Below are 288,358 nucleotides of genomic sequence, written 5' to 3'. Positions count from 1 at the left end.
GGCTGTCGTGTTACATGGAAAGCCTCTCCATGGGAAGGGTGCAGGGAGTGTTTCCATACATACATGTCCTAAGGCAAAATTTAAACTGGAAATACAGAACAGCAATAGGATGAGGATGTTTGCATGGAAAAGTCTAGACTGAGTTACTGCCTGCTTACTCCCTTCTCAAGGAAAATTCTCTGAGGCATCCCCAGAAGCTGATTGCAAGGGTAGGTGTGTATTAAACTCTATTTTCTAATCAGTTGCAGAGCACATGCTCTTGATGCACTTCTCCTTGTAAAATCTTGAAAAGACTGAACTGTGGTCCGTGCTTCAGCAAGAAAACACACCGAGGGACATGAAGAGAAAAGGAGTAAATGAAAGCAAATCAGTACCTCATAATCCACTATAAAGCATAATATTTCTGCCTAATGTGGCCTGCAGTTATTATTTACAGTTTTGGATACCCTAGCTGTCACTACTAGAAACTCATCTCTCTCAAATCATTAAAATAGAAAAGTCAAATGTAATCTCCTTCAGAGAAATTATTATGATCAAAAAAACCCCAAAAAACCCAGAGAATAAAGTCTTCTGCTACTGGCGCTGTTCCTTATCTAGCACCTCTAATTCAAGAGAGTCTTGAATTGAATTGAATCAAATCGAATTGAATTGGATTAGTCAATTCATTGACTCTAAACCAGGACAGAAACTCTACTAAAATCTGAATATATGCTTAGGCTGAGAGAAAGAGTTTGAATGTACTGACACTTCAAAGAAAAGTCTACTTTTTTCAAAATGCTTCCATGGCTTCAATTTTCATAATTTTTAACAGACCAGTGCTATAATTACTTATGCAATCAGTTTAACAAATATTTTATCTGTTTTACAACTCTTCTTGACTTGTCCTTGCTTACAGTGTAATCATGTTTTGTCAAAAACATGCAGAAAACAAAGGATCTTCTGTAAAATGTTCTTTCTTCAGTTTGCTGAAAAAAGTTACTTTTCCTTTACATTGTATGAACATTCTCATTTGGCTGTGGAAAAAAGTCTTCTATATCTGTATTTTGACATGCAAATATTTAAAATAAAAATGCTTCAAGGCATCTGTCAGACACTTAATAAAAATATTAGTTCAGGTTACACATATTTAGAGCACTGAAAACATGGGATATGAGAACTAAATTGAGAAAGAACGTTTTAATTGTAAACTAGTGGCATAGAAATTTTAAACAATAGTAATGAGACCCAGGATATAGACATCTTGAATTCTGCAACCCCTATTAAGCAAAGTACAGCCAGACGCAACAGTTAAAAATATGTAACCACACAAGTTCCCCATTTGCCCTCTTTTATTTGCTCTGTGTTTTCAATTTGTAATGACAATTTTGTATCAGAACAATAAACCAAGAGGATCATCTTTCTTTTGCCAGCTGTGACCCAAATGACTAGATTTGACTGTCCCACGAATGGAAACTGACAAATGAGACTTCAAAAGACTTCCCATTGCCAAGTTTAACAAAATTCTGCTATCTTTTAACCAAATATTTATGTATTACATGACTGTGCTTTATTATATTTATGTATTACATGGCTGTGTCGTATTAAATTTAAGTTTCCTCTGATCAGCAATACTCTCTTTCAGTGTCATTTGTAATATTTGGTTTCAATTAATATACATGGGACTGAAAGAAATGCACAAAACCTTGTTTATTTTCCAGCAGTTGATGGTAACTGATTAAATCATTGCACATGGCATGGTCTCCATCCCCTGTTTGCTGTACAAGGCAGCTGGCAAGCCGCACCTGTCAGCCTAGGAGAGAATCTCATAAAGCTGCCAGTAAAACAGTGTAGCTGAATACACATCTGCTAATAAATTCTTTTCATCATATCCTAATCAAACAGCATATGTAGTTTATGGCCTTGCTAATAAAGAGCTTGAAATATCTGCCTGTGAACTTGATTTTATCAATGTCAGCCAGCATGACCAGTTTTTATTTACTCCGCTGCTCAGTGGAAAGGTGTGTGGTGAAACAGCCGATGCACAGGAAAAGGGGAATGAACATAGGTTGTTATAAAGAGTGGGTAAATCCAGCCTTTTATTAATCCTCTTTGTCCATTAATGCTTGACTGCCTGCTTTGCCCATCATTCTATTCCTGACTGCAGCTGCTGTGCAGATACTTCCCCAGTGGTTCACATGGGCAATATTCTAATAATGTCTACTGTAATACAAAAAGTGTAAGTGACAACTCGAATTCAAAGGTGGCCATGTCAAGCTGTCTGGTTGGGTGACTGCAGCTTAAAATATCAGACAAATAATGATTGACCCTTTTTAGCTAATGTGTGAGAACCAGGATGTTAACATGGTGTATTGGCTTATGGCACTGGCTTGAAGATATTGAATAATATAATGTCTCTTCACAGGAATATCTACTGATAGTAATCAAGAGTGGCTATAACTAAAATAATTATATTTAGAGCTGAAATGAGCATTCGTGAGACAGATTTTGCCATTCAGATTGGAACTGATCTCATCCAGCGTGACTCTTCTGACTGACTTTCCTGCTGGAACTGTGCTGTTTTCCTCTACATTGCTGTTGTAATGTGTCAGCTCATGTTGCCACTTAACACATTCATCCTCCTTGGTGCTTCAGTGAGGTATACAGCAAAAGTATACAGGCAAAACATCTTCCTGTGGAGTTGCTAACCCCACTGCACTGACTTCTGGAGTGTCCTCAGAAGGTGTAACAAAAAGTAATGATTGCTTTTCCTTACCAGTCTGAATGATCTCCTGCAAGTGTCCAGCACAGTTTATTCTTTTCTCTGGTTATTTATGCTACCCTACTGCTCAGCCAAATGTTTCAGTGTCAGCTTTTATCTTCCGTACTGATCTGGCAAGGTGTCTCCCTTAACATAGCTCTGTGCTTTCTTAGGGTTTCTGAAGATGTAGAGTACCTTGTGTAGCCAGCTATTGTGGTAATCTGTTGTTAACTGCACTGTTGGTAGACAATGCACTACTTTTAGTTTTACTCCTTATCTCTTGTGCCACTATTGCACTGCTTCGTATAAGAGCAATGCTACTTTTACGTGTTCAGATTGATGTTCCTCTTCAGTGTCTTCCTAATACTTCTGAAAGACCTCCTAAAATATGTGGTGCATTTCGAGGGCAAAAGTTGGATGTAAGTGCATTTTGTTGTTCCACTGCTCGTTTGCACTCTAGCCCACGCACACCTGATGTCTTTGTTACCTTTTCTTTGGCATCACTGAGTTGTGAAACATAGTGATATCTACTCTGGCTTATTTTCTTTTCCTGGATATCCAACACTGTTCTTCTGGCCTGCACATCTTGCTCCTCTTGTGTGGATCTGGTATCCATGTGAACTACAATAAGTGGAAATTCCTAGGTATTCTTCAGGATATCCTTTGCTTTTTTAGTCACAAAAATCTTTAGAAACTTTTAAAATATGAAAGGCAATCACACAGATGATTCAAATATGACTGTAATTTTTTGTGTCACCTTCCCTTCTTTTTTGTTTCTTTCTCTTTATGGTACATTGTCATCAGCAGGAAGTTTCACTCACCTTGCTTCATTGTTTTTGAGTCTCTGGACTATAGATAAACCATGGGACTGTTGTCTTCTGTGTATCTAGCTCTAAAGAACCTAAAGAGGAAGGAAAGGAGAAAAAAGTCAAGACACTGGCAATGTCACAACACATCCTCTCTGAACTAGAAAACACCATTTTCCTTCCTTTGGAAAAAAAAACTGTGTGGAGAAAAAAAAATTGGGAAATACAAAGTTCATAAATGTTATTGCTGCTTCAAAAGAAAAGACACCCCCACCTCCCCTACTACCATGGTATTACATCTTGAGTGTATATATTTTTAATGCAATTTCCACATGAAAGATTTTGTAATTTTTTTAGAAATAAGAGTATTTAAAATAGAGTATCAATATCTAGTTATTCTTTCAAAAAACCTGGAGTGCTTTATATGTCTGAGCTACTAATAACCCCTTTGCCGTTACATGAAGACTGACAGAGGATGTCAGCGGAGAGTTTCTGTTTTCTGTACTGTCAGCAAATTTTCCTAGAAAATCAGCCTTTGTCAACAAGAATAATTCAGTCCCTCATAATAGTGTTTCATAGCTCCTAATAAAAAGTTTTTGCTTATTCACGATGTTTATAACACTGACAGGTTTTATTTTCACGTTTTTTTGAACAAGGAAAGCACTATTACATGAAGTGATTTGCAGCACTCCAAAAGGACACATGCCTGAAGCACCTGATAGAAGAGAGCTTCTGTGAATAGAAAGAGGATCGATTTTTGGTGCATAAGCAGCTGACTTAGGCAGACACACATAGAAATAACCTTTTAAAGATGTAACTGTCCCATAGCAATCTCTCTGCCCCGTCAGCTTTCTCCTGATCCTGCTTTTTAAGCTCAGACAGATGTTTAACATATGATTTCCCTGCAGAAAAAGCACCCATCTGACAGTTTAGAATTTAAGATTAAATTTGCACATCCTGGAGAGGACAATTTTATCACGCTGTCACAGATGATGTCCTGTTCAGGCAGGTGTATATCCCATAATCACCTCTCAGGTTACAAAAAAGTTGTCCCTTTGCATTTTGGTAGCTTAAATTAGAGCTGCTTTGGACAGGCCCAGAGGATTACACTCGACTAGTGAGAGAGTTTCCTAGAAAAGCTTGAACATAAACTCTGAAGCCTTTGAATGTAGTCTGAGCACAATCTCTAAGCAGTTTGTGGCAAGTAGAGCATGCTCATGGCTTAAACATATCAACTGCAAAGACCTGGGTATTTATGGAGAAGGTGACATGGGAGAAACAATTCTGGGAATGACTACATATACCTCAGTAGATCTCTGTAGAGATGGGGAGATGCTTAACCAATCTCGAGCACGAGGCTTCTCTTAAAGCCAGTAACGAAGCCTGTGAATTCAGGCAATGTAATGTTGGTTGTTTCCAACCAGCAATATGAGGATTTCCACACAGGTTATAAGAAGTCAACAAAACACTGAGGAAAATATTGAGTGTGGACTGTTTGGACAGAAGCCGAAGGAATAAATTTCAGGAATAATCTCTGAATGTGGAAATGTTCTACTGGATAGCTATAGCTTATTTCCTTTATACATCCTTGTAGAATCATAAAACAGATTGCAGATTCCTAGCTGATACAGGATAAATTCTCATTTTAGTGCTACATTTTGATGCAGAGACCATTTCCAGGCAGCAAAACATTACAAAAATGTACTCAATGGGTATGGGATTGAAACAGACCTTTTTAATTATTTAGGCTGTCACATAAAACGGCCAGTGGCCACTATTTAGAATGCTTTTAAATTTCATGACCAGGGGCTGTACAATGCATTAATCTCAAGACTGGGAATATAATCCCTCCTGGGCCAGTATTTGGCTGTAATACTTTAAGCAGATATGTGTAATTTTGTAATCAAAGCCAAACAAATATGAACTCTGACCAGAGGTATTCTGAAGTGGTTTCTATTTACAACTTCTGAAAAGAGATTTCTGCCATAACACCCATTTTACTTTTCAGGTTGTGAAATAATCAGGAGATAAAAGGCAAAGACTTCCAAAGAAGGGGGTAAATATATTTAATGAGTAAATATTGTATTATTAAAAGAAATGTGTCATACTTAGTTTCTGCACATGAAGCAAAACTGGAAGAACTGGACAGAGATCCTTTATTTAACTGTAGAGTTTCTGACTTTTAAGAGCACAGCATGTGTTTTTGTGTCTGTCAGAATTTTTAGACATATACAACAAGCTATTCTTTGCAGTAGTGAAAAATGTGGAAAAAGAATCCATTTTTATCTTTAGAAATATGGGATGAAAAATGATAATATTGTAGCAGGTGAGTCTGGGAAGAACAGAAGTGATCTTATCTCTCCATTTGACCCAAGAAAAGATCAAGTAGACCTAAACCATTCCTGGCATGTTTGTCTAACCTGTTCTTACAACCTGTCAACAAGAAAAACAGCACCAGTTGCCAGGCGAGCAATTCCAGGGCTTAACTCTTCTCACCATCAGAAAGTTCTTTCCACTGTCTAACCTAATTGTCCCTTCCTGCAATTTAAACATACTGTTTTTCTTCCTCTTGTCAGGGGATCTGGAGAACAGACTATTCTGTTCCTCTTTGCAGCAACCTTTTAATTGCTTCAAGCCGCAGCCCTCTTCCCCAGGCTGTCTATGCCATGTATTCGGTCACCTCCAGGATCCATTCTGGAGATGAGAAATTAGGTGTCTTCTTGACCAACCTGCTGTTCATTTTTTTAGGTAGTCTGAGGACTGATCCAGTGAATCAGTCAAGCAGCCAACATCTATTTACAAAAACTGTTTCCACTTTTACTCACGTCATTAGATGATGCACGCTTTTTTCCTCCCACTGCATCCTTCTGCCCACAATCTACACCCATGTTGTCACTATGAAGAAAATTATAAATGTGACAGATGGTGAAGCATGAATTCTTCACATTTAGGGCAAGCAGAAAAAGTATGTCCTCTTAAATGCCAGAATTTCAGTCTGAAGTTAGGCCACTTGGGGGCAGGAGGAGATCTAGCCCTTGTGGCAGGGTAACTCAGGCTACCCTGGGCTGAGGTGACAAAGGACATGAGAGGAAAGAAAGGACTGTGAGAATATCCTGAGCTGCTGACAGGGATGAGGCAGGGCAGCCACAGCTGTGAGCTTACAGTGGGAAGAGTGTGATAGGCAAACTTAGTGCAGATCATGTGAGGTCAGTGCATCGGTTTGTGCCAAACCCGTGGGACAAGTGCTAAGCCAGGCTTTGTTCCAAGGGCTTCAGTGTGTGGACACAATCGGTTCACATTACCAGGAGTTCACAAAAGCTTAAGCAAATTGTTAGAAATTAGGAATGGAATAGGGGATTTTAAAATGAGAGCTTGGTGTGCTCCTCTATAAAATTCACAAAAACTGGCATAGTTGTGCACGGTGCTGCAATCACTCAAATATAACAGCAGCAGTGAAAAATAGTTTAGGCAAAGGCAGAGATGTGGGTAATTCTCTCTGAAGGCTGAAGAAATGGGGTCTCCCACGTCTGGTAAAGCAATGATGGGGAGGCAATCATGGTAAACTTGATCCAGCCTAGAGTGATGCTGAGGAGGCCATAAGGCTTGATTGTTTAGCAGGAGCTAGAAGGAAGGCATAAAACCAGGCAGGAGGCTCATTCACTTACAGTGCAATTAAGTGCTGGAGTTCCCTGGCATAGGATGCTATATATAGCACAATTTAAGAGGAGAAACAGACAAACTAAAGCAAGAGAAACCTGCTGAGCTTGGAAAGTCCCTAAATTATGAGCAGTGGAGGTAATGCAGTTTTACTAGCTACCTACCTCGTTATTATGCTCTTGTCTTGGCACTTGCTGCTTGTATTTGTCTTTGGGTCTAGCTGGGTTTTCTGTTAGATGCAGTACAACCACTTCAAGGTAGGAACACTGTGGATATGAGTCATTCTGGGCCAGTGACCTTTCCAACAAGGAGATCAGAAAGCAATCAGAAGGGCTGTAGGGACACTGCCACAAAGTTGTTGCTCCGACATTCGTCTCTTCCTACCACCCATTCAACCCTTCCATCCTGCTGTCCTCACTGTAGCCACCTGTGTCCCCAGCAGCACACTCTAATAGCTGGCATTGCTCTTTGTCCTTGCTCAGCAACAGCTGTTTGTAGGTTCTCTCATTCTTTTCACTGGCAAGTCTTTGTGTACCCTCTTCTTTTCCAGAGATATTCTTAGGATTTCCCACATCCTCCTAAGGGCAGAGTTCATGATTTCCATATTACTGTATCATTTCTTGTAAACAAAGACTAAACCTGTTCTGTCAGGAAAATCAGTCTTCAGGGACTGATTTTGGGATCTGAGGGCAGATGGCACAGCATGGATCACATCCATACACCTAACCACTTTCTCTGCAACACAAGTTATCCATATCCAAAGAATCTACTGGGATTTATGTACTCACCTTGAACTGGGCTCAGCTGCCATCTGGGGAAATGGTAGCTGGCATAGACCAAAGGTGTGCTAACAGCTTACTCATATTGACAGTCACATTGGTTTTCTCTGGGGCACTACTGTGGCAGCATTTTAAAATTGGAACTGGATTTCAGAAAGGAAAAATATTCTTAAGTCTGATCAGATCAGTCATGATTCAGGAGGGAGTGCCACATACTTATAAGAAACCTCCAGAGATGTCCCATTGTAGACACTTAGGTAGAAACAGTTGCTCCAGATGAAAATTTTCTCCTTGACCATGGATAGTCTACAGTTCACATCTGTTCTAGATAGGATCTTAGGTCATGTTTCATCTTGGTCTGTAAAGCCATCCTCTAGCAATACACTGATTTAAGTAATGTTCAGTCCAGTGTCTGTTTCATGTCTCTTTCAAGGGGAAAGAAAATATATGTGAAAAGACTGTGTTTGCTCAGTAAGACTGTAATTATGGTTTTAGAGTTTGGCATAATATTTTTATACCTTTCTTGATTTATATAAACAAAAACAAATGGCAACACATAGAAATGTATTTTGAACTTTAAGAGATGTTAAAGTGTGTGTTAGCTTATTAACTAAATAGTTAACCAATAAATTTCCAAATTTTCATTCCTTTTATGATTGTACGCTGATCAATCTTAAAAATATGATCTAAAAAAAGACATGCTGAGATTTTTTTCCCCAACTGGCTCATAGCAAGGAAGTTGACAAATGAAGTGATTTTTAGGGAGAAAAGTTTATTTTTGTTTTCAGTGCATTAATATTTTCATTATCTTCAGTAAGGCAAAGTAGATTCTCCAACTTAAATATATATATATATATATATATATATAACATTAATTATTGCACATGGTTATGTTATAAGGTCCAGGCTGAATCTTACTCTTTTCAGACATTCCACAAGTGCCTCTTCTAAGTGTTTAATCATTTTCATTGCTTATCTAATGTTCTCATTAAGTTAACAGTCTATCTACAAGTGTTATACACTTAAAAAAATGTATGTAAGTTAAATGTGCTTTGGTATTATAAGGTTTCTTAGCAAAAATAAAAACTTCAGTAATAAGTATTTAATGAGAAAGTTTAGTCCAAGCATTGTACATGTTAGCTGTTCTTAAATCACTACAGAAATGGGTTTGGACTGCAGCTTTTCATTTCAATATAAGTTGGTGAGCAACCAAATTATAATCAACATCAATAAAGCGTACAGGCTAGAACAGTAAAATGCTGTTGAAACAAAATGGTTCATGTCAGTTGAACCAGGGAGATAGATTCCCATGTGGCTCATAAAGAAAAGGAAAATAGCCCTAATGAACAGTACATTGAATCCAACCCTCCAGCCCTTCCTGAGGCAAATCTTCCCTTGACTTCAAGCCATGTTGTTTGTGTAAAAAGTTGACCAGGACTGGTGTGGGAGATTTTGCTTATTTCCAAACACAAACTCCTTCAATCTTCACAAGTCCTTTAACTCTGTGTGTGTTCTTGTGCCTGCTCCCAGTGACTGAGGCTTGTTGTGCAGAAAGAGTTGTGAGTTATATTTCATTCTCAAGCCTTCTTCTGTTGTTGGAAATATTTATTCTACCTTGTTTTAATGTGGAGTTCAAAGCAAACAGGAAAACATCCCAAAATTCAGAATCACAGCAAGTACTTATTTCACACTAGAGATCATTTTGTTCTGTGTCCTCCTGCTGGGGCTGCATTACTGGGTGGCAATGAGATGTTGTTGGGCCTTTACTGAATAAAGACATTCAACTGTTTGTCTTTAATTCTCTTTTAAAAAATTTATTTTTGAAATGTGGGGAAAGCATAGTTTTTTATTGTTTGTCTTTAAATTACATCTCAAGCTGAAAAAAATGGAAGACAAAATCTAAATAAATGTATGTAAAAAAGCTACACATCAGTGACAGCAGAAATATCATAAACCTCAATGTCACCTAATCTAAGCAGAAATCCAGGCACTGCTTTCATGTTGAACTAGATGCATTGCTCAGGATTCATCAGAATGCCTCCTTGACACTCAGACACAAAACTTGGTCAGGATTCACCTGACTAAATGTATGCTTTTTCACTGGAAATCTCTAACTAGAGGTAGTTATTCAAACTAACTTTATCATCTGTTTTGTTCCCTTTATAACATCTCTTTTGTAGTAGAGAGAAAGAGGAACCTCTCAGGATTAATAACATACTAACGTAGTTTTCTAAAATGGGTGAGATAAATCCAGCCCTCTAAGTGTCTTTTGACCTAAAGCAATCCTGCACAGGCTGCCTGAGGTTCAGATATCTACACTGTAGACAACTAAAGTTAAATGACTTGTCTTCTACACAAAACATTTAAGTGTAGAACAAATAATTGGACAATTTAATGTGTTGAGCAAAAATCTCTGACTAAAGAACAGCTTTTGTTTGGCTGAAGCACATCTTTATGAATCACAGCCAATATTATTATGAAAAGAAGGAGAATTCACTACTTTCCCTTGTAGATTCTTTTTCTGACTAATCTCCCTCACTGCTGAAAAATGTGCCTTATTTCCAAACTAAACTTGTATGATTGTAGCCTGTATCTACTGTTCTTCTTCAGGCTTTTTTGTTTTGGTTTTAAAGTCCTTTAAGTGTTTAGAGTTTTTTTTCTAATGAACATATATGGATACATGTTCAAGCCACCCTTAAATCTGTTATAATCTAAATAGATTGAGGATTTCCAGTGCCCCACTGTAAGGCATTTCCTCCATCCTGAAATGATTATTAAAGTCCTTTCTGCATCCTTTTCAGTTTTTCAGCTTTTTTTTCCCCCCCCTAAATATGGACACCAGATGTATATGCAATATTCTAGTATCAATCTCATCAATATTAAACTCAGAGACAAAATCATCACCCTGCTTGCATTTGCTACTCAGTTTACACAACAAAAGGTTCATATGTGTTTAGAATTACATTAGGAACTTCTGTTCTGTTGTTTATCTCTACAGATTCATTTTACAACTGCTGCAGAATCTTGGCTGTAGTACCTGGTTAGTTGAAATTGTCTCACCTGGCTAAAGAAGTCACCTAATTTTGTGTATCATTGCATTTGTCATTCATAGCTGTCACCTGCCACTATTTTAGGAATATTTTACATCTCATGTGGTCAAGCTTCAGCCAGTCCTTGTGAGCTGAGACTAGGGGTAGAAGTGCACCCCATGACTGGTAACTTTAGGGAACTCTCAGCCCATCTTAACCGTATAAATCTACTGCTTTATCAGCTTAGTCATTTTTTTTTTTTGACTGGGATTGATGTCCAGTAACTTGCCTAATTCAAAATTTTGTATATTGGCTCAGGATTTGTACTTTTTTTAGTCTTCTGGAATTTCACCACTATTTCAACATTTATTCAAGAGCAACATTAGTGATTAAGCTGACTCCTCAGGAAAATAAGGGCTCTTGGATTCAAGCTACCCAGCCTACTGATTTAAAAATATTAAACAGACTTTGCCTAAATTCCTGCTTGCTACTTGAAGGACTGGAAAAATCTTGATCATCTTCATGTGAAGTGATTAAATGAACTTATTTTTCTACAAGGCAATATTTACTGAAACCTTCTCTATGATTACAAACAGATTTAATATCCTTACCTAATGTCAGAATTCTATCACCTCTGGCACTTCTTTCATCTTTAATAAAACTTTTAAAGTTATTGCCCTTTTTGATATAGACAGGAATTATTTTCCCATGTTTTTAGTTTCTCATATTAATTATTTCATTTTGTTGATAATTTCTCATTTTTACTGCTAACCAAATCTACCTTTTTTTTGTTTTAACATTATACATTGCTTTTATACTCACAGTTTCCACAAAATGATGTTGGGATTACAGCCAAAGTTTATTCTTTCTTGATTGTGAAATTGTAGGGGTTTAGCCATTTAATAAACTCTTCTATGAGAACGTCCAAGTTTCATTCAAAGTTCTCTGCTTACATTGCAGTTTCCAGGAATTTTGCTCATAACATTCCTCACCTTTATTATGAAATTATGCCTTTTTTAAAGCAGAAAACATGCCATTATAGGGAATTGTCTTTGTTTACTTTCTTAGAAGAGTGTAGATCCTGATTGCTCATCTCTAGGCTGTCACAATCCTTCAGTATAGAGAGACAATTTTTTGGTCTAGAAGAGTAGTTAACCTGTATTGAACACCAAAAGGCTGTATTTAAGACAGCAAAGAACAGAATTGTCATAGGCAATATCTTTAGGTGAATAACCATGTAGTAATTTTTTAAGACTCATGGTTTTCAGCTGTTTGAACTGAACTTCCAGTATTGTTCCAAGTTGGAGTTTACACATAGTAAGATGAATTATTTTGTTGGGTTGTGTAAAATACTTTGGAAACAATTAAAATTGTTGAGAGTTTTGTCACCTGTATTTTAATAGACCCCCATCCTGAATAGATATTGCACAAACCAAAATGACTTATTCATTCAACTCCTTAGATTTAGGCACAGAGAATAACAGCAATCCTTTATGCCTGATAAAGTGATAAGCTCTCTTAAAAGCAACTAGAGCTGCAGTGAACTTTGGAAAACAAGCCCCCTACAGCTTGTAAGTTTTATTGCCATTTTCCAGGTGGGCTCATAAGGAAAAAGGAGGCCTTAAAATAATGGAAATAGCCAAAACACACTCCAGGGTAATTCAGAAATTTGAAAGCACAGGAGCCAATTCAAATGTCATGCTATGGTGAAGATGCAAGGCAGAACAACAGTCCTGCATTTCACTGAAATATGAAATTTTAATTTTCACTCAGTGCATCTTGGAGAAGACATGACAAGGAGGGCAAGTGCAGAGACAGAGGTAGCAAGAATACTAAAGAGGTATGAAAGTATATGATTATTCAAAATTCAGGCCAGATTGTGGGTTTCCTATCAGTTATGGAAGAAAACAAATTTGTTAATAGATGAAGCTTGGTTTATATAATGAAGATGTGACTTTTCCTTCCTCCCCTCCATGTGAGAGGGCAAAGAGTGGGTATGAGAAACTACAAAGTGATTTTTACAGCAGGATATTCAGACATCCTTCTGCAGCTGTGAGATGACTTGTTGGGCCTGAGTCATGTTTCCACCTCTTCCTGAGTATGAATTCCTGTGGATAACCAGAATCCAGCCATTAATTAAATCCTAGCCTCCAGAGGGAGGAGATGTCCCACATAGGAGCTGAAGTGTAGGTGTGCCCCACTGCTCTGTGTGTGTGATATCCACTGATAGTCCAGAAAACAAAATGAAGAGTGTGCAATCTTCTTCCAGTTGAATTGCTTGTGCAATCCACATTATCATATCTGGCTCCTATCCTGTCCTGAATGTTAGGTACTTATTCCCCACTAAAGATCCCAAAGTTATGGGGCAAGACCTGAGGTGTAGAGGGGTGGGTCAATTATTTCAGGTCTACATAAGAAATCTTCTTTTGAACAGAATTTGAGTCTCCTGAGTCCTGATTTCTTGAGTACAGGTGGTAGCACACAGGTCCAGTTTTAATAAAGAAGGCAAACTGCCCTGCTCTGCTCCAATTTTGTGACTAAATGACATGTAGAATTAAACCCAGTGCTTCCTGGCTATGGCAGGTCCATATGCAGAGCATCCTAGGCGGTTTCTGATGGACCACACCTACTGTAGGGGCTTGGTAGTTCTGCACACAGCCTTGCTCCCGACTCAGTAGAGGAACAAAATGCAAAGATAGTGGTTTAGAGGAGTTTATTGGTACCAAAGCATGGGGCACACAAGGCACACGGTCTGACTTCATCTCCATGTTCATATGTGTATAGATCTCCTAAGGGAGACCCTTACTGAGCAAGAAGAAAGAAGACTGAAACATACCAAAAAATATAAAAATTCCAGTGGAGGAGAATCAGTTTCTAAAAGAAAATATTTAAGAATATTTTCTCCCTAAAAAGTTTCAGTTTTCATGTATTCTGTTTTATTATGAGATCTGGAAGAAACTGACCAGGAAGAGAAAATAAACTGCAAAATGTGTTGTAGAGCTCGGGAGGGAGTGGCACAAAAAGTCACTGCATTTTGATGTGTTTTTTATGGCTCCCTCTAAGAGATTTTTGTGTGTAAATAATGTAGCCGAGATCACCCAGAGTAAAGTAAACCTTTTCCATCAGATGCTCTGATTTCCTGCAAGAGCTGTTTGTGTGTGTGTGTGTGTTCCCATATAGCTCAGAAGAGCCAGTGATTTCAAACACATTGAAACAGTATTTGAGAATTATTTCTGAGCCCCCTAGAGTGTTTGGTGCTTTGTAAAACAGAGGAAATCCTAGCTGCTATTTCAAAAGCATTTTGTTGTATTTTCTAAATTACAGAAATGGAGAAACCCAGCTGCTTTAGGGACTGGAGTAAAGAGGTACAACTTTGTTATCATCATAGAGTTATTCCCCATCTAAGTCAGATGGGAATCAGATACAAAGATGTCATGTTTAAAAGTGATGGGTTTTACATTTGCTTCATCATCTTACCCTGACTTGGTCAACTAATAATGAAAGAGGAAAACCACAAATATGATATCCAGAAGAGATGCTATTGCTGTTCCACCGATCTGATTGGGCAGGGCAGTTTCAGCACACAGCCTCAGTTACATCAATTACCACAAAACTCAGAAGGTATTTGGCATCCCTCAATGAGTGGCAAGGAAACGTTGTTTCTTCATAACCACTTCAGTCTACAAGCCGCACTCTAATGATCCGGCACAAACTTTGAGGAGCATTGACAGTTCTACATAGCTCTTTTCTGACCTCTGTGGAATATTTGATGCCACAAAGGGTTTGGCTATAAGTTATCAAGTAATTCTTAGGGAATTGTTATGTTCTCCCAGCCCAACCTATCTTCATTCTGGGAGTAAACTGTCATTTCCATTAATGTCAGTCAGAAATGTTGAGGGTAGACCTACATTTTGTATTTCATAGCTGACTTTCCTGAGCTTCCAAAGTAATGCAGTCTATGCTTGTTTGCAGCAGGGCTAAGTGCTTGCCTGGATTAGTGTTTATTAGGTCTGTTGATCTGAGGTTAGACCACAATTCGTCCACAAATGAAAATATTTTTTGTCATCTTTCCCCACCCACAAAGGTCACTCTTTTGAAGAAGGATTTTCTGGATGAGTAGAGAATTCATCACTCTCCAACAGAGCTGTCCCTGTTTGCCATCATCCCTTTTTCATTCAAGTCAGTGCTGTCAGTTACATTAGTTGTTTCCTGAGCACTACTTTTACCCAATAAAGGAAAACAAATAAATAAATTGGAAGCATGTTAAGCAATGTCTCTCTTTTCCTTCAGTAAAGAATAATGGAACAATTGTGTAAATAAAACTGTCATTTTCATCAGCACATCAGATTCTGTGGGATTTGGTTCCACATCCTTGTGGCTGCAGCCTGTCCTACTGCATGGCCAGCACAATGTTCAGTACTTTGACCAGAGAAGGTGACAGTGCCCAACAACATCAGCACATGCTCTGGGAACCAGACACCACGAGTTTCCACTCTATGTCAGTTGTGCTGGCTGATGCTTGTATTTCCATGAATTCAAAGCCCTATTTTTGAGCAGAGGGTTATGCCATAGAGTAGAACAGCATTTTTTCACTTTCTGATAGATTATAGTGTTCACACACTCATTTGGAGTGGGAAGGGAACTGCCTCATGCAGCAAGAAGGCAAACTTTAACTATTGAGTATCAAGACTCAGTATGTCATGATTTTGACAGCTCAGAGTCTTTCTCAAGTGGTTATTATAGGGCAGTTTCCATGGTGAATCACACATAGGACTGAAAAGTTTGAACTTGGTGTACCAGCAGCACCATCAGACATTCATATGGATCAAGAATGGATAAATTGTCATCTCCTCTGACTAACCAGTCTAACACCAGTGCCCTTGAAATATAGTGTAAGATACATTTATGGACTGCTTTTGGTTGCACATGGCAGACCCTTTCAAAAATGTTTTTCTCTCAGACTCAAACAGTATCCTTTGAATAAGTTTTAAAATACAATCTGTACTGACTTCATTACGGAAACACTTATAGTCTGTAGCTGGATGCTTGTGGTGGAAAAACACTAACTGCTTTGGCACATGCTAGGTGGATTGGGAGCTGTGAGATATATTATCCAATCAAACATTGCATCTGGTCAACTGACATCCCACAGTGCTATAGCTGAACTAATAAACAAGGTATTATCTTTATACTTGTCATTTACTACGATTAACAAGAATGAATGAATGCATTTCCCCTGATTAGACAATTTGTGATCAGCAGTGAAGGTAAAAATCAGAACATAAATGGTTATCATGTCATTTCATGCTTAGTTTTGTATTATCATTTGGCAGAATGCTATGGACCAATTTAAAACAGCTGGCCCGAGTGAACTAAACTAGTTTAATATCCGGGATATATCACCAAGGGGATTACTTATTAAATTATAGGAAGTGATATTAGATTTCAATAGTGGTTTACTATTCAGAATTGTTTTGCCTTACAACAAATTGTAGTTTTTGACCCCAGAGTTTGTATCTTTCATTTTAATATGGTGGTAGTTTATTAGAATCATAAATATTAAGATATAAAAGTTTATTATCCCAAAATTTCAACAGAGACTCTTTGGGAACAGTTATTCCCAAATGCTTTTTTGATGACAGTAAAATGTACTGTAAGCTAAGTGAAAACTTTTATTTAACAGTTAGCTACAATGCTGTTTCTCTGTTACGTAAAAGAGACCACACCATTTCATAAGAAGCAAGCTGTATCATTCCATCTTCATGTAAGGTAAGATTTGTTACCATTTTTAAAATAGTAGGTCCAGGTTCTCACTTCCTACTATGGTATCACTATCAATTTTGATGTAATTGCTCCTGCACTGGTTTAAATGAGATCAATTACAAATTCCAATCTTGTTTAATAACAAGGAGAAAATATGTGTTCTGGTTTCCTCACAAAATGTGCATAATTTTTTTCTGAATGTCTTCTGAAGGATAGGAAGGTAAGGAAAAATTCAGACCTAAATGAGTAGATTGACAAACTAAAAGGAATGGTTTTGTCTAGAGCTGAGTAATCTCTGGTGGGCCTCATCATTCCTGCAGCCAGTCCCATATTTCGGTGTGCGCTCTTGGACAGCAGCTGTACTGTACTCATTTACTTTGTCCTGAGTAGAACACAGAACAATTTCTCAGTGAATCAGAGTGAAAAATATGCAATACATTTGGCTAAAGTTTTGTCTGCTCTGTGACTTGTTAGTCTCCCTGCACAGGATTCATCTGACTGGCTGGAGATGTCTATAACATAAAGGCTTTTTTTTCTTTCTCAAGAATTCACCCTAAACTTCCCTTCCATAAATGAGACAAACAGGCATTTCTGGGATATGAATCAGCTCACAGTCATTTAATATAGGCCAGAGGAATTGTGTTCCAAAATTGCTGACTTATTTTCATGAGTGATGCAGGCAATCTGTGGTGACTTGCTCACATGCAGTTATCTAAAATGTTGACATTAAAACTGTGCAAGCTGTATCTCACTGCAAGACCATAGTATATCCACCGGGTGAAAAAACTGCAAACTACCTCCTTTCTCAGCTCTCAGGGTATAATCTCAAGACTGAAAGTGATTTAGCAGTTTAGTGGAGAATGTAATCAAATATGATAGGCTTGACCAAGTAAATCTTCCCAGAAGGTAGGAGAGCTTCTCTGTGTGGTGCTCTCTACACTGTGAAGAGGAATGCACTGTTCAGCAATCACAAATGATTCATGACACTGCTCAGTTGGCTCCCACTGGGAAATTTACACATCAACAGTGCTTCTGCAAAATTCAGTCTATAGCATTTGGTGGTTGCAGATGCCATATTCCAGAGAGGAAATGACATGACTACCCTATAGATAGTAATGTTGGATTTTGGTCTCCTCTGCACTGAATTTATGGGCAATATTAAGATGCCAAATTCTGGTGGCAGTTCCAGTATATAATGGTACTGGATAAAATATAGTGATTTGTAGTGTGCACTTCATCAAACTGTGTGATGAGTAATGCAGTTGGATACAAAGTTGTGTTTTCTTCCCTACCTTAATTTAACCTCCTTGTTGAGGAGATGCTAGGAGGCAGAAATATCTCCATACTTTTTGTGCAAGTGAAATTTCTCTTCATTTGAGTAGTCATAGCAAAACTGTCTGGCCTTTTCTACTTTGCTTTGAGTACAAAATATTTCCACTGAGCACTGGTTTATGTATGCTGAAACTATGATTTTGATGTCTTTCTGGGAAGGGCAGACTGAAGGTTTGACTTGTCTTTTTAGCCAAGTACCACAGCAATAACTGATATTAATAAGGAGAAGTTGGGAGTGATTGTGCTTTTTATCTGTGAAGCTTCACAGAACAGAGCAAGTGGAACAACTCCTTTGCTTATATTTTTAAAAGGTCAGATTCCAGGCCTGTTATTCATGGTTTATACTACTAAATAGAATCTTCTTCTGTATGAAATCTGAGCAATATTCACACATAACATTGCATGCAAGCTGGGGCCCAAACCCCCTTCTATCCACAGCCTCTTGCACTTGAAATAATTTGTGATTTATGCTTGAGCTGTCTGGAACTATCCAGCTAATATTGGGATTTCGTTTCCATGTAAAAAACCACCTAACTATGCAAGAATTTAAAGGCTGGACATCTTCTAGTACCCATCTTTAAGTTCCCAAACTGGCTTGGAACAGGCAAATTCTGTAGTTTTTCTCCAGGAAATCATCAGTGAGCAGTCCAGTGCACTGCAGAAAGAATTATGGAAAGTATTACCTTAGGTGTGTGCAGTAACAGTTAAGAGGAAACAGTGCTTTATGGCTAGAGAATCTGAATTCACTAGTTCTAGTGCCAGTCTTCTATAGGTCTGTCATGAAAACATATCCTCTGTGTGAATTTAGCTAAAAATTGGTGGCATTCTAACAAATAAGAAACTTCTGACTTTTCTTACGTGCTTTGGTATTATGTTTTAAGCATGATTTCCTTTCTTTCATCCTCACAGTAACCCTCATAAAATATTCCTTTTTCTGCCCGTCCCTATCATCCGATTCCTTAACCTGTGATTCATTGTCTGGGAGCTCTGCTGGGAATATTGAGTCAGGTTTTCTTCTTCTTTAAGCCAGGATGACTTGCACTGCTACTGGATGTACTACTAGCACATATGGCAAAAACACCTGCTCCAAATTCTGTATTTCCCTGGAACATCTCTGGCTTACACTTTGAACTGCTTTTCAACTAATCCCTTCCTTTAAAGAGATAGGGAAGATGATGGTGGTTCTTTGAAGTTTTTAAACAGTACCACTGCTAGGTTTTTTGCTGGCAAATACAGAAGCGGGTTTTTTTGTAGTGGATTCATAGCTTTGAAATACTTTGAGTGTGGCTTTGTAGTAAATTTGAGATCTGAATGTGCATTTCCATCACAAAACTATTAAATACAATTGATCTTTATTTTTACATTTTTCTTTTTTTCATGATTTTCATAATGTTTTAATTATAAGCCTGAAGTGTATTGTTACTACAATATGAGTAAAGATGAGGATATTAGAAAAAACAGAAGAACAGAACATACAATAAATGTGAAGCAATGTGGAAAATTATCAGGATATGTTTTTCATTAGATAAATGGCAATTACACTTTTATGCATGAACATGTATAAATGGCATTAAAGACTTCAAAAGATGACATTTCTGACAGCCAGCACTACAAACTCAAGCTGAAACATGGGAGAAAAGTTTTTTTTAGTTTTCACCCTTTCATCATAAGAACTAATAAAAATATTCCAAAATCAGAACATAACTGACATCTTCAATGACACTCGAAGCAGAGGGGAATCCATCTTTCTCCCCACATTCATTGTCTTCCTGCTGCTGACAACAGATATGTCACATATCAGATTTGCATTGCTATTTTTCAGACAACTTTGAAAAGCAGAACTTTACAGCTAAACCTAAGGAAGTAAATCTCTAAGATTTTGGTCTAGCTATTTCAGAATAGTCCAAGTGTTCAGATCAGTATGTAAAGGGTGACAAAGATTTGAGTATAATCTTTCAATCCTCTCTCATTTTGAAGATTTATTAAAATTGAAAAAAGCATCCATTTTTTCTTATGCATTGTATTTGGAAATTTACATGGAGTCTTCGGACACCATGGATATTGTAAATGACTGAAAAAAACTCTAATGCTACACAATCTAATAAGCAGAAAAAAATCATCTATCCAGGTATTCCCAGAATATTGGGGTGTAGATGGATTTCACAGGGAATTATATGTCAGAAACATCACAGAAAAAAAGATTGGTATGGAATCCGGCAGTTTTTCTCAAGTAAGGAATTATCAAAACATTGGACAGAGGGTTTGACAGATGACATATAATATCTTCATATAAAAGTGAGAGTTACACCTGCTTTGCCTCTATATATCTTCTGCAAACAGGAATACAGGGCACATTAGCTGCAGTCTGTGGGGCAAATGTCATTTTGACCACTGTCAAATTGTGAAGCAGAGCAAAAATCAGGAGATCTTGCTGTATAAATAACCAGCTGAGACCTGAAACTGAGTCACAAACATTGAAGAGCAGACACAGATGGAATCACATCTCACATGCTTACCAGTGTAAGAAAGGGGAGCTTGGTAATTTTATGCAGGCTTTCCCATCCTCCCCACTACTTGGCTTGCAATGAACTCTTTTTTTCTTGTCAAGTATGCAATTGCCTCCTTTGCAAAGGACATGACATAAAGCATTGCCGTGTTGTTTGAACTTAAAGCAGTAAAAAGATAGCAAACTTCACAATAACTAAGGTTGGTCATTCTGGCCTTGGTTCAACAGTGCACTTAAATATGTGCTCAAGATCATCCCCATTAAGCAGAGCACTTAAGCACATTCTTAATTTTTAACATATGTATAAGTGCTTTTCCGAGCAATGATAGATTTGAGCACATGCTTGTGTGTCATACTGGATTGGGGCTAAAATCAGCACATATTAGTTCTTTCCAACAAATCAAAGCATCTGTTTCAAAAATAACAATGGGTACTTCATAGCAAACAGCTGTCTTCATCTACAAAGTGTTTCAACCCAAGGCATGACTTGTTGTGCATAATAAGAGAAATACTTTTTTAAGATGGATTCAAGTTTTCAGAAAGGTATTGGTCCTTTCTAAAGATGAAAAATGAAAAAAAAAGGTTTTTACACCTTTTGTGTCTGTAAATATTTTTATTTTTTAAATAAGAATAACAATATATGGATCCAACTGAGGCTTAAGGAAAAAAAGAAAAATATTACAGTTTGGATTTCATGTCACTTCAGTGCTGTATTTAGAACAGCTAGAATTTCAGTTTGCTAAAACATTTCCAAAGCTATGGCTATTTTCATTTTTCCACGGGCAAAGGTTTACATATTTTTAGTGTCAATTCACTTTAATAAATAGGCACCCTTTAAAAAGCTGTACAATAGAGAGAATAATAGTTGTAATGCAAATCATCTAGGGATTAAGGACTAATAATATAACACCACTCATCCCAAAGTATTCCTAAACACTGGAATGACTTTATTAAAAGATATCAGTCCTGAATCACTCACTCTTTCCCTTTTGGGGTAAACCACAGTAATGATTTATCAAGGCATAGCATTACATTTAAGAACAGAAGGAGAAGGATATTATCGTTGACTGCAACAAAAGAGAGAATTTTACGTACTGTAGACAGAATAATTACCCAAATTGGAATTGGCCAGGGCAGAGGAAAAAAATGGAGGAGGTGAACAGAAGGTCAAAATGAAGAAATGGGTGACTTCTAGAGAGCCATTTGTCACCTAAAGGGGAGGGGAGGAGGGGAGAAAGGAGCAGAGAAGAATTATGATTCTCTGTGGAAATCAAAGCAAAAGTATGCATTCCTGCCTTCAACATTGTTGTTTGGTAATACAAGGTTGTGGGGAGCTTGACAGAGAGCCAGAAATAAGTTTCTTTTACCCAGAGAGACAAGACAGATATATCTGGGAAAGAGGCTTGGGAGCCCTGTAACATGCTGAACTTGAGCCAAATATTATTGGAAAAGACCTGGGAGAAAAGAGAAACTCCAGGCACGGCACTGGCTTTCTTTGTTGGAAAGATCAGATCTTTTTCTGTGTGATTTGAGATGTTGTACATATGAGCATGCATGTGTGTGTGTGTGTGTTTAGGTGGGGGGGGAGGTATTTTGCTTTTAGGAGCAGCACTTTACCAAAAGGAAACACATCTGCACCTTCGGCCATCTCCAGACTTAGGGGTCAGCAGAAATTTCTCTGTAAGCAGTTCAGACCATGTATTTGTTTGCCTTCAAAGCCACAGTGGCATCATGATGTTGAGTGAAGACTACTCCTGCTACTGAACTATTCACATTCATGTACGTTTTGGAGTCTCTTGCATCCACCTGCCAGGGAATTGCAGTGCAAAGACCATTAGGTTGAAATACAAAGGTCAAACTATACTGTTAGAAGATTAAACAGAAGATTCTCTTTCTGAGAGAAAGAACTGAGTTCCTGACTACTAAGGTAGACTCAGCAATTAGAAGGTCTATAACAATTATTCTGGGGTTTCATTATTATTGTACAAAACAAAAAGGTAGAAATGGAAGACCTAACTGTTATGCACACTGCATATCTTGCAATCACAGCTATTTAGGTCATATTTGAGTCCCTATTTACTGAAGATGAATGATTTATCATTCTAAGTAGAGTAGGAATTTGGAAATCTAATTTTGCAAATTCTTCCATTCCAAAATATGCTTTCATTTTAATCCATTTGAAAGCAGCCATAACAAAAATGGTTTGAGCCAGTAAAATGTTGTGTTTTGATAACAGAGAGATATTTTGCTTCAACCTTTTTTATTACATCAAATAACATTCATTTAAAAATGAAAAATCATTTAAAATAAAACATTCCTTTCTGCTTGTTATCCAAATTCTTCTTAACCTTTTTCCATTCTAAGTATAAATGAACCAGCTCTGTATGGCCAAATGTGAATTAAGAGTTTAATGAAACTTCACATAATCACACAAAAATGGGACTTTGGTATGAGAATAAAAGAACACCTCTTTTAATTAGCATGAAGAAACCTTGACTGAGGGAAAGTAAAGCCTCCTTGGACTGTGAGATAGCTGTACAAGCCTGGAGGCAGGAGTATTGAAAAAGCTTGACCTTAAATTCTCTACCATTAGAATTGTCTTGCTTCCTTACCTGAGAAGGACATTTAAAAGGAAGAAAATCCACAAGTTTTTTTCTTGACAGTTTTAGTCTGAAGCATATGTAATATGCAAACATATAGTAGACACTCTGGCTGTTGTAACCTTGTTCTAATTTTCATCACAGGAAAATGCAACTCTGGCTTTTGTGGCTTCTTTCCTCCTTTACTTCTAATCTTTGTCATTTTGCATGCTACTAATCCCTTGTGAGCCCTTTGATGTCTAGTATGGCATTGTGTGTACTTATAATTTGAGTGATTATTCTTTCAGCTGTTTGTCTCCATTGATATGTTTCTGAATAAAAGGCTGCTCTTACACCAGCTTTGCTGAGGTTTCTGCTAACATCCAGCATAGCTTCATAAATAATTATCCCTATCTATCTCAAGCTTAAAATGCAGAAAGAGTATCTTGCACTAAAGATACTAAAGATTGGATTGGATAGGCAGGTTTTCTTTATATCATTTCAGTGAAGAAATCTCCTTAATCCTGTTATCTTCAAACTAAAGGCACATTTTTAAAGTTACAGCAGCTCTGACTAAACCATTTTGCAAGTGTCCTCTACACATGTGTATTAAGAAACTTGATGTTCTCAATCTGCATAATTGTTCATCATGGCATGATGTATCCCAGGAATTTGTGTGAGTTTAATTCTCTACCTGTCTCTGGAATTTTTTTCTCCTTGAAAAAAGGAATGTAAATAAGTCAGCCTCCATGGAATAAATTATCTTTAGAGGCTGAAAGGTATTTCTCTTGCCAAGTGGTTTCCCTGCCACCCCTGTTTGTGGGTGATCCTATAAAAAAAGAACACTTTGATCATGGTGATCAAATATCCAGTACCAAGCCTTTGTTATCAGAATGACAGCTAAGAGAATACATCCTATACAGTCATTCATACTTAGTTACTATCCCGACTTTTGACAGGCTTATTCACTACACATTTCTTTTAAAAAATGCATCGGCTAGAACTTAATTTTTGTTGTGTTAACATTAACCTGGAGGTTTATAATCCTGCCTGCATTACACATACAGCAATGATGTGGTGACAGGAGAAAGCCAGACATTGAATTTGTACCAAGACCTGTACAGCCAAACTTTGCAGCTCCCTGAAGCTGCATTAACTCTAACACAAATTCACTGGACTGTAGTTACATCTTTTCTACTTATGCCTGTACTGGCAACTTAATAGTGCTAGGATTTGGTCTCTGGCTTTGAAGTCAGCATGCACAGCCTTGCTAATTCATGCTGTAAAAATATCTTATCATTGAATGGTTATTGTATGAATGGTATGGTTATGCTAAAACTGATGTGTGAACAGTTAGATTCCCAAAATGTTCTGGGCAATCTTTTTGGTTTTTTAAGTATGGTATACAGACTGACAAAATATCCATTGAAATTTGCAGTAGCATCCAAGAAAATCTAATTCTTGCACCTTGGTCTGGGTCCTACCAGCATTTGATTAGTCACTAGAGTCATAATCTGAATCCACCTGAGCTCTTCCTCTTCAGTCTGTACTGATCCACGAGAACAATTACTGCCTGCCAATTAGCATTTCCAGGTTATCCAGGCATCTTTCTGCATGATGAATTTAGTGATATAGTAATGAAACTGCTACTGTTTCAGCACAGTTCTGTTTGTAATGTGTTATTTCCTGTATATTTGTGACAATAATAGTCATTGTATTAACACAAAATCAAAAAAGTAAGGAAAGAGACATAGGGCTAGCAAGTGAAGAGAGGAAACAGTAGTGTAAGAAATGTGCCATGTTTTAGCTAAAATTTCTTGTAGAAGAATTTTCAGACAATCAGTATTCAAAAGATGGTGTTTATCTAAATGCTGCTTCATGGCAATGTTAATCATGGAAATAATAAATGTCTTCAGTGGGTTTTTTGTTCTACAGAAACTTTCTCATGCATGACAATTTTGTCCAAATTGTGTTTGGACAAAAATATAAGGCAGTGTTGGAGGGAGCAGTTATTGACTGAAGAAAGCAGAAACTTGCCTGTTTTCAAGCCAGTGGAGGAGAGGTGACAGAAGTTAACAGAAAGAACGACTTCAACACAGTCCTGATAGAGTAGTAAGGGGGAAAAAAACCAGATAACCTGCCTTACTTATACCTATTGATTTCTTTGCAGAGGTCTTTTTACTTAATGATGCTTTCTTCACCAATCAGCAAAGACTGCAAGCACAACATTTATAAGCTGGTGTTCCATTGAATCAAGTGAAAGAATTTTTCAGAAGCTGAAACCCAGAGTTACTTTAGCTGGGCCTCTGATAAACCTTAGAACCTTGCCAAGTTCATCCCAGGCACAGCACAGGGGTAGGTCTTACATGTGCTCCTGTGATGCTTTAGCCCATAGATTCTTTGGCTTAGCTTCTGAAACTTAGAAAAAGTCCCATGTGAAAGATCCCACAGCTTCTATATGGGCAAAAGTAAAGTTTACAAGTTTATTTCTTCTTTCTCAACAGCAATGAGTACCATCATTCAACAAATTCCTACTGCACATTTTTCAGTGATGTGGCCTTACTTTCTTGGGTTTCTTTGTGCCTCTGGATCCTGTCTGTTTTGCTTTATATGAGAGGTAAAACTTCATAGATTAACCCATGGGTTTCCAGTCAGTCATGTCATAGCTAAGGCACCAGGCCTGTAGGAAGACATTTTTTAAGTGAGACCTGGATCACCTGTAAATAATGAGAGGAACAAGTGAACCCCTCCTTAGGGGGTCAAGCAATCAACAGGAAGAGTCACTGGTATTTTCCTGAGGTGCACAAGAGGCTTTCAGAAGAGGCTGAGAACTCCTGACTTACTAAGACAAACCATGAAAGAGGCTGGGAAGTGCAATGCCCAGATATTTCCCCAGTGAATTCTTCAACAGATGCAGAGATGGTATTTTGACACAATCTGAACCATAAGACTTGGAAGCAAATTTGGCACTACTGTGTAAAAAATGAAATCTTCCCTTTTATGTTTGCTTAACTCTTCACTGTGATTATATGGATAATGAGTGTTATGAGTAAAAAATATTTTTACAGATCATTACTACAACTCTGGGTAAGATTTTTGTGCCTACATTTCTTTGGCATTGACATTGACATCAAAGAATAGGGAAGAAAACTAATGAAAAATTATATTAATTATATGAGATAAAGATATATAAAGACATTTTTAAGAAGACATGAAAGATCTGATTCTGATCTAAAAGCTTGGGGTTTAATCACTCAATTAATAATCCAGGTAACAGTTTTGGTTATTTACCCCATAAATTGTCGTTCACTGCTGACAGGACTTAAGATATTTAAAATGAGTCATCTATGCCTAAATCAGACATACAGTTCATCTTGGCAAGTCTTGGATACTTTTATTACCTTCTTAGTACTATACTATTTTACTATTAATCTAATTAAAACTGTAAATACAGATAAAAATTTTAAAGTTTCATGGTTTTTGTTTTCAAAAACCATGAAAACTTGCTTTTCCTTTGTTGAAACTTCTCAAAGTGTTCACAAACACATGACCAAGAAATTTTAGAGCATTAGTCTCATACTAATAAGTAAATTAAATACTTGCAAGTGAAAAGTGGTAACTGAAATTCTTTACCTCTGTGCCTATATTGTGAAATCTATATTGTTATCATTTCTTTAAAGTCTCATTACTTTAGGAAATCCAAATAATTTTTAAAAAGAAAAAAAGGTGCATAACAAAGCTGTAGAAAAAAAAAAATCTTCCCACTTCAAAAAATAAGGTCTTAAAATAAATAAATTGTAGAAATTACTTTGTATTTTCCCTGATGGGTAATAGCAACATGTAACAGTCAATATATTATGGTTCTATGCATTGGTTCCAACAAATGCAGGCTCAGAGATATCTAATATATCTAAGTAAACAGCTGATTGAGAATAGAAGGGAAAACAAAAGCATACAAATCTGTTTGTTTCAGAAGGAATTTTTTTGGTTTTTTTTCCTGGATGGTTCATTCCAGAAGTGGAAATATTTGAACTAAGTCATGCTAGCAATGATCATAGCTCTAGCTTCTTTTCTGCAATTTATTATAAATTCTTTTTGGGAAAGGAAAAGTTTTGTGTATTTTTAAAAGTCAAAACATGGCTTTAAATATTCATATTTTCTGAAAGAAAGCATATTGCTTTTCTATTGAGTCATGCTATGGGAATAGAACCCAGACCATGCTGCTGGGATTCCTACAAGAACTTTCAGTTGCTTGTGCATATTGTATAATCTGAGAATCAAGGGACTCAGCTGCAGTTAATTTTCATTTGCTGTTTGTATATAAATGCTTTTAGTACTTAAACTAAATTCAGATCAATTAAACTAATGTTGTTTGACATAATATTCCTTGTTCCAAAATCAATATCCCTTCATTTGACAGACTTATTCTTGAATTCAGGATGTTTATTATTCTTAAAGCTTACCTATAGACCTGGTTTTTGTCTTTGATGATGTAAACCAGTTCTTCCTTATGTACCATGAGCCAGAGTATAATGGGGTTCAAATTTCTCTGGTAAATAGCTTTAATTGTAAGATCATGTCTGTTAACCTCTTGCCGTAGTGCTAACTTCCTATCCTTTCTGTTGTCTTTGCTATTTCTCTGAGACCATATTCTCCCAAGGAAAATACTTTTTTTTTTATAGTATTCTGCTACTGAGGATGTCTTTTGTCTGAGATCGTGGTATTTGGTGATGAATGGTCCTCCACCTGGTTTCAGAGGATGAATTATTCTAATTTCATTTCAATCAGTAGGTTACATAGAAGTCCATAGTCAAAAAAATCTTTCTCCAGACTGAATTTGATATCGTTTGTGTCACTGCCCAGAGATGAAGGAGGAAGGAAGGGAAACTTCAGGGAAGCACAAACTCTTTCAGTGATCACTGTCAAACACTGAGGAAGGTGCAAAGTGCTGGTTTCCCGAGTTTCACAGTGATCCAGGGCTAAAGTGAGTCCTGGAGTCAAGGCAATCCTTGTCAAGGCTCTGCACTGCTTATGTTACAAACCCATTCACAGACAGGAAAGCTCTTGGAGGGAAAATCTGTACCACCAGGGCTGGCACTTTCTTGTCCTCCCACAAATAAAGCACTAATCACAATTTGCCACTCAGCTGTGCATTTCTGCAGATATATCTATAGTAATGTCTGCAAGAGCTTGCCTGAATGATGTCTGGCTAGGGATTGAACGGAGTCCTTACGATTTGGTCCACAAGGAGTATTTTTCTCAAGCTTTAGTTCTGAGAAGACAGAGCAGGGCTCATGCCCTTCAGATCCTCTTTACCCTCCCACTGCAGTACTTATAAATCTTGTGATTTTGTTTTGTCTGGCCCTTGTCCAAAAGCAGACCTGTCGAATGAAAGGCAGCTTTGGGATAATTTATCAATGTAACAGTGGGAATAGTGGGCTGAACAGTAGTTTTGTGCTGTTACCAAGTGAAACCACCATGAGCAGTTACCTAATTGGAATAATATGGCACATGTTCACATAATTGCTCTCCTTTGATAACTTTACTTAGGTCATGTTTTCTTAGTTAATTATCATTAGAAAAATATCTAATGAAGGTAACAAGGACTAAGGGTTGCAAAAAATAATGTATATGGGCTGCAGTGTGACATTTTCAGACACAAATATTTTCTTTACATTAATGGTAATAGAAATGATATAACTTGGCATCAACTGCAAATGTAATCAACAGCTATAGTTCCCAGGTATTTATTATGACTGAAGGTCAAAGTGGAAGAGGGGTTATTAATGAGGCTTAAGGCAAACTGTCTCAGTTATGCTGCTGGAGGGCAGAGTCCTGACCTCCTCCTCCTCTGCAGCTCCCCAGACCTCCAGACACAGATGAGAAATGAAATCTTACTGTTTCAGGTAGATCCTCTCAAGCAGTCAATCCCTGAGAAAATATGAATGAAATGGGTATTGTTCAATGCTTAGAACAAGAATGAAGATAGCATGGCTGCTGATAAATTACATCATACTGCTGGGAGACATGTGAGAGAACACTACTGTTCTGGGATACACATTCAGAAAAAATCCCAAATGTTTCACCATTCCACACTCTGTTCTGTGGAGAACAGTTTAGGTTTTCTGACAGGGCACATTCTCTATCAGTTTGACAACTGTTTTTATTGAGTAAAAATCTATAATTTAACCTACAAGATCTTTAAAAGTATACTTTAACCTTAAAGATACACTGATGAACTTATTAGTATGTATTAGGCTGGTATCTCTCACCTTATCTCAGGTGCCTAATAGTTAGAGGTCTAAGCTTGACCTGAAGACCTCAGACTCACTTTATAGTCAGAAGGAAAAATGGGCATTCCCAGATTGCAATCCATCTTATTTGAGCTAAGTACACAAGACAGGACAGACGAATTGTGGCCTGGGTTTGCTTCCACTGAGTATAACAGGAAGCCAGGGTAACTAGCAGAGGTTTAATGTTGAACTTTTGAGTGTCTACATAAAGGTAGAAGAATTGCACCCTGAAGTTTTGCACACTAATAAATTAAAGAGTAGAAAGGAGCATGCCCTGCCACTTTGCTGCCACGCAAACAAGCTTGGATGGTAGCTGGCTGCTTTTGACCCAGGAGTGCTGCTGCTGTTCCGAGCAGTCCTGGAGCGAGGGAGGCTGTTGTGAGCAGTCTGGATGTGGCTCTCGGTGTCTGAGGGCACAAGAATGGATGCAGGCCTTTCCCTGCCAGCCAGCTGCAGTGCCAGAGCATGGCTGTGGGCACACTCACTTTTATACCATGGACATAAAGGCTTGGTACCTACAGGAATCAACTCCTAACAAACCTATTTAACCAGCTCCAGAAGTCACTCTTTCCTACAGATTTCAGAGGAGACGATCTTTAGAGAGATATAGGGATAGAAACTCCTTCTTCCAGTTTCCAAGGGCCTTCAGAAGCCACAGAAATCTCTTTTCATAAAGCAGGCAATGCTAATCTTACTGATAGAAAATAACAAAAATGTGAGCAACTGTGTGACAACATCTAACTGAAACATTATGTTTTAAGGCCATAATTCTGTTCCCACTGACTTCAAAGCTACAGGATTGGGCCTGAAATGTTTCTGAGTGTTTTTTGGTTTTTTTTTTAAGAAATGATAATGGCCAGAAGTGGAGTTATTTTTAGTCTTTATGAGAAACAATAAATAAGACACTATACTTACTTTTCACTGGAAATTTTGAAACAATCAGTTCACTTCAGGGGAAAAAAAAAAATTAAAAAAAAGAGGCCCTCTGTACTGAATTATTTTTTTCCACTATGACCATGAAGACTTTCAAAGAAGCCTGACTCGGGACAGGCGATGCAGGATAAAGCCAAGCTACTAAAACATCTTTTCTCTCCTTACACATATGGGGCCTGTACTTTCTTTGTATATTTCGTCACTGGGAAAGAAAACAGCTGTGTTCTCGAAATGCCCATTTCTCTTTCCTGGTAGGTCAATTCTCTTTCATGCATTGTGTTTGGCCCTGCTAGTATCCATGAGTAAACCTGTGTTTTGATTAATAACATTTTGCTTTTTTTTTTCCCTCTAAACTTGCTTATTGGCAGGGTGGTTTTCATTAGCCAAGCCAGTAACTAGAATCAGTTACACTAACTAAACAAAGCAGAGAGTAAAACTGTGGAAAGATGAAGATAATAAGAACTAAAGACCACCATACACAAAAATTCTTCAGCAGAAATAACCACAACAAACTTATGCCACCATCCTTTTTGATTTATAAATTATATGAAAAAAACAATGTCCAATTCTGTGTTGCTACTCTCCTGGTAGAATCCTAGAATTATTTAGACGGGGAAGGACCTCTAGAGGCTTCTAGTACAACCTAATAATAAAAACAGTGTCAGCTATGGGAACAGACCATATTTTATCCAGTCAGATCTTGACAGCTTCCAAGGGGATTTCATTGCTTCTCTTGACAGTCTGGTCCACTGCTTCACTTCATGGGGACTGAGTTTGTCATGTTGCAGTTTATCTTTGCTCTTCCTCTCCTCACCATTGTTCTTCAAAGTGCTGCTTTGAAGGGCTTGGTTCTGTCATCTCTCCAAACCCTTGTTCAGGGTCAGCCAGTCCCCTTAGTTTGGTGTTGTCTGCACACTTATGCAGACTGCACTCCAACATCTCCACCAGGTCACCAGGGAAAACACAACACGACAGGCCCTGTGACAAATCCCTGCAGCAGTCCACTAGTTACCAGCCTACAGACAGGGTATGACCCTTTAAACCATGATCCTCTAGACCCAGGACCCAATTATAGACCCAGTTATATCAGATTTTAACCACCTACTTATTCATCAGTACAAAGCATGGCATCCTAGCTGCAATGCTAAAAGCCTGGCTAAAATCCAGGAACATTGAAAACTCTCACCTCATCTACCTACTCTTCACAGAAGAAAACCAGGTTGTTGGGTGTGAATTTTTTCAGTAAACCTGTGCTGATTTTATAAGTTGCATCTTGTCCTTTACATGCCCATGGACTCCAAGAAGACTTGCTTGATGATTTTCCTAGGGACCAAAAGGAGACTCAACATTTTGTAGTCCTTGGATAACTCTTTTGCCTTTAGCTTTAAAAATATGCACAGTATATATTTAAATATATATATATATAACAGAGTATATACTTCCTTATAATCTTTGGGGTCCTCCCCTTATCACCATGACATTTCAGAGATGATAGAGAATGATCTTTCTCTGACACTGGCTGTCACTCTCAGACACAGCCTATATGGTCTCAGGCACCACAGGGATTGAGATCTCTTACCAGAGTCCCTGACTTGATCTTCATTCACTGCTTTTACCTCTTGTGCCTTCCTGTAGCCACAAAACCCTGGGAACCTCTCCTGGTGAAGACTGAGACCAGGAAGGCATTGATCCATCTCAGCCTTATCCATGGCTGCTGTCACTGAGCCACCTGCCCCATTTAACAGCAGCCCCATATTTAGTTTTCATTCAGCCTTTTATTATTAAAAGTTCAACTCCAAGTGAGCTTTGACTTGTTTGACACATTGCTGCATTCCTGGACAGCTTTGAAAATTTTCCTTTGTCCATCCATCCCAGTTTCCATGTTGCCCATCCAGATGTCAGGCAGATTAATGTTTCCCATTAGAACTGGGGTTTGTGATCTAAAGTCTTGTTTTCCTTAGAAATGATGGAATTTCACAAAACAGGTTCTGATGGAACGGTTTTGCCAAGAAATTTCATTACTGAAACGAAACACTAACATGGATATTTAATTATGGTGCTAATAGCTATGAAAATTACTTATTTATCCTAACATTTTTGATGGATTTAAATCACATCAGGTACAGGAATTTTTCAAGATAATTATGAGTAATTTTTGCAACAAAGAACTCAGGAATGCCTTATATTTTTTTGATGGCTCATTATTAAATATCAACAGTTTAGGTTGGAACAAATGGTAGGGTTTTGTTTAGATTCATTGCTAAAGACCAGACTGCAGTATTCACTGTCACGGTGACTAGCTTAAATGAAAAGGTCTTTTTCACTTAGTTCAACATGATTCTTCAAAAGGTAGCATTAAGCTCAGTATCAGTAAATTTTCAACTCAGTTAAGACCAAAGTCACTATTTCCCCTTCTTTCACTAGAAGGAAAGAAAAAAATGTAAAAGTTGGGTGAGCTTCACAGAGCAATCTGGCTCAGCAGAGTGATTGGTCCTTTTCTCCAGAAACCAATAGAAATGCTCCAAATTTAATTGATATTTGAATCCTGTCATACTTTTCAGGACTTCTTCAAGAATGTGAAAACACTGCATCTCATTTGAGTCCAACCTTGGGCTACTGAAGGTCTATATAAAAGTTGGAAATTATTTAGAACAAACTGTTCAGAGTTCTAAACCCGTGACCTTTCCCCGATTGCCAGAAACAGAAAATAATGTATACATTTCGAGGTTCATGAAATATGATACCTTCTATTTCTTTTGCAAATGTAAGAGGAATTCTCACTACAGAAACATAGTTATAATCTCTGCAATTTCAGGGTAGAATCATTGTACTCATTATAACTGGGATATGTTAAATACTTTTACTATAATCAAAGTAGGAAGAAACTAATAACAAAATTCATGAAAGTTCTGAAATGCCTTTTACATGTTGCCTACCTCCCAAGTGTTTTTCCAAGTTCTAAGCTGGCAGCATTATACTGGTCTAGTTATCTTCTTACTCAGACAGATGCTTGTAGGCATGCTTAAATGGGTTTAAGTCCTAAAATCCACTTAATTGATGCTTGTCCTATTTGGAGTTTTATAGTTCAAGTATTGTCTGGCTTCTCTGGCATATCAGAAGGATTTTTTGTTTGTTTTTTGTTTGGGTTTTTCTGTTGGTTTTTGTTTTGTTTTTTTCAGCAGTTAGTCTTATCTTTCCACTCAGAACTAAAGCTGGTTTTGGTCAGGGTGTTTTCTAGCATTTTCTTTGATGGTTCCAAAGCCCTGCACAGGAGTATGAGGCAGTGGGCAGTGCAGATCCAATCATTATGCTCCTGAGGTAAAGAAATGAGATGTGTGAACACAAATTGTGCTGTGCCATGCCTCAAGGCCACACCTGGATTTCTAGCAGGACTTACTAGTATGGACATCCTTTCTTTCCTTGGCCAAGCAAATCCTTATTCTTTAAGAGATGGAATCACCAACTCATAGTATTTTATGGCTAACAACAGGGGAATATTTTAGGAGACAAGACACCAGAATCCAGAGATCTTATAAAAAATGAAAGTGTAAAAACAAGGGAAGAAAAATTCCCTCCCTGTATAGCATCTAACCCAGGTGTGCAGTATTGGGAAAAGGTAAATATACATTCAGTCTGCCCAAGGGAAAATAAGTGTGGACAACATTCTTTGACAATGAGGAGAAACCTAGGCCACAATAATAAAGTAATATTAATAAATAAATTAAATTAAAAATAATTTAAATTGAATTTAATTGTAATTATTATTTTATAATTATTAAATATTTAATTAAAATTAGAGTAATAAATAAATAAAAGTAATAAAGTGTTTTGTGAGACAGAGTTTGTTAAATTGTCAGCACACAAGACATATTTGATCTGTCCCTTCCACATGACAGTCATAACATTCTGTCCCACTTTCTGGCCTAGGTGACCAGGAAGCTGGATTTTGACTGTTAAGTGTTTAACACTCCCATTTTGTCATTTAGAGAAGTCTTTGTACCCAGGACAGGTTTCTGTTCTCTGGAAAGGGTCATGGGTATTAGCAGGGAAGCATTCCCAATGAATAATTTTAGCACCAAGAAGGATGGTAAAATAAGAGGAATCATCAGCAAAGTTAGCAAGTGCTCTAGTAAAAAACTAAGCATTTCTATTTAACTCAATCTTTGTCATTCAATCCTTTATCTTTTGTTAATCTAGCCATTCAAATAGGAAAAACTAAGCTTGGAACAAACTCACTTAAATTTCTAGACAAGGGGAGATCTGCCTATCTCTTTTCTTACATAATGGTTCATCTCACAGTTCTTTGTCCACACATTGGAAAACTCTCTTTCCACTCCTTTTCTTCTGTCCCTAAAGGGACAGCTCATAACAATAACATTTTCTGGCTCATCCACTCTGATATTGATATTCTGGGCCAAGCCAAATTTCTGGTCTGAAGGGAGACAAAACGAAATATTCCAAAATAGTTATTTGTGATCAATGTGTCAAAAAACCCCACTCTGGGCTATAATATAGAAAACTCACTTCAGCACACCATGTCAGTCCATCTCTGTTCAGAAACCTGAGTTAAAAATCTAGTTAACAATATGCTGAAATGATGTATTTTCTTGTGATTATTTTCTAAAAGAAAATCCTAAGTATTTTCTCTCAGGTGGGTTTTTAAAAGTAGCTTCAAAATACTATCCTAAACCACAGCTGCCATGTCAATAGAACACTTTTTCTATAAGGAACTGCATCCAAAGTGAACTCAGATATATCTATTTAGTGAATATCTATCTATCTATCTATCTATCTATCTATCATCTATCTATATCTATATACCTTTTTAAAGTTGATTATATATATACACATACATTTTATAAATTGATAAGGGCCTTTCTTGTTTTCATCCATTCTAAATTTGCTTGTAATTGTATTAACATTGCACTCCTCATGTGTACTAGAAAAATATCTGCTTTCTTTGCAGCGCTTAGTGTTAGCACCAAGGTGAAGGACATACCAAAGACTGACACCACAGTTCTAAATATGATGTCAAAATTGGTAATTACGTGAAATTTCAATGCACTAAAGGGACTGTCAGGTCAAATTAGGTCCCAGATTTTGTTTTGATAAAGAAAAGCCTGTAAAAGTCTTAAAAATGAAACATTATTGTGATTATTTCTTCAACATTCCAATAGGAATTTTTTCCTTTTTTTTTAAACAAGCATTGGCCTACAGTATTCATAATGCCAACATCACACTGTTGTGCTCATCACTGCTGGCCCATGAGAACCTAAATCTCCTAAATGAATTTAAAGAAGTTGTAAAGCTTAACACAAGAAGACTGTTTTTGCTCTCAGAGCTAAAAAAAAGGGGTATATAAACAGTATCAAAGATAAATCAAGGATATTCTCACATATAAAAGGAAAATGGAAATAGATTTATTAAAGCCTGTTTGGAAAAAGATGGATTTGATATCTTTTTTTTAATGACAAGTGATCTGTTTTGAATACCTAATCCAACAAAAAAAATTGCAAACACTCTGTTTTATGTTATAAAAATAATCTGCTTAAAAATATTTTTTTTTACCTAGACAGCTAATCTAGACAAAATTATCTCAGGTTATAATGGATTCCAAACTAAAAGTCTGTCAGGAAATTAGAGTTTCAAAATATAAATTTCACACATTCAAACACATTGTGAAATCTTCTATTGTGGGTATTTGTAGCTAATGTTTAATAACAAATATTTTGCTCTAGTCATGAAGATTTTATGGATATATGTTGTCTTTAGGTTGAGGGGGGAAGAAAATTATTTGGAGCTTCTATACATCTGCCTGAAAGCCTGAATGTTCTCAAAAAAAAAAGGTTAGTCTTTGGTTCTTTCTTTTTTTTCCATAGGAACTTGAACAATGAAGTAAACTATGTAGTTAAAGCATTAAACCAATGAAGTTGGAGAGATTTAAGGATTTTTTTAACAGTGTTCTAATTATCAGAAGTAGGCCTTTCATATTTTTTAAAATAATTTTCATAGAACATTTTAAATGTAATACTTTGCTAATGTCAATAATAATAAACATAGTAGTTCTTTGGAGGTGTAAATAGGAATATGTATAGATATCCTTGAGACAGCAATATATAGGGCATTTCAAATGGTGGTAAGAATCCTTGGTAATTAGGTACTCCATATCACTGCTCTTGAACTGACTAATAAGATTTGGTTTTGGTCTCATCTGGGTTTGGTCTTCTGAATGACCTTAGATTTTATCATATCTATGTTACTAATCATTATTGTGAAATGGGTAGGATTTTAAATTTGAATGTTCAATTCCTTGTTTACAGATAGAAATTAGGAGGTTTCAAAGCATAGCATTATTAGTATTAGTACTTTACATGGGCCCAAGAGTCAGAAATCCTAGAATCATTTACTAAACGTAGCAGATTATTTCCTTTGTGACTCGAAAAGACTTTTTTTTATCCAAGATATTGAGACAGTATTCCCTTACTCTCTTCATCATATTGATGCAAGATGTAAGCTCTTTTATGAAAGTATCTTTTCCTCACTGCATATTTATACACTACTTAAAAACCACTCTAAATAAATACATACAGAAATGTTTCATGTGAGGTATGTGAGGTATATGAGGTCAGATTCATGAAGATTCATAAAGATTCTTTTCAAAGGGTTTCTTCTCCAGCTTCCCTGTAGGCACCCTTCAGATACTGGAAGGCTTCTATCAGGGGAATGTAGAAGCAGACTTAAAGATGCTTCAAAAATCAAGGGAGAAAGATCACAGTTTTTATCCTTTGTCCTGCTTTAGTAAACTAGAGTAACCAAAAAACAATTTCTTAATAAAACCAGACATATTTTCGTTTCTAAAAATAGGGGCATCTGCAAGTTTGGATTACACTGGTAACAAAGCAACTATGATTACTCTAGTAGTACACCAGAATGAAAAATTACATCTGTACCTCAGAAGTCTGAAGAAAAATGCAATTATGTCTTTTTTGCTTTTAATGAGAGACAAGGAATGGAAAAATCTCTTTTATTAACTTATTAACAATGCTGTCTTTGAATTCTGAAAGCAGTAGTTTGCCTATGTGGTCTTGCATCAGCTTAATTCTAAATTCCTAGTTTAAAAATTAATAACAAAAACCTCTTTAAACAAACTTGGAACTTATCCAGGGATTCAGAAACTGCTTATTTCTTTTGAATTACATTAAAAGATGTTTTTATTTATAGCCTACCTACTGGTTCAAATCAGTCCAAAATGCTGGAGAAAAATAGGAGGAAATGATTTCCAAGAAGACATTTGCACTGAATTCCCCAAGTTATTCAGTGAAAGAGTCATTTATATTTTTGTCCCTCCTCCCCTCCAAGACAGGGCACCCTGGAAGGGAGCAGCTCTTTGCCTTTGGGTTTCCATGTGTCCAGAGAAGCAGTGATTTACCCCACGTTAACCTCACAGTTCTCTCACGTGTCTCTAGTGGGTTACTCACTGACAGTCTGTCCTGTGGCCTTGGAACACATATTTTTCAGGTTGCATGACCATAGAAAGCAAATTTGAGTGCCTAAATTAAACTTAGCAGCTTAAAAGTCTTTTCCAAACCAGATACTTTCATGATGCAATGATTGCAGGAGTTCTTCCTGATCCAATGTCTGCTCTCAATCACCTGTGATATGTAAAAAGGGAATTTAAGTAGATTGGCACAACATGCAGAGACTTTTAGTATCATGTACAGAGGATGAACCTGACACATTGCCAGCATAAATGTAACTTGTGAGATGTCCAGCAGCTGTGATGTACAAAATCTAGGCTTGTTTGAGTTCTGTTCCTAAGCAGCTTTGTTAAAATCGAATTCCTCTTTGTCATGCTGTTCATAGTAACCATAAGCAATGTGAAGCAATGCAAATATGCTCTAACCCTCCTACCTTCCCCCTGTGTATGTACAGGTCAGGCTAAAATCTGGGTTTGATTATGTTAAACACAATCTAAGTCTTGAGCAGAAAGGAAAGAAACACCTTGACCTTTTTCTTTTGGTACAAAGAGACACCAATATTGTTTTAAAACCAACGAGGATGCAGGGTTTTTAAAAACCAGTAATAATTATACATAATTGTCCTGACCATGCTAGAGCCATTGCGTTCCAATGTTTATACTATATATTTTTCCTCACTGTAAAACTGCAAGGGATTTCTCACATACACCATGTTACTCAAACAACTTTGCAGACTTAATCTAGCCTCTTTTGATATCTTTATCTCATTAAACACTCTCTCTCTCTCTCTCTTTGTTCCTCTTCTACCTATTTTTCCAGTTATATGGTGTAAATTTCTGGAAAAACTCAATGGGTTTTCTGGAAGACCAGGAGTTTTGAGCTTTGAGTCAATATTTTAGTGGGACTGATTTTGCCATTTCACCCTCTCAAAATAAAAAATGTTAATAAAGACTGAATCTGAAGTACGACAGGTGCATATTTAAAGCCTTGTGAAATCACTTAAACACATCAAAAACATTTTAACCATGGTAGTGTATTTAAAGCCAATTTTATATGTAGAGGTAAAACTTTTAAAACTTACTGGTTAGTCAATTCATTGTGTCTAACAGAAACCTTTATGTTTGATAGACAAATGTTGCTTTCAGGAGTGACATGACTTCTCTCCAGGCAGTAAGTTCCTACTGCAGCCTTGGGTTAACTTGATTTTAGGAATTCTTTGTATGTATAGCAAAATCAGAAATTTAAGAAGAAAAAATCCCCTGCAAACATCTTTCATGTATTTAATTTAGGCCAACGTATCAACATTGCAACAATGTCTGTTTAAAGAAAGACATAGAAAAACTGAATTTTCCTGTAGATTGTAGCAGCCATACTTCTAAGAAAAATAAAAAGATTGCTGACATTTGTAGTGTTTTACTTAATATTTTGTCCATTTAGGTTGGTAAATTGGTGGGAATATGGCACATTTGCTGCAGCTCACTGCCTTGTGGGTTTCAGTTATCTGCAGGGCTTACGTTCTCACAAAGCTTTCTGTACACATCAATTTGTCATCAACTGAGGAGGATTAAAGAAGGATCAGTTGCAAGACAGTCTGCTGCTTATATTTACTCTATCTACATAAAGGCATCTTCCTACCTTAGTGAAATCACAGCCTAGAGCATGAGCTCTTTGTGGATTTGTAACAAGTTTACCTGATATTAAGATTAGATTGAATTCAAACCACAGGTTGGAGCCTTTTTGTCTTCAATATTTGCCCTTTCCTTGTTGTCACAAATCACCCATTGATTTTGAGAGCACAAATATTTCTCAATGGTGAGAGTTAACCTCTTTTTCATGCTTGTTTACACACTCTGTTCGGTCCAAAAAGCCAGTTGCACTTTTCACCTTGGTCTGCAAGTAGTCATGCAAACAAATGCCTCAAACCTGGGCAACACCCTTTTGTGTTCACTCTGTTTGCTTACCTCATGCTTCTGCTCCCTGCTCCTAGCTTGGTTATAGAATTATTTTAGAGCTAAGACTCTGAGATCAAAGGGTCTGAAGGTACACTGAGAAAACACCAGTGAGCAAAGGGCTGGGCTGACCTTTGTGCACAGCCCTTCAAACTTTGTTTTCTGATTCTCAAATCTTTTGTGTGCATATATGTGTGTGCATGTTTACCTGTGCACACATATAGTAAACATGAGTACCACAACATTCTTCAGTGCATCTAAATATCAGACTAATTCAGGTGTTACCCACCTGTACTTCATAGCAGAGGAAAGTTGGAGAGGGATAATAAAGGTTCTACCAGGCCCTCAATCCGTTATAAACTATTGTGTATATGCAACTGGCAAATCAAAAAAGACAAAATATTAATTTTTGTCCCAGACAAAGAAAGATGACTCTTTTTGGCTTGAGTTTTAAGTCAACACACATTATTGTTATGACAGTTCCCTTAATTTCATTGGCATGAGACTGAGGGCTCTAATATTTAATTTTTAAATATATTATTTTTAAATTAAAATTTTAATAGAATATTTTAAATTAAATTTTAAATAAATTAAATGTAAATAACTTTAAATAAAATTATATTTAAAATTAAAATATTTTTAATATTTTAGGAAGGACCTCATAAACCAGTCTGGCATTAAGAGAGTTCCAGGAGCACAGAACAAGCTGTAGTGGTTAATGTTGTTAAAACATACATGAATGTTTATCTGATAGGCTTTTGAAATTTTGTATATAAAAATATTTTTCCCCAGGAAGCAAGTTGGCAGGTGACATCTAGTCCACCTACATATTTCATTATAAGAGAGAACAAAGCTATATTAATAGTGTAACATTTTTTTTGTGTCTGGTGTCTAGCTTCACAGCAGCATCCCATGGAAGAGCATTACCAATACTGAGTAATCCAGCAGCTGTCCAGAAGCTAGGTGAGATAGACACACAGACCTGTCTCCTTAGAAAAAGGGCATTTATTAAAGAGTCAGTTTCAATTCTGAGTTTGACACCACAAAAACAGACAATATGAAGAGGTTTGAAAGGGTCTTTTAAGCAAACATAGCTGGTGTGAAATGGGATTCAACAGTGACATATTATGCAGGTAGCTAAAATGAAATTATGCTTGCATAACCTATTCTCTGTGAGGTGGTTCTCCATCACCACAACAGGTGCTTGGAAGACCACCACAAGATTTCCACAGCTTTTCAGTCTTTCTCAAAATTCAAATCCAAAGGTGCCAATAAAAATGCAGACAAACCCTGATGTGCTGAATATTTGACAGTGGTATGATGTATGGTTTCCTCTTAAATCAAACCTATTCCCACCAGTTTAATTTCTGTGATGTTTTTTCTTGCATAAGGAATCCATTGTGTGTCCAGAAATGGCATGTCTGCCTGGTTTGGCCTTGGAAGCCTGGCATGTCCAAGCACACACCAAACAAGTCTACATACAGGAACTGGCAAGAGAGTCAGTGGCTTGGGTCATATGCACACCTTTTGTTGTATAGATGTTATCCTGAGCCATGGCTTTTCCTTGCTAGTGAAATTACATGGAGACACTAAGAAACGAGAGAGCATTTTGTGCTACCTCAGCCACTCAGCTTTTGAATTGACATCTGGCACTGGAACATGCTCACAGCTGTGTTACATTTCAGGTTGCTTCATGTCATGAGGCAGCAGGGTGTAGGTTTTCCTGGTGGCTTCAAAGGGTGCACTGAACTGCCTTGAGACACCTGGGGCTTGTTAGGGTTTACCTTCGGGCATTCAGGATGGAGCAGTTCAGTGGTGCTTCGGTGTGTGCTGAGGCCAGGAATGGTGTGCCTACAACAGCAATTTACTTCAGGTCAGGAGCAGGCCTCTGAAGTTAATCATCCAGTTAACCCCTCCAACTGCTTCTTGGATTGCATCATAGAGTGGTCTTGAATCACAGGAAATCAATACTTTTGGGTCAACATAAACCAAAAGGTGTTCTTTTGGCATTGGACCTAACCCTCAGCAAGTGATAATGGGTTGAAATTTACAGTATTAAACCAGAGCAAGTAGAAAACCAAGCCCCTGAAGTGTATATAAAGGAGTTATTGCATCCTCAACTCTAACTTAAAAGATATGTTACTGTCAAACCTTGCTAGCCTGAAGGTAGCTTGTTCCCAGAAAGCTGGGGATTTGAACTGGAGAGTGCTGCTAGAGGCACTTTGTAATGGTTGATATTTCATAAAGCAATGTAAGAAATCATGATTTAAGCTTTCCCACATACAGAAAAATGTTTATTTATATCCTCATTAAAAATATTAAGTGCTGCAACTCTCCCATGTTGATTTTTGTGGCGATTGTTACTACAGAAACATGGTACTTCAGTAGGAGCTCAGTGATCCTATTGTGTAGAGCAGAGCACATGCACTGAATAACAACATTTAATACTTTTAGCTTCTAGTCTGAGTGTAAAGCCTTTGTTGATCTATGCCTTGAAGCATGAGAGTTTATTTTGTTTCCATACTTTATTTCTACCAGTGACATTTGTGTGTGTTATTGCAGCATATTGTTCATTCTTTTGGAGAATGTACTACTTGATGTTATAGTTCATTCATAATGCTGCTGTTCAAGTGATGACTTGCTTGAGTGCTAACTTGATAAAGCATGCTCTGTCAATCTTAAGATCTTTACATCAGCTTTTGGTGGCATGTCTAATTAAAAAAAAACAACAAAAAAAACCCCAACAAAATTGAACTGAATGTGATGCATGAATTCATTCCTTCTATGTTGCAATACCAAAGGCTAAATAAAGGTGAATAATCATCAATGCAAATATGTTTGAATGAATATAACACAATCTTTGTGCTCTGATCTCTTTTTGAGATGATAAATAATTATGAAATATTAGTTCACACAAAGAAAATGTCTGTGTCACTCACAAGTTCCAAACCCACTGAGCTTTGCATGATTACTATCACAGATCTTGGAATCCAGGCTAACTTTCACGATCTTTCAATTAGACATAAGTGGGGAGTCTCATAAATTCTGAGCCCTTCTGAAATCTTGTTATGTTCCAATGACTGCTATCTGAATCCCACCTACTAAGCGATGATAGAACCAGGCTTCAAGTTCCTCGCAGCTACTTAGGTCTCTTGATTTCTATTACAGATCTGTGTAGCTGACTCTGCCTTTTTACTCATTAATCTGGCTATAGCTTAGGAGATCTCTTTTCACAGTGATGTAAAAACTTAGTGAAGAAGATCTGAGAGATACTTCTTCTCGAGAGTCTTCTACATGGAACAATTATGCAGGACCCAGGAGAATAATTTAAAATATACTGAGTGACTTTGAACAAGTCCCTTGGCTGCATTACCTCCTCCACTTCTATACTCTTTCTCTCATTCTCCCTCTTCCTTTTTCCTTTCTATCCATTATCACTGTCCTTGCTGTCAGCAGTGCTTAGAATTTGCTGTTGACTGATTTATAATTTCTTCACCCCAGAAAGTTAGTGCAGACTAAAAATGTTAGCTTTCCCTATGTCTTGACCCTCACTTTTTTCCTTAATGGAAATCTCAGGTGTTTTAGGATTCAGATTTGTACCTCCCCCACAACAGAGCCAAACAATTCCATAAAGTTTTTTTAGGCTTGCTTTATGCTTCAGTCTTCTGAACTAATTTGGATTATTTAAGAGTATTTGATGAGGAATAAAATGTAATTCTCTTCCTGCTGGAAGCCATGATCCATGGGTAATAACGTCAAGTCTATAAAAATAAAATTTCAGGGAGAAAAAAAGGGTCATAACAAGGGCATCTGCATGCATAACTTATCCAATTAGTATTACTCCACATATCAGGTTTTTGGGTACATCTGAGATTCCAGTACCCCCAAAAACTTCTCCAATATAAAATATAAAGAAATGCTGGTATCTTCTCTGACAGGAGTTTTGTTTTCTTAATATTACAGTAGGAAAGGAAGCCAGCTGAAGACACTCATAAGCAAAGTGGACGCTCCCAGTTCTTTTGAGCAGGAATGTTGTTCAGCAATGATGGCAACTTGAAAATTATTATTATGGTCATACCATAAGTTTCATATAAACATGTCTACTTTTTCCTTCTTGAAATAGTGACCAGAATTTGCTGATATGTTGTAGATTTGGTTTCTTTGAGTTAGGGGACCTTGTAATATAGCTGAAAGTCCTTCCTTTGGAGTTTTGGAAATGAAAATATTTGAATTTTTTGATTTTTAAAAGAAAAAATAATAGTTGAAAGCAAACTATGGTAACATGGAGTACAGGGAAAGCTGTTGTTGGAAACAAGCTTATTTCAAATAAAGTAGAATGGAGCTGAATGAGTCCTTACTGTGGGTAACATTTTAAATCATTAGAATTAGGCCCAGAAAAAGCAAGAGAAGTTTTTAATATATGCTCAAAGACAGCATCTCTATTATTAAAAGTATAATAAGGAGGCAGAAGAGAGACACAATAGAAATGTCTTCTATTATGTTTTACTTACATTATTCCATGGTAAATATTTTTCAGTGACATTGTTGCAGTTTGCTTTGAGAACTTTTAGACATGCTTGACCTATAATATGCACATTATAAAATTAATTTAATGTTTTACTACATTTGCCTTTGAACATGGGTCCTCCTAATTTTTTATGGTTAAGTGAAATGTGGAATGCTAAATTCCAGAGTTGGCAGCTGTATGCTCTAGTAGTTATTCATTTCTACACCACAGATTTTGTTTCAAGGGAATAATTTCTGAGCTGGATTGTATCCATTTTTCTGGGTGTTGTTCTACCCCCCAGACTTGAGTAGACAATCTTATTCTTGATGATTTATTAAGCATACGAGAAACTGCAACTTTATATGTGGAATATTAATTTTGTGAATATTCTAAACAAACTTTGTTTAGATAAGTATAAAATCTTCCATTGTTTTTCTGAATATATGGAATTTCAGTATTTCTTCCTCAAAAGCCCACAAAATTTCTTTATGCTAATTCTATCAAGTTTTCCTGAAATTTTACCTTTCATTGAAGATGATAAGAAGGTTTTATTGACACCAGAAAAAAAAAATCTAAATTTATTCTATATTATATGAATATTCAAAGTCTTTTGTAGCAGTAGAGATTGTACTAGAGACAGAAGTAGCAGCAACCTGTGAGTAAAGTCTCCCCTCAAGATCTGGAGGAAACATTTTGTAAGAGAACTAATCAATAAACATCACACTGAATCATGTATCTTTGATTCTTCACAGTTAATAAGTAAAGTCAGAGTTCCTGTTAAATGGCTTTCCTGGAATGGAAATCCTAATTAAGTTTAATGAGAGAAACAAAAGCAGTTAAAAAGCAGTTAATAAAGAACATCCATAACTATTTTATCTTATTTCTACTTTTTATAATTATTTTCCGTGAAAATTGCATGAGTTTTCAGTTACTGTCTGATTTTCATTCCAGTGGATCTGATCTTTACCAAGTTGCAATTAACTTATCTGTTTTACATGGGGAGTAGAAATTGAACAGATAAATAGAAGTCTTTAGCATGCTGAGTAATGGATGCTGTTGTCAGAGATTACATCATGAAATATAACAATTGTAAAAATTGTCTGGCATAATTCAAGTAAATAATGGAATGGAAGAGGCCAAAGATGTTGAAAATAATTTTGAAGGAAATCATCACAGAAAACTTCAATTATTTAGCTCAGACTATGGGACAACTGAATTTCTCTCCCAAGGTGGGAAATGCAAAAAGCATGAAAGGCCCTGCCTATCCATTCTTCTTTCTAACATGGCACAGGATGGAGTGCAGTTGCAGTTTTGACCTTGAAAAATTAGCGTTTTTAAAGAGTTCTTTTACTCCCAGTAGGTTTTAAAGGAAGCTTCTTAATGCAACATTCTGCAGAGGGAAGTTAGTGCTAGACTCTGACATGTTGCAAAAGAAAATAGCTGCTGTCCTGTGGTAAATATTTTGGTTTTTTGAGAGGTGTTTATATGTTTCCTATGTTATTGTTGGTTTAGTTAGTAAATATTTCAATTGTTGTTATCTTTATTTTTTTTTCTTGTTTTAATGCCTGAAGAAATGGTTGATTCTTATGTCTTCTAAACCCTTCAGTCCTCACTGAAGGAATAACTCCTTTTCAGCTGGGGGCTATTTATTTAAAAAATAACTATTTAAAAAATAAATTTTGCAGAATAGTCTCTGACATTCTTCACAGAGATATATTTTATTTTATAGACTATCTCATTTATGCTGGACTTCTGAATCAGCAGCTCTCTTCCTGTAGAAGGCAAAACTGAAGTCCTCTGTTGATCCAACCCAGAGAAATAGTATCATCTCTATTTCCTTCTCCTGTCCATGAACTTCCATTTCTAGTAACAAATTTTTCAAAATGAAGAAAAGTGATTGCCATTTTGGAACCTGTGTTTATCCTTCTGTCTTTTCTCTGTAAAGCACCACTGTTTATCTTAGCTGTATTGTGTTTTCAGAGAAGAACAACAGCCAGACATTTCAGAGATTGGTATCATGCTGAAAAATTGCCACAGACTGAAGAAAAGCTGCAGCAGAGCCATCATTTCTGTTTCACTCTGCAAGAAGCCTGCATAGAAACCTCTCTGGCACTAGGACAAAATTCATGGCTAACTCTAAGAAAACATAACATTTCCACCTCATTCAAGAGCATTCCCTTGGCCTCTGCTCTGCTGTCATTTGCTCACAGTATAACACCAATTTTCATGCACTTTAAGTAAGAGCTGAGTGCAACAGCTTTAAAGCACCAGTGTTGGTATTCAGCCATCACTACCTGCATACACGTCAGCTTATATAAAACTGGAGTAAGTAGTTGACAGCTAATGCATGTCACTTTGACAGGTCTATAGAAGAAACAGTTAAACTTTTGAAAGGGACAAAATGCTTTTTTGCTCCTAATAGTCTGGTCCTGCCAAAATGAATATATTTTGGCTGCTTCATGCTCTTCTGTTACCGTAAACCTGAGGAAGTGTTCTCCTATGCCAGTACTGCAAATTGGTTTTTTTCCCCTTTGCTTCACCTTTTTACATCAGTAGATCATTAACTACTTAACCTTGTATACATTATTTTTCTAGATTCAAAATGATGTCTGTTTCATCACTAGACAGTGTGCTTTAATCAGAGATTGAAACAAAAAATTACCAGTCTCAGCTGCCACCTTGATACCTCATCTATGAAAATAACTTATTGCATCATGTGCTTTTCAGCCTTTTACCTCTTTTCTCTGTTTGCCTTGTAAATTTTTCTGAGCTGAGCTGTCTCCTAGTATATCAATACAGACAATTTAGGATAGAGGGATCTTAAAGCTTGGTTATCATTCTATGAATTAGAAAAAATAAGCACCAGTATGAGTTTACTACTCAGAAAATCTGAAGTGCTGCTGTTTTATAAAGGTTTTACCTGCAACAGGAGTAAAAAAATCCTTTATAAAAACTTATCTATGTAGTTATCATGTTAATAAATCTTGCTTCTTTTCTCAGAGTTTTACAAGTTCTTCTTTATAATGTGAAATCTCTTAGTTTGTTCACAATTATCTAAATATTCTTCACCCCTTAAGTCCCCACACTAATCCAGGAACAGCAACACTGATTAAAAGAAAATGAGGAAAGGCCCTGGGAGAAATACACTTTGGTGACCTTGTAGCGAGTGTGCATATGAAATTACATCAGAATTATGTGTTTGACATAAATTGTATAAGCTATATATGCCTTTATCCCAAAAGACATCCATAAGGCAAGCAGCCTACATGTGCCAGTGCAGTGAAAGTCTGGCTTTTGCTGTAATTACACAGCAATATAAATGTCACAATCTTTCTGGATGGGACTGAGCTGAGTAGGAAGAATGAATTCCACATAGGAGGGAGTCTGAAAAACTTCAGACTTCTGAAAAAGTCTTCATTTTCTGTACTGTTTCTACTGTGACACCTCATATCACCTTTCTGATGCTCTTATTTCTTCCTTAGCTGCTGACTGCTTTGCCCTTGTTGATGGCAAACTCTGTGCAATGACATCCTTTTGTTTGTTTAAGATTACTATGGGAATCAAGGAACTAACTATAAAATAGATGGAAAAAAAAAGAAAAAAAGGACACTTAGTCACAGCAATACCTTAGGCAACAGAAACGTCTTTCCTGCAGTTGGTTTGCTTCTTATATTCACTGAAGGGAGAAGCCAAAGCTCCAGGGCACAAGTGTATAAATATTGTGCAGGAAATTGTGTCATCATTCCTTCCCCCACAATAACAATGTGTTAGTCTGGGGCCAGCTCTTTGCCAGGCGTTTGTCTGGGGTTTTCCAGTAGCAGCAGCTAGGCCTAAGGCTTGTTCTTTGGCAGGGTGTCCTGATGCTCTTTGGCACTACCCTGTTGCTGGTTTCGTTGGCTTCTGTGCAATAGAAATAAGCTTAGAGTTAGCCAGCTGCTGAGGATCTGGCTTGTCTTTATTTCTTTCTGACATTTCCTCTGGTTTGAACAGAAAATGCAACACTAAATTGAAGCTGGATTTCTAACACGGGCCTTGCGTTGCAAAGGTCCAATGCCTGTGGCTAGCTTGAAGGCACTGCTTTGTTTTGAAGGGTAGGACGTTGGAGTAGGAGGGACGAGGTCAACATGTCACATTGTCTCAGGTCTAGAGAAAGGGATAACTGTTATTCAAGGAGGTCATGATCAGATCTGAGCCCACACAAAGGCTGAGACTTTCAGTTTTATTAAAGACGCATCATTACAAGTGGTGACATTTTTCTTTACTTGTCAAGGGCATTTAGTTATTGCATCCATTAATCCTGGTTGTGGAGTCTGGTATCCTGCTGTCCTCCTTCCTTTTCCTAATCTTCTTCTACGTGATGAGACTTCATAAAGCAGATAGAAGGCATAGCATGGGCAATTGTGAGGTTCAAATTACTCCTGGGGGATGGCAGAGTTCCTGCTCCCACTTAACCTGGAGCTTGGGATCTTTCAGAATGGAAGGGGAAAAACTTTATTTGTTCAGTGCCCTTGTTCAATCCCTACCACTTTCAGTTTACTCATGGAAATGACATTCCAGTAGTAATTCTATTTTAATCCTTCTTCATATGGAAGAAGTAATTATGTCACAGAAGGACATCTTTACCTGTGGTAGCATGGGTAGTCTATAAAACTGCTAGGAATTTCCAGCTGAATACAGCTACACTGAAGAGAGAGAGAAGATTTGTTTTGGTTTGTGGTTTTTTTCATTCTTCTCCTTTTTAATGTTTATCCCTAACACCAAGAAAATTATCTGAAACATATTTTAAAGCAATAATGTTTTAAAGTAAAAATCTATACTTAATATAACAACAGCATCATTGCATTTGTAAAATGCATTAAATAAAACTGAGATCTACTACTGTTTAAAAACGTGCAGGTCAAGGAAGTTGACCTAGACTTGATGAATTCTGCTTAAAGTGTTTGTAGTTCAAAAGACATCAAGGCAGGTTGCTTAACTATTGGTTTTCTCTGTGTATGGATATCTGTATTTTCCATACAGAAACTGCAAATATATGTCTGGCACTTGGTGATAGATACACATACACTAATTTGTAAATGCACAAACGTGTTAGAATTAGGAAAAAAAAATGTGTTAGAGGCCTTTCTTTTCAGGAAAAATAAGAAGGCTTTTATAAAAACCATTTTCTTCCAATGCAAGGAATTTTATTCCCTTGTATATGTGAGGGACAAATGCAAAACAGTTAATTTTCCTTTTTTTTTTTTTTCTTTTTTTTTTTTTTTCTGGTTTAGCATGGAAAAGTTACCAAGGAGATCTCATTTAAAATCACATAATTCAATCTGCTCATGATTGCAGGAGACTGGTGTCAGGATAATTTTCTTCAGTTGATAACCCTTTCACCTTTAAATTCTTTTTTCACTTCAGGCTGTCATGTCTTCTAGAAGTGAGTGCATTTAACCTACTAATGCAAGATCAGTTTTAAACCCCTTGACAAAAAAAAAAAAAGGAAAAGAAAAAAAGAAAAAAGAAAAAAAGAAAAAAAAGAAAAAAAAGAAAAAAAAGAAAAAAAAAGAAAAAAAAGAAAAAAAGAAAAAAAAGAAAAAAAAGAAAAAAAAGAAAAAAAAAAGAAAAAGTAAACCCCCCACACTTTGCTGTATTCTGCACATCATTTTCCAGTTAGAGAAATGTTTATAAGCCACAGAACAAAACCTAAATCTGTTTCAGAAATGAAAATTATTCATATTTGCTTTGAAAAGAAGTATGCATTTCTTTTGCTCTTCAAATCTGAATCCCTCTTAAGATGCTTCATTAACAGTTACAAAACTTATTGGTTAAAAGCCAAAGTGAACTCTCCTGATCAAAATCCCCACAGCACTTCAGTGTGAATTTGTCAACATTACATACCTGGTTGAAGTAAATCAGTTCTTAAACCAGCTCTCTTAAGTGTCACTATTGGATATGGATGTTTTGAAGGTTTTGAATTTGTGGGAAATTGTTTGAAATCCAAAAGCAGAAGCTAAAACTTGTTCACAAATGTAGTTCATGGAATATGACTGCTGAATCTGAGCTGCTGCATAAGGTGGTGATTTAGGACCAGACTGCTCAATATTCACTTTCTTTGTAATGCTTTAGCTTTTAGAAGTGTGTGTTCTGCTGCTTATAGCATATTGCTTTGGAATATGCAAGTATTTACCATAGACAATGGTTGTGTTTTCCTCCCCTCACTTTTGCCAAAGAGCCCAGTGCACACTGCAGCCAGTGTGAACTGTGAAGAGCACAGTTTTTGTATTTATGTGCCAGTAAAATAAACTCATTTGGTATTTAATCTGATTTGATGTTATAAAGCAGGAAATAATATATATGGGAAAGACATAAATTCTGATTTTGCATTTGCTGGCACACAGCCATTCATCAGGCACCCAGAATCCACCTGGGTGGCAGCATCACTGCAACATTGGAGTATCACTCAAATCTCTTACCCTAGGAAAGGGTCTATAAACGAAGTCATATCTAAATGAGTTTAATGTTTGTTGGAGGTAAAAAAAGAACCATGTATGTACATGTCCTGTCATGCTAGATGCATCTGTGTTTTGCAGCAGAGTTTCTGAACCTCAATATTTCCATTCCAGCAACCACTTCTTATATACAAATATAAAAAATCTGAAATATTCTCCCCTTTGAAGGCTGATGTATGCCCTTCAGATAAGAGACAATTGCAGAAATACAGTAAACAGCATTTTCTTCCTTCCAGTAAAAGAAGAAAAAAACCAAAAAAACCAAAGAAACAAAAAATATCAGTGGAAACATTTGGTGAGAGTTAAGCTTCTGCAATCAACAGACAAATCCTCTCTGATTTTATCTGAAGGGTAAACATCAGATGCACACCCTTCTTTTCAAGAAACTAAATTCTTTCAAACTTCATCAAACTGTAAAGGAAAAATGGTCATTGGAAAGTAATGAAACCTTTTCAGAAAAGCCTGATTTGGAAAAAGGAGAAAGGTAAAAGTACAGTTCCAGTAAATGCCAATCCCATTCAACAGAAAAATCAAGTTTTTAAATTTACTTTTATATTGGCTTTTAATTTAATAAGAAACTTGATGTTAGATGCCCACTTTTGCAGATTTGTGGACCTCTCATCTATGGTCTCTACTGAACACTATTTCTCCTAGGAAATTTTGACATGAATATGTCATGGAAACAGAGAACTCTGGAGTCTGGGTTAAATTTAGACTCAAAGAGCTTCATCTAGCAAACACCACTGCATAAGCAGCTTTAATAAACTTATCTGCTAGTTTTACTCTGAAGTAGTCACTGATAATAATATATGTAGATTCAGATGAAACTAGTATTTTGCCTCCAAGTTTTTTGAAGAACAATGCCTGTCTAAACTGAAACTGTCTCAATTCAGGACGATAGGGGTAAAAGATTTTATCTGGTGAAACCCACACTGTATTTTGTGGTTCCTTGATAATCCATCAATAATTACTAACAATTCCCTCAGAGCTTGGTAATGCTCATCCAGCTCTTCTTCCTTGTATCCAGGTGTTTCTACAAGGTTCAACAGCACATTTGGGCTTTTCCTCTCATATTTTTTCTTGTAGAAAGTAGAAATAAGGCTGCTACAGTGAGTGAATTTTCTTCTAAGCAGTTCTCACAAAAAAAATGGGCTGTTGAAAGGGAAGTAAATGAAGAAATGGTGTCAGATGAAGAGCAGTGCTAGGGAAAAAAGTCCTGATTTGAAGTGGAAGTGTGGACAACACAGCTGGAAATTAAAGTGGAAGCAGTGCAGACTGGTACTGTGGAATGAGAATATAAGGAAATGAAGTGATGTGAGATTTTTGGCAGTGACAAAGTTGTGAAGGGCTGTGAAGCTGAGTTCCTAGAGCCAACTTTTTCATAAATGGCTTTTAATTTCAGGTATCTGAGCTGAAAGAAAAAGAGCACAACCAACCAAAATCCCAGTTTGGAAGGAGGCCCAGTTATTCAGAAAGCTTTGAGGATCAACCCCTCTTTAAGCTTAGAGATGGTTGTGTAATAACTGAGAAACCTCAAATTATTTTTCTCCCTGAATATAACTGGATGAATAGAACCTCTTGAAGTAATTTCACTATTTATAAATTGGCATTGAAAGATCTGGAAATTTTAGGTCACTGAAAAATATTATCACCTGGGCCGTGGAATTTATTGTCTTCGAAATACAGTCTTTTCAACAGAGAAAAAAGAAGATTTTATAAGCCTAAAAATGTATTTCCTTTCTGGTGCACATTTGACAATGAGACTCTTATAGATAAGAGTTAGAGTAGCTACCATCCCACATTCTCCAAATAGAGCCAGATGGTTTGAGGACTTAGTGAAAAAGCTCAGTCTTCAATCAAACAAAGCAGTTTTCATCTTTATTGTACCATTTGTTTAGTATGCTGACATGAGATGCCTAACATCCTTAAATACCAGTATTTAGGCAGCTGCTTAATTAAATTCTCAAGGCTGAGTTTTGATGGGGGTAATTCATTTTAAATGAACAACAAAACATAAGCCCTTTCTTGCCCTCCTTTTCTCTGAAGAGATAAAACTCTGTTATCAGTTGCTTCTGGCTCACCACAAATAACAGTGACAGCTTGAAATGAGTCACTGATCTCCACAACCCTCCTATCCCCTACAAATTGGTCTCAAAATCTGATGAAAAGTAACACTGGTGTTTTATAATAGCTTCAAAAGAAAAAAAGCAAAAAACATTTCTAGGTCCTTCGTATCACACTTAAATGTCAAAATCTCTTCAGAAGCATACCCTTGTTTAGCAGAGGGAAGAGTTTTGTTGAACAGATTTTGTCTGTTTGCTGGTTGGAGTTTTTCTAAACATAATGAAGCAACAGTATTATTTTACAAAATACTATTTCTTCTGAAAAAAAAATTGAATAATCTAAAACTAACAGCTTTGGTTTCTTTTACCTTATTAAAATCCATCTTTCTTTTTACATCTAAATGGCCACTTGTTTTTCAAGGGTGTCACAATCAAAATTGTCAATGAGAATAAATCCATATGCTGTGTGCAGTGTTCAATGGACACAGGAAATACAGCAGCAATGAGATGCTCTGGGTCAAACCTGAACTCTGAACCCAGAAAAGACTTTTTCCTCAGACAGAGATATTCTTGTGCTCCTTATTGAGATATTCTTTTTTTCTTCTAGATGCTCCTATTCACATGTAATCTAAAATAAGCACCAATATGTCTATTTTTGCTTCCAGGCCTGACAGTTCTGGAGATGCCATTCTAACCTATTTTCAATGGACAAAGAAATGATAAGGGAGAGGAAACTGATAAAACTTAGCAGTATATCTGCTGTTCATTATATACATATGTACATCTGTTTAATATCCATGTTTAGCAAATGTAAGAGGCACTCTCAAGTCAAATATGGCTTTAACATTAATAAAGCAGTTTAACAAACTTCAGGGGAGTTGTCATAAGAAATAAATATTTTCTCTTTTTTATTATTTGAATTACTTAGAGATAAGACTTTCATTTCAATTTCATACAACTTAAATCACATTGTCAAATAATTGAAATAATTATGATTTGTTGATGAGATGGAATTATTAATCATTATATTGATTGCAAACGTTTAAAGCTGATTTATGTTTTCTAATAGAAAGTGCTCTACCCTGTAATATATTCAGGAAGATTATTCTTCATTTCCCATTGTGCTCCGTCCTGTGGTCACATCCCAGACAAAATTAGCTCCTACTGACTGCAGTGGCTTATCCAAGGAGCAACTAATCTTATCCGAATTTCACAAATACCTCAAATGGTAGCTTGTGACTTTGATTACTAGGAGAGCAGGCCTAATCAGATTGCTTTTCTTAAAACAGTGGTTCATTCAGATCCTTCACTTTGAGAGATCAAAGCTGTTTCTTCTCTCTATCTGCAGGGAAGTTCATTAGGAGGAGGTTGTCAGGGTTGTAATCACGCAACAGTTTTACTTCTGGGTTATAACACTTTTCCTTTCTTATCAGTCTGTGGGGTCTAAAGTGAGAGGAACAAAGTAGGTATTACTGACATAAGGTAGTTTTAATATGTTCAGAAATCACCGTGTTTTACTAGCTATTTTATTAAATTCTTCATTCTGAAAGTGTTTTGCAAATGTATCTCAACTATACAACCAGTTTAGAGGAAATTTTACTGGCTTCTAACATTCTTAGGCCAGCAGCTATGTAAACAAGTTACTTTCAAATTAAAACTTCATCAGTTTGATTGCATCATATAGCTGCTTGCATGAATTGATCTTAAGCATGATGTATCATTTACAAATATCCTCATCATTGTTTGCACATATAATTTAAAGTAGAAAAGCATATTAAAATATGTTCCTTTTGTAGACTTCAAAGAGAGCTTGTTGCACTGTATATTGTGCAGATAGAAGCTGCTCAAATTTAACTCTGCTATTCTTACTATAAAGTTTAGTAATTTCAAAAACATTGCATTTACTATAAAATGCTTGATCCTGATTCCACTGTCATCTTCTGTCTCCCACAGCCTTAAATGCATGAGGTATTTGACTATGGAGTTTTGGTCAGGGGACCACATTTAATGATAATACATTAGTGATGATACCTGGTGCCTTTTAGGTAATTAATGATTGAACAGGATGCTTTACAATAAAGCAATGTGTCTGGCTTCAAGCCTGCAAATACATCCTTCAATCTTGTATTCAGAGCCCAGTAATTATAGGTGCCACATTCATCCAGACAGTCAAAATGTAAGAGGAAGACTTAAGTTACAGTAAACCAAGCCACAGTATCATTTTTTGGTAGCATGAAATGCAAGCATACTTTTTAGATTCTACTAATAAGCAATTATTGGTAACAACTTTTCTCTAACTAGGAATGACTTTTGAAAATTTTCTCTGAATCCAAAATATCAAAACTCGGTATGTGTCATAGCTCTAAGAAGTACATAAAAAAAAATATAAAAAAATAAAAAACAAAAAAAATCCCACAAAAACAAAAAAAAAAAACCCAAACAAACTAGGATCTGCCTACAATGAGTAATTGGATGTGAAATGGTGGGACTTGAAGAGTCATTGAATGAACTACTCATGAAGCTGAAAGCTGATGATCTGATGTGCAAGCCAAACAAATAGAGAGCAATGTAATCTGAAAACAATTACAGAGGTTCCCAGAACTGAGCCTGTGAGGCAGTGCCTCCACCACACTGCTGTGTCTCTGGCCTGCCTGTGCTTGGGTCCGAGCCTGCCTGCTCACCCAGAGCTCGCTCTGCAGAGATGGAGTTTAATGCAGTGCCTGACACACCGCTGCCATTACAGGTTTCTCCACATTCAGGCATTGCATGTTGCAGCGGGTTTCCCACCTTGCTTTGTGTGAGCTCTGCTGTTTCCTCCTTCATTCCTTTCATGAACTGATCAATGCAAACCACCATCTTGTCTCTCCTGCCTGCTTCTGGGGTCCTCCTGCCATTTCACCCTCTGCCACCTCCCCTTTAAATCCCTCCTTCCAGAGATCTATTACTACCTACCTAAGTAGTTCTTTCTCACCATCTTTCCTCTGCCTGCCAGAATGCAAGTTAGTGGGTCACAGAACTCCATTTTGTGTCACAGTCAACTTTTAAGGGTGACACATCTCACAGGCAGAATGTATTTTCATGTCATGATCTGTTTACTCCACAGTCAGCTCTCTGGAATTTAGCTGTATTTGCTGAGTCCCCTGGTTTCTTACACCCTATTAGACAACCCAAAAGTATTTTGCATCTAATTTAAATAGAGTAAATAAGAATAAAATTTAAGATGTTTTATGAATTGGGGTTCTCCTTAACTGAGCAAAGAATAGTGGGGAGGATTCTTCAGCTGTGTTGAAGAGGAACTGAACAGGTCGTGGTATCTGTAAGCACTTGCTACATGTAATTTACTTGGTCAGAATGATGGAAGAAATTTTACTGATGCTTATTCCATAATCACACTTTCCCAGGCATAAAAGAACAGTGATTTTATGCATTTGAAAATACATTTACATACAAATACACTGAAAAGGGACTATTTCCTGAAAATCATCTCAGTTTAAAAATACATATGCTAGGATCAAGAACCATCTTGACATACAAATGGCACAAGGAATGAATAGTGCTGCTTTAGCAAATTCCAGATGGTGATTTGTTGTTCTGGTCTGTGATATTTTCAAGGCTACATTTCTCTGAAGTGCCCAGCACTGAACACGTGTCCATATTCCTGCACAAAGCAATAGCGAATGTTTGGCCAACTGGACTGTGTGATTGGCAGAACATTCAGACATTTCATTTTGGAAAAGAAATGACAGTTCATGGAATTAAACTTCCAGCAGACTATTCCCCTGCCACTGCTGAAGGGGAAAGATTCTCTAATTTTTCCTTTATATAAAAGTAGAATACAATACTATTTAAACATGGGCATGTGCATATAGACTTCTGATTTCTGAAATATTATCCTACAAGATTATAGGAAAAAACCTAATTGAATACTTCCTGTGAGTCTTCAGCTTGTTACAAGGACATTGTGAGTGTACTTACAATAATCAACTTTGCATCAACAGTTGCTGGTTTATGCTCTAAAAATTCCTATTGTACTTCCACCTGTATTTGAAAAGTCTTTTTACAAAATCTACTGAGGAAAAAAGTCTTCATTTTACATGAGGTGACTCTGAAGCACTGTGTTCAATTCACTTAAGTGGCCACCAATATGAGTCTGAACAAAACCATGGGACAAAGCAGAATTAGGCTTCTCTACTTGTGCCAAGAACAGGAAGTGCAGTAATGTTCCAAAACAAACTCAGTTATTAGGTCAAGATGTGAAAATGAAGCAGCAGTTGATTCCTCTTCCCTCCATTTTACCAAAAGTGTTGCAAAAAGTGATAGAACTGAAGAGAGAGCATACAGGCTTTCTTTATCAAAGGAATGAAACCAGGAGTAAGAAAGCTGTCCAGAGCTAGTGGGTTTTTATGGTCTTCTCTCATCGGTGTGAGATTGCTGTCGGATTGATTAGAGCATTTGTCTCACTTGGTGAATACCCCTAATAAGCTGTTTAGCTAAAGGAACCAGACCTGTCTGGGACAGAGAAGAAAATGGATGAGGGTTTCTCCAAGAAGACCAGTAGTTTAAATATTTTTGTATAATCAAGAGACTAGCTCCATTCCTAACCAAAATCCTGCCATTTCCCAGCAAATCGTTAAGACCTGACAAGGTCATTTTTTACTACATGACAACCTGGGACATTTTAGTTGAAATTCTACAATATTTTACAATTAAGATTATAGGAAATCAGAAAAAAAAAAATTGCAACCTGGGTAAACTAGAATATTAGTTACCCTAATCTTCAGTCTACAGTAAGAAAGGAGAAAAACTGGAGGTGTGTCCATCTCATCTGGAAATACTGTGATCCAACCAGAGACCTCCACCTTGGAGATTAGACAGACATTGTTTTTTCTCTGACAATTCCTAAGTGAGTATTTTTGGACCAACAGTCATGAGGGAATGTATGAGCTGTTTTAGGGGGAGCTCTTGGACAAGCACCAGTCATATCTCCTACTCAAGTTATCCAGAACAGGAGCACAACTGAAAACCTCTTTAAAAAACCCCTCTTTTCAGCTTATATTTGGGGCAAAGATGGAGTGTTTTTGAACTGAAGCAAGCAGACATATCTCTTTAGCTGATTAATAAAGAAGATAAAAATAAAGCAGTATGCTATATCAGAGTGGATACTCATCATAATCCAGACAATTTTAAATATAAACTCAGGCTGATCATTTTTAGATTCACTTTTAACTTTCCTAAAGTCTTCACAAGATGTCTTGGCAATTGCAATGAGCTCCATTTTTTTTCTAATGGCATAGACATTCAGAATAATAAGACTTTCCTTCTATTTCCCTGCAAAAATATATCACAATTATCTTCCTGAAAAAAGCAAACACAGACTGTGAAGAGACCTGAACACAGCTTCTTTGATCTGTTTTAGGTTCTTTACCACTGCCCCCTCATAACCCCCTCTGGCTTTATTGGGCGCATACCATCTGTAAAGCTCTTTCTGGTGACAGCTTCTGGAATGGAGAAGATATTTTTATGATTCTATACATGATTATGATTCTCTGTTCCAAACCCTTTTTGCCCTCAACATCACCTTCAGAAGTGGTTTGGTCTCTGCTACTGGCACTGCTTCATTCTCTTCACTCGTGTCATGTGCAGTAGTTTGTGTTTATGAGCCCAGGGAGGTGTCCCAAGGAAGCTTGACTTGACACATTAACACGACTTGCTGCACGTTTGAAGGCATTCAGTGCCACTGGCAGTGACAAAGGAGAACAGCTCATCACTCAACAGGACACAGTGTTCTTCATGTCTGTCAAGTGTGCAAACAGTCTATCTGTCCATGGAAATCTCCTTACCTCCAAGATGATGAAACTTTTCAAATTGTGATGAAGATGTGGAAAGAAGGGAATGTATGACTTTGTCTTTACGTTATTTCAACTATGTCTCATTTTTTATTTCTTTTTATTGCACTAAAATACTTGATTCATTTACCTTCCAATGATACAGATGGTATGAATATTGTTTATAACTTGTTTGCAACATTAAAAGTTTGAAAATATCCATTAGAGATATCATATGACTAAAAGCTGAATTAAAGGATGTCAGGAATCTGGCAGTTAAAGAATATATAATATTGGTTTAATTTTAAAGTGTATAGAATTACCTTATTGTTCCAAATATTCACTCATTTTAACTAGCACTTATATTGCTTTAAGCAGCATAACGAATGTGTAACATTCCACATATATTCATATTAGAACCTCTTGAGAAATTATGATCCAGATAAATACATACATATCCTTAATTTTCCTTTCCAAGTGAAAACTGATCTCTGTTCAATTAAAAAGAAAAAAAAGGAAAAAAGCCGAAAATACAAAAATACTTGAACACTTCTCAAAAATTATTTTACAACTTAAATTTTATAAAACAGATTACTTAATGAAATATTGTGCTATAATAATATCTCAGTTTTATGGAGATGAGAAAGATAAGGAAACAGGTGCAAAGAAAAGAATTGAGTTGCCAACATCCCTTTGCAAACAACAGGCAAAGCTATAAGTAGAATCCAGTGGGTTTTAGCTTGCAGTCCAATATTCTCTTTATTAAACCATAGTGCTCATAATAAAAAGAAATCATTAAATCACTGTTTATAGATCTGTACCATTTCTTTATTTTATTTTTTTTTTGTTGATTTCAATAATCTTTTACAAATCCTTTAGTGAGTGACTTCTGTTAGTAGGCGATGGTGAAACACTGAGAGATATAACAGGACAGATTTTGGAGGGCAAAGAAGTTCCATGTGGATGGAGGTCACATTCTATTTCACAGCTAACAGCACAGATATAGGCAAAACAATATCTACTGCTTTTCTGGAAGATTATTAGATGTATTCATGACTCTGCCACTAGTGGATGGATGAGGCGTAGTGGGTGGAAGAAAAATGAGTGTTAGGGTGGGCAGTTGCATACTATCACCATTTTAGGCTTGAAGAAATTTTCTTAGATGAGATAAAAAGTTTAATGTATTGTGTCATGGTGAGAGCAATAATGATGGTGAAAAGGCAGGAAGGAATATCCTACATGGAGCAGCTCAGGACCAAATGTTTGTCTAGTCTGGAGAAAAGGAGGCCTGAGGCACAACCCTATTGCTGTCTCCAGCTTCCTGAGGAGGGGAAGTGGAAAGGGAGGTGCTGAGATTCTCCCTGGTATCCAGGGATGGAACGAGTGGGAATGGTTCAAAGCTGCATCTGGGAAGATTCATTCTGAACATTAGGAAGCAATTCTTTACTGAGAAGGTGCTCAAACAGGCCTCTTAGACAGGTGGTGAATGCCTCAAACCCATTCATGTTTAACGGGCAAGTGGATGAGGTCATTCCTATTCTATTCTATTCTATTCTATTCTATTCTATTCTATTCTATTCTATTCTATTCTATTCTATTCTATTCTATTCTATTCTATTCTATTCTATTCTATTCTATTCTATTCTATTCTATTCTATTCTATTCTATTCTATTCTTATTCTTATTCTAGTCTAGTCTAGTCTAGTCTAGTCTAGTCTAGTCTACTATCTGTGCTGTGCTGTGCTGTGCTCTGCTATTCTAACTCCCATTTATTCTGTAAAGATTTTTTTCAGTGAAAGAGCATAGGAGTGGAGGGTGTTCTTGGTAAAGAGTTGTTCTGCTCTTAAGAGATGACGGATTGTGCATGGCCATAGAGTGGACATGCCACCTGTTCATGTCTGCAGCAGATCATGTTTCCCTCAGGTAGGGTTTTCTGGTCACAACTCATGGTGTGGGCTTGTCTCTAAGAGTACCCTTGGAAAGGAGACAAAAGCATGCATGGATCTCAGGAAACAGAAAACAAGCTTGTGATTAGGATGTGGAAAATGGGCTGGGAAACAAAATACCTTCTGCCTACAGATGTGTTTGCACTCCCAGCCCACTGTGGTAAAAGCTTTTAATTTGTTACACCAAAGGGAGGTGTTTTTATTGTTACTGCAATGTGAGTTGAGCCCACTGCTCAACCCCACTCTCACTGTTCTGATCATAACCAATTATGTTCTATGCATTGGTATTGGCCTGATATCTCGGAAGGAATACTTTTTTCTGGCATAGACATGCAGTAGGCTGCAACTGAAGAAAAAAAAAAAAAAAAAAAAAGATACTATGTATAATCTATGATGATTTTGCAGAAGTTTAGTGTAATGTCCTCACTCAACAATTCCTCAGAGAGGCAAAGGACCTTATCAGCAGTCTTCACAGATCCTTCCTTAAAGATTCTCTTAAACTTTGCAACAACCTCAGGAACAGAGCAGGAGTTTGTGTGCTGTCTGTATGTGTGAAAGTTGAGAGAAGTATTTAAGGATTTACTGGGGCCAAGTATCTGGACTGGTTACCTGCTTTTAACCCTATGTCTGGAAAGGACAAAATCATGTACTCTTTTCTCACTTCTTTCGTGGGTCCATCATCTATTGTTGTTGAAAACACATGAAGAATTTTTTATTATGATGTAATTTATGTAACTTGTCCAAAGCAATATTAGATTTATTCCATTTGCTATATGAAAGATATCATTAGAATGTAGCCCATTTGGCAAAAGTTGTCTCATAGTTCCAGGCAAGGATTCAATCACCTGTTGCTAAGATACTTTAAAAATATTGTCTGTTTTAAATGTTCCTTTTTAATTGAATAAACTGTTAGTTTGAAATATTGCTGCTGAGGTTAAAAAGGTTTAGAAAATCATATAACTTTTTTACTGGAAAGCAAGTTTTGAAATGGCATAAATGCAACAGCTGCAGTTTTTATTTATTCTATTCTTTAGGTAGAAATTAAAAGTCCTATTGAAATAATGACTGCTTGAAGTTTGGGAACTGAGTTAAAAGAACATTATCACAGATAAAATTACAATTTTGGATACCAATAGGTTTGGTCTACACTATCCATGTCAGCTCTGTAGAAATTATTTCCAAGAAATAAAACCATTTCTAGGGGTCCTGCAAATGCACAGGAGTGCTATGCTGACACCAGTGCACCTTATCTTCATGTAACGAGACTGAAAGCATAAAGGCATGTAATTCCTCTCACTGTACATTTAGAATTATATAACATAGTAACCAAAAACTCTTTTTTAACACAATTAATAACGTATCCCACTTTCATCAGAGGGATATTGTCAGGAACTAGAATTACACTGGCCTCATATTTAATTGCTAAAGTATGTATCTACTGTGAAGTTCAGACAACACAGAACAGTAAAGTCCACCTACTGACTGGATTAATTTTTATCACATTTCAGTAAAATTTACAGGCAAAAGGAGTGTTCTGCTTCCCTTATAAAATTGCACTTAGTTTGCTAACACTTACTCCTGACACTTACAGGTAAACACAGAATAGGACTTTGGAGTCTGAAAAGAATTAAGAATCTGTCCTTTGAGTTCATTTTTTGTAGTCTGTAAAGGGAAGGGAATGCTTTATACCACCACTGTGACTACTCTGCTGGAGAACTGAGTGATACCTAACAATTTAAGTATGTAATTTTTATATTTCACTGAAGAATTTTGCCACAGAACACTTTAGATGGAAGCAGAAGATAATAAATCCACATTTTTGAATAGGGGGAGGGAAGGAAAACTATATTCCTTATACTTCACAGATCTGAGACAAAAGGAAAGAAATTGTGGAAATCAAGATTAGAAGCTGCTATCAAGATTTGATTTACCCCTCTATATGAGAAAGATCTGGTGTAAAAGTTGGATCTAAATCTATGCTAAGCTCTCTCTCAAATCTGTTGCTTTAGCAACAGTTTCAAACAAAGAAGATTAGATTCAATGCTTTTGATTTTTTTCTTTAATCTGGTGTTTAAAGTAAGTCTGGAAAAGAAATAGAAAAAGAAAAACATTTTAAGTGCTGTTTTTGTTGTTTGTTTTTTTCCCCCAGCAGTCTTCCCCTCTGTTTTTTTTATTAGCCCTATGAATAATGGGCTCATTTAGCCTGGAAGATACTGCTGGTAGGTCATGAAGCCCATTTCCCTGCATCCCAGCAGGATTGATGGCTTTACTCCTGAGCCATTCCCAAAGAGATGGGTGGCCCAGTCTTGAATACTGAAGTGATGGTGGTTCCATGACCCCTGTTGGCAGCGTGCACCTCTTCCCTCAGGTTTATCTTCTTTTCCTTAACATTTAACCTAGGTTTCCTCAACTGGATTTCAATTCCATCATATTGTGTCCTCTCTTTGAGGATGAGTGTGAGCAAATGGCCATCTGCTTTCATCAAATATCTCTGTACACAATACTTCATTATAAATTCATGTCAGGGTTGCTGAAAGTTTACATAGGTTTGTGAAACTAACAGATATTGAAAACACTGATGAATTAAGTTTTGCTATAAAAATTTTCGAAGAGCTTTCATTCCCTGAAAACTTACAGTTTAAAAAGAATTGAATTAATGAAAGGATGCTTTAAGAATAGCAGCTTGTTTCAAGAGCTAAATTCTCAAAATTTGTAAGCATGCAAAAAATATGTAGTGCAGAAAATTATATTAAAACAATAGAAAGACTTTCCCAGTAAAAGACAGATGAATATATATATTTAAAAGTCTGAGTAGCCTCCTCTGCAAACGTCATCTGGACAAAATGATTTACAGAGTGAGGCTGTGTCCTAACAAACACATCACTGACGTGTTCAGAGAAAGAGGTTATTGAGGTTAAATCTTGATGTCTTTATCTGAACTGCTTGCTACACTTCTTTTACAATGAATGAAGAACATAGTCTCTTTCTGCACTGTGATTCATATCATCTTCTCATGGCTTTCTAGCATGGCTCACATGAATCATGCCTCAAAAGTTCTTTGTTTCCTTCCTTTTCTGTTAAACAGTCTGGAGCAACTATCTTACCTGGAGTAGCTGCATCTGGAGACTGCCCGGTTTGGATGAGATGGACATTCTTGCTGTAACTGTAGTGATGCTACAAATGCTGCTTTTCCTTTTAGCATAAGGCATGTCTGATACACAATCTGTTGAATTTCTTGCAATTTCATTTGTAGTTTCAATGTGCAGAAACTTTTCAGACTTCAGCTGGAAAGTTGTCATAAAACATCATTGAGAAATTTGCTATACTTTAAATTGAAATCTCTCTTTTTTCTGCCCTTAAATGAAGACAGCACTTTTGCTCTTATCAGCTAAGGAGATGAGATCTCTCAAGCAGCCAGGAAGTTGTTTCAAAGCACTATCCCTAATCCATGAAGCAGTTAAGTTTCTCTTGATTATGGGGGATGAAGAGGCTTTAAACATATTAGTTAAGTTTACTCAGGGGGCCTGGCTCTGACAAATTTGTGGAATGGCGGCTGCACAGGCTTTAGATGGATATAAATGTGTTCTCCACCTGCACACATGCACAGCAGCATTGTCCAACTCTGAGGCATTTCAAATTGATTGAAACTATAAATAGTGCTGCTGGCAAAACTGCAAACAGTAACTTCTGGACTAAACTTCAGCCTTTGCACAGTAAATTCCACCACATCAGTGAATAGTACAGTTTGTTGGGTTTAAGGTATGTCATTGAGTCCTCTGCTTCTCATAACATTGTCAGACTTACTTCTGTTTAATCTCATGCAGTAACAAGCTAACAGAGTTTAAATAAAAAAATCCCAGTATTAAAAACAAAAATGATTATCTTTCACTCCCCAAAGGCCCAGCTATTGCCAGCAGTTAACCACTGATGTGTGAGAGTGACCTGTAGGTCAGAAAAGATGCCTTTTGTGAGCAACATTGGTTTGTGCATGAGACAGAGCTGTGACTGAAAGCTTTTTACCTCCAGCAGGTACAAAGGTGCAACACTGGCAAAGCATAAAGATTAAAATACAGGAGAAAGGAAGGAAACAAAAACTTTTGCTGTGCAATTTTGCAACATGTTTAAAATCAGCTCTGTAGGTCTTGCCTGAATTACTGGTTATAAGAAAATCATAGAAACTTGTCCTTGCAAGATAGGTCCCTGAGTTTTACAGCTACAGCTTAAATTTTCATCCCAAATATGACTTTTCAATTAGAAAAACATGACTAAGGCTCAAGTTTTCCAACCAGCTGTCCCAAAATTTCTAATCTTACATCAGCTGTGTGACTGCAGGCAATTTCTCAACTCATTTATTTTCATTTATGATTATTTGTATGGCTGTATATCCAGGAGCCTTTGTGCCAGGTGCTATAAAAGAGAACAGAGAACAATTCCCACTGGAAGAAGCTGAGAGTCTACAGCGAGGGAACCGGCACGAACAATAAGAAATGAGTGACAAGCAGTGGCCTTAACATGTCTGTATTCATCATACCAGAAAAATGTCTTAGAGAGGGGACAAAACCCCTAGTAATTTGATGCCTACAAGGATCTTCAAAAGGTGAGACCTGGGATGTGAAAGAACAAAGGTGCTGAGGAAGCTGTCAGGAGGACGAAACGTGCAGAATATCTGGGAACTGCCTTGCTGGAGAAGATTCACCTGTGCCTGTCCTGTGATATGAGGGAGAGGAGGGCTGCAGCAGGACAGCAGCATGGATAGGAGGATGGCCCATGGAAGGAAGGGCTTTGTCAGGGCTGCATTTGTCAAGGCCATGAAAGAAAGTCACAGCAGTGTTCAGCAAACAATGATGTACTGAGAGCTTCCTTCAGGAGTAGCCATGGGGGTTGGTGGGAGAGGTCGTATTTTAGAAACACTGTGGTGAAAGAAAATATTTCAGATAGAGCCTGGATAGGAATACCCACAGAGAAATGGCCCAGTGTTTGCAGATAAATAGTGAACCTAAATGACAGGACTAATGACAGTGTGGTGACACTTATTCTTTGAATTGCCAGTATTTTTATATCTTTAGGGAAGGCACTGCACTTTCAGTAACACTTAGCAGGATGTGGCCCATCCTACATCGTGGCAAAGAACTAATAAGAGTATATAAATATGTCCCTCAGCTCTGTTTCAATTAATTTTATGGATCACAGTGTTGAAAAGCTAAATTTGAAGACTTAATTAAGAAAATAACAAACAAGAAAAAGAACCAAATATATCCCTGACACCTGCATACACCAGGAATTAATTTCCTTTGGCAAAATGTAGAAGTACGCATCTTCACATTTGAGCTAACAGAATTGCTAAGCTGGCCACCAGATTTCATGTGATTAATATTTATCACTGCCACGTCCATAGTGCTCCAGGATTTAATTCAAAATGTGAATCTTTCCTAAATCACAGCACTTAACTTCTAATCTTGTTTGTTTGTTTTGATTAAACAAAGATGTTCTGCTTTTTTTGTAGAAGTGATGTCACCTAATTGACTACATGTTGGTTTAGCCTCTAAAGCCATAAAATGTGATTCTATTCTTCGTAGCTTTTAAGCTTGATTAAAGCAAGCTCCTCAAGTTGTTCTCTAATAGCAGACTCCCCAGAAATGGAGAGAGATTCTCAAGTGGTTTAATGTTTAGAAAATGAAGAAACTTCTCCACCCCCTCATGTAACCACAGGAAACAAAGTATTAAAGTTGAGGAGGGGGAAGGAACGGACAAAAAGAGAAGTCAGTTCTCTGTATTCCCCCCAAAATGTGAACCACAAAGAATTGTTTTCCTTTCATGTGAAAAGATTTTTAACATTTCATTTCCTTATATTTCTATACGGGACGATCAAAACTTTAAATCACTAGTTAGCGGTTTCGATCTAAATCTCATCATCTAATTATTTTTATAACGCATTCTTGGAAGGGTAGGAATGGTTCTGCCAGGAGATGTTTCACAATAATTAGAAGCCCCAATGGGTCTCTTAAGAATGTTTAAAGGGTTCCATATGCAGGCTGCTATGGGGAACCATGCTGTACACAGCTCTTTGTTTGAAGAAATAAGTCTTGACAGCCCTTGTTGTATTTTAATATAGCAAACAAAATCCATGCCAACCAATCAGGTTCTTGAATGTCTTGCCATTCTTTACTAGGAAAAATAACAGTGGAGATCTGTTAGCTACAAAGACACTGTCATATCATTGCAAATATGGACTGCTTGAAAGGCATTTGTATCAAAGACTGTTCTTTTTTGCATAGCAGCTGCATTAAAAGGTGAATTTAAAAAAAAAATAAACCCAAAACAACAAAAAAAAAAAACAAACAAAAAGTGCTTTCAAACCAGTGTTCCAACGTTTAAAGTTGTTTGCATTCCCTTTTACGCAATAAGCATGCAGAATTGGCTTTTGAAATTAAAACATATACACTGGAATATGTCTTGCTGACACACATAAATGGCCAATTTGAGAGGCTCAGTCCTCCTCCTATTGTGTTTGTCAGCCAATGAATAGCTGCTGGATATCTTTTGGATGAGTATATTTTGCCTGCACAGCCTTTTTGCCTATAGTAAAAGATGACTGAAGAAAGTGGCTCAGATGAGGAGAGTGACACTTTATGAATTTCTTTGTCCATGCTGCTTCCATGTTTAGCAATGGAGAGTTACTTGGCTAAAAACAAGGAAGACAGAAAATAAGAGCTCTTCTGCAGTGAATGGCCGATAAGACAATGTTCCTAAGGAACACAGAAGTAAAAACGGGCAATGGAAGCAGAGAAGAAAACAGAAAACTGACTATTTGAACAGCTGCTGTTACTAACAGGGCCTGCAAGAGAACACAACTTTCCAAGAGCATCCTCTTCCTTACGGGTCTCACATACTGCTCTGTTCTCCCAACGAGCTCTTGGAGGTACTTTGCTAAAGCTCAGTCTTGGTCCCTGAGGGTAACAGGCATTTTTATGGATAACTAGCAATGCATGTTTTCAGAAATGTGATTTGCCTGCATATGTGACATATTTGTGGCCATATTAGGCATGCTCATATGCCTGCACGCAAATGTATATGCCTACATTTCAAATCCAGTCCATAATGACTTTGCCTTTGGATACAGACACGTCTCACGTGTCAGCTGTAAAGTCATTGGCTTCATCTCTGCTTTTATTTTCAGCTTTGGCAAGGATTCTCTTTGAGACATCGTAGTTTGTACAGATATCTGCACATAATTTTATACTGAGCATTTTATGTGGGGTTGCCCAGTATTTAAGTATCTCAAGAAGTGGATTACTTCACTAGTGTGCCTCATTAAGGAGGCTAATTTTATCTATGTATTTTTTTCAAGAAATGATTATTTTCTTTTGAGAATGTGTTTTGCAATTTTATAGCCATCATTTTAAAATTAATTGAGTTATTTTGATGATTTCAAACAAAACTTTGAATTTGCATGATTTCTTTGAATCATTTATTTCTTTAGTATTTTTTAAAAGAGTAACTTGGATATCTGGTCTCCTTGCAGTGTGGGAAGAATATCTTTACTCATCATTCTTTGATCTACTGGTCTGGTGTAGACCAGGATGGGGTCAGCCTTTATTGCTGGAAGGGTGCAAAGTTCAGTCCTCTGCAGCTGAGAAAGTGAAGAGATTTTCCTGTAACAGAGCAGGAGTTTTACAGCACTCTGACCACTGTTGTGATGTTTTGCACCTGGGAGGTCTCTCGAGCAGCTGACCTGCACAGCCACCTGAGGTGTCATACTGAGATCCTGGGAACCTGACAATTGTGGAGACAATTCTGTTCCCAAGGGCTATGGATAATATGTTGATTTTTCTGGTGGCTATTTACAAAACGGTGCTGAAAACCAGAGACACGAGGCAGACATAAAATTCAGACTAAATAGAATGTTTCAAAATATAGTGTTGTTGTTGAGAATTTTCATTATTGTTTTTAATGATCCAAAGGTATTTCAAAATTAATCATGTTTTTGAATTCAAATATTAAATACTTTATTTTGGAAAACATTAAAAGTAAATTTTTATCATTGTGGATTTTTTTTCTTTACAGAAAGACTCAAAAAATTTGATGCTGGGATGTGAAATATTCAGGTCTCCTTTTCTGAGTGAAAAAACTTTAAAGTTGAGAACCCTCACTCATTCCACATCATTCTTCTAGATGTTGATTTGCTCAGTAGAAAAAAATAGCACTTTTGGGAAAGTTTAGTTTTCCATTTAAATACCTCAAAGCAGATGCATGAGCAAATAGGAGGAAAGATTATTTTTATTTCTCCACACAGAAAAACAAAACCAACCCATGTTTAATGGTGGGGTATGATCTGAAGTCTTGACCAAGCCCAGTTTGGATCAAAGTTGATAATTCTGTTATTGGTATAAAAAATTATCAACAATAATTTATTTTAATCCCAGCATGTCTTCTAACATGTGTGCAATGCTAACAGGCAGTGTCAGCAGCGGGTGTGCTGAAATGATCTCCTGAAGTCAAACACAAGACATTTCTACTTACACTTGGGCAGATGTGAGTGAGTTGTGTCTGCTGATTGTGTGAGCAGGGTGTGGCACTGCTGTGACAGCACAGCACACACCTGGGCTGCACAGCCCTCCAGGCCATCCGCCCTTGGGGCTGACTGGGCTTGGATGGGATGTAGCTTTTTGGCAGAGTTCTGTTCTGCCTTTGAGGGAAATGTCAATAAACCCGTTGTCCCACTACTCTTGAAATCAGTCCAGAAATTGTAATTACTTTCTTCCACCCTGCTTGGTTCATACTGGGCTCTCAAAGACCACTTTAGAGCTTCTGTGATCACTTACCTGGAAAGATACACCCTTTTTATGCACCATCTTCAAGGTCTGATTTAATCCTTCATAGAATGCTTCTGCACTGGTTGAAAATTCATATTCACATAAAAAAAAAAAAAAGAGACACTCATAAATAAAAGACCTTGGGTAATAGTAATACTTGAGTTTGATTGAATTGCTAGTTTGATTGAATAAGGAGCACATGAAATAAGATTTTATTTTCTTTCTGTCATAAAGGATTTTGTTACACAAGAATAAATTTCCTGCTTTTTATACTGAAATCTCTCATGCAGTATTTAGCAGCTGTCCTCAATACTTCCATGGAAAAAATAATCACATTTTAAATTGCAGCAAAGAACAATGTATTTAAAGGTAAAGAGAATATATGATATTCTGATAAAATAATGAACACATCTAAAAGTAGGGACTGCAAGATCCATATCCATGACTTATGTCTGGGAGCTAATGTAAGAAGCATATGGGATGATGGATGAATGGACCTAAACAGAGTAGCTGTGCTGTTATCTGTCACATTTTGTAAAAACAGTAGCTTCATTGCAACAAAGAATCCTTGCTGATTTAATCATAAATTAATACATCATAAGTAACTACATAAGTATCTACAACCTTGACATCAAATGGAATCATGTTTTTGGTGGTGTATAATCTTTGTAGTAAAGATATTGAAGAAAACTTGCTGCTTGGAGTGAATTAAATAATAGACTTTGGCTCTAGCTGAAGCAATAAAAAAACTAATACACTCCAGACTGCTGTAACTGGAGGTGGTCTGAGTGACCAAAAAAATCCCAAAATGTGACAGTAAGTTCTAGGTAACTAAGATTTAACTTTTGATCACCTAAATAGGAGTTTGTGGCCTGAAACTGCGAACACCAGTGACTGCTATATTCCTGCCCAGATCAGAGCTGATCTTTTCAGCTCTCAGTGAAAGCAGAAGCACAGTTTGATGAAGGCTACCTGCATTTGTTTAACACAATACAGACCTCCATGATTAGTAAAATGCCACTTGAAGCAGCTTTTATAACCAAGTACTTGGCTTCCAGCCCAAAACTATTGTGTAACTATTTGCAGATTAGAAGAGGGGGCTGAAGACAAATGGTGTCTTGAAAGTCAAAACGTGACCTTTCCCAAACAACACGATGCTAAAATGCTAAGCGGGAGATAGCCCTGCAGTGTGACTTAAAAGAAAACCACAACTAGTGTTTGGTTTTCAGCATCCACAAGCTATTATTCTGTAATAACAGAGGGAAAAGTTTTCTCCAGAAAACCCTTCCAGTGGTTGCAATCTGAAAATAACTTTCAACCGCTAAATGATGTTTAATTTTTTTCTTTCCCTTTTTTTCTCTCTTTCTATTTCATGCATATCCGTGTTTGCACAGCAGAGCAAATGCACTTCTAAGGATGTGTCACTCTGAATTCAAAGCAGGCTACCCTGAAGAGCAGAAATACAACATGAGTTGCACTTACACTGCAAGGAAGTGATCTCTAACATCACAGAATTATGGAATTATAAAATATGCTGAGTTGGAAGCATCAGGATCATTGAGTCAAAATCCTAGCCCTGAACAGGACACTCCAAGAGTCACATCAAGTGTCTCAGACCATTGTCCAAACTCTTCTTGAATTCAGCCAGGCTTGGTGCTGTGACCACTTCCCTGGGGAGCTTGTTCCAGTGCTCAACCATTCTTTGGGGTAAAATTTTTGACTAATATCTTACATAAACCAAAGAGAGTGAAGAGATCAGTGCCTGCCCCTCTGCTTTCCCTCATGGGGATGTTGAAGGCTGAAGTCTTATCTCAGTCTCCTCTTCTCCAGGCTGAACAGGCCAAGTGACCTCAGCCTCTCCTCACATGGTTTCCCCTCAAGGCCCTTCACCATCCTCACGGCCTCCCTTGGACACTCTCTAACAGTTTAATGTCCTTTTTACATTGTGACACCCAAACTGCCCCAGCACAGGAGGTGAGGCTGCCCCAGCTCAGAGCAGAGCAGGACAATCACCCTTGCCCGACTGGTGATGCTGGGGCTGATGCCCCCAGGGCTGGGTTGATCCTCCTGGCTGCCAGGGCACTGCTGGCTCCTGTTTAACTTGCCATCAGCCCCAAGGACCCCCAGGTCCCTTTCTGAGGGGCTGCTCTCCAGCCTCTCATTCCCCAGTCTGTGCACACAGCCAGGGTTACTCCATGCCAGGTGCAGAATCCAGCACTTCCCCTTGTTAAACTGTGTATGGTTGGTGATTGCTCATCTCTAATTTGCTGAGGTCCCTCTGCCTGGCATCTCTGCTCTCAAAGGAGTTTCTGTTAGACCAGAAGTGAGTCAGAGCTTTCCCAGAATTTTCCTCTGCTTCACATGTTACCGTGGGCAATTCACTTGTAACATCTCTGAGCCCCAGTGCATTAAAATGTGATCAAGCAAGGATGGTAAAAGATGGTTCACTGATTAGGCATTGAGTTAGGTTTATTTTTCACTTTCCCACAATTTAAAATCTTACATTACTAACTCTACTGGGACAGTGTGAAGAAAGGAAAAAATTGGTAAAACATAAAATATTTTTAAAAGAACGTTTCAGTTTAATGTTTGTATTTTTATTTTATGAATACAATCCTATGTTTTTACCTTTTATTTTCCCTTTGATACTAATGTTTCACAAGAGCTGGCTACTTTGTGCATTTGTTACCTAGACTTTTCTTCGGATATTTTATGGAAAAGGAAGTAACTAAGAACAAATTGATGGATTTATTTTAAGTATATTAATTTGCACTGGAAATACAAAATCATCCTTGAATAAAGTGAGATAATTTTTTTTCTATTGGTAGAATGAATCTGTTGAATCAAAAGTAGTAAGGGCAGAAAGAATAATATTATCTACCTTGAAATTTCATGCAATATAAGCACTTACATTTTACAAGCTTTAGACTTGATTTTTTTGGAGATTATTTTGGGTTTTACTTACAGATCCAATCTTGTTTTGAAGGAAAACAAAAGAAAGCTCTGCTTTCCTTACATAGAAGTATTTAATTTTGCCCTTCTTCCTTCCATACAGTCAGTCTGTGTCTGTGTTCCCTGTCCCATCCACCTTCTCTACTTCTTTGGTTTTTGGTTTTTTAAAATTTAATTCAAGAATTTCATTAGATGATTTGACCAGTGAAAATTTATGTTAAACTGTCACTCCAAATCCCATTGTTCACTCCTAATCCTATGCTATAGTAACAGTTCACACCAGCCAAGAAGAACCCAGAAAAAAAAATAAAATAAGCAGTATCTGGTTAGGGGTCTGATAAATTAACTGTATTTCTGTAACCCTTACTTCAATAACCTCTGTAGTTGGGAGATGTAGGAATAGTTCTTAGGGTGGCAGTTCTACCATATCTTATCCTTGCAACACTACCCCTGCAAGTGGAATTCCATCCTAGAAGACACCTGAATTTTTAATTTCTTTTGCAGAAGCTGAAATCTTAGTGGAACTGCATTTCTCATTCCATCCTTGTATTTTTTAGCTACTGATTTTGTTCAAATGTGTTAAAATCTTTTCTGTTGACCCTTGCAGAAGTTGTTTCCATGGCTGTAGCTTGGACTACATCTGAAGTAGAACTGCAAGCAATACATGACATAGTTCATTTTATACTGCACATTGAAGGTGTAGAACAGAATAAAATATTTAGGATTGTTGGCATTATCCCAGCCAAGATCTAACTTAATTTGCAAATAATTTTAAAATAGAGCTACAAGTTCCTCAATAGTCCTCAAAAGGAAGACTTCAGAAGGTTAAATTTATTCCTTTTATTAATCTATTTTTTTGCAAACTTCATTGTTCATAATGCACAGAAGATCTTTACAGGAGCAACAAAGAATATTACCAACACCTGTTTCAGGTGGAAATGTTCCTCTTTTATGTCACCTGCCAAAACGGCCTTTTAAAAGTGTCATTCAACAGTGTTTTAATGGAAATTGCTTTGAGCAATCTGTGAATATGCCAACTGAAATGTGTGTATTCCCTCCTCTCATCTTTGTTTTCTTTCCTATGTATGTCTTTTGGGCCACAGCCCCATAATGAAGTGCACATGCAGGGAGCAGTGCCTGTGGAGGAGCCCTGCCCTGGCAGCTGCAGAGCTCCATATGGACCTGGGGCTCCATCCAGCAGAGACACCCTCGAGCTGGAGATGTTGGACACTAAACCTCTGGCAGCAGACAGCATCTTCCTTTGTGTCCTGTACAACATCGGGCATGTTATGGGATGCTTTGTCTCTCATCATACAACCAAATTATACATAGAAACCACATGGGCACAGTGGGGTTCCAAACAAGCTTCTTTACTAAATATAGGGAGCATAGGAGAGCAAGCTAATTATACATGCTGTTGCTCAGGCAGGATTCTAAAATGTTTAATGCAGCAGCATAGAAAAGTGCTAACAGACTACTTAGAGAAATCTAACTCTGTCCATTACTCATTCCAACAGACTACATCGTTGTTACAAAAAAAAAAAAAAAAAAAGAAATTGTCAGAAAATAAAAATGGGAATTGCTCCTGACTAAATATAATCAAAAGAAATTGTCACGAAATGGGTAAGCGAAAATTGTTATAGTCTGAAATCACATAGTTTTTCAATAATGCCAAACCACCAACTTTAAATAGAGCCTGATTTTCATTAATAATTCTGCTTTCCAGTTTTTTTATGATTTTTTCAGCAGACCTTATGGATCATATGTAACAATAATATGAGACATGCCACAAAAGGTCCATTTTTAGATGAGATTCCAGGATTTTTCTTGGTTTTATGAGCACTGGGTCCACACTCCAGTGGGACCTGCCAAAATTCCAACCACTCATTAATTCAAGCAATCAACAAATTAGAATAAAATGTTATTTATAAAGCTATTTCTATACATTTTCATACATGCATATACCCCTACACAAGCACACATATGTATACATATGCATACATATATGTTTCTGTGACTGTGTATGTATATGTGTGTGTATATGCGTGCACATATATGAATGTATATGATTGCACTCCTGGAATAAAATTACACAAAAATCATTGTAATCCTCTGACAGAGGTGAAAGCCTCTTTGAAGTCCCAAGAATGAAAGACAAAGTGTATGTTGAGCATTTAACTTTCTAAAAATGTCAGGATTCCCACTACCACAACCACAGCCTCTGTTTCTAACTATATGGCATTTTTTGAGACATTCAGAGACATGATACAATTTAACTAAGAGAACTCCTTTGAGTTGTATTTTGGAGTCCTGATTAATTTCTTCCTAGACTTATGGCCAATTTGAGACAACTTGGAGGCTGTTGACTTTAGGGAATAATAAGCCTCCTTATCCCCTGAACAATAGATCCACTGAATTTTAAGCCAACATCTTTGGAAAGCTCAAAGTTATGGAGAAATCCCAGGCAGTGTAAGTGAGATATATTCCCTTCATGTATCTGCTTTAGTCATTCCAAAAGAGTTGAAGTCATCTAAATTTGTTCTAAATAAAGAAAACACATACGGGTGAAAGCATGAAGGAATTTCAAATGCCTAAAATCAGGCTACTAACAGCTCTTCTTTTACAACTTCAGACACCTCCTTTCATCCATTCACTTTATAGAAAATCCAAGCACTAACTTGGGGCAAAAAGCTGCCCCAAGAGGAGACACCTAGTATTCATTCATCTGTAAGTTGGCTGACAAACTTATACTGATTTCTTCCACAAGTTTCAATACCTGAGATCTGAATACACCCTACACAGCACAAGCAGAATTTCATCATTCACATGCTTGAATTTTCTACATACCACAAAAAACCCACAGAAGTTGTTTATGTTGATTTTTACTTCAGTTTCTGACATGCAATAGCATTGGTGACAATATGAAGCTGTTGGCAATTTGAATTAGATTTTGCCATTCTTTTGAGGTTTTTAGTTTTGTTTTGGTTGTTTTTTGGTTTTATTTTCATTCTAGATGTATTAAACAAACATTTAATTCGAGACTTTAATGTATACATGCATCCAGGCTGAATTTACATTGCTTGAGGAAAAGTAGACTTTCCTTACTGTCCATTTTTTTGTATACTTGACTTCAAACTTCACCTTATCTTTTACCACTTTTCTTGGGTTTGATTTATTTTACTGTATCCAGTCATGGTCTACCCCATACAAAAGAGACATGGACATACTGGAGAGAGTCCAACTAATGTGATTAAGGGACTGGAGCATGTTTATACGGGGAAAGGCTGAGACACAGTGACTTTTCGGCTTATAAAAGAGAAGGGTTGGAGGGGCAGGATCTTACTAATACATATAAATACATGAACAAGGGCTGCAAAGAAGAGAGAGAGAGGCTCTTTTCAGTGGCACAAACTGAAAAAAAGAAGTTTCTTCCTGAGCATCAGAAGATACTTTTTCCCTGTGTGAGTGGCCCAGCTCTGACATAGGCTGTCCAAAGAGGTTGTATCTCCCTTCCTGCAGTGTTCAAAAGCTGTGTGCATATGCTTGGTCAGTGGAAATGGGCTTGATGACCTCTGCCATTCTTCGATTCTTTAATTCTGTGATTATGTGTCTAGGGCCACATTTTTTATATATTTCTTTTAATACAGGGAAGACGTGAGACTGTTCTGGCTGTTATGATAAGTTGTAGCTCAGAGCACTGTATTCCTGATTTCCTTTCTACACTGGATATCTTGATTTTTTCAGATAGTATAAACATCATGGACTGAAGAGAACACAAGTCCCGTATATGGTCCACACTCTTCTCACTTAAAAATAGCAAAAAAAAAAATTAGTCATTTTCATTCCAGAATAGATTTTCTTGATCTTAGTTTATCTAAGTACCCTAGTCACCTCTACTTACTATCAGAAGCTGGAAAGAGCATTAATAATGTCGCAGACATTCCCCATTTCTTGTGAGAATTCCCTGCCTGAGAGACTGTGGCTGATTCATGAGAGTAACCATCTTAAGGGTAGCAGCAGGAGCAAGGCAGACCTGGACTCCTTAATCTGCTTCTATTATGAGTCTGGTTATACTGGTACCCACAAACTAGAGTACAAGGAGCCATTCTCTGGCCTTGAGTCCAACTGGAATGACCTGGCCACATCCACTCTGTGATCTTCCTAGAACACCATGGGCATGTGGTAAATTCTGAACTGTGTTTGGGAACTGCTTTGGAAAATGCTAACTGGGCCTAAGCCAAAACTGTTTTAGCATCCAGGATATCAGTTTACCAGCTTAGCTGACCAAATTTCAGTGCTCACAGCCAATCCCAAAATCCACCTTAAATTGCTAAAATAAACATACTCTTTATAGATATATAGAATTCAAAAATCCATGGCTATGGGAAACAGACACTATATTGCCTCCAGCCCACAGGGTGCACATTACCAGAGTTGCTGTTGGAAATCTCACAGTTAGGGAGCTAAGAAAGGAAAAGATCTCAGTTCCAAGCTTTATCTAAAACCAAATTATCTATGTGTTATTAAGTATTTAGAGTTTCTATTGTATTTTGGACTTTGGATGAAGGGATTGGTGCCACATGTAAATATTTCTTTGGATAGGGGGACCTTAGACAAATGGGGTGCCCAGCCTTCCCAACTAGCTAGATTTAGCTTCCTTTTGGCCACTGCTCATGTGTGTCTCAAAAGCTACTCTTTGGAGAAAATAAACACTGTTATTGTGTTCTGGAACCTTGGTAACTACTCTGGTTATTTGGTTAGGTAACAGTGATCTTGGCCTATACATTCATTCACTAATTATCCTTATTACTGAAGTTACTTACTTTCATGTTCTCCTAGTTATGTTTTAGGTTTCAGAAGAAACTTAGTTTTCAAAGCAGAAATGTGACACCAAATTCCTCTTTGTATTCCATTAGTAAAAATATGGAGCATTTTCACTGATGGATTTTATAGCTCTTTTGTGGGATGTATTCTGAATGTTGTGTTCATTCCCTCAGGGCAGTGTATTTGCAAGCATGATAAATCCTCTTTACATCCACCCTAACATCAACAGAATCAAACAGCCTCTGTAAAGCATTTGTATTTTGAAAAACAGGCAAATTTCCATATTTTTTTCCTTTGGAATTTTTATAACCAACTTACCCATCATCTTTTTCACTCACGCATGAAAAATGTCAAAAAGCTATATAAATATTTAGTATGATTTATGATTGTTTTCTGGGCTTGAGAAAGGCTGTGAAACAGCTAAGAAGAGCAAAAGAAATCGCAGTCCAGAGAGAATGTGGCAAGGCATCAATTGCTGTTCCCTATTAATCCCCAAAGTACAACCCAGTGAAATGAAATAAATTAGTTAAGCCTGTTCACCAGGCCTTACCATTGTCCCCAAAAGGAACAGCTCCTGCTGCTTAAGAGTCAACTGAAATGCAGATCATCACATTACTGAAACTGGAAAGATATGATTAACCTCTGCAGTTTTTCCAATCTCTTTTATTTCTGTAGAGACCAATATTAATTCCATATAAACGATATGAAAATCTGAAAGAAGGGCTTCTCTTATAGAATTTCCATCTTATTTTTACAGCACAAAGGATTTGGTATTCTTTGAACAAGGTTCAGAAAAGCATCCAAACTTTCTGATGTTCCTCCCTAAATTACATGAGATGCTGGGGACACATTAAAGAATTTAAAAGGGTAGGAAATGTACTATATCACTTTTTGAGTCCATAAGTGATTTTCTGTTCTTGCCAACTGTACTCATGAGACTCAAAGGCAGAAGCAGACAGCCAAAGACCATTTTTTTTAACATAAAAATTTCATCTAGTTCTCCTGTCCTTGCCTATGTTTTTTTCCCATCTCAAAAAATTATGCTGTAGCCATCACTTCTTAAGAAATGAGAGATAAAATATTTAAGCAACAAGATGTGAGTTTAGTTTTAATAATCCCTCATGTTCATTGTGTTATGCATCCAATGGATTTCAAAAGATTGGCAGACAGCCTACAAGTATAACACTAGTACTGTGGGCTTTCAGTGTTACTGGTAAAATTTATTTCCTGGAATTCTAAAAAAATAATAGTGACACAAGGCATTTAATTAACAAGCTAGCATGGTATAAGGTAGATATCATGCTATAGAAAACAGCGAGCTTGCTATTTATTTGCTTACTCAACAGTGCATAGAGTAAATTTTTTAATTTGTATGGAAAAAATTCCTTTACTTCTATTATTTTCTTTCAACTTAATTTCAAAGGTAAGTTTAATAGCAACTTTCAGAACAAAACTGACACTAGTTTTTTTGGGTTTTATTTAAAGCAGTGTCTGCAGGTTTCAGAGAATCCTTCAGGTTTGTATAAAGGGTATTTTGCAAAAACATGTAAAAATGTAATGACAAATGTTTCAATTTGTAACTGTTTTTAAAAATTTACAAAATAAAAGCTTCAAATTCAGGATATTTTCAGTAAAACTAGATGTGTTTTAAATGTCTCACATGAAAGATGACTTACAATGACACACTGTTTTTAGTCCATACAGTAAAAGAACAAGTTTGTTATCCCAGAAAGTTTTGCTGTTACAGACAAAGTGGGTATCTGCTCAGTTTCCCTGATTAGCCTAACTGTGATGAAGTCATGCTGGTTTTGTGGGGATATAATATAGGAGAGAGTGACACAGATAAACCATTTGAGAGACTTGTGAGTCTCCCATCTCACAGGTACATTCTAGATGTGAAAAGCATCAAGAGGCAATCTGGATGCTTTGACATGCTCTGACCAGCTACTTCCACTAAAAAACTTTAAACACCTGTTATGGCCATTCTCTACTCAAAATAAACCTCAGCCAGACTTTAGCAGTAAGACCAGTTGTTTACATGCCCAGCCCCCTGACCTGGAGGAGAGGATGGAGAGCAGAATGAAGCTCCTGTAATCCAAGGAGAAATCATCAGTGACCTGGTATAGAATTTAGACACACAAGCGTATGGGGCCAGATGGGATCCAGCCAAGGGTACTGAGGGAACTGAGAGGAGAGCCCACTGACTTTTTTCCAACATTTTTCAGCAGTCCTGGCTAACCAGGAGAGCCTAGCTGATTGGAAGTTAGGAAATTGAATTATTTTAAAATGGGTATCTTAAGTCATTGTCTTATCTATTTTCTCAGGTGAATTTCATGGAGTATGTTGTCCAGAGAAGAACATGATTTTCAAAACATGTGACAAAATCTCTCTAATACTGGTAATGTTCATAATGTAATGTGCTGAAAAGAAAGATTGTACAATACAAACCAGAGGTTGGAGAGAGCAGCAGTGTGAAATGTCTGCTGGCAGAGGTGAGCACAGACCTAAATTCAGATTAGGTTCTTTTTGCCAGTCATCTGTAGACAGAGGAGCTCATGGGCCTACTGTAATGTTTTCTTCTACCTGTTTATCCAGGACTAGATGTAAAACTAAAACATTAATGGGTAGGTGATGAAATTTATAGTCATGTTTGTGAGGGTAAGCACAACATTGACACAGTTAATTGCTGTTAACTACTGGAATTAATGGGCATTTTTGCCTGGCATAGCTTTCTAGTTTCACACAAGCTACTGAGTTAATAACAAATGATAGTTTCTGTCAGTGTAGTTCTTCATTTGATTTAAAATGGCCATGAGGTAAGAGTCCTTGGTCTTAATACTTGTTCTCTGAGCTAGAATTCTGCAAAATTCCAATTCAAAGGGTTATTTTATTTATTTTTAAAACCCTTAATATAATTTAAATAGCTCAAGAAATGCTGTACCTAAAGAAAAGCAGATCCTACCATTTTATGGCCTTCTCCCTTTTTTTTTCTTTTTAGGGGAGTAGAGAGAAGCTGTGCATGCTCAGCTTTCAAAGGGCAGCCGTGTATTGCACTGAGTTACTGCAGTGAACACAACCAGCACTCACTGCATGGGAACTGCACCTCCTTCCTCTGTAATCTTCAGTGGGCTGTGTCTTGAGTCATGACACCAAGCCTCCTCTTCTTCTCATTTTACCTAAATCATCATTCTGGGAAGGTGCTTCTCCCCATGGTAGAAGAGGGCTCTTTCCTGTGGTCATGCATAATTTTTTCCAAAGAGCAGAATGAAAGAAGAAAGCTGTCTCACCCAGAGAAAGGCAAATTGGTAAAAAAATTTAAAAGCAGGCTATGAGTCTCTCTTCATGGACTGCAAGAAAATGGATTTTTTTTATTACCACTGAGTTACACAGTAGTTTACTGATTTTCTCTTATATCTGAGTTTGTATTATTCATGCAACAAATAGGGACGGGACAGGATTTACAAGAAAACGTATGACTTCTGAATCTTTGGTTCTACTTTTAGTCATGTTACCATGACCAGAATGTATGCCAAATGTATAAATAATCTAGGGACCTCAGTTGTTTTCTTTCTGGTTTGAATGGAACAGTAAGCAGGTTTGTATTTATAACTCACTATTAAGTGCTGGATAGAGACCTCTGTAGGTTAAGTTCCCTTCAGGCTGTGGAGATTTTGTACTTGGGTTTTAATGCCTCACAAGTAAATCTGCTGCTAAGCTGACCACTTTGCAAAAGCCAGTGAACACCGCTTTCTTCTCCTGAAAGCTGTTTTAAAAGCTAAGAGAAAAGATTCCGGCTTGTGAGAGGCCTGGTCCTACTGCAACATATGAGCTGGGCTTTAGTCATGTTTATGGGATTAAGACCCTTAGGGAAATTTGGCACCATGCAGCTGAGTTCCTGGATCCCATTAAGCACTGGGTAGATCTGGGCATGCACACAATGCAGAACTGCAGGTGCCTAGAAAGCATCCAGGTCCAAATGTGGTGTGACTGATGAATTCAGATGTTTTCAGAGTTACTCAGATGCTGGGTTGGGATTGAAATGGGAGGAGAAAAGAGAATGATCTGCAGGTTACATCTTAGATATCTAAAGAATATATAAAATTCTATTTTGGATTGTTATATTTCTCCTTTTTTTTTTTTCCTTCTCATCTGCCATTAAGACTTTTAAGTGCAAATACAAATATAGAGTAGAAAAGATGGCCCAAATTCTACTTACATGGATGGAAAATGTTTTGATTTATGCTGGCGTAAATAATAGAAGTTAGTTGAATAGCATGAAAATAGAGTTATTCCACTCCACACTTTTCCAAGAAGCAAATTCCCACACACACACACACCTCCCAGAAGGTTTGGAAACAAGCTAAGTAGATACCAAGTTTGGGGGATAAAATTCTTTGTTTGAGAAAGCAAATGAATCAATGAACATCAGAAGATAATGAGATCCAGATTTCCCTAAGTTAATTTCTGGGTATATCATGGCTTTGGCTAAAGTCTGGTATAAAATATTCATGATGCAAAAAATTCTATCACCCATGGAAAAATACATTTTGTGAAAAAAAGAAAAGGAAAAATACTGTAGTGTGCATGGGGCCAATATTTTCTGCTACAAAGTTGTCAATCTGGAAGATTTAACTGACTTTTATATATGCATTCATATATGTACACCTATATATATATATATATATATGTATATATATATACGCACAGTCATGAACAACCCTGTTTCTACTGCAATACCCTATTGTTTCCCAGAATCCAGTAAATCAATGTGTTGCAATTATAGCAAGTATTTACCTTGCTATCTATCTGCCCAGAATCCCAAATTAAGCCAAAAATCTACAGGAAATTTTTTACCACCAGTGAATTAGTCCTGTTCTTATGCAGTAAACCAGGTACACCCTGAGAGCTGTGTAGAGATGCTGACTAAACATGCTCTGATTGCTTCCTTGCATTGTAATATAGACTAAACATGTAATAAAGGGGTAAGAGCCTGCTGCCCATAGTCCTTGGAGCTAGATATGTTGTGGAAGTAAGAAGTGCTGGACACTTATTTCAAATTCTTTGCCAGTCTTTGGAAAAATGGGAAACAAGTATGGATTTTTAGGTCCTTAAATGTTAGTGGTGGAAATCTGTCTGCAGGCAGCTGAGGGTATGCCCACATCAGTCACTGCAGGCAGACCCAGGCTGATTGCCTGTGTGCTGAAATGCTCCCAGGCTGGATTACTCAGGACTGCTCCAGCACACCCTTGTGTGCCTCTGCTGCTCTGCCTGGATTATCTCCTCACCCTGCAACACAGCCAGAGGACATTTGCCCCTGTGCAGCATAACAGTGGAATATGCAATTAATTTAATTATGGACCAAAAGTATATGCCATGTACTCTTCTGAATACTGACCCTCCTTTGTATAACTTTAGTGATGTCATTATTGCCAGACCAGTCCCTTGGGATATTACTGTTGTTCCTGCTTGTAGTCCTGCTGTGGATAAAAATTCAAGGGTTTCCTCTGCTTATACCAAAGGCAGGTCCTATCATCACTTTCATATTCTGTCCTACTAAGGCTCTGAGCCTGCTCTCAAAAACTTGAAATCAAAACTCCTGTGTTGAGCTTTCCATCCACAGAGTACACAATCTCCATAAAAAGGACAAGTTACAACACACGAAACTGAGGCATGCAGAGTGAGATGTGACATCCTAAATTACACAGCTCAGCTAAGAGAAGAAGAAACCCTTCCAGAGGCAAATACTTTACCCTGTGGGTGCTGCTGCCTCTTCAGTATTTGTATTTACTCTGCAATTAATGAATAATTCAATGACTAAAGGTGGGAAAAAAAAGATTTTACATAACTTTACACAGGGTTCATAATTTAAGCAAACGGCTTAAACTCTTTCAGCACAATAATTCTCATAAATAATTAATGATTGCCTTCCCAAAGACAATATTTTGCAATAATTTTGATCAGGATTGTTAGATAGAGTGAGAGAAAAAATGTATTAGGTCATAGTCTATCTGACCTAAAGCTACATAAAATTGGGTAACATTCAATTATGTCTAATATCAATTTTTGTTTGTTTTAGTTATATTTCCATGGGGGGGAAAATGTTTTCATATGCATTCCAGAGTCCTCACAATGTTAAAGTTCATTTTATTGATCTTAGAATAAAACTTTAAATGTACAACCACCTGAGCCTCCTTCTGAACCTCCTTGGAGATCTCACTGTCAGATGCCACCAACAGGAAGCAGCAAATGGTTTTACAAAGTCTTGGATTAGCAGGTGCACTTCCCAGCTCTGTTTCAGATGCTAAAACCTAATTTACTCAGACATCTTCAGGCTGGAAAGTGACTTGCTTGATGAATAATCAAACTGAAACCAGTGTGATTCCACATGAACAAGAAAAAGAGTCAAATTCTCAGGATCATTTCTTGAACTGGAAAATGCACCTAGTACTCCAATGAGAATTTTCTGACTTAAAAGACAAAAAGTTCTGAGAACTTTGGTAATCTGTAAATATTTTCATTTTCATTACAACATAATGAAAGAAGCAGATCACTTTGCTCTATTGATTCTTCTTAAAAATCAGCCTCCTATACAGATGCATATTTTAAAGCACAAATGGCATTCTGAGGTGGAAATTGTCTTTTATGATAAGATATACTGTCAAAGAAGCTCCAAACCACAGATGTCAGATCTTGAACTAGATATTCATCTTTAATTCCCCAAAGGATTTGTTAGTGGGGGAGGGATTGGACAGTACTGGGTCAGGAGTTCTGTCTTGGCTCACCAGGCAAATAAATTTAAGCCATAAAGTTTGGATCCAAATTTCCCCTGAAGTTAATTGGGGTTTGGATCAAATGTTCCGTCTCTAATTATGACTCATATTAATAACATTGGGGAGTGTGATTTTTTCCAAAGTGCTCAAAGTTGCTCTTATTATGATCCCATTGAATACTAAGCTAAAATTATTCTTTTTAACTAAGGGAAAAAAATCTGCATTAAGCACTTATGAAAATCTCTTCTTCCTGCCTTCCCTCCTTGTTTCCCTGCACCGCCTCTCCTCCTGCTCAAGTCAATGTGTTTAACTCATTCATTCAGTAAAAATTTCAAAGCAGTGAAAATACTACCTGTTAAAAATTCCTGTTCTGTGTTTTTGAGAAAAGGGCAAGCTGAGAAGTGGATCTTTCAGTGATGACAAGGAGACAATATTTGCATCAATATTTTTGGAATACAAATCCATTTAATGCAGATGAGCCCTATTTATATAATACTAGGTTAGTCCAGCTGCCTTGAAGTATGAAAAATTTTCTCCAGTAAAGCTCTTGTCATTTCAATGGGTTCAGTTACAACATTTTCCTTCAAATTTTCTTAGAGCTGAAAACTAAAGGGAGGAGCTACATATAGGGGTTTTTAACTAGAAAGGGATCTGGAGATAAATTGATTTTTTTTGTTGTTGAGAACTGGAATGATTAGGCAAAGTTTTTTGCATTCTCCAGCTTTTCAGTGGAAAATTTGAGGTAGGGAGGTGGTGTATATGTTCTAATTTCTGTTTGGTTTTGCAAAGATTGTTTTGATTTTTCTGTGGGAAATGTCCAATATTTCCAATCAGCTCAACTTACAAGTGCTGCTAGGAATCATCATAGACTCCAAACCTATTAGAAATTCTTTAGTTACTTTTTAGATCTAGTTGAGTTCATGTCAGTATCTGCACACCATCCAAAAAAAAAAAAAAAAAAAAAAAAAAAAAAAAAGTAGAAATTGGGATAGTTTAACCTGGTGGTTGTGGTTTGAAAAGAAATGCTGCTCAAGGCCTCATCTAAGTGCCACAGACACATTGGCAGTGAATTCAGAGACAAGTATGTATTTGCTCCAGCTGTTCCCAGGAGAACTCAGCCGATGAGCTCAGGCTCTTGCAGGGTGTGGTGGAGGGAAGAAACCTGCAAAACATGTCAGAGGAAGGAGTTTCCACAGTCTCCCTATGTTATTTCCCTGCAGTACATCATGCATACGTGACTATATGTTTGTTTATCTGTCTGTGTGTATGTGCACGTGTGCAGCAGTGCAGGGCTAGTCGATAAAAGTAGGAGAAATAAAGTGGTATGGGACTGCAAAACCAGCACAGAGGTGTCTGTACCTCCCATCTCTACTCATTGAAACATTTCTCTAGCAAACTCGTGAAGCAGGGCCATGCAGGAGGTATACACGTGCTTTAATACAAACCACTTAGGCTCTTTATTCTCTGGCTGATCAAGGGGAAAGCTGTGCATGAGCTGAGGTGAGCTGTTCAAGCCAGGATTTACGATGACGTTTAAAATCAGCAAAGCTCGCTGTAGCCCTTAAGGTTGAAGCGTACATGCACATTTCATATATGATCCCAAGCACCCACCAAATTGGAGGTTAAAAGTATTGTATACATTGCTACCAGTTACCACATCAACATTTCAGATATGTGTGTGTGATTTAAGTGCAGAGGACCTGGAGCTTGCTGATGCCATAACTTAAAAAGCAATTGGGCTCTGTGCTGGCTAGAACAACAATGCAGGCATTATAACAATCTCACTTGAGCGGCCATTAAGACATCTCCAGCACACTGTTGGACCACTAAAACATAATTCCCAGTAGACAATAACCCTAGACTCCTTGACTGTGAATCATGAGCAGTAAATGGCTGATGGGCAGGTTAACAATGGGCTCTGTGGGCAGCCTGACATTGTACAGGTGCGCATCATCACAGAAAGTAATTAACAGGTACTTAAAGGAATGTACATTTAAGCTCAAAAAACCCGTTAAAAGACTTCCTAAGTGGACTGCTATTTTTTTGTAAACCCCACTTTTATTTTATGACCAGGTAAAAGGACTGCAGAGCACAAATCCAATCTAAAAGTAGATCTGCAATCAATAGATCTCCTATCAGGACTAGGCTGCTCCATCAACAGTGCTGTTTTATAACTTCGTGACATGTTCCTGACTGAGGATTTAAAGTTATTCAACAATGCAGTCTGACCCCTATAAAGAAAGTAAGAAAGAAAAAAACCCAGTAATTTAACATTTTACCCAGGAAAAGGCTGAAAAAGTATTAAGAAATGCAAATTGTTAGGAAAGATAATGTGGATAGATAAATGAATATGTATTTATACATGTGTGTATATATATACTTACACACATACACAAACCATGAACTCCACCCAGTGTATATCTGCACACTTTTTTGGATAGTGTTGGACGTATTTGGGTAGGGACAAAGCCCAGTATGGAAGGAGAGGCAGTGAACTTGGGTTTGAAGCAGGGACTGCAATTTTATGTGCTGAAATAATGAGTAGTAATGGGAGCAGCTAGAGTTCCCCCAGCATTTCCTCTTCTACTTCTTCTCTCTCTGCTCTAGTAAATCCAAGTCTGGCATATATAGCAGATAAAGACTTTTAAATGTGCAGTTTTATCCAAGGCTTTTTATAGGAGTAACAAGATCATCAACAAGTAATAAGTGCTTGATTCAGTCCTCTGTCTGCAAAACTCTGGCTTAACCTTCTAATCATCACAGGATCATTTCCAGGGGTTGGTACCCTGCCTGCCCGGGTTGGCCAGTGCAGGTTTACCAGCATTTTTCCCCATGGCAGATCTGAACCTCATGGGAAAGTTTGAGGATCAAACCGATAGCAAAGCAAGAAATAAGTCTACTTATTGAAAACATATTTTTCCACAAAACTGCATTTGCATAACTGTTGTGAAATACCAAGGAACAAAACCAGCCACGGTGATGTTATCACCCTGTGTCTGGTCACAGGTCTTTCAGTTTTGGAGAATAAAGATGGGGTTGGTTTTACCTGACAGAGTGCAGGGTGCTGGGGTTTGGAGTTACAGGTTCTCCTGTGTCTGTGCTGGTAAATGTGATGGGGAAGTCCTGCCTTACCCTTGTACTGAGGCCAATTTCTTTTGATTCAATACAGTGACATTGTAGCAATGTGCCTGCAAAGACACAGGTCTGCTTACTGAAGGCATGGATCAGCCTTTCTCTTGCTGTCTTTTCATAAATTAGAAGGTTTTCACGGTCTTTGCCATGAAATTTCTAACTCCCTTCTGTAAAGCAATCCTACCCTGGTTCTCTTCATCTTATGCCCAAGGAGGATGCTTGGACTCTCCCCCATCCAGGATGCAGCAATAGCTTGGTGTGGAAATTCTGCATTGCCACAATGGCACAATGCTCCTGCTTTCATTTTGGCATGGTAAAAATACTCCCATGGAAAGCGCTTCAAACACTCTGGACTACTTCTTTTGCTGCTGTGGGAGTCAAACCCTGAGGAAATCTGGCTCATTTGTTTGGATATTTTTGCATTACATTTACTTGAAAACAGTATTAGCATGAGCATATGTTTGTTTTATAAAATCTTAATATCATCCAAAAGAAAATGCTTTGGAACCATTACACAGATACATGTCACTAGTGTACTTTCCAAGCTCTCCATGCACATTTCATGCTAAGCCTATGCATTCTCAACTAGATGTTATTTTTGCCATTCATCTTAGTACTATCTCATTTCTCCCTTACTGAAATTTTGATTTCATTTAATCTCCTCAAGTTCAGGAAATTTTCAACTGAAGCCAGAGTAGTTCCTTTGTGTAAAACAAATGCAGATAAAAAATTCTAAACACTAGTTTATCCTGCTGAGGTCTGAAAAACGTTACTTGAAATCATTAAAATGTATTGCTATTTTTATTCAAAGCAGATATGGCAATATATGTTAAAGGTAAAAATCTTCACCTGGAGTGGGTTTCATTTCACCAACCTAAATCTTCCTGGAAGGTATACACATAAACCACCCAGTGGGTTTCCTTCAGAGTCAAAAGAAAAATACAGGCTCTGACAGATTTCCTTCAGACAGGTGTGTGTGTCATCCCCTAGACATTACTAATTGTTACTAATTGTCCAAAATATATGCTTAATAGAAGATTAAAATTAGCTGATACTAATCATCTGTGTTGATGTTGATGACGTGTTGATACTAAATCATCACATCTAAAACAATGAAATATGAATTTCACCTCTCATGTAGAAAGAGGATTAATATGAATCTTACTGATAACTAATCTTAGCAAATACACTGAAATGTGGTATAAGCTATGATGTGTAACTGAAAAATAGTTTTAATATCCCTTGTGATATTTTTCTATTTTAAGAACAATATAAGCAGAGAATAATTATATTTCCAAATATTCAGCATACTTAGCTAGTCCAAAATGAGCCTCAAAGTTTGAAAAGTGCAGCCCTTAGAGCCTTAACTTTTTGCTAATCTGGCAATTGATATAATTTGCAATGTTCTTTGGACATAAAAAGAAACAAAAGGCTAAGTAGGATAGTAGTTACCACTAGCATATTCGGAAGCAAAAAGGCTCAAAAAAGATGAAATCTGATCAAAATAAATAAATACTTGCAAGCTTTCAGGTTATCACTTTCAGACAAAAATGTCTCTAATGTTAATAAGGGACGTAGGCCAAAGGCTTTAGAAGTTGCTATTCTTAAAAAAAAAAACCCATGATTTATTTGATTTTTTTCCAACTTCAATGTCATGAACCAGACATACATAATTATATTATTTGTCTTATGCAAGCGAACAAGAATAAATTAAAACTGGACATGTTGCAACAGGGCTGTTGACATTATATACAAAGTCTGCTTATTGTCATAAGATACTCTTAACCTTTAAGCCAAAATCTTTCAAAACTATTAGTGTTAAATCTAGCAGCTGTTGTCAAATTTTTCCCTTTCTCTGCTTTATGCATTGTGCTTTATTTGAAATGTTTGTTATATTTGTGTATATAACTTTCTGCAAGCTGTCCCTTGAAAGCTCAAGGGATTAAATAAGTAGGTTGAGCTGGTTCAAAGGAACAAAAGTTAACAAATTAAAAGAAAACTTTCTAAAATGAATGTGTAAACCATTAAAATATTTAGCTGTATTTGCATTGGATAGTTTCCTCTATATAAAACAATATGGATTGTTTAAATAAATGGGGTTAAAGGAAACTTATTCTACTGTAAAGTTTATTAAAGCTTTAGGAATGATGACCTCCATCCTTCAAACGCTTACGTGTTTAACTTAAGGCATGGAATAATCTCATGCTGGCAGCACTAGACAGGCCTCACTGCTTCATCTTCCAGCAAGACAAAGACACAGAGGGCATCCAAAGCCTGGGTCCCTCTGTGCTTTTGTCTAGTCATTGCCTTAATGTGCAAGCCACAGCCTAGAAAGTGTTTCCTGGCTATCTGTGAACAGAGAGTGAGTCTTTGTAGATGTTATTACAAGAATAGGCTCAAGTAGGAAAGACCTCAGAGGTCACATAAGAAGCAGAACAAGCTGGAAGTTTTTGGGTTATTTCAGTGTGTGATTTTTAGAGTTAGTCTGCAGGGAGAAGAGGACATATGCCACGTGGCTTGTGGCATACAGACACACAGAGTGTGTGCTTTGCCATCTTATAGTGCGCTGCAAGCAGGACTTGGAAGATTCTTTATCTGACACAGAACAAAGCACAAGGGCCATAGGTTTTCTACAGCTGGTGGCTGTGCTTGGAGAACAAGGCCTGATTCTGAAGAGAGGCACAGTGATGATCTGGTGCCCCTGTGCCTTTCCCTGGACTCAGGCTCCCTCTCAGTGCTGTGAGGCTTTGCCTGGCTGAGCTCAGGTGCTTGTCTGAAGAGTGGACAGGTCATGTGTAGGAAACTGATTTCTCACTCAACAGCTTCCCACAACTTCCCTCCTATGACCAGAGGGAGGGATGACTTAGGGTAAGATGAAGCAGAAATCAAGGAACTGTGAGAAGAATTCAAGGAGATAAAATCCACAAAGTATTCTGAAGAGAACAGTAAAATAAGGAAGTCCTTGAGAGAATAGAATTGTGTGCATGAAACAAAGATCCTTCTGTTTGGAAAACTGACTTAATGGATTCCCAGAAAGGGGAAGAAAAAAAATTACTTTAAATCAAATCCCATTTTCTTATTGAGTGCTACACTTTATTTGCAAATAGGCAGGGCTGCATCCATCTCAATCTGTTTTAAGAATTAAAAGATGTTCCAAGGTGCCAATCCTTGCCTTGCCAAATTCCAGTTTCAGGTTCAAAAGGGCAGAGCTTTCCAAGAATTTCACAGAGTTACTCAGTAAAACCAGACAGAACTTAGTACCTATTGTTTTTCCATGACACTTTGATATTTCCAGCCAAATTGAGTAACAGTCTCCCTGAAATTTGTTTCTTTATAGGTAGAATTATAAGTTGAGGTCCAAATGGCCTTTCAAATCTAGATTAGAGGTTGAAGTGCATATATCAGGACAGTCTTTATTATTGTATGTGCATGTTTTTAAAATGCATTTCCACATTTCCAGAATTGAGTCAAAGTCTTTTCTTCTAGGGAAAAAAAAAAAGAAAAAAAAGAGAAAAAGAATAGAAAAGGAATGTATGAAAGGTTGTGCTTTCCTATGCAAGTCTTACAAATATTGAAACTAGATCTAATCAGCCTAACATGCTGAGTACATGACATTTAATACAGGATTGTTTTACAACTCTTTCTCTTCATTATTCTTGCACTATCTAGACTATTATTTTTCATATAGCTGTTAAAGAATTAAGACTTCTTACCTGGCATCTACAGCCAAAAACAAAGAATGTTGACTTAAGTCATTAGTCAGTCAGGTTTTTCAGTTTTCCTTGCAGTCTTAACCATGACATATAATTACCAGGAAAGCTAAGCTGATTATTTTTTAGTATATACGGAAACCCAAATTCAGATAAAAAATGCTTGGTCGTGTAAAAACACTATAGTTCTGAAAAATCTACATTACCAGTAAAATGCTGAAACTGAAAGTTTAGCATCACATCAGTGCTATTTAGCTATAATTATTGGGAAATTATATGGAAAAAAGAATAATATTAATATCTGCTACGTCTCACAAGTTGGCACTAGGCACACAGGATGGGCTCCTTTAGCTCTCTGAAAGCCAAGCATAAAGGCCAAGTTGTTTCTTTAAACTCTACCTGTAATCAAAAGTGAAAATTTTACACACCTAGAAGATATTTTACTTAAAATATTCTCCTTGGCTGTCTTTTCATCAGGACAGAGAGACAAGATTCTTAATTTTATTTGCCTTCTATGATTTTCACCCTCATTTTTCTTCTAACTGGATAAGACTGTGCACTAGAGGCAATGGAGCAGAACGAGTGCAGCTCAGCAGAGGTGATACAGGTGATCTAACAGAGTTTGCCACTGGGAAGTATGTCCTGCCTCTCAGGAAATTACTACTGTGTGCATTTCAGTGCTGCAGTGACACCACTGGTGATAAAAAGTCTGGCTGTGTTTTTCTATCCATCACCATCAGCAAAAAAACCCTTGTCACATAGAGGAGATGTCAGGAGAAGCTGCCCTCACCGACAAGCAAGACAAATACATGATCAAAAAGGATGCTGAAAGTGATAGACAGAACAGAAGAAGCAAAAATATGAGAAACTGGACACAAGATTTTGTAAATATTTATTTTTTTTCTGGGAATTGATTAAAAATGTGAAATAGGCAGGAAGGATCACACAGGCAGGGCTGGGAGGGTGGATTTTGGAGGCCAAGTGAGACCAGAACAGAGAATCTTCCAAGAATGCTCCAAAAGCATGGAGGTGAGAATAGTCATTATACAAAATGTGCAGAGCACCCTAGCAGTGCTCAGAGCCCTGCAGAGTGCTCACTGTTGCAGTTCATGCTGCCTGGAGAACATCACCTTCTGCCTCAGGCACACACTGCTTCTCCTGACTGCCTCTGCTGCCAGTCACCCACCATTGTAACATTCCCTGGGCACCAAAAAAAAGGGTGGCTGCAGTTCAGAAACCATCTCTCAGGGAAGTTAAAATGCATCCTGGAACTTTTTCATATTGATCCATCAGCTGGGCTGGGATCTTATGTACCAAAGATCCACACATGGAGAGGTCCTTGGCCCATAGATCTCCCTTCTGCACCAGAGGAAACCGGTGGCTTGTGTGTTATTGTAATGTTATCTGTAGCTTTTGGATGGCCTCCTCTTTAGAGAATGTGATATACTCAGAGCACCTTCTGCTTGCTGGAACAGGCTGGGGAGGAGGAGGAGGTTGGGGAGCCCAACAGTAGAATTTTGTAACATTTGCTTGTTCAGATAATTGACTAAGGATTTACTAGAATAATCCCATGGGAAGATTCACTGTTCTTTCTTATAACACAGACTGGAAGCTTAAATTTGTTTGTAAAGCTCTAAAGTGACCTTAGTCAATTAGTCTGATGGAAGCTACATTATTTAATAAGCTCACTGATTCAAATAAGAAGCTGTTTAGCAGCAATGAGCACTATAATTTTGTATTAACTGAAATTCAAGCTCAGCTCTCTGGATGCAGGCAGAATGCCCTCTCACTGCTGTTCATGAGGCAAACTGGGAGGAAGAAAATGCAGATCTGAATAGGAGATATAAGGAAATTGTTTACCTGGGTCAAAAAACAAAAGAAGATATATTACAGAAAACATATGGTTGCTATTTAATTTATGCTTTATCATTTTTCATTCTGACATTAACATTGTTATGAGTGGGGTGAGAGCACTGTACATTGTACAACGTAATATAAAATGAGGGCTACTGCTCCTTGCCAGAGGAAACGTGATTCAGAAACAATTTGGGGGCAATTGCAAGGTGATGTGGCACAGAGAACCAGAAGCTATTGAAATTTTAAACATCATTTCTGGACAATATAAGACTTGCTCTAAAATGACTTGTAAAAACATGAAAATGTTACTTTCCTGACCCCAGAGAATTAGAAATCTTTAAATATCAGTTCAAACAATGCCTCTTAAAGGGCACCACACTTTTTCATTGCCAGCTACCTTTATTTTTAACAGTTTGTTAAGCATACAGCAATGAAGAAAGATTAATGGCCAAGATATAACCTAAAAATGCAAAGGACCACATTGAGATCTGTCACATGCAGGTCATCAGTGGTGAGGCACAAATGGTGTGTTTAAATAGAAGAAAAAAACATTCAAAAACCCCAAAATATGTATTTGAAATGGAAATTTAATGTTTGGAGAGTACAGAGTAAAAAACTCTGAATGAATTAGAAAGATAAAGCATAAACAATACTTTATTGAGGAGAAGGAAAAAGTATTAATGATAGAATACTTGATAAAATTAAATACTTTAGGGATTGAAGATATAGTACAATTAGACAAGTATTAATAAGTGGATAAAAATATATTCACAAAAATATACTTACAAGTATATTACTTTTGCATTTAGTCAGCAAAGGAATCAACACCACCTGTAAGTCATGTCTTCATAATATTTTCTAGAAACAAACCTAGTTAAAATTTCAGAAGATAAGTAGTTTAAATAACAGAATAAATCTCACACAGTTGCCTTCAAAAATTTCATTGCCTATTTTAAAATTTCTGAAAATCTTTCCTGAAAATGAGGAGTGATAGAGATTTCTGCAGAAAGAAAATTAATCTGTTTTTGAAAGGTGAAAAGTATCCAGGAGGATGAATACATGAAAAAAATCCTAAAAAAACCAACCCAAAAAACAACTCAGTAGACATTTCAGGGTATCTTTTTTGAAGAGTATTTTTCTTTTCTGAGGCCTGAAACATAATTCTATTGTGAATTGTAACCAAACAAGAAGATTTGAAGAACTGAAACTTCAAGAAATAGAAAGTGAACATTGTTTGGGTGCATGTTAAGGTCCTGAAAGTATTAAAGTGTAAATAAGGGCCATGATCATATTTCAGTAACCAACCAAATCCTTCTTTAAGGCTGTTGTCAGATTTGGTTTTCCTTAAGACAAACACTAATTTTAAAAGGTAAAAACTATTCTGTTTTTTCATTTGTGATATGAAAAGTGTTAGAAATTATTGGAAAACATTTTAAATTAACTGAATGACAAATTATGTGTGCACACGTTTACACATATGTAATCTTTATAAGTAGAAAGCAACCTGATACATGAAGTTACACCCCAGTTCAGGCAAAAATTCTATTATATTTTCTCCTGCTTTCTGGTCTCCAGAATATCATTCACTTCTGCTTTCAGGAGTTCTGTTCATTATGAAAAAACTGCAAACAGAGCTGAAGAGATGTGCCCCTGTTCTTTTGGAGGGACATTTATGGGCTGTTTGCCTGATGCTCACACTCATCATGACCAGTTAGATCTACTTTGCACATCCTGGTGGGAAAAAAGTTGGTGTAGAAAATGCAGAATGAACTGCTTCTTTTCCCCTTGCAAACCAAACTGGCAATGTGAGATTCTGTTTGTCTCAGATGTATAGCTTAAGAGAAACAGTTTAAACCACAACAAACACTGAAATTCTGCTCTCCTTGATTTCAATGTCTTTGAATATGGGTATCATTATTGTAACTATTTTTATTTTCATTTGCACAGTGTAACTTTATCCATGACTAAAAAGTTCTTAAAAGTTTGTACAGATGTTGATGAAATGATTTCAGTAAACCTAATGGCAGAAAAACTTCAGTAATATTTTATTAAACCTGATATAGTCATCAAGCTTAGCAGTATGGAATATCTATAAATAATGTCTGAAGAGTTGATACTTAAATAATAACCTTTTAGTAAAGGCTAAATCATTTATTAGAAGTTATTATGTACTGGCCAGATCAATAACACCTACTAATGTGCCTGTAACCATTCACTGAAAATACTACTAAAGTATATAACACATTTCTAGTATCCAGTATTCAATTACTAACCTCTGTACAAGCCATTTATTTGAAGCCTTAATATAATGTTTTATTACTCTATTAGTGATTTACTTTGTCATGCTTATGCGGTCAATTTACTATATAAATCTTGCATCTGATCCTATTGCCTACATTACAGAGGAATCCCCTGAGAAGTCATAAAAGATAAGTTAGCAAGAGAGGCAATTGTCGGGCTGGGTCTCTTACTTTCTTACCTGAAATGTTTAATGTGTAATTTCTATCTTTGTCAGCAGGCTTTCATTTTAAAGAGATTTTGTAGGAAGTCCTGGGAGCTACAAATTGCCCTTCAGAAAGAGATGAATGAAAGCAGTGCTGGCTCTTCATGGTCCTTTCACACCGGGGAAGATGAGTCCTGGTTTTGTGTCACTGCCAGCACAAGCTGCCATCAAGTCAGTCATAAGGAACTGACTGCTGGGTACTTCTGAGAAGAAAATGACCTTTTCAGATTTGAGGAAACTTGGAACTCCAAGTCAAGTTCCAAAGTCAAAGTTCCAAATCAAGTGAAACTGATTTTAAAAAAGGAAAACTCTTTGGCAAATTCATTGGCATATCTTAAATGTATTTGCCAAAGATCTCATCTGGGGCTCGGGAAAGGGGCTGCATAAGTCAGAAATTTTGTTTGTGACACTGAAGTCAAAATGTGCTTCTAGATGCATTTTCAGCACCCATTTTTCTTCACATCTTTGGCCCTTCCTTTTGGTGCCTCTGCTGAGGTTTCTTGGTGCAACAAATCAGTACATGCTGACAAAATAATTCAAAATCGGATCACCTGTTTCCTGCTTCTTTCTCCCTCTTTTCTGTGGCACAAATTAAGGTTTCAAAGTTATGTGGGATATAAAATACTCTTATTCAGCTTTCCTCTGAGCTCTTTTGGAGCAAATCCATAACTCTTCATTAACAGAAGCAGGGGCTGCAACTTCAGCCTCTTCATGCAGCCCTTTAACCTCAGAGTATTGAGTTGTGCTAGCCATTTCTCTGTGACTCAGAGATTGATTAAAATCTTTGCATAGCAGTAAATTTCCACTTCAGAAGAGTTTGTAGTCCCATGGCTGAGGTATCTCTGCAGGAGATGAAGAAAAAAATGCAGTTTGAGTCCTGCTAGATCTCAGGAAAACCTCTGATTTTGGCTCAAATACAAATATTTTAACTAATTACTCCTATGGCTAGGGATAGAGAAATGAAATAAAAGGAAAGACATAATTTATGATTTTAAAATAAGGAGTCCAAAGGGGTAGTTGCAAAGAATTGTTTGGAACTTTGCAAAATGTTGTCCACTATCTTATTTGATTTCTGCAAGTGATTAAATATCATCCAGAGAAGATGACAACCATAAGTACAGTAGCAAATAATACTGATATGATAAATTATACATTTTTAGCAACATTTTTTAGAAAAAAATGAAACAAAACAAAGCTTCTTTTCAATGTTGTGTAACTCTGATTTACCAAAATTTGAGTTTCCACATATCTTTCTTCCTGAAGACCAATAAAAGCCCAACTTATTTAAACTAGGTTATTAAACATTTGTATGTTTTTGGATTTGAATACATTAACATAATAGAATAATGGATTGTAAGTAGTTCATCAGTAAATAATCCACAATTATGGAGTTTGTAGACGGATTGAAAATAAATAGCAGCATATTGTATAATTAAGCCATAATCAAATGTCTTTCTATATACAAATGATAAAGTGTCCCCTTGGGCCACGGCCATGTGCTGAGGGTTTTATTTAGTTCAATAGCAAAAGCCTTTCTGTGCCAAGTTTACACAAAAGAAAAGTTAGTGAATTGCTAGGAATAAAGTTGACTGATCTTTCCATACAGTGTAATAATTAGAGCCAGCATTACTCTGTGACTCTGTGCACATTTTGGATATAGACTTTTGCAACAGCTAGCAAGATTAACCCTCACTGCTACTCAGCAGTAGCTTTCCATAGGCAACCATATTTTTGGTTTGTGTACAGAGCCAGTAACATTTCAATTTAATTATGCTTCATATTCCATTAGTAATGCAATTTATCTTCACTTTCAATCAAAGAAAGTTAAATTTCATACATTTTAAAGACATCTTAAAAATGATGTCTCTGAGATTCTTAGCAGAACTCAGTGTGGATCCTGAGTTCTGTCTGAGACTCTGAAATGATGGATTTGGACATGCAAGATATAGTTCATTGTTTCTGTTTACAAGGCTAGAAACTGGTCAGGAATATTTTAAAGCAAGAGTCATTGCTTTTCTAATATAGCCTTTCACTTAGAAAATCTTGTGGTGGAAGGAAAGAGTTGATTGCCTTCTGAAAGATGTTTTACATTGAAGTGTGAGAATATTTAGCAGAACACTTAAGAAGTTCAGAAAATCTTGAAACAGGGAAGAAGTGTATCAGCAAGAAGAATATGCATCAGATAATATCCTCTTTCAAAAGAAGTCTAAATGCAAGCAGATAAATATCACTGAAAGGACATTTGCAGCCTCTCAGTCAGTGCTGCGAAAAACTCTGCTATACCTATGTTTAACCTGAACAGGGATAAGCTTGTTATTTTTGTAGGTGCAGGCAGCACTACTGTCTCATATTGGATCTGTGTAACACCCTTTTCTTACCATTTTCCATGCTGTGTGCCCTAGTACCAGTAACAGCCCTCAGAAATCCATGCTGCCTTCTAACAATCTGAATTTTAAACAGCCCATAAGTCTAGAAAAATTAGTCCTGGGACTAATACAGTTGCAGGTGTTTTTTCAGGATTTCATCCACCATGTAAATTATAACCTTTGAGTGGTTCTCTGGAATTAAGAACTCATACAGTGTTAGAGAGAGTTTGATAAAGCCTTGAGCAGCGCTGGGAGTCACAGTCCTTGTGGGGCTGTCAGTGCCAAAAGCTAGTATCTCCTGGAAAAAACACTCAAGGCAAACTCCTACGGTCTTAAGCTGTACTCTTAGAGCAGTGTAACACAGCCCTGCTTTACAGTCCCTGCTCAGCTTTGGTGCCCCTTTTGGTAATCACATCACAGTTCTGGAGTCTGACTTAGGAAGGGAGAGAGATGAACTTGTTCACCACAAGGGACTCTTTGAAATGACAGCACAGTTTCTTCTGTCTGATTCAACATTTTGCTTTGTGCTATGAAAATCCTATGCTACAAATCTCCCACACTGTTTAATGCATGATGTTGAGCCCTATGTCCCATACTGACTCCTTGAAGTTTATTTATTTTCTCTTCTCTTAATAGTTTAAAGCACATTGCTGGGATTTCAGATGGACTTCTGGATCAGGAGTACTTTTGCATTGTTAGTTTTCAAGTTTCTGCTCCATATGAGGCAACTGATTTCACTGAAACAGTTAAATTACCAGAGTGAACCAGGCCTGAACCTATATTTTTCTTGCAAATGGTTTTAAAAAATTAAACACAGTGGATGCTTCTGTCGAGTCGAAGCTTTGAAATAGGTAGCAACTCATCTTATGTGCTACCTTACTTGTTCAGCATTGTTCACAGCCACATGAATAATTTGCTTGGAAGGAAGCCAGATGAGAGCAAGAAAATTAGAGCTAGGCTACTTTGAGGTAAGTGAATATGTGAATTTTTTTTTTTTTCTGCAGTTAATGTGATCTCACTTGTCCCCTAATAAAAGTTCATGAGAAGCTGGAATATAAATATTACAGAGCAGCTGCTGTGAGTTTAATCCATGTTCCATTAATGAAGACATTTTGCTCCCTGTGCTGGATCAGAATCTGACATATTGTTTTCTTGCATTCCTTGCTCTACACCTGCAAGGTTTTTGGTTAAAAATATGTGATATGCTTTAGATAAACTGTTTTCTAAAACTAATTTTGGAATAGTTATACAACTGTGAAATAAGTATAGCTGTGGAAAAACAAACTACTGGATTGTGCTCTGACTGAAGGCTTTGCAGGCAGAGTATAAATATACTAGCAGGCCTAAAAGAAGCAAAGCATAACACACGGTACCATGTGAGAGACAGGAAGGCACACAGTCCAAGAAGCAACAACTTAGTCAAGACCTTCTTTCACCTCTTTTAAATCTTTCAAATGCATATCATTCCAACTGAAGTATTTATTTCCCAAGGTACTGAGTAAGAGTTGGTCTTCTTTGAATCAGTTCTTATACCACCTATATTCTTCTCTTAAAAGAAATCTGAAAAATAAAACAATCCACCCAGTCCTTTTAACAATGGGAGAAGGAATTCAGAAGGGGGGAAACAAGTTATCATGGTTTAATTTGCAGAATAAGCCAAAAAGAAAAAGAAAAAGAAAAAAACCCCAAAGAAAACCAAAAAAAGGTCCCTGATAAATGAGAAATAGTCCCATTATGTTATTATTCTGTTACCTAAGAAACTATCTTCAAAACAGAAGCCCTCATAAATACTCTGGAGATGCATCAGACACTTTTCCCTGCTGTATGACATTGTGTATATGGTTTGGCAGGAGTTCATCGTGTAGAAGATAAACTAGCACATAGTGCCAGGATTCTATTACTCTTGACCCTGACCCTTGGCTGCATGCTGTTTCCAGTTGCACTCCATCTTTAAAAAAAAGACAGCCACCATTATTTTACCCTTTCTTTTTTAACTTCTGTTTTTAAACTTCTTTACCATAATCTACCCTTTGTCTGATACATATTTGAAGAACAAGTCTTCTGATCTCTTTCTTCTGTCTCTTTTTTTAACTTCTGTTTTTCATTCCTTAAACCAGCAGTAGTGACCCTGCCAAAGTTGGCTCTCCCATTCAGACTTCTCTTTTTTTTCCTCTCCAAACTGTAACTACCTCAATAGTGTAGAAGGGTATAATGTATTCTAGCCACAGAGAAAATACATTTTTGGAAGTGTTTGGGTTTTTTTTTTTCTATGCTATATTTACTATTCTGTGAATCCAAGATACCAATTTATTGTTATTAACTAAACAAGTTAGTAGTAGACTCTTGGGAAAGGAGGTGCTATTTTCATTAATACAGCATCAATATTCAGAACTGTCAACTCTATAGAGAAGATTGTGGAACCACACAGGACATTTATTTTTATGGTCTTTTCTTATTGAATTTTTAATTATGTTCTCTTCCTACAAAATTATGATCTCTATCAAAAATCCAGACTTACTGCCTAAGGTTCTGGTAATTAGCAAAGCACTTTGATGCAGAGCTACAATATAAGTATTTGGTAAACTACAGAGAGTAGATTAGGCCACAGGAAAGCAGAGGGATATTCTTGAAAGTTTATAAGGCTGCCTTCTGTGTTCCAGTTCAGGCAAAACTCCCAGTGAAGTCACTGGGAATTCTGTTTGTATTAAGCAGGACAAAATTAGGTCTCTGTTTTCCCAGTAGGGATCAGGCTAACTGCCATGGATGAAAATGTTTTCAAATAGAAAGAAAAATAAACCTTTTTTTTTTTTTTTTTAACTACCTCTGGCTGTCTGGAGTGAACTTTTAAAAAATTAAAAGCAGGTATATCCAATGGCTTTTCATTTTGTGAATGTTGCAGTAATAAGAGTAGATCCTTTGTTTATGCAATTTTAATACCAAAGCAGAAAAAGAAATTACAAAAAATCCTCCAAGACATGTTTTTTTTTAGAGGATAAGTGACAGAGGATCAATGAAACTTCACATAAATGCTATACTTGCAAGAACAGAAAAATTTAGAAACTAAATGTATCATAACTTGACAAAAGTCTCTGGTGCATTAAAGTCAACAAAGATGTGTTGCAATACAGCTTTCCTAAATGTTTAGCTTACTTTAGAAAAAGAAAATGTTAACACTGTAATTATAAACTGTTAATACTGGTTTGTATTTGGGGGCCAGGACTGAAAATGATATAAACAAACTGTTGTTACAGAAATTTCTTCTTTAGTTAACTCTTTCATTCTACCTGTGTTTACCCGAAAGTGTGATATGATGAAAAAGAAGAACTTGAACACCTGAAGAGAATAAATCCCAAGATCCTGGAGATTCACCTCAAGTTTTAGTTTATATACTTGGTGATGATTTGGATTGCAGTCAAAATTAAAATTTAATAGAAAGTTAAGTTTTCCTAATCTGTGTTAACAGGAAATTTCAAGTGAAAACTAAAGTCATAATTGGATAAAGGTCCTGATTTTATTGTCAAAAAATTACTTAGCAGAAATATTTGCATTTAAACTTCACAGTTATAAAGCTTAAACCATAGGAATATTTTTAGGAATTCCAAAAATAATAGTAGATAAAGAAAAATATTAAAAACATGACTTCAGAGTTACCTGCTCTCCTTAAACTGTTACATGAAGGATATTTGAACAGAGAGTAAGAAGGAAATCAATACCTAGGTCCATTTGTTGGCCTGGGAGCACTTGACATGGCCTGACCACAATCACACTAATAAATTCCTTTACATTACAGAACAGGGTGGCTGCATCCAAACCTCCCCCTGGGAATGGTCCCTTGGCATGTGCTTGTTCCCAGACAGATAGTGCAATTTGACATGAGCCAAAAAGGCACCAGGGAATAGATTAACAATTTAACCATACAGATAACAGTTCTTGGGCTGCTGCCCTGGTCCTGTCCACTTCACTTAACTAATACAATTATAGTTAAAGATTCTGGGTCCAAGATGTTTTACATACCTATTTTCAAAATGGAAAGCCTCAGAATCACTACAGTGTGTGGGTGTATAACAGAGATTAGAGGAAATAACACTCCTTTATTTCATTACACAGTTAGAGACACCCCAAAACCCCCCAAAGATTCCATTTCCAAGTAACATAGAATTTTATGAAAAATTTGTCATCCCAGATTCTCTGTTCTGTCCTTTTCTCCATGAAGTCTTGATAAAATCTAGTCCCCAAGCCAAAATGACAAGGAATTTTAACCAAGGCTTTAAGCAGACATCCCAAAATGTATCCAGTTCACATGGAACTAAGCTTAAGGAATATCTAGCTTGAACTCTTCAGGATTGTGGGGATTACTTAGATGACTCCATTTCTATCACAGTTTGAAGTAATACCGTGGCTGGACAGTAAAGTACAAGGAAAAGCTGACAAATGCAGTCTGAAGAAAGACATATCTACAAATTCACAATAATTAATACATTGTCATGTAGAAGGAAGCATGCAAAAACTCATTTTTGTTTTTTCTTTATTGCTCAAAGCAACTTTTTTTCCTGCTGCTGCTGCTATTATTTGATTTTCTTATTTATGTTTCAAGACTGGTTAAGTAAATTTTAGTCTGCTGTTATAAAAGGCTTTACTGCTCTTTTTTACCTTTTCCCCAATTATGTGGTCATGTTGTCTTCCTTGCTTTTGGCAGTACAGAGTTGCTTGGCTTAGGGAGCTCATCCAGCAGTCTGTGTAGTCCCATGAGTAACTGCATGTGCAGAAAAGCTAGAAAACATGACCATTTCTGAAAAATTGACAGCACAGGACACACATAATCCAGAAAAAAAAAAAATAAATAAAAAAAAAAAGGGTTTGAAAAGAAAACAAAAAGAAAACATACTAAACATTCAAACCTAATAGAGGCTTCTGCAGAGAGGAAAGGAATCTGTTCCCTGTGCCAGCAGGGGATAGAACAAAAAGTAATGGGCTTACATTGCTGCAAAGGTGATTAAACACCAGAAAAATCATTCCAGCAGTACAGATAGGGAAGGACAGGAACATATTGCTTAAGGAGAGTGTGGAATTACCATCATTACAAGCCTTTAAAACAGCTGTTTTTCCAACAGCTGTCCACAAGGTCCTTAGCAGAGCCAGTTCTGCCTTGGGGCAATGCAAAGTACCATATGACCTCTCAAAATCCTGTTTCAGTTCCATTTTCTGTGACTGCATGATTGGCTTCAACAAGTTGTTAATCCATTCCCTGTCACATTACATGATAAGTAGAAGTTAAGGAAAGAGTCACCATCCAAAAGAAATATTAGCTTGTTTTCTATGCAACCTAAGCCTGATTTGCCTGATTTCATCACACAGGGCCTGAGTGGGAGAAGAGAGACTGAGTCATAGGATGCAGGACTGAGTTGTGCCTGTGACAGGAACAGTTCTCTGCCTGAGAACTACAGATTCTTGTGCTTCGTTTTTCTTCTTCCTAATGAGTATAATTCTTTCATGGAACTAATGACTGCAATTCTCCAGATGGAAACTTTTGCAGAAGTATTATGACATTACTGGTCTCTCTTATTTACAGACTTCTGTCCCAAAGTAGTCAATGAAGATGGTATCTAAACCCAAATACTTCAGTTAGGCAGATGGTGTCTTCCTCTAGAGACTTTCAAAAGTACTTATCAAAGAACTGTTTCCACTTGCAAGTTAAGGAACTTGTTATTTTAGGAGCAGTTTTTCCCTAATCTTCAATAGCAGTAGTAAATTAAATATGCCAAGGGCTGCTCTCTGGCCTCTAAGTCAAAAGTCAGTGCCAGGCTTCCTCCACACTATTAAATTACTTGACCCTACACAACACCTTTTAGAAGAGTTCCTGCTAAATCCTGAGTTGTAGTAGAAATTGTTCTGGAATATGCCAATTGACCTTGCTGTAAAATCAAACCAGAGAATTAATGGTGTAACTGCTGAAATGTCAGTGACAGGGAGTATTTACTAGTTGTATATGAACTACTAGCATGAAGGGCATATAATGGCTAAAAAATTTGGTAAAAGCTGCATAGATTAAGTTAGATTGAATTCCACCATGAAGTGTGTTGAGTATATAGAGATTCAGAGAACATTTTAATATAGAATCATAGAATCATAGAATGTTTTAGGTTGGAAGTGACCTCAAATATCATCTAGATCCAACCCCCTGTCATGACAGGGACATGTTCCCCTAGATCAGGTTACTCAGAACACCACCCAGCCTGGCCTTGACCACTTCCAGGGATAGGGAGCCCATAATCTCCCTGAGCAACATGTTCCAAAGTCCATCTAATAAAGAGCTTCTTCCTTATATCTAATCTAAACCTGCTGTCTTTCAGCTCAAGACCATTCTTCCTGGTCCTATCACTTTATACCCTAGAAAAAAGTTCATCATCAGCTCTCCTGTAGCCCCTTTAGGTACTGGCAGGTGATATAAGGTCTCACAGGAGCCTTTTCTTCTCCAGGCTGAACAGTCCCAACTTTCAATCTGTCTTCACAGGAGAGGTGTTTTAGCCCTGTGATCATCTTAGTGACCTCCTCCTGACTGATTCCAACGGGTCCATTTCTTTCTTGTGTTGGGGGCCCCTGAGCCAGACACAGTAATTCAGATGGAATCCAGATATGAAAAATACCTTCTCCTTCACTTCTGTTCCTATGGCTTCATGTGTTTGGAAAATATTCACTGTTTCAGTAAGCTGAAGATACTCTTTATAGCTTCCAAGAAGAGACTCATAAGTCTGCTGCTGAAGAAGTGTACACCTCAGTGATAAGGAGCTTTGCAGGAGGCAGCTGAGTACATAGGGAGGAACATTCTAAGAAAACCGATAAACCCCTGCAGATGCAGCTGTAAAGATAATCTTGGTCCAGTCATAAAAATCCTGTTAAAATTGCACAAGCACCTGAAAATTTCCTTTCCTCAAAGAGATTATCTGTGCCATGGTGAATTCCAGAGGCATAACCCCCAAGTTTATCTGAGAAAGGTTCTTCCAAAGTTTTCTTCAGTACATCAGCAGGGCGTGCAAATACAAGAATTCACATAAAACCTGACAGATATTCAGGAGATACCTGCTCCTCAGGTAAACACTGTGGAGTCTCACACTCATTAGGGGATGAGTCAAAAGAGAAGCATCTAGAAAACTGATGCAGCATGAGTAATTAAATACAAAACTATTCCAAGAACTCAATTTAATATTATGGGGTATTATTTAGCAAATTTAAGAAACTAGAAAAACATTTACTTATCATTTATATTTTTGGCACAGAAAGAATGTAAAGGATATATAAAGGGTTCAGTTTTGGTGGAAAGAGAGTTTTAGGACAACAGGAAAAAAGCAAAACAAATTGGACTATTTGTATTTGGCTACAGAAGGAGCTAAGGGAACAAAATATAAAGACAGCAAGAGGTATCAGGTTGAGAACTTGGTGTTATGATTGTGTAGGCAATGTTCCCAGGACAGTTGTGAGGGAGAGAAGGTCCCAGGAGAGCAATCACAGGGAATTACCCATTTATAGAGACAGTTTGGTTTTAGGGAGTACTGTATGGTAGAAATGATTGATACACATTTTATTTATTTACAAGTGCCATGGTTACCCAGACAAGATCTGGTCTCTGTGTTCTGGGCACTAAGGGTAGATGAGGCTGCCCACACCCCAGGAAACAAACAGACCATTCAAATGGAGTAGGATGTTTAGATTCAGCTGGAAAAGTGATCCCAGCATGACAGGAAGCTAAGACAAAACCATAGGGGTTCATCAACCTGAGCTTGCCTTAGCCTCAGGAGACAGCAAAGTCTCAAACTCAAATATACATTTTCTTAGCCATAAGAACAGGAAATGTTGGATCAGTTTGTCTTTAAAACAAGAATATGGCCACCACACATGGCTGGAAATTTATTAATGATGCTTTGAGCTAGGTATCACCTCTTGCATGGCTGTGCTGTGAAGATCCCAAGAAGAATCAAACGGAAACTTCCAAAGAAGGCCTGTTGTGCATATCCACCAGTCAGCAGACCTATGAAATGTCCCCCCAAAGGGAGACATTGATGCAAAACCTTACATGGGCTCAAGAGGAGACTGGACAAGAACACAGAAAAGAAATACACTGAGGATTAGTGACTCAATATATCATGTCAAGTGCAGGAAATCCACTAAAAATAGCTGGAATCTCAGAGAGTATTTGGGGTTGCTTTTGCATCTCTTTAGGTGCTCCCTTGTCCAGTGTTACAGATGGTATAACTGTTCTCATGATGTTGTGTGCTGAAGCAGCAGCTGAGGAACATCCTGATTCATTCATGGATTATGTCCAAGGTGCACATGTCTTGGTCTTGTGTAACAGGGACCACATGGCTCCACATGAAGCAAGAGCATAGCATGTCAGTCTCCTTCTTTCCCATTTCTTTCACCCCTCCTCCTCAGCAATACTGTGGAAGCAGATGTTTATGTTACTCCTCCTTGGGCCAAAGAATGAATGATGTCTGCATTAGTTAGAAGGAATCCCTCTTTGAAGGAATTCCTCTTTGAACTGCTTTTTGAGTTCCTACATAAAGGTCATTCATCCTTGCACAGAAAGCAGAAGAACCAAAGTTTATGGATGTATATCTGAGTATTAACATTAAAGCAGAGGTTGATATTTACTACTTGTTTTGAGTGTCAAGAAATAAAGCTGGAGCTCTGAAAACTAGTCTCATAGGTATTGGTTAAATGGAAACATAAAGGAGTTGTATTGAACTAATTCATCATGTGCACTTCATTTCACTACTATTTCCTAAAATTTTCAACTTTATTCCTACACTGAGAAGAAAGAATGAAATAGAATACTGTCATGGAAAAAAATAACACTGTTGCTAAAGGAATAGTGATAAGAAGATCATTTGGTAGAAGCAAACTGCAGCACATAGAACTGCCACTTTGGACAAACACCAGCTGTTCTGCTTAGACTTCAGCCAAGCACCAAGGGGTACTTTTCCCTCTATTGTCCAAGAAGTTTTTATTTTCAAGTAATCTAAAATACAACAACTTTTTCATATTTTTCATGAGCACATATAAATTTATATAGATGTGTATATGTATATTTATATTCCAGCACACACACACAGACACACAGACACATACATATTTTTACATCTAGCAATAACTGCTGTATATATTAAGCTTACTGTGGTATGTGTTAAGTAGGTAGAAATTATTCATTTTTATAATACACTATAATCCAGAATGTGAAGTGGTAAAAATATAGTTTAGAGTTATCTGAAGTTTAAAAAAAATGTGGTTTAGACAAAGAGTGCTACAGACAAAGCCAAGTGCACCAGAAGCTACTTATTTTTCAGGTTTCCATCAGGCTTAGAAAAGATTCTGTATCATTAACTTTTAATTTCTTTTAAGATTTTTTTTGCTTTTCTTCACAGCATGACTGGTCATTTTCAGAATGTCACTAGCTTATTAGGCAGAACTGCTGTTGTGTATATGCATAAAGTTTTAGGTATTTATTATGGAGATAATTCAGAGCATTATTAAAGTTTTAAACCTAGCAAGCCATGTTAAGTCTCAAGTTTGATTTTATCTTGGCTTCCCTTTGTCTATGTATGCATTTATGTGTCCTCTTATATGTATACATTCTATTCACATCTTTTTAAATTTATTCATGCTAGATGTTTAGATAACACTGCACATCCTTGAAAAATATAATCAAATCACATCAGTGTCTTTTTTAAAGAATTTTGATATTAATGGAAATCCAGAAAGAAATATATATTCTTACAATCTTCTAAATACAGCCGGCAAACAGGTTCAATAGAACTCATGTTCTGCTTCCAATTCAATTTGAATCCAGCTATAACCAGTAGATCACAAAGGTCTTATATATGTATGTGTGTGGGGGTATGTATAAAATGCACAAGTCACTTTAAACACAGAACATATTTTTAAAATTAAGTCTTAATTTCCAGCTCCATATTTACTAAAATAAATAAAGTCTACAATTCGAATATATAAGTACAGCTTGACATCATGGAAATAAGTTTGACTTAAATGAAAGCTCAAGTTCACATATTTTCCAGTCTATACCTGGAAAATATCACCTTTTATTGCAACTTATCTGTACAGGCTGGTCTATAAGAATTAATGCAAATAATAAGAAGTAAAGTAAGAGTAAATCACCAAAATTTCCCTCCACATGAAAAAGTTCAGATTTTTCAGACTCATGTACTATTATTGTCCATGAGCCTGGAAAAAAAACCCTGATATAAACACAGAATCCAAACCACAGAACATGACTTGTTTAAAAATTTAAATTCTGTGAAGTAAGGCAGGAAACGAGATTTATCCTTCTGGGATTTTTTTGGCATGAGCAAGGAACTAGGCATGCTCAGTGCATGTCATATCCTTCATCTATCACTGCTCTCTGAAGTAAATCAATTTTTTTTTTTTAAACTCAAACCAAGAGAAGGCAACACAGCCACCACCTGAAATGTGTAGAAATCCTTCTGTTTGACATGGCATTAAACAGAAGAAGGCAAATTACAGTGTGTTGCCTTAAGGATTATTGTTGCACATTTTGTGCCTTCTGGCTGTGGCAGTATTTGTTCCTCCAAGTGAAATTAGCTGGGCCCAAGCCATTTTGCAGCACTGTAAAAATAAATTGCTGCACTTGATAAGTGAATGTTGAGCTTGTCATTCTAAGCTAACTGCAAATTGTTTTTAGTGTCTTCAGGATGAATTGGCAGTCTCTGATTGGAGCTATGCAGAAGGTCAGCTTTGTCTCTTTGAAGCCAAGTTTAGGCTGCAGCTCAGGAACCTGAGCAAACACTCCTGCTCATGAGAAGGAATATTTCCAACACAGTCCACAACTTCGAGTAAACATCAAGTAAAAAAATCTGGGATCATGCTAACACTTCTATTGCATCATGTTACACTTGTAGGACAATACTATTTAAACACCAGAATGACATGAAGTGCCTGCTTAAGAGATTGGAGAGGAGGGAAGTCCTACAATATGGAAAAATATGAGGAAAAGGATCTCTGATTGGCCAGATTTCCTGTGTAGTCAGAAGTGCTTGCTCCTGCAACCACCCTTAGTGCCAGCCTCTCAGGACTTCTCAACCCGAATTGAATGCTGTATCTTCCTTCAAACACTTGCAGGATTGTAGCAGTAAGGAAATGATGGCGTAAAGCCATCACCTTTATTTGGGCAAAATTTTGTAATTAGGTCCTTTATACACACAGCCTGTTTGACATGCACTACAGCTAGAATTCCAGGCCTTTTTCTCATGTAGACTTGTAAATCTGGGAGTCTGTCAGTCAGTCAGCCAGTCAATCAACTCTTCTGTTGGAAAGTCCCACTTCATAAAGTCAGCATGTCTCTTGGGGAACCTGGCATTTTGCTAAAATAACACGTGATTTATTTTTAGGGGGAAAAACTAAAAAAAGGTATTCCCTATTACCCACCTCAGGATGCCTGCACAGAGACAGCTCAGCTGACCTGCAAGCTCAGGCAGGCTGCTAGAAGGAAAGTGTAAGGCTGAAGGAGTCAGCTCCAGAATTCCACATGTTGTGCCTCCATCTAGTTACTTTTGCCAGACCTGTCTTGGGCCAGAAATGGAGCAAATGGCTTCTCATGTGTGTGTGGAAGACCCTGGTCAGATCCTCAGGTACAACTGGCAATCTTTCCCCAGGACTGGCAACTAGGGGGAAAAGGTGTAACTTAATCCACTTCTGTTTTTAAGGGAAGTTTCCTGGAAACATTGTGAAGAAGAAAAAACCAAAAATTACCTGAAACACTTCTGTCTATTTATTATTAAGTCATCAGTAGAATAATGTCAAATGGTAGATTTGAGAATGATTCAAGAAAAGAGAGGTAAAGGAACGTGGTGATTGGGATATTTCTCTTCAGCTCGTTTTGCAGATGGGTTCCTCTTTTCTGAGAGGTTTTGTTAACTAGTGGGAGCAGTGAGAAACTTTCACCTTCTGTTGAAAGCACAGGGAGATTGAAAGATTTCCAGCACATGCTTATTACAAGGCAATGCAGCCTTACTAGTGGTCTCAAGTGGCCTGAGGGAGTGAGACAGTAGTTTAGAAACTCAGCCTCTGTAGTCCCTGGTCCCTTTCTTCCAAGACTGCAGATACAGATGCTTGCTCCAGCAGAGGCTTTTGTGATAATGGACACCTCCTCTGGGACCTGGATTAAGCCCAAGATTAAGTCACTATAGCAACAAGTTTTACGGTGTCCTTGCCAGTAAATATTATGGTAATTGGTTACTGAAATCTAGGGTAAGTCATTATTCATGGTCTCAGTATCAAATATAATGAAGAAACATATTTAATGGTGACTTTTCTAAATCATTCCTTGTAAGTTTCTTGGGGTAGTTGACAGTATTTTAAAGCACATAATTAAATAAGAACAACAGAGATCTGTAATATAGTGAAAATGCATAATATGACTCAAAATTATAATGGCACTCTGAAATATTCTTCAGGATTTAAAGTGGAAATCTTTCCAAGCAAAAGGACAAGAGATATCCTGGAGGTTTAAAATAAGAGGTGGTTTTCTAAGACAGAGATAATAATAAGATAAATCAATTATGTAAGCTTGATGAGTTTGTCCACTGAAGCACTATTACATATTACCTTACTCCCTGCCTCATGAGTTTTGCTTAGAACTCACAGCAAAGGCTCAGAGAAAATCTGCAACTCTTAATAAATCATTTTAATAAATATTTTCACCCTTTTCACCATTCCCTCTTTTTAATTTTTTCCTCCTTCCTCTCCTGAGGCACAACATCTCTCACTTTAAAATTACTATTATTGCAAGTACCAAGAAACTGGTACATGATCAGCTGCAGCTTCTAGAGAATAGCTTTCAGTTATGGTGAGAATGAAGAAACCTTTAAAATTATACTGGTATTACTGGAATTGCTATTCTCACTAAGTTTACAATTAACTTTCAATCAAGTATGTAATTTCATTTTTCTCATAAATCATTTCTGAAAAATTTTGCTGAGGTAACTCTGAGTTTATCAGCAAAATTTGGATCAGGAATTGCCTCTTGATTGTTATGTAAAGGGAAACACTTTATTGCTCTCCATACTAATATAAGCTTAATAATGGAAAGGGGCTTTTGCATCAGTGCCATGATGATAGAGAACTGAAATTGGTATAGCCAAACAAACATAACAGGATAGCCTGAGAAAGCCCCATAGAAACTGTGAAATATATAAAACTAAAATACAAGCAAACAAACTAATGCATTCTGTGCTATTTCACTTTGTCTCTTAATTTCTGAGACATCATGGTGCACACAGGTTATTAAATCACAGTTTTCTTTGCTATAAAAATTGTAAAATCATAGAGTGCTCTGGGTTGGAAGGAACCTTAGAGATTATCTGGTTCCAACCTCTCTGCAGAGGACACGAACTAGTCCAGGTTTCTCCAAACCCCATCCAACCCAGCACTGAACATTTCCAAGGATGGGACATCTACTACCACTCTGGGCAACCTGTACCAGTGTTTTATCAGCCTCATTTTATCAGCCTTCTTCCATACATCTGATAATCTAAATTGACCCTGCTTTGGTTTACATACATTATGCCTTGTCCTATTGCTACAGGCCATGCTAAGTAAGTCTGCTCCTGTCTTTCTTATGGTCTACACCCTTTTTAGGTACTGGAAGGAGATAAAATTCTTCCTGGAGCATTCACTTGTCCAGTATGAACAGCCCCAGCTCTCTCAGTTTCACAGGAGAGGTGGTCCATCCTTTGATCATTTTCGTGGCTTCCTCTGGACTCGCTCCAACAGGTCCAGAGGATGTTATGTTGGGCACCCCAGAGCTGGATGCGGTGCTCTAGGTGGAGTAAAGGGGAAGAATCCCCTCCCTTCACCTGCTGGCCAAGCTTCTCTTGATCCAGGTTGTCTTTCTGGGCTGCCAGTGCACATTGCAAGGTCCTGTTGAGCTCCATGCCTACCATCACTCCCAAATCCTTCTTCTCAGGGCTGCTCTCAATCCATTCTCTGCCCAGACTCTACTTGGGATTGCGCCAACTCAGCTACCAGATCTTGCACTTGGCCTTGTTGAACTTCAAGAGGTTCACACAGGCATGCCTCTCAAGCCTGTCAGGGTTCCTCTGGATGACATCCCTTCCCACCAGTGTGTTGACTCCACCACACATCTTGGTGTTTCCAGCAAACTGGCTGAGGATTCATGTTGCTGACAAAGAAGTTAAACAGATCCAATTCCAATATAACCCCCTGAGAATAACCATTTGTAACTAGATTCCAACCACTTGGACATTGGGATGTTGACCATCCAGTCAATTCCTTTTCCTCAAGTGGACCATCTGTCAAATCCATGTCACCAGTTTAGGGACAAGGATATCATGCAGGACAATGTCAAAAGCTTTTCATAAATCCAGGTGGATTATATCAGTTACTTTTCCTTTATTCACCAACACTGTAGTCCTGTCATACAAGGTCACCAGATTTTCAGGCATGATTTGCCCTTAGTGAAGACATGTTGGCTGTCACCAAACACCTCCTCGTTTCCCATGTGTCTTAGCATAACTTCCAGGAGGATCTGTCCCATGATTTTACCAGCAACTGAGGTAAGATTGACTGGCCTGCAGTTTCCCAAATCTTTCTTTTTCCTTTATGAAAAGATGGGGTGTATTTCCCCTTTTCCAGTCAGTGGGAACTACATGAAACTGCCCCTGTTTTCAAACAGGATGGATAGTAGCTTAATCATTTAATCTGCCAGTTCAGTCAGAACCTATGGATGCATCTGATCAGCTTCCATGGACTTTTGCACCTTCATGTTCCTTAGATGGTCTTGAATAGGGTCATCTTCTATGGTGGGAGAATAAGGATTCTATTCTTCATTCTCTCAGAATCAATCTTGGTTGACTCTTGAAAAGAAAATAATTTTTTTTTTACTGTGGAAAGTCCTTTAGCCCAGCTGGACAAACAAAATGCCCTTCATAACTCCTTCTGCTTATCAACAACAGCTTTTCTGGTTTTGTGGGCTTGGGAATTAGATTTCATTTTCTAATAGAAAAGTTGATGGGTAGAAATAACTTTGAGGTGTTTTCACATGGCCAGCTCTTCTCACTTTATATTGAAACCTCTCCTGCAGTGCTTACACAGATACGTCAAAGGTGGAAATGGAAAACTGGGTTCTTCTGTACCACCTAAAAGGGATTGGTGCTGACTATGGCCTTGTGCTTCAGAGCCAAGCTGCAAAAAATCCTATCAAATGAAAAACTGATTAACCTGCCTCATGGGAAACTTTGTCCTTCTAGTAGCTGAGCTTACTTTCATCTCTGCAGTACGAATATAGATGACAGCGGGTGTACATGCTGTGAGAAAACTTATATCTGAACAGAAACAGTGCCACAGGTCAGAAAACAGAAAAGAAAGTCAAAAGTCAGAAACAACCCTGCTTTTTCTTTTGTTTTGTTTTTTTTTTATATTATTCAGTGACTGAAAAACAAATACTTTATCCTTTTTCATTTATGAGCTCAAATTCATAAAAGAAATTGTGTCTGTATAAAGGAAGTTTTCCATTCTAAAGTTAAAACTAAGTTGGTCTGTGAAGTACATTGGCATATATTATTTTAAAAGAACTCTTTTGCAAACAGCAGTGTCTGGTGGTGATGTAAAAACAATTCAAGTCATATTTGGGATGGATATTTTTGTAGAATTTATAATCTTGTCTTGTTTGCATCAACAGAAATTGATTTTGACTAGCATACAATTGTTTTTTACTTCAATGATTGTTGAATTGAGTACCTTCAACCTAAATGTCTCTTCCCTTTTTTTATTTTCCTTTTGATTTATAACACTAAATTTTGAAGTCACATACCGTCTAAGGCATAAAAATCAGTATTTGCACTTTGGTGCACTTTGATAGTACATTGAAGACCAATTTCTACTTCTGTGTGTCAAGACCTACCCTTGTTGAAAGACTGTAGAGTGAGAGCTTGGACTGCAGAGCTTTCTCAAACACAGCATCTCTTGCTAGGCTTACAAGCATAGGACAGAGGTGGAAAGAACAGAATTTTAGAGCATGCAGAAGTCCAAGCTGAAATATTACCAGCGCAGGATACTCCTTAGTCCCTTGTCCAGTTACCTAGAGAACGGCCTCTAAAGACAAAACTCTTGGACAGCACCTGCACTGCATTTTGTGGCAGCATGACACAGTAAAACAAATATGTGAGTTTAACCTGTTTCTTATCTTGGCAGGACTGCAGCAACTCCATGGTTATCCCTAAACAGGTGCATGAGCAGGCAGCAGAGTCAGGAGAGACACAGGTGTGGAACAGGGAGCTCAGGCAGGGCTGCAGGAGCAAGAGGCTTCAGGGAAAAGCCATCATCCTGCAGCCAGGGTGGACCTTTCTCCTGCTGCCTGCAGCCCCACACCAGGAATGTGATGAAGGTATGAGTTCCTGGGGGTGGAGCTGTGGTTACAACCTGTACCACAGCTCAGTTAATGCATGACACTGGTTAAGTAGCAGCAACCTGATCGTGTGTCTAGGCTGTAATTGGTGTGGCTCTGTCTACTGTGGTGCTATCTGATCTGGTAAGTGAGATGACAAATATATGGATTTATTTCATTTCTTCATTTCCATTTACGATAATTTAAAAAGACGCCTTTCCAAGGCATCTAGCCTCCCCCCCAGCATTGTTAATAATTCTACAAAATAAAAGCACCATTAAAGTAATCATTTCCACATGCACTGAGTCAGCCAGCTGCCTTCTGAAACTCCTTCCCACTCCTTTATCATTGTGGGAAGCCTACAATCATCCCTCTCCAAAATCTCTATCAGACAAATGTCTGGACAGAGTGATGCTACAAAACAAGGCTGTAAAACATCTTTGTGGAAGGCACAAATCTTTTTTCAGAGCACAACCAGATAGCATGAATTTATGTCATTTTCAACCTGTAATCTAGAATTCTCTTTGAGCTGGGTGCCAAAAACCAAGTTACCAATAGCACTGTTGTCTCTCTTCTTCACTTAATGTTTGCTCCTACCAGGAGTTTTACTCCAGGCAGCAGTGATTCAGCTGCCCTAAGTTGTCTCCCCCAGTACCAGTGACCAGTTTGCACTGAGGACTGCTCAGTTCACCCCTGGCATGATATAACAAAAGTATTTGCTACAGATCTCAGAGTAAGAACACCTTGATTCTATCAGGTTTTTGTTACAGTGTCCCCAGTACCACTGATGTTTTTTGCAAAGGTCCCGTATGAGCTTTGTCTTGTGCAAATTTTGGTCAAATTACACCAGATAATGTAATAGAGATAACTTTAAAATGAGTAATTCTCAGTTTCTGTCTCTGCATATTGTCTTGTAGAAGTGCCATCCCTGAAGTCAAACTGGTTTTGGATACCAGAGGATTGGTAAAGCGCATTCTAACAGAAATTATTACATATTACTCATGAATTGAAGCTGAAAATTGAAATTATATCTGTTTATAGACATGTATGATTGGAAAACCTAACCATAAACGATAATATTTAGATAAAAAATAGATCAAAATTGGCAAATAATTTGGACTGATAGCTTCTGAGCATCAGAAGAGTTAGTGGATAGTCTCTCAGGAACCATATTGGGAGTAAAATACCCCATAACTTGTAGATAACGAACTTAGAAAAATTTGTGCAATAAGAGAGGACCTGACTATGATCCCTCAAACCAGACCTTACTGCAAACTTATTACAGAGACAAAATATTAAAATATGAAGTTGGGTTAAAATATATTCATGTGTGAATTTATGTGTGAACGATGTGAAACATCCATGCTGGCATTTAGCATTATTGCTAATAATCTGTGATGGTTCTAAATGCAATAACCACTTGTACCTAAGATGAGATCTGCTTTCCCTGAAGAGTTTCCAACTGAAGCTCCTCAGAATACCCAGGATCTTGGCAGATCCCCTCGAGCTCAGGAGTGCTCTTCAGAGGCTCCTCCATCCAGCTGCAAGTCACTCTGAATAGCAACAAAAGGTGTGCAGATTGGACATGTTTACTGAATGAGGATGTAGATAGCAGTAATTAATCAAGAGGTACACAAATGGTTTAAGAGGTTCCCTGAGAGGCTGTTGAAGTGAAGTGGATGCTACTTTGGATCAGAGAGGAAGAGCAGGTTTTTACAGAGGTTTCTTCCCCTCTCCATTACTCTGCTCCAAATTTGTAACATTAAAATATCTTTCAATAAGCCGTGATCTCACTCAAGTTGCATCAGTCCTGCTATGTTTGGGGACTAGCAGAGTAACAAGACAGAGAAATGTTGTGCCAAAAGGAAAAAACAAATTGTAATTTACTAAATAGGAAATCATCTTTCCTCCTAAAAAACACTGTGCTAAAAAAGGAAAATGTTTCTTTTTCTAATAGCTTTGTGATTATGATATATAGAGGTAATAAAATCCCAACATGCAGAAAAAAAATCTTTCTTTTTCAGAAAGCGGCAAATTGTTGTAACCCAAAGTAATTCAAGAAACACAAGCATTTCCTTCAGTCTTTCCCCTCAGCAGGGAACAGAGTTCCTAGGGAGGGGTAATGAAGCTCAGCTGAGTTTTGGAGAAGGCCTATAGCAAACTGTCCCTACATTACACATTTCTCAAGCTCTTATACTACTGGATTGGAGAACAAACAATTCTTCCATGTAGACACCAAGCCTGAAGAGACAAGCATGAAAAAGGATCATTTTTAAGTGATTCTTTTCTCTATGTTTACTCAAATACAAATCTCACCTGTGCCAAGAAAGAATAAAATTTAACTTTTCTAATTTAAAGACAGACATATGCTGAGGGATGGTAAGGAAATAGGTTTATATATATTAGTGTTTTTCTATTTCTTGCAAGAAAGCATTTTACAATGAAAAGAAAAAATAATATTTCTCCCACTTCCCCAGTTTTTCTTTGGTTCTGGTTACTTCCCAATTCAGCTTGGGAATGGCTTTCCCCCACTATCTCCTTCCTGCAAGCAGGATCCTATAGGATTGATCCCTTCGTATTTCCACTTAATGAATTACCTTTTCTAACTATCAAATACTAATTTACCTCAAATTGAAGTTTCCTGATCTACCAATGCTACTTTTCTCTCATCTCCACCAGAACTGCACCCAGAGATGCATAATATGCATCACAATAACCCTCTAATGAGACATTCACTTCCATTTTTAGCCTACCTTTATGACTGTGTCTGAGTTACACACACAGAATTGGATATAACTGAATCAACTGAATCAATCCTCAATCTGCTCCTTCATTTCCCAGTAATGCTTTACTTTTAAATTCCCCTGGGCACAAAAATTATGTGTTTGACAGGAGTCTTAACAAAAAATCTGTTTTGTCACAGAATTTTGTGATGTTCTTTTTTTAGTCTTTCTCCTCTATCCAGGAGGGATCCTCAGTGCCTAATCCCCTAGTGACGCAGCAGCTCCACGTTTGCTGGTTTGCACACAGATGGTCACACAAGTGCCAAGTGCATTGTTGAATGTTACATTGTGCAGTCAGTTTACTGTCAACACTTTAGATGCCACATTTGGCACTGATAGGGTCTTAAGGGAGTCAATATGTTGTTGCTAAGCTTTTATGGCCTAAATATTTTGGAGTTTATTTGAGGTACTCTGCAGTTTCCTTAATCTTCTGTATGTGTTCAAGTTAGGGGCTACTCAGTTAAAGGGCAAGAGGCAGTCATTAAAAAAACTCTGGGTGGAAAAAAATGATCATAAGAGGAATTAAGGGCTGGAACAACTTGACCAGAGAGACAATGGAATCTCCAGCTCTGGAGACATCAAAAGTGTAATAGAATAAGACTTAGAAATGTGGTCTGAGAAGTTAGCATGTTTTTTGAGCAAAAAGTTGTATTCTTAGCCTCTAGAGCTCCCTTTTCTATGATTCTATGGTACAGCTTCTTTATGCTATTTAGCTGCTGCAAGCATGCTTTTTGGGAAGAGGACAGGGTTCTTGAGTTTTCTGTCTTGTCACCTCAGAGCCTGGGTTTACAAACCTTCCAGGCATGCTGCAGTGGCCATTTCTTCTCAGACTTTTAATGCCTCAACAATTAGACAGAGGTGCGTGGTTTGAAGAAGGATATAGGTGAAGTTTTATGACATCATCAGGCAGCACTTCTAAGAGAAGATATCCAAATACACTCAGTATTGGCCTAAATAGTTCCACTGACATCATCAGTGTTTCATACAACCATGGATGTGAATGGCAGTGATGTTAGGGAAAAGACTTGTACGTTAGAAAATCCTGTATTTTGGGATAGTCTATGGTTTGGAAACCCCCTAATTAGAAACTTAATGACTCAAACTATCTTAATGAACATTGTGGATTTCCTAGCTAAGCATGTTAAATTTTAAGAAGTGTCTCCAACTTCTGACAGCCATCAAAAAAAAAATCATCAAAATAATAAATCATTCTCCAAAGTTCACTTTCTAAAAACCAGATCAAAAGAAAATGAAAGAGGTAAAAAAATTATAGCGCTACAAAGAAAAAAGAAAAAAAAAAGGAAAAAAAGGACCTGCAAAAAGAATTTTATACTATTGATAAAAATATGGAATAATTTGAATAATTTTTCAAAATGACAGATGTTTTACTAATGAATCACTAAAATATTTTTCATTCAGTCAAACAATATTTTAGAAATTGTGGTACATAGAAAGGATATCCCTTGCTGTGCAGAGAAACATAATATGTGCTCCATGGAGTAGGAAACTTTAATGATATATGCAGCTTTGTTATTAAAAGTGAGTTATATATTTTGCTGTACAGTGGAAAATTGTGACCCAGTATAACATATCTTCACATTGTTTATAACTTGAGGAAAATCAACATTCTAGGTTCTCAGTTCGCACAGTAGGAATTACATTTATTTTGGCCAAATGTAATTTATATAACTGCAAGGAACAATAAAACATGAACTTTATAGTGTTTTCTTACCTAAAAATAATATAGAGCTTGTAAAAGTGAAGAGATTATTATTGTAAAGGAAAGGACAGTAACTTAAAAGCTGAAACTCTTTTTACAGCTATGTAAAACTTATCCCAGCTCAAGTATTAAGGCACCTGTATCCTCATTTTCATTTAAGCACAGTGATCTCTGAAAGTTAACATTGTTTTCTCAGTAGCAGCAATCACTGCCGAGGGAAAAAGATTAGTATCCAAATGTATCTTTTCTTATTTATCAATAAGTTGGATTTCCTGGAGTCCTAAGGGACTCTGCAGAGATTTGTACCCTCCAGGGTCTTTTCCCTTCCCATCCCATCCCATCCCATCCCATCCCATCCCATCCCATCCCATCCCATCCCATCCCATCCCATCCCATCCCATCCCATCCCATCCCATCATCTTTTCCTAATGGCTTTGTCTACAGTAATGCATTAAATGACATCAAAGCACAAGTGAAGTCAGTGGAGCTGGATCTTGGCCATCTCTGCTTTTGAGTGGTTTGAGCAGCCCAAGAAAATGAACTTTTTCCTGAGTGACTCTTGCAGAGGTTACAGTCTAGCTCAGACCAGGGGTTATTCCAGTAAGTGGTAGAATGCAGCCAACTTGTTATGGAGACAAAAATTTAGATATTATGGGCAGATTTCGTGAGTTGGTCCCTGGGTTACAAGGACTGAGTTTTTACACTAATTATTCATTATTTATTTCATTAGTATTATATAATGATTAAGATGAAATATATTTGTTGTACCAGAATGCACTCCAGTGTCATAAACAGTAAAAGAAATAAAATTTCATGAGTGATTAACTCTTTTTCTTATCTTTACATTGATGGGAGAATATACACAGGGAGAAGTACTACTTCAGTTTCACAGACAGGAAAGAGTTCCAGAAGTAAAGCAAGGAATCTTCTAAAATTTTATGAAGGATTACATCAGAGCTGAGAACAATTGCTTTGGTCTCTTATTTTCTGATCCTTTGCTTTATTTCAGAGTTAATTTTTTTTTTTTTCTTGCTCAAAGGGGATACTATACCATAATTAAAGAGAATGCACTATTGAAAACACAAAAATAGAACAATGAAAAGCATAGGCAATGCCACAAATGACAGCATAAACTGTAATCCTGCAAAAACACACCACAACTAAGGCACACATATGCAGTCAATGCATTTTCCATATCATCATCATGAAGCTTTTTAATGCCATTTTTAAAGCTGTAGATGGTTGATTTGCACCTCTCTGGACAGACCTCAGATGGGACATGAGTGGTGCACAGATCTGCCATGTCCTGCTGGGTCTCCTCCTCCATTCCAGCCCACCCTGTGCTCATCGGATCTGCTGCTCCACACGCAGCAGCCGCCTGCTCAGAGTGGGAGTTTCTGGTTTCTAGAGGTTCATGCTCCAAAGACCCTGATCTTACTTGGTGCTCTAGAGCAAAGAATGCATTAATCACGAAAAATAAAGCATGGAACATTCTGCTTTGGAGCAGTACAAGAATATCTGATTTATTTTTTTTTTTAAATATTTTTAGAAGCTTAGTTCCTGCTATAATACTCACAGATACAGATATGTTGCACACTTAGCTTTAGACACTTGCATAAGGTATTTAAATTAGATATCAATTGAACACTCTTCTAGACAAGACAAACTCTTACCTTTAGACACAAAGAAAGCCTTGATTCTTATTTAAATGGCACAGCTGCATGCCTGAGGTGAATTAATCTAAAATTTACACCGTAATTAAAACTACAAATGGAGGTCCTCTGTTTTTTTTTGGTTTTGTTTGTTTGTTTTAAACAGTAGCACCAGGAGCAAGTGAAGAGTTTGAAAAGTCCTTGCTGATTTTCACAAAAAACAAAAGGCTTTCCTTTAAATTCTAGTCCTCCCTTCAAATTTTATATTTCTCAATTAATTCCTCCCTGAGAATTGCTATTGATTTCCAGTTAATAGGTAGTAACCATGAAGCAAGATGGCTCAAAAATATGTTTGAGTCCTTATAAATGGAAGCCAGTCTACACATTTTGAAATCTGCATAATTTCAAATATTTTTAGCTTCAAAAAAATTACTTTTTCAGTTGAATACCAGCTTTGATGGGAAATGAGTGATAATATTAGGGAAAATGCATCTAATGCACAATAAGGCACTTCTCTTCCCTCACCATTTCACATCATTTGGGCTGTCTAAACCTCCCTCCAGGAGGTTCTCATGTCATCAATGACAGGGTGTATTGCTGTCTCATCTGGAAGGTTTCAGACAAGCACCATTAAATAACAAGGGCGTATCAGACACCTGGGAACTCCAGCTACAAAAGACACATCTCACTTGAAACAGTATTTCAGTTTTTGAAAAAATGCTTTTACAATTTTGTGTGTCCTCTTTAAAATAAAACAATGCAAACACAAAACAACACACACAAATCTAGAAAACCCACACAAAAAACATCAGCCCCCCACAATTCTTAGGAAGCAAAGGATGCTTTTAGGAAAGAACCACTAAATTTTCCATAGAAAAATTTAAAAAGTTTTTACAGTAAGTTTTTCTCATTGGCAAGTTGAATAACTGTGACATCTGCTCTCCTTCCTTCCTTTTTGGACATAGCTGTGTATGCACAGTAATTTTATAACATCTAGAGGACATCATTATTCCAAAAGCATGGATTGTCAGTAACAGCCTGAATACCTTGACCAGGAACACTGAGCACTCTTCTGAATAAAAGAGGTTTAAAATAGATTTCCCATTTTATTGTGGTTTTATCATTTTTGTGGTTCATTTTTGTTAATTGTCACTAATGTCTGGAAAACCCATGAAAATTACTGAACTGCAAAGTAGCAATAAAGTGGATAAATGCAATAAAAATGAGGTAATGGATCACAAAATGTACTTTGTGCATTTATTTGGACAACTGTAGTTTAGTTTAATTTTTTAATGATGCTCTATTGTATCCAGTAAATGTTTCTAAGATGTAGTTTGTGAGCAATAATAAAACTTTGGTAGCACAAGTTCTCCAGGCATTCTTTCTTAAGGGAGGAGACGGATCACATTTTTTGTCATGACTTTTCTGTTTCATTTTGTGTAAGGGAAAAAACACAGAACTTCTGAAAGAAAATGTGAAAACAAAGGGATGACTTTCTCTTACAATGAGGTCCATTTACATTATCCCAGCATTGTAAAGGGTTCTCATAAACTAAATGCAAAGACACCTGAATGTATCTGATTATCAAACCCAGTGTAACTGCTATGAGCTGCCTTTGAAGGAACCCAAAATGCTGGTAAATTGCAAGTATAAAACACAAAAAAATGGAATTGCCTTTGGGGTCATAGTGGGGAGAGGGAACCAGCTAGTACATGGCATGTAAAATAACAGGGACTGGGGAAAAAAAATTCTCATCAGCTCTGGGGAAAAGTTCTGTTTTGAGGTCAATTCCTACTGTCTTTAATTCCTGAGGCAAAGACGACTGCTGTTAAGGAGTGCAGGGCTGGCTCCCTTTTGAAGAGCACTATGAAATCTTTAATGTCCACAGAGTGAATCACTGGCCCCAGCAGAAAAGGTCTGAAAAAGGGGCCTGAAAACTCAGCAGCTTCTCTGAGGTCATCCTGTTCAAGGTGTGGGGTTTCCTGTCAGTGCTATGGCCAGGCAATGAGCCTCCACATCCATCAGAGAAATCCCCAGAAGAAAGAATTTCATGGATCTGAGAATATCCATAGGGGGCTCAGTCTTTTAATCAAAACTGTTTTTCTTTCAGTATTTTCCTGTTTTTTCCTGACAAGTGGAGTATTATGCAAGGGCAGTAACATGTAAGAATGCAAAGTTATGTTTTCCATATGAATGTAATAAAAACATTGAAATTTCTTGCTGAAATCCTTTGAAAGTTGTATGGGAAATACCCATCTCCAGAAAAAAATGTGATTAAAATGTACTTCCTGTTAGGTTCTGATAAGATAGCACACAATTTAGTGTTCATCCCATTGTGGTGTACAGAATTTTATTACTTAGTTTCCTTTTTTGTCTATTATTTATACACAGTTGCATATAATTGTACACACGAGATCTAAACACATATATATATATATTGCATGAATTAGAAACATGCACTTTGGAATTATGGAGAACTCTTAAAACATCAATCCTGTGCTTCCTTCCCCAAGCCCATGTATATCCACACAACTTTATGAACAGAATTTATCTTCCTGACATATTCTGTGTAAAGCCATGCTTAAATTCAACCACAGTGAAGAACTGAGAGGATCCTAAGAGGAATGTAAGACTGTTTTCTTTTAGTTTATTACATTTATGATATTATGGGAGCATATTTTGAAAAATTTTGGGTATTACTATCAAAATTAAAAGGCAAAATAACTTTATTTTTTAATAAAAGAAGTGTAATCACAATATTGGTATTTTGGAATGGGCAATGTTAACTCTCTGTCTAAAGGATGCAAATTTTGTACTAAACTGTGTCTTTTCTCTGGCAACATAGAGAAAAGGAGGTTCCTTTTTTCTTTTGACGTTTATTTTTTTTTTATTGATAATGGCCTTATTTTTGCAGGATATGAAAGGTGAGATAAGCAGAAATCTGCAATCATAGCACCATATTCTAAAAACACATCCATGAAGCTGGACAAAGTGAATGATTTCCATAAGCACTTGCAGGTTATGGCAAGCTTTCTAAATTAAGAGATTACTGAGAGAGAAAACGATTACCTCTAAACCTTACCCTCCTGGGCTGGATCTAGGAAACCACAGCTACATCTTATTATATTATCCAGGCTGGGAACCATTTTATCACAGAAGCTCTTAAAACTTCAGTTTCAACTGGCATGAAACTGCTCTGCTCAGTTTTAAATTATGTGAAATACCTAAAGTCCAGAGAGAGGGCCAGGATGATAATTGTTGTCCATTACATTGTTTCCTTTTGCTCAAACAGCCAAAACTCTGATACGCATCAAGGAGAATATGTGACCCTCAGAAAGTGAAACCAAATGGAAAATAGTGTCCTGTACTCAAGAAAATTGGGAAACATGGGGAATGGATATCTCATGGATGTATACAGGAGCCTTAGAAATGTATTACAACACCTCCATTTCTTTAGTGGATGAAATAGTCATTTAACTGGGTCACACGATATGAAAACACTCTATGGTGAAAGCTGGGCTCAAAAGGGTAGCATGAAGCAATTAGTCAAGTACAAGAAAAGTGCAACACTACAATTTAAAGGATTTTATATTAAAATTAACATGGTCTGTTTATTGTCTCTGAGAGTGGAATTACCCCATGTGAGTGGGATTAGACATTTATGAGACTGAATGATGAAAGCTATTGCACCATCTTGTATTAGTCCCTTTTTTTATCTTTACTGACATATTTTTGCAACATGCTTGAAGTAGTAAATTGCTCTTTTAAATGTTCCATTTGATTCCATATTGGTTCAGTAAACTCCCACGCAAGGTTTTTGCATTTTAAAAAAGAAGTAGCCATCTCCTGATTGGTATAAACCTGTGATACTCTTATCTATTTCTAATATGGCTTGTTGTCTAAATATGTTGCTGATGCAGGGATCAAATCTGGAGCCTTACTGACAGAAACAAGACAGAAAGAATATAATGTTTGTCCCACAGGCAGCAATGTGTTTGAACAGTTTGTTTGGTGAGAAGAAGTATTAAAAAAACTGATGGACTAAGGAGGAAGCAGGGGTCATGCTTCAAATGCCCTCCCTGAGTCTGAAGGATTTAGCAAATATTCACTAGTGAGCTGATTTTGAAAAATTAAACTTGGTTTGAATGTGGAATAATTGCTGGCAGGAAGAGTAGTGCAAGGAAAAGATGAGGATCTGAGACCACAATTGAATCCTGTGGGACTAACAGTGGAGGGAATCTTCCATCCTGACAGAACACCCCAGGCAAATTCTGTTTCTTGGGACACTCTGCCACTCCCCCCAGGTCCCCACGTTTCAGTGCAGCAGAGGGAGAGCTGCACTGACACTGAGGTTCTGTGGGTACACCTGCAGTGCCTCTTCAGTGGGGATTTCAGCCCCTTCTCCTGACCAGACTTGCCCTCCAAAAAGCTTCAAGCCTGCACCATGAGCACCAGACATGCAGGACACAAACTTCAGCTGGGTTCTCAAGCACACGCAGCATCTGCTGGTGGCTCCCAGCCCCTTCGGTCAGCTCAGCCTTGTTTAAACAGCTTGAACATTTCAGCTCAGGCTGAAGCTGAGGAAACAGCCAGAGGAGTGGGCAGATAGTGTACAGATATCTGGCTCAGTCAACTCAGACCCATTTTCAAAACTACTCCTCACCTTTCAGTGTCTCAGCTTGGTTTTTATCCCTCAGAGACTAGCCTGAAAAAGTGCACAATTACTTCTATTAGCCTACAGAGGTAAGGGGGAGAATCATCAGTGTTTGAAATTATATACAAGGACCTCATCCATTATTAAATAGCATACTGTTACTTTTTTATTCCTGTTTTTCTAAACCTGCTGCTGCTTTTTTGGTTTATGATGCAAGTAAATATCACAGACAATATAATGTTGTTAAAAGGTAATCCTTTGGGAGAGATTCACTTTAGGATAGCCCAGCTATCCTAAAGTAGGAAGCCAGTTCCTCTGAATTAATCCTAGAGCCCAAAGGGCTCTGCAGGAGCCTTTCTGTCGCAGGGTCTGTGAGAAGCCTGAAATGGATGCCTGCAGTCAGGCAGTGTGAATCACCTCTCAATCTCTGCCCCCTTCCTCTCTGTCATTCTTTTCAGATGCCTCTATCTGTAATTTTAGCACAGGGAAGCTTCTCAAAGTGCTTTTATTTTCTTTTCTTTTTGTAGTTTATTTCTCTGTGTACTTTGAGATGAACAGTCTCCTATCTGAGAAAGGGGAGGGGGTCTAGTTCAGAAGTGATCAGCATGCAGAGCTCTGCAAAACGTGATGTTTTGTTTAAGTATCACTGCTGGACCAAGCACAGCTTGCAAATATTTCCCGCTGTCTACGTAGCTCGGATTTCATTGTTGTCTTCAGGGCTGCTCTTCGTGCTGAACCTAATGGAAGCATTTAGACTGCAGGGGAAAGCAACCATGCACACTAAATATCATCAGATATACAGCAATGGGACTTCTCAGGTAGGAAAAATAAGTCAAATTTCCTCTGTACTCAACAGGTGAAGCATCTACCTGGAGATGTGTCTATGAGACCACATTGGACTTTGGGATAGGTATAATTGACTTGATTATCTGTAACTAGCTGGGGATTTTTTTCTATGGTCTATAGATTAATCCTGTTAAGCAGGCAAAGCCTGACATTGGCTTATTGCCACCACAGCATCATTGCAAAATGATGCTGTGTGAACCTTGATCTCCTTATCCCACAAACAGCTTTGTTTAAGAAGCAGAGTCATCAACCATGAATTTTTATGTATAAATGCAGGTTTTAAGCTTGTTTTCACAAACTTAGGGACATCTCAAGCAAAACAGGAGTTTCATGAGTATCTTTACATGGTGGTAGCAAAAATACCAGAGGAGCAAGGTGAAGAGATATCTAACTGGCTTAACATGAATCAAGAAAGCAGAAGCAGTTGCTCACAATTTTGGCTTTCTCAGGCCTAGCTGGTCAGACTAAATGTCAAAAGTCAGGCAACATAAGATGCTGTGGTGACCTGAAAATAGTTGTTGTTTATGTATTATAGTATTGGCATGGATGACATAGCAAAGTTGAATTTTAGATAAATGTTATTTGTATTGCAAATAAAAATGTCAACAAAAACAAGAGACAAATATGTGAGTATATACAAAGACTCACTCTAGAGAATTTATGAGAAGAGATAAACGATGTAAAAAGGGGAGAAAAAGCAGAGTAGATTAAGTGCCTTGCCAGAAACTTCAAGGGAAAGCATCTGTAGGGGGAATAGCTCAGCAGACCTGGGAACTGACCCTACATCCCTTGAGTTTTAGCCTAGCACCTTCACTGCAGTGTTGTGTACACAGGGGTAAAGGCCATGTACAGCTCTGGCTTTTGGCAGTTAAAATATGTGTAAAGTCCTGGCCCAGCTAAAGTCACAAAGGATTTTACTCCTGACAGCAGTGAGGTTAGAGGCTCTCTGACCCAGATGAGTCTGAGCTGTCAAGGAGGTGTTGAAGCTTGCTGTTGGAGGCCACCACTGTCTCCTGACAGGCAGTTCACATGCCCTGAAAGGCTACCAGGGTTCTAAGGTATCAAAGTGGGTAGGACTTAATGGCCTTGTTCCTTCAATTCTTCCAGCCTTCATCAATGACATTAAAAAAACAAAATTATTTTATAGGAAGCACATTCCAATTACAGAGAAAGAGTGAATTAGGCTCTTCAATGGAAATAGAAACATGCATTACTTTTGTTCTTGAGTTTGCTGCATAAAACTCTTTTCTTGGTCATGCACAATGACTGCAGCATTCAGCTAGGCTGTTATAGATGCCATTTCAGCTCTTTAGTCTTTTGGACACCTGAGCTCATGGCTCTTGTCTCCTATCAGAAGACTCAAAGTAAGGAGGCTGAAAAGGGTGGAAATTAATCTGTGGGTGTAGGGAGTTCTCTCATCTATTTCTTGAGATCTTCACACAAAGGCTCATTAGGACAAAAAGATACTATAGGCTGATACACAATCACATAATTTAATGGTTTGAGGGCCCACCTCATTGCCTGTGTTGATGCCAAGGGTGTGTCTATATTTTACCCACTCCTTTAAAGCACAGATTGGCTTTAAGACCTCCCTTTAACACTATGAAATCCCTAATCACTAAACCCAGAGTCATGCTTATGCTTCATCATCTTCACTGAACCTTGAACTATCTTAGAGCATCAGAAATATTTTAAACTAGAGACGGTGGAAAATAATGGATGAGAAACTTCTGGAATTCCCCAAAAATACCATTTCTCAAAAGAAAAAACTTGGTTAGGAGAGGAGCTCTAAAATTTGTTTAGAGGGAACAGCTCATGTCAACAGAGCTCATGATTCAATTTCTAAGTTTATTCAGACCTACTAAACTTTTATCTGATGAAGTCAATGGCTCACAGTATGTGCAAAGCACGCCAGTGGCCTTCAAAGCTGTGGTCAGTTGGCAAGCTAATCTGATCCCTGCAGGACTGCCTCATTCTTACATCAAAGCAAGAATTTATATATATATTTTTTTAGAACTTTCCCAATACTTCTAAACGAATTTTTCTGGTCTAAACATAGGCAGAACTTGCACATTGAATAAATATGTGCCTTAAATACTGAATTAGAAGGTAGTTGCTGATAACAGATTGCGAAGTAGCTGACCCATATTTTTAGGTTTGCATGATCATTTGTCTCAGGTCACATGTGACAATTTGACCATGACTATACAGTCAGGTCACACACATGTTCCTTGTTGGTTTCAGTCTAAGCACAGCTCCTGAGTTGGAAGATCCACATTATCCTTTTTAATTGTACCACAGGTAACTTTTAGAAGTTTGCTGTCAGATTGCTCATTAATGAACTACTTTTACAATATGTGAGCTGCACTAACTATTGCTGATGACAAGACACTGCCTGCAAGAATAACTCATATATGAATTCTATGGCAGATATTGCAGAATATTAAAAGATCAGCTTATTAGTAAATTTACATGCTTTCTTAGAGTAGTTCTTCTAAATTTGGACGCATACAGATAAGAGGCATTGGAGAAACATAACAGGAAAACAATCTTTTGGTTCTACTATTGCTCAATAGAGACAATTGAGATGGACTTGAAAGAAGTGCTTCTTGTGTTAAAAGAACTGTATTAGGAGTTGTGCTCTAGTTCTAATTTATCTGAACTAAGCACGGATTTAGTTTTGAAATATTTTGTATGAAAATAGTAGTATAAAAACAGCTGAAACTACATGCACAAAAACTCATCCTGTGTTTAAATTCTTACCATGCATCGAGGTGGCATCTGTATTTAGACAGCCAGCTAAATACTGACAGCTGTTTTTCCCAGTGATTTTTGTGACTAATAGGGAACAAGATAATGAAATTCTAGTCAGTGGTAAAATAAACAAGAAACAGAATCTTCATATCTTACAAATCTTAAATTTGTAATATATAAAAATATAAATATATAAATTTTTAAATTTGTAAATTATCGGTCTTAAATGAATCCTAAATATCAGGGAGGTAGTAAAAATCAAAATAAAATGTCAAGGCTTTAAATCTGAATGAAAAAATGACTATCTTGTCATTTATATATAGTGGAATACAGTGGAAGGAAAAAGCTTTAAATACAGAGACTGGTAAAAAAAAAGTATAGAAGCCAAGAAGCCAAAAAAATTCCCTTACTTCACAGAAAAAAGTCCAAACATATCTTTCAGAAAGCACCAGTGATCAGAGTCTTACTGCTCTGAAAGATTATATCATTCTTCATTTCTGAAAATCACATTGATGTAATGGTTCAATGTTTACTTGAGGATAGTAATGTCACTTTTTGAATTGCTAGACCTAGTTTGGAAGTGGACAAGTTTTCTTATAGAGATGCTAAGTTCATGCCAATCTGAATCAGCTCTGTTTAACTGTGGAGCTCAAAATGGTGTTGTTCCATGAAATCAAAGTTTCCTTCTTTATCCCTCTGGAAGGCAACTTCATTAGCATTGAGAGAAAGAAAAAAAACCACCAAAAAAACAAAAATTCAAGTGAGGGAAAACTGAACATATATTTAATCTTAACGCTTCCCTGGAACTTACAATATTGTAAAATAGGAAAGCTTAACATTTATTGTTACAAATGCCCAAGTGGATCAAATTGGAAACAATCACTGGATATTGAACTCCAAGTAAGTATAGCTTGACTGCCAAATCTAATGACCCTACACCAACTCACAGTTAAGATCATAAAGTTTTATTTTATCCTGTATTTTGGCCACAAACACTCTTCATTAGCAAAGGCATGGAAATAAAAATGTGGCTGTAAAACCTTGGAATGAAACATGAAATTTAAGTATAAAAACAAAGATAAATGTAGTAAATACTGCTGTAAATGATGCCAGTTTTCCTGATTACCTAATCCTATGTAGTATATTATTAATTAATAGCCTAACAATTAGAGATGAGAGCTGTGGCAGAAGAAAAGCACAGAGTTAGCAGAGAAATATAAATCTCCTGTTGCATATCAGGCAGAAAAGGGGTAAATATGTGCAGCTGCATGTACTTCAAAGGCATGTCAGCTGCATGCTTATTCAGGGAACAAGAGGCCCATAAAGCAGCGTTTCCATAGTTTTACAGACACACAATCCAGCTCAACCACCTCGCAGTTCCTGATCTCAGGTTCCAGAGAGAGCACTTACAGGCAGGGCTAACCTGCACCAAGCTCTGGGTTCACTCTGTGCTGAGTGCTCCCCTGACTTTCCTCTGAGGAAAGGATGGATGGGTCCTAACCTTTGATATGTTTCATCATAGATGTGGAAGTTCTACATCTGAGTGGAAGAAATTTCCCATTTGGAATATTACTTGAGTGCAGAGAAGTTGTGGATGTCCCATTCCTGGCAGTGGTCAAGGATGGGTTGGATGGGGCTCTAAGTGACTTGGTCTAATGGAAAGTATCTCTGCCCATGGCAGTGGGGTTGGAACTGGGTGATTTTTGGATCCCATCCAACCCAAACCATCCTGTGATTCTCTGATGTGATAGTTGTTCTAGAGACAAACAGACCAGTGCCCTGCAGGGTTTTCTTCTGTCATTCTAAACTATGGTGGTACAAATAGAAGTGTAAGAGGAAGCCTGGGCTCCCTCCTGGTGCAGTATGACAGGACCAATGGGCAGGACTCAGCTCACCTTTAGACATCAGTAGTTCAAATATCTACCTCTGGACTTGCCAACCAGCTCCCCTGGTAGCCAACAGAGAGAGGTGGCCACTGCTGGCAATGTGTGGATGCCAGGTTAGGATGAGGTGAACCCCTCTGCTTTTCCTTTTCCTTTCCCTGCAACCCAGGCTTCATTAAACAACCAAACTTCCCTCCCTCTTCCCCCACCTCTGCCAACAGAACAAGGAACAGAACACAAGAAAAGGAATATTGCAAATAAACTTTTATGTGAAATTTGACTTTGGCGTTACCCAGCTTTAATAATGCAATATGCAGAGATGTGAGAACCTGAAACAAATTGATGCAAACCTATTATGTAAGGAACATTACATAATTTTTAAAAGACACAAAGTATTTCCAAATAAAATACTTTAAAACTTCTCATTTTTAAGAAAGTTTTTGGTAGAAGAAAAAAAAAAAAAAGAAAATTATTGCCATTCTCATAAGTCCCCTTCTCAATGCAATTTCAGTACATTTCACTTCAAAAAAGCCAAAAGTGAGGAAAACCCCATTTCAACATTTTTGTCAATTATTTCTTTGGGAAATTCTTGGAAAAAAACCCAGAAACAGTAGCAGTATGTCTTCCAATCATTTTACCTTATGCTGTTTTGAAGAAATTAATTTGTGCCTAAATATTGACTATACAATCAATATTGACTATACAAAGACATGATCATTCTTATTTTCCTTCTCTGTGTGTGTTACAGGACTTCTCTGATCTTTCTGGGATCAGAACAACAAGATGTGGGTACATGATCTTACACTATCACTTTCTTTCTCAGTCTCAGATAATCTTCCAATTTTTTTCACTATTCAGTGCATTTTAATATCTACTAAGGTAAAAGTGGGTATTGGCAGAATTCACTTCAAGATCTCTTTCTTCAAAACAGCTTGTCTAGAGCATGATATGGCATAAATAAAGTCAGTGTTGTAACAATAGTTGATAATCAGTACCTGCAACACAACTATTTTAAGTAATTCAGATATTTCAACCAACTCCACATCAATTTAGCCCTTCTTTTCTAAAAGAAATGTAATTAAGTTTTTGAGAAGATTGTTTGTTGCTTTGCTTTTTTTTTAGTTGCAAAGTTGCTAAAGAAAAGTTCTAGCAAATATATTGATTATTATGACAGAAAACTTCGGTTTGTCTCTGATTTGTACCAAGTTATGATAGCACTCATCATTATTTATTACAAAGGTAGTTTAGGAAAGCTAAAATGCTGATGCAGAAGTATCAAATAAGTGGTTACAGTTAGAGTGAATGGAGCCAATGCATTATTATATGATAGTCTGACAATCTTTAGAACTAGTATTTTCATAAAGATGTTCTTGTGATAGATGTTTTCCACTGAGAAAAAAAAAATAATTTGAAAAAAAAGTTATAAACCTTTCTTCTAGATAATTTTTGTGGTTTGAATTATCACCATTCTTAAAAGAAACACAAGAACAACAATAAACAACAAAAGTGAAGGAATGAAAAATGCATTCTTGGTAGTTTCTTTTCTTTTCCTTGGAACCTGATTTTGTTTTCTGATCCCCATTTTTCCCTTGTTCAGTTGGCAAAACTACAAATCTGTGAATGAATATCTATACTTTTTAGTCTGAAAATATTAAGAAATTCTAAATCTTAATACCTTAGGAAATAAATAATTTTGTACACTTTGTCAAAACAAAATGAAGCAAATAGAAATGGTAGATTTTTTTTGTACTATTTTCTATATTTTTTCTTTTCTCTAATCATTCCAAAGGAAAAAAAGATAAGATGGAGAACTATGAAAATACATAAGTGAATAGGCTAACAAGAAGTAATGTAGAAAAACAGAAAACCATGAAGGCTTGATTTTTTAAACTGAAGAATTTTGAAATTTCAATATTTCAGCCTTCTAGAGATAAAAATCTTTCTAACCATCTAGGTTTCTGACACCTACACAGAGTTTGGATATTTTTTTTCTGAGGGCAAGCATCTGGCCAAAATTTAGCTCTTTCTCACTGACTATAGAAGCTTCTGTACGTACATAAATGTGTGTATATGCGTGTGCATGTAAAACCAACAGTAGAGCACTAGTGGATTTACAGTACTTTTATAATTAAGTCCATGCTCCTGCATGTTAAGAAATCACCCTATTAAGTGTTGCCATACAAGCAGTAGGTGGGCTTAGAGTTTATATTTTCTTCCTTATTTAAAATGTATATATTAATGTTTGAAAATTCCCATTCGGTGTACGTAGCACATTGAGACCAAAGCCAAGAGCATGAAACCACTGCCAACAAAAACTGAATATGTAAAACAGGTTCTGTTAATTCTACATCAAAGTTTTCTATTGCTTCGTAAAAGAAATCTACAACAATAGCAGGAAATTGTAACAAATATGTAATGGGGGATGGGGTATCTTGTAAACCTAATCTCATTCCTGTTTAAATTAATATATATTGTAGTAATTTAGGGGCACTTGTGCATGATTGGTCATATGTTTCAGAACAGAGCAGCTTTACTCCCAAGGAGAGAAGGGAAAAGTGAGGCCCACCTGAGGGGGAGCAAGGGCAGTTTGTCCCAGCTGCCTCCTCGGGCAGAAGAAGGAGGGGTCGCTGGACAGCAGGGACATTTCCCAGATGACACCAGAGTTTCCATATATAGGCTAAATTCAATGAGTCCTAAACAATATTAGGTTTGTTGTGAGAATATGTGAAGTCTTAGGCTGTTTAGACCTTTACTGTCCCATGGCTGAGTTTCATGGTACAAATGTCCGAATCCAAGACTTCCAGACATGCATTGATCCCTGATGAACAGTCCTGCATTACTGAATCTTGCTATTCATGACCCATATGCAAACCCTTGTACAGTAATTCCAGGACGTCTCATTAATAAAAGGAATATTACACTTCCAGAAATTTTGAAAAAACCAAGCAGCTTTTCAAAACACACCCATACATTATTTGTAGGTTGGACTAAAAAAAGGGACACAAAATGTGCTGGGACAGGAAAAGACTAAAGCAAAGGGAGGATTTGATATTTAAAGCCAGCAAGAGTGCAGAAGTGAAACTTTGAGGAAGTGTTGGCCTGCCCATGGTTCATATTGGTGCTGGGTGGTACTGCCTGACTTTTCCATGGTGCCAAAGCCAAGTAAGCTGTCACTATATCTCCTAGTGTGAGCATTACCTGTAAATGTTTTGGACAGGGGTGAAATATGCTTGAAATATACTTCTCTCTTGTGTTCCCACTGGTTGGATGGGAACCTCATGTTGACACTCTCCCTCTCTCTCTACTCACAGACTTACAGGTTATTTGTACACTAATAAATTAAATGCTGACAGGCATCACTCGCAGGCTCTGGCACAGAAACATCTGTCCAGTTACACTGTGACGTGTCCTTGGCATCTTTAATGCACTTGACAACTAGTGTTCTCTCAGAAAATGTCCAAACATGGTTCAGAAGTTAGCACAATCCAGGGACCATTCCCAGTAGGGAGTGAGCACATGAGCACTTCTGGCTCACGCCCAACCTGCTGTCCATCAAAACCCCCAAGTCTTTTTTCTGCAAAGTTGCTTTCTCTCCAATTGGCCCTCAGCCTGCACTGTTGCATGGTGTGAACTCATCCCAAATGCAGGTTTTTCCATTTGCCTATTTTGAAATTCTTGAGGCTCTAGTCTGAACATTCTCTGTTGAAGTCCTTCTGACTGGCAGCTCTGATCCTCCCAGTTTAATATAGACTCTAAATTACCTAAAGATGTACCCCATCACAGTGATCAGCTCAATAATGAAAGCATTAAAAAGCATTAAAAATTTCTGGGCCCAATATAAATCACTGTGGGACACCACTGGTAACCACTACCAGCTGGTCTTCATTCCACTAAGTCACAACCTCTTGAGTGGTGGTACAACCAATCTTTCACCTACATGATCATCCATTTCCACAGTCCATTTTTCACTGGTTTCGTTATTGTGATGCTCTGGAAATCTGTGTCAAAGTCTTTCCTGAATTCAAGATAAACATCCATTTTTTTTGTCTTTGTCCACAAAGTACTCAAGGCAATTTAAGCAGTCAAATATAATTTCACCTTTGATAAATTCCCACTGCTGCTGTTCTTCTTTGCTGTTAGAACAAAAATATCACCAGATAGCATTGTCCCAGCTTTAAAGAGAGGAACAGAAGTGAAGGAGAAGTGATAGAGCCACATATCCAGGCAGCAGATAGAGAGGACGACTGGGTCAGGAAGAGCACAGAGATGTAAAAATGTAACATCAAGAGAAATATGAGTAATATAGCCACAGTAGAATCGTAGAAGAGTTTGGGTTGGGAAGGACCCTTAAGACCATTGAGTCCAACTGTAAACCTTAATCTGCCATTTCCACCATGTTACTAAACATCACAACTACATGTCTTTTAAATACCTCTAGGACTGGTGAGTCCATCGCTTCCCTGCGCAAGCTGTTCCAATACTTAATCCTCTCTTTTTCTTAATATCCAAACTAGACATCCCCTGCTGCAAGCTGAGTACATTTCCTCTTGTCCTATCACTTGGGAGAAGCTGCTGACCCCACCCCACTACACCCCCCTTTCAGGGAGTTACAGAGACCAGTAAGATCTAATCTGAGGCCCCTTTTTCTCCAGAACAATCTCAAGTCCCTCAGCCTTTCCTCACAGCGCTTGTTCTCTAGATGTAAGTAGCTGGATTATCATTTTATACCATGTAAAGTTAGAACCACAGTGCTGCAGTGGTGCAGCTATGTCATCCAGCATTAGCTCATAAACACAGAACATTATGGTATCTCTGACTTTCACTGTAGACTGTGCAGCTGAGACAGAAATCCTGGTCACTGATTCAGACCCTAGTGATTGTAGTACCAGGCCTTGCATGGAGAATTCTATGAATACAAAAAATTCCAGTGGCTAAATTCCCTAAATTCCATTGCCTTTTGGTGGAGACAAGAGACTGGGTATGGTTTCATGTAGTATTAGAGCATCAGTATTCTTGAGAGAAAAGCAAAAGGGAACTATTGAGATAAGAAATCCTTTTTAATGGAATTTAAATGTTACAGTAAGTATAAAAGTATCACACATGGCATGACTTAGAAGCACAGATCTGTACATGTAATTTAGGCACTTAAGAATCCAAGACTTACTGCTTTTCATTGGGGTTGCTGGTAAACAGGGCAGCCTAAGACTTTGGTAGGCCTGGGGGGATAAGTCTTTGTCTAAACTAAAGAAGTTCCTCTTCTCAAACAGGTGACAAAGGGAAAATGTATAGGAAGAGAAGATTTTTAAGGCATTTGGAAAACAAACATTCATTCTGCACCTTCTTGCAGTCAACTGAGAGAAGGAAAATAATCTAATAGCATACTAAAAAGGGGCTCATCTTTCCAAAGAGAAGCTGCTTTTTGTAACATGACCTTTGAGTGACCCATAATATCCCAGTCTGTGGTCTCTATAATAAAATAAAAAGATAGGGAATTCTACATAAAGCTGTGACATATCCCTGCTGGCTCAGAGACACTACATTGTGCTGATTATGTTGATGCTTCCTTCATATTGCTGTACTTGGCACAGGATCACAATGAGAGGCTGGAGCACTATTTTTTGCTGGCACAGAGCCACAGCAATAGTAAGGAATAGGACAGAGAAGTTCTCTGAGATATCTGTAGTCTTTTTAAAGAAGAAAAGAATAGAACAATGCTTAAGAGTTGCAAATTCCCCGCTTGCAGCCCAAGGGAATGAATCTCATTAAGACTGCAAGGTCAGTAGGGCAAGTATTCTGCTTTAAGCAACAGAAAGTATCACCAGCAAAACGAACATGTGATAGGTGATTGTCTTCCCTCAGCAGTGCATCCTAACTCCTTCAAGCCTTGCCTGTAGGGCAGGGGGATTTTGTCCCCCATCTGCTTAAGCAACAGAATGTTTCAAGCACTGCTGAAAGCGAGGTTTTAGAGTCCTATTTTGTAACTGCTCTCACTTGGACTGGCACCTTGTGATATTTCCTCCTTTGCTTCATGCTGTGCAGCACCATACCCCACCATGATGTTCTGGGAGAGCAGAGTTGTTGGGGTTGAGAGGTTTGGACTTACATATGCCCCATCAGAGGTTTTGCTTTATGTTGGTTTCAAGACTGCAAGGCCTGAATTGGGGTAGCTCAAAGTGAACTTTGGCAAGCTTTCCAGAGGTTGAGAGCTGCTGCTCCACAGCTGGGATTTCCTATGAAGTCCTTCCACCAGCTTGAAACATGGAGTTTTGTTTGTTTGGATTTTTTTTTTTTTAAGAAGCAGAGCTAAACTTTCTCCAAAGGACACAAGTATCGTTTGCTGGGTACTCTCAGTCCAACTACCAGTATGTTATAAAGGGAATGGATTATATGTTCTGAGTCCTGTAACACTCAGGGTGTCACCAAGAGATCCCTTGCAGCCTGATGTCCTTATTTATTAGGTCTATATTTTAACCCACCAATAAAAAAAAATATTTATAATATAATCCACCTTGCCACTTTGTCCTAGCTGTAGCCTAATTAAAATTAGCTTAAAAGAACGAAGATTTTGCACTAGAACCTTGGTGAAACTTGAAGGGCATGTAGTGACAGGGCGAGTGGGAATGGATTTTAAACTGTGTAGGTTTAGACTGGATATTAAGAAGAAATTCTTTACTCTGAGGGTGATGAAGCACTGGAACAGGTTGCCCAGAGAAGTTGTGGATGTCCCATCCCTGGAAGTGTTTCAGACCAAGCTGGAGGAGTCTTAGAGGAACCTGGTCTCGTGGAAGCTGTTCCTGCCCATGGCAGAGGGGCTGGAATTAGATGACCTTTTAGGTCCCTTCCAACCTAAACAATTCTGTGATTCTGTGGAAACTGATAGAATATTCAGCACAATAAATCTGGTATGTCAAAAGCATGGAAATCAGTAACTTGTTCATTCAAAACACTTTTTCCACTTTTGTTTCAGTCAAATTGAGTTCACAAGGACAGGACCTCAGTGTTTGCCTGGTCTGTACAGGGGCATAGTGCAAGCCAGTTGTGACCTATATCCATCATGTCTTTGAGCAGCAGCAGTGTTATAAATAAACATCAGTTATAAGGAGAAAATATAATCAAGTATCTTCTCTCAATGTCAATAGTTACCATGTAAAAAAAATGCACAACAGTGAATATCAGCTAATCAGAATGTGTTTGTTAGATGGCTTGAAGTTTAGAAAAGTTTTACATCAATATGAAGAACGAATACCTGAACAGTGGAACATTTGGAAAGATTGCATTAAAATCATTGCTTCCCTGGATGGTGCTGTTCCTGTTCAGGAAAGGGGGATCTAACACCAAACTCACAGCAGGAATATTTAACTTTGCATCTCCCTGTAGTTCTTGTATGTCTTTGAAAGAAAATTTAGCTGCATTGTAAGCTGTGAGTACTGTGGCAGGATTCTTTTATGTATCACAGTAATTTATGTATCAAAGTTATATCAATGGCAAATTTCTTTCTTTAAATTTCCTTTGCACAGGACAGTCAGAAAGGGTTCATTTGCTATTTCTAATTACACATGTGTCTGTTATTGGTGATAAACACTCAAAATATCCTATTTTGGTCCAATATTTTGTATGATTAAGTACCTGAATTACTAATGAATGCTGACGTCCTCCAGAGGTTTTGATGCTTAAAAATTTCCTAATTTATCTGTGCAGCAAGGTTTTATCTTTGGATCCTTAATTTTGTTGTTTCTATTGAATTTGGTTAGAATTGTTCTGGAGCTGAAGGGGGCTGGATTGGGCTGTTGCTTGCAGCTTTCAACTTAGTAAAAAATCTGGTTTATAAATTCAGGCAGAAAGGAGAGAAACTACCAACTTGACAAAAAGCTTTGTGTAGAGGATGTGTTTGTTAGCAAAATGAAAGCAAGACATCATCCCATCTCTCCACATGGTTTGGCAGTTTATGAAACAAGCCAAAGGAAGCTGCGTGTGGCCTGAGCCATGCTAAAGACAGCTCCATAAGCAGGCAGTTATAGGCAGTTTCAACACAAGGAGTCAAATGGCTATTCCTAGGACTAGGCCTTTTTTAATAAACAAAAACCAAATGAAAATGTCCCAGTTATTAACATTGGAGGAGTTGGCTACTGTGCACATACAGTATATTTCCATTACATTTTAAATTCAATTCATGAAGCTGCAGGCCAACATTCCAGAGAAGTATTGCTGGCCATGAATGACGTCCTGATTGTGAAATGGGATGGAAAATGCACTCCTAAATGCACAGTGGACACATTTTGCTAAATGCTAACAACTGGGACATTTTAATTTGTTTTTGCTTATTACAAAAATAAACAAAGTAAACAAAAGGCATGAGTGCAAAGCAAGGGAGTTATTAAAAAGAGCCTTTCACTTAAGTCCTTCTGGCTTAGCCATCTTCTGTACAATTTAATTTCTAGAGGGTATTCTCTCAGCTGGTTTCATTTAGTCTTGACTACCAGATGTGAGCATGGGTCCATTCCTTGTTTTAAAGAAACAGCAATGTAGGCCATTAGAGCATTCTCAAATCTTTAAAGCATTGTTTTTGCCATTGTAAGAAATCCTTTTTTTTTTCTTTTTTTTGATTAAGGCAGTTTTGGGAACATGCTGCCTAGGGAAGATCTGGGTTCATGGTTGAAGTACTCATCTCTTATAGGTGTGAGAAAGAACTTCACCAATGCTCAGCTCAGACTGCCACCTTATAGGCAGTAACCTATACTGCAGAGTTCAAATGTGCAAAAATTGTTCACTCTATGGGAAAAGGACAGAGTGGGGGCTGGAGAGGAGAGGAAATCTATAAAGTATGGTCTGTCCTGTAAGGACAGGGGGAAGAGAAGATTCTTCCCATCATTTATAATTGTATGTGGAAGTCTGACCATCGGATTGAACAGGCCAGAATGTTTCAGAGGTTTAAAGTACAAAGGTATTCACTTACAAGGAAATCCAGATCTCTTGTGCAGCTGTATGTAACACAGGAATTTAGAATAGAGAAGGATTTTCAGATTTCACAATTTGTCCTCATTTCCATTTGGAAACAGACCTAATTATTTCAAAGGACTCCATGAAAGACAATGAAAATGGTTTGAGGTCAGTCAAAGCATTGTATTACAGTTTGGAGTTTTGTATTATATAATATACTATATATTAAAAACGAATAAAAAAAAAAGAATCACTCTAAAATCAAAACAGCTTGTTCTGGAAAGCTGTAGCAGGAGGCTCTGGCTGTGTCCACATGAACAAGTCGTGCAGCCCAGGAGTGGGTCTGTAGTGAGAAGCTGTTGGTGTTGAGGACCTGACATCTGTACTAGACACGCTTTCAGGGGTTTTGATTCACACTAGCTCCAGTCTGTTCCCATGGTTTAAACATTAGAAACTGTTTGGAGTACATTAGCTGTGCTTCTGGAGCACATCTTCCAGTTGAATTTAATCTGAAAGGAATCCAGTTCACTCGCTCAGAGACCGCTCCGTGATGTGAACTGCAGTGTGGTAAGTGGGAACAAACGGGAGATTCCTTTCAAAAGTGCACTCGAGAGCCGAACGAACACGCTGAACAAGACTCTCCCTTTTTCTATCTTTTTAACGCCAAATTTCAGAGATGAAGACGTTTTTTCTACCAGTTTTTGAACTCTAGCAGAAAGACTTTCTGACAGAGCGCTGTTGGGAGTTCTTTTTGCCAGCTTTATTTAGTGGTTCTCCTTTCAGTGGGAAATCAAACAAGAAGCAGGCACCCATTTCAGTGCCCTACCCCCAGCTGTATCCAGGGCAGGAAGGCTTCTTCAGGCCTTGAATCGCTCTACAGCAATGTCACCAGATCCTGCCATATCTGGCAATATCCCAGGGCAAACATATGGGAAGCATGTGTCATGATTTGGGGCAGGGGTTATTATTTTCTTAATCACTGCCACAACTGTGCTCTATGTTTTTTCTTTTCCCTGAAATGCCACTGGATTCAGTTTGAACACAAGTGTTACTCCTCCTCCCAGAAGCCCCTCTGCTTCTCACCTCGGAAACTTTCATGCAAAGGCTCTGCTTCACTCGAGTGACAGAGAATGAAGAGGAACCCACTGAGAGATTACACCGTGTAGGACTAAATAATTATGCACTATCTGTTCCCCATTTTTGTTTTTCCTTTAAAAGAAAGCAAAACTCCCTTTCCATTCCCTAGTAGCCTTTCAGAGATTTTATATCAGCTAGTTACTAACTCACTCTCTTTTCCTGGTACTTTTTCAGGTACAACAAACTACCAAACATATGGCTGATATCAAAGTGGCAGGAAGGGAATTTCCCTGTATTAAGAAGTTTATTTAACTGGATTTTGGTTTCAGGTCCATTCTTTTGCACTTCCAACTAAAATAATTTTCTTTGGTGCAAGTGGCAGCTGGATTATGACTAGTTTTTATTATACAAATAAAGATTTTTCTGGAGTACTTTTGAGCACAATACACTAAAAGAACCCTAACAGACATGTCACAAACACATTCTTGCTTGGTTTTGAGCAGTTTAAATTTGACTTAGTGTTTAGCTAATTAGCAGAACTTAGAATTAGTTACTGAAACCACCACCAGAATTTAGACTGATTTTAAACTCATATGTCCATTCAAGCAATAAGACATGGTTGCATCAGGATACAGAAAGGGGATTTTGATGTCAGCTCCAAATCATGATACAGATTATGGCAGAAGTACCTTGATTATATGGAAACCTGCCTGTATACATTTATAAATGTACTTTGTTTTCTGCATTCCTTTTCTGATTGTTTTTTTGCAGAGGATTCAGTCTCCATTTTGCACTGCTGGTACAAAGTAAAATGTAAAAAATTGTTAAATCATTTCCCTATATGCCCGCAAATATTCAAACACAGAGAAAAGGTGATGAAGTTCCAGGTAGAACTTGGGTCTAAAGTTCTTGAAAACCAGGACAGCTAGAGTGCAAATTTCCACACAAGGAGTGTATCTGGAACTGGTACACTCATCATTCTGGAAGGTTGGAGGAAAACAGCACTGGGAGCAGAAGCATGGTGTTCAGCTGCAGAGCAGTTCAGCCAAGAATACAGCAATTATTATTAAATATTATTGTGTCTTTTAGTCTTTATTTTTTTCCTAAATGACCTTACTGTTTAAATAAGGGCATTCACTGAGCTAAGGTTTTGACCTGAGATAATCCTTTTGGCTGTGGATATTAAGATAGAAATAACCATAGCAACCATAGAGAATTTCATAAAACATTTGTTTGCTTCTGTTTAGCTAGAAAAGTCCAAATAAAAAATGTCATATATATCTGGTGTGTGTTATACATTGTGCCATAAATGTCATTTGTTAGTTGTTTCTCTTTTTGTGGTTTGGGAGGAAATTCCAAATGTAGCTGAGGGAATCTGGCTTTAAACACACAGAGAGCCCTCATTCACTATTGAAATGCATTCTGGGAGGACTGCAAGATGTTTTGTGCAAGCAAAATTTGCCTGCACATGATAAGAGATATTTTAGGAAAGCAAAGTACAATCAGAGTGACTGAGAAAACATAGACAAGTTTCTTAAAGGGGTGTGCATATCACGATCCAGAAAAATTTGTTGTTTCATCGATGTATTCACGACTGGAAAAATTCCTGGTATCTCAGAAAGACAGAGATAACAAAACCTTTTTCTATAGGATAAATTTCTGTGCAAGCTTTGTCCTCAGCAAGGCTTTGAATACAGGAATATTCCTCAGAAGACTTCCCAAGAGACTTATGGATGGTATCATGTTCCAAACACTATTTAAGGCTACATTTTATCTTGTTTGATTTGTGACATGAAACATAAAATAAACATATCAGCACAGAATAATCCTAGTTTGAGACTGGTTTAATTTACCCCATACCCAAAAGGAATGTAACTGTCCAAACTGAAATTATCTTCCAGCAGTGACAAGGCTGTGTTAATGACCATAGCTGGTAAAAATCTGATTTTGTTTCTCATCTGGAAAACAGCACTTACAGTAGCATACAATGACATTGTAGTGCACTGCTCAGTCAGGGGAAGAAGAGAGATCCCCTCAATGGGTAACCCCAAGGTTTTGAAAAATCTTGCCTTTCCAATCTTTCCTCTAAATTTGAGCATTTGGTGAGTCCGACCAAATTGTGAATTTGTGCAGAGGGAAAGAGATGCAAAATTGTAGTAAACTACAGGCTTGATTAAAACATTCTTCCCTCACCTCTCCTTGCATTATGTTTCAGTAAGGGTCCAGGGAGACACCAAATCCAGCTATTGTCAAAACAGAGCTTGATAAGCTTAGTAGAGCTGTAAACATGGTGGCTCATGACAGTCTGCTGAACCAGAAAGTTTATTTTGTGTTATATTCTGTGCTTATCCTGTGAGAAGATGAAGTGCTTTTGTGACTGAGATGGAATCAGGACCTAGCTTCACTCACCTGCTAAGGCTTGAGGAAGAGAGAGAGAATGGCTGTATGAGACAATTGGGCAGGGTGCCACAGGGAAGTTCTCTAGACAAGACAGGACACAAGGATATCTTTGACACATTCCATATCGGGAATTGTCTCTAAACTGCAAGCGTAATGTGAGCTTTGATTCAAAACTAAAGAAATGAAAATTAGTTTTTAAAATTTGATCTCAGTGCCTACAGAATCCAGTAAAATCCAGCTGCCAGTGAAGCTGGCTTCCTGATGTTTTCACTGCTTGCTATATTTTCACATTACTCTTTAAAAGTAGAGAGAGTGACCCAGGTACTGGTAACTGTGCAAAATACAGTCAGAAAAGAAGCAGGAGTTAATCTCATTCTGGAGATATGCCAAGCACTGCTTAAATCAGGAGCTGAGTCAAAGGAACTGAAGACATTTTGACATCTTGATCCAAGTAGGAAGAAGCCATCAAAGGCAGCTTGAGGCAAAATTCACTGGCTGCACACATTGGAGTACTATCAAAGAAATCTTTGAGGTAACCCAGCCAGCATCGTGAAGAGAAAGCCTCAAGTCTCTCTGCACTTCAAGGCTCACCATAACTCATGCTTATTTTCAGAATGGCTGGTTCCTCACATTATGCATGGCTCAACCATTTCTGCTGTATCTTCTATTGTTGCACAGTTGTATGACAGCTCACTGACCTTTCCAAAAGTGCAAATATCTGGGATTACATGCTGCAGTGGAGGATGGGATATGAGTCCAGGCTGATCACAGTGGAGAAAAATTGGAATGGGTCCTGAATGTGTTCTGGGCCTCATGTTTCAACAAACACAAACCCTTTTTAATAATGATTCAATAATGTGTGCTTACCAGGGAGAAAAACAGCCTTTTTTGAGTTCTTTTGTGGGGGTCATTGCCTGTACCTCAGGTGTCAACAGACTGAACAGTTATAACACGGATCTCAGGAGTTAAAAAAAAACCTCAAACAAACAGAAACTGTCACATATCCAACAAATAATGACTTTGGGCCTTTATAAAATTAAAACAAAGCACTGTGAGGAGCTTTAAGAGTGATAAAAGGATGACAAATAATACACACCAATTTGGAATAAAAACATGAATTCCAATGCATTTGGACAAGAGTGAAGTATTCACACACAGATTCCAGAATATTTTCCGAGAGGGAATGAACATATGGTGCTTCTGCAGATATTCACATTATTTTATCTTCACCAGAAATATTTACATCATAAAGAACAAAAGCTATCTCTCAGCTTATATTACAAAGCCACGCCCAAAAATAAAACTTAGGTTTTAGGCTGAAAAGAGAAGCTAAGAGATCTCATCAACTCTGAGCCTTCCTTCAATGTTATTATATATATATATTTAGTCTGTGTAATTAAAACAGTAAAACTTAAAATTTTGTTAAAGGAGCATATACTGAGAACATTTGTTTTAAATATTGATTAAACACAATCAAATGATAGAAAAAATGTAATGTTTTAAATTACATTACATTACATTTAAATTACATTTAAATTACATCTTTAAATGCTGCTAATAGAATTTTCATTTGCTTTAGGTAAATATTGTCTTAAAGGGTGCATTTTTCTGCCCCTTTGGAAGTGAAGACCAGCAGATCAATTAACAACTATAACCTGTTAACTTCTTTGATCTGACTCTTACTGGATACTAAACCCACATCAAATATCGGCTGATATTTGTGATTTCAATTTTGATTATCTCATGCCACTGATTTTAAAGATATATCGCTCTAATATATTCCTTGCAAGTTTGTATGCTCAAGTGATCAGAAATAAGAGATGATCACTAATGAATCCCAGCATCACTATGGGTGTTGTAAATAGTCAGATCATACAAGTGTTTTTCTTGGGAAAGGAAGAATTGTGATTTCTTCTGTTCCATAAGGGAACCTGTACCAAGTGTCACATCTTAAGAAATACAGAATTTGAAAAATCTATTGTCAGACTCAAATAAATAAACAACTTCTTTAATAGCTCATATTTCTGTTTTACTGTTCTTTAGGAAGGATTGAATGTCTTAAATGCTCCATAAAGGACTGTGTTTTGCTTCAAGGAGTGACATTCACTCAACCTTAACTTCATCCATTTAAGTTATTACTATGAATTCTCCTGGGGGTGTACCCTACTTTTGCCTGTGACCAGACACTGAATTTACACTCATCAATTTTTGCTTCCTGAGCTCAGGTTAGATTCCTAAAGTACATTATAGTACATTCTTAAGCTGTTATTCTAATCTTTGAGTTTGTAACACCAAAAAGCTAACACCTCCATCAGACACTGCCTAAGACCAGGTTGGCCTCAGTATGTCTGTTTTTCTATAAGATAAAAATGAACATCCCTAAACTCATGAGATTGAGACTAGTCTCAACAGACAGCTGAAGGACTTTCCTTGTGGAGAACAAGGACTGCTTTTCTTATCTATTTTCCACAGCCTTACTCTAGATGAATAAACATCTCAGCTGAACCAGGACTGGATTCTCAGTTAATTTCAGTTTTAACCTGCAGATACAAGCACCTATGACAGGTTCCTTAGATTGAAGACAAGTTCAGTGATTCACCACAGGAAGTCAATTAAGGGTATTTCATACCAATTTTTAATGGGTGCAGGGAGTATTGTGGTGTAAGAGTTAGGGTTTTTTTATTTAAGGGAATGGTGTATCACTGTTATCTTTATGTATACATCTGCCATCTAGTTGAATACCAAAGCATTCACTCCAGTCTGAGCTCCATGAAGTAGATCTCACTTGAGAAAGTTGTCTGCTCAAACGGACAAGAAGTGGTGGAGAAAACTCTCCACCTTATTATTTTTTATGCTGATATATTTGAAAAAAAAATCATCTTTAAGATATTAGTCACACACACAGAATCACACACAGTGTTCTTCAGTATTGTTGCTTTATGATCATAGATTTCAGCTAGCTACCATTTCTGTTTGAAATATTTGAAGTATTTTCAAACAAAACATAAAATTCTTCTATTTTTCTGCCTGTCATAATTGAGATGAAAGAATCATATATGAATCGGTGGAAAATTACAGCATCTGAGTGAGGTTTACAATTTGGTGGACAAATTTTTTCCAATTTCTTTCTTTGATTGAGTACTATTTCATTTCCACTGGTAGGAGAAAAAGACCATGTAAGCTGTTCTAAACTAATAAATGTGAATATTAGTTAAAAGTCAAGATTGTCTGCTCCATCTACATCAAGGTTAAATTGATACTTTTTGTCACCATCTAAACTGTGGCTAGAAGTGTTCCTTTGGGAAAGGGTCCCACCAGTAGAATTAACTCTCCTGTGTAACAAAAGGAATTGCATCAAAATCTGGAGCTATTTCATGCCAAGGAAAAGAAAGCATTGGTTAGCAGAGGAAGAGGGACTCAAAAACACAGCTGCAGGGAAGAAAGCTTGAAAAGTTGCTCTGATTTGCCAGAGGATTTGTATATAACTCTATCTTTGCTCTTGAGAGCAAGTTTATTCTCTTATTGTTTCAAAAGTTACACAGGTTTCCTTCTGCATTCTTAATATGTCAGAAGAAAATTGCAAATCCTGTAACATGAAACTTGAAGCAGATTTGTTCAAAATTAAGGCTTCAGCCTGTGAGAATCTGAGTATCATTCACCTATCCAGTCCCTTAAAAATTAAAATTATGTAGTATTTATTGCTTCATTCCTTCCACTGCAGAGTTTTGTGGCACACTGAACTTGAAGAAGATTAAGGAATTAAAGTAATGGAGAAGAAACATGGCATAAGAGGGAGATCCTCCACATACACACCTGGATTCCTTTTTCAAGTGTAACAACTTTACTAGACATGAGTGGCAATGACAGACAGGATAACAAACAGATTTGACTGGATTGGGGCAAATTAATACTGATAAAATGCATCACAGGATATAAACAAGGTACGATCTTTTCTTAAACTAACTGATATAGCTGTAAAACCACAAAAACCCCTAGGCACACAGCTTCCATAGTAGGTCTAAGATGTAAAGCCCCAGTTTAGGCATGAATAAGCCTTTTCATGCCCCATACTCTGATTTGCTGCTCTAGTTTTTCCAGAGATTCTAGTTATTATTCTTGTAATTAAATGAAACATTTCATGTTTTTCTGAGACTATATCAGGTGAGCAGATCCAAGACCAGAGTCTGAAACCTTACATTGATTTGTAAAATTAAAAAATTAGGGATCTTGGCTTGTAGTAGAAAAGGTTTAGGAAATATTGGTTTGGAAAATCCTGCCAATTAAAGATAAAAGAAATTATCCAGTATTATAATGCTAATGGATTCAGCTAGCCAATCCTTTCACCAATATTAGCTTTTTATCATCCAAACGAGGTCATGTAATTCACATATGCCTCAGCTATCCTTCTTTCATCTAAATTCAGTTCAGGAGAGAATGTGCCTCCCTTTTACCCCAAAATTTTGGCAGGTATATGAGGAGCAAAAAATTCTATTAAACATAGATTTATTTTGGATGACATTAAGACTTTGGACGATTTGGCATCTGTGGCACCTGATGGGCTTGCTGTCTATTCTGTTTGTGCTTTTTCTCTTTCATCGCAAGCATTTACAAGACAATATTGAGTCTTTTAAATTTAATTAAGACCTTATTTGATTCTCTTTCTGGATCTGGATTTGGCTCTGCTAATCATGGTCTGAATCTTTCTCTGTTCTCCATACCGAGTAAAAATATTATTGGATGGCTCTTTGTTGTGGTATTTTGCAATCTAAAATGTATGCTTCTCATTTGAAAATATTATACACATCATTTCAGCATAGTATTTCAGAGAAAATCATATCTGGGCTGAGGAAATTAATAATTCTCATGTGAGGTGCATTCTTTAAATATATATTTTAATTCTTCATTTACTAGAAGTAGTTCTATGGATTTCTTCTTACTACTAGCAAAATAATTGACTTTTCTTTCTTGAAGTTTCCATTGTTTTGGGCCTTCTTAACCAAGATATTACTGATCATTGATACATGGCAAAATCATGTTCCACTGAGTTACCTCTGTAGGGATAAACTGTTGAGGGATCCTGGCTTGAGCATTGGAAGACCATAATGTGAATGCAGAAACAAGAGTTTAAGTAGGAGGACAGAAGTTATGCAGGTGCAATCAGTGGGCCTGGCCCAAATGAGTAAGTCTAATAGCTCTCTAATCAAATATAATATTTAGGTTTCTTTTCACATTTTTTTATATATATTGTCATATTCTATTTTACTGAGCTTTGGCACATTAGCCTAAGAAAACTGCATTTACTTCGGGTTGTAGATTAATTTCTTAATTTGAATATGGAAGATGCTGCTCCCTGATGCTTATCCTAGAAACCATAATAGCCAGATGAATCTCAGCAAAGACTTAGGTATATAGAGTTAGTCAGGAAATATTGTTTTCCATGAGAAAATTTAATGAAAAGCATGCTTAGTGTATTTTGGTTGCAATTTCAAATACTTCAGTGTTAAAATATTAAATCACTTCCATACATTCATCTTCTTTTCTCATAAAGGTTGGATTCCCCTCCTAGATGTCAAATATATTCTATTCAATAGGACCACTCACACAACTGTGGGATTTTGCAGCACATGTATGTTTGAGGAGCCACACAGAGCTTGGGAGCTTGTGAAAAACACACTATAGTACCCCAGTATTATACCCCTTTTCAGCAAATGTTACTATCAGAAAAATGTCTGTTTTGTAAAATATAAATTAAAAAAATAGGCATCAGGAAAGAGATTCGTCATTCACATACATGTGAAAGAAAAATTTGTGTACAATCCCTGATACATTTCTATTTCCAATCAACTTGCTTGATGGGTTCTCCTTTTGTTCTAAATATTTTGCTAATAAATGTAATTTGTTTATTATATGGTAACTCTCAACTTCAGATGATAGTATTACCCCTACAAAATTGCAGAAACCACCAATGCCAGTGCTGTTTCCAATTCCTTTCTTTAAAGAAGTTCTATCTAGAACTTCTATCAACTAGATACTACTATATCAACTAGAACTATCAACTAGAAGCACCAGAATCCTGAACCAAACTTTATGGATCAACAAATGTAGGGATCTATCCTTGCTTAAACAAAAATATACATTCCAGAAGAGATGATCCACGCCCTAAAAATACAAAGAACTAAGCAATTTGTGGGTTGGAAAAAGAAAGCATTGTCATTACCTTTACACAAACCATATTTCTGTGCCTATGAAGAAAAGAAATTTGTGTTGTTAACTCTATGTGAGTCTATCTCATCCTGCTACTTTGCCTGATGGGGATCAATCAGCAGAAGCACTGAACTTACCTTTTGTAAAACTCCTGTTAATGTCCACCACTGAAATCAAACATGGGCTTGCAGCAAATCTTCCCATTTTTAAGGGATCCTTAAAGAATACCTACAAAACAGTAATACAGTTTTTATTTTTCTTCTTGCCACTGAGGTTTTCTCTACAACTGGAGAGATCCATTTGCCACTCCTATATTAACACTACTGAGTCATGAACTCTTTAAGAACAAGGACATAAACCCAGGGAATTCACTCATGTCATACCTGGGGTTCTATCTTTGATATTTGGCTTCACCCCAAGCAATGCAGGACTTTAAGGCACGCTAATGCAGTATTTGCATATAAGCCAAAAGACTTTTTTTTTTTTAGTCTCTGGCCTGTCTTTATTTACCTTATAGCTTAGGCATTCTTCAAATGCATTTCTGTTGACGAGCTAGTGCAAAGGAGATTATTAGTGCTTTTTGAGCAATGAAAACAAGCAAGCTAAGCAAAAAACACTTTTGAATTTTTCTAGCTTTACGTTGTAGGTTCATGGCTCCCTCCACATTGTGCTGTCAGCGTATTTTACTAGCCTATATCATTTTTATAGATCATGAACAGTAGAGGCCTAAATTTTGACCCCTGTCGGGCCCCAGTAAATCTAGTTTTCCACAATCTAACATAGCTTCTCTGTTTTCTGTTTTTCCATCAGCACTTTATCCACTCCCATGTACTTCCCTAGATCCTGGCAACTTTCAGCTTAAACAGAGACCAGTAGTATGGAACTTTGTCAAAATGTTCTGAAGATCCAAATAAATTATGCTGTGTTTTATCAGCTTTGTCTGCAGCCTCCTGAAGCATCAAGTTAGCCAAGACCTTTTCTTTCTAAATCATTCTTGTTATCTCTGTTAGTTTAGCACTATGTATTTACTTTTACAACGTGTCCTTTACTATAGTCTGTATTAAATACCATAGTGATGGGACTGCAGTTCCTTGAGAATGCCCTTTTCAACTTTGTGCAGAGCTGTAGTGTATTATCCATTCATTTCATTTGTGGTATTTTAACTGAATAAAACAAGCTTTCCAGTTCTCTACTGCAAGGCAACCCCAAGTGTTTCATGAATCCTAGTGCCTTTTTTCCCCTCAGATTTCTATTTAATGTTCCACAGTTTCACAAAGATTTCCACTGCTGCTCCATAAAGTTTGTACAGATTCATCTTTGCAGATTTATACTGAATAATGTGAAGCCAATAAAGATTTTACAGCAGAAGTTTTCGAAATGTGCTCAGCAATGTATTAAACCTCTGAAAGATAGTTGAAATATTGTAGACTATTGTTCAGTTGTCAGAGGACCTCTATGATGTGAGTTAAATGAATTTTCATTGCAACATGGATTACCAAATTTTGTAGTGATTTTGATTTGCCATCGTTTATAAAGTGATCTCTCAGTGGGATAAAAATTATTTTTATAACATTTAAAACTGGCTACTTTGTGAATCTCAGTGACTTAATATGAAGCCAAGTTTTGAAAAATATTTGAACAAATCAGTTTTCCAAATGTATATAGGTGGAAAATTTGTGTTCTTATAAATCCCTTCACAGAGCTCATTTTAAAAACACTTATGAATTTTTAATGTTTTAACTTTGAAACTGTAAGGTTCCATAGGCTTTTTTTTTTCTTCAAAGCAAAGGTAAAGAATGACTAATAGTTACATCTCTAGTTTTTTGAGACATTGGAATCACTTTCAGATTCAGTAGATTTCCTCTCATTACCAGCTGCAGACACGATGGTAAGAATAACTTTGGTTTTATTAAATCTATTATCTATTATCTATAAAACTATTATCAATGAAATTAATGTGTCAAGTCAAAATGAGCCTGAAGCTACACTCCTGTTCTCTCCCAGAAGCTAGTAAAGGGTTATATATTAAATAAAGGACATTGGGTTTGCTTAGAAGGCTCAAATCAGTTGCAAGATGTAGGTTTCCAGCATCATTTGAGAAGATTCAGGATGTTCTCCAGAAAAAATCCCCCACCAAAGGCTATAAATCACAGTTTCTGGGCCATGCCTACTAGACCTTTGTAGATGTCTTAGGTATTCTGCTGTGCCAGAAATGGCATGAGATAATTGAATTAATGACAAAGTTTTAAAAATTCCTATTTTTAGATAAAATTACTGAAGATATTTTGTCTGGTCTAGTCACCTTAGGTGGTATCTATCTGTCTATCTATCTATCTATCATCTATCTAACTATCTATCTATCTATCTATCTATCTATCTATCTATCTATCTATCTATCTATCTATCTATCTATCACCTATCTATCCATTGTTTCTGACCTACTGAGAAATAGGCTTTCCTATTGTACAACCCATCTTAACCTACTCTAGGAATCATTGAGGAGAAATCCATCATATCCAGGAATCTCCTTTTCTCTCCCTTACTTGTCTCTTGGGTTCTGCATAGATCCTACAGCCCAGGTTTTGCTGGCCTGCTTGTGTGGCATGTCCCAGTTCTGGCAGAACAACAAAATCCATCATCAGTGCAGTGCATGAGACACAAACGGGACCAAAGCCCCATTGCTCCAGTGAGCTGATGGGTGCCCCACTTCAATGTAAATGAACACAACAGGAAAATTGGGAAACAACGTTTATGTCCACATGTTCCTCATCCAAGGTACTAAACTCCACTGAGGACACACATCCACACAGGAGCACATGAAAAACCCATGGGGGAGTACCATTGTACTAAACTCCTCTTGTTTAAGAAATTATCCTCCATAATGAAGAAATCAGGAGAGCAAGTCTCTTAGTGATACTTCCATTTCTAAAAAAAAAAAAATGGGATTTCAGCCCAGGGTCAGACTACTCTAATTCTTGGGCTATATTTCCTCCTGGAACTAGCACTGCAATATTACAGTCTACAAAGAAAATTTTACAGATCTATATAAACAAAGGACCATCTAGATGTGCTGTTTACTTTAAGTGTATTCAAAGAAGCAGCAGCTGTAACACTTAAAATCAAAATATAAATTGATCTTAATCCCTGATCAATTCACCCTCCTCTTTCCTCTAGTACTATTTTTATGGCTTTGGTCAGCATGACTCAGTAATTTAAGAAATCTTGAGGTTACCAGATGAACTACTGGCCTTTTTCTAGCTTTGACATTTAAACTGCTATTTAAATTTTAGCATGCAAGCCATCATCCAAAAAGAAAACAAGACAAAACAAGACTAAATGAAACTAAACTAAACTAAACAAACAAACAAACAAAGAGAAAAACCTGAATAAAATGCAAACAAAACCAAAAACGAAAACAAAAACAAAATAAAAAATAAAGAAAAAAATAAAAACCAAAGGAAAAAAAACCCAAAACAAAAAAAAAAAAAACCTCCACAAAAATCACAAACTGAAAGAATGTGTGGGGAAAATATGCTCAAGACAAGACTGGGAAAAGAGGGAAAAACTGACTCTGTTCAATAATCCTACATGGTCTTTAGCTGTAACATTTTATTTTGGCTTTTTTCGTGTGAGAAAGTGTAATAAGCCTGCATTGATCTATGGACCTTATTCTCTGGGGAAATATGAGTCACAGATGCATAGTTTGGAGACACTCTTAAAAATATTATCTCTCAAGTGTTGTGTGAAGCTTTACAGACTTCTTCCTGCAAATCTTCTATGTCACTGTTAGAACCAAGTCCAAAATATTTACATCTAAACAACTTATGGCATCTGTCAATAAAAAATCGGTCTGCTCCAAAACATTTCTAAGTGCAACATTTAAAACTGCATAAACAGGAGTGAACTAGTAGCAGTCTAAAGTTGTCATCATTGACAGTTATGATTTATCTTAACTCTCCCTAGCCATTTGGCTAAAGTTTTAAGTAAACACTTTCAGTCTTCCTCATGTTCTCTTTACTGCCACCTCCCACTAATAAGAGATGTTGCCAAGAAAAGCAGCCAGACAGTTCATTTACCTCCCAAACTTGCCTGAAAGTAGCTTGCCTGGTTTAGACAAGGGTCGAAACTACTACTGCACATTTTCAACAGATGGAACAATGCTTCACAAATTATTTACATTGAAGTTATTTGCTTTCAGGATGTGTGTTTAACGAATGGTTAGTTGAATGAAATATTGCAGCTCAGACAGAGAATGCAAGCAATTCAAGCAAGCCATTTATGGTGATAGATGTAGCTGTGATCCTTAATTTTCTACAAAGCATTGCAGCATTTTGTCCTCATTCTTCAATAGCTCCCTGAATCTGACAAAAGTATGGTTTCTATTTTCACCCTCTTCCTCCTCTGCCACCCCCTCTCCTGCAGGCATATTTCCATTAATCTGTTGCAATAATACCTTACATTGATAAGACATTCTCTCATTAACAGATTTTCAGAGATTTTCATAGATATGATGAAGAACTCATAATTATTGCCATTTAAAAAATGAAGACATGAAGGCATTACAAAATTTAATGTGTTAATTGAAGCCAGCCAACCAAACATAGACATGAAAGCTGAAAACCCAGCTCCTCCTTCTCTGTTCAGTCTCACATACTGTGCTATTTTTCTTAAAAAAGTATTTCAAGTAACATCACCACTGCTAGCTCCCATCACCATGGTTCTGAAACTTTAACGAGGAGAAAGAATTGCATAGGAACTTAATTTCTAGTGGTTGCTGAAGGAGAAAGTCCATATGGAGTTTCTCCTGTCACAATCTTCCTGAATTGGACAGCATATCACTGCTACATAACATCCCATTTCTTCAAAACATTTATGAAAATAACAGAACCCAGCCACCAAACATGCTAAGGTAATTTTTAGGCAGACTGGTGTGTTGCAAGAAAATCAGAGAGTAACTTCAAAAGAAGGAGCACTCCATCTTGAAATATTTTCTTCTCTGTATCAACCCAAAGCAAAAAAGTCTCCCATTTCATTTAGGTTTCTGATTTATAGGTGCCTTCAATATTCTGTTTGTCAGTAGACTAACAAATAATTTCTCTAAAACTTCAGGCTACTAATAGGATTAGGAAAAGTTTGTTCTCAATCTATTGAAAACAACAATAATGTTCCTGACATCAGTAAACTTCTGTTTGGACAGAGAGAGGAACACAGTACAGAATACCAAATAAATTTTTGAAATTCTGAAGGATGAACAAATACCAAGAAAGGATTTTCCTAAGTTTGTGGATTGCCTTGTTACTTTCTGCTCATCCAAAAGGGACATGAAATAACACTTTCCAGGAGGATCTTCTGCCTTTTCCTGGTCCTGTCACACTTGTAGGGAACACAAGGTGAAAGCCAGGATTTACCAACCTTGGGCTGTGGACATCAAAATGGACTTGTCTGAAACATCAGTTTTGTCTGATCTGGTGTCTTAAAGTTTTATCCTTCATGTCTTTGAAATTACCATCAAATACTTTTATATCTAAGGTAAGTTTAAAACAGAAAAAAATGGGGGTTTTAACCAAAGAAAAAGGTTCTTTATGACAAACATGGAAACATCTATACAAACATAGAAATAAAAAGACTCATCCTGTAATTTAAAAATAACTTTAGCTTCTCCACTATCTGAAATTCTCTTGCACCCTGTATTCTTCCTTTCCTAAGGACAGTGACACTGCTTCCTGCTTCATCTTTTCTTTCACCAGAATATTATTTTATGCCCTTTTATTTAGTAGGAATTTAATTCCACTTTGAAGATCTACTTACTGTATGTGTCCTTTTCCCAGTCTTTCAGCTTGAACTTGTGTCTTCCTCTTCCTTGGCAGTTTGTTGTGAATTTATATTTATTCAAAGTTATATCCTTATCTAGCATATTGTTGCTTTAGTGACCAATCTGTAGTATGCAACAATTTACAGATGGTTGTTAAATTGTATAAATCGTGTCTGAGAAGGTTTCACAGGACACCTGTTTTATCAACACCAATTCACATGATTTAGCTTTAGGCAAAAAGTGCTAATCCCTTTAGGCTCCCTATATAAGAGATGGGGAGAGCTAGACCCCTCTAGAGAGCAATTTGGTGCATGTAGCTGGGTGGGATGTAAATCCATAAAGCTCCTTAGTGGAGCTCAATGCATCCCAGCAGTGATGAAGGCTGTACTGGGCTGTCCCAGAAGCCTAGCCAAAAGGCTGGCAGAAACTCCAGGGGTAGAAACCTGAGGACAGAGGATGTAGGAAACACAATGAGAGTGGAGGAATTTGAATCACACCTGAAAAATTTTTCATGAGTGCCATATTGTGCTAAATAGCAACATCTACCATTTCAGTGGTGGTTTCTTTAGAGGGAAATGAATGCAAATTGAATGATGTGAAAAGTGCTTGGCTGAGAGAGGCTGGAATCTATAGTTTGCAATGTTGACCCCAGCAATGAAAAAATGGCAAACAATAGGCAATATCCCTTCTTTCTGAATAGCTCATTTCTCCAAACTGGGAGTGCTGTGCATATTAGAACACATATATGAAATGTTAATATAGCACAGTGTGTCATATGTAACATAATAACATCCAGAGCATGCTGAATAAAATTAAATGTAAAGTATAATTTTATATTATTCAATATTTAATATATTATAATTATTCTAAGTGTGTGTAAACTCATTTATAAAAAAAATTCTGTGCATGTTATTCAGAGAATTCAGAAGTTATATTCTATTTTTGATAGCATGGCAAAAATATGCAAAAGGAGTGTGATTTTGATTCATTTTGTCACAAGGTGAGTATTTACCCACCATGAAAAGCATCCACCTTTTTACAGAAAAATGGAAGAGCTCACACTCATTATTTACCTTTGGAAATCATAACTCCATCCACCTCTGCAAATCCTACCAATGAGCCTTGGGTTTAGTAGAAAGGCACTATGTTCTGGAGTAACAAGGCAAAGAAATCAGCTGTGGATCTCCTTGCAGACACCTCCAGTTTAATTAGCTGATTTTGCTGGGGAGGCTGCCCTGGATGCAGACACACTGCTCGGGATCAGCGTCACAGCTGAATTATGCCAGTGAATACCAGCTAAACAAACCATGCAAACACCAGGCAAGAGCATCTCGGTAACTTTGGAAAGGAATGGAAGCCAGCTCTGCACTGGGTGCCTGTATTAAACCATACCAAACAGAAACAGAACTATGTATTAACATTAAGTAAAGTCAGGTGGAAGAGGGGTTTGATATGATTCAAGTTGTCATGTGAAATTTAAGTTTAACAGTAATTTATGATAAAAAATTACTGATTCTATTTATCAAACAATTTACTGAGAATTGATTAAAGCACTGTATTTGCACACACGCATTATCTAAAAACTTTTACTCTTTTATTTCATTTTTTATAACCGCGACGTAATCTTGAAAACAAATTACAAACATCTGATAGTTTTGAGGGGATATAGTCTCTATCTGGTCAACTGTGGTCACTGCTGGAGAGTTTGGCCACCAATCACAAATTTCAAATCGCACATGCTGATGTGCAATTGCTAGATCATGTAAAGCACTTCCCCCTCTGTGTGTTTTTTCTTGCACTTTGCAAGATGACACATGCTTGGATGGAACAGCAAGCCAACAGTTAATTTGCCCATTTGTTTTGTGCGTGCGGACAATGAAAACCACTGAAAGAGTAGAGAATCTCAATTTGGATCAGAATACTGTAGTTCAAGCCCAGTTTTTATATTTTATCTTTGACTCACAGTATCATTATTAACAACATGTTTTTGCAGTTTATTGTGTCACTGTTATTATTTATATAGTATCATAAATGTACACCAAGGTTTAAAGCAATGATCCATAAACTCTAACTGAATGAAAATAGGACAGAAATCAATCCTGGCACCTAAACTGCTCTGAGCTTTGGAGAAATGCTGTTGAAAATGCAATGTTAATGGGAGAACTTGCATTTTAGAGAGGCTGGATCAAACCCACATGCTTGAACTTTGGTAAAGTTTGGATCCAGACCTCAGCTTTTCTACTTCTCAGTGCAGTTAACTCTGCAGGGCTTGGTTACCAAAGGTGGTGTCAGAAAATCTCCTCTACTTTCAGCTGAGTCCATTATGCAGAAGTGAAGCATTAATCTTCTGGTAAATTCCATTTTTATGGTCTTTTCAGGAACAAGTACTGAAATCACTGTCTAAAGACAAAAAAATAAGCATGTATTAAATAATTAATAAAAAAACATAAATATCATCTTGGTTGCTTCCAGAGACCTCAGTGTGGTGTGGGATAAAAGTGATATCCCTCAATTTATTTCCAATTACTCTAAATCTTACCACTCTGAGGCATGCTGGGCAGCTTCAACACCCACATGCAAGTTCTGGAATTAAATTTTCTAGCACTTAGAAAATGAACTGACACATTTGCTTGGCTGGGTCTAATATAGTAATTTTTGGGTCAGATCTACCAGAGCAACCTGTGGGACTGTTTCATGCCCAGTTTGCTGGGAATCTTTTATTTTAACAGACCATTACATTATGCCAGATTTTTCCTGTTCATAAAATGTAAAAAGGATGAAGAATTATGAATGGAAAAATGAATTGAATCTTCAAAATTCTTTATGGTTTTGAGGGAAAAGAGGCACAGATAGTTTTAATCTGTTTTCCTACAGTACAATTTTAAGTGAGGACATTTTATACTCTGTAAGATGAATAGTTTCCTACTGAAATGGTCCTGTAGCTTTTAAAAGCAAGTGTTCTACAGAAATAGACTAAGTTTCTCTAAAATTTGCTTGAAGTCAAAAATTATGAAAATCAGATATTTAAAATATCTCTAAATTATGTAGTGGAGGGGTTCTGTGAGATGATTGCTTTGATAAAAACACTATTGAGGATATACTCTCTAACACTATGTTTTCTGTTGAAGTCTATCAATGTTTCCATAAATCTAACAAGAAAGGCACTTGCCTTTTTTTTTTTCCACTTTGAAAACCAAACCTTTCATCTAGTTAGAATGAAAGGGATCCATGCCTTATAAACTAGTCCATTTTCAGGTCTCATAAAGCCAGAAATGCTAAAATGGAGTAAATAAGAATAATTTACTTTCTCTAATTGGTAAAATCCTAGCTCAAATGGAGATAATTATAAGAGTAGCAGTAACAAATTCTCAAGAATTCTTTTATACTATGGTTGGGATATTTGTGCCATAGACTGTCTCAGTCTATGATGTTTAGCAGCTTTCCTACAGACCAGATACAAGCATTCTGTATAAATATTTTAAAATATTTGCTAAAGAACAAAACCATATTGAAGACATATTTTAAAACTTACTTTAAGCTGACTTTAGTATTTGCATAGCCACCAATGTTTATTCTTTGATCTGACACAGAAAATCTAAATCTTAATCATTTTCCATCATCAGAGGTCATTTGAGCCATCCATACAATAAACCTCAGCTTCTGCCAATTCTCCAGTTGCTTAGTGGTGATAAAAGAAGAGAGACAGTACAGAAGACCCAAGAAAATCTGAGCTTTCCCTGCTGGCCTTCCTTATTAATGTTCATTGCTTCAGAGCAAAAAACATCACCTCCAGAGCAGCTGGCAACTGGAGATGCATAAAGCAAAATATCCTGCTCTGAAGAACAGCAAGTGTGTGATGACCTTGTTAGGTGTCTTTCTCACTTGCTGAAGGAGTGGCTGTACTGCTCTTAAAAGTCTGCCTAGAAATACAAAAACCTGACTGGTTTTTGTTGTGTTCCTTCTCGAGGTCCTGCTCCCAGACTTTTGACAAGGTATTTTAATTTAAAAGGGAGAGAGAAGAAAGGATATGTCAAGTTTCAGATTGTGAAGAAATGGTGATAAAATGTGTGACACCAGTCTGACCTAATGATTAAGAAAACAGATGGCCTCATATTATTTTTTTTTTTAATGAAAAAATATTATTTTGTTGCATGGCTCATGGTTTGTGAATGATTGAGGCCAGACACAGGAGCTATATCACCCCTCTGCATTTCACCATTTGCATGGTAGCTTTTAGTCCAGACTTACAAGCACAGCTTTGAACCTACAAGAACATCCTTGTTAATATCTGTTAGGTTTATCTCTAACAGGATCTCAAGGCTTTCTGACCATACTTCCACATCTCTTCCCAGATCTCTTCAGCCCCATGAAACAGGCCAGGTATTCTAACCTTAAGAATGTGGAGAGTAAGCCATGTAGAAAAACCTAATTTTTCAATATTTCCATTCCACCTAACTTAGATGGACATTTCAAAATACTTTTTGCATATATTTCTGAATACAATTTTTTTCTAAATAAAATCATATAGAGATATCAAAGTGTCTGAAATCAGTTTGTCTTTAAACAATATTCACCTGAATCAATGAATTGTATTAAAGAGAGTTATAATTTTGGTTATTCATTGTCACACTTTTATGTTTTAACCTACCTATTTAAACTACATTTCTGACAATGCACATGCTTTGACATTTTTATGCCAGTTCTATAAGTTATTCTTTCCTAGAAACAAAAAATTGGAGTTTTGGTCTTAAATTGTCCTTTAGCTGAGCTGTGATACACAATTCTGGGAATAAGCAGGGATTCACCTTCCTGTAAGAGAAGTCTTACCCTTCTCAATACAAATGTATTACTACTTATTAATTCCATTACAGTTATGTGCTGTAAATCCTAAAGAGCATTAGAGTATAATCTTGGTACACATTAATATCCACAACGCTGCTATCACACCGGAAGCAGGTTTTAAGGATAGAAAAAGCAACACTAGTCTGACTGAAAATGTAGTTGAGAATTTCTTCCCAAGCATAAGGGGAAGTGGAAGAGGGTGCAGAGGCGTCTGTGATGATGATAAGAACTGGCACCATTAGTGAAGTGATGGTGAAAGTTGACTGAACAACCCGACATTAGATTTGATAGGGGCTATACCAAGGATAAGCCAAGGCCAAGTGTTTGTGAAGAGAGTGGGAAATAGTTCAGACTGGAGCAATGCAGGATTTCTAGTTAAATTTAGATTTCTTACGAATTCACTGGAAAGTGAAAATCCTATAATGGATGTGTAGTACACATACATGGAAGAGTGAAGTTGTCAGAGGAGAATAAGTTGTCACATTTTTATCTAAAATCTTATAGACAGAATATTCTGGCCTGGTCACAAAATACCTTTCCTCAGTTCCCTGAACCTCGAAATTTTAATAGTTTTATCATAACGTCTAATACATAACCAAAATTACAAATTCCTCCTGGTTCTAAAACAGTTCTAGCTCATCAAGGATAATATGTGTCTCAAAGCACAGATAAGAATTTCCTGGGTACACAGATAATTGCTGGGCCACAAAGTCATTTTCACACTCTTGTACGCCCTCTTAATGATCATTTAAATGCCCATAATGATCTAACTCCAGTGTGAGTGTTCTCAGCCACAGTGAAGTTGACTCAGTACTGAAGATACCCAGCTGTTTGCTGGTGATTTTGGTTCAAACCCACCCACTCTCATCTTCATAGCACCATGTCTTCCTCCCACCCCTGTGCCCTGCACTTCTATAAGATAAGGTATTTTTCTGGGAGAGGTAGGAGATGTCTTCTGAAATGTCCTGAAACAAATTAGACATTGAGGCAGCTCCAGGTTTCTTGGCTGTGTTCAGCAAATCTCTGCTACTGGGTAGGAGAGAATTAGTGCTGCCTCCTGCCATTGAGTTTGATCAATTTAGGCCTCACTTTCTATTTTCTGTTGGAAATGAAAAATGTTAATTATGACCCAAAATAAGACCACTACACCAAACAAACTTTATTTTATGTTCTCAATATGTCAAGACATGTAAACCCTGTCACATTTGCTTCTCTCTGTAAAGCCTGTTAAATTATACATTTTTTATGTAATATTCCTGTAGGCATAAAAAAATAAATCTAATGAGGTTTAATTTTCATTTTAGCATCCAAAAAATTAAATATATATATATAAAATTGTTCTTTTGTTTTGGTCTTTATTGTTTGGTTTGTTTTTTTTTTTTTTTAATACAAAAGTCACCAAAATATGCACCCATTTGCAGCTTTTAAAAAGAAAGCCTTAGGACATTTACCATGGAAGGCTGTAGGAAAATGACTGAATGCCATTCCCAAGTGATATGAAGTCATACATGTTTATTGCCTCTGATTTCAGCTACTATTATGTTACGCTTTCAAAGTGTTCTGAGATGAATATGACAAAACTAAGGAGAACCTTCTGTAAGGTTTTCTTCCTTTTATGGGATGCTATTTTGTTCAGAAAATTTGTGGCAGAGAAACAATTAAACCAGCTATTCTAACTTTGCTATATAACTAAATTATAGCTTTATTTTTTTATGTTTAACTAATGCACTCTTTCCAGAAATACATGATCTGAGTATGCTGTGAGCTAAAGCACCTTCTATTTCTGTGGATCTACAAAAAGATGATTGGTGTTTCTGCATTATTTTAACCTAAATTTCTTTTCCAATTGCTTTCCACAAGCAGTACAATTCCATTGTCTAACATCTTTCTTCTATATAAAGCTTACAAATCTTGACTTCCCTATTAATTTAATGTATGTTTCTACTGTTCATCTGTAAGTGATTCTAAAATCATATAATAGTTTTCTTTAACCTGCTAATCAACAGAGCTCAGGATCAACTGCCCTTGAAAGAAAGTTATTACCAGTTGAAATAATGAATTTTTAGAGGATGAACCACAATGCGGGTAACAAGAATGAATGAGCTTGAACAGGATTTTGAGTAACATCAAGATGAAACTGAATTTTGAGATAATAAATACCATTTGGTCTCTGTCTAATGCTCAGAATTAATTTTTCCAGTCATGTCTGACAATGCTCTGTATATTCCTGAGCTTATGTGTCCAAGCTCTGTTGTTGTGTTTGGCTATGGCAACAACTGCGCTTAACATTTTTATCAGGAACACAGTGGACAGTTGTTAGGTCTTTTTCCATCCCTTTCTGTGCATAACATTTTTGGTTTTGATGTTGTTTGGGATTTTTTTTTTTAAAACCCCTTCCCACTGTGCCATTTCACTACACTTATTTTCTGTGGTGACCCTGGGGACTTCTGGCCTTTCTCGGTGCCACAGCGTGGCTTCGTGGTGACACAAAACAGGCTGCTCTGCTGGAACGTCTCTGCAACCAGCTGCCACATTTTCTTCTCAAAGTCTGGGTCTCGTGTCTTGATGAAGCTGTCCTGATATCCCCTTCTCTGGGAACTAATCAGGCCAAAATGCTACTCATAAAGACTGGGACAGTGGCTTGAAAAACTGATAGGGAAATTCCCATGCTGGTAAAATTCCTGTTCAACTAGCAGCTTCCAAATTGCATCAGGATTTTTATTTAGGTTTTCCATACCCTGATATTGCTGTGCTTAAGCCTTCAAGAAACTTTAAGAGAGATGCAGTCGAATACATCTACTCATACAACAAGGTTCTGAGAAAGGAGGTCATTAAATCAATCACATAATTAAATTTTTCATTAACAGGAAAAAAAAGCACTTTGAAGAACAGTTGTGATCTTGTTTGAGAACAAAGTTGTTAGGCTTTCCTATTTCATATTTATCAAATATCATTTAAATTCCAGGGAATCATTAATTAATTTAATTTTTGAATGGCTTAAATTTAATATAAGCATAATCTTAGACTAATATATTGGGCAGTCTAACATCTTACCAGCTTCTTTCTGACAAAAGCAATTCAACAAAATCAAGACAAACTCACGAAAAGTTTTGGTTGTTGGAGATCTGTATTGCAATAAACTGCCCAAAAGAAAAACAAATACTTATATGTACTAAAAAGGTCTTTTTTTTTTTCTCTAGAGCAAACAAAAAAGTTTATTATGACAGATTCTGATTATTTCTAAAAGAAGCAGGCACATACATTTTCATACACTTTCCTAACTAACTGAGAAGTTTTTCATATGAAAGATAAAATGTGCAAAGCTGTCTAGAGTTTTAGGAGGGAAAATACTATGAAATTTGACAGAAGTTTGTCTCTACAGGTCCGGCCAAAACTTGAATATTAGAGTGACATCTTCTAAAAAACACACGAATATAGATAAAGACAAGTTTCTTCTTGAAAATCATCTATTTAATTGCAATAACAAAATGCAGATGCTAATCTCATCAAGTTTCCATCTAGAACATTGTTAAAATGCAGCAAGCCCAATTAATTATTAAGAAAGCAATGTAATCAAGACTGAAAACAATAGGTGGCAATATCTCCCAGCAAGCTAGATGTGTGAAGTTCAATGCCATGTGCAATCTGCTGCCACATCCACTATCAATACTTTCCTTCTGAGTCAGAAGTGAGTGCTGAGAACACAGAGTGTGTCCACGGAACTCGATGTACATCCAGCAGGATGGCATCTGTCCAGCCCTGCGGAAGGACGGACGTCACCGGGCTCTGCTCAAAGCCATTGGTGCCTCACTCAGGCAAGGGCAACTCATCAGCATTCAGCATCTATGGCTAGCAAGAATTGAATGTTTTTTGTTCTGAATAACTGCTGTTCTACTTTATGCCTCTCTATTTAGCTGCAGAACTGCTATAGAGTCTCTAGCTTGCTCACTTCAATTAAATAATAAATGAAATAGTTTTCTGCAAAGAGATAATTTATTCCAGAGCAGTTTCTAGTCTTCTTTCTGTCCTTCATCCTTTTTTCAGCTGACTGACTCATATGGGAATGGGTAGACCAAAGCAATTCATTTGGTGCTGGTAGCAGCACAGAGGTTGCTGGAAGCCAGCAGATCCAGATTTATTCCTGGTTTTGTCGCCGAGTTGATACTTTTTGAGGCCTTCAACACATTTTCTGGTCTATTTAGAATGTGATTCCTTTGGATTAGGGTTTTGGGGTTTAGCTTTCTTCACTACATGCCTGGAGCAGGGCCTCTTGCAAAAGGGTCCTGATTTTGGCAGAAATGTTTATTAACTCCTGGAAGGCAACTGTGGGAAACTTTGTTGCCTTTGTGCTCCACGGAGGCAGGGACCTTGCTCAAACAGCAGGGAAATATGGGAAACCAATAATCCCTCCCCTTCCTTGCTTGCTCACTAACTTCTACTGCATTTGAGGAAGTGACTGTGCAAAGGATGCTAGTGAAAAAAAGATCAGATTGCCCTCTCTGGATTTTTCATCCTAATCTATAAATAGAATAAGGATTCGTGGTAGAGAGAGCATGACTTTATAGGTTTTGATCCGGCTGATAGAATACTTTTTGGGAAGAGATGTGATGTGTACTGAAGCAAGGAGAGAACACTGGGACATGATTGACCCTCTAGATATGTCTCTGCAGCTTTGAAATAGACACATTCAGCTATAATAGGATTTTCCAGCAAGATCTACTCCTTTGTGCCTGCTTACTGGCTGATTAAAAAAATATAGACAAAAACAAACAAACTCCATAACAGGCAGCTGTTTAAAATGCTGCTTTTTTGCTAGCCACAGATCCAGAGCTGAATAATTTTCCAAGAAACTTTGCAATGTATGACAATAGTTAAACCATCTATCTAAGAATGACCATCCTCTTGTCTTGTGCAGCTGAATATGTAGTGATCTCTGTCATAGAATGGCCACAGATGGATAAAGCTGTACACTTTTTTTCAAATCTGAAACTAATGAGCCAGTCTCCCATTTTGTGTCTGAATTTTGGTCTTCCATTTATTGATTTTACTTTTCTTTCTCTAACACTTAGGTTCCACACTTCAAGCCAGGTTGAAAGATGTGATTTCCAGATACGTCCACCAAGCCCATTACTTTCCAGAAAACTCAATCAGATATCAGCACTCAGTGCTTGCAAAAATCCGTTACTTACCTGAAATGAAATTATTTGGGCTGTCAAATGACTGTAGTTAAGAAAAGAACTCCTCATAATATGTTTTATTTAATCATTTAATCAGACCATTTTATGGTAGCACTACAGCAACTACAATTCAAGTCTGAAAATCACAAACAGCTCTGTGGATATTCATCTGATGCTACTACTTGACTCCAGGTCTTATTCTGAAGAATATTGGCATATCACAGAATCACAGAATCACAGAATCACAAGGTTGGAAGAGATCTTCGAGTCCAACCCAGGCCTAACACCTCAACTAAACCATGGCACAGAGTGCCACATCCAGTCTGTTTTTAAACACATCCAGGGACTCCACCACCTCCCCAGGCAGACCATTCCATACTTTATCACTCTTTCTGTAAAAAACTTTTTCCTAATATCCAACTTATATCTCCCTTGAGACTTTGTCCTCTCATTCTGTCAGTTTCTGCCTGGAGAAAGAGCCCAATCCCCACCTGACTACAAACACCTCTCAGGAAGTTGTAGAGAGTGATGAGGTCACCCCTGAGTCTCCTTTTCTCCAGGCTAAACACCCCCAGCTCCCTCAGCCATTCCTCACAGGGTTTGTGTTCCCAGCCCCTCACCAGCCTCGTTGCCTCCTCTGGATGCTCTCAAATGTCTCAATGTCCTTCCCAAACTGAGGGACCAGAACTGGACACAGCTCCAGGTGTGGCCTCACCAGTGCTGAGCACAGGGGAAGAACCTCCCTGCTCCTGCTGGCCACACCATTCTTGATACAGGCAGGATGCCTTCTTTCATATGGTTTGATAAAAGTGGTGCTAAACCAAGAAAAGTCTTTTGAAATTAGCAATATGATAAAACAAACTTAAAATATGCATGTACCTGTTACTGTATAGTAGATAAGATATCTACAAATTATACATGGAAAAATAACTCCTTTTTCATAGAGACAAAAGGATGAGTTAAATAGTACAAATTAAAAGAATTGAAAGTAATAGCTGTTTGGATTCCTGTATTGCACAGGAGAGAGGATTAGAAGGTGGTGATAGTGATGTGATTCTTCAAGGCTGTGTCTTTTCCTATTTCACTGTCCTATAGAACAACCTTGATAAATACATTAAAGGTCATTCTCCATGTTTCTACAGCACCATCTTCTAATATTAAAAGAAACCACAAGCTGCATAGCAGAAGCAAGTGAAGAGCTTGTGTAGGCTGGAGCTGGCAGATCCTTGGCTGTTGTAACCCAGTTAGTAAGAACCCAGTGGAGAATCTCTAAAAGCACCTGCACTCCTAACCCTGGTCACAGCAGTGATTTCATTGCAACTGTTACCCTTGCTCCTACATTCCAGTAATCATCCCAGCGTCTGGCCTGTAATTATTACCAGACCTCCATTTGATTACCCAGGGGTATCTCAATAGTGGCTTCATTAATGAAAACAGGCTGCTCCCTGTCCCTGGGACAAGTGCAAGAGAAATATTGATTTGGTCTCCAGTTGGAGGTCTGGCCAAGCTTGGACAAAACTGCAATCTGTTTTGGCTTTTGTGGTATGAGAGGGAGAGAAAGATCTCCTGGAGTAACCAGTGTGATAAAAAATATTTTCTTTTTTCTTTTTCTTTTTTTTTTAATTTTAATAGATATAATTCATATGTATTATTTATATTATCAACTACTTCATATCTTTAATCAGTAACTGATTTAGGTAAGACAAAATGTATTAAATGAGTTGCTTACTTCTCTTTGTATTGAACTGAGCTTTGATTGAGCGATCAAATCTCGTAAGATCCTTTGAAAACCCAGCTCTTTAAGTTTCTTGGGAAAGTTGTTGTTCAAATTGAACAAGAAAAGGAAATGGGCCTGGGGGAGATTCATAGGGTGGGGACATAATAAAGGAAATGAAAAACTGAATGCTTTTCTTTCTGTAGCTTCACAAACATTTGTTAGATATTTAATTAACTTCATATTTGGTTCTGCAGGCTGGATCCCACATTAGTAGCTTCAGTTGCTAAATATGCAAAAGCTGAACAGTTATTACTGTTTTAATTAGCAAAATTGTTAGCCATGTTCTCTTGGTGTTGGTTTAGGGAGGCCCCATGAAGTGGCACACAAACATCCAGTGTCCTGACAGTTTTGTTTCCTCTTTTGGCTGATTAATTCAGACACAGAAAGGAGATTAACTTCTTGCTTTTAATGAATTATTATTATAATGTTGAGTACTGGTACCATCCTCAGTCAAGTGCTGACTGTGACCACATTTGTGCGCTTGCTACCTTTATTTTTAATACATTTTTTCTTGGTTTTCCACAACACTCTTCTTACCTCAGGGGACAGAGCAGATCCCCAAACAACAGTGTGTGCTGGCGGCCACCCAGCTGGTCCACAGGGAAAAGGGGTCACCTACTTCTGAATCTCTAAGAGATAGTTTGTGGGTTTTGTTGCCTTTTTTAGCTCTATCTCTGTGATTTATGAAATAATCATGTCAACATTCTACAATATACGAATTTGTTACAGATTAACACTCAACTATCAGATCCAAATGGGGGAAAGGCAAACAGTTGATGCTGCCTAACTTGGAGAAATATCTGAAGAACTGTGCCTGTAAAGAGGATTAGAAGCCTGCAACGTTTGCCAATAAAACCATAGCCTTTGATTTAATAAAAATAAGGCCTTGTTCTTATTTATTGCATGCTACAACTTAGTCATTGGGACCTCTCCTTTTTGGGGGGGTTTGTTTCTGAAGCCAAAGGAACAGGTTTCTTGTCTTTACTTCAATTTGTGTAATTTGTATACCAAAATGTCTTTGTCTCACAACACTCACTGGTTTCTTGAGTTTCAAGTAACCAGACTGTTTTATAGGAAACCAAACCCATGCTTCAGTCAAAGGTGACTCCATTCTCTTTGAAAATGAAACATAAATGTGACATTTTCTTCACATTCCATCATGTAGTTTACCTTTCAATGCAAGTACAGTCATTTATATGCAGATTTGCACAGTACAGCCAGCAGTGGCTTTGGCAATTTTAAGGCTCTAGATATTATTGAAAAATTCATTTTAACATATTATTTCTTGCAAAAAAGTTCACAAAGGTTATCCTGTTTTAACTATAGCATTCAAAACAATAAGCAGATATAGGGATAGAAAAAAAGAGTTTGTATAAAATAAGTTTAATTTATGGCTTTCTAGTTTTATGCTGCAGAAGCTGTTTGCCTGACAGGACTTGGGTGAACCTAAAGACCATGTTATGAAAGACTGGGAGAAACATGGGAAATTGTTAAGCTGGTATTTCACTACTTTGATACCCTAAGTATCTAAATTATACTGTGACTTGCATATGATTTTTGTACAGTTAATTATAAACTAAAATTGTAAATATAAATTTTAAAACATTTTAATGCAAATAAATATTAATAATAAATAAACATAAATCTACATGAAACAAACTCAGATTTCTACCTTTTCATTTTTTGATCTTTGCTTCATTCATCTGGTACACTAAATATTTCTGCCCTCACCATAAAATAACTTTAAATATTTGGACACCTATAATGCTAAGGGATATTTTGTATTTTCAAGAAAAACTCTGGAGTGGATTTTTATCTCCTTTTTATTTACCAGTTCTTCAATGTATATTATATATTTGTGCATAAAACCTAACAATGCATTGACCATTTGTCAGGGTTCTTTTAGGAACAAGGTTATATCTAGTTTTCCTTGTCCACCTAAAATTCTTTTGTCAGTAGAAGGACTGGGAATATAGAAATGGATCCCAGGAGGGATATATAGTAGCTATGAATAGTATGTTAGCTGACCACAAGGCAGAGCTGTTACTGGCACAAAACAGAGACAGCTCATTAGAGAAAAGAATATTGTAGTAGTGGAAGAAGTTTTGCTTCAAATTGCTTTCCAAATGTGGCAGTCAGAAACGAGATGGACTACAACACCTAAAAAGGATGGATGATCTCTAGGTTAAGTTATGGGATTTTAATTCCAGGAGAGATCTTTGCCAGTGAGATTTGTGCTAATGGACACGCTACAGGCTCTGCTCTGCCTTTGCTTTTTTTTCTAAATGGAAGTTATTCCACATGGGGGTACAGAATTTTTCTTCACCCCAAAGCCCTTAAATGGATTGTAAGCTAGAGCTTCATACGTTCTCCTGTCTCAGAAGAAGGAGTGAACCATGTAAAACTGGACAAAGACTTATAATTATTTACCTGGCATGTGGATTACTTGTGAAAATATTTGTGCAGTAACATTTTACAGGGAGGTTTAAAAATGTGTTTGCTCTGTTGAAGAAAATAAAAAAATTTACAGCATTTTTCTGTTTTCAGAAACAACAATCCTTTCGTACTTCCCAGGCCTCGGTGCAGAACGTAATGTGGCTTACTCGGTCACACAAAATTTCACAACATAGATCCAGGAGCATAAGGGAGGTCAACGTTTCAGTATAAAAAGTCTACACAGTTCCTGGATGAAACATGAGTTTTCCCACCCTTCCTACCTCAGGACACAAAAGGATAGTTATGTCTTCTTATGACAATGTGAGCTCTCTGAGACATTTACGTGATCACTTAGTGTGCTATAAACTACTTGGCATATGATATAAAATTATTCGGTTTCTCATTGTTTCTTCTTTCATTGTAGCTTTCAATTTAAAAATTCAGTCACCTAAGTGTTGGACTTATTCCAAGTTCAAATTAAGTTTCTTAAACACTTGGTATGCTCTCTCATTAAGCAGAGCATAATCCCTTTTGCTATGGCAGGCAACTGTAGATAATAACTAGAAATACTGCATTTCTAAAACCTACATTTTTATGGTTCTAGTGTGCTTTGCAAACCTTTGGTCATTTATGAGCTCTTTTAACTGCATTTTCCTCATACCTTTTAAACTTTATGCTTTATGTAGTACACAGTAGATCAGCTTTTTGTAACCCACCAGAAATATTTGAACTGGGTCATAGGAGGCTCAGTCTAAATTGTTTAGCTTTTCCTTATCTGGTAAGCCTGTCTTTTCTCTAGCTCTAAGTCTAGAGTCCTTTCTTTTGATGGTCACTTTGTTAGATTTCAAAGTTTAAGTTATTTTTCCTTCCTTCTACCTTTTATGATTGCAATATTGAGATTAGTACCAGAGGAACACAATATCAGACATAGGGTTCATCTCTTCAAGCATTTGTCTCCAACAGTGTCCATAAACACCTAGCTCAAAAAAATAATACAAGGTTTGGCTTTATCTGGTTTAAAACAGTGACATGTGGGGTAAATAAATTTTGTACTTTCCTAACTGTAGTAGATTGAACAAATGGGATTCAATCACCCAACTGTAAACATCTCCAGTCTAGGCATGCACATCTGAACTTATCACTTTGGGCCCCTTATAGTCAGTGGGGAGAAATAGACCCTGCTAAAGTGCAACTCAGTTTATCCTAAAGTCAATGTCTAAAATGCCTAAGATGAATTGTACTAAACCATCTATTTTGCTCCATTGAATCTGAAGGGAGCTTGGGGAAGATACAGAGAGAAAGAATTTACATTTGGTCAGGTGACTCTCACTTGAGGTTTCAAACATTATTTTGTATTATGCCATCTGAATATTTTTAATGAAACTACATTTTTAATGATTTAAGTCTTTCTGTTATGAAAATAAGACAAAACTAGGAATTTTAAGAATTAAAATGAAACGATTCTAGGTCAGCATCCTTTTTTATTGGAACATCCTTAGATGGCAGGACTGTTGGAGTGCGCTGATCTCCTTTTTCTGTACATTTATGATCCCTTTACAAGAGATTTTGCTGTCTATGAGTACCCTGAATGGACAGATTTCCTCACAACCTGTCATTTTGTTGTCCTACCTTTTCTCCAAGTAACCTGAACCCCCTAGGGTAGTCAGACTGCTTTAAGACTTCCCTTGTTGCCTGAGTTGGTCCCAGTTCTGAAAGCATGGTGGTTAAAATACACACTTGAATCAACAGATCAGCCACTTCTTTACCCATCTCAAGCCAATGCCTGTAGATAGTCAATCACATTCGTGTGGCATTGAAAATTTCATTACAAGTAATAATCTCTTCCAAATCGTCTGCTTTTTATAAAACTCTTTAGATGGCAAAACTTGGCATTTGACAAAAACCTCAGATGACATGTCTGTTTGACAAGCAGGTCATATGAGTGAGCTGGCATAGGGACATGTATGCCATGCTACAGCAAGCAGCAAAAGTTGGTGGCTTCCAAAATTGTATATGAAAACCCCACCCCATATATTTTTATAACAAATTAATTCTTTGCTGATGTTGATTTTCTGCTGCCACAGTCTAAAGGTCTAAGTCTCAGAGGGGTTGAGCATCTCATATCCATGGGAACTCAGCCCCACAGAGAGTCTGAGCCCAGATAGGTGTTCTAAAACTGTCAGGTTGACTGAAATCCTTCTAAGGGAATCAGCATTAACTACTCTGTCCTGCTGTAGCTCCAGTGATGTTGAGGCTTGGCTGGCTAAATCCAAACCTCCCTAATTTCAAACCAAACTCAAGGCTGTGGAGTTTGTGATGCTGCTGTCAGCCAGCAATGCCCATCAGCCAGCGAGAACCACCTCGTACTATAGACCTTTCCAGTGAACTGTGAGGGGGGAAAAGGGCTTATTGGATATGTTAATCTATTTAAAAGAGAGGGCAACTACTTTATCTTCCCTCTAGAATTGTATTTAGAAACTTTTACTTTGGAATTGCCGTAATGTGTTGCAGCAATTTAACATTTTTACCTTGGTAGACCACATATGTATTCTCAGTGGAATTAGTGGTAAATGCAACAAGGACTTCTGAAATATGAGATGGTCTTCTCCAGCCTGAAATGATTCTTTGATTCTGTGTGTTCAGACTGCTGGTGGCTGCAAGTGAGCTGTGGAAAATCTATGCAAACTCTTTCCAGCATAATGTTCTGAATGCATAAACCTGCAGAAACACTTAAATGTGAGTGCATAAAATTACATCGAAATGCATAATTTATGTTTTCATTATTGCATTTTTATTTTATCATTTGAGTCACTAAATGGTATTAATAGAAAAAAGATTTGATTTCATGCTTCTACAATGTGAGTCAATGAAAATAGGGTTTTAGTTATATAAACAGAAGCTGTCAATTTCTCTCATAGCTATATGCTTGTACAGACATTCATACATGCAGAAAAAACCAGTATTTTTCTTAAAATTTTTCAGGCAAAAATAATTTTTTTATTTTGTGAGAACTTTAGAAATATAAATGCATTAATTACACTTAAACACATCATATGTGGAAACACTGTTTTAGCAAAGAAGATATTGAAGTGTAGCTTATGTTCTGGTGCAAATAATTATGTGAAGCAGCAGATATAAGGGGAAATAAATCAGGTGCTCATGAACTGTTTGCTAAAAAAAGTACTTTTTGTTAAATAGTACTTTTGGCAATGCTTTAAAAGAGGATGTCACTGCAAAACTATCTGGGAAAAAATTAACCCAAAAAAGGTGAATTCTATGAGCCCTGTGAGGTTCTTTCTTCTTCAGGTACAATGGTGTGATTTCTCAAAAGTTTGCATGAAAATTGTCATAAGGCCCCACAATAATATTTATTTTTTCCTGAATATTTCTGCCTCATTTCCTGTGCTGTAAAATAGTGGATTTATCCTTATTTAATAATATCTACCAAGAGATGGAGAAGGATCCTCACTGTGCAGGACTCACTGGTATCCCTAATGAAAATATTATGGATGGCCTATGAGGTCAATAAGAAGGACAATAGGAAACATGGCAGCTATCAGATATTTCTAAAAACAGCTAAAAATAGTGTTCTACACTTTGGGAAAATTAGTCAGTGAATGATAGCTCTGATGAGGTAACAAAATTCAGCTTTCTGACTTTGTTTTCATGATAATGTTCTTCTGGACCTGGGCAAAACTGGATCAGTCTTACCTCAAGCTGTCCATTCAGCTGAAATACCTTCTTCCCTTGAGAAGAGCTGTTGCAGTTCTTTTTCAGCTCAGACCCACAAGTGCTGTGAGGGATTGTTTGGAGTTTTAACATTGAGAGTCCACATGTGAGGAAAAAACTGTTCCCTCCAAACAAACTCATGGTTCCCTGGAGATTATTCCTTGGATCCAGATTACTAACAGTGGGAGGAAGGCCAACACAAAGGCATAAAATATAATGGAATGACTAAAACAATGTGGCATGGTTTTGAGGATGAATTTCCATAACCCAGTATTCATAGATGTTGACTGTTTGCTGCAAAAGATGTGGTATAAGATGTTAATTATTTTATTTATAATTGTTGAAAATATTCATTTAAGTTTCAAAATAAATTTGTTTATGCCACCTTGGTTTGTTCCTGACTTACATTGTCAGAACTAATTTATTCATGTGCTCTCCTACTATATGTTCTTTCTCCTACTTGTTCCAAGTGTAGATTTTCAAAGTTCTGTAGCAAGAACAGGACTTTCTATGTCATACATCAGCACAGGACTGTAGCTGCAGAAACTCTAGTTGTGAGCAGATCTCTTATAGACAATCAAATTGAACACTGGAATAAAATATGCATGTGATATACATTTGAATACTTGATTTATAATTTTGATCAGGAATTGGAACCCTAAGTGACCTTATTAATTAATTCAGATTTTTATAGAATCCCTGTATTTCATTGACCCAAAATTTCTCATTCAATATGCCTCTGTATACTCTGAGATATTATTTGAGCACATACAGTAAAAGAATAAGCTCTTTTAAATGTTTCACAGAATCACAAAATATTCTGAGTTGGTGTCTTCAGATCAATACAAATTCCGAAAAACAAATTATGGTCCAAAATTGGCAATCCACTGACAGATCCCTAGTGAGGGGATAAATGCTTTGGTGTTGTGTCAGATCAGAGGAGTCTTTAGCAGAAAAGGCAAGTGTTTGTTTGGTCAGTTTGGTGGGCTGTTTGTTAGCAACTTGCAGACAAGGACAACTACAAACTCTGAATCTTCCATTTCCCTTTCATGGCAGAAAGAGGGAATAGGCCAGAAGAAGTCTGGAATGCCCTTGGCTAGCGGGTTTGGGATGTGACTGTGAATCTATAACTTCATCTAAGGAAATTGTTCTTTTCAAAATTCAATGAATTTTGGTGCAGCAAGGCCTGTGCTTCCAAAGCCTAGTTACTTGTACCTGGATCTGAGCCCTGAGTGAAAACTTAGCTGTAATAGAGAATCTGAGTTGAGTTTTACTGCTCAAGTCAGATCTGGAATAGGAGGAATTTCTTGTGTAAACATGGAAACATCCTGGTGATGCCACAGCAGAGGGGCAGAGTGCTACAATAATATGGACTGATCACCAATCTACAAGAGCTCTTATGCAACCCCATCAGCCCACAAGCAAGTCAGGGACTGAAGGGTCAGCAGAAATTTAGGAACCTATATGACCTTTGAAACACTTTGTGAAAACTGAGCATTCAAAAATCATTCAAATTGCAGTGGAACAGCAGTGGGGAGGTGGGCACCTCCCACTTGTTGTCCACTGGGAACAGCACTGAGATGGACATCAGAGACTCTTTCCATATGTGCAACATGAGATTTTAAACAGCATTAAGCTGAGATAAACCTCCACTTTCTCCCTAAATCCAAACTGTACCCGTGCTTAGTGAGGGACTCAGAGGTGGACTGGAGCCTCTGCTGCTTGGCTGCAGTAAAAAGGCTCCAGTAGAAATGTTTAATAGCTATGACCAAAGCTGGACAAGAATCAGAACAAAGCAGACTGGTAAAATCTAAGGATGTCATTACCAATTCCTTGAACCATCCAACCTCTTTTGGACCAGGTTTTCTGCCAATTTTCTCCCAGGTGACATCGTTTTGCCCCGATGTTGAAGTTATTTAAGGAGTACCTATTTAAATGCACACAGAATTGTATAAGAAATGCAAACTTTTTGAGATAAAGCTTAAATTTTCTCTAACTTTTTTTAAAGTTATAAGGAAAAAACCAACTTAGACTCTTTCTATGCCAATAGAAAGACAAGAATTTTCCACCTTGCTGCTTAATTGGCAATATAATAGTTTAGAATGTACTTTTAAGAGGTTTGGAAACACTAGCTGGTCTTATCCCATCCAAATGGTATTAGTGCTTTGTTAACACTCACTCATACTGCACTTGACATGCAAAGAAAATTCTTGCTGCTATATCATAATGCTTATTTCTAAAATGTCTCCAAAATATTAAACCATTGCTTAGATGAAGATTTACATGAAGCCATTGAAATAACTAAATAATCTGAAATAAAATATAAATTATTATTCTATAAAACATTACATTTTTTTCTAGCAGATGTTTACTTTTTTTTCTGGTCTGGCTTCATCAAGGTGTAGTTGAGCACATTCTGGCTGAAAATGATGTTCCCAAGTTCATGAGATGAATTTGCAGGCTCTAAGTATGCAGGCGTGAAATCTGGCACCTTCCAAACTGCACATTTGTACTTACAAATTCACTCAAGATTTATAGTCATTACTTACAGATGATGTCATCAGCCACTGCACATATTCCCTACCTCATTTTCCCAAGGTAGGATTTAAATTTTTTTTGAGGAATGAGGAACTGGCAATGAATAGTGATAATGAGCAACAAATATCAGGGGCAGTTTAAAATTATTTTTAATACCAGAACACAATTCCTTTATGGTTAATATTCTGTAAAATGTTAATGCATCAGCAACTTTGTTACCACATAAGTGCATTTACCACAAAATTAGAAAGTTTTTCTCATACCTAAAATTTCAAAATTGCTAATGCAGCAAGAAGGTGACTGGCTTAGAGAAGCTACTCTCCAGAGAATGGACATAAAATCAAATCCTGCCTTAATCAGGCAGAATTACTTTTATGATTACTAGAAAATTTTGTATGAGTTAATCAGGTAGGTCTTGGCCCGTTTTCATTCTAAATAAGTATAATATACCCATTAATTTATGGTAATGGGCTAAATTCTGCTCTGTAGTGTTTGGGTAAATTGTTGGGAGTCACTGTACAGCTTTTCAGTAGGCTTTTTTCTGGATGGTCACCAGTGCAAATAAGAGTAGAAGAATCTGGCTCTTTTTGCATAAGGTTGCTATTTATTCAAAATATGCTCCTACAGGCTGTTCACATTCTTTCTGCAAATATTTTAGATGTGACGCAGGGTTATGTATTCAATGTGAAGTGAATCATAGAAATATCAGACTTCTCATGAACAATATCTACAGTAAAGGTGAAACTTGTATTGAACAGCGATTTGAAACACTGCAGAGATATCTTTTGCAGCCCATGAAGGGCTGTCATGAGTCATGACTTACTCCTGTTTTATCATATTAGCTTGCTCTACCCAAAGTATCTATTTTCCCAAAAGCCTGTATTTTGAATACACAGCATTTGTGTATCGTTCCTAGTTGACCTTGAATAGGATTAGATCCTTGTTGTGAGCTGGCAACAACGCTGAAGCAGTTCTCAATAAATTCTTTGGAGTAAATAATGTATTAAATATACTTATTTTTTATTCTGATTACTGATGTTCCAATGACAGACTTTCAAAAAACATGCATATTTTTCATCTGTGAAATGACTGTCAGTGTCTTGATTTAAAGTTTTAAGTACTGAAAACCTAAATGTTGAGTTAATGGGGGAAAGCTTTTATAGAACTATTTTGATTTTGCAACTGTAATGAAAGATCATGACTTACGTACTTACCTCATCTAATATTATGCTTCATTGACAGCAGAAAAGCTCTTCAAAGTCAATATATTCCTGGGACTGACCCCTGGAGATGTTCAATCTCTCCATTGACTACAGAAGCGGTTTTAAATTATTCCATTTGTATCACAATAAGTATTTAAATTTTCTGGAATGAACTGTGACCAAAGTGTCTGAACCTAAATTTTATTTATACTGGAAGCATCTGTGCGTACAGATACTGATATTTATAGACATACAAAATTACCACTTCAGAAAGTGTCATCATATTTTTAAATTACACCTAGATATTCCCATAATTTACTATGTCAGCTCATCAAAATAAAGTGTTACGGTTTGTCACATGAGATGTTTTTTGGTCAGGAAACTGAGAATCATAAAAACAGTATGGTGTAGGTCTCCAAAGCATGCAGGATTTTCTGGATATAAATGCTCAGTGTTTACCCAAAGGAGTTTTATTGTTTAATTTTGTTTTGTTTCAGTAAGGGGATTTTTCATTTTTTGTTTTCTATTTTCTGTAAAAATTTAAAAGACGTTAATCTAAAATTTATTCTGGGAATATTTTTTTGCATCTATCTCTATAAATAAATAAATAGGAGATTTGGCTGTTTTCCACATTGCACATTAAAACCTATCAAACATAATAGGAATGACATACCAACACTAACTATGAACTCCAAGGTCTGCAAAGTATGAAACCTCTTATTTTGTTTGTTTGAATCACCAGTTCTATTCAGGTAAACCTAGTTGCAACACAAAATGCTGTTAATTAAAATATCAAAGTTATGGCCCAGATATTCAGCTGCAGTGAGCCATTGAGACTCAGTCATTTAAACACTCTCAGGAAAGGGACCTCGTTTTACAACTGCTTTCACTGTGACCCCTTATGACTCTGGTTGTTAAAATTCTGCAAAAATAATTTTTCAGAACCTCACATTGTTCTTGTGCTTTCTCTTTTCTTTTCTTTTCTTTTCTTTTCTTTTCTTTTCTTTTCTTTTCTTTTCTTTTCTTTTCTTTTCTTTTCTTTTCTTTTCTTTTCTTTTCTTTTCTTTTCTTTTCTTTTCTTTTCTTTTCTTTTCTTTTCTTTTCTTTTCTTTTCTTTTCTTTTCTTTTCTTTTCTTTTCTTTTCTTTTCTTTTCTTTTCTTTTCTTTTCTTTTCTTTTCTTTTCTTTTCCTTTTCTTTTCCTTTTCTTTTCTTTTCTTTTCCTTTTCTTTTCCTTTTCTTATCTTTTCCAGAAACCATCCATTATATTTTGCCAGCATCCAGCTTGGGCACAACCTGGAGCAGCTCTGTTTCAGTTCAGAAGATCTGAAATGCACACCAGTGAGCTCAGTGTTCATACTTTCTATCTGGTCCTCATATTACATTTTTTTTTTTTTTTTTTTTTTTCTGTGTACATCTGGTAAAGTAGTTTTCTAAATTTGTCGCTATTAGAGCAATGCAAACTATTTATGAGAAGATCTCCAAAACACATGGAACTCACCTGCTTCCATGTTTCATTACAGAGATGAAATTCAGCCCAGTTTCATCAAACATTGTACAAAGTTCACAAATCTTTCGAATACACCTGGCTGAGGTATAGTTCTGTGTTTCAGTTATCCAAAGCCCAGAGTGCGTGTTAAGTCAAAGGAACCTCTTTAGTTTTTGCTTTTAAATTCAGTTTTGTTCTCTACTGGCTCAGCTTATTCGGGCTCCAAATCTGAAATAAAACTTTTCCTTCTCCTCGAACTTTCACCCAGCTCTTCTCTGTCTGCCAAGAATGTGATCAACAGGAATAGCTCTGAAGACCTCACCTCAGGCAAAGCTCCCATTTCTGTGTTCCTCAAGGGAAGCTTGATCTGGCTAAGGCGACGGATAATGAGCAAGAAATAGTAGGGGCAGCCTCAAGTATTTTTAACTTAGCTAACAGAATGCTACTCCCGTGTCATCAGTAGCCTGCTGCGAAATGCATCAGCAATTTTCAAACTGAAAAATATGCTTCCCAACAGAAAGTCAATATTTGTCTGCAGTGGCCTCCTCAGAACAGTACAAGGCACAACTCTAACCAATAACTCAGAGCATGGGCTAACATAACAATATTTTTATCTGAGATTTTAGTGTGTCCAGGTTGAACTGGCTGGAAGCAGGCTTAGAAAACCCAAATTTTGTGTGTCCTAAAACACCACACTAAAAAAATAGACATTTTCTATACCATTCAGTCCTAGGGAGAATCTTATTCCTCTTCATATCCCAATGCCTTTCTAAAGAGCATGATGTCATGTAACTAATAGCTGTCATAAGCAGTTTATCTCTCTGCAGGGTGAGAGATACTCCATGCACATCATTGCATTTGGGTAACAGTTTTGGGGAGGAGGAGTGGGAGAGTGATAAATGTGCTGTATGTATCTAGAGGAAAAGTGGGTTGGATGAACGGCATGTGATAGGCAGGACAACACAAGCTGTTGGGGGAGGTTTTCAACATTTCTTTTCCTGTGAGAATTAGTTCCAGAAACTTGGACTAACCTCTTGAAAGGAATGTTTTCTCCTCTGCTCAGACAAGTGTTACCTTCTGGGTAGAAAGCCTGGGGAGGGGATTTTGCATCCCAGGTTCCCACCCTGGTTCCAGAGAGATTCTTTGAAAGCCTGTCCACACTGCCAGCTGCAGACAGATTCGCTCCTCCTGTGTTAACCCCAGAACCAGAAGGGTGGTTCTGGATAAGCTGCCAAATCAGGCCTGGAAGGAGAATAGTCACGTTCACACACAAAGGGCAGGGTATATTATCTTGGGCATGGTGCCAAGAACATGCAGCTATACTGCTTCCAGATGCAAACTGGTGAGTCCACAAAGTCCTATTCTGCACTTGCATGGACTCACTGATTTGGAACTCTGGACTGTGGTCTATTTTGCCCTTAGCTATCCTGAGCCTGGGCCATCAATCATCTTACAGGAAACGGGAAAGACCTTCAACTCACTTTTTTTCCTTCTTAGAGGAAGACAGTGGAGGGAGAGGATATTCTGGGGTAGTTATAAAGTTTGTGTTGGTGGGTTATGCTACTGCATTTAGTTGCAGATTTCTGGGACAGATGGCTTAGGGCCCAGGTATATCACATTACTGAATTCCAGATGGGAGCTGAGAAAATCTTGTATAAACTCAGACCAAGGTCTTCATCTACTTGGAGTGATTGAATCTGCTTCTCAGAAACCAGGAGCAGAGGAAAAGAAAAAAACAGTACTGTGCTGAACACTGGTAGTTTTGAGGATATTTGTTAAGAACAGACTGGAATGGAATGGAATGGAATGGAATGGAATGGAATGGAATGGAATGGAATGGAATGGAATGGAATGGAATGGAATAATTTCAGTTGGAAGGGATCTACATCAGTCACCTAGCTCAACTGCCTGGCCACATAGAAGCATGGAATCACTGAAGTTCAAAAGGACCCTGGAGACAATTTACCACCCATAAACCTAACACGGGCATGACCCCCACTAGGCTGTGCCTAAGAGACACACCTGCACATCTTATAAATACCTCCATGGATAGTGACTCAGCCACTTCTCTGGTCAGCCTGCTCGTGTTTGACCATTGTAATATTGCCCTGATGCAACTTGAGGCAGTTTTCTTTCATTCTTTCCTTCCGTGATGAAGTTGCTAAGGCCAGAGCAGCTGGGGTGCATAGCTAACAGCATTGGATTGTGGCAGCACAGCTTGGTAAGGAAGGAAAGCTGGCAAAATACTGACAAATATCAGCTTCATTATCTGGAAGAATTACAGAAAATCTACCAAATCTTTGCCTAAAATTACTTTCAGGCCAGACTAATTTCCCCATACACATAAAAGGGGAAAAAGCCTTACCCAAGAACAAGGAATGAACAACCAACGAGTCCTGGTCTCATACTGAAGAAGGCTCAGAGGATTCAGAGCAAACCACTGCCTCTCTGAGAAGAGCAGTTTCTTTACTCTGTCCCTTCCTCCTGACATGGGGATTTCAAGTTAATGAAAGCCAGTGGCATTTAACTCTAAATCATGCTGTGTTCTTAATATCCAGGAAGAAACCTAGATGCCAAGGAGTAACTAAGATATTATTTTATTGAAACAATTAGCTTTTTGTCCAAGAACGGGGCTCTCAAAAGAAACTGATGACAGACAAAACAACAGGCAAGAATTGTTTCCTTCTAGAAATCTTCCAAGCTAAATAACCAAAACCAAATCTGAATCTTAAAATCTAACCACCTTTTAGAAACTAGCTTGAAAAAGGATACAACTACTCAGGAAACCACATTGCCATCCTTCAGGCAAAAATGAGATATTGAAAACTTTCCTTTGGAGAATTAGGATGAAAAAGCACAACTGAAAACAATATTCAGAATGTCCCACCCAATCTGTAGAAAGATTTTATTGTTCTGATAATCTCCAAACAGTTTATTTTAATTATGACCTAATAGTAGCTGAAATTATGAAACAAAAGGCTTGTGAAACTGAAAAAGCTGTTATTTTCCATTTTGAAATATTTAAATGCAATAGTTTCAAAAGTACTTTTAAAAATCTGATTGTTGTCCAAGTGTTAAAAAGTTATTTCAAGTGAACTTTCTCCATGAAAAGTTTTAAACTGAAAATGATAAACACACCAGACTAAAATCACTGCAAAACCTTGCATCAGGTAGTGGTAGCTAGAGATGCACGGATTGTGGTGGCCATCATTGGCAATAGGCATCATTTTAGCAACCTCCCACTAATCTGGTTTTGTCATTACAATCCCACAATTTTCTCCTAAGGTCAATAAAATAACAGCCACAATCTTCAGTCCCCAGTGACTGGCAACTCAGAAGCTAAAGCTAAAATTTCAGGACATAAACATTTTCAGCTTTGTGATGAAAATCCTCAGCTACCCTTAAAGTGGATTGGAGATTAGAGGAAGGGAAGCAGATGTGTAACTGAGGACTCACTCAGAAGAGGAAGAGGAAATCTCTGCTCGCAGCATCCACCTGCTTATTATCCACTAAGGTAAACCCCCCCTGCTTTAATCTGCCATAACTATTAAACTGGAGTTAAGAGAGTTAACTCCACAGAGGACTGAGATGTTAGAAAGTAACATTCATTCCACTGGTTTTGTCAACACTAAAGGAAATGACAATTTTCCACTGTGTGTGTTTTGGTTTTTGTATCTTGTTAAAGGCAACCCAGATTACTGGGGTTAGAGGGAAGAAGTTGGAAAATCATTCATTACAGGTCAAGGTGGATGAAACAAAGGAAACTGGAGAAAATTAGTTCAAAATGCAGCTTGTGTAAGTGACCAACATTATCACATCAATGTACATCAGAGTTATGGCAAACACAACAATTTAAAACTGAAACTTGTATATAATACTCTATTTTCTTTTGAAAAACACTGTTACTGAAAGCTATTGATATTATGAGCTTACTATGATTTAGAAACAGAGTCTATATAAATATTTTAATAAATATTTTTAGAAATAACTTTATTATGTCTAAGAAACACAAATATACCTTTACTTGAACTACACAAATTTTTTGAACTCAAAACCGAGGGCTCATTCTTGGGGAAAATATGGTCTCTTGTCCTGTAATTGTCACATATCCACTTTTCAGGTTCACTTTATTCAGTTTTAATCTTTTTTTTTTCTTCTTTTAAACATATAATACAATTCAAAAGACACAGCAATGTTTATGAGGCTTTACATCAAGTCTGACACATAAGTTACTGATTTTTAAACAGTATAGGACATTGGTTTTTCAGAAAAATATTTTGTCATACAATTCAAGCCAGATTCATCATAACACCAGAAAATTTCTGTGTCATCCTCATGATAACTAAGACCAAGTGGAATTTGAACAGAATCATGATTATTTCACAAAAAATCTGTTCCTACCAAGAACTTCAAGCAAGAAAAGTATTTATATCTCTAGGCAAGCAGTTCTTTCTTCAGTTACTATGGCATACTGTCAACTTTTTAAAGGAGAAAAGATTTCTTCACTGAAAACTAAAGGGTAAAATTTGGACGTATGTTTGTAGGTATATAGCAATAAGCATGGATTTTGGAAACAGATTTTCTGGTGGGAATTAATCTCTATTAGATATTGAATAACTGATTGATAGTAAAAAACAAGAAAAATGCTCCAGAAGCCATTGAGTTTTTATTTTTAAAAATCTTTTGGAAAAAAATATTAGCTTTTTGAGGACTGTAAATGATAATGAACCCTAGGATAATTAATTCAGTATTAACTGCACTACTGACTTTTTAAGTATTTTCCAAGGAGAAATGAAATATTTTAAGATAAGGAATCTTTGGGGGTTTTTTTTGTCTCTGCCATTCAGGAGAAAGAGAGAGAAACCCCCCAAAAAAACCCAAAAAACAAAAACAAAAACAAATCCAAAAACCCAAGACCACAAAAAAAAAAAAATCCCACAAAAAATCCCAGCAAAACCCCATCTTGATAGAGATTTCCAGAACACTGTCCAGGAGAAATCCTGCTAATTTCTTTTATTTGCTGAAATATACTGCACAGTGCTACATCTCTAATTTGGATTTTAGACTGTCAGTAACAGTAAAGCAGAGACTTAGGAATTGGTGTGAGCACTAAATTTGTCTGATGGTTGGCAGTGAGGTGTCAGCTGGAGCTCACTGCAAGCACAACCAGGAGCAAGAGGTGTCTTTGAGGAGTAACTCAGCCCATCCTCACATGTGCCTGGGAGAGGTGTTCTGGATCAGCAGGGGAGATGCTGTTCCTCTCCACACCCTGAAGAGAGGTCTTGATTCAAACTGTGCCAAGTGTGCCACCAGTGAGTAGGTTCCAACATTCTCAGTGGCTAGAGTCAGAGCAGGATATACTGTCATCTGTTATAATCATATTCTGAATTGTGATTTCAATTATAGAGGGAATAAGCTTGCAGAGACCAGAGCTGCTTCTCAAGAAAACCAAACCAAAACCTTCATTTTTGTTCAGAAGTGTTCACATTTTATTCAGCTGCCATTTTCCTTACATTCACTGCACATTGTATAAGTGCATCATAAAAGTATTTTCCCATTATGGATTTCCATTTTAAGTAAACTGCACAAACACAACTTAATACCTAGGATCTGTCATATTTCTAAAAGACATAGAAGTTGCCTGGGTTGAAAGTGTGACAACATTCATATCCTGAATCTGAGTTTCTAATGAAGAGGCAAAAATGACATGATTTTCCAAGTATTGCTATTTAAGTGGACTTCTCATAAATTTCCACCTAAAAAAAGGACAAACCCATTGTCTGAGCCCCACTTGTGACTTGACCTGGAGTAGATTAAAAACTCTGCACTTATTTTTTTCGATTCATCCCTAAGCAATGTATTTCCCAACAGAGCACTCCTTGGACTCTGCAAGACACAGAGATTAAGCTCATCATCATGACTTTTGCTATTACTTGTAGAGAAGGAATTACAATAACAGCTCTGGTACATCTTATGTTAAAAAATACTAAAAATTAGAGCTGTATTTAAGTTTTGAAAAGTTGAAGTTTCAAGTTTTTGGATGAGATTTCAGAAAGGAAATTGTCTGATTTTTTTAATAAAAACCCTTGTGACAAATATTACCTAATAATGTGGCACTCAGAGTGTTATTTCAAATAGTTTATCTCATTAATTGTTCCATTGCAGCTTCTAACATCACACAGAAATGTAGCATGTAATAAATACTATTTTTAGATAACATTGCATTTTAATGTCATTCTTTGCATATAATACATTCTGCACAGTCTGATATCAGCTTTAATTAGTACTGGCCACTCTGGAACACTGGCAAAAGTAACATTCAGAATATTTTTTGTATTTTCCTCATAATTTAGCGAGTTGATCACCTGATGCAGGGAAGCTAGACCTTACCAAATTCTTTCTTATGGTGCACTGAGACCTGGCACAATGAAAGAGATTTTCAAATGTTAAACCAAATTTCAAACGGTGCTCAGAAGTGTGAAATATTAAATTGTAGTATTAAAGCTTTTTGCCAGATTTTAATGTGGAATAAAAGGATAGGACACTGAAAATTAATACAATAATTCAACAAAATGGCATTGTGTTTCCATAATTGGATGTCCTATACTTCACAACAATTTTCTAATGATTATGAAACACCAAGGCAAAAGACAAAGAAGGAAAAAAAACAAAGTTGCTTGAATATATTCATTGTATTCATATAATGTATATGTTATTCATTATTTACTAGCTTTGGTAAAACACTCTTAATAGTGAGAAATAAAGAGAAGTCAAATTTAAATTGCTGCTAAATAATTTCCAGGAACAACCAGAAATATGAGGTAGCTGGTTATGAAGAATTGAGTGGGTGGAATGGAGTGGGTGTGGGGTTCGATTGTGACGTCAAAACTGAAAAATAAAAAGAGAAGGAGGAATATAGACCAAAAAAGTAAACCAGGTATGGTGTCTTCCAAATATTAACTAATGGTGTAATTTTCCATTCTTTTGCACAATATGCCACTTGCAAGGACACTGCACCACAGAAATATCTGCTAAAGCATAGTACAAAGAAGTCTGCGTGTCTTGCTTGAAGTTTTCAAGTTGTAGATGCCAGCAGCTGTTTATATCTCAAATACCCACCTTATAGGATACCTAGATTGTCTTCCAGCTCTGAAAAGATTAGAATAATTTGGTGACAAGTAATATTTATAAATGTGCAGTATGTTAAATATTACCTTGAAATTGGTTCTTTGGAGCTTAACTGTATGCAGATGTTTGGACACAATCTTTCAAGTAATATCAGGTATATGAGGGGCTGAAAGAGGGGCAATATTGTTCCAGGAATTCAAAGGTGTCATGGAAGTTTACTACTTTTGTGCATCTGAAAAAAGATATTGTACTTTTAATATATTATCAAGTACAGGTTATGCAGTTACTCTACAGTACACAAGAAATAAAAATTGAATCCAGCTTTCAGCTTATGTAATTTTTATGGTTCCATGATTTCACTATACCTTAACCAGCTTGGCCAGTAAAGGACAACAGCTAACCTGTGCTGAAATATCAAAAGGAAAAGAAATTTTTCTGAGTACTGAAGGATACTGTTGTTTGCTCTCATTGATCTTTTGGACCACCAATGACAATCAGTCACTAAAAATATTGTTAGTCTTGAGCAGAAATACTGCACATGTCTGAAAATACAAGCACCATGGCAGAAGGCAGACAACTCAGCCCAGCTCCAGTCCACTTGTAATTCTCTAATGTTTCTAAAGGCCAGCTGAAGAAATGCTTGGAGGTTTCTTGAGTTTTTACTAACCCATCAAAGGTGACTAAATGGCCAGGGAATGGGTATGGGTAACTACTACCTCATTTCAGTGATTTCCACCTGCCAGAGTTGCTCTTGAATACTGATTCATTCTGCTCATAACTGTTGTATTTTAGCACCTTAGCGTGTTCCAGATTGTGCCAGGGCCAAGCTGGGAACACAAAACTATCAGTCTGTAAAGAACCCATCCTTTGTTTTGCTCTTTCCACTGCACAGCTCAGCAAAACCTGAAATTTGAAAGCAGCAGTGACTAAAAACTACAGCACATGGTGAGTTATAATCAGGGGATGATTTGGCTCACTCTGCAGGCTGAAGGAACCACCCACCCTAGGACTATGATTTACTCCATAAAGGTCAGTGGGAAAAATTCAGCTTGAGTAGAGTTGGATCAAGGATCTGTATCTGTTTCCAACCTTCTTGCTAATATTTTGAGCATATTATATTCCATAGTTTGAAAATCTCCAACCATATATGTTGCATATACATAACATATATTTCTTTACTCAGCAATATTTATGTCTTGAGCAGGCTGATGAGTACAGACTCCCTGTTAAACAGGCATATGCCAAAGAAACCTCTTGTCCAGAGTTTTTAACTTAATTACGTCTTCACCAATGAGAAGGTAAGACCAGCTGTCCATTCCAACATTCACAGTGTTGTGGTCTGTAACTGAAGTGTACTGAAAGCATTAAATGTATATAGCATTCAGTGACATGTTTTAACCCACTTATCACTGCCTGGAGTGGATTTGACTGACCTTTCTGGGTAGAAGAATGTTCTTTTGCCTTATAGAATTAGCAAATTATAATTCATTCAAGATTGGATAAGGCTGAGATTAGAGGACAAAAGACCACATGTTGTAATATGTCTCTTTCCTCCCTTAGTAGCTATTTTTGAGTATTCATTAAAATGTTTTATTCAGGATGTTGCCTTTTAAAGTTGTGTCATCACTTCCATTGAAAAAAATTGTTTTCAGCAACATAATGTGGTTTGAAATTTGTTTCTACAAAATCTATCTTTGAAAATAATATTTTTTTTTTCAATTGTAGCAGACAATTTTTCATTCTAAATTAAATTTACAGTAAGCAATATCTTTATTATTTTTTCTTGGCTATATTAGTCCATTTCAATAAAAATAAAAAAACTGACAGTCAATCTTGCATGAAACTAAGAAATGAGCCTGAACCAAGTCCCAAGAGAAAAGGATGAGGAGGAAGTTTACAATCAGGCTATCGTCTCTTTCTGAATCTTTCAGCTAGATAGAATCTTAGTTTAAAACAATACTGAATGCTTTATGTGACATTGGGATGAAAGTGTTCCATCCATATTGTGAGCACCCTTTTCCTGTGTGTGTTACACCTCTGTGGGTGCCACGAAACACGACCTGCACAGCACTTGACCAGCAGCCATGCAGCAAACAGGGAGCAGCTCAGCTGGGGTGGGCCATGCTAGGACCAAAAGTGAGGACCCCTGAACTCACATTCAGATTGCAGAGTGGACAGGGGCTGTGGTAATTGCTGGCTTCCTGCTACTAATGAAACATCTATTTTCTCTATAGCTGTAAGCATAAATTGTCTGCAACACAACATTGGGAATACGACACCTCATTTTATAGGATATGACTTTTCTGTTGAGACTACCCTTTTTCTTACCTTCAAAGCAGGTATGGGAAGGGAATTGGAAGGCTTAACATATCTTGTCCTTTTCTTAAATAGTGTTTGAGTTCTTTCCCTTTTATTCTTCTTGCACTGCTTGGAAATTAAAAATGAGAGCAGCTCATCCTGTTTGCTGTTCTGCTGCAGGAATCACTGAAGTGATACAAGGAATTGATTTCATCCTTTATGTTTGTGACATTTTTTTCATCCCTCACCCTATTCTTTATATATTGCTGCTCTGGAACTATGAACTATCAGGAGTCAAGATTGCGATTTATGGGGTTTTATTTTTATATTTGTGGGACATTTTTGCACCCTCCCAAAGCTCCCAGGTGTTCTGGCTGTCCAAAATAATGTGTATTAAAATGCACAAGAAATTTTATGAGTAAGTTCTGGGCAGGCAGTCACTACAATGATTTCCCATTAGATCACTCCCTTAACATTTTTCAATGCACTTTTGTGGATCTCCAGTACAAAAAGAACTTCAGGGTGTCCTGAAGAAGGGCCTTCATTCTGTGGTGTGCTGTTCCAATAATGCTTTGGACCTCTCTAAGAACACAGAACACAGTCTCTTTCTTTAAATCATATGAAATCAATCTTTTACTGAAAAAAAAAAAAAAAAGAACAAATTGGAAATTACAGCCCACACTTTTTTTTTTTTCTTTTAATTAGAAATGTCCCATCAGATTGGTCTTTGACAAAACATAATTCAGTTGTATTTTAATTTTGATGGAAATCTTGCTGCTCCTCCACCCTTCTTACACTAACTTCCTCAAGGTAACAATGCCCTACAGAGGTTCAAAGGTTCAGTTGGCCAATTCCCTAGTTAGAGGTATGTTATGTTCAGTGTCTTGAATATATCTTATGATACTTCCCCATCTCTGGAGTATATAGCTGATCCTACAAGATAAACTCTGCCACCGCAATATCTTACAGATTTGATAGGTGAATGATCATCAAACTATTGAGCTTAGCTCAGTCTTTGGATTCTATCTTTCTCAAAACTGTCTTAATTTCACATCAGATCCCTCATATCTCTTTCTGATCTCCACAACACCAAATCTTTGGCCTTTCCTTCATTTTTTGTGAATATGGTTTCACAAGGGAAAAGTTGCAATTGACAGGACAGAAATGATTAGCAGGGCCACAGCCAGGGTTTGTGGTCAAGAAAAAAGGATTGTGCCTAAAGCAAACACACCACAGACTGTGGAACTCCAATGCTTCCTTTTGCTGCCACATCTCCTACCACTATTTGAATATCTCCATAACATCCACACAAGGTATCCAGACTTCCATCCTTATAATCACTCTACATGACTGCTAAAGCAAGTCAATCATAGATTTTGTAAAGGAACTTCTTAGACTCACTTATTAGTACTTTTCAGTACTTAAAGAGGGCTTATAAGAAAGAAGAGTGACATTTTAAATGTACTAAATGTAAATTTAAATGTAGCCAGTGATTGGACTAGGGGGAATGGCTTTAAATGGAGAGAGGAGATATTTAGATTAAATGTTAGGGAACAAGGCACTGGAACAGTTGCCCGGAGAAGCTGTGGGTGCCCCATCCCTGGAAGTGCTCATAGCCAGGCTGGATGAGGTTCTGAGCAACCTGATCTAGTGGAAGGTGTGGAAGGGGGTTGGAACTAGATGATCTTTCCAACCATTCTATGATTCCTTAAAAGGAAACATAAGAGAATTAAAAATCTGCAGAAGAAACAACATCATATCAACTTTCTGCCATATCTGAAACTCCCTGGCCCTTGGTCACTTTTGTCATCCTTCTTCAATCTCATCAACCTTCTTTTTATGACATCTGACTGATGATCATATTTTTAAATATTAGATTATAACTCTTTTTCCTGCTATTTTATCATTTTGTTAGAGTTCAACCTCATTACTAAAAGTCCTACTATTATGGGGATCATTAATTGTTGACATCCCTTTCACTTCAGATATCAAGCTCAGTCATCACAGAAGGGTTTATTTTATGTTAATATGGCATTTGTATAGCACTTGGAATGACATAATCAGGGTGATAGTGTTTTCTTCATTTATGAGGTCAAAGCTGAAGATGCAAAATAAATCAGAACAGTTTTCTGTGTGTGCTGTGGCTCAGCATGTACTACAGGCAAAAGATAAAGCAGCAAAGAATTACAGCAGTGTGCTTCAGACTTCATCTAGATGTGTTCCTACAGGTGAGTAAGGGGTGCATTAACATTTACAAAGGTAAAAAAACATAACAAAAATTTCCTAATGGTCTAACTTTTCCAAATGTTGAGTGAAAGCCTGCATTTCTTGGGAGCATTACCGCTTATTTGGCTAAGATGCCATCCTCTGAAAGTTGGACTAGGATGCTCTTGTCAAACCACTGGAATTATTCATTTTGGAGTTGAGTAATGTTACATAGTATTCTTTGGGGGTCATCCATTTAAAAATGAAAGGACAAAAAAAATAATCTCCCTTTATTTCCTGTTCCTCATCACTGACAGAGAATTGATGGTCTTGCTCAACAGCAATCTGTGTGAGGCCAGTGTCTACACCTGGAGGAAGGAAGAACAGATAGCAACTGGTTTTTCCATACAAAGCATGCTACACCAATAACAGAGAGAGTGGGAGGGCAGACGGGTATTATAAAACATATCCTTCACTATGATACTGTCAAGGCTTCTTCTGTACTGATTTTTACTGCTTTTTACCCTTTGGGATATCAGTAAGGTTGCATCAATAGCAATCTTATGACAAAATATAATTTCATTCTTGATTTTTGTTACCTGAAGGAATAATGGACTTTGTTTGGAGGTGTGAGTTTTCATACACTGCTAAACATAAACCAGTTAAGCACATAAATGTGTCCTACATATTTTCTTCTTCCTTTCATATTTTTGATTGTGGTCTATTTAAGAGTTATAGAGAGATCTGTGATAGGGCCATAGCAACTGCTTTAGGTATTATATTATTTTCGTGGTAAGAGGGGTAGGACTTCCTGCCTTGAACTTTCTACTTTGGTGTCTGCAGTGTGGATGGCTCACCAAAGCCCCTTTGGGATCTGTGGGGAAAAACAGGAACAATGAGAATGGCTATTCATCTGGCTAGTTCTAGGTATATAAGTTAACCTGGCATAAATCAAACTCTGGAAGTGTGTTTTTTTCTTTCCACTGAATACAGTGAGAGCTTATAAGGACCAGTTTAGATGTAAACATCTATATTTGGCCAGATGGAATCTGTCTGGCTCTCATTATTTCTATGTATTGTCCAGAAGGCATCTAATTTCAGATGTTAAGCAACTAACAATAGTAACAAATTCTTTACAGAGAATATAGCAGCAACAGGCTCTTTTGGACACAGTGATGTGTGCTGACACTGGTCACAAGTCTCAACACACAAAAAAATATTTAAGCCTGTATGAATTCCTGGAAAGTCAAATGAGGTTTTCCTCTTAAGTGTTCATTGATAAATGGAAACTCTGTAAGAAATCAAAATACTTCTTTCTTTTTTATGTTTTTTTTTTCTTTTCACTTACATACCATCACTTATCATATTTTTAATGGTTAAAAAACCAGTTACAACTGCTCTGGCAATAAACTCTGTGTCATGTGTTATTTGGAAGGAAAGAGCAGATGATCACATTGGCATTCAAGCTCCAAAACTAGTCTGTGCAAACTGAGCAAAGAGCACTCTCCTTAGGACAGGATGATTTTTTTAGCAAGAGTGGGGGTGCAATCCCAGCCCCAGCTCCACGCTTTCACTGAGCAGCCAGCACTGCACCTGTAGTCTCAAACCTCATAAACTGCCCATGTCTGTCTTGACTCACTTCCCTGATATGTGAATTCTTTCAGAATCTTCCCAAGACAATTTAAATCTTTCAGCATCAAGAGAGCTACTCCTTATTGGACTGAGCCACAGTGCAGCTTCGCTGTCAAAATTGCTCTAACAATGAGGTTTTGTGCTGGGTGTCTTTGAGAGGTATTTATTACTTGAGGCCATACGGTCTTTTACAGGCCAACATACGCTCTCATTGTTTTATGTGAAGAAAAAAGTTACGCAAGGCTGGGTTGGAAGCTCCTTGGAAGCAAATAGAGAACTATTGTGTAATAACAGATGTTATTGTATAGCATTTTTCAACATTTACTCTAGACCAGAAAATAAGGACCCACTTTGAATGGGGGCATTGCATTGACATGCCTACAAGTCAAGGCTGTTCTTTCTTCAAATGCTTTTTAATAAAAAGAATAACTGTATCAAATATCTAACATGGGTAACTCTCATAAAATCACTAATAGTAATCTAAAATATTGGCAGTCCCTGAATGGCATAAATGGGGGTAAGATATAGCTGTTAATAATTTCTGAAAGTTTTAGATTAAATGAAAATTACTTCAATTCTGTTGGCTGGATTTGACACTGGAGTGCTGCACACAGAGAGCTGTGAAGGACAGCAGTCCCAGGACGTGGACACCATGTCACTCCTGTAGACAAATGGCACACACTCTGACAGTAGATGTAGAAGAATATTTGAAAGGAGGTAATATGTATTTGGGTTTTTTTAGATAAAAAACCCTAATTTTTCTCCCCATTACTGAACATGACTCAGATTGCTTCTCAATTAAACTGGCTTTACCACAAACAACAAAAAAAAATGTGAGTGTTACTGCTCAACTTGCACTGAGGCAAAGGATTAACCTGTCTTCTGAGAACCTCAGTGTCCTTGGAACACATGGCAATGAAGAGAGGGTTGTTTATTTAAACTGAGACACAGTTTCAGCCTTTGTACTTGTATTAGTAACCCACACATCCTTCCTTTGCTCTGTTTCCATCTGCGTGAACTCAAATCTCAGGACATTTTTCAAAACCCCTAGAAAGAGCCCAGTATGAGATTAAATGCGTCTAAAGCAGAAATCCCCACAAAACATGCCCAGTCTTATTTTTAGTTTCTACACAAAGCAGCTTGGCACTATCTACTTACTGTGAAACAGCAGTTATAGCTGAGCTGGATTTTTTTCTGGATGCAGAATTTGCCATACTTAATATTTAAAAGCTTGTAGCTTGTGGTAGCACACCAATAATTTTAAATGCACTCATTCACCCTGCTTCTCAGCTTACAATTAACCTTTTTCTGTCATGAATTAATTTACAGATATTTCAGATAACTCTAACTTGCATTTCATTCTGTTCTGTAAGGTTTGAGTTGTTCCCATAACCAGTATATATCAAAACAAGTTGGATGTCAATACAAACTAGGACCTTCTAGTTTCTGCTCCTTTCCCTTCTGTAGTTCTTATAGAAATCTATCCCCTTTTACTTAAAAAAAAAATTTCCAGAAGAGTGTTCCAAACATCATTTTGTTGGTTATTTCAGACCAAAATTTTCCTCTTTTAAAACTTTCATGTCCTTCATGTCTTTTAATGTCTTTCATGTCCTGTTACTCTTTTAGTTCTTCATCTCTCCCCAAAAACAAAACATCACCTGCCATCTTCATGACACTCAGCTGAGGGGCTGGGAACGTGTGACCAGTGTGGTTACCTACCCACTGTGGCCCTGGTTCCAACATCAGCTGATGTGGGAGCAAAATTGCCAACAGTGCTTTAAGCACCAAACTGCACTTTTTCTGTCCTAAATGATCCCCACCTACACCATCTGCCAGCCCAATTTTACCAAAATCAGCTTTAGGCCTTATTTTTGCTACTTTTGTGTGGAAGAAGCATCCAGGACATATCAGGATACTCTTCAAACAGCTTCTCTTCCATAACACCCTCAAACAACACATACTCAACAACTCAAACAACCATAATTGTCAGCCTAAAGGTCAAAAGCACTCTTTTCATACTGTCATTAACAAACTCATGTCTTCCTGTGTTTCAATTTCTTCAGGTATGGGCCCATGTTCCACTATGTGTTTGCACAGCATTTAGCACAATCTTACTGACTGCCAGCCATGGGTAGCAGTTCAAGCGGAGCTTGAAACACAGGAAGCAGAGCTTGAACAAGATGATCCGAGGAAAAAGAATATCATGTTACTTCTCCAGTTACATATGCTCTGTGGGACAGTTTCTCATTTCAGCCACCGCAGTGTAAATCTGGAATAATTCCACTGGAAAGCTGCTCTTCTGCACCAGAACATGGTGTATTGTATCTACTGTTTGCTGTTAAACACGGGGGATGACTTTTCCATTTATACATCATTTCTTTCAAGCTTTAACATTATTTCAGGCTTTGCATGCTAGGCTAGTTATGATTCATATGGCACCAAAATAAATCTCTTCCTCCTGCCTCTGCCTTTTTTTCTTATTCAACAGAGGGGAAGATGTGCTAATTAAGTCTCTCTTTTATTGAAGACAGATGCACATTTTCAGCAGTTTACTGGAAGTGTCATTTTTTAAAAAATATGGGAAACTGCAAAAAAAAAATCACTTCAAATATGCCTGCAGGAAGAAGGGATACTTCTTATCTGCTGTTCAGAAGTATTTCTGTAGCACTAGCAGGCAATTGCTGTAGGGTTTCCCCTGCCCCAGGCAGGGCTTGTCCCCATGCCCCCATCTCAGTTTTACTTACACCCATCCTGTGTCTAGGGAAGTTCTTCCAAATCTGTCAGCAATGCTGACAAGTGCCTGTGGCTGGCAGAAAGAGCTGCTGGTTGCCCACTGGAGTGTGAAGCACTTTGGAGGTTTGGCTTTCAGAGCAGGTGTAGCAGAAAGGAGGAGGGAGGGTGGATAGCAGCAAGTGTCATGTGGCAGGGACCTGGGCAGAAAGGACAAGGCAGCAGGCTGGCAGCAATGCAGAGATGTCTGATGGGGAGCCAGGACAGTCCGTGGTGCTTTGGAGCAGGAAAGGTCACTGGGGGTTTGGGATGAGAAGGATAAAGTGGCAGAAGATCAGGGCTTGTAAGAAGCTTTGATTTAGAGGCACAGACACAGAGAAACTCGTCCTCTTCTCGGTTCTCATTCCACTAGCTTTGCTAGTAGAAAATTGTAATTTCATAATAACATAATTTAATAATTATTTCATAATTACACTGAGTAACAGTGCTCAGTTCTGACTGCAGCTGGAGCTGGGGGCCTTCAGAGCAGTACATTGCATTAGAGGAAACTGCATGTGAAGTTCTTCGATTCTTCAAGTTGTGCTGAGACTCTGAGGAGTCAGATGTTAAAACAGTTATGTTGATTTGAAACCATAAAGTTCCCCAAGCTACTCTTGTTTAATAAGCTAAATAATAAACCAATATCAACCTTGATAAAAAAAAAAAAAAAGAATAACAGTCCGGAATGAGGGATAACATCACTGATTTTTTTGAAATTAATTTATTTTCAGACAGATAAATGTCTTCAAAATGTCACCAATCAACTTAGACAACAAAACTAGAATGCTTCTTTTCCCAAGAATTCCAAGATATTCTGTCCAGTGGCCACAAAAGAAATAGAGGAGTGTCATCTGGGAAAGAAAGGCACCTCAGTAATTCTATTTATTTATTTCTGGTAACATCCATTTGGCGAGTCAATTAAAAAATAAGAAACCACTGTCATTCTTCTTAAAACAGAAAAGCAAATAAAGCTTCATAGAAAACAACAAAATAATAACAGTTTAAACATCTAATTAGAAATTGTAACTGTTTTGATGATATTCTAACTGGAGAGATTATTTTAGAGTCAGAGAAAGCACTGAGACTGCCAGTGAAGTACCACAAAGGGATTTCTGAAAACTTCAGGGATGTATTGGCACAAGAACAAGTTTGTGAAAGTGTCTTGAATTTCTTGGTGCCAGGTATCTTCTCTGATCTGTACAACTTTCAGTGTACAAACCACACTGTGCAAGCCTTTTAAAAATCCTATGTAACTATAAAAGTTAAAGTTTAAACTGAGTGCTTTCCAAAAAGCATGTGGAGACTTAACAATCAGACAAAGTATTGGCTACAGCCAAATGTTAGAAAGAAGCTCCTAAGATCTATAAATAAGCAAATCCTGACAGATTAGCTGAGAGGAGCAAATGCATGTCTCTGCTGACTCAAATATTCACTCCTGCTACTAAATAGTGCTTTTATAAAGAAGCAATAAACTATATCCACTAACTGTCAATGTCTCTATTCTCAACTCTGTGTTATGAAGATCTCTATCTAGGAATAAACTTCCTCTAAGATAAAACAAGACTGTGAGCTTTGGAGACAATAGATAGATTGTCCCTGTAGCTGAAGAGACTAATCCTTAAGCATTTTAAAGAATACAGTGTATTCTTCAAATTGTGCCTAACACAATTACACTTTGTTAAAAACTGGCTCTTGGTAATATGGGGGATGGAGGAATAGGTACAGTTCTACCTTTTTTTCTTTTCTTTCAAAAGACCAAGTGGCCACATTTTGTCTCTGATTATCCTTTATTGTCTTCCCATATGTACATTGGGGGTATTTTTCCATATGGCTTTAGGAAGCATAGTACACAAATACATTTTCATTAAATTAATGACTCTGATACAGATAGCTGGTATTAGATTATTACAGTTTACACAAATGAATGTAGACAATATAAATCTAAGCTATACATCAAGAATATAAAAAGAAAAAAAAAGTCATGTTACAATAACTGCTTTTGCCAGTAATGCAGCTGGCAATACAGCTGTGACTTTGCAGAAAATAACTTTTATCTCCAGTCTTTTTATGTAGAGCAACAATTAAGTAAAATAGAACCATATGATATTATGGATGGGAAAGGGTTCTTTGAAATACTTTTACTTAAAAAAAAAAAAAAGAAAGAATATGAAAATGTGTCTTAATATGCACTGGTTCCACTAGATCAATGTCAAAAAGTGAAGGGGACAATACAGCAATCTGAGACTGATAAAATATAATTGGCTCTGCTCTGCCTGTGGCACGTGTAGAACTTATGCTGTTGCAAAGTTTGAGCTACTTGTATAATGTGACATTTCTAACTGCTTCCAGCTCCAGCTTTGTCACACCCATGGTGTTTCCTCCCTGGGAGCTACCCTCCACGCAGCACACAGGTCACATCCATCTCTCCACGCCAGAAAGTCAGGATGGCCTGCAGCTCTGATGATGCTGAGCTGCCTGTGGAAAGCAAACTTGTCCTGGATGCAGCGTCCTGCAGATTGTCCTGCAGCTTTTGGAGGGCAGGGCAGGGTGCATTCAGCCTCTCTGAGCCTCTCTCTGGAATCTGGAAGGTATGTGTGCTCTAGTATAGGAGTTGATGGCCTCTGCCAGACAAAAGCTTTCAGCTCATCAAGTATCTGAACACCCTCTGTGTTGCCTAAATACAGCTTTTCCTGCCTGACACCTGTGTGTGCATCTGTACCAGAGGGATGTACAGAACGGCACAGCACAGACAGACCCCTGACATCACAAGGGTGGCCGGGTGGGCCGCAGCTTCGCTGAGGCCGGGCTGGGGTTTGCTGGGGTAGAGTTAATTTTCTTCACAGCAGCTGGTATGGGGCAGTGTTTTGGAATTGTGCTGGAAACAGTGCTGATAACACAGAGATGTTTTTGTTATTGCTGAGAAGGCCTCACATGGAGTTAAGGCCTTTTCTGCTCCTCACCCCACCCCACCAACAAGAGGTGCTCAAGGGTCTGGGGAGGGGGAAAGGACAGATGACCCCAACTGGCCCATGGGATATCCCAGACCATATGGCATTGAGTTGAGCATATAGAGCTGGGGGAAGAAGAAGGAAGTGGGAGATGTTCCAAGTGATGGAATTTCTCTTCCCAAGCCACTGTTAGTCATGACAGAGCCCTGCTTTCCTGGGGATGGCTGAACACCGGCCTGCCCTGTGTTGAATGAATTCCTCGTTTCTCTTTGCTTGTCTGAGAAGCTTTTACTTTCCCTATTAAACTGTCTCAACCCACAAGATTTCTCACTCTTAACCTTTAGATTTTCACTCTTAACCTTTAAATTCTCTCCCCTATTCCACCATCAGGGAGTGAGTGAGTGGCTTTGTGGGGCTGGGGTTAAACCACTGCAGAGGCACATCTAAGCCATGATGAAGTAAACAGCTACAGCATCCCCAGCAGCCAAATTCAGTGGTGAATATGAAAGGTGCCCCACTCTGGTAAACTCTTACGAGTTCTGCCTTCTATTAGGCAGAAAGCAGCTGAATACAATGCCTGTCAATGTGAAGGGATTTTCTAAATTTTCTAATTTCTGCACTTTCTAAGTTATAATTCACATATGAGCAAAAATCTCAAAAAAAGAGAAATGTCTTCAGCTTTATCCAAGCAATGGTTGCCTCTGCAATGGCAATTTGCAATGCAACATACAGCAATGAATTTAGCATTAGAGAACAATGATATTAGAAAGTTTTGAGGGCTTGTTCCTGTGTACAAGTGAGTCTGATGGAGGTCCTGTAAAGTCATTAGCTTTTCAGAAGCAAGTGGAGCTTGTGTCACAGCAAAAGTGTTATGACACCAGATGAGATTGAGACATTTCTGTCCTCCAAAATGTTGTAACACAACAGTGTGAAGAGCAAGCAGAATGACTGTCTGCATGTGAATCTGCTAAAAAGCTGGCTGGCAGACTACAAGTATTTGCTCACATAACAGGTCTGTCAGATTTGAGCATATCATGTGGGTCTGAGAAAATCATTGAAGGGCTTTGGTTCTTGTCAACTTGAGACTTACACAACTCTCATCCCATATGTTTTGCATTATTTGAGAGAAAGCTGGATCCATTTTACTTCAGATGAATTCTAAAAGAGATAAACATGTATAAATTTGAGAAAGTAAAATAATTTGGTATTTTGTCTTGCAAGACTGATCTCCTGAGATGGGGAGAAAGGCATCTCCCTCAACAGAAGTAGTGGGCTAGAGATTATAACCTAAAAGTCACTGTGAGATGTAAAGTTGTGGTGATGAAAAGTCATCCTCTTGGTCCAGTCTGGGAGTAAGGTTTTGTCTCATTTTCAGTTGTGAGAAAACTCCTGGAGCAGCTTTTATTTTTTCTTATTTCTGTATTCCAGGTTTATCAAGACTCAGCTAGGCATTCAGCGTATGGGAATATTCTGTTTTATACCCCATCCAAAGCATAATGACAAATCAGGAAATGTGCAGGCCTCTCCAGAGCACAGAAAGTCAGCTTTCTGTAAAATATCCACTCTGATCTTAAATTAATGTGAAAAAAACATGTTTTCAGTGTTCTGTGAGGAAAATCTAAGCCCCAAACTGCGTCAGAATTCAAAACTGCACTGGGATTTTTGTGGGGTTTTTCTCTTCCAGAAGGGCTCTATAGCCAAGGAAACCAATAACATTTTGCTGGACTAAGTTTGTTTGTTTTGAACTGGGCTGACTCAAACAGTAAACTTCACAACTTTGTTTTTCTTAATTGTGTTGCACATGTTTTGCCAAATGTTCTTGCTGATAATCAAAGCAGCTATCTCTCCTCGGAATCTGCCAGGGCCATTTTCCACTGCAAATCTGTAGATATTCAACCAAAGTATGTATTTGAGTATAAGAGAGCAAATCTGAAGCTGAAATCCTCATCAATCAGGAGCAGGTGCCACTTGATCTCAAACATTCTGCTCCTGCATGGCTGGAGCCCACGATGAGGCAATGATTGCAGATGGCAGCTGCCATCACAGGATGGAAATGCAGGCATTGACCATCTGATTTTTAAAAAGACGATTGAAACCCTTTGGTCTGCAATTGAATATTATCTTTTTTTTTGTTTGGTGGATAGGGAAAGGGCTGGGGAAGGGTCTTGTTAGTTTGCTTTTGGTTTTGTAATGAAAATCATTTCAGTGTAGCTTCATTAAATGGTAGAGATGAGATTATTAGCTGGGAACTCTTAGCTATAAAGTGAAAATTGCAGCAGGACAAAAATAAAGTTTTGTTCCAAATTTTAAACATTTAAATTATTCTCCAAGGAAGAGGGTTCAACTCGCTGTGAGTCACTAATTGATCACTATAATGTTCTGAAGTTCTGACACACTTTTTGAAAAATAAATTGATCTCTCTGAAACTCATTGCTTCAGTTTGATTTATTGAGCAAAAGAGGTATGCTTGATATTCCAAACCAGTTCCATATCAACTGTATCACACCCAGAGCCCCATTGATCCATTCAAGCTTTGCATAAAAAAAATCTGGTTTTAACATGTGGATCAGACTTTAAGGCCACAGTATGTTTCCTGCAGTGTATGATCAGATTTACCAAAGGGAGACCGTAAACATTTAATTTGAATATGAATGTTTTGTGTCAAACCAACAAACCAGTAATGCCAAAACTCAAGAAACTCAGGGTTGGACAGACCTGAAGCAAAATTCTGAGCTTTGGCTTTCCCAATGAAAAATATTTTTCCCCAGTAACATTGAAGTTTACTTAGGGAAAAATGAACAGTACAATAATGATAATGGTATCTGAGCTCCCTTGTATGAACTACCCAGGAACTGGATTCACTGTATAAAACAGGTTATATCCCTCTGACAAGTAGGGGAATATATTATATACATGTATATATCAGGCCTTGTTATACTTTTTCTATATGATGTTAAATTGCATCGGAGGAAAAAATGCTGTGTGTGTCCTTATAATACAAGGGAAGAGAAACAAGACTTTCTCATTATTTTGAAATGAGGAACTCCACCAAAAATTTTCTTGGATAATTTATCATGGTGATATTACCATTTCTGAAATGTTTTATTTTTTTAAAAGACTTTTCAAACCAGTTTTTATCTTCCTCTTGGTAGCAAAAGACACTCTGAAACTAACGAATGTATGTTAGAAAATGTTTACTTGAACTTTCTAAAACAAACTGTTCATCTTGGGTGTAACAGAAATGCTCTCTTTTATATTACTGTTCCCACGTCACTCTACAGCAACTGGCCAACCAAAACACTTACTTAAAAAGATGAACTATACCACTGCAAGCTCCTTGGCTACCCTACCACTGAATTTCAGTCGATAAATTTGCATTTAGCTTATAATTTGTTCAATATGCCTTACTAATTTGGCAATATTTATTTTGGCACATAAAATAGAAGGCAGCTGCTTTAAATGTCCTGCTAAGTTCTTTGTTTTGTTTTGAGAGGTTTCTTTTTTTTTCTTTCTCTTATTTTTTTTTTTCCCCTTAACCTTTTCTTTTTCCTTCGTAAAAGGATCTAAGATATGAAAAAGCTCCAGTGTCGTGGACAGGGCTGAGTTTCCTGTTTATGAGTCACCATAAATATGAAAGGTGCTGGTTGACATTTCTCAGCTGAGGGATTTGACACAAGTCTGTGTTGAGAGCAAATCCCCAAGCAGGGTGGTCTTGCGTTGACTTGTCGACCTTGTACATTGTTGAACGGAATCACTTTTAAAGAACAGTAGTTAAAGGAAAAGTCAGCTCCTCTAGCAGCTCTTCTTACTGTTACTCTATTTAGAAAAGTGTGGTATTGTATCTTTGCTGTGTAGAAGCTATTGTTGAATCATGTCTTTAAAAGAGAGAGCAATTAGCAACATATACTTGGATTTATTCTTGCAAAGACCTTAATTTCCCTCATTTCCTAGTGTTTTTACATTCCTTCCCAAAACTCAAGTAGCCAAAACATTGTGTAACTGTTACTAGTGGGTAACCAAGGTAAACAGGAGTAAAATGTTTTGTGTATTTTGTGGGCACACCTGCCTGCCGTGTCTCTCAGCCACACCACTGCTTTCATTACAGGGATTTCTTTAGCCTACTAATTGCAGGTGCAAAAGGGGAATGTAGATATGGTTAATGTCTGCTGAAAACACTGAGCTAGATAGAGGAGGTGTTGTAAAGAGCATACATGGAGGTTTGTGCTAGGATGTGACTGAGCCATAAATCAAGTGTGAGTAAAGGAATGTGTACTGGTAAGAGTGTCACTCAAATTGCCTGCTCTCCACACTGTGCAGGATACTAATTGCTGTGAGTGCAAGTGAGTTTTCCATCTGAACTCCAGCTTTTTTGGGTGTAGTTTTAAATAACCCTGGGGCCAAATCCCTTTGTGGCAGCATGATGCCATATTATATCAGTAATTAAATCAATGTATAAAACATACAAGAATGCAAGTGGGAAGACATGCTGTAAGGTATCTCCAGTAAGCTCAGAGCAGCATTTTCTTAACATACATGTGGAAGGGAACATTTCACGTCAGTGGCCACAGCAATAAGAAAAACATACATACAGGACTTTTGTATTCCTTAAAAAAAGCCAAGCATGTATGTATTTTTTGTCCATAATATCTTGAAGGTGAGCAGCTCTCCAGTAAGAATGTAGATTAGAGGCTAGAAAATTAAGAAGGTAGAATAGGGAGGAAGAGATTGAACTAAGTATCTTTGTAAAAGATGACACAGGAGATAAACTGACAGGAGTGTTAGCCAAGCTAGCATGGGATAAAGACTAGTAGTGGCTAGGAGCAGTCATAGTTAACTTTTCCAGTTTCAGAAAATTAAATTTATTGCCTTCTTTAAAATTTGATGAAATTTGACGATATTTCAAATAAATTATATATTTATTAAATTTCAACTACATATTCAAAGTAAAAATTTAAAATCAATATTAAAATTAATATTCAAAATTAAAGTATTATTAATATGGTATGTGTATTTCAATATATAATATTTTATTAATATATTTGTATTGATATATTTCGATTAATATTTAAAATACAAAAATTGCTCTCCGTCTGTAAAGGTGCAAGTTTTCTGCATTTAATTATCAGCAACTTTGGAATACCTCCCTTTTATTCTCCTTTTCATTTTCCTTTTCTTCTTTTTCTTCCTAGAATTTGTCAGCTAGCATATGCAGTTGATATTTCAAAGAACCAAGACTTCTCATTTAGCCAACATATGGTTGAATAAGTCAAGAACCAAAAAGCTTGTCCTGATCTTACCTTTCTTATTGACACTTGTCCATTAGAAAAACATGGTAAATTTACATTTCTGAGTTAGAAATAGAAAAAAATATCTAAAACCACTTTGAATATCCATTTGACACAGGAAATGTGGAAAACCATGGAAATATCACGATACTGCCTTACTACTGTCATAATTCCATTCTACTGGGTGATACACAAACTCTGATCCAAACATACCACATCTACCATCATTCACAGGACAATTTTCTTGACAGAAAAATTATCTTTCTGGATAAATATTCACAGAGTTGGGAGACATGATTTTAATGTTTTCTGGAATGGGGGGAGAGGGAAAGTTCCTCACTTCCCCCTTTTTTATTTTTCTTGTTGCTCCCTAACAAGTAATTTCTCTTGTTGACCATTACCTTTTTTTTTTATGCTACCCTAAATAAAATTATTTTTAAAATACTAAGTCCAGAATTCAACAACATCAAGGATTCTTTCCTTCTCTCATGTGACTGAAAACAAGTACTCAGTGAAATGGTGCCAGGGTTAAATAGCTTGACTGCCAACTTCTGCCCATGTCAAGACAAAACATCCCAGGATATTTTCATATTTTGAAAGAGGTAATCTGTTTTTCTTTCCCAAAGCTTTGGCCCAAGTCTTTCTTTGATATATAAAGCCTGAGTAGGGGGATAATAGTTACAAACATACTCCTGCCATATATTCACAGCACAGGGAAAACGTTTTTCAAACCAACGAAAAACTTCCAAAAGGACATAGTTAGTCTCACTTCATTTTGGGGATCTAAAATGCTGTTCACTCTGTTATTCTCTACCATGAGCTGCAGTATGCATAATATAATACATGAGAGCAAAAAACTGAAATGCAATTTATGTGGAAGCCCCTCGGTTTATGTAGGTACATTAAGAGGAAAAAAAATTCCCATACTAATTATTCTGTCTTTCATGCATTTTCTGACTATGTTCCTGTGGGTAAATGCAAGGGAAAATTTAAAGGGAAATCATAATTAAACATTGCTGGCTCGTAACCTGAATTAAATATTCTTCAGTTTCAAATATCTGTTATCTAAAGATAACACATTTTGCTCACCAGTCATTTTGGTCCTTATCATGAAACACTATATTAAATAATTCAAGGTAAGAGAAGAGTCAAATTCTATTCAAATCTAAAATATCCTGTCAATAAAACTAATTCCATATAATTTATTTTCATTTCACATTTTATTGGTCAACTTGTGGCTCCTGTGAAATAAAAACAAAATTTCCCACAACAGTGGAATATTTCCTGGCTTTTAAGAGATTAGTTCAAGTTTTCTACAATTCTTACCAGCTGCTGCTGAAATGAGAAGAAATGCAATGTAGACCAGATCCTGCAAATATTTCAGGGAAATTATTCAGAGTAGTTTCTGATAGCACAACCCTAAAGAAACAGAAAATACATTTCTTTTGATGGTCTGACAATGACAACATGTAACTCTGGATCCCTGCATGCTCTATTGATCTGACCCATAAAAGGCCCATGGTTCCATCTCTTGTTTGTATTCTTCATTTTATTATCATTCTCTCTCTAAGGTCAGCGGTGCTGGTCTCCCAGAGACCATTAGCATGCTTTTGCTTATTTAATTCACTAACTGCTGAAGTGCATGCTGCTTTTAGTGGCATTCATACAACTCCAGGCACTGAACGGTTTGGTTTCATGTACTTGAACTCAAGTGACACAAATATTTCAGTGGTGAATCAATACTGGGAAAGGATGGTCAGTAAGGTAGGGAGTGTTTATAGAAGATGTTTCATCACTACTAGTAAAACATGTCTTATTGTTAGTTCAGGAGGTGCTGGTATTTAGCTCTTTGAAGGAGGCTTCTGACAAGCCAACAACTCTCAGCCTGCTAGTAAAACAAAATTTAAAAAATTGCACAAGCCTAGAAATGAAGCTTTTTTGCAAAATCTCTGCAGATTAACTGTTTATTAATTCTGATTTCCATAAAAAGAGACAACGTCTGCTCCCTCCCCATGAGCAACACTATCTATATGTAAATGTTGAACATAACTATATGGAAATGTTGAACATCAGCTACATTTTTTTAGTTCAATTGACTGGATTAATAAATGCATATTTACTCCTTCCCTATAAAAGCCACATTGTAACATTTTTACAAATGTTCCAGGAGCACCTGGAAGTTGATGGTTGTCTCACAGGACAAGCCTAGCTGGAACAGGAACAACATTCCTGTTATCTGCTCCAAAACCAGGCTTCTACTGCTGCATTCATAATGAAACACCAGTAGCTGTTAAGGCAGTTCTAAATCAGAAATGGCATTTGAGGGAATTTGATCAGCTCTACAGTTGCCATTTCCCTGCCATATAAAAAAATCTATATAAATTATTTCATATCAAAGACAGTTATCTGCTTTTTGGAGAACTTCTTCAACTTCAGATGACCTTTTCTTTTTGTTGTGAGAAGATAGACAAAAAAAGGGAAGCAATATTATAAAATATTTTTGTACTTAGACATTATACCTGAACTGAATAAATTGGGCTGAGGAAAATTAAAAGCTATTTTTGATTTCCTGTTAACACAATGAGGAACTGAGCCCTTGAAGCACTCTTGTAGCTAATCTTGGGTAATAAAGCTGGCAGAGGGACCAAAAGAAGATTACAGTTATAAAAACACAAGAAGGCCTTTGCCAAGAAATGCAAACAAAAAGGAAATATTTTAAGAAAATAAACAAAGCTACTGAGTAAAACATACACAGGGAGGAAAAAGGGAACAAAAGAACATTTGAGTCTTGATGTCTTAACATTTTGTGGCAACATATGTGATAGTCCAGCCAGAGTGTGTGAAAGAACGTTACAGCTGTGTAAGCTATGAGATATCCACACACGCCTTGAGATCAGCAAGGCATCAGGAAAGCCCACCTAGTTTGCCAGCTTTGCAGGTCTTCTCTGATTCTACTAAAAATAATAAGTTCCATCCAGTCCCATCTATGTGATTGCAAAAGTTACACAGCAAGTCAAGGGGCTGTTTGCAAAGGAAGCTTTAAATAGAAACCCCTATTCTTTTTCCAAGGTGCAATAGTTTATAGCAATTTCCTGAGGCTATAAAATATATATTTTAAAAGACAATCTCCTTCTGTTCCACCTAGACTCTGTTATTCTACTGTTATTGTGGCTATCAGCTACAGATCAGCAAGTGGCTATTGGAGGCAGAAGGCTGTCACAAATATTTGGCCATGGCAGGTGAATGGTGTTACACACTGCATTAAGGGAAGAATGAAACCAGGACATTATGGCCCCCCAAAAAATTAAATACACTAGAGAATCCTCATGCACCAAATTCTCCATCCATCTCCATGATCTTCCAGACAACATCTGCATCATCAGAAGCTGCTCTGGAGCCCAGTCTCAGGTTGGACACGTTGCCTGGGCACTGCTTTGTGCTGTGGCTTCTATTTAGAGCAGCCTCTAGCTCCCTTCTCCCAGACTCACTCCACCTCGGGCCCTGTGGACACAACAGTCTGCAGCTCACAGCCTCAGCCTTGGCTGGTGTAAGCTGGACCTCGTCTGCCCAAGGGACTGAGCAGCAACCACATCACTGTGGTGCAACTCAAAGTTTGCACTTTCTGTCCAGAAACCCACGAAAAACCACCTGGCTTAAAAGATAAATTAATCCAATTGAAGATACAGCATCAGTACACTAATCTTTCATTTCTCCAGGCTATAAAGCACATGACATCAACCCAGGGTGGAAGAATGAATGAAAACAGATTGGAATTAAAGACAAAATATTTCTGTAGCTGCTGTTTTTTTTTTTTTTTAATATATGTGTATAAGGAATAGAACAAAAGCTTCATTTTAGTGTTTTACAAGAGGGTTTGAATTATTTTTTTTTTTTTGCATTTTTGCAGCCACTTATTAAATATTCCATTGCATTTTGCAGTATTTCAGCTGGACACTTTTTTCTTTTTTTTTTTATAAAGTAACTCATATATGTTCTTTTAGTTCTTACCTGCATTGAACTATAGAATTCCAAAAAATTTTCTGCTCTCACTCTATCCACGACAGGGCATCTTAGAGCTCCTATATAGCAGAGGTCCTCCACAGTTATCAAAAAACTGTGCTGAGGAAGTGCATTATCAAAATCCTGGTAGCATGGACAAAGACGAGGAGACAGAGAGAACAAAAAAACTTTTTGTATATTCATATCCTATCTTTTATTCTTGCACTCTTTTTAAACAATAAATGAAGATTTGTGACAACAGTAGGAGAAAACTGATATCTGGAGAGACCCTGCCTGCATGACAATAGATCAGCACTCATGTAGTTTTAAGTTTATGCAAAAATATCCTAAATATTGCTGCAATCAGCTCTTTCAGAAGAACTGAAAGGTATGAAAGGTCTGGGACTAGAAAGACTTATTTCTCTGTCATACATTTTCCATATGACAGTCAAAGACATTTTTAGCTATGTCAATTTAGTTGATTTTTTTTTCCACAAAAATGTTCATTTTAGACTAAATTTGTAATAAATTTATTATTATGCAATTGAAGTATGCAATATTTCTTCACTGCCAGAGAATGGAAGGCTAAGGCTGAATTTTCTGTTTTACTAGAGGCTTCCCACTGAGGAATTGTTTTGCTCATGTTTGTTTTTTTCTTGTAAATGGAGAGTAAGAATCACCCTCTGCCTCACAAGGAGGATAAAAATTACTAAAACACTAAACTTGGATGACAATGAGAAGTTTAAAAGTTCATATTTCAGTTTAATTACTTATCATTTGTCATTAATTTGAATATATGATATTTTTATACTTGCGCAAGAGCAAATTTCAGCTGCCTAAGCACAACCAAAAGTAGAATTTAAGATTTTCAAGTTTTTTAAGTAGCCAACATATGTGACCTAGCCAAGGCTGGCAGATACCTCATGGAGCTGACAGAGGATTTGAGTGGCAGACTTGGAGGTTGTCACGAAACATTTCAAATGGTGTGGGATGCGATCCCAGCCCCACAAGCAATGAGAGACCCTCGGGCCCCTGGCTCATGTCGGACTCTCACACGGTGACACCTCAGCCTCAAACTGGATCTTACCCTGGGTAACTTTGGGAACTCTCTGAAAACTGCTCCTGTTACTGACAGCAGGGTCCTTGTGCTTAAGCATATGAGGGCCTGGAGTTTTAACACTTTAACCTGCAGAAGAAAAGATGATCAAGTCCATCCACATACATACACACAAAATTTACCCAAACTGACCTCACCCTGAAGCCAGCACTGTCATAGATAAAAAGGCAGATGTTGCAAAGAGCCTGAATTAATGTGGGAGGTGTTAATTCACAAGTTCATATGTTTTACAGCCAAGAGGAATGCTTATCAACCAACATCTAGCGGAGTGATTTAAAATTATTTTTTTGTCTTGATATTTGAGACTACAGCAAACATACAGATGGATGTAGGATTATTTCAAATTTTATTATCAGCCAAGGATAATTATTTCAGCTATGGCCCTACTTAAGACTTGCTGGTATAATTTCATTTGGATGTATGTGCATACCATACACCCAAAAATTCAATTTTCCAGTTCATAATTTCTATTTTAGGCACAGTTTATTTTTTGAACAGGCTATTCTGAACTTATCAAATTTCTAAAAGGTAAGACAATTAATCATACCTTTATTTAAATTGTACCAGATTAATGATTTTCAATGTCAAAAATGTCTGTTAACTTTCTACTGAACTTGAGTTCAGTATAAAAAATATTTGATAAGTTGTTCCTTATTAAAAATCAGAGTATTTGGAAATACTTCACAGTCATGGCCCTCACTCCAATTTAATTGTTTCAGCTTCTTCAGTGTCATTAAAAAGCATGCTTTCCAAACTTTGAATGCTTTCAACATTATTTTATAGACTTTCTCCAGCTGACAAGTCTTTAAGATCCTGGCAATAAGAACTTGATTAATTTGGATTTTACTCCCATAAAAGTTTTACCGATTACACCTGGCCTTAAGCTGCAATTCCAGAAGAAAGAAGTTTCCTTTAGATCTGGGGCTACATCTCCTACTCCTGCATGGACATCTCAGATACACCAGGTATTTGTGGCTCAAAAGACACTAGGTTCCTCTTTCTGGGAAATGGACCAAGAAATATGGAGAGTATTGCAAGTATTGCCTGCAGAATTAGCATAATGTGCCACACCTTTATAATGTGTGTCACATGTGTGAAAACAGCCTTTTTTTCCAGGCTACAGCTCAGCAAGGGCCTGAGTGGCTATCTGTAATGACCAAAAGCTTCTGATCCATTAAGTACCTTCTGAAATACACTCACATTTTTTACATCTGAGATTCACCTTCTGTTGTCTCAATAGCTCAGCTTCAGTAGGAAAATGATATTTGATCAAAGTCTTAGATCTGGAAGATTAAAGATCTTTGGTTTACCTACTTTTCTGCTAATATTCTTGGCACTCAAAAATTTCATTGTCAAAAATGGAGGGTTTTTTCTTTTGTATTTCTGTCTTGCTTCATTTCAAGACCACTATTTCTTACACTGTCCTAAATGGACAAAGAGAACAAATTATTACCCAATTCTTTGAAGAACACACACACTTGTACATATTTCAGCACTGTTATCATGTCTCCCCTTCATCTTCTCTTCTCTAGACTAAACAAACCCTCTTCTCTCAATCTCTCCTCTGAGGTCACATTTTCTAGACCTCAGATCTCTGTGCTAGACACTGTCTAATGGCTAAATGTTCTTCCTGATGTGCGGGTTCCTAAAACCCAGAAAAGCTTTAGAAAAGGATTAACAGTGTGTAGTAAAGGGATTACAAGCCTTACACTGAACTTATCTTCTGTGTACTCTTTATATATGAATCTTGCCTTTTTTTTTTCAGGAGACTATGACATCATGTTCCCAGCATCTCCTACAGGAGATGGCCAAAACCAGACTGTAAAAGTATTTTAAGAAGGAGTAAAATGCCAGCTGAGAATTTTTATTAGCATTTGGCACTAGTATAGAGTTGAATCACATACAAGACCATGAGCATTTCTCTTAGTATTTGAGTTATATTTTCATGACATTCTGGTTTTCTATCAAAAGAAAATCATCTTCAAGAAAAAAAAAAAAAACAGAAGCATTAGGGTTCAGTAAGACTGAGAAAGCATTTTACATCACAGCTATAATTTAAGTAAAATGTCTTAAATATTAATATTTTTTGTTTTTCTTTTTTCTGAAAGAAGTTTAACAACAAAATTTCCCCATACTAGGGATAAGTATATTTTCATTTTTCATATTAAGTGTCAACAGGATTTCTGCTTAGCTATAGTACTAAAGTTTGGCATGTAGAAAAAAGGGAATGTGTTACCTATACGTATTATTAATTTTTAAAACACATGACCTCTGAAGATATTTAGGTGATTGCAATAGCTTTCATCTTGAATGACATTAAAAAATAAATTTGTTTCTTAAATCTCAATCTTTTTACTAAGAAAAAGGAAATTAAGGAAATTTGCACATGGAGAAAGGGAAATTCCATATGGAACAAAAGGTGACTCATTCACCTACTCCATGTGTGTTCACTTGTTATTTTGACCATTGTGCAAAACTGAAAGGCTACAGCATTTCTGCTGCATGTTTGTTGCAAACTTTTCTCTCTGGCATGTATACAGTATTATTCAGTGCTCCTATTTAACTCAGATTACTTTAACCTTAATCTATGTGCATAGAATAAATACAAAAGAATTTGATTTAATACATCTTTCCACAACTATTTTAATGTGAAATGGCAAGCTTAGCCAGCAGCTCTCATCCTTGTCCTTCAGACACTGATACATGTGGCTAACTATGTCCATATGAGTGGTCCCACTAACTTCAGACAGGACTTTCAGACGCTCTGAAGTCACTTAACTCAATCCTGCCTGTCACTGGGAAGCATTATGGATCTGACAGGAAGGACCAAGGAATGAACCTGCCAGGCACTGAACACATCCTGGTCACGCAGAAAGTGGGGGTGGGTTGTGTTTCTTGAGCTGAGTTTCAGTCAAGGGTCAGTGTTCTCAGTATAAGAATCCCAGCACACAGCAGTCTGTGTTAAAGCACAGATAACTAACAGGGATAATGTAAACTTGTGCTTTGCTTTACTTTTTTTAGTCACTTAATGCAAACTGTACCATTTTAGAAGCAAAGATTTCTTGTTTCTTAAAATCACAGGATATATAAAACTTGTTGCTTTCTCTAAATGTTTAGAACTGAAATTACAGAAATTGTGTTACAACTAATTCCAGTTCAACAGCAGATACACCTGAATTAAGACCTCTCTTTACATGTTAAAGAGATGATTACAAAAGCAAATAAGATATTCTTTCTAGAGCAGAAAAGACACTGGACTTTTGAGGTTCTATCCACTTATAAGTAATTATAAAGCAATTATTAATTGCAAGTATGAATGGATTACAAAACACCATTTCTCTAAGTTGAACCCTTCCCTTGATCTCAACCAGTAAGTCTTTTTTTCTGTTAACTAATAACACATTGAAGCCAAACTTTGCACTGCCATCTGTTCAAATGGAAACATGTGGTAGTAGAGCTCTAATACTGTGCCCTTGGTAAAGATATACCTTGGAGATTTCTTTTGGAAAACTTCATCGTTAGCAAACAATTTGCGGGCAGTTAATTTGCTCCCTTGCTGGGCTTTGCATTCCCACGTGTGAAATGTGCTATTCTGATGGTAACGTTAATTTAAACGAATGTACACAGGACCGTATTTACATAATATGGATCGTATTTACTCTGTGGGAAACTTGACTGTCCTGCAAAATATCATTATTGAACAGAACTGAGAGCATTTGAATTTATTTTTGTTGTTCTTGAGCTCTTCCTGTAGCAGAACAGATCATAGAACGAAACGTCCTCTTCTTGCACCAGTCCAAGCCTTATTACATCGTAGAAATGAAAAACACCTTCAGTATATGCAAATACACATGGAGCCACACACACTCATCTTGCAGTACAAATTCTCAGGGGGCTATGCAGACTGAAAAAGCATAATTTATTCACACCATAAACACATTTCCTTTGTTGTTGTGGTCTTTTTCTTTTTCCTAACAATCATAAAAAAAACTATTTTGAGAACATCTTCAAAAATAATGCCAGATTGTGACACTTATGGTGAACAGTGTGTTTCCTCAAGCAGCAAAGTTCTTCTCCTGTGGGTATGGTCATCACAATTTTCTAACTAAAAATTGAATAGATAGAGCAATAAATATATTTTGTAATCAAAGGTTATCAACAGTAAAAGCTATTAATTTTAACGTCACAGAGCTAATTGACCATGTTTAACAAAAGAAAATGAAGATTTAACAATGAACACAAGCATTCTGCAAACACTGTTAAGTGTTTGTTTTAACAGAAAGAAAAAAATACTATTCAAACCTGAGATTTATAAATTAGTTCCACATATCACCTGGTCATTACAAAACTAGTAGTTCTAGTAATTGTAAAAATATTTAAAACTGATTAAAAATTTTTGTGGGTTCAAGTACACAAAATAAATGCCACAACTATGGTTACAGCTCTCAAGTCACTGCCTTCCAGAACTACTTTTTGTATATGGAGCAATGAAGTCCTTTCTTTTATGTCAAATGTTTGGGCCCAGCCCTGCACCTGCCAAAACATCACCTTTCTGCATCCCTGGATAAAGACCATTGCTAGCAGGGGAAACTGGGGGAAGGAGTATAACAAGAGCAACCTGCAGGAATATTTCTTTTGCTCCATCTTAATTTAATTTTCCAGCACTCAATAGCTTAAAGACTTCCAGAGAGGTCATTCTGTAGCTGCGTTGCCAAATTCTTCCACAACTTTTTAAACTCTTGCACACTTTTTATTTATGTGAAATATTTATGTGCAACAATAAGTTCCATGTTACAGGGAAAGTCTTTCTTTGGAAGCCATTTTTACAAGTTCATGATATGAAAGCAGGACATATTCTTATTTGCCATTACTGTAGTTTTCTGATAGAAAACTCCCATGCATTATGTTTTCAGAAGATTAACAAAGTGTCTCCCTTTTATAACATTGCAGCTCTCTGAGGTAACAGGATTTCTACCACACAGGGCTTGTTTCTCTAATGAGGGGTCACTCTGGAGTGATGTGACCTAGAGAAAATTGTCTTTGCCCATGGCAGTGGGGCTGGAACTAAGCGATCTTCAAGGTCTCTTCCAACCCCTTCATTCTGTGATTTTATGATTACCTTGCCATTTCCTTGCAGGCTGATTCCTGCCCTTGCTGTGTTTGCCCATGCAGCTGTGTATCCTTCCTGTTTAGCAGCTACACTCTCAGCCATCCTCATGGAAATGTTTCTTGATTTCTGTACATTAGGAAGTGAAGAAGAAGTAAAGCACCACTGGGGTATAACCTGGCACCTTAAAGATAGGGTAGCATTCACTGAAATTAAAATGTTGCTGGGAACATATTTTTCTTAATGCAAAGAGTGTGGTGTGAGGAATTTACAAGACAATGTGCAGAGAATCTTTTTGCTAATTCAAGTTTTCTGCATAAAAATATTCCAATAAATACAAAAAATGCATAGTCTTACACAGAATTTAATTGAAAACTGCCTTTACTGAATACCATTTCTGCAACTTTTGCACATAAGGCTTTCTTGTTTTGATTTTAAGTGATATCCTTGACATTTACAAACAGAGTTTTCCAGCAAAGTAACAGTTGAAAAAGCCACATATTTCTCAAAGCCGAGCTGACCTAACACAATGTTAGACTGAAGTTACATTTACATGACATGCTGTTTTGTTTGTTTTCAGTGGGGTTACCATCTTATAACAACATTTGGAAATGATAAAAGGATAAAGTGAGGACCCCCCGTCTGTTTATACTAACACTGTATATTCATAAACAGGAACGAATCAGTGAGTACAAATCCCCTTAATTGTTTTATGGTTTTATTTATTTTTACTGTGTTTTATGTATCCCAATGAGAAGCACTAGGTTATTAATCATGTAGTAAGACATATTATGTATTAAGAGAACTGTATGTAAAACGCCTTCCAGTTTGTTTGGCTGCCAAAGAGATTACTCTAAATCATCTATAAAATAACTCCACTCCTAGTATTTATTATAAATTGGCTAATATCACCAGTGTATTAAGTATTTATGGTATTTTTTAAAGTCATTTGTCATCATAGAGAATATATAGCAAATAATGAAGATCTGAAATATTTCTAAGATCTCAAAATCCTTCCTATTCTTAGGATAATTTCTTAGCTAAAACTCAAATCTCTGAGGCTTTCAAGAGTTATATTTATATTATAACCTTTTTCAGGAGAATGTGGAAAAGGGATCATAATGTATGTGAGAGACTGCTATGTCTTCATGAGCAACATTCAGTTTGGGGAAGAATCTTCACATGCTAAGGAAAAACTTTAATCTGAGGGAGAATATACTGACAATCCTGTGTGCCTGTGATGCAGATGGACTTGTGATAACTACACATGTATTAGAAATACAGTGGATTTAGGTAGACATGAGAATAGCACCTTTTCATTCACTGACCTCAGTGTTCTGAAACTGACCATATAGGAACTCACACTGATTTATCTGAAGCAATTAAATATTTAACTTAGTAAATCATGAACTGGTTCATATATGAATAATATCTGTTCAGCATTGCAGGCTGAACTGTATTATCTGGAAAAATAAGGCATTCTGCCTTAGAAGGCTGGTTTGCTATTAATCTATTGACCCAGAGCATCAGTCTTTGAGGTGCATAGCAATAACTATTTTAACAGTGAACAGGAAAACCATATAAGAGCTTTAACATAAAGTAGGGAAGTAAAAACATAAAGAAGAGAAATACTGAAACCAGATGAAAATTCAGGGTTGCTTTTAGAAAATGTGAATGTAATCTCACAAAATATTAAAACTATTAGGATAAATAACCTTTCCTGTAAAAAAACCACTGTTGGATGTTTAATAACAAGATAGCTGGACTTCATTTCCATGCAATGCTGTCCAGCTTTCACCAGGTGTTGAAATTGTTATTTCAAAAGAAAGATGCTTTTTTACTTCTTGCACGCTACCATTGTGGTCAATTGAAAAAGAGCCATCATCACAAATTGATTTGCTCTGGGAAGAAAATTCTATGTTTGGGCGTAGAGTGGAAAGTCACATTTTTATAGCTCTGACTCATTACAATGTTTGATCATTCAAACAGAGTAAAGGATCATTTACTGTATGACAGAGCCAATTCTTACTTCAGAGGTATGGAATAAATTAATTCTTGTCTGCTGGTTAATCAAAGCACCTGCAATGTTCTCATCACTGTAACACTGGCAGAAGTGTTTGCTACCTTTGTACAGCTCTTTTCCTAAACTTATTTAACTACAAAATCGTTCTTGTTTTGTCATCAAATTGTGCATTTCAAATATATCTTCAAATTGTTAGATCATGGTAGCATCGGTGATCAATTCAAGTGAGCATTCATAGAAATTTATTTTCAAAATATTGTGGATTAACGTCTGAATAGAAATATTTAAGGAATATAAACAGTTGAGATTATTTCAATAAATTACAGTTTAGGATTACAAGAAAATGTGAATTTATATAGTAAAGCTTCATAACAAATAATTTAAGTAGAGAAAAATCTGTTTACTGACATCTCTGAAGAAAAAAAAAAAGAAACTAAAGTAATTTTAAAACTTTAAATCTGATCTACTTTCTTAGCTTCAAAACAAACCATAAAGAGCCTAGGACCATCTCTGACATGTGGCTCCACTTGAAAGAGAAAGTTTTATTAATTACTATGCATAATCTTCAGTTATATAAATACCATTTTTTCTGAGGATTTTTGGCTCATTTGGTGTACAAAGTAACTCACTGATGGTTTGCCTATATCACCAATATTTTGTAACTTTATCACAAAAGTATCATTTCTTGTTCAGTTGGCTGGTTAAGTGGTATAACCTTAGTCACAATGGAAATTAGAAGCCCTGACAAAAAAAAACAAAAAATAGAGTTTATGTTCTGAAATCCATTTCTTCAGTTTTTGCTGGGAAGGCCCTGCATGCATGCCTGGGATTCTTCACAGAGTCAGTGTAAAATACTGTTTCCACCACTACTAACACCCACATGGTTGCAATTGCAATGGGCTGAGAGAAGAAAGTCTTCAAATACCAATAAAAACATCACCAAGCAACTTCTTTCCCACATCATTGAATGACTTCATCTTATTTCACAAACATATGTTCACTTATGAGTATTCTTGGTCCTTTGCACTCTATTGCACTGATATTCTTGGCACTGGAGGTGCAGCCTCGGGAAATGGTGGCACATGGTGGAAAGATCCTCAAGGAATCAGCTGGAGGGGAAGAGGGTTTCCTGACAGACTTATGGCTGAGGGATGGGAAGCAGAGCTCATTCATTTGGGCACAGGACAGTGACACCTGGGCAGCATTACCTGCACCCTGCTGACAGGCAGAGCTAAGGTGTGGTCATCCTACCACGGGGTGTGGAGTCACCTTTGCCGGCTTGGCACAACCCTGATGCAAAGACTAGATGATGTAGAAGAGTTATTAGATAACTGTCACTGTGCCAGAGTTATATAAAAGTGTCTTTATTTTAGCATATTTGAGTCAGCATCACAGACGTTCTAAATCTATTTAAAGAGGTTGGTGCTGTAATTCTGGTCTTTTGGTTTCCTAATGGTTAAATTCCACTGGAGCCGCTTCAGATTTGTGAGGGTGCATTAACAAAAGGAATCAAGCAAGAGCTGTGCTTCCCAATCTCTCCCACACATCTTTGCACCTTTAAAAATATTTGTATTTCTTAAAAAGAAATTCCACTTGATGTTGGAGGGAATAAAAAGTTTCCAAAACACATTATTTCCCCAGACTTATTTTGTTTCCGGCAAATGTAGAACAATGCTCAGAACTGAACTGGAATAGCAAGTGTCTTTTATTTGAAAAGAATGCTTACATTGTTATATGCAGTGTTGAGTCTGCATAATAGGAAATCATGAATTTTGAATCCCAAATCAGTAAAACAGTCAAGCATTTGATTAAAATTAAACTTAAGCATGTGGTTAAGTGCTTCTCTGACTTCTGGCTCTAATAAATATGCAATCTGAGTAAGTAACGAGCAAGACCTGTAAGATTTTCAAGTATTTATTCCATGGGTCTAAACTGGTGTATAGCAGCAGAAAGTTTCAGATGCCTGGTAAAAGCTTGCTAAGAGATCTTTGATACCTTTAATGGCCTACTGAGCTGTAGAATTTTATCTATTTAATTGATTTCCTCATTTTTTCCTGTTATTAATTTCTTTTGTGACCTTTAGTTAGCCATTGAGGGTCAATTACTAAAGGTATCTAATAAAATTTATAAAAATTCCTTAGCAAGTTGAACTTCCTTAAAGATATTTTTAGTATTATTTGTGCACTTTAAAGATCTAGCCCAACATGTTAAGCCCGTTTCCTGGGCTAAAATTATTATGACACTTGTAAATATAACCAAAGTAACACTATCCCATTAATAATTTTGACCAAGTATCATTAAGATCATTAATCTTTACCAAGTTTTCACAAGACTGGACATAGTATTTTTCAAAAATACAGAAATAGATTTGGCATAGCTATCTAAAATAACAGTTAAAATAATTGTCACAATAATATATTTGTGATGGCATAGTGACAGAAAGGTATTTGAAGAGGCCAGTGGCACCTCATGCAAGAGATAGCATCAACACAAAAACAGTTTCCAGGGTATTTTGGGGACCTGTGTGCTTTTGCTTCACTGTCAGATATGTACCAGAGAATCTTAAAATGTTAAAATGGTTTGGGTTGGTTGGGACTTTGAAGACCAGACTGCTCAAAGCCCCATCCAGCCTGGTGTTAAACACTTCCAGGAATGGGGCATCCACAGCTTCTCTGGGAAATCTGCTGCAGTGCCTCATGACCCTCACAGTGAATTTCTTCTTAATATCTAACCTAAACCTGCCCTCTTTCAGTTTAAAATCTTTGTCCCTTTTTCTGTCACAATCTGTCCTTAGAAAAATTCCCCTCTCCCTCCATTTTATAAGTCCCTTTTCAGTACTGGAAGGTGCAGTAAGGACTCCCCAGAGCCTTCTCCAGGCGGAGCAGCCCCAGCCCTCCCAGCCTGTCTCCATAGGAGAGGTGTTCCAGCTCTGTGATCATCCTCACTGTCCCTCTCTGGACTGGCTCCAGCAGGTCCTCGTGTCCCCTGTGCTGGGACCCCAGAGCTGGATGCAGCACTGCAGGTGGGACATCACAACTGCAGAGCAGAGGGGCAGAATCCCCTCTCTCAGCCTGCTGCCCACGCTGCTGGGTCTCCTAGAGTAGATCTCTGCTCCTCAGCGTCTCATCGGAGTAGGGGTGGCTGTAGCCCTGCTTCCTGCTCATGCACCTTGTTTGTGAGCTAGCCCTTGGTTCCCTCCTCACTCTTCCTGGCAATATTCCACAGTGCTGAGTTGTTGCCACTGAAGATGAACAGATCACACGGACACAGGTCGAGGTGTGGTGAAAAGAGAAAGTTTATTTTTCCTCCCAGGATTTATAGGTTTCTGACCACGGCCAGGGATTGGATGGTCAGGATAACACTTCCTCACTGCACTGGCCATGAGAGATGCCCATCACAAGATGTGTAACAGAAAGAATGTACACATATCTATGTTTACAGTTACTGTCCTGGGAAAGTCTTTAGAAAACCACGTCAGCAAGCTCAGAAGCTGAGTTTTCAGGGCGACACTGAGTAGCACAGAAAACAGTGCCTCCCTTTTGCAGCACAAAAACCTCAATTTGTATTCATATTTTCCTTGTTCTAATGCATTACAAGCTCACTTAGAATGCTGCTCTCCATGATTCTAGCTCCTTTGATTATTACATCTAATGTAATTTTTCACGTGATGCCTTTGTATATTTTCCAACATGAATTTCATTTTGTCATTTTTCCTGTTCATCTTTCTAATATTTCTGCTGATCTGTTCCAAAATCTATTGAAGTCAGTGTGAACCTTGGATCCATATTCAGGTTCCTTTTTACTATCTATCTTTCATCACCTTTTGCAACTCCACCCTCTTATTCATCATAAGGGACTTTCATTAATGGGTGACTTACTTCTTCTAGATCATTAGAGAAAAAGTTAAATAAAACCATACTGAACACAGACCCCTAAAGTCTCTTACTATGAAAAGACCTTCCCACAGATCTATACTTTAATATTTTTTCTCCTGCTTTTGTTTATAGTCTTCCAGCCACTTTTCATTCCACAAGATAGTGCTCATGCCCTAGAAAATTTAAATTAATTCAGCATTTTCTATCAGCATTTCCACATCCTGGGCCAAGCTCTTCCCCAGTTATTCATGCCTGCACTTCTTGATGTCAGCAGGATTACATACAAGTAATGTATGAAATAATCTGGTATTTCCTCTCAATTACAGATTTTGAGTTTGCTTTTAAAATAATCTGTAATTTGAAAATCAGTATATCTGTTCTCTGCATTTTCTGTGAGTGTATGGCAAACTTTTATCCAAGTAGATAAAATAATCTGATTGTGACAAAATATTAAGAAAATATTTTCTTAATCTCTGAAGTGTGAGCTTAATTTATGATAAAAGACATGATGAAAATGGAACTCTTTTTTAAGAGGAATAATTATATATATATTTATTAGAAACAAAAAATCTTCTCTTTCTACAATTTAATTAATTCTGTGTCAGTAAACATTATTGAAGCTGAATTATCTTTTAGAGGAGTGATTTCTATATTGAAATTAATATTTTTTGAACTTTTTGAAGTAGTGGAATCAAGCTGTTGTTTTTTTTTCCCAACTTCTTGTGTGTTGGAACTTCATTGTCATGATATGGATCTGACATACTGCAGAAGATGCATCTTGAAATATTTTAAGTGACAATCTGAGAGAAATGGAATCTGAGTCAGAAATCATAAAATTTACCATGAGATCAGCCAACAGAATGCCTTTTTAATTAGAATCCTATCTTGATACTTAAATAGTATCCCCCATTAGTATTAATAAAACTTGTTTAAAACCAGATCTAGCTGGAATAGCTGAGGAGCCTGTTGGTAAAATTCCTAGGTCACTGATTAAATCCAGTACAGATCAGTAATGACTGAAAACTATGTTTGGAACCAAACATGGAACATTTTGGTTTATTCAGTTTAGTATCCAGTACAAAGGTGACAATATAATTAAAAAAGACATATTTAAAACTGTTGTTACCCTTGGGAATATCTCAACAGAATACAAAGCTTGCAAGAGACTTTCCCGTGATTACAACAGAGAAGTCATAAGTTTCAGGATGAAAGATAATAGCAAATAATCTTGCCCAGCTGGAGTCTCCTCTTTCTCTACTATGTTCATCGACACATATCAGTTGAATTAGGTAGAAATAATCACCATCCATGGGTCTTTGAAAGCACCTATCTCTCCTACTTAATTATATAGGGAAATTAGCCACTTATTTTATGCAAATTTCCTTAGATGGAACCTTAAATTTGAGTGCAAATCATGTGCTTAAATTAGGGAAACTGAGTCAAATCGAGTCCAAAATAATTTTTGGATATGTCTATTCAGATGAACAGCCCCAATCCACTTAATTAAATGTTTAGGTTCTGTGTTGAAAGTTTCTTTCTGTGAGGACAGCCAAGCACACCAATGTATTTTCATGAGTTTAGTATTAACCCATTTAACACAGAAAAAAAAATCTCACCACAGACTGAGAAGTTGCATTTTATGATATAAATCCTTTCAACGAATGACATAAAAAAACAGACAGAAGAACAGTTTTCCTTTTTCCTGCATGTCCTGCCCATAGATATTCCTTTGTGTGAAAGGTTGGAGATGTGTGACCACTGCCTCTAGCACCCTCACCTCAACCTCACTCTTCAGTTTTTAGAGGTGCTCACACATCTCTTGGGATGGCATCTAAATTTCAATGGAACTGAAATACAGGCTTGTTTTGAATCTTCCCAGACTGGAGCACTTGCAGGATGACCAGGAAGTTAGGATGCCCCAAATTAATCCCTCATCACCTTTTTTGAGAAAAAAAAAAAAAAGAAAAAAAAAAGAAAAAAAAAATGTGTGCTTGAGAAAGAAAAAGAAAAAGAAAAAGAAAAAGAAAAAGAAAAAGAAAAAGAAAAAGAAAAAGAAAAAGAAAAAGAAAAAGAAAAAGAAAAAGAAAAAGAAAAAGAAAAAGAAAAAGAAAAAGAAAAAGAAAAAGGAAAAGGAAAAGGAAAAGGAAAAGGAAAAGAAAAAGAAAAAGAAAAAGAAAAAGAAAAAGAAAAAGAAAAAGAAAAAGAAAAAGAAAAAGAAAAAGAAAAAGAAAAAGAAGAAAAGAGAAACAGCTCCCAGAGCAGGTATAAGATAAATATACCAAAGCCATGGATATGAAACAGACACTGCTCAGGTACACAGCAGGATGCCTGTTTAATGTCCACTTTGTACCTATTGCTTGTACAAATAGAAAGCAGTGGCTTCACACGCAGCTTTAGCTTTACCTGCTCCGATATTGAACAGACCTACTTTGCTACAAGAGACAAGAAGCAGTGGAAGTACAGGTGCTGAGAAATAATAGCCACAGGAAAAGCCTGGACACACAAAATCAAACCAGTGAAACTTGGCTCTCACATCTTGGAAAAAAAACCAACCCAACCCTTTATGTTCTACATCAGATGCAGGAATCCATTTATATGCTCATAGACACACAAGACCATTTATTTATGTACGTGTGTATGTATGCAGAGGGAAGGATAGAAAAAGGAATGCAGGTTGCAGCTCATGTCATTTTGCTAATCTAGTTGGATTTCAGTGCCAGTTTGATCGTTTATTACCCCTTTCTTTTCTTCACTGATATCTTCTTGATACCAATATTCTAACAATATGTTATCTTTCAAAATGATAGCTTGAAATGAAATTTCAAAAACTGCCTATATTATATCAGGTAATTGTCCGGTGACTGTGGAGAAATGAAACCAGAACTATGTATTTCAAGTAATGCCCAACACATGGCAAACATCAAGTGAGGAATGCAAGGCCTATGCTAGTAAAGAATGCAATAAATATAGGCCAGATCATAAACACTGCTATAATAAGACAATTGAGGAAGAAGATTTGGAAAGATATAATTGATTTCTGTACCTTTTCTCATGCAGGTTGTGCAGGAAATGGATAAGCTCAAAACCATCACCTCCATGTCTAGTTTGACATAAGCTTTTTGAGCTCAGTATTCTTGACTTTGAAAAAGGGAGGAATATTTTCTCCACAACCTGAGTTAATCTGAAGAACTCTGGTTTATGTTATGCAGGAAATAAGAGCTAGATGTTTACAGTGCTACCTCTGGTCTTGAAAATCTGTTAACTTTTCAATTACTTATGCTTCACATCATTTAAACATGGTAGTCCACATCTTATTTGCTTCTGCCTCAGTCTTACTCACTAAGATTGTTGCAGAGAGTTAAATGGGGATATCATCGTGCCCATTTGAAGTTTTGTATTTCTCAGGCAAGGTTAATAATTCAACAGTGATATCAAAGACAATTGGCATTGTGTCAGAATAAGAAATATATAACTTGGCCCTGGACTGTAAGATCTTCAGTGTAAAGTTGTCTTATCCTTTATTTCATTATGTTGTCATTTTTTTTAATACCAGTAATGAAATATGAGTAAAACAGATTTAAATCCTCTTTCACTGGCTATAGGGAATATTATGCCAAAGCAAATGTTCACTTTTTACGTAGTTTTGCTGATCAACAGAATTGGAAGGTGTCACAGAGTGGCCTTAAATTAGATAGTTTAACATATGCTGCATTGCTATGCTTCAAATTCCAGGTTTGCTTGGTATAGATTGTGATTGCTTTAATACATACCAATAGAAAGCTTTATATTGAAAGGGGTGTTGGACCTATCAGTCTGATAACAAGGGTTTTATCAACCTGGCAATATGAAGAATCCAGATCAGCTCCAATGATCCCATGTATTTTTGCAGGAAAAAATATTAGTGGTGTCCACTAATCATTCCACACTACAGTAGCTGCTGACAAGCACTGAACCCTTCCATGAAGGTCCTGGCACCTTTAACCCTGTCCACAAGAATTGCTTGTATATTAGTCTGAGATTTCTAATGGCAAAATTGGGATATTGGATAACTGGACCCTGCTTTACCTTTCCACCTCCTGATTCTCTGTATGTGCTATATCACAGTATTGTAAACTGTCTATTATAAAACTTACACAGAAAATGCACATAGAGTGAGGAGGATTAATTTTAATCTTTCTAAAATACTTTGAGATTCTCAGATGAAGAGCAGTCACAATACCTGGAAAATATCAAGCTTTTTCTATTCTTAAAAATAATCAGAGAAATAGACAAGACATACTGCACACAGAAAGCATTTCCATACATATTTCTGGTTTTACATATGCAACATTTTCATTCCAAGGACAAATGTCCAGTATAGGTAAATTAGGGATGTTCCACTGACCTGGTGTACTAGAGGTGAGGTGTAGAAAATCCATCACTCAGTGTGAGATCATGTGTACCTGACACACAGAAAGAGCAAAATATCTTTGCTTTCAATGCTTTCAAAGTCAATGCTTTCATATTATCTCTAGTTAAATACAAAGACCAAGTGAAAATACACACTCAGTATGACATCTGGCTCCCTTCAGTTCAGATGGGTACTCTTTTGCAAATATGTCCCATTTTTGATCCAGGGAGAGGTGTTTTGAGCTTGCAGTATTTCAAGCTTTACCTAAGCTTGAAATCTTAGGTCCCAAGCTTTTCCAAAGCTGACATCAAAGCAAAACTCCTCTGACTTCTTAGCTGCCAGTTCAGCACCAGCCCTGCCTGTGGGAAACATAGACAGCAGAAACTTGTGCTCCCAAGCCTGAAGGTTTTCACCAAAGCTCCAGGAAAGAAAGTGTTTCAGCAAGGGCTCGTGTCACCTCACATCTGTGGAGACTGGACCTTCAGTAGGAGATGCAAGTCATCCCTTGATCTTAGGCTGTCATGGAGATAGGTAGAAATATCTGTCTCTTATCTTCAGGAACAAATGATTGAACAGAATAAAGTCAGAATTCAGCAAGAAATTCAGACACCTTAATCTTCTGTATTAATCTCATGTATTGCATTGGCCAGGGCTCAGTGGCCTAAGTGGCCTGAGTGATCAATTAAGGTGCAGTTAACAAAACCAAAGGAGCCCAGAGTGATTCAGCTTCCTACAGGCTAGGCACAGACTCAGCTGCCTAAACACAATGTGCCTTTTGAAACACTCTAAGTTACCTGACAGACCTGATAGCTCATTATGTGACACCTCCCCTCCCAAGGCTAGCATCTGGGTGGTGGCAAGTAAGGTGTCCACAAAAGCACCATGCTTTGGTATGTACATGTCTGAGTACACAGCTGAAGCAGATGAAATCAGTCTCAACTTCTACTTTTCCATGTTGGAAGAAAAAATTTAGAAGATGCTCCCAAGAATTGTTAATTGTATTAAATGTATAAGAAGTTTTAAATGACAGTGAAAATAGCCCCCTTTCAACTCTTGTGGCTGCTATGCCTTCTGGTACAGATGTTTTTGAGTTTCACTATACCAAATAAATCCTGACTATTATTCCATTGAATACTTAGAGATTGAGACTCAACAGCAAGCTATTTCTGTTTCAAACAATGATTGACACAGCAAGGGGAAGTTTGAGCTGGATTTGCACAAGAAATAAAGGAATAGGCATGGGCAGTCAGAAAGCAGAGTCTCTAGAAAGCCATTGCAGTTGTCTTAAAGCTTTAACACATCGATTACAGAAATATATTTCCTCTTCCAATTATTTAAAACTGTCATTTTCTTGTAATCATTCTAAAGTTTGGCATAAAAAAAATTGTGGGGACACCAGTACCATCCTACTCAGCAGCATGGCTAAATAGATTGTGGCCGTACATACATAAGGTGTTATTAAGACTTTTTCAAAATGTCGATACACATTGAAAATAATTTGAATATATGATGCTTAGTTTCTCTGAAATGTCGTATTTCAGGCTTTTTCCCCCATCATTTGCTGATACATGTGGAACATGTGAGTTTGTAGTCACCTTGTCAAAAAGTTGTCCTACAGTCCCTTTATCCATAAGCATATTTAATCCTGGTTTCAAAACCTACTGAGTTCCTGATCTCCATTATATTAACTTTTTTCCACATTCTGGTTATGGTTGGCATCAAAGTGCAGAGCAGATATACTCTGACTTGAATACATTAGCACAATGTCTGACTACATTGGAACCAGACTGAAATCTGGTCAGAAAATAATAAATGGTAGAGAAAATTCTCTCCAACCTGCAATTATAGCACATGCAAAAGAACACATAACCTCAGCACCAGTGCCTGTTTTCAGACAGATTTGGATACCCCACACTCCACCTCTTCAGTCAGGAAGCTTTTTAAGAAAGGCCCAAAGTTCATCTGCTCAGTTAAATTTTCTCATTCCTTTGGGCAGTCCATATTCCCTAGTGGTCTCATGAACTCCAGCCATCAGGATACACTGCACCTCACTGAAGTTACCACTTATGCATACTTCTAGATTTTGGATTTGCAGCATCTACTGTCACAGCATGAGTGACAAAATCATATGATTGTTGGACAAATTTTGATAATAGGTGGCCTAAGTTTGACTAGAAGAGCTGAGAAAAAAGTTGCTCTGAAACTCAGTCAGATGTTCTGTGATGGGATGTCAGTAACTCTGCAGACTGCCCTTTGTGGAAGGAAAAAATATTTATAAGAAGAAAATTCATTAATAATAAGAAATAATAAGAAAAATTCAACTCCTACAGGTGTCTCTGGAAAAAGCTACTTTTCCACTGCTTTGGTTCTGAAGATGTTGTTTTCAGACCAAGAGGTTTCAATGCAAGTTTAAACTATGCGAGCATATGAAGAGAAAAAAAAACCCAAAAACATTTAATCTCTAGGTGAGGGAATATATCCTAATTAGTTATGTCTGCTCTGATGTCTGGCTACCAGCTGACAGACCTGATAGCTGATCTCTCTGAACCAATCCAAATTGGAAAAAGATTTGGGTTAGGGTCACTTTTTGAGTGGGCAAAGGTTGGGGCTAGTTGTTATTTGAACTGAACCAGTTCATTCATCTCTGGTTACCCATATGTCAATACAATGGATTCACTTAACATGCTGTGCCATGGGCTAGAACCTTTCTGCTCTGTTTCTACCTGCACATTTTCCTGGGCTGCTGCCAGGAGAGGAAAACAATACGTCCTGGGACAGGAGGAAGTTCTGGATGCTTCTGGAAGAGTTCCAGACGGCACTATGAGTACAGACACTTTGGATGTGAAGCCTTCAAGCTTTGTGCACTTCAGGTAGAGGTCAGGTCAGAAGCTCATTTAAGTACCTGTGAACATCACAGTCTACATGAAGATTGGGGATTTTTATACTTCAGATTCTCTATCACTATTTACTTTTTAGGTACACCAGAGTGATTCACAATTGAGAGTTATATAAAGTGCAATCAAATCAGTAGAAATTCTTCTATCAATTTCAAAAGAAACTGAGTTCCAAAAGAAACCTAGGTCCAGGACAAAAAAAAAAAAAAAACAAAACAAACAACAACCCAAAACACTAAACAACTGCACAATCAGCAATCATTATTTAATGAAAACATCCATTTTGCTTATCTTGATCTCTAAAAATTCAGACTCTAAAAATTCAACCTTGTATCTTCATTATTAGTCTTGCATAGTGACTTCTGAATAAACAAAGCTGCTCAATTCATAGGTGAGAAGAAACATAATATCTGAGAGTCAACCTAGGTAAATCATTAGAGAAAATTCTGCATTGGATATAGAGATCATAAGACCCCAAAATCTACACCAAAAAGCACAGAAGTAATGGTTAGAATCAGAACTGATAGTCTTTAAGTTAGTATTGTTAGTATTGCCAAGATAGAGCAGGACTCCATTTTCAAGGTAAGCATCATCATTATCTCACTGCCATTAATATGACCACAAGTAATTCCTCTAAATAATAGAAATTTTTTCACTATTTTTTCTTTCTGCTTCAAGAACTGGGAATATTTGTATTACAGATGATAGAAAAAAACAGGGTACATATATTAAGTAAAGAAATTAAATGGTGTCTCCTATTGGCCCTTCCATAAGGAGTTCCTGGGCACTGCTTGTAAGTACACATGGGATGCATGGACCAGGGATTCCCCAGAGTCAGTGTGGTTGTTGTCTTCTGAGCCTCCTGCAGACTGAAGGACTTTGATTCCTCTTTGTGCCACTGACCCCAAAGCCAGAGAATAGCCTGTATAGAGCTTATATAGATACAGCCAGAGAGTCCTGGCAAGTGTCTCCAGGAGCTGTAAGTGCTCTGCAGTCCTATTAGGAACAAAAGGCAGAATAAATTAATATTTCAGGATTCATATCACATGAAAAGAGCAGAAATTTTTTCAGCAAAGCATTTCCATTTTTACGTTGACTGACTCCTGAGGTCATAAAACAGACAAAACATAAACAGGAAGTATAAAACTGTATATTATATATGGCATATTTAAAACCTAGAAAGGATACTTCATTTAAGTTTTTTCCCTTTTCACAGATGGATGACTGGGTGGTATTGTTTTGCTACCTTCCCTTAGCTCTTCACATCTGTCCTCTGACATTCTTTCCAAAACTTCCCTTCCCTGACCCAGTCCCCTTGCTGAATCCCACAGCACATGTGTAGGATGTGTATAAACTCAGTCATTAATTATAAAATATTGTCCACACACTTTAATAGAATTATGACCCATTACACTGCTGATTACTTACTCTCCAATATATATAAACTTATTATCTTCTTCCTTCGTGTGTTGTTGAGGAAGGCAACAGGGGTCACCAATATAAATTCCAAGCATGTAGACTCTGGATTTTCATCTGGCAAAAATTACAAACTTCTCCCTTCATGATTATTTTCTATCTTTTTTTATGGTTTTAGAGCACTGCTCACTAGTTCCACTGATTATAAATTACAGGATGGGGAGAGATCTGATGAAAATATTCACCTTTAAGCTGCCCAGAATTTTATGTCTGTGAGAAAACACATATTTTTCATTGCTAACAGATGCAGCCCAAACCACAGCCAAACAACTGCTCATAGCACACAGATATACACCTACATTACACACATTTTATGTACACATGAATACATGTCCTGTATTTTCACAGTTATTCAGCTTTCACTTTATCATCACAAAAAAACAATTGATGAACAGTCCATAAGATGCAACACCTCTCTGTGTAGCTGTCTGGAATGACCCAGTTACAAGAAGAAATGGCTGTAACATCAAAATGGGTCAAAATAATGAATGACAGTTGGAGAATTCTTTTTCCTTGTGCCAGAACTCATAAATGCACCTCTTTTAGCATACCAGTACTCCTTAAGATTCACTTCAGAGATCTGATGGAGATGGTAGTGAAAAGACTATCATCTTCTGGTTTTAACTGTAAAATAATATTCATGTTCTATATTTGGATGCCTCTTCACAGCTAATGCTTCAATTTTAACATATGAAAAATGGGGAATAATGATAGTGACCTTGGTAGAGCACTTTGAATTGCAAGTCAAAAATAAGTTTCAAGAAAAGCGGGCATTATTTTTATTTTTCTCTTACCATCTGTAGCGATAAAAAAAAAAAAAAAGAATGAAAATTCATATACAAAGACGATGTGTTTTGATTATCTGGGTGGAGTGGGGTATTTGCACAAGACCTTCACCATTTTTCGAGGACAAAGACAACAAAAACTAAAAACCAAGAGTTTATACTGCACACCACTAGCATGTTTTGGGTCTGACTTAGAAGAGGGATTGTAGACCAGTTAATATTCTATTTTTGTTTGGTAGTTTTATCCAGCTGTTGCAGACATGTAGCTAGAATTTGGCTTCTGGAATCCTCCTCCATGCATGTCAGAATTTGAAACCTGGTTTTCCTGTTTTAAATTGGGCAGCCATCCTGGAAACCATAATAAAATGCAGCACTGCTGACAGACTTTCTCATGGAAAGTTGAATAAAATGCTATAGAAATTGCTATATGCAGAGATGTGGTAACAGCTTTCAGTGACTCCTAAAAGTCCCTGAATGTTGTCTTTTTTCTACCTTTCTGCATTTTTTTCAGGTCTTTGCTATTTTTTTTAATAAGCGTTGTTTTATCTCACAGTTTACATCAGAAAGTAGCCACTTTGTCCAAGTCAGCTGTTGAGATCCCCTTTATCATAAAAGTTCAGTGACAGGCAAGTGGATCTATGGCATATGTATCTTTGGATGGGTTAAACCTTTTTTCTTTCCATTGGCTGGTGATGATGCCCAAAAGGCAGGCTCAAACTAGATACCTCCATGTTTGATGGCTTGGTGAGACTTAGGTGAGAAAAATCCCACTCCTGGTTGCACATAATAATGTGAAAATCTTCACAGAAAACACAGAGAGGCGAGGTCCTGGCCCCCAGCCTGGAAGCTCAAATCAAAGTGATGGACATACCAGAGAAGTGAGGGTACACCAGCAAAGGCAAAAGTTATGGAAATAGCAGTACACAGTTACTCATTTTAGGAATCCATCTGGTTAGGTGTGTTGTTTCATTTAAATGATGTGTAAACGCATTTAGCTAATGGCCCCCATTTATACATTTATAGATGTCATGTGAGCACCGCAGCACACACGGTTTTCATTTGAAAACCTAAGGCACAAGTAGCAGACCTCACCTTTGCTGGATGCCGTCGGGTGTCAAAATCGAAAAGTTCAGCTTGTGCCCCTTCCAAGGTAATATAATACACACGCATCTGTGCACCCTGAGGTCTGCACACAGCTGCACAATGTTTTATGAGATGTTGCAGTGGCTTCTGCTAGACTTCCTGACGTAAAACTACAAACAATCAAACCCTCCTTCCCCCACATCCCATTCTCTCAATCAAATGCCTGAGAAAAGAGATTTTTTTAAGCCAAAGTGTCCTTTAAACACTTTTGCTCTCCAGGGCAGAAGTTACCTCAGTATTTACAGGAGAGCAGGATCTTGGGTATTTCATCTTTGAGCAGAAGGAAGTCAAACTTCTTAGCTTTGGTTCAAAACAAAAGTTTCTCTCAATAAAGTCTAAATCAACCTTGGAAGGCAGAAATAAGTATGCTTCACTGAGCAGAAAAGCATGAGCTGACATTTAGAAACTGCTTACTGCTCTCCCAGCCACCCAAGAGAGAAATTATTTTGCATTAGCAGAAGAAAAATGCAACCCTGAAAATTGATATCAGTGTATTTACAACAGGATATCTGTAACACAGTACAATGCTCTGCCACTCTCCCTTTTTTATATTCTAACTTTTTCACTCAGATTGTATAATTCTTAAACCAGGACAATAAAACAGAACAGGTTTTTTTAATTTTCAGTCTGATAAACCAAAATATTTCCTAATTGATGCCAATTTGGGAGAGTGAATTGTTTTTTAACTCAAAGACTTAATTCTGATATTTTCAGAATGAATTAATTTGGATCCATCTAACTTTGTATTTTAATAAAAGACTTGAAATGTCTCTAACCAAGTAAGCATAAAGTGATTTTAAATTCACTTATTTTTTTAAACTATCAAAAATACAAGAACAAAAAAAAAAACCAAAACAGGAAATATCTCAGCTACCTCAGATACCAGAAACCTGACCCCAGATAAAAAGTAAGATACACCTTTAATGCAAAGATATTTTAGCATTTATTTTTCTATTTCCAGAAAATGAACATGAAGTTGTCAGGACAATATTTTCTAACTGAAGAGCAAGATGCATTAGAAATAAAACTAGTCACAATCAGGACCCCTGTGAGCCACCCTTCAGATAAACGCATCCACATGAGTTTCAAAAATAATGTTCCAATACATTGTTTATTGTACTTGTTGTTGTATAGGAAACCAGTAAGGGACTCCTGCTATCAGATAACAGATTCAGTGATTAGACATCACTTGCTTGACATGATCAGTCTTTCAGCCATTTCACAGTGCCATGGACGCTTAGTGTTTGTCTGGGATTTCAAAAACATTTTGGACACAAATTATATAAATTCTGCTACAGCTAAATGGGAGCTGAATGCCTGTTTCCACCAGTCTCCTCTGAAAATTCAAGCCTTGGTGCTCTTATTTGTATTTTCATTCATTTTTATTTTCACTCAGCAGTATCCACAATAAACTTGCAGGTGGAAATCCTTTGATGGTGGCCCTTCTCCTGGGAAATGACAGGGAAAAGAAAAAGTTCTGTGAGTGATATACCCCCCAACACCACTTCAGTTAGCAGAGCTCCTGCATAAAACTTGAAGCACAAAGTCATGGTGGTGTCCTGCTCTACAAATGTTCAGCAGCCTGACTCTAAGGGATATACGATCACTCTTTTCAAGTGTTACCCTGGAAACAATTTGCCTCTTGGCAGACGTTGCATACTCATACAGGAAACTAAATTTAAATCCTTAGGCATAACATCTTGGTCATGCCTGCCCTTTTGTTTGAACTCCTTTAATAAAACTCTTGCCCTCACACTTGGCTGTACTAAATCCAAATATGATCTTTGCTTCCTCCTCATTATTAGTTCACAGGGAACACTCTGGTAGTTGTATGCAGGGTTATCCATTACCTAAAAGGAAAATGTGCCAACTCGGAGCTCTGTTCATTGACTTACATGATGTTTACGCAAGGATTTTCATGCAACTGGCTTATAATGGCCATGTAATTTGCCTCTTCTGAACAGCTTTACAGAACAGGTATTCATCATCAACTCAGACTTTTCAGCATAGAGCAGGTGAGTCAGTTCATAGGTGAACTGGGAATAAACAACGGATCAAGGTGGAACATTTTTAAAAAAGAGAGCTGGGCGAGCAGAGCTGGTGCAATCAATCAAAAATACGATTCTTAAATGAGTAGTTTCAGACAGGGGTGACGACAAATGAATGGAAATGTTATGTACACAACTTAGACTCATACCTGGCTTAAGGCATAGAGTGCAACTGGAAATTTTGGAAAGAAATATCTGCCCACCTGGCTAGTAAGAGCAGCACTTTCTAAGCAGAAGAAAGACCACTGCAGTGCTCACAAACATGGGCACATTCAAACAGGACAGGGGAGAGGCAAGCATCTTGTCATTTTAGAGTAGACATAGGCTTGAACTCACACAGCCTATTCTAGCAGCCACCCCCTCTGCACCACTCACAGAGTGACAGTGCTGGTACACTGGCACACACCTCAGGAGCCCACGTTGTCCTTTAGTGATGGCAAACTGCCAGAATTGATGTCCAGATGAGCACACTCACCACCTCAGAGCCCTGCTGGAAAAGCTGAGGCCTCCCACATTAATAAGGGGGATGGGAATTTTTTCTTGCCTCATTTTTTTTTTTTTTTCTTTTTTAAAATTGATTCTGAAGCAATCCCAGTAGACCTGGAAGCACATGCAAAGGGAGACTAAATTGGATCCAAGTCTCAAAAGGATGAAATAAGGATTTAACAATACCTCTCAGACTCAACTCCACTGATGAGGTAGGTGCTGGCCAGGGACTGTGAGGAATTATGGAGAGTGTTGCCTCCTGCTTTTTTTTTCTTCATAAAATAGACTGTAAGGAAAAGAGTACCTGAGACATGAGCAATGTTTTTGTTGGGAATGCATGAGTTTTAGCAGTGGGGGGAAAACCAATTTTCAAAATTTACTTTTCACCACCGTGCAACACCTTGAAAATATTTTGGTGAAAAAACCAGGTGTTGAGCTGTTCCAGGATTCTATCAGAGGCTCAGTTTCTTTGGCTGGTAGAAAAGAAAATGCTACCAGCATGTTGGAGGAAATAAGAACAGCTCTAGTCAAACTGTTTAACACAGTAACCAGGAAAAAGTTAAGGACAGTTAATTTTTGTTTTCTTTTTTTCTTTCTTTCTTTTTTTTTTTTTTTTTTCCCCACATATTCATCACAAATTAGGGCTGTGTTTTTCTGGGTGCTTTTCAGACACATGCCAGGAAACAGTTGCTGTATGTCAGTATTTAATGCAAGTAAATGGGACATACAAATGATGAAAGAAAAAAGTTCCACAGTCATTTTACATGTCATGATCTGGAAAATGATGTCTTGCAGAAGTTCTCACAAAAAGGTTGTGATAATAAGGAATTGCATGCAGAGCTCTCAAGTCTCATTCAAAAGCTACGAATGAAAGCATTTTCTTCTCAGGGGTATGCTCGAACTTCCTCAGGCACATACAAGTACTTCGCCACTGATGGCAAAGGAATTTTTTTTGCTGAATGACACAGGTGAAAATAAAAGTCAAAGCTGGCCGAAAACATAGTCATAGGACCAGATTCACCAATATGTTCCAGTGGTTTTATGTTACCCCAGTGATACAACACAGCTATAAAACTGGATTAAGTAATTTAAGGCTGCTGTGTGTCACCAGAAAAGTACAGAGCAGCTGCAACGTATATGGGAAATCTATATTGCAGTGTTTTACCATTCCTACCTTCTCACTTTTCTGACTTTCTCATCAGATTCATACCAATTCCAGATGCTGTGAAAATATATGGAAAATAAATAATGTAAGAGAGAAAAACCAAGCATTTAACAGCAGTAACCCAAACAGGTCATAATTTCTGTTTCTTAAGTTAGTATGCAAGCAAATTTTCACCAATGTGGTTTTTAAACTTGCTACAAACAGATTTTGTAGGAAGAGACAGCAATATTGAGTTGGCTTTTATTAGCACCATGCCATACTGCACAAATCTGAAACCAAGAGCTTTTGAGAAGTAGTACATAAGGTCCAGTGTAGGCTGAGAGCTTGTTAACAACTTATTGAAACAATTTCCAAAGATTTCACATCTGCTGTCTCTCATGTGTATCAGAGTCAGGCAATTTCATTGTGCACAATTTTCACCATTTGAAAATCATATAGATCTGTAAAACACACTTGGAAAACAGTTTTTTGCTGTGTAGGTATAGTCTAAATGCCATACAGTGGAATGGATCTAAAATTTCTTACATGTAAAATTGCAAAAAATTGCACAACCTTTTCAAAAATTTCTTTCCCCTCTTCAGACAAATAAAAAATTTCAAATGCAAATTTTGAAAACGTGGGGAAAAAAATCTTAATAGTCTGTATTTGAAGTTGCTTTCCCATAACAATTCATGTAATACTGTATTAAGGCCTCAGACTGAAATCTGAAACAGTTGCAAAAGGGCAGAAAAAATTCCTTAGAAAAACTTAAATGAGTTAGAATTTCCTAGCAGTGAGAATGATTAAATATTGGAATGACTTACTCATACTGGCCTATCTGTAAGAAAAGACAGGAGATGGCTCACAGCCTGTGTGCAAAGTGGGAAGAAGATCTGGCTGAACATTGTGGAATGTGTCCTCCTGGCGTGGGAATCTCGGAATCTGGAGTCCTCTGTTCATCCCTTACCTTTTGTGCCATGAACATTGCTGCAGTGTTTGCTACTCCATAATAAGATAATGAGGCAGAACATACCTTCAGGGAATTTGAGGATTATAATAAATGAGGGGAAGTCAGCGAAAAGCTGAGTTGCTGAGATCCAGCTCAGAGGAAATCGGGTAAACTTGAGGACAGGGCCAACAGAAAACTCCTGAAGTACAACAAAGTGCAAAGTGCTGTACCTGAGACAGGAAAGTCCAGGCTTTAAAACAGACTGGGAACCGTCTCCATAGTAGACCTGGTGGGAAGGTGAGCACCAGATTGAACCTGAGCCCAGGCAGCACTCTTATTGTGAATAACACACATTTGGCTGCACTAGGAGAAGAGCAGTTAAGGGTTTTAGGGAATCAGTCACCTTCCATTTGCCTCCCTGTTTTGAGCTCCTGTTTGAAGTTAGGCAACAGAGTTGGGATTTAAATATTGTATGGAAAGATTATGAGGGAAATAGATTTTGGGGTTAGGGTTGCAGATATTTAATGTTTTGGGACAAACAGGAGGTCCAGATGAAACAGTTTTTGCTTGTCTCTTCTGTCCCTTGATTCAATGACATCTAAAATAACCAGCTCTGTGAAGTCAGTTCATTTCACGATGGTTTTGGCAGAATTCCTCTCCCACCCCGTTGCCAGAAAACATGGCAAAGTAAAATGCCTGTTGGACTGTCACAGCTTTAGGCCTTATGACTCTGAGGGACAAATGCCAAGGCAATCAGCGTGCCGGGGAAACTGCACACTTCGCAAACTCTGCAGAATTACGTGACCTTGCAAAAGGGGGAAGTCACGAGGTCAGAGGAGAAAAAAAGACACAGAAGGAAAGAGCAAGGAGCTACAGAGCAATTAATCCTGCCATTTAGCTTGCACTGGACTACTACTGCCTCTATTTCATCTGAGTAGATGATATCTGAGCTGGTAATCTGAATTCTGCAATACAGAGAAATTCCATGATGGTAGCACAATAACCTCTCCCCACCAGGAATGTGATAAGGGATTTTGCAAACCACCAGACTCCACCTACCTTTTGCCTATCCTTGCTTTATATTGTCTCAGTTTGTCTTGCCTTATTTTATTTTATCAAAACACCACTGTCCGAACTAACTGAGAATAGCCCAATCCTAATTTTTCCACCAGATTTTCCAGCCCATATTAAATTTACCACTCATGGATGAATAATCTGTTATCCCTCTGCAACAAATTAATTGCAGGCTGTTACAGAATGAGTGATGTGGGTACAAATTCTGTAAGTGTCTGCTATATAAAATTCAATATAGTCTTTGCTGTTGGGATAATTTTGTGCCAGCATACTTGGCAAAAAGTACAGCATGTGTGCACACAACACAAGAAACTTTCAGGTCAGTATTGACAGTAGAATATTTATATGTTTTTCAAAAAAACTTGAGGAGTTATAGAAAAGATTGTTCTGAAGTATTCCTGCTCCCTGTGTACTTTATAAACTTTATAAACTTGGGTTCAACATATGGTGCTTTTTTCTAAAGTATATGTAAATAACTGCTTCTGATTGCTTTCAGAACTGCACCCAGCTCATCACTGTAATCCTACCATAAAATGTATGTCAGTTATTAAAAAATGAACAAAAAATCCACAGGCATGTGGATGTCATGTTCTGCTAACCTGGCTTTGCCATCTACACATGTGGTGCATGGAGGAGTGGAACAGCTATGGTATAATTAAGATTCAATCCTGCAAATAACTTCATAAGCTTAACAGTCACTGTTTGAGGGATGGCTCTGCTGAGGTCTGTACTATGTCTGCAATTCATACCACTTGCTGAAGCTGATTTATCTTGAAACTGTCTCTTTACATACTGCTAAGAGTGCAACTATCCCTGTACAGAACACAGTATGGATAAATTCAATGAATTTTTACCCAGCCTTCTTGTGAGTTTTGTATCTTGAATCCCTTTCTACATTTCTAGCTGTATTTCTGGTAGGTGTCCAGGCTGGTTTATTTAGAAAAGGCTTGTGTCTACATGTACAATTTGTAAACACAGTACGCAAAAATCCCCAGGCAGTGAGCAGTGTTTGTCTCAATTAGTCTTTTGCAGTAGTATCCATGAAAATATGTTTACACATGGATATGGATCTCTTCTGGGGACAAAGATTCCAGAAATGGGTATAGCTGCAGCACCAGAGAACATGAGTCCCTGCACTGAAGGGAGCTCTATTCAGAAACTGTGGTTAGTCTCAGTTTAGCATAACGCTGTGTGTAGTGAATATGCAGCCTAACTTGGAATCAGCAGGAGCTGCATGTGTGCAAGGGAAGGAATTGGCCCATTAGGACCTAATATGGCACATCAAAGGAAGATAGAGCTGGCATCTTTCAGAGGATTTTCTGATATTCACATGCAACTGTTCACTGTGGGTGGCATTGAACTGGGTATGAATGGATTGGAGCATAGACAGGAACCAGAGCTAAGAGGAGGTCTGCAGACCACCCCCAGGATGCTGTAAGACCACCAGATTCCCTCAGAACAGTGAAGGAGGCAGGGAGAAATGGAGACTACAGGCATTACAGATCCTTGCAACAGAAAGCAATTTACTGTTACCAATGGGAACTGCAGCTGGGAACCGTTTTTTGGGGTTTTTATTTTCCCTAGTACTTGAAACTAGCTCCTGAGACCTTATTGAGAAAAAAATCAGTGTTCTTGGCAAGAAATGAAAATGTGCAGCTTGGGAAGGATGAGCTCTCTGATTCTAGTCTACTCAATATAGTAGAATTTTTGTCCAGCCAGTCAGAAGATCATATCTTGTTATGATGAAATGCACACAAAGCAGGCTGATGTTATAGTTTATTCTTGTTTCTTATAATGCACAGGTGCATTATAAGAACACATGAATTCTAGGATCTTTGTTCGCTGGAGACTGGTTGCTCTCACCATGGTCACAGCTCATAGATAAAAGCCACATATCTGAATCCAATATGCTGTGTTTAAAACCTTTAGATACACTGCTTCCTACACTCTGGGGCTGTGCTCTGGTTTCTCCTTTCCTTATGTGTGTGGGCCATTCCATGCCCCTCATTACTCCTCAGATTCATCGTGCCAGACCCCTCTCATGCTGGCAGCAGCAGAATGTGCATTTTGGTGATTTATAACACTGGGCTCCTTGGGGAAGAGTGTGTTTCACTGGCAGTAAAAGGAGTTGTTGTGCAGGTGGAAACTTGTTTAAACAAATCTGAAGTTGTGATATAATGGAGGTTGGTAGTTTAACATAGGCTCTGAGTGTCCAGAAAACCAATGTTATTTTATGCAGAAGAAACCTGCCTGAGCTCTTCATTTCAGAAATTTCCATCAACTGAAAGGAAAAAGAAAGTACTATTGGGGCAAATCTGAAACTAAAATCAAATGTTCATGTATACTGCAGGTGACGTGCCTGAGCAAAAAAATTCAAGTCCTTGTCAGCATGGTTAAAAAATGTGTTTTCACACTCACTAAAGTCTTAGTCTTAAAATCCTGCTTCCTGTAAACAAATTTCAGATATAAAAATGTATTCCAAATCCAGAAATTCTGCAAAATATGGAGACTATAAGTAAGAGAAAAAATAATGTATTGGCAAATAAATCTCAGATGTTGCTGTCTAATTGTTTTTCTTTGAGTACTACAGTTTTGCAATAACAGCACCCAGACAATGTTATTATCTACAGCTTATAAACGTGATTTTCTATTCTGAAAGTTGAATGGAAAGGGTCAGAGTGCATGTTGTGTTCAGATAACCATAGAATTCTGAATGTTTATTATTAAATCATCTGAACCTATCAAATCTCTAGTTTGAATTGGCAGTCTCCTGAAAACCAGAATTTCATGTGAGATTTCTGGCACTTACCTTTCAAGGGCTGGCCAGAAACATCATTTTTGTGGTGTTACAGTTTCAGACCTTGATGGCAATTACTATTGTCATAATAAAAGCTTTCGCTCTACTTGCTCCAGAACTCCAAAAATATTTAGCTGTAATTTGGTTCTGAAAGTGTAAATAGCTTGAGGAGAAGGTTTTTATTTCCTTCTCTTTTTTTTTTTTTTTTTTCCTGATTCTTTTTGTCTCTTTTGAATCAGTTCTTCATTACCTTAGATGAAGTGTTCCAGTTGGGAAACAACTTTGAATTTTGTTAAATCTGGTAGTTCTTGTGCCTCCTCAAAACATCAGACCTATAGAGCAACTGTTACAGTAGTTTATTTCTTTGTCGTTAGCTTGTCTGTTGAAAATTAAAACATTTTCCTCATCTTGATGTGTGGCATATCTGACTGTGAAAGGCCTCACCATCTGGTTTAGGGCCTGTAGAACTTAGCATGGAATGTGAGCACCCTTGTAAGAAACATCCAATGTTTGTTTTATTTCATTTCAGACACAAACTAACTTTACAGAATCTCAATACAGAGCATTTTATTTATATACTTATTTATTTATTTAATATCAACTGCTTTAGATTGAAAAGCAGATTTCACATCCTATCTTTTTAGGCTCCAGGAATAATCTCACTAGGGAAATACTTTTTTTTTTTACTGTACCTGACAAAACTCTATGCTTTAAGGCAAGGCTGAGGTTTCTCATCTAACTTTAGCTGTTTGAAACAGATACTTAGCTGAACCTAATCGTGTGTTCCCTCTGCTGACTAATGACAGCTCTCACTGACCCCTAGGCTTGTCAAAACTCTGACAATCTGAATCCTTAAGTTTGGTCCATCTGGGTGGAGGAAAGAAGTATCTCAATTGAGCTGCCACAAATTTTCCTCTGCTCTCAGCAGAGCTTGGGACGGTTTAGCCTTTAATGTTGAACCTTTGCAGTAAAAAAAAATAAATTTGTAGCAATAAAGTAATTTAACTGATACCAGCTCAGTTAATTGAGAGTATTATATTTACTGGTACAGGAAAATTATTATTAGTTTGGACCTGCTTTCTCACTCAAACAGAAGACTGATAAAGTAATTTCTGGGTTGTTCATAGTTAATTACATCACAGAGTTGATATTTGAGATAAGAGAACCTTCTGGATCTTCCTAAATGGATGAAACCATGCTTCATTCTAAAAAGGCCATTTCAAGACTATCAAATTAAAGAACAGAGATATGCTCCTTAGTTTATAGGTGTTGTACACTCTTCAAGCTCCTATATGGTCATCAAGTTTATATCTTGTCATGCAAAAACCTGTGTTTACTTCAAGCTTTGTTTCTAGTGTGTATTTATTTTGCCAGGTTTATCACATCTGTGCCCATTTATGCCTGTCCCAACACACTCAGACAGGAAGAAATTTGTGTTTCAGTTGAAATATGTTTCCTATAGAGCCTGCAGGTTTCCTCACTAGTTAAATTGTGACAGGTAAAATTTTGCATCTTGCTTAAAAATCTTCACTGCCAGTCCCATGACTTTAATTTAATATTTCAGAGTCAGTTCTGACAGTGTTCTGTTAACTTTCACAGCTCAGCCGCAAACCTGGACGCTGACTATTCTGGCTTATGAAACCAACTGTGAAACTTAAATCTTTAAACAATTATTGAAGCCTTGAGGTTATAGTGATTCCACATCAGTTAAACTAATTCTTCTAAGACATATCATCAGACTTGGCTGCTAGTAAGAGTTTCTGCAGTAATGCACAATTTTTCATATACAGAACAGAAGAGAATTATTCATTATTTATCTCTGACTGCAAGTTTGCTTGAAATCTTCTCCAAAGTTATGTACCATTAGTCTAACAACTGAGGGGTTTTTGGCACTCTTAAAAAACCCAGTAACTCCTTTCTACCTCTGGTACACCATTGCCCTGAAGTTAAATCCCTGTTCTTAAAGCACAATTCAGATTTGAAAACACTGACTCCCAAAAGAAATTTCATAAATAGCTCAAAGATTAGGACTAATTTGTAAAATAAAGAGAATATAAGCAGGTCATAAACAATATACATAGAGTGAGTTTGAGTGTTTCTTTCAGCTTAACAGCTCATTATCTGCTGATTATGTAGGATAAAAAAGGGCAAATAATTCAGACATCGCATATTAACATCTCCTTACCAAGAATATTGACAGCAATGATGGCTGTTTACATGATCAATGGGAGATTAAAGAATTCTTTCTTATTCTTAGTGCTTAGAAAACAATCATGCAAATATGAAACCATTTGACAAACGTTCCAAAATTTAATATGCCTTGGAGCAAGATATGTGGTAGACAGAATTTAGTAAGAAATATAGCCCAGTTTCTTGATGTCTCATCATCTTACTGAGACACACTCTTCAAAAAGTAGAAAATCCAACAATGCTGGGCCTGCTTCTTCCTGAAATTCCCTAGAAATCAGTTTTTAAAAGTCTTCAGGTTTCATGATATTGAGGTAACTGATGCTTTCCTCAAAATTATTTTTGGAAAACTGGCATTTTGGGCACAAGCCCATTGCCCTTTAATTCCTTTCCCAGTCTCTTAAACACATAGTTTATGGAATACAGAGTGTAAAAAAGCTATTACTTTCAGCTGTGTGATATGTTGAAAATAATTTTCCCACATTCTGTTTTTTTTCCTTTTTTTACAAAGAGTTCTGTCAACATCCTAGCAGCTTCATAATGCATTGTCTGGGGCCAAAAATTAAAAGTCCATTTATCCTGTAGTTGCAGACAGGTCTGTGAGCTGAGTGATATAGTAGCTGGTCAATATTCTGTCAGTTCTTACTCAGGAGAATATCAATAGGAGCCTTCTTGAAGCTGGAGTGGTTAAAAATATAAGGACTTTGGGTTCTGGCCATCCAGAGATTATTTCCTCAGTAAAACCTGAGTATGGGATTGATAATTTGTTTGAAGATTGTTTAATTCTAAGGCATTGTTTTAATTTTCTACACATGTAGAATTTGGCAGGAAGTAGTGAACGTGCTTTGTTTGACATCTGCTGACCTCATTTAATAATTGTCATTAATTCTTCTATTGCAACTTCTTTAGGATCATATTCCTTCCCATGTGGATGCCCTCTGGTGGTGAGTTAACACCTCACCCTGTGCTGATTATCTCTGGTCACAGAAGTATTAATTCCTTATGGCCTTAGTCAGACAAATAAGCTTTAATTTTATTAAATACTCCAATCAGAGATTAGACAATTTCTGAAACAAGGTTGCTAATTTCAACCTGAGGGTGAAGGAAGAGTGCTTGCTGTAAGCAGGGTATTAACGAATAAATATTCAGATGCTTAATCAAATTGAAAGTCAAATTCAAACATTGTTGAGAACATAGAAAATGAAAAACTGGTTTGGCTTCAATTAAGATTGGAAATCTTGAAAACAGCCTTGTCCCTTGTTAATCTGCTATTTCTGTTTTGAAACCAGAACCAGGAAATGCAAGGGAGAAAAAAAAAAAAGGAAAAAACCTTCATAAAAATGGAAAATCAGAAACACAAAAAAGTTTAAAATTAAAGAAAATGTCAGTTCTCATTTTATTCAAATCAAGTTTGTTTCTAATCTCCAGTGTATTTCTCCATCCATGAAAGAATTCTTCTCCTAAATATGTATTTTTCTCTTCTTGTGGCATGATTGCACGCAGACTCATCAGACACTGATTTATACTTCCAAACATCTAAAACCATCCAAAACACAGTATGTATTTAAAGCAAAAGCTAAATTAGGAAACTAGGAGGTCAGATAGTTAGGAGTGTGATTTGGTCAAAACACTCTAAACAGAGGGGAGTTAATTTTTTTTTAAAAAAATAAGATAAATACATTCTTTTCTCTCTTGGGGACAAAAAAAAATGTGTTAATTTGTCAACTATCCACAGGCATGGAGCTGAGTTGTTTTGTTGTTTTTTTTTATGGAGGAGAGGAGAGGAGAGGAGAGGAGAGGAGAGGAGAGGAGAGGAGAGGAGAGGAGAGGAGAGGAGAGGAGAGGAGAGGAGAGGAGAGGAGAGGAGAGGAGAGGAGAGGAGAGGAGAGGAGAGGAGAGGAGAGGAGAGGAGAGGAGAGGAGAGGAGAGGAGAGGAGAGGAGAGGAGAGGAGAGGAGAGGAGAGGAGAGGAGAGGAGAGGAGAGGAGAGGAGAGGAGAGGAGAGGAGAGGAGAGGAGAGGAGAGGAGAGGAGAGGAGAGGAGAGGAGAGGAGAGGAGAGGAGAGGAGAGGAGAGGAGAGGAGAGGAGAGGAGAGGAGAGGAGAGGAGAGGAGAGGAGAGGAGAGGAGAGGAGAGGAGAGGAGAGGAGAGGAGAGGAGAGGAGAGGAGAGGAGAGGAGAGGAGAGGAGAGGAGAGGAGAGGAGAGGAGAGGAGAGGAGAGGAGAGGAGAGGAGAGGAGAGGAGAGGAGAGGAGAGGAGAGGAGAGGAGAGGAGAGGAGAGGAGAGGAGAGGAGAGGAGAGGAGAGGAGAGGAGAGGAGAGGAGAGGAGAGGAGAGGAGAGGAGAGGAGAGGAGAGGAGAGGAGAGGAGAGGAGAGGAGAGGAGAGGAGAGGAGAGGAGAGGAGAGGAGAGGAGAGGAGAGGAGAGGAGAGGAGAGGAGAGGAGAGGAGAGGAGAGGAGAGGAGAGGAGAGGAGAGGAGAGGAGAGGAGAGGAGAGGAGAGGAGAGGAGAGGAGAGGAGAGGAGAGGAGAGGAGAGGAGAGGAGAGGAGAGGAGAGGAGAGGAGAGGAGAGGAGAGGAGAGGAAATTTGATGCAACACTGAGCAATGAATAGTGCAAAAAGTGAAGTCTGAAACACCTTCAGAATATAGCTCATTAAGACAACCAGCCTTATTGAAACCAGACAAAACCCTTCACCTGTTACAAAATTTGCATAATCAAGGTGAATAAATGAGCTTTACTATGTAGAATTTTAGAGAAATTAAAAGCAGAACACTCTTGGCATCTCACATTCCCTTTCGTTCTCATATGTTGTCTCATGGTAATGGGATAAGTGAATTTTGAGGATTTGTCTCTGTGTCTGACAAGGAAGCACACTTCTCTAATTGAAAAGGAGACCGATTCAGCTTACCTCTTCACTTCAGTAGCTCATGGTTATTGGGCTGGTGGTTCCTGTCCAAATCCTTATTTTTCAGCTGTCAGGAGGGCTGCCATGCTATTTTTTCTATTTCAGGATAGACATTACAACATTTCCTTACTGATGTAATGGAAATTTTACCCTTTGATGGTACGGACATGTTGTATGGTTAAATATCTGCCACTCAAATCTGGAAATTACTTTATAATCCTATCTCAGTGTTACACTTTTTTTTGACTTTTTGCATTGCATAATGATGGTTTCCAACGCTTTTGCACTAAGAGTCTATCTGTTTATTTACAGTTTCAATTTGTCCTTTGTTTTTTGCTGTGTTCCTAAGTTACCCATCCCAAACAGAGAGATCCTCACTGGATTTCATGAAGCCTCTGATACTTCTCTTTTTGTAGTAGTAAATGTCTGTTTGAGGTCATAGATTGGGAAGGAGGGTTGATATGGGATTTAGACCTTGGTGAGAAGACTATATGAGGAAAACTTTGAGACTTGTTTTAAATCTCATTCTGGTCTGTGGCAGCATCTTTGTTCCAGATCCCTGATGTGAGCTAGTGTGTGTTGATGGTCTGCATTTAAACATGTTTTATGTAGCTGAAAAGTGATTTAAAAATCAAAATCAAAGACTAAACCAGCTCTGAACCTGACTAGATGTCACTAGAGGATTCATACCATTAATCTGAGGCTCTCATGCTCTTTCTGATGCCAGTAAGGTGGCAGCTGAATGCTGTGCTAGATGGAAATTTTACCATTCTCAGTTTCAGATGAAGCCTTTAATGAGGTTGCAAACATGTAAAACACAGGCACCTTTCCTCCTTATCTCCTTATTTCCTCAAAGACTGGAAGAGAGAGAACCTTGTTTTTCAGTGGATCACTTTGACTACTCTGCCTTAGAAAGATGTGAGACAGAACCTCCAAGCAGTGAGAATAAAGTTTGCATTTAGTGTTACTGAAGACAATGCTATTAATATTTGCAGCTGGGCTGCTTAATTGGGAAAGAATATATGTGCTGGACATAGCACTTGTGGGCATAGAATTTAAGGCTGCATGTGATGATACTGCAGCTGGACCAGCCAGCTTAATCAGCTTCCTTTTTTCATCAAACCAAGAAAAATCAGATTGGATTCCATTAATCTTCTTTTTAGAGCTCTGAAAAAGGAAAGGAGAACGATTCTGGGAAGTAAGAAGCAGCTGTAGCCATTTCTCCTGGGTCCTGGGGGAATCTCAATACTCACTGTGGCAAAGCAGAAGAGGTCCAGCTCACCATGGAGATGTTTCCTGTGGCCACATCTGTGAGGAGGCACCTTCTAGAGTCACTAACACCACCCCCATGTTCTGGCTGTGTGAACTGTGGTAATGTATGGCCATGTTTTTGAGTTGGGTTTGAGCACTTTCTCAATAACCTCTGCTAGTTTGAGCTAATATCCATCTTCAGCTTTTTAAGACTTTTCTTTCTATTTTCCTTCATTCTCATCCTTTTTCTTAATATGCTTCTTTATATCACCATTCATTTCACCTTGGCAGTAAAGAAATAAATGTGTAAATGAAAGAAATTTATTTTTCTTACGTGATGAAAGAGAAAACAACTGGAAATATTTCATCGGAAGACAAAGACTGTGTAAGGAATTTAGAAGGAAATACCTTTTCTTTTTCCTGCAAATTTGTCCAATATTTTCCAGCAAATCTATGTAGGGACTGTTTTAGCACTTTGTATATTAAATATATAAATGCATATTCTAAATATATTTTGTAAAATTAATCTCACAATTATGCTTCCTAGGAAAATAAAATGCAATGTTCTTTATATCTCTTTCCCTTTAAAAGTTCTGGTGTACTGGTGGACTGAAGGAATCAGATCTATGTAAGACATATATGTTCCAACATAAAAGTGATTTTTCTGAAGTTCTGAACAGAAGAAGCAATCTGGAGGTATTTATACATGTCTTCACATGTTTTAGCCCAGACTTGCAGCCAACTAAAAAAAAAAAAATCCTACAATTCTTTTTAAAAGTGAGATTAAAGAAACAATTCCAGTATCAAGATGAAAGCCCGGACCTATAAACTTCATTTGGGATCTTTACTCTTTTGGAATTCCTATTTCTTGAGTCATTCCACTCAATGATTTCTCTTACATATTCATTGAACCAATAGTAGGTTTATAAAATGGTAAACTCACCTCTCTGATGTTCCAGGTGAGGAACAGAACAGGTGAGCACATTTTCCTGCATGGATTATTGTAGTTGAACTCAGTGTAGCTGTGCTGATCTTTGCATCTCCCTCCAGTTCCACCTCTGGCTGGAACACACAATTGTGCTTTAAATTCCAAATTAAAGAGGTATTTCTGGCAGAATCAATTGCCCCACATGACTCCTCCAAAAAAAATACACTTTGGAAGAACTTGCAGTGTATTTTGTAACAATATAATTTAAACAAATCATTTTTGTGTTTATAAGGTGGTGGAAATCGAGAACAAAAAGCCTAAATTATCTATCTTGGTACCCTAGAAAAATGTCAGGTTTTGAGTCTCACACATCATCAAATCAGTGGCACTAGCTGTCTCGAGTTCTAGGAGTTTTACAAGCTAGGATCCATGTTATGATTTTCTGTGCAAAGATATGGGAAATTTAAACACAAGAAAACTTTTTAGAATCACCAGAGGATCAGTATCATCGATATTTTTCAGCGTCATGACTCTTGCTTTTTAGAGCCCTTTCTTATGGCTGAACAACAGCAGAAACCAAACAGTTTTTTATTTAATGTATTTAGATCAGAACTCCTTGCAGCCTGAGAATACACAGTAACTTTTAAACATATATAAACTGGAAGTGAATAATTTAATGCATCTTTTACAAAGAACATGGTAATACTGTCATTTCCACCGAAAAAGACAGAGGAAAATTTAAATGATGTTGATTAAAATAAACAACAAACAAGAAGCCTTAGTTCCTTTAAATCTTTGCAGATGTAAAATGTTGTCCATGTTAAGAGTGGCTTCCAAAACAGAGACATTTCTGTGAATCCATGTTCATTTGAAGTGCTGATATCTCACAGTGGCTCTGTCTTAGCTCTTACAGAAAACGTCACACAACCACCTGACTGTGTGATAGGTTGTTACATGTTTAAATCAGAGCAAGCATCTGATGTGGAAGACTCTTGTCCTCACTCACAGAAGAAAATAGTGCAGTGGAATTAAGAGCACTGATAGTTTGATAAAGAGGTGACCCTGTGATTACAGTGGAGAGTTGTTCATTCTGCTCTTCAGGAAAATGGATGATGGAAAAATAAGCAAAATTCTTTTCTTCCAGACCTCCAAAACACTATGCTCTGAGTTTGTACAGGTGTTTTTGAGGATGTAGAGTTGCAGTCTTCCTTGCCAGTCCTTATTCACCCAAAATGTGCTGGCTTTCTTTATACTTTCTTTACACTAAGAGGTTGAACAATCCCAGGGAACATAGTTAAGACCTGGAAGTCAGCAGTCACGACTGTGAAAAATGTTAGACTGGTTGCTGGCGACCTTTTCAGTCAGACCAACCAATACTCCCTCTGTCAAAGAGCTCTCAGGATGGTGCAGCTGCCCCCTCAGGCCAAAGCCTTCACTGGATGGAGAGTTTGGATGGAGCTGATAAGTGATTCTTGAGCAAAGGTGGGCTAATTCCAGCCCAGTAACACATCTTTTACTGGCCTGCAACACAGGCATCATGACTGCACATAGGAGGCAGATCACACAGCTAGAAACAAATATTAGTGCACTCTCTGGTGGGTTTTCCTAGCATTTCTGATTTTTGATTTGTACGCTTCTGCCCTTGCTAGTGGTACCTCTTTCAGTTGCCAGACATCCATTCCCTTAATTCTTATCATAACTACATTTGGTCAAGGGGTTCCCTGAATAAATTGTTGATTTCTCCATGGATTTGGCTGAAACAGAGAAAATATTTATATCTTCATTCCCTCTTGAAGTGAGGGAGACAACAACCCCTCCTTGATGCACCTCACATCCTGAGAGCAGGTTTCCCAAAGCAAATATGGAATCACAAGCCATGTGAAGCTCCCACAGTAGCCTGTGAAGCCTTTGACCACAGTATCTCTGACAACACACTGACAGGAAAGTTTGTCATGTCTGTGTGACCTTGCAAATATTCCCCTCCTTGTCTTGGTATCAAATATCTTTAAATAATGTGAAAAAGTCTCTATTAGAGATGTTAGAGAATGGATTGAAGCACAGTAATACCAGGTTATTCCAGGAGCCTGTGGAGGAAACATTTTAAAATTATTTTGTTGTCCAGAATTTGACGTAGACTTCAGGAGTTGAATAAGCCTCATAAATTATAACAGCCCATAATCAATGGAGAGGGACCTGACTGAAACAGATGTGGTTGTGCAGTCTGGAGAAGAAGAGGTTCTAAGGAACTCATTAATATGGACTTTCAATGTACAGAGGGGCTTGTAAGAGAGAAAGAGAGACTTTTTACCAAGGGATGTAGGGACAGGACAAAGGACAGTGGTTTTAAGCTGAAAGATGGTACATTTAGACTGGGCATGAAGAAGAAATATTTTTACAATGAGGATGGTGAGACAGTGGAACAGGTTGCCCAGAAGTTTTAAATGTCCTGTCATTGAAAATGGAAGGAATTGAATGGAAATGGCACTCCAAGTTGCACTCTGGGAAGTTTAGATTAGATATTAGATGGGTGGTTGTTTTTTGTTTTGTTTTTTTTTTTTGCAGAAAGGATTGTAAATCTTTAGAACAGACTTCCCAGGCAAGTGGAGGAGTCATCCTTCTTGGAAGTGTTCCAAAAAATATGTGGATATGGCAATTGAGGATATGGTTTAATGGTGAACACAGCAGTTTGACAGTTGGACTTGATCTTAAAGGACTTTTCTAACCTTAATGATTCCATGACTGACTGAGTATGTTCAAGGTAAGGTTGGAAGGGCCTCTTGATCTAGTGAAAATGTCTCTGTCCATGTGAGGGGGTAGAATAAGTGATTTTTAAAGATTGCTTTCCTCTAAAACTATTCTTCAATTCTGAGTGTAAGCACCACTAGGAAACCCATTCAGCCCTTCCACAGACACAAATTGCCATCTGGAAGCACACATCTTTCTTTACTGGCTACAAAGGCAACCCATGGTGGTTTTGAACTTACTTTAGTGTTTGGAAAAATAATAGTTATGCAGAGGGAAATCTAAATTTTTATCCTCCATAATCAACATTGCCTGAAATTAATTTATAAGTAACAATTAGCAGAGAGATTTTTTCAGTTATAAAAGAAAAAAAATGAAAGAAAATTTTGTTGCTGAGTTATGTTTCATTTACTAATGAATTTACTAGAAATAAGCAAACAATTAGATAAATTGACAAAACATATATTCTACATTCAGTTTCTCCATGTTTTAAAGATGCTGTGGTCTATACCAAGAACAGATATGTTGCTCTGGTGCTGGGAGGATCATCATTTCAAGAAGACTCATTTCTCTGTGATTGCACTTTGCTGCAAGACTGCCTGCATAAAGCTGGACAGTGCATATATGCAGAGAATCATTTGCTGCTTCACTCAAATGCAGATTGATCAAGGAAAGAAAAAAACAACTTTATTACAGCTTGAAACAGCATCACGCAACTGGAGTTAACCTGTTAAAATAGGTTTTGTTAGAAAGGAATGTTAGTTATATTTAAATATCTGGATAATTTAAATATTGGAATATTTAAAATATTTCAAAATTCATTCATCCAGTTTAGAACTAGTTAGAAAAATCAGAAGCAAATATCACAATAGTAATTTCTCATATATCTCATATTCATGGGGTTTTTTTCATCACAGGAAATACTGAAAGTTGAGGTGGTGGGGGAAGAAAATAATAATTTATTGTCAATTAAAATAGACTTTGATAATGAGGATCAAAAAGGTGGACCAACACCTTTCTTCCTCCTTTACTGACTCAAATTCACTCTGATAATCCAACCTCATTTGCAGCACAGGAAGGATGGAAGATGGGGCAGGTTCTCTCTTCTACTCCTTTTCCCTCATACTTTTTTCCCACTCCAGCATAAAACTTCACAGTAGCTGCAGCCCTTCAGGATGAACCTGCTCTGCAGAGCATGGGTTCTTTCTTCATGGGCTGCAGAGAACTTCTGCTCTGCAACTTGGAGCCTCCTTCTCGGACCCTGGTACACACACTATTGCCTCTCACCCCATTCTGCTCCCTCCTCCTATCTCCCTCTTGTGTTATTTACCCTTCCCTGAATGCTTCCTCAGCAGCACCACTGATTCCCCAGAGGCACCACCAGCTCCCCAGGTTTGCTGAGCTCTGGGGCACTGAATCTGCTGCAGAGGTGGCTGCAAGTGGCTGTGGCAGGCACTGGGCAGCCCCTGGCCTCTCCCTGCAGCCTGCCCACCACCAAGACCCGCCACATAAACCCAAAATATCTCTGAATGTCCCTGTGAGCCTCGCCCTCCCCTGTCTGGGGACATGCGGTTTTGATGTTATCCAACCCTTCCCACAGCAGCATCTCAGCAGCTGTGCAAGGCCCCAGACTTTCTCATAAAGCTCTGCCAAAATCAAGGGAAGAAAGTAAGGAAAGCTTGAGGAAAGCTAAAAGAAAATAAAGTCTTTGCTTTGGGAAAAGGCAGCAAGTATCCATAGGTACAAACCAAATTACATTTAGAATATTTAATAAGTCAGCTACAACAAGCATAACAATGCAGTGACACAATGGCCATTTCAAACCAGAGCAGAAGAGAGCTATATTTACTGCAATAGCAGTTTTATGGCCAGAATGTCATCCATGTTATCAGTCTGAGAAACATGTTATGCAAATAATTTGTGCTGAAATTGTGAGAGTATCGTTTGCAATAAAGTGGTCTAATCCACATACTTTTTATTAGTAGGCATTTCTTTGGGTTTTTATTTATTTCTGTTATAAAAAACACAGTATGTTTACAGATGTTATTGTGCTGATTTATAGTATCTTTAGAGAAAGAACCTTTTCAGGTTACAAAAATTATGTCACTTTCATTTATATTAAAATATAACTTTTCTGTGGTCATTAAGCGAATTATATTACTTGAGGCAAAGCATATTCAAGGATCTACACATAAATAAAACCAGATACATTACAAGCACTATTGTGATATTTATCACTGATGGAGCTTATGATTGCAGAACTATATAAAAATCTTTAGGGGTTACCTTAGCTTAATGGTGTTCTTCCCTTTCACTCACCATCCATTTCTTATTGCAAACATCTGCTTGGAAATAAAAAGGGTTTTATATTTCCCTGGGACATACTTGGCTCTACAAGAACATTGCTCATTTTATTTAAGAAATACTTAAGTTTAATCAAGTTTTTAATTCCAGAAATATTACAGCCACTCATCTTGAATGACTTGCAATTCTAATCTATATATTTAAAAATGTCCTTAATGAAAAAGAATAACGTAATAGCTATTGTTGGATTACATAGCAGAAAATGAACTTCTTTGCTTTCTCTCTTGATTAGTGCTCTGGCATTTATTCAGTGGCTTGGCCTTGCTCATTTTAGCCTTGGTGTAATAATAATAACAAATGAACCCTATTACTCTTGCTGTTTGCTTACTTCTGTTCTAATGTTAGGTACTCTCCAGTTCATCTTGTAAATTACAGCTAATATAAGGGAGAAATATCTCTAGATGAATAAAAGAAAACAAGTTCCTTTTAAACTTTACAAGAGACATTCTTTTTGAAATAAATCTAATGGTTTTGGGGAGAAGAAAATTATGTGTTTTGCACTCACACTGATGAATGCAAAATTATATACCGTATTTCACTTACTAATATGAACTAGTAAAATTCATGGCATGCTGTTTTACAGGCAGTAAAATACTTTTTCCAGATGTGGCTTCATAATTCTCCAAAGACAATCATAGTTATCATAAGATTTATGGGGGATAATTTATTAATCACATTTTTTTTAACTCTGGAAATCTGTTTAGTAAGATGAAAGGGAGCTTTAAAATTAGTCATTTTAACCAAATGTGGATGGCATTATGATATCAAGTTACTCCTTTTGTTCAAATTATTTTTAATGACTTTATTTGTTTTATAGCCTCCACAAGTCAGTACCAACTTGGTGGTAATGATATATCCGGCAAAACTCTAACATTTTGAAAACCAGCAAGAAAACTTTTTCTAACACACTAAATTAACTTAACTGTTCTATACTATTGTTACAGCTTATTTAGGGATATGTAAGCTACTTAAATTTATTTTTATAAGATTTGAAGGAGACAAAGCTTATAAAAACTATGCTTCATGACTCTAACCCAGCTTCCTTAATGAAAGTTTGTAAGTGGATCATATGCATAAAACACTGCAAAGGCCAAATGCGGATTTAAATTCTGTATTTTACAACCAAGTTTATACTGCTGAAGCAGTTTTATTAAATCTGTAGTGAATGTTCAGTACATTATAGATCTGATCCTGGAAGCTATTTCATGCACAGTTAGCCCGATCCTCTTTGTAGCATGGCTAGGGTAAATAATTTTCTTAAACCTTGTCCCTTTGGGCCACACCCAGAGCTCCAGGTTAATTGATTTCAGCTCTAATTCCATGCCAAATCAATTCCTACATCAATCCCTCCAGCTGAACCATGTGAATGGTGTCAAATGCAGATTGCCTGTGTGTGGGATTTGGGAATGACATCCCAGACCACAAGGGCTCAAGGTCAGCTGCCAACAAACAGGAATCCTCCTCCTGTTGAGCTTCCAAGACACTTCTGTTCCCCAAAAGGCTCACAGCTTCCAGTCCTGTACAGTTGTCTTAAGATATTTTAGTGCATTTTAAATCCTACTACAAGCCCAGGTTTAGAGGTGGAGCTGAGCTTTAGCCCTCCATTTGCTCTAACAGGATCTCAGATTCTCACATGCTTGTATCTGGGATTCCTGTTTCTAAGATCCATACTTCCTGACATCTAGAAGCACCTTATATTGAATCCTGTCATGTGAGTCACCAAACCAAGGAGACATGAAGACAATCTTATGCTAAATTGGCATTTGTCTTATTGAGTGCAACAGAAATAAAAAATAAAAATTTGAAATAGATTAGGGTTACTGGCTGAAGTGTGGAGAGAATACTGAAGAAGGAGCTGGAAGAGATGGTAAAGGATCACATCAGGTCCCATTATGGGAATGTACTCAGCACTTGGTATACAGATTTGTAAACTGATGTTCTTAAGCAGAAATGATGGTAACTATTTTCCATCTATCACACATGACATAACTCAAACTTTATCTTTGTTGTGTGACCACTATGACACTTATCAATGCCTTCAGCACTACACAACACACTTCATGCAAACAAAGTGGCAATTAAGCATTTCCCTGCTTCTTAAAGATTTTCATACAGACTTTAGAACTGCAAATATTTCACCTTCTGTTAAGCACTGCCTAACAGTTAAGCAACCCCTTAGCTCTATTTCTCACAGAATGGTTATTATGATATTAGGATCTGAGGGTTAAACTGGTTAAATAATTCTACACCTTGTGTATTGTGTGTTGTAAAATGATGCCTGTAGTAAAGTCAGCCTTAATAATCTTTGGGTGCAGAACTCATCTCTTTTTGATTTCCAAACACCTGCATGAATGAGTTAAGGAAGATGATGTGGCATTTATCTGGAGCTGAGCTTACAAAACAAGTGAAGGAACTTTCCACCCCAATGCTGCTGATATCCTTGCTCAACTGCATAGCATTAATTTGAAAATCTTGGCTGAGTAATATGAGCTGGTTTCGTATGTGATATTGCAGAGGCAAGTTATCAAGATGAATATTTCTTATATAAACCTTGATAGAAGTTACATATCCTGCAAAAACACAAGTAGATATATGTATGTGTGCATTTGCATGCATAGATTTTGAGTTAACTGATTTAAACTTAAGAAAATTCAACCACGTAGCTGATTTCTGTAGCCAAATTTGGAATAGAGACTATACATGCTATTGCTATGCTATGGCTCTAAAAATAATGAAGGTGTCTTGCCTAACTGTAGACTACATTAAAGATGTTTACATCCAAGGTAGTCAATCATGTCTGTCTTTGTGTTCAACAGAGAAAAATAAACATTTTCTGGGAGTAATTCATCTGGACCATTTCCGATGTGTTTTAGAATGTGGATGAATTGTTCTGTGCAAAAGCCTGTTTCTTTTTACTGATTACCTAGGGCCTGGAAAGCCAGCTCAAACTTAGATGTCTACTTTGTAGATATCTAAATTTAGGCAAATTAATCCCATACTCTGTGTTAAAATAATTTCCTACTGATTTTGAGTATTCCAGATGTTCACAATTTCACCATATCATGGTTTTATTCAGGCTTACAAAAGCAAATAATCCGCATTAGGGGAACCCACCTTTTTAAATGAAGTGGTTTTTGTTCAAGCTGTAGTTCTTTTTTTTCTTATCCTTGCCAAAATAATTTCCTTTAAAAGACTGAAGAAGTATAAATCAGTTTTACAATTTTGGAAATTGGTTTATAGTATTTTAAAACATTTTTATGATTTTGGAAAATTCTGACAATATCTTTTTCTCTCATTGCTAGAAAGACTGGTGTGATATCTGAGAAAAAAAAAAGACATCAACAGACTTATTTAATCTTTCATATGGTTTTATTTTTCATTTCCAGCTGATACAGAAAAAGCTGGAAGGCAATTCACAGTCTCTAACAGCAAGTTCACACAAAGCTTTATATGCTCAGTGAAACCCTCCTCACTGTTGGTACAAAGAATATTGGAAAGATAACTTCTTGGAGTCCTCTACAAAAAATAAGAATTTTTTTTGTGTTTCTGACACTTAGCTAAACCTTTCCTTGACAAGTAGTTGAGTAATGAAATTTACTGGTAGAAGAGAGATTGCATTACAAAAATATGTGTTTATCATAAGAGTGGGAATATTTCACAGATGATTCAAACCATGATTGGGCCTGAATAATTCAGGCCCCACAACTCTTTAGAAACATCAGATATCTCAACTTTACTACTTATATATGGTTTCTATTTTATAGCTTCTTTTGTACTGCCCTGAGGACTAGAAGAACTTTTTTACAGTGAATTCTGTTATATTCACATATTATATATTCATTGAGGGGAGAGAAACTATCAAAGATCACCAAATAACCATAAAAAAATAAATCTATAAACTAGCAGTCCTGTGCCATTCTCTAAGAAACTATGGAGCCCTTTTTCAGATCATTGTACCTTATCGAGGAAAGATGGTAAATGAAATCCTGATTTTGATACCACTGATCAACAGGGTGACCATCATAAGTCTAAAGATCCCCCAGTTCCTTCACATAGAGTTCATTTTCAGTGAAGGTCTTCGAGACAAATTTCACTGAAACTCAACACCTAAAAGCAAAAGTCTACTCTCTATCAGGGAAATTTGTCCCTTCATGAAATAACAGAAAAAATGGGCATTTCAGAGTATGAACTCATCTACAGGTTAATAATGCTCTGAAAGTGCCTTTTTCTCCCTGAACACCCAAGTAAATACTCCTAGAAGAACCTAGGAGCTGTTTATGAATCTCACTGTCATTTATTTTGTGCAAAATGGGTCACGTTTATTAGATATCTTTGAGGTTTCTGTTGCAAGGTTTCACCTACATTTTTATTTATTTATTTCCTGTCAATCATGTTCATAATTTATTTGAACTGAATTGGTAGAACTTCATTTTGCATTCAGAATTACAATTATTCTCCCCTTGAGAAGACATGACTATCATTTTGCTTTAAATACAAAGGCAAGCATGATAACAGCTATAAGAAAAGATTTGTGGATAACACTAGTCAGGTATTCAAGTTATTTGTCAGATTGCTGAGAAAAAAAGTAAATTGCCAAGAAGAACAGAGCTTGATGTAAAAAAGTTGCACTACTAACAACCAAAGGACAATCATAAAGTCTAGCTCTCCTAGATGTGTACTATAACATATATAATAAAATCTGCACTGAACTTTAAACTATTCTCCTTGTTAACTGAAATGTGTCAATTATGAACTGGTTGGCTATTAAAGGAAACATCCATGGATAAGACATCTTCTCTAACAAAAGAATGATTGTAGCCCATTTCAAATTCTTTTGGAACCAGATTGAAGAGAGCAATTCACAGCTCTCAGGATAGCATGACAGAGAAAGGCAGGCATTCTTTTAACAACCACGTTGGAACATGATCAAGCAAATTCTTCCTTATCTCAAAAATGCCTGACAAGGATACCTATGAAAATCTTCTAGAGTATCTGATTATAAAAACCCAGAGTACTGACTTCCTTAACTGATCAAGAGCTAGATTTTTCACATTACAGCTGTATCCAAAAAAGCACACAGAAATATTACAAGATACCATTAAATAGAATTAAAATATCCTTGACTAGTGTCTCACTTAAGAAGCTTATCAGCAGAACAGAAGAGGACATCATGATAATTCCATGCCTCCGAGATAATCTGCCTTTTCTTTAGGACCCTGCCAAGGTCTTACAACATTTTAACATTCCTGCTCTCCATTCCAGGCAAGATCTGTACCTCAATTTTCTCTTTTCATTCAAGGGCATAACACAAACTACCATTAAAAACATACCACACCAAACAGAATAAAAAACCAGGCACAGTGCCTTGTTCCAGGACATCCTTTATAAGAATATGAACCCTATGAACTCCAAGATGGATACAGCTGGTTAATTGCAGAAAGGTTTTGTAGACCAAAGAGTCCCTCTGGTTTTCATCCTTGCTTATTAAAACAGCACACAATAATTGAAAGTTGCTCTTTTACTGTCAATAGATTGCTATCCTCAGCTTGAACATGCCTGTCTTTCAGCACTGACTGAAAAGATGACCAGTTCAAACTAGATATATACTCTGTAGTTTGCTGACTTCAGATTCAGTAGATCTATATACTTCAGAAAACAAATTAGTCAGGAGCCATACAGAGTTTCAGTGGGACTAGTGAGACTTCTTTCCTCCCACTCCCTTCTGCCAACCCTCACTACTCTTGTGTTTGTTGGGGGATCCTGCTCACCTCCTCCTCCCTGGTCTGATTCCCATCCCAGGATCAGCTCTGGTTAGGAAAAGTGTAACATGCAGGGCTTTCACCACAGCTTCATCTGCCTCAAGTAAAAGTAGCTGCTAGAAAACTCCAGAGCTCAAGGCTGTGGTTTTCAGGTCATCTCCATGCCACCCAGATGACTCTAAAGGGAGAGGCAGAGAGTTTGGAGGAGAAGGACCCACCCCATCACACAGCAAGAAGGAGACATGGTGTCCACAGGGCCATTTATCCGCTCTTCCTTTTATTATTGTGCCAGCAGACCAGCTCTGGAGCCTCATCTTCCCTATTCCATGGTGACACCAAACCCCTCTGGCTCTCTGGGACTTGCTGACTGCCAGGACCTGCACCAGCTCAGAAATGCAACTGTGGTGTGCAGGGGACCTCCAGGAAGTTGGGCAGCCCATTTGAAAATTTATATTTCAACTTTATTTTCCTAACTCAAAGCATACCTTTTTAGGTTTTCATATTCTATGAAATGAACTTTCAGATTTTTTGCATTTAACTCCAGTTTCACACTGTTACTTAATTTGATGGCACTTTTTTCCTTCTCCCTGAATGAAAAAAATGGTAGCAATACCACCTAAATTCTATTGTCTCCATTGCTTTTTCTATATCTTCTTGGGAGGGGGGAAGAATCACTCAATTTGTTAGATAAAACCAGCAAATCTAAACTAACCTTTTGTTGATGCAAATGCTTGCCTCATGGCTTCAGACAGAAAAATCAAACTATGCACTGAGAGTTGTTTACAGTCTGAAAAGTCACAGACAGGTACATGAAGTGATACCACATCTCATTTTTAATATTCAGATGGGAATTCAGAGGATTATGTAACAAATTATATACTCTGATTCCTTGAAATTGACAGATGAGTAGAAGTAATGTTGTACTTATTGCTTCTGATTTTACTGCTTGTAAAACTGATATGAAAGACTTAAACAGTAGGAGAGGACCATCTTTACTTAATTTCTATGTTTTATTCAACCAAAGGGAACATTTCTTCCCTTTTCTGGGAGCAGAGTGCGGTGTCTTTTGCAATAACTTTGCACACATGTTCATCATGGCTCATAATGGTAGGCGGTTTCTCATCTTTATGCCATCTTTTAATCATAAATTTTCCATGAATCATGGAAACTTTTCACTTGAAACATTCACGGGATCAACATCTGTTGTATAGAATGATATAGCTGAAGAAGACCTAATGCAGGCAGTTTAATGTTACTTAAAGATCAGAGATTGCAGGGAAAGTCTTTGTACACACTCTGAAGCCATTTATGTGTCTTCCACAGATTGTTTCCAATCTTTCTATCTATCCCATCTCACACTATCCAGGCAAACTTTCCTTTTGATTCTCTTGTACTTTTTAAGAGGACAAGAAAAAATGTTTGCTACAAGAAAGGCATGAGTTATTGTTTTATATAACCAACAACAAAACCATTTTTCAGAAAACAGCGTCATTATAACTTATATACTATCTAATTGCATGAACTTGAAATTAGTTATAAGCCAATAGACTCTTGTTAGGTCTAAGGTTCAATCTGTTCAGTCGCAGGTTTATTTGCAAACATTTTATTGTATTTTAAAAAGTGAATTCAGATAAATTGTGGGAGAAGAAATGAGACGTGGTGGGTTTTCTTTAGGTTTCAGATCTCAGAATCAAAGGAGCAGAAATCATATATTACTTATTTAAGGTAACATAGGAAACTTATACCAGAAGCAGGAATTGAATTGTTTTTATCTAGGAACCCTACCAGAAGTTTATGTCTTGTCTCTTGTCTCTAAAATCAGCCCATCATCACATTGTAGTTTTTCTGCTGAATCTCATCTGATAGTTTTGCCAATTCTTAGACTGTGGCTTGGGAGATTTCCAGGTTCTGATGTACAGTGTACATGTTTGTTTCTTTGTGTGTGGTGTTGGGCTTTTTTAGTAAGAGATTCAAGAACAAATAAAGGCATAGAGTGGCAGTGAAAGAAATCATTTTCCACATCACATCTTCCAGTTATGTGTAATCCTTTTGCATGTCATGTTTTTTGCATCTGCAGATAGTCAGACTAGGTCTCAGCAATAGCATGTGTGCATTCTGAAAACTTTTAACTGTTTGGAGCACTATATAACCTATATTTTTTGTAGTCTACCATTTTTAAATGACAAAAGATTTTAAAAAGTCATCAATTATTTACTATGTCAGCCAAAAAGGGTAAGGTACACATGCACCTAACTATAACCTGCATATGTAGAAAAGATTTAATGATTGATATAATTATATAAACTTTTCAACTAGACACTTGTAAAAGCTTATCTTATCCCACAGGATGATGCCAGACTGCTGATATTGCAAGGTGGTTATGAATTTTGTAAAAGACCACGTTCACTTTAGACTCACTATGCAATACTGAGTTCAGGTGTTACAAAAGTTGCAGGATATGCAAGAGGGCAGCTCTTCCCTGGATCTGGCTGCTTCTCACTACCTGTAACCCAGGAATTTGACTCAGATGGTGTCCAGCCTGCCTCCACAGTCTAGTGATCTTTGGCAAGGGCAAGTCCCACTGGGACCTGAAGAAGTCTGGATCCATGGAAACACAGCTTAGTGCATCTGGAAGTTAATATTAGGCAGCAAAGAGAATGCTGAAAGACAAAAGGTATGATTGAAAAAATATGACTGAAGGGTGGGATGTGGATGAAGGAGACTGGCAAAGTGAGGAGAAAAAGGAAGAGTTGTGCACAGACTGGTAGAGTAAAGAAAGGGGAACTCTTTCAGTATATTGAAAATTTGGATCTTACCAGAAAAAAAGAAAGGGATCTCTTGATTTGCTTTAGTACAGTGGGTATAAAGACTATGTGAGTCAAAAGGACTGAAATCAGCTGGATGAAAATACCGCTGAATTAATCCTAATGGCTTTTTGTTGTCAAGAGAGCTCTCTCCCCATATTTCTGTGTTTGTCAGGCTGTCTTGGCCGACCTGCAGCAGCCCAGACACTCCCAGTGAATCTGTGCCCCCTTGGATCTGGTCCCACAGGGGAACCATTTCACCAGTGTCTGAAACCCAACCCTTCTTGCATGAAACACAGCTATTGTTTAACAGCTCAGAGCAACAAGTTGAGGGCAGGAAATGAAGAATAATGTCTCCACTTGAAACAGCTAATTATACTTGTGTTGATCTAGTGTTAAACTTTCCTGTTATCATTGGCTATACAGTCTTGTGTGTCTTGCTTGTGCTGAGGTTTTCTAGTGGCTTCATCTTGGGCTGCTGTTTGTGCAGAAACGGGAGAGAGCCTTTTTCAACACCAGCTGTGCCCTGCACTTCTTTAAGCCCTGCTTGCCAGTACAGCTGTACTTCTATCACCAGACTGCTTTTGGTTAAGATGGAAAACCACACAAGAATGCTAAGAAATTTAAATATCACCTTGGATAAATATTATCAGCTAGCAATAAGATCTCTCCAAACAGGGGAGAGTTTGAGACAATAATTTCAGTAGTAATAGCCTGTTTTATTAAAGAATCTTCATAAGCACAGCATCTTATCTTTTCTTTCATCCTTCAAAAGTCCAATTTTTTTTTCATCTTAAAGTCAAAAATTGATTTCTGATATTAAATCTGAACAGGATGTCTTTGTTGTAAAATTAATTTCTGTATTCAGCACTAACACCTCTGTGTCTAGGTTAGCTTAGCCAGCGATAAAAGAAAATTATAGTCTCATTATTTCGTCCTTCTTAGGGTTGCACTTATTCACAAAAAAATCTGGAGGCATTTTGTTCTGAAGCTGCTTAAGGTACTCATGATTTCACAACAAATTGAGGCTCTAGCTTCTTCTCTGGTATCTACCCACAATTATATTCTTGTCTACAGAAAGGCTTTATCCACTTGTGGGCTCTGTCCTCATTTCATGAGGATGAAACACAAACCTGAGCTTCAGTTCCTCCACCAGCTGGCTCACAGTGCACACACACCACCAGAATTCAGCAGTATGTGTTACATGCAGGAGTTAGATGTAATATCTGAGTACACTCCAGAATGAAGGCATAGCAGAGGTAGATATGTGGCTTTATAGTTCCAGGTATGATCAGCCATGTATTCCAGTGTACCCTCAGGTGCAGACTGGCACAGAAACTCAGAAGAGCTCCTATAAGCAGCAGTGTTCAGGCATCAGGTTTCCAGGAGTTGTCCAAGAAATGTGTTTGGGTGGAAAACAGAACTATTCATTCAGCCTGACATTTGAAACCTTCATAATTTGGGATGAAGAGAATGCTTCATATTGTTTCAGTTTTGTGAAGCTGGATTTTCATGACAACTTTGTATTAAATTATTCACATAGTGCCTTCCATTGATGAAAGGAACATTTTTGAATGACAGTAAGTATATTCCCCGTCCTAGACTTTTAAGAGTAGCTGCAAGAGCATACATCTGTTCCCAAAATTTAGAAGAAATTTGCTGCCTTTTTATTCCATTCTGCAGTGAAGAAGGAAAATTCTGTATATCTTTGCAGAACCCAAGTTTTTATATGTCTCCTCTCAATATTGCTGCTTGTATCATTGTCTGACTGGTATTGCACTGGTTTCTGACTCTCCACAGCTCCTACATTTATATAAACATACTAAACAGAGGCAGAGCATGACCTTTAATTACATCTCTTGGCACTGTTTTGATCCAAAGTAATATTCTTCCAGATAATGTCTGGACACAGCTTTCAGGTCTTAGCTGACTCAAAACCTAACAGTTTGGAGGCAGTGGGGTGGTTTTGTAAAGTAGAGGAGTTCAGCTGGATGATCATAAGGTCACTCATGTCACTGGTCACAGAGCCAGAGCAGAGCCATGGACCATTTTATTTACTGGTGTAAATGCAGCCTCAGAGTGCTGTGTTGTGGCTACAACAACATGGTGTTGATAACTACTGTGTGTTTTCTCAATTAAATTATTATATTAAATTAATTTCTCAATTTCTGTGTAAGGAGCAGCTGTTCTACCTTTTTACCTTCTACAGGAGCCCCAGCATTTTCCATCCTTTGCATTAACACAGTGGATAACATTTTTGAAGTTTGATTTGCCTTCTGTAGATAGACATGCCACCAATTTGGATAGCTTCCATTTTGTTGAAGATGTAAGTAGCCAGGAAAACAAATGAAAAACAAAGGAAAGAGAATTTTATGCAGTGTGAATACATGACAGATGAATAACACAAGTATGCCTCTCAGCCAATAGGAAGAAACAGAGACTGGCCAAAGGTTACAGCTTACAGGCATAAATTTATCCTTTGTGATGAAATGTAACTGAATCCTACCAGTCTCAACTTTGAAGTCTTCCTGAACCTGTAAGGTTACAGGTCTGAACACATCTCCACCCCTACTTGGCACGCCTCTTGATCTTCTGCATTTTTTAAAATGTAAAAATATAAGAAGCTAAAACAAACTATGACATGATAGGAATTTCAAACTTTTTAAAGAAACTCCACAGATATATATTCTATAGCATAGTTAATTATTCTTTAAAAATTACAGGGTACAATACTCAATACTTCAAGGACACAATAGTTTTACACATTTCTTCTTAAAAAGCATGTATACAGTTAAACAATGATCATGACATCTGTCTTAGGAGATATGTCGGTATTTCTTCTTCTGGTAGCTGAAAAAATTGTTTTTTAAAACTTCATCATTTACAATAACCCTTTCTGAGTACAATGTCAAAAAAAAACAATGAAGATATAGAAATAGATAATGAAGTGTCTGCTATATTTCTAGGATTTTCTAGTGAAGTCTTTCTATTTCAATATTAATTAATATGAAAACTAACAAACTTCTTAGGTAAGGGTGATGAATGCTTATTTCTTGAGTGAAACTGTCTGTAATTCCTATCAGTAATCACACAGAGTAGGTGAATCAGCCCTGCTATACAGTTTTCTCCCAAATGACACTCCCTGAAATCAGTGAAACTACAGACAGACAACACCTCTATTTACAGGGAATAAAAATATCAAGAGCTGCTCAAGATTCTGAAGAATTTTCTTACATAGCTGTGTGGCAAGATGTGAACATTGCCTAATATAGCTGTGTCAACAGTTTCAGTAATTTAAATCTTTTACAGGATGGTGTAATTTTGTTTGGAGAACAAAGCAGTTTTTCAGTGCAACAACACATAATGAACACTTCCTGATAATGAGGGTTGGAATGAGATTCAGATAAGTTAGTGCAATGGTCTGAAAGTCCAAGTTTTAGGCAGGCTTAAGACATGCACAGTCTGCTTCTTTCGTCAGTACATAAAGGAGTGCAGGCACCCCTAGAGTTCAACTCCACAGCCAGGTGTGACATAAATCACTTTGTCTCCACTGAAAATATATGGAGTGGAGACAACTGGTTTTGTCTGAATTCTGTAACTTTCAGACTTAAGAACATAGCAGCATGTATTGAGCCCAATCAAAGACCCAGAAATTTATTTTCTTGCATTCAACAATAGACTGAGTGAATTCATAGCGAGTGTACAAACAGCACAAACATCTGCAGACTTGTCCCTTTGCTTCCTTTTAGTTACTGCTGTTGGGATGCTCTTTAGTACACAGCCATTCCTCCACCTGCAGGGAACTCTGGGTTTCGGAGACTTTCTCAGAAATGTTCAAAGTTGTTTCTCAGGGGATAATCCAATTTTGAGCTGTAAAGCTGGAAAAGGTTGGATGAAAACACCATCATCTTCCTGGGGGATTGGATGGTTTGATGCACAACTGGTTGTTTTTATTATTCCCTGTGTCATTCCAGCAATATTCATTTCCCTGTTAGCGCAGTCTGCTGTCAGTCTGTATGGTCAGAATCATCGTGCAGCTCAGCAGTTCTGTGCCACAGGAATGCAATGCTCAAGTTTGTGTTTTCACCACAGACTTTTTTTAATTTTCATGTTAAAAAAAAAAAAAAAAAGCCAATTAAAGTCATAAAAGCTGATGGGGAAGCAGTTTTAAAGCTCCAAAGTCAAACATCTGAAATCTGGAAAATTCAAATGAAGCATTCCCCATACCACATGAAATGGACCCTCCACACTAGAGCCTCATGCAATGCACAAAAAGGATTTAAACTGAGGCACAGCCACCTCTGTGAAGGGAATGGTGATGCAGCATTCCTGAGCTTCACAGAAGCTGAACCTTTCATTCTGAAGAGCTCTCAAACCAGTAGATTGTGCATCTGCACTTCTCTGTGCAATATGAGCTCTGCTCTACATGCAGTCAACCCCCTATGGTCCATGTCCTCTCTTATCAAGATCAAGCCCAGGGAGGGCTCTGTGCCTGTAAAAGACAAAGCTATAACAGAAGTTGTTTGACAAATTTAATTGCAGTGGGGGTGGCCTGTGACTTGCGTCTGGAAGTCAGTGCAGAGCTCTTAACAGCCTCCATGAGGCTTCTATTTGCTCCATGGTCATTAAACTCCTGATCCCCAATGAAATTATATTAATTGTATAGGTTTTAAAAAGAAGCTTTTACTATTTGGTAAAAATCTCCAAGTTTCATTCCCAAAAATTAGGGATATTTTGATTAAATTTCCCAAGGAAGGCTCTTTTCTGTAAGCAATGTGGTGCAATTAAATTTTTTTTATACGTATAAAATTAAATTTTTTTATACGTATAAAATTAAATTTTTTTATACGTATAAAATTAAAATTTTTTTATACTATATACTCCTCTCTTATGATTCTTATTTTCTAATAAATTCATAGAGAGAATATAAATAATGCATATAACTTATTCTTGAAATTAATCCCCCACTCATTTCAGTAAATTATAGTTCTGATCAACCAACATAAATTGGAGTTTCACCCACTCCTCGTGTTATCCATAAGGTTAGACAGATGAAGCAGAAGTCAAACGACTGAAATCCTCACCTGAGACATCTCCATGGTCTGGAAATAGTACTGCAGAAACCCCAAAGTGTCTGAGTCATGAATTTTATTTAAACATAGTAGCTTTTTTAATTAGCCAGGAGCCCATTACGTGGCTCTGGTCAGTCCTACCTGCAGAAAGTTAGAGCTGCTTCCAGAGGAAACAGCAAAAAGCAGAGTGCTCAGACACCTCAGTACCTTTATTTCCTGACAGATAAGAAAGTCAATACTTCTCGAAGTGTCCTCACTGGGTCTACATCACTTCTGTCCTCCCAGGAGCCCTAGCAGTAGAAAGCTTTCTCTCATGGGTCTGTTCCTTCCAGCACAAGATAAAAAAAATAATTGCTTTTTATTCCTAGATCCCTCTGCTGTTAAAATTAATGTATAAACCATGTGGGTAAAAGATGGTTTTTAAAACAGTACCCATGTTCAAGTTAATTTTTGAGGACAACGTATCAGTTGTACATCAAAACTTAGTGAATTTAAAGATTGCATGGGAATGCTTTGCTGAGTACCCTCAGGACCTAAGCTGAGATATTTTCATCAATACAGAAAATATCTGTTTTAAGTCCCTGGCCATTACAAAAGCCTTTCTAATTCATGAACACGATATTTAAAAGAACATCATTTTGTCCTGAAAACCCTTAATCAGAGATTAAAATATATTGTCTATACCTTTACAGAATTTTGAGGGTCTATATGTTTATCAAGGACATTTTTATCAGACACCTAGGATTTTAGGGATTCGTGATATGCATAAGAACTTTTTCTAAGGTTATGCAAGTTACTTTTGGAATAGGATCAAAACAGCCCAAAGCTCCCTACCTCCTTACTTACAGAGCTCCTGTTATTGTATTTAGGTTTGGATAAACTTTCCTCTGGAAGGTGATTGCTCACAGCAGTTAATTTTAAACTTTCAGGCTTAGATCTGGCTCTGTGTGTGTGAACAGGCTGTCATCATGCATTCCAGGTTACTCTTAGAAATGAATGTGTCTTTCCTCAACATTTCTCACTGCTGGGGCATCAGACATTCCTTCTGCTCTGCATTAATCCAATTACTAAACACCTGCAGACATGTAATAACAGTTTTTGTGCCAAGTCCCTTAGAAATGGTTTTATAGGAGAATGTAATCTGCTGTGCTGCTATCAGGAGTCACATTACACACCTGCCAAGTCCTGAGCTGAAAAATAACAATCAGCGTTCTAATTCAATGCAAGAATGTTTCGGGGCACATTAAAGAGACAAAATGACATTCTTCTTAATTTTACTGCCATGGAGTCCATTAAACATTTTGAACTTGCAGTTAATTTTATTAAAAGCCAATTTCAGTACTAAAATATTTACAGTACAGCATGATAAAAACGGACTTCTTATGGCAACTTAGGCAAGTTCCAAAAGATCCATTAAAGAGAGAACTGTTTCAAGCACATATATAGTGTCATTCCAATTCTCTTCTTAGGGATTTATCTGATAATCACCAAAATGCACTTCAAAGTGGAATTTTAAACTATGAAATAATTTGTTTTTCTTGTGCTTTTTTTAAACTTTTCCCCAAAGATGTATGCTGCTTGTGTCTCTGTTTTAAAGTGGTTTTGCTCCTCAGAGCTGAAACAAAACCTGGTTTGAGAATGGAAGACTTTTCAAGGCACAAGCTTTTGCTGGATGCCAAAGAATAATATAGTAGAATGGAACAGAGATTTGGAGCATAAGTCAACTGCTGACTGTACCACAATTATTTGTACAGCCTTGGGTAGGTCATTTCAGCCTTTTGTGGCACGGCTTAATTTGTAAAATGCACATCGATGAATCACAGGAATGTTATTATGAATAGTAAAAAAAAAATAAAATAAGGCATTCCTAGAAAGACTCTTTGTGAGTCCTAAGTTTCCTACATTAAAATGTTTCCTTTACTAAGCTGAACAGCTCATCTTTGCATCTGTAAATCTATTTATAGACACCCCAACATCATCTTATTTCATCATGGCCCATCAGCCTGAATTACAAGCATAGAAATTCAAACAGTTCAAAATTATTAAAAGAAGTGCAACAATACCAAGCCCACATTTGAATGAAATTCTCTAGAATAATCTGTAGGTTTGTTACCCCTGTTTACCTTGGCAAGGAATATGCAGCAGTGATAGCATGCGCTCTGTTCAGGAAGAGAAATTGGATTTGACCAGAGTCACCTGCAGTTTATAGCGCTGCAGTCACTGCTGAGGGCTGCTCATGATGTCCCATGGGGTCTTTTGTACAGCTGTAGACAAGACAGCAAGAGAGCTCTGGCCAACAGAGAGCATTCCAAGGCTACGGCCCCGTGTACTAACCCCTTCCAGCTAGCTTTACGTTCCCCATCCCATATGTAACCTTCAGCCCCCCACTTGAAGCAGGCAGTCTGACAGTAATAATAGTAGTCACAAGAAAAGGTAACCTCTGTCATACTAATAATTTTTGAAAACTTAAATGCCCATGATGTGATTTTAATTAAAATGCACACCGCCTGGCTTGCCTGTTTCCAGGAGAAGTTTCTCCTGCAGGAAGATGGTGACCTGTTGTACCTATTTGCCTCCCACACTCCGAGGTCAGTCCCATCATTACACACCCTGATTTGTAGAGAGCACATATAGTGGTACATAACCATGGGGATGAATCTGTTTTGCTTTAAGGTTGGTTTTTCCCAGTAACCTTTGCATGAATAGCATTTTGGAATGAGCAAAACAAAGGAGATTTTTTTTTTTTACTTTGAAAGCTCCTGTTGATGTTACAATTTTTCACAGTCTCTGGTATATTTTCTAGTAAGAGGAAGGTATTTGGACTGGTTATCTGACAGATCCATTATTATAGTTTGCTCATAACTAACACATAGGGATAGTGAGGTATGGATTTGCAAGCAGGACAAACCTCTTCCATCACTGTGTGCCATGCCGAGAAGCACCTACAGAGTTTTAGCTCTCTAATTGTGTAAATCTGCCTTCACCCATCACAGTGTATCTGGCTCTAGGATCTGGTATTTCTTCATTAAGATCATCTCAGGATTTTATATAGCATTTTGGAGATTTGTTTTGTTTTGGTTTGTTTTACAAAAGAGAGTCCAGATTCTCATGTCCTTTTGGGGGCAGTTGGATGGGACATCACCAACACCTGTGTTTATTCATGAGCAAAGCTGAAAGAAGAACTGAAGTTTTTTAAATCAATCTTAGATGCATTAGGGCAGGACTGCAGAAGCTGGAAAACTCATGCCATGTCTTCCTCTACCTACAAAAAATTCGTATTTTTCCTTCCACAATAACGTATAGCAAACTCTTTCCCAAGGCAATGCAGGTAAAATTCTCATAAGTTATTATGTTCATGATTTGATGGCAATTCTAACACACTCAGAGGGAAAGCTTAATATCACAATTTACTATACAAAGATCTTCTTCTCCAAAGAGCTGCTTTGCCTCAGCCTTTCCAAACCTTTCTCTGCTGTCCCACTTCAGGAACTGCAATTCCCTGTGGCACTGCCACATCACCAGCTACTTTGCACACACAGAAGCTCCACTGCAGGGAAACTGCAAAATACCACTCTGTGTATTCCAACTGGTGTGCATTTAAAATAGTCTAAATGTTGCATTTGCATGAGTAATTCCTATGTTACAGAGTCTCAGGGATCTACATAACTCTCCTTATTTAGATTCTGTTTCCCAAGAGGCAAGCTTAATGCCCAGACCCCTTTACACAGAAGTCAATGAGAGTCTGGATACTTCAGTGTGAGGAAGGTCCATATAACTGGGAGTCCTGTGCTGCCTAAAAATGACACAATTTTTTGGACAGGGGAAGGCCCCAAAGGCTCCATATGCTGCTCTCATGCTGGGCTGACTTATTTGAGGGGAAGATCAGCCCATTGTGCAAAGGGTCAGAGAGTGAATAACACATTTTCTGCATGCCTGGGAGAGGAAGCTTGAAGCTGGGAAGAAGGTCAGGCTTTTGAATTCCCATCAGGCCCAGCATCCTTCAGGAGTTATTCCAGCTCAGAATCTGCACAGCTTCAGCATGTGTTTTCCAATTTGTCTCTTTTATCCAAAAGCAAAAAAATCTCTAGGCTTTGGAGGATTAAAATGCATGCCATGATTAAGGATCAAAACAGGACTTTTCTCTATACTGATGCTGTGCTTGAAAAGACAATGACAGATGTGAGCTGAAGAAAGAATTTTATCCTCCTCCATCTCTTTGCTACAACACTACGTGAAATGATCATTCACAAAAGGTGTTTCAAAGACCTTCATTCCCAGATTTTTTAAATTTTTTTTTTGCGTTTGTGAATCAGCAGCTGTATAGGAGGACACGAACTTGATACCAGTGGACTCCTTTCCCCTAGGAAACCATTCCCTTTCTATGATGGTCAGTCAAAACCTCCCTCTGGATAGAGAGTAACTTTCACAGATGTGCAGTCCAAATGGCACAAAAGCTTCTCTGACAGAAATTTAGATGCTGTTATTATGAATCGCAGAGAAAACATACAGGAAAAAAATCAATTGCTGTCAATCTTAAGCTGTTTTTTTGTTTGTGTATCATTTGACTTATTAAAAATTGTCTATTGGTTCTAAAATCTAGGTCAAAATAAGTATAAGATGTACTTTTCATACTTCAGCAGACAAAAGTCAGTAGTTTAATATTTCACACAGAAATAAAAAATAAATACTTTGACTACCTGCATGGTTTTTTTGCTTTGATTAGACGAGCTCAGGCAGGATGAAGAGTATTTAAAGCTTCTGGCTAAATTTACTAAAATTTACTAAATTTACTAAATCACACAGGACAAAGATCACCAGATAATCTGACTGTAAGGGACAAGTATTGCCAAATAAAATGATTCTTTATTTGAAGCAATGCTCAAATGCCAGAGTTATCATCTTGTGGAAGAAATATCTCTTATATACTGGAAGAACTGATCAGAGAGAGCACTGGAAAGTTGTCTTGAAAAGTACTAGCCACAACTACAACAAATTATCAAAATCCAAGCACAGAACTAGGAGACGTTTGAAAACTCCTAAATTAATCCTCTTGCCTTGGATCCACCATCACAGCACACTCATGTATCACAGATAAACTATTAGGGAGCCAGTTGCTACCAATCACCCTCAGTCCTTCAGTCCACCAAGATCCCGTCCTCACCTTTTGCCATAAGATTATGAATGCCAAAAGGATAAATCCCCAGTTTATTTCTGCACACTGAACAAAATTTAGAACACTTTGAAGAGAATAGCTTTAAAATCAAGAATATGGAGTGTATAAAATGTTCAAAAATAGATGCTCTGATACATTCTTGAATGCATTTATACTAATACTAAAATATCCTAGGGTCATGTATCACCATATTAATGTTTTATAATCTAGATTTCACCTTTGCTGTAAACGCACACTCTGTGTTAGTATCTTACTCTTCACTTGTTCAACACAAACTTTGTCACTGTATTTGGCTGAGGTAAAAACTGCTGAAAGGCATAAAGCTACTTTAACATCATCTGCATCATCTTTGCTCAAATTATTACTGAAAGAATGCAGTTCATATGATACACAGACCTGACAGTCACACCCCTCAGTCAGTGAACTGGAGGAACAATTGAAAGCCTGCAAGGATAGCGCTGTCTTTAACACCAGCATGGAAAGGAGGTTTCAGCTGTACCCATGGTTCAATATACTACATCATCCACCCGAGGATTAACTGAAACAGCAACACTTTAGAAAATGCTGGAATGCCTTAGAACATTTCAGAAGCAGTACCCAGAGGTCAAGAACTGCAGCAGATTAGAAAAATACAATTTGCATGACATTTTTGAGAGTGTTCATAAAGCTTTACTTCATCACCACAAGCTTGATCTCTCTAGACACATCCTCAACAGGGAGAGAGGCAAGGTGGGCCTTTGGGAGTGACTCCATCAGACTGAGCAAACCTTTGTGAATAACCCACTCCAGTGTAAAATAAACACCCTGTTTGGATTACCTATCCCCATTCTCAGGCCAGCTCTAGCCATAAATCTGAATGCAGCTCGGAGTGCAGGTGGCTGGGTGTGAGCAGCTGGTGTAAGCGCTCTGCTGGAGCTGAGCCACGCTGCTCTGCACCTCACCACACACTGCCCCAGATGGGCACCTGCATGTCTGCCTGCAGGGACTTCTCTGAGGCCATCAAGGGGTTAAAATCAGACAGTACATCACCACAGCCCTTTGAGCTGTGATCCAGTCAAATTTTACAAGGCAGACAGGATCAAGAGGGGTCATACAAGAAGCAGAGACATATAGAGATCCCCTGAGGCTGCAGGGAGTGATTTTAATAATGTGAGAGGTGGCACCTTTTTCTCAGGGCACTAATACTGAACACAAATCAGACTCCCCAACCAACTGTGACTGGAAAAGAATGCATGAACTCTTAGGAAACAGGAAAGAAAGCAGAGAAATATGTTCATTTTAAAGTCCTGGCAAGAGACTGTTATAGTCCTCTTATAGTTAACTGCTCCAAATAGCCAAAACAGTAAATATTTGCTATGAAAGGTTAAAAGTAAATGGATGCTGCCATTTTCTCAGAAAGAAGAAACACAGGATGCTTTCAAATTTCTCTTAGACTTTTTCTTATGTTTCTAAACAACTGGTGAGGCCTTATCTTGAATATTGTGTGTAGTTTTGGGTGCTACAATATAAGATATTGAACTATCAGAGAGTGTCCTAGGGAGGCCATGGGGATGGTGAAGGGCCTTGAGGGGAAGTCATGTGAGGAGCACCTGAGGTCACTTGGTCTGTTCAGCCCAAGGAGACTGAGGGGAGACCTTGCTGCAGTCACAGCTTCGTTGGAGGGGAAGAGAGGGACAGACACTGATCTCTGCTCTGTCATGACCAGGGATAGGATCCAAGGGAATGGATTCGCATCAGGGGAGGTTTAGATTTGATATCAGAAAAGATATCAAAGATATTTTTCACTCAGAGGGTTGCTGGGCACTGGAACAGGCTCCCCAGGGCAGTGATCACAGCACCAAGCTTTGGAGAGCCCAAGTGTTTGGACAGCACTGTCAGGAGCATGGTGTGACTCGGGATGGTGTCGGGCAGGGCCAGGGGCTGGACTCAATGATCCTGATGGGGCCCTTCCAAATCAGCACATTCTGTGATTCTGTGATTCTATAAACAACAACAAAATTTTAAAAGATACATTTTTAATTGAAAATTAAGTATGAAAAATCTCCTCAAGTACTCATATATCACAAGGAAGGTCATCTCAACTCTGGTGATTCTCAAATAGTTTTAGATATATAAACAGTCTTCTCATCTTTTGGTCCCAAATAATATTCACAATTCTATTGCATTTTGGGTGGGGGGGAGGTGGTGTTTCAATTGCTGGTGATGTTTGGGGGTTTGGTATTGATTTTCTTTTATTTATTTGTTTATTTATTTAATTTTAATTCTGAAATGGAAACGTTTCAAAGCACACAGGTAGAATTGACACACAGTTATCAGGCTGTAAGGTGCCTGGGGACACCACCAACTAAAAAACACTAAGTCACAGTACATTATGCAATACAATACAGTCCAATCACAAAGTTGAGCAGAATTTATTCAGCCACACAGGAGCCAATATTTTCAGACATTTATATTTAAGTGTTAGGTTAAGTTGGCCAGCCAGCCAGGCAGGTTCAAGCAGGCAGGTCCAAGGCTCAGACCCCAAGGTTTAGTGATCCCTGCTGACCTGTTGTGTGTTTTTGATGCAGCAGGAGGGCTGAAGGTTTCCTGCTCCAGGCCTTTACCAGCAGCGGGATCCTGAACACCGCTCCCTTGGGCGACCTTATTGCAGCCTTTCAGGACCCAAAAGGGGCCCACAAGGAGTTTGGAGAGGACCTGTTTACCATGGCATGTAGTGATATAACACAGGAGTTTGCCTTCAAACTGAGACTAGGTTTAGATCAGATTTTAGGGATAAATTCTTTACGGGGAGGGTGGTGAAGCTCTGGCACAGATTTCCCAGAGAAGCTGTGGATGCCCCTTCCCTGGCAGTGTTCAAGGACAGGTTGGGGCTTTGAGCATCCTGGTCTAGTGGAAGGTTCCTGCCCATATCGTGTGGATTGGAGCTAGATGATCTTCCACGTCCCTTCCAACCCAAATTTTCTATGATTCTACGATTCTCTGAAGCCTCCACTCAAACCCAGCTTCCGAGGAAACAGTTTCCAGGAAACCGAATAGCCCTTCAGGGGAAATTGCAGCAAGAAGGGAACTCCGATGTTTCTCCTGACAGCTTTTCCAGCACTTTCCCCGGAGGCGAGCGGGGTGGGCTCGGCACGCAGCATCTTCCAGCGCCACCTGGTGATGCCCGCACCTCTCCTCCCTGCCTGGAGCAGGGACCAGCCTCTCCAGCACGGATCTCAGCACAGACCTCACTACACCCAGCTCTGCTTCTGCACCGGGCGAAACAGAAGCTGGCTGGACGATGGATCTGCCTCTGCTAGGGGTTTTTTTGTACCTTTTCTTGCTAAGTTTTCCTGGGGGGAAAAATAGTTTTACCTCCAAACCAACAAAAGGAGTATTTAATGGAAATTAATTAATTTTGTAGACAAGACCCTGATAAATTAATAGCAGCTTACTCCTGCTGCAGAAAAAGAACTTCAAATGGCTGTCCAGTTCACTTTCTAATATGGAAAGGAAAGAAGTTTGAAACCAGCTTTAGAGTCAGGAGACAGATGAGAAGACCAAACAAGCTTGCCCTGGGAGTAGATCATGCACCCACTGCCCAGAAAAAGCATTCAGGCATTGATTTCAGAAGGAGCTGATTGCACTCAGCCAGTGCTTATCTGATCACCTGATGGATGTCACACCGTACAGTGGATGGAATTGGGCATGATCATTCCTGTCATCCTACAGGAGACTAAAGCAAGGGGCAAATCTACAGAAAAACTGTCATGAAGGGAATGAAGATTATATTATAATAGAAGTTAAAGTTGTATTTCATAAAATCATCCATTCATAAATTCATAGATTGAAAAAAGGCTGCTCAATATACCCTTGATACAGCTCCAAAACGAACTCTAAGGAAAGGACAGGATCTTCACATTTTTGCTTTTCTCTCTCTGTTAATAAAGAACGTATGTGAAATATAAATGTAAAAGGAAAACAATCACCAAAAAACACAGCTGCAAAAGTAGTTTCTTAAAAACACTTATCCACCTGGTATACACATAATAAATTTTAAGATCAGTGAAGTGACTGCATTTTAAAACAATGGCTCTCAGCAGATGTATTACAAGATATCTCAGATACATAAAAAGAGATGGGTGCAGGAGTCTAAGTCTTGCTACTTTCACAAAAACAAGAAATATCTTGGAAAATACACTAATCCCTTTTAATTAATCCAGGAATCTATAACAGTAATCATATTTATTCATGAGATTCTACTATAGAAACAAACATTAAAAACGAAACCAGTCACTGGGTTATTTGTTCCATTGAGTAAATGAATCCAGACAGGTCTTCAAACATTTCAGTACTCTGTGAATGAGTAATACAAAGTCAAGTAACTCTGACAAAATATGTGATGAGAGTTTCAAAGTATGGGTCTCTGATGAATGTGTAAGCTCAAGCAGCTCACCTAAAATAAGTCCTGAACTTCTGTGTAAATGTCCTGGACGTAGTAAACTAGAGTTCCTGGGTTAAATTCTTCCTTCTCCTGTGGGTATATAAGTCACACAGACAGAACTTCTCTACACAAATGCATCCATTTGTACCACAGACCGTGCTGGAAAATTGGGCACTTGCATTAGGGGGCCTGGCTATCTCAAAGTGGAAGCTGACAGAGTTCAAAGAAACCACAGCAGAATGCTCCCAAAGAAGTACAATGCTATTTTATTGCACAAGCAGTGGTTTGCTTTCTGTTTTCTCTTTATGAAAGGTGCAACTGAACACCACCTTGCAAAAATTTCTTAACTCTTTTCAAAGGCCTCTTGGGACCTTGAGGAAGAATGGAATGAAACTCATTTTGTGCTCCTGTAAAATTTGTACAGTTGGCCTGTGGAAAATCAAAGACTCTAACTGATTTCCAGTCTAATATCTGATGTTGGTGCTACTCCAGCCTTGGCTTTTATCTATATTCTAGAGCATGTGGGAGTACTTCTGGCTGCCCTGTTCAATAAAATGCAAAGAAAATTAGATTCTTTCCCCTTGCCCATTTTAGTAAGAGTCCATCATAAAACATATATAACATTTGCAAACATATTTTTTATTCCTAGTATTTATTCCAAAAGTTTCTCAGCTATTTTAGCACTGATCTTCTGATTCTCCTTAAGCTAGTTTTTATTTCATTCTATTTAAAATCAAAGGTATGTTCTGTCCTAGCCTTCTTCTCACCATTTAAAAAGTTGAGTTTGAGGAGTGCTAATCATGGAACAAAATCACTGAGATGTTTGAGGAGCATGGAGAACCACTACTGCCCTTCCTACTTTTTTGGAATTTCTGAGTGACTGCAACCCATAGTTTGTGTAGGCATCCTGCATTACCCCCTTCACATGTGTAAAGTCCAGTTTATGGCTACTAAATACAGCATAGCAAAGGGTGAAATATTCTATTTTCTACTAGAACAGTTTTACCAAAGCTGAGTATGTCAGTCCCAGTAATACACTTCCATCAATGTTTTATGCCTTCCTTTTTTACAGGCTCCCCACAATCTTATTTTATTTTTTTTTTAAATTCACTCAATTTTTTTCAAATAATCATTTCATAACAGGAAAAAATAAAAAAATGGGGTTTTTTTAGACTTTAATAAAAAGTGTAGTTGAAGTAGTTAAGAGAGATCATTTCATGATAGTCAAGGAAATTAAGCCTTTTTTCTGACAGGTTTGTGTTTCATGGTTGACTTACAGTTTTAGATGAAAAATCCAAATGTTACAGCTCTAATTCACTCTTGATGGTCATTAGACATGGGGGAGAGATGCTATGAATATTCCAAAGTGAGGCTAAATAAGTTATTAGAAATCACATAGTCCTTAGAGTATTAGTATTCTGCATCCTCCAGTGACTAATTATGGTCACATGAAATTTTTCTCTGGTTTTTGGGGAGAGTGGAATTTGTGTTTTTTCCTTCAGCACCACTAATAAGGCTTCTTACCTTCACCTCGATGTTTGTTTTCACAGTGCATGATGGAACTTCATCTCCAAAAATTGTATCAAATGTGGCTGAAACCAGTCATCAAAATCAAGAGGAAGTTCTAGTTCTGAGCACACTAACCACAGTTTCTGAGGAGAAGGGAGGCAGCATTTATACTCTACTGTCCTCACTCACAGTGTGGGGAAGAGTCAAGCACCGTGTCCCAACAGCAGACATCTCTGGCATTGCATGACCAGCAAAATTTGCAAAGCATCTGTGGGATATCTTCAGCTAGTAGGGGAGGTGTCTACTACTTTTAGATGCCTGAGTTTTAGGAAGAAGTTGAATACACTGAATTCTGCTATTATTCCCCTAAGAAAATCAGGTTAAAAGTAGTACTGAAAGCCTTATGCATAAGCAGCTTTTATTGGCTGAGTGAAAAACTAATAAGATGTGAAAAATGTTTTTAAAAGAGAAATTGAAAACATGAAAACTGATTTTATACTGGCTACTGCCACATCTTCACTAGAGAAGATCATCATGGCCCAGAGGATGAAAATGAACAGGTTGGTCCATCCAGCTAAATATCTAGAGCCAGATTTCCTTCCTCATGTTGAAAAGTCCATTTCATGAGAGTATAGACAGAGGAGGCCCAAAGAGAAAACTTACAATATAAGCAAAGCATTTTGGCATAAGACTTCAAGAATGCAGAAAGATTATAATTTTGTGACTCGCAGATTTCTGTTGTACATTTGTGCTTAGGTAATCTCTTTCCAGATGTACATCTTTTGTTTAAAATGGCTTATGGCTAATTCTTTTTGATTCACAGAAGGATTTGATTGAAAAGAGTGAATAAAGCTGGAGAAACTGTACAAATGCAATGGCTGGGATCTTTCTTTTCAGTTGCCAGAGCAGAGGTTTCCATTGTTTGTTTGTACAATAATTTATCTGGAACAGCAGAGGGTGTTTTCAATGAATGAACCACCTGTGTAACAATATAGGAAACAGAAGAAAGATATCTTTCAGCATTAGTTATTTGTACATGTGAAAAAAAAAAAAAAAAGAAATCTAGTTTATCTGTTAAATAACTGGATGACTTTCTGAGGATCACTTGGGAATGCTGTACAGAGAAATGCTACATCAGTTCCTTTCCATGTGCACAAACTGTGCCAGTGAGATTTCTCAATCACATGTTCTGTGATAAAACATTAAATTCACTCTTCAGGCAATCACTCGAAAAACTGCTGTGACCAACTGCTCTTGTTCTTACACCTTACTTGATCATTGCTAAAGTACAGCAAAAGCACATTTAAAGGGCCTTAGACTTAAAATTGCCCCCTTCTTTCCTAGCTTCTTTCTCCATTCAGCCTTTCCATTGCTGGTAAGAAGTAATCTGAATCTTTTTCTGGTTACTTTAGTTGTGTGAGTAACAGACCTGTATGTATAGTGGGGAAGGAGTGAATAATAACAATTCATATTAGAATTAAAGTGGAACATCGTCAGGAATCTGGTAAAGAAAAAAACTGTCCTGGAAAACTTAGTTATTTAAAACTTTTCTATTTCACTTTTGACTTCTCCTCATAAAGGATAAAATGTTTGTTTGTTTGTTTTCAAAAAAAATTATACATAAAGAGTTGGAACTTCTATATCTAAACTCCAAAGAAATATGAAAAAATTGAACTGTGCAATCCCTTTCATACGTGAAAATGTGTACAAAATAACACCCTAATTTTGAAAATAGCTTTAGTCACCCAGCATTTTATGTATTTACTCCCATGTTTCTCAGCATCAGTTGCTTACTTGTGGCATATTTATTTCTTAATGTACTTGTCTAAAGAGGCATATGTGGTTTTAATCCTCCTAAAACATAGTGAGTGTCCCAAAGTCAAAACAGAAAGCTTTTTTGAGTTTAGTGTTTCTAGAAGCTTATGCTGAACTTTTAAAACTTTGGGGAAAAAAATATCTTCCCGTTGTAACTTTACACTTTTTTCTTCAGAATTCTATCATGTATAAAGCACACGGTATTTGTGTGCTGGGTGAAAATTTTATATTCTTTTCTTACTTTCCCTCCCTTTTTAGCATATGAATGAGGATAGTTAAGGGTGAAAGTAGTTCCACCATTCCAAAGGAGTAGTCAGGGCAATGGAGGCATTTCCACCCAGGTCGAGGGCTCCAGCTGTTGTCACTGCTGCCACACGTTCATCGGGTGGCCAACACTTGCACAAGGAAATAAAGGGAGAAGAAAAAAGCTGTGGTGTGTGTGCCCAGTGTGTGAGTTCAGTCTTCTGAGTGCCAAGTACGTCAGAGTGGGAAACAGCAAGGGAGTGGAACATAAAGCCCATCTCACGTATACTGGGAGGGCTGCATTTGACTTCACTGTAGTTACTTCTGATTTACTCAAGTGTCAGCTGGAGAAGGACCACAACCCATGCCTTAAAATGTTTTTATATGCTCCTCTGAGTAAAAAACTTGGAGGACTTTGTGAAAACAAGCTACTGTTGCTGATTTGCCAGGTAGGCAACCTCTCTGAGCTCTGGTTGAGAGCTGATCCAAATAAAATGTTTCTCACAGCTATGACTGTGTTGCACTAATTCAACTAGAATAAACAATTACATCAGAAAAATGTGTTTACTTTGGTTCTGGGCCACAGAGACTGGGCCCAAATATGATGTAGAACATATGCCTGTTATTGCTTATAAGGACAAATAATTTTACAGGTGGACCTCAACATTCCTTCCTTTTGCTAAGTATACTCCTCCTGGAAACTACCTGGAATGTCTGTTTATTATTTATGGAATTGTACACCAACTTTCTTATTTAAATAGACAGTGTAAACAGTAACTCTGAAATTAGAAACAAATAAAATTTTATTTCTCTCTTTATTTACAGGTCCATGGCTATGATCCTTTCATTAAAGCTACACCTGTTTGCAGCAACAAGGACTGACATCTTCAGCTCCTCAGTAATCTTGCACTGGGGCAACTCAGAAATAAAATAATCAAAGCCAGAAAAATTTCACATATTTTTAAAATTTACATAGAGAAGATTACAATCAGTTGCGTACTTTTTTACTGAACTCACCAAAGAGTTGACCCAGACAGCCAAAAGCAAAGGGAAAAACTATTTAGCTAGACTGTTGGTTAAACATGTCATACAATATAATTTCAGTCTAGAATTTTCATCTCTACTACCAAGGAAGTTAAACAGAAACATTACACTATTTTTATTTGCCCAGGTTTAGCCATAGTGTTCCAGTATAAAAGTAAGAAATTAAAAATTGGAGTTTAGTTTAAAAATACCTAATATAAGCTATCTGAGTAAAGGTCCTCTGTTTATTGGTAAACTTTCTGTTGTTAACAGAGTTGAGTATAAGCAGTCAGTATGGGAGAAACTTTACAGAGTAAATATAGGGGATACCTCTGAATTAGGTGTGATATGCACTTATGTACATATGTATGTACAGCAGCTTTTATGCACATGAAACAACAAACCACCTTTTTTAAGTTTCAACTTAGAAATTAAATAAAAAATTACAGTGAATAAAACTGACTCGAAAATTCTGCCCACATTTGTCCCAAGTTTGAGTCCAAATTTGTCCCTTGTTTTAATCTAAAATTCTGGGTTTAATCTATAGAAAGAATACAATGAGAGTTGTACAAATTTAAGCTACATCAAAAGTGCTTCTGTCTTTTAGTTTGGGAATATCTCCATCACAGAGAACTAACAAATAGGAATGTTTAGCTAGCACCAGTGCCACCAGCCCATACAAAATTAAGCAATAAACACCCATTTGAGTGGATGGGAGATTATTGCCAAGCCAAATTGGATGAAATAAGGATACTTCTGAACTTTTGTTTTGTTTTTAAATTCAAATTATAATTTTTCCTGAAGTTACAGAATTGGGAGAAAATAAACTTAATTTCTGGGATATTACAAGAGAAGCTGGTAATACATTTCTATCTAGTCAACCTGATCTCCCACAGGAATGCTCCCATGAGATGCAAACCCTCCAGAAAACACCAAAGGCATTGAAATGACCCACATGAGCCTTTGGAGTGCTTTGGAGGTTCACCCACTTCTCTCACATTTGGAGATCCTTTTATCACTAATCATGTGTAGGGTCTTACTGAAGTGACTGACAGTGACAACCCAGTCACGAACCTGAATGCAGACGGAATAAAGTCCCCTGAGGGAATTCTGTAACACTTATCTGTCTGTCCTGAGCAAATTCAAACATGGGTCAAAGCACTGTGTCTCATTCCCCAAGCAGCTGCATTGCCATTCAGCAGAGTTTGCATTCCTTCCAGAAAGCTCTGTGCAGCTTCTCAGTGCCTGCTGAAACTGATGGAACAGTCACGAGGGCTTTGCTGATCTGATTTCTAACTAACTTAATAGGAATAGGTTTTCACCATAGATTTTGAGTGTTGTCATTTCTGGATGCCAAATTTGGATACGAATAGAACTCCTTTTTCCAGAGAAAGAGCTTCCAGAGAATTTAAAAGTCTCTTTTGCTGTGAAAATCAGCTCTACACGGTCTCCAGGTATGGAGTAAAAACAACTCTAAAATGAAGGGGCACCTCTGAGAATGTTGTTCTTCCTGGCAGAAAGTGAACTGAGATCCTCCAGTGCAAAGCAGCAGAAAAATCCAATGTTTTCATAATTGATATGCAACCTAAACTGCTCCTTTTTTGTGTTGTATGAGCTGCAAAATGGCTAAAATGTTACTGGAAATGTCTTCATTCTGCACATTAAGGAAAAACTTCTAATAAATTATGTTTGTGTGTTTTTATTAACCCTTGAACTACTGCTGAGCAATGCATGTGTTTGAACAAGAGTTGAAAAGCTATTAAAATATTTGCTTAAATACTTTACTACAGACTAAGAATTGAGCTCCAAAGCCTCTGGGATTTGGAGACTCACAAGAAAGTTAACTGAAGGAAGTCTGGGAGAGGTCAGTGTGCTCAAGCAAACTCCTACGAAATCTTCCACCTCCCTTATCAGCTTTAATAAACTTGACTCCTACTTTCTGCTCTTGAAATTCAAAGGACTCATGCAAAGATTTCCCAACTATGTAGGCTGTGTTCACAGCAATCTCATCCTTACTCTGTGAATGTAGATTCAGTTAAATGTCTAAACTTTGGGCTTATTTGCCATTGGATTATTCTAATTTTACACTTTCACAGTTGGCTGCTTTCTGTACCATTAAGCTACACGAGAAACAAGCCACCTGCAGATTTTATTAAAAATGACATGGGCTGTGAAACTACAATATTACCTCTGATCTCCTTCACTCAAATGAAATGCTTTTCCTCCTGTGAGACATATCTTTTCTTGTTTTTGCATTTCATACACTTTAGCCAGATTTATCTCATGCCAAACAGTGAAACAGTTCTCACAGCGCTGTCTGTAACCCAGTTTACCCAATTCTCCCTTTGCCTATGCCCTTAAGTCTTTAATCATTAGCAATCAAATATCAGAGTCACACCTGCTCTTTCTTTCTGGCTCAAGAAATGTTTTAATCTTTTGGCCTGATAGAAATCTCCAGCAAGAAGGTCAGAGCCCTGTGAACAGGGTTACAATGCTCCTGGAGAGGATGGGAGGTGTCATTTCAGAATCTCACAGGGTAAAGGGGAGCATAGCCCACCCTCTGCCAGGGACTCTTGGTCACAGTGGAAGCTTTTGCCTGGGGTTTTGAAACAAAGATGCCATAGTAACATTTTGTCAAGATTCTTCTCTTGTTGGAACATGTTGGGACTCTCTGAGAGGCAATTACAGTGTTGTAATTCCCTGGGGATTTGAGAGACATCTTTCTTTTCGAGCTTACTTGAGTCCAAGAACAAACTAGGTGACAAGATGCTCATTAATGTCAAAACTGGGCTAGTTCTCTATGTGAAAACTGCCCAGACACAAACACTGGAATTCATCTCAGCCAAATATAGACCTCTGCAATGTAGAAAACCAGCTCCAGCCAGTACACTTTGCCAGATTTTTTTATTGTTAGGAAGTCTTATCTAGTTCAGGCATTTACCTCAGGATGAGACGACTGTCACCTTAGGAGCAACTGTGTCTCTTCACAAGTGAAAAAGGGAGTGTTGGCAGTAAGCTCAGACAGAAATCCCTGCACTGCAGATGACTGAACGTGGGCATGTGAACTCCACCTCCACACCTAAAGAATATTCATATCAACATCACTGCACCTGGGAGCTACATTCTGGCCACTTTTGAATCCTATTTTTGAGTGAACTTGGGTGTTTAATCCTTTACAGAACATAAAAGTTACTTACACTGAAGACAGAGAGTCTTAAGCACCTCTTAAAATATTAACTTTCTTTTGTTATGGTAGGAGCAGAGTCACCAGGTGGTCATGCTAAATATAATCTTACACATTCCTTTTCTTAGTCTATGAGGAATACATGCACTTTCAAGGAATGTTGTACTGTTAGTTTTTGGTGTTCAGGTTTTTGAGGGAGCTTTTGTAAACAACCAGGGAGTTCAACTCATGCTCTCTGATTAGATTTAGCTCTTGGTGAAAATTATTTCCTGAGAACCTGAAAGTGGCTTCTGGGTTAAGACTTCAAAATAAGGTTTAACCAGCATGTAGTCTATGACCACCTATGTTCAGTGACTGTTGTACACAGTATAAATAAATGACTCTAAGATATTCTGTATCACTGATTTCTCCCCTGATAGAAAGCTGGGTTGCAAGCCTTCCAAATCCATCAAAACCAGGCAATAGCACTGTATTTCAGGGTCTATCTTTGCTTTCCCAAATGTGCACAACTGACATTAATTTTCATTGAAATCGTTTAAATGCAAAATAGATGTTACTTCGGGATGCAGTCAGTTAATGTATGAGAACTTCGTGAGCCTTAGAATCAGTCTGGGTTGTGAGTGGGGTATTTGTTTGTTTATTTTGTTCCTTATTTATAAAAGGAATGATGGCCCACCCAGTGGAACTTTCCCATCAAAAATAGCATGAAACAGAATAATGGAATGCGAGATTGATTAGATGGTGTGCTTGTTGGCAATGGGTGCATGTACTTCTTAATCTTAATGGATCATAAAAAAAATCCTTTCATATTTGCCATAATGCATGTGCTAAGCTGTGGGTTCCTAGCCAATGCAAAGAAATATTCTATGATTTCCAGAGATGCAATGTAAGAATTTCATATAGCACATAAGTGGGGCCTCTGTTTAAATACATAAAGATAATTTCTTAATTATGGCAGTGATATTCATTAAAAAGTTTTCCAATAGTACATGAAGTTCCCACACTGGTGTCTCTCCCACTGTCTGACAGACAGACAGCTTGGTTACACATGCTCAGAAAGCAGGGTGGGGGCCCAGATTCTTGGCTTTCTTGAAGTGGCCACATCCTGCCATCTGCTGAATCCTTCTGCTATTGGCAAATCCAGGGAAGAATGCTTCTGAGGTGTCTTGAAATATTCTGCACCTCTGCAAAAATGTTTTATGTAAGGACAAGTATACAAATGCTTTCAGGGAGAGAGAAACCAGCTTAAAATACTAAAAAAAAAATATTTTTTTTAAAAAAAAAATCCCTAGATTTAAAGAAAAGATCACAGAATCGTAGAATATTCTGATTTTGAATGAATGAATCCCACAAGGATCATTAAATCAAACTCTTTGCCCTACACGGGACAGCAACAATCACACCATGTATCTGAGAACATTGTCCAAACACTAATTTTGCTGTCAGGTTTGGTTCTGTGACCACTTCCTTGGGGAGCCTGCTCCAACCACCCTCTGGGGGAAGAAACTTCTAATATCCAACCTAAACCTCCCCTGACACAACTTGAGGTCATTCACTCAGGTCCTGTCCCTGGTCACCACAGGGAAGAGATCAGTGCCTGATCCTCTTCCCCTCATGAGGAAGTTGTGAAGCAAACTGTGATGAGGTTTCTCCCCAGTCTCCTCCTCTTCTCCAGGCTGAACAGAACAGGTGACCTCAGCCACTCTTCACATGGCTTCTCCTCAAGGATCTTCATCTTTTTGGTATCCTTTGGATGGTCTACTTATAATAAATAGCTTATTATAATTTCCATGCTGTGGCCCCCAAAACTGCCCCAGCACAGGAGGTGAGGCTGCCCCAGCCCAGAGCAGAGCAGGACAATCCCCTCCCTGGCCTGGCTGGTGATGCTGGGGCTGATGCCCCCAGGGCTGGGTTGATCCTCCTGGCTGCCAGGGCACTGCTGGCTCCTGTTCAACTTGCCATCAGCCCCAAGGACCCCCAGGTCCCTTTCTGTGGGGCTGCTCTCCAGCCTCTCTTTCTCTAGTCCTCTAATTTGTTGAGGTCTTTCTGCAGGACCTCTTAACAACTCCCAATTCTGTATCATCTGCAGACTTTCTAAGTAATCCTTATAGATGTGCCAGGAAGTCTCATCCTGATGGAGGGCTAGTGTCTAAATTTTACCATGTTTAGTTGATCACAGGAGTACACAAAATTTAATCCTTGGGGGTCTTTATAAACTTGTAAGTCGAGACACAGTCATAGTTCATATAGTAAAAAACGACAGGCACCTTCTCCTTGGATCACTTTTTACTGTTGCAATCACAGCAACTGCATAATTTTTAAGATGTGTCTATTTACAAGTAAAATTAACTGACAATTTCATAATATTTCTTCATTTTCTTACTCCCTTTCTCTATCTCCTTTTTTGAAAAATGAACTTGGGATTTCCTCCAATAATTTATGTGTTGTTTAAGAATTCACACTGTAGGTTTCTCACTTCTTCATCTCATATGACCAAGATTCTCTCCTGTTTTTTAGCTGTCATTTAATATGAAATATGTTATGCTCCCTATAAAAAAAATCTCAATTGTCTGGAAGCACCCTAGAAATGAACAGAAGAAGGTAAAAGAACAACAATACCCCCTCTGGCAGCTGAATATGCTGCTTTTGCAAACCAGAATATCTTAGACCTCAGTCTTTGGGATAGTATCCCATACCTGAAAAACTTGTGTGAAACAAGATTGCATTCTGTCTAAATGAGCCTGATGAAAAGCTCATAGTCCTAACCTCTGGAGTATGGATCTTGTGCCATTTTGTCCTGAGAAAAATTTATTTGGAGGATGGCCCTCCATTATTTCAGAAGCTAGTATTTTCTAAATTCAGTGTTAGTTTTAGCTGCATAATATTTGAGCATTTCTTTTTGATCAAGCAAAATCCCCTCCAAAATAAATGACAGCTTTACTTCAATAGGTATGTTCAGGCCAGGCCCCGAATTAATCAGCACTGACATTTACAAGAATCACTGCTCTCTGCTATGCCAAAGGGCTTGGGTTGAACTCCCAGGAGCAGAGGATTTGGACTTATTTCATCATAAGGACTTCTTATGACTACTTTTCTCTGTCATGCAGCCCATTTTTAATGGAAAAACACTATAAAGCAGTGAGTATGTTTACAAAATAACAGAAAAATGTAACCTTCTGAAAAGAAAATTCTCTCTATAGATTGTAAACTTCCACAAAACTATTTTCCCTTTTTTTTAAACTGCATTTGCCTCTTCTGGACTGGTATTATAATTCCTGATGTAAAGTTTGTTTGAAATATGCCCATTTGAACTGAGGTCCATCCTGCAAAGTTTTGCTGCATCATGATATCTTTTTTCTCTTAATGATAAGGTGGCTTCTAGAAAAGTAAAAAACATATGCAGATTCCTTAATATTGTCTAAAGGAAGCTAGAAACTACATCATGAAAAACTGATCATGTGAAAATGATATCTGACCTGCTGTAAACTGCGAACTATGCGGAGTATCTCTTGAAACAGTGCAAAGCCCAAAAGTATACCAGCAACTGTGCTAAGAATTTAATAGTAAAAAGTAAAACTGGCCATTATCATCACAAATGGATAATGCCAGGTAGGAGATCCACTCTCCAATTCCAGTTTTGCAAAGAAAACAGCCTTGTCTACAAAAGAGGAAATGGTTCATGATGTTAAATTTCTTTTCTACAGCAGTGTGGGGAGGGTCACAGGCTGCCTCCATGACCTGCACTGTCGAAGAACTGGAGATCCCCAAAGGGACAATCTCTCTGCAGATTTGGAGGTCTGGGCCTGGATTTTTTTCAGTCTTGACTTTCACATACCTCTGTGATTCCATCAGCTGCCAAAACTTCATTCCCATCAGGAGGATTCGTAAAAACTGTAGGCTGTCCAGGCTGCCAAATTCTGGGACAAATTGTTCCCTTCAGAGAACTTTTGGAAAGGACAGAAACATAGGACTGATAATTACATTATGAAATAATAAGAATAGTTTTGTGGGGTTTTTGGGCGAACAGGGGAAGAAGAACTTGTAGTGATAAAATCTGTGAAATAGGAATTGCACATTCTTCAAAAATCATCTGAAAAGGGCCAGGTATCCACAAAAGTCTGTGTGAAACATTAAAAGCCTCAGGGTTTAAGAAACATCTTTCTTTTGCACTCATATCCCAGCACATGGTACAAAATCCAGCGATACTGCAGATGCATCTTTGTTTGCAGCTGCCGATACGCTGTCGGCCAGACAATATATCCTGTAGGGTCTTGTAGTCTGAGAAAATTGTGCTGCAGCTGCAAAGTTCATTCTTGTTCATCTGGATGGGTTTTTAACAATGGTCTCTGCTCTCCCCACTGCCCAAACAAAACTATCTATAAATGGAAAACTCCCTTCCTCTCCCTCCGAGGCCCTGAGGTAGCAGAATGAATGCAGCACACATGGTGCTAAGTGTCTCAGAGCTAAAACATGCTTAATACATGCAAATACCAACAGTAACCATTATGAACAGGCATGATTTATGTGCCTGTCAGCAAGACATCAATCATGACTACAGAGAGTCAGCAGCAGTATCAACAACAGTAGCAGGAGTGGAGGGTCAGAGCCAAGATGGGATGGTCCTTCCCAGCCACCCGGGGGGAAGAGAAAGATGGATGAAGTAGTGAGAATCCCCAAACAGTGTCATTCAGGGAAAGGGATGCTAAATTTTAGACCATCTCTTGAGCCCAGTCAATGTCCAAGATTATTTCTTTGTTAGATCTATAAAAAAAAGAGAACCAGCATTTGGAAATGTCATTGGAGAAGGGACATGGACATATCAAAAAGAAGTCAGGGTTTTAAAACTGTGACATCACATGTATTTAAAGGAATCCTTTCAGGAGACATTTTTACCAGTGGGATCTGATTTACTTTCCTGTGCAGATGGCAAGTATATTTAACTGTGAAGTTTTTCTTTACCACAGAGCAGAGACAAGAAAGAAACTGCATCAGAATTTTCTTTGTCCAGATGATGGTATAACTCAGAGAACATACATCTAAGGCCATTCTGTGATAACTAACTCTGGCTTCTGAGTAATGTAAAAAATACCAGTTCATGCTAAGAATAGGGTTGGGAACTTGCTATATTTTGGACCTTTTTTTTTGATTTTTGTAGTTGGCAGAAGTCTGAACTAGATAGAGGAGATGTTGGCTGAGATGTCAGTAAAAACAAAGATGTTTTATTTAGATATCTCAGGCTGTACTTGCAGTTGGCTGGAGGCACTAGACAAAGATGCTAAGATTTTACTAATAAACTGATAGGGAAGGAAATTGACATCCCTGGAAAAAATCTGTCAAGGACAAATAGAAATAATTCTGTCTGTATGTGTTAAGAATAACTGATTTGGCATGTTTGCTTCCAGCTGGGACATAAAACTGAAGTGTTAAAAAATGTCCCACAGTTGCCTACAAATTGATTGCCTGTCAAATTTACAGGCTCAGACAAATGCAGGTAGCATCTCATCCTCAAACTGGGTGGACTGTAGATCAAATTATGAATAAACCTTTTGAAAGCAAAGACAAAATTACTCCTGACAAGAATGAAGCCAAAAATTAAATCCATTTTATTTCTGTCTTGCATGGCACAAAGTGTTTTGCTAAAATATATCTTTTTTTTGCATGTCATCAGACCAGCACCTCATAGATATTGAGGAAGCTGATGAAATTTCTCAGCAAACAAACACTAGAAACATCATAAATATATTGCAAACTGTTCAAAGAACTATAAAAAACATAGGTATGGAGAAAGGCAAAAGAAGGTATTCATTACAAAGGAAGGGAAGAGAATCCAATTTTCTGAGAAAACAAATATACAAATTGTGCTTTAAACAGTTGACATCTTAAGAAATGTGAGCAAGTAAAAAGAGCAGTATAAAGCAGGGGGAAATTCTGATCAAGTCACACAGTACAAAAACCTAATAACATATGTTGTTGTGAGAAGACAAATATTTAAAGAATTCTTTGCTTATTTTCCTAATAAATATTGTAAACTGTTACAGACTTTCTGGGTTCTACTCTAACCTTGTCAACTGCAGAGCATTTTATGATATTGGTTGACAGAAATTTACAAAATTCAATTGCACAGTTTAACTATCCACTTCATATGTACTTTTCTGCAGTCCTTTAAGAGTCAAATTCATGCATGCAAATGCAAAACAAAGTTTAAAATTTCTGTTTCTCCATTCCACTGCTGAGCTTCTCTTGACTGATGATGCGTGTGTGGATGATTACCAATGGAAATATTCAGGATTTTTAAGGTTGCAGGGAAGTTTTGCTGCATATTATCTTCTGATAATTCTGTTTGTGTTAGTCTCTCTCATAGCCACACAGCTCTGATAGAAAGACTGATATTAATAGATAATTGATTCTATTTATTTGCAATTTTTTTTTCAGTTATTAACTGCCTTCATTGTTAAGTTCAGCTCATTTATAGCTTGATTTGACTACATGACTTTTGAGGCACAATTTCCTAAAAACAGAATTAGGAGTGAAATAATTGCTTCAATAATGTGCCATGAGACACAACATGTTATCAACTCCAGATATGGAGGATAGCTTTTATACTCTTTGTAAAATTCTCAACACACTGCTTTGCCTAAAAGGAAGTTACCTCAAGCTAAAATATGATTGCTAATTTATTGACTTATTGATTTATTTTTTCCATTTTTAATTAATACTTATTCTTAATGTATTTTTTTCCCAAATCTTGCACAAATTGTCCCTGTAATAAAATACTTTGTGATCACAAACCAGTCATAACTGAAAATATATAACTGAATATACTTTATCTATATATATAAATATATAACTGAATATATAATTGGAAATACTTTAAATATTACTGCTGGTTTTTTGTTTCAGACTTTCCCAATATATATTAATATAATATATATTAATAATCAACTCAACTCATCAGGAGTCCCATAGCTCTATTAAAATAAAATTCCCCTTTTTTGCAATCAATCCCCTCAGAAATTTTGACCAGTGAATTAATTTTTACCCTAAATTAAGTTACTTATTTGGATCAGGAATAAAAAAATGTATAAAGGAATTTCATTCAGCTCCTGGACAAGAAGAAAATTGAAAGTTTGGTGGGAATGAAGTTTTTATATGTGCATAGCATAATTTTCTGTTATGTTTAATACTTGAAAGAGAGAGAAAGAACAACCACTGTACAAGATTTAAACATTCAGTGAGAATCCACAGTTTTCCTTGACTTTGTATCTGCCACAAGTCAAAGAAACACCCAAGGATGCAAGTCACAATTCTTCTATTCAAGTCATAACTCACTAGGCTGTGAGTTACCAAGATTTTTATAGCTGAATCTCAGTAATAAATCTATTGCTTCATTTCTCCTCTTCCTCTCTCCTTTTTGCTCTTTGATAAAACTGCCTTCCTCTGGAGTATATTTGCACATCAGT

At 37.4% G+C, this 288,358-nt stretch overlaps 1 long non-coding RNA gene across 1 annotated transcript; it reads left to right on the top strand.

Annotated features, from left to right (window-relative positions):
• The first annotated feature begins 7,159 nt into the window (after window positions 1–7,159).
• LOC147654603 (uncharacterized) lies at window positions 7,160–14,373 on the top strand. The gene is made up of 3 exons (XR_015282503.1): window positions 7,160–7,338; window positions 12,782–12,848; window positions 14,333–14,373. It is a non-coding gene; the product is annotated as an uncharacterized LOC147654603 (long non-coding RNA).
• The last annotated feature ends 273,985 nt before the right edge of the window (window positions 14,374–288,358 follow it).

Source organism: Cyanistes caeruleus, chromosome 2, assembly GCF_971803275.1.
Source record: "Cyanistes caeruleus chromosome 2, bCyaCae1.hap1.1, whole genome shotgun sequence".
NCBI classification, from domain to species: Eukaryota; Metazoa; Chordata; class Aves; order Passeriformes; family Paridae; genus Cyanistes; species Cyanistes caeruleus.
This window is presented reverse-complemented; position numbering and strand designations above follow the sequence as displayed.